The 242,722-nt window shown below is 42.1% G+C and overlaps 4 protein-coding genes, 2 long non-coding RNA genes and 1 pseudogene across 28 annotated transcripts; 1 reads left to right on the forward strand and 6 right to left on the reverse strand.

Annotated features, from left to right (window-relative positions):
* Positions 1–14,432: 14,432 nt before the first annotated feature.
* On the reverse strand, positions 14,433–15,457 carry LOC147354490 (uncharacterized; annotated as a pseudogene).
* Positions 15,458–28,958: 13,501 nt separating this feature from the next.
* Positions 28,959–31,098, reverse strand: LOC147354491 (uncharacterized). Its single transcript, XR_015146458.1, has 2 exons — positions 30,976–31,098; positions 28,959–29,047 (listed from the first exon to the last, which is right to left on the reverse strand). It is a non-coding gene; the product is annotated as an uncharacterized LOC147354491 (long non-coding RNA).
* A 31,869-nt stretch (positions 31,099–62,967) lies between these two features.
* LOC147354492 (zinc finger protein 610-like) lies at positions 62,968–91,270 on the reverse strand. 4 transcript variants are annotated; one of them, XM_086354206.1, is made up of 4 exons: positions 91,116–91,270; positions 77,200–77,270; positions 72,350–72,476; positions 62,968–67,231 (listed from the first exon to the last, which is right to left on the reverse strand). In XM_086354206.1, the coding sequence occupies exons 2-4, from the start codon at positions 77,254–77,256 to the stop codon at positions 65,154–65,156; spliced, it is 2,262 nt and encodes a 753-aa protein (XP_086210332.1). In that variant the 5' UTR covers positions 77,257–77,270; positions 91,116–91,270; the 3' UTR covers positions 62,968–65,153. The 4 variants fall into 4 exon arrangements, with proteins under 4 accessions (XP_086210332.1, XP_086210333.1, XP_086210336.1 ...); XM_086354207.1 differs by having other exon boundaries at positions 91,086–91,247; XM_086354210.1 differs by lacking the exon at positions 62,968–67,231 and adding an exon at positions 71,618–71,884.
* Positions 91,271–105,337: 14,067 nt separating this feature from the next.
* LOC147354493 (zinc finger protein 610-like) lies at positions 105,338–132,379 on the reverse strand. 2 transcript variants are annotated; one of them, XM_086354204.1, is made up of 4 exons: positions 132,192–132,379; positions 120,000–120,070; positions 115,141–115,267; positions 105,338–110,020 (listed from the first exon to the last, which is right to left on the reverse strand). In XM_086354204.1, the coding sequence occupies exons 2-4, from the start codon at positions 120,054–120,056 to the stop codon at positions 107,355–107,357; spliced, it is 2,850 nt and encodes a 949-aa protein (XP_086210330.1). In that variant the 5' UTR covers positions 120,057–120,070; positions 132,192–132,379; the 3' UTR covers positions 105,338–107,354. The 2 variants fall into 2 exon arrangements, with proteins under 2 accessions (XP_086210330.1, XP_086210331.1); XM_086354205.1 differs by lacking the exon at positions 105,338–110,020 and adding an exon at positions 113,229–114,675.
* Positions 132,380–138,054: 5,675 nt separating this feature from the next.
* On the reverse strand, positions 138,055–143,875 carry LOC147354494 (uncharacterized). 2 transcript variants are annotated; one of them, XR_015146459.1, is made up of 3 exons: positions 143,740–143,875; positions 140,203–140,482; positions 138,055–138,373 (listed from the first exon to the last, which is right to left on the reverse strand). It is a non-coding gene; the product is annotated as an uncharacterized LOC147354494 (long non-coding RNA). The 2 variants fall into 2 exon arrangements; XR_015146460.1 differs by lacking the exon at positions 138,055–138,373 and having other exon boundaries at positions 139,839–140,482; positions 143,711–143,840.
* A 1,232-nt stretch (positions 143,876–145,107) lies between these two features.
* Positions 145,108–195,242, reverse strand: LOC147354495 (zinc finger protein 480-like). 3 transcript variants are annotated; one of them, XR_015146461.1, is made up of 6 exons: positions 195,069–195,242; positions 191,660–191,749; positions 187,139–187,288; positions 166,009–166,094; positions 151,056–153,178; positions 145,108–150,035 (listed from the first exon to the last, which is right to left on the reverse strand). XR_015146461.1 is itself a non-coding variant. In XM_086354212.1 (4 exons), exons 2-4 carry the CDS (start codon positions 191,729–191,731, stop codon positions 178,137–178,139), a joined length of 429 nt encoding a protein of 142 aa, XP_086210338.1. In that variant the 5' UTR covers positions 191,732–191,749; positions 195,069–195,242; the 3' UTR covers positions 175,387–178,136. The 3 variants fall into 3 exon arrangements, 2 of the variants coding, with proteins under 2 accessions (XP_086210338.1, XP_086210339.1); XM_086354212.1 differs by lacking the exons at positions 145,108–150,035; positions 151,056–153,178; positions 166,009–166,094 and adding an exon at positions 175,387–178,343; XM_086354213.1 differs by lacking the exons at positions 145,108–150,035; positions 151,056–153,178; positions 166,009–166,094 and adding an exon at positions 182,208–186,172 and having other exon boundaries at positions 187,162–187,288.
* Positions 195,243–202,603: 7,361 nt separating this feature from the next.
* LOC147354496 (zinc finger protein 665-like) lies at positions 202,604–240,275 on the forward strand. Of its 16 annotated transcripts, none has more exons than XR_015146472.1 (7): positions 202,604–202,740; positions 204,770–204,846; positions 207,963–208,089; positions 212,699–212,932; positions 227,660–227,747; positions 231,987–232,113; positions 238,119–240,275. XR_015146472.1 is itself a non-coding variant. In XM_086354287.1 (7 exons), exons 2-6 carry the CDS (start codon positions 204,832–204,834, stop codon positions 235,371–235,373), a joined length of 528 nt encoding a protein of 175 aa, XP_086210413.1. In that variant the 5' UTR covers positions 202,604–202,740; positions 204,770–204,831; the 3' UTR covers positions 235,374–235,399; positions 238,119–240,275. The 16 variants fall into 16 exon arrangements, 14 of the variants coding, with proteins under 14 accessions (XP_086210413.1, XP_086210411.1, XP_086210412.1 ...); XM_086354287.1 differs by lacking the exon at positions 227,660–227,747 and adding an exon at positions 235,349–235,399; XR_015146473.1 differs by lacking the exon at positions 231,987–232,113.
* Positions 240,276–242,722: the final 2,447 nt, after the last annotated feature.

The raw sequence follows: 242,722 nt of genomic DNA on the forward strand, positions 1-242,722 counted from the left end.
AACTTCCTTATCCATACGTCTGCCAATGGATATCTAGGTTGCTTCCATGTCCTAGCTATTGTAAACAGTGCTGCAATGAACACTGGGGTACATGTGTCTATTTCAATTCTGGTTTCCTTGGTATGTATCCCCAGCAGTGGGATTGCTGGGTCATATGGCAGTTCTATCTCTAGTACAGCCACTATGTTCTCCATAGTAGTTTGCATTCCCACCAACAGTGTAAGAGGGTTCCCTTTTCTCTACACCCTCTCCAGCATTTATTGTTTGTAGGCTTTTAAAAAAATAATTAATTTTAATTGGGGGCTAATTACTTTACAATATTGTGGTGGTTTTTGCCATACATTGACATGAATCAGACATGGGTGTATCTGTGTCCCCCATCCCGAGCCACCCTCCCAACTGTTTCTAGACTTTTTGATGGCAGCCATTCTGACCGGCATGAGATAGTACTTCATTGTGGTTTTGATTTGCATTTCTGTGATAATGAGTGATGTTGAGCATCTTTTCATGTGAGCACCTTTTCATCTTATATGTGTTTGTTAGCAATCTGTATGTCTTCCTTGGAGAAATGTCTGTTTAGCTCTTTGGCCCACTTTTTAATTGGGTTGTTTATTTTTCTGGAATTGAGCTGCATGAACTGCTTGTATATTTTGGAGATTAACTGTCAGTTGTTTTGTTTGCTATTATTTTCTCCCATTCTGAAGGCTGCCTTTTCACCTTACTTATAGTTTCCTTTGTTATGCAAAAGCTTTTAAGTTTAATTCGGTCCCATCTGTTTCTGTTTTCATTTCCATTACTCTGCGAGGTGAGTCATAGTGGATCTTGCTGTGATTTAGGTCAAAGAATGTTCTGCCTATGTTTTCCTCTAAGAGTTTTATAGTTTCTGGTCTTACATGTAGCTCTTTAATCCATTTTGAGTTTATTTTTGTCTATGGTTTTAGAAAGTGTTTCATTCTTTTACAGGTGGTTGACCAGTTTTCCCAGCAACACTTGTAAAAGAGATTGTCTTTTTTCCATTGTATATTTTTGCCTCTTTTGTCAAAGATAAGGTGTTCATAGGTGCATGAGTTTATCTCTGGGCTTTCTATATTGTTCCAATGATCTATATTTCTGTCTTTGTGCCAGTACCATGATATCTTGATGACTATAGCTTTGCAGTACAGTCTGAAATCAGGAAGGTTGATCCCTCCAGTTCCATTCTTCTTTCTCAAGATTGCTTTGTCTATTCGAGGTTTTTTGTGTTTCCACACAAATTGTGAAATTATTTGTTCTAGTTCTGTGAAATATACTGTTGGTAGCTTGATCAGGATTGCATTGAATCTATAGATTGCTTTGGGTAGAATACTCATTTTCACTATATTGATTCTTCCACTCCATGAACATTGTATATTGCTCCATCTATTTGTGTCATCTTTCTTTCACTAGTGTTTTATAGTTTTGTATACATAAGTCTTTTTGATTCTTTAGGTGAATTTATTCATAAGTACTTTATTCTTTGCATTGCAGTGGTGAATGGGACTGTTTCCTTAGTTTCTATTTTTTCATTGTTAGTATATAGGAATGCAAGGGATTTCTGAGTATTACTTTTATATCCTGCAACTTTAGTATATTCATTGATTAGCTCTAGTAATTTTCTGGTGGTATCTTTAGGGTTTTCTGTGTAGAGGATCGTGTCATCTGCAAACAGTAAGAATTTTACTTCATTTCCAATAAGGATTCCTTTTATTTCTTTTACTTCTCTGACTGCTGTGGCTAGGACTTCCAAAACTATGTTGAATAGTAGTCGTGAGAGTGGGCAACCTTGTCTTGTTCCTGATTTTAGAGGAAATAGCATGCACAACTTTTGTGTGGTTTCTTTGGAAGACATATATTTTTAAGGCTAATATACACTGAAGTCTTGAGAAAGCCCTTGCCGACACAGTTCCATGACTTCTCTTCAATATGGACTCTTATAGCATAATATTTCAACTCAAGGTGAAATTTTTTCCACTCCAATTGCATCTGTAAAGCATTGCTCTAGTATCGTCCCCAAACTTTGCTGTTTCAGAAAATTCCTTCCTACAAACATATTTGTGCGGCTTGTCTCCAGGATATATATTCCTACATACCAAGAGAGTGACTAGTAATTGTAAAAACTGCCAGACTCATTGAATTTCTAAGTATAAAGTATTTGATGAATCCTGTATTCCAATCCCAAAGAAAAGAAATGCCAAAGAATGCTCAAACTACCGCACAATTGCACTCATCTCACACACTAGCAAAGTAATGCTCAAAATTCTCCAAGCCAGGCTTCAGCAGTACGTGAACCGTGAACTCCCGGATGTACAAGCTGGTTTTAGAAAAGGTAGAGGAACTAGAGATCAAATTGCCAACACCTGCTGGATCATGGAAAAAGCAAGAGAGTTCCATAAAAACATCTATTTCTGCTTTATTGACTATGCCAAAGCCTTTGACTGTGAGGATCACAATAAACTGGAAAATTCTGAAAGAGATGGGAATACCAGACCACCTGACCTGCCTCTTGAGAAACCTATATGCAGGACAGGAAGCCACAGTTAGAACTGGACATGGAACAACAGACTGGTTCCAAATAGGAAAAGGAGTATGTCAAGGCTGTATATTGTCACCCTGCTTATTTAACTTATATTCAGAGTACATCATGAGAAACGCTGGGCTGGAAGAAGCACAAACTGAAGTCAAGATTGCCAGGAGAAATATTAATAACCTCAGATATGCAGGTGATACCACCATTATGGCAGAAGGTGAAGAGGAACTAAAAAGCCTCTTGATGAAAGTGAAAGTGGAGAGTGAAAAAGTTCGCTTAAAGCTCAACGTTCAGAAAACGAAGATCATGGCATCTTGTCCCATCACTTCACGGGAAATAGATGGGGGAACAGTGAAAACAGTGTCAGACTTTATTTTGGGGGGCTCCAAAATCACAGCAGATGGTGATTGCAGCCATGAAATTAAAAGACGCTTACTCCTTGGAAGGAAAGTTCAGACCAACCTAGATAGCATATTCAAAGGCAGAGACATTACTTTACCAACAAAGTTCCATCTAGTCAAGGCTATGGTTTTTCCAGTGGTCATGTATGGATGTGAAAGTTGGACTGTGAAGAAAGCTGAGCGCCAGAGAATTGATGCTTTTGAACTGTGGTGTTGGAGAAGACTCTTAAGAGTCCCTTGGACTGCAAGGAGATCCAACCATTCCATCCTAAAGGAGATAAGTCCTGGGTGTTCTTTGGAAGGACTGATGCTAAAGCTGAAACTCCAGTATTTTGGCCACCTCATGCAAAGAGTTGACTAATTGGAAAAGACTTTGATGCTGGGAGGGATTGGGGGCAGGAGGAGAAGGGGGCGACAGAGGATGAGATGGCTGGATGGCATCAACGACTCGATGGACATGAGTTTGGCTGAACTCCAGGAGTTGGTGATGGACAGGGACTCCTGGCATAGTGCAATTCATGGGGTCGCAAAGAGTCAGACACAACTGAGCAATTGAACTGAACTGAACTGAACTGAGTTTAAGGCAGCACCTAAAAGCCTTGCCACATTACATACATTTGTAAGGATCTCCCTAGTATGGGTCATCTGATGATAGGTGAGATATGAGCCCCGAGTAAAGGTTTTACACACTCATTATCACTTGTATGCTTTTCCTTCAGAATGACTTCCTTCAGTTCAGTCGCTCAGTCGTGTCTGACTCTTTGAGACCCCATGAATTGCAGTACTCCAGGCCTCCCTATCCATCACCATCTCCCGGAGTTCACTCAAATTCACATCCATCGAGTCGGTAGTGCCATCCAGCCATCTCATCCTCTGTCGTCCCCTTTTTCTCCTGCCCCCAATCCCTCCCAGCATCATAGTCTTTTCCAGTGAGTCAACTCTTCGTATGAGATGCCCAAAGTACTGGAGTTTCAGCTTTAGCATCATTCCTACCAAAGAACACCCAGGACAGATCTCCTTTAGAATGGGGTGGTTGGATCTCCTTGCAGTCCAAGGGACTCTCAAGAGTCTTCTCCAACACCACAGTTCAAAAGCATCAATTCTTCAGTGCTCAGCCCTCTTCACAGTCCAACTCTTGCATCCATACATGACCACTGGAAAAACTATAGCCTTGACTAGACGGAACTTTGTTGGCAAAGTAATGTCTCGCTTTTCAATATGCTATCTAGGTTGGTCATAACTTTCCTTCCAAGGAGTAAGCGTCTTTTAATTTCTTGGCTGCAATCACCATCTGCAGTGATTCTGGAGCCCCCAAAAATAAAGTCTGACACTGTTTCCACTGTTTCCCCATCTATTTCCCATGAAGTGATGGGACAAGATGCCATGATTTTCGTTTTCTGAATGTTGAGCTTTAAGCCAACTTTTTCACTCTCCACTTTCACTTTCATCAAGAGGCTTTTTAGTTCCTCTTCACTTTCTGCCATAAGGGTGGTATCATCTGCATATGTGGGAGAAACATTATTGATATTTCTCCCAGCAATCTTGATTCCAGCTTGTGTTTCTTCCAGCCCAGAGTTTCTCATGATGTACTCTGCATATAAGTTAAATAAGCAGGGTGACAATATACAGCCTTGACGTACTCCTTTTCCTATTTGGAAGCAGTCTGTTGTTCCATGTCCAGTTCTAACTGTGGCTTCCTGACCTGCATATAGGTTTCCCAAGAGGCAGGTCAGGTGGTGTGGTATTTTCATCCCTTTGAGAATTTTCCACAGTTTATTGTGATCCTCACAGTCAAAGGCTTTGGCATAGTCATTAAAGCAGAAATAGATGTTTTTCTGGAACTCTCTTGCTTTTTCGATGATCCAGTGGATGTTGGCAATTTGATCTCTGGTTCCTCTGCCTTTTCTAAAACAAGCTTGAACATCTGAAAGTTCATGTATTGCTGAAGCCTGGCTTGGAGAATTTTGAGCATTACTTTACTAGTGTGTGAGATGAGTGCAATTGTGTGGTAGTTTGAGCATTCTTTGGCATTGCCTTTCTTTGGGATTGGAATGAAAACTGAACTTTTCCAGTCCTGTGGCCACTGCTGAGTTTTCCATATTTGCTCGCATATTGAGTGCAGCACTTTCACAGCATCATCTTCCAGGATTTGAAATAGCTCAACTGGAATTCCATCACCTCCACTAGCTTTGTCCATAGTGATGCTTTCTAAGGCCCACTTGACTTCACATTCCAGGATGTCTGGCTCTAGGTGAGTGATCATACCATCGTGATTATCTTGGTCATGAAGATCCTTTTTGTACAGTTCTTCTGTGTATTCTTGCCAACTCTTCTTAATATCTTCTGCTTCTATTAGGTCCATACCATTTCTGTCCTTTATGGAGCCCATCTTTGCATGAAATATTGCCTTGGTATCTCTAATTTTCTTGAAGAGATCTCTAGTCTTTCCCATTCTGTTGTTTCCCTCTATTTCTTTGCATTGGTCGCTAAAGGAGGGTTTCTTATCTCTCCTTGTTATTCTTTGGAACTCTGCATTCAGATGCTTATATCTTTCGTTTTCTCCTTTGCTTTTTGCTTCTCTTCTTTTCACAGCTATTTGTAAGGCCTCCTCAGACAGCCATTTTGCTTTTTTGCATTTCTTTTCTATGGGGATAGTCTTGATCCCTGTCTCCTGTACAATGTCGCGAACCTCCATCCATAGTTCATCAGGCACTCTATCAGATCTAGTCCCTTAAATCTATTTCTCACTTCCACTGTATAATCATAAGGGATTTGATTTAGGTCATACCTGAATGGTCTAGTGGTTTTCCCTACTTTCTTCAATTTGTCTGAATTTGGCAATAAGGAACTCGTGATCTGAGCCACAGTCAGCTCCCAGTCTTGTTTTTGTGGACTGTATAGAGCTTCTGCATCTTTGGATGCAAAGAATATAATCAATCTGATTTCAGTGTTGACCATCTGGTGATGTCCATGTGTAGAGTCTTCTCTTGTGTTGTTGGAAGAGGGTGTTTGTTATGACGAGTGCGTTCTCTTGGCAAAACTCTATTAGCCTGTGTCCTGCTTCATTCCGTATTCCAAGGCCAAATTTGCCTGTTACTCCAGGTGTTTCTTGACTTCCTACGTTTGCATTCCAGTCCCCTATAATGAAAAGGACATCTTTTTTGGGTGTTAGTTCTAAAAGGTCTTGTAGGTCTTCATAGAACTGTTCAACTTCAGCTTCTTCAGCATTACTGGTTGGGGCATAGACTTGGATTACTGTGATATTGAATGGTTTGCCTTGGAAACGAACAGAGATCATTCTGTCGTTTTTGAGATTGCATCCAAGTACTGCATTTTGGACTCTTTTGTTGACCATGATAGCTACTCCATTACTGAATCTTAAATTCAGACTGTTGTCTAAAAGCCTTGACACACTCATTATATCAACATAGCTTCTATGTATTATACTATCAATTTTCTCATGAAGCCTAAATGGAAACACCTGACAAAAACCTCACAGCAATGATTACATTTGTAAGGTCTCTTGCCTATGGATCACCTGATGTCTTTTTAGGCCTGAATGCTGCTGCTACTGCTGCGTCGCTTCAGTCGTGTCCGACTCTGTGCGACCCCATAGACGGCAGCCCACCAGGCTCCCCCGTCCCTGGGATTCTCCAGGCAAGAACACTGGAGTGGGTTGCCATTTCCTTCTCCAATGCATGAAAGTGAAAAGTGAAAGTGAAGTCGTTCAGTCGTATCCGACTCTTAGCGACCCCATGGACTTCAGCCTACCAGGCTCCTCCATCCATGGGATTTTCCAGGCAAGAGTACTGGAGTGGGGTGCCATTGCCTTCTCTGAGGCCTGAATGCTACCTGATGCATTTGCCCCACTCATTACATTTGATTTCTCTGCATTATGAATTCCCTGATGATGTGACTAATGAGACTTGTATTGAAGCACTGGTCACATATATTACATTTACATTCTTTCTGTCATGTACAGGTTACCTTATGGTCCCCTTTAGATCTACTGCACTCTAAATGTATGGCTTCTTTTCAGTATGATTTGTTTTCACGATTTGTAAGGTTTGAATGTCTTCTAAAACACTTGCCACAATCACTACATGGGTAAGATCACAGAATTCATTACATGATGGTTAGTTAGTTCTGAACTCAGAATCCAAAGCTTTGCCATACCCACCGTTATTTGTGCAGTTTTCTTTCACTGATTATCTGCAAAATGATTCCTGTGACTGAAGGCTTTGACATATAAATTACATTTATGTGGTTTTGCCTAATGTGCAATGAAAGCTTTGCCACACTAATTATATTTGTATGATTTCTCTCTAGTATAAGTTCTCTGATGAATTAGAAGGCCAGAAATCTGACTAAAGTCTTTGTCACACATGTTACATTTGTAAGGTTTCTCTCCAGTATTAATTCTCTGATGACTTCCAAGGTTTGCATTTTGAGTAAAGCACCAGCCACAAATATCACATTTATATGGTTTCTCTCCAGTATGAACTCTCTGATGAACTGTGAGGTGTGCATTTTGACTAAAGGCTTTGCCACATACCTCACATTTATATGGTTTCTCTCCAGCATGAATTCCCAGATGAATTCCAAGATGTGCATTTTGAATAAAGCACCAGATACACACATCACATTTATATGGTTTCTCTCCAGTATGAATTCTCCAATGAACCATAAGATAAACCTGTAACAGAAGTCTTTGCCACATAAATTACATTTATATGATTTCTTTTCTGTATGAACTGCTTGATGCTTGGTTAGAGCTGAATGTGCATTGAAATCTTGGTCACACTCATTACACTTGTAAGTTTTCTCTTTAGTATGAATTCTCTGAAGAATTCCAAGGCTCGCGTTTTGAGTAAAGCACTGGCCACAAACATCACGTTTATACGGTTTCACTACAGTATGAATTCTCCGATGAACTAGAAGGCTTGCAGTCTGACTACAGGCCTTGCCACATATATCACATTTATATAGTTTCTCTCCAGTATGAATTCTCTGATGAACTTAAGCTTGGCATTTGGACTAAAGGCCTTGCAACATACATCACATTTATAGGGTTTCTTTCCAGCATGAACTCTCTGATGAATTCCAAGGTGTGAATATTGATTAAAGCATTAAAGATGGAAAGAAAAACACTTCACAAATTCATTTCGCCTCTGCCTCCTTCTGAATACGTAAGGAATAGTACAATATGAAAATATCTATTACTTTTAAAGAGCTACTAAACCAAGACCATAGGGGTAGAAAATAGGAAATTGGATATTGCAAAAGGTTGAAATCAGCTTTATAAATACTTAAGCTCTGGAAAAACTCCTTGTGTATCATGTAGTGGGCAGATCACCTGAAGAAAGGACAAGTTTAAATTCATAATGCCAATCATGAAGCTTTTCATGTCTGAGTCAACAGGGCTTTGACGTCAGTCACGAAAAACGGGCTACCAAGAGGCATAGAGAGAAAATGCAGAGACACACCCCCAGGGCAGATCCCAAACTTCAGAGGCAAGTTATCCTTACCCACAGAGAGCACATTTCTGAGGGTCTCCAACATCACATCCCTGTACAAGGCCCTCTGAACAGGGTTCAGTCATTCCCATTCCTCAGGAGTTAATTTGATGGCCACATCCTTGAAGGTCAACTGTCCCTGAAATGAAAATACATTTCACCAATAGGCCCTGAGCAGAGTTTTTATTTTCACACAAAAGGAGAAGAGGAAAAAGAGGTAAGGATCATTTCAGTAGAAATAATATTCTGATAAATCCATGGAAAGCTATTTGGAGCAAATTCTTGGTCTCTAATTTCCTACATTAAATATGGTTTCCAAAATAAATAATGAATCAAAATTAGTAAAGTTGGGACTTCCCTGGTGGTCCAGTGGTTAAGACCTTGCATTTCCACTATAGGGGTTTTAGGTTCAATTCCTCCTCAGGAACCAATATCCTGCTGCAAGATGCAACTTGCAACCAAGAAGAAAAGGCAAAAAGTATTAGTAAACTTGGTTTCATGGTTTAAATAGACAATGGACAGAACTTTTTAAAATGGAAATAATTTAAAAAAAGAAAGAAAGAAAGAAATTGAAAATGAAGAAAAAAGATGCAACAGACAATGATATGAAACACCATCTAGTCCTGAGATCTCTTTCTGAACTTTCCATTCCATTCCCAAACACTAGGAAATTGAAGGAGGTCCTCATATAGTTTTAAAGATACTATAAAAAGTCAGAACTGATTTCCCATTTGGTTGCTTTTCCAGATTTTTCAGGTACTGGGCATGTTAATAACTGACTTCCAGATACAGTTTCTTTACCCTGGTTGACAGAGTGCAGACAGTGCATCCAGATGGGCCCTCAGCAATCCCTGCTGCCCAACAGCACTGAGACCACAGCTCCAAACCATGCGTGTGAAGTCATGCCTAGGACAGTGCCCAGGGGAGCCTCCTCACAAGGTGCAGGTCACTGGTTCATGGGGAGACGGGATCTAAGAGGAGATGACAAGCGCTAAGAGAAGGTCCCAGGTGAATGTGAATAGAAAGGTGTCAGGTAGGATACTTCAGCGTCAGAATGATTAGTTAGCACAGAGAAGGGCATTTCAATAAGAACAGACTGAGAATAAATTCATAATATGACTTTACCTGAGAAAAACCCATCCCTGACTTTTCTTTCTTCTTCCTCATCTTTTGAGCTTTTCCCTCCGGTATCATGAGTCTTTAGAGATCTGTCATGCTAGTTGAAAAGATGTTGTTTAATGCTTACAACTAACACATTACCTTCCTGTGCCCCAACCACACACTCAGGGAAGACCTCACCATGTGGAACAGACAGTCCTCTACTGCCCACTGTCATAGGAGGGACTCAGGACAGTAAACACCCACACTGATAAAAACGAGTTTTCACATACTTTCTTCAACCATACTTCCCTCCAGATGAGGTCACACACACACAACAGCACTGAGGACCTCAGCTGACCCAGTAGTTCCCTTGAGGTCATAGACCAGGCCATAGTCCATCCTCATGCAGAGTCGAGCACCTCAGCCTTCAGGAGTGAAGGACTCAAAAGTCCTGATGCTCAAGGCTAGATGCACTGGGGCCCCTTTAAAAAAAATCCCTGGTAATCAGCCCCACCCAGACTTTCTGAAGGGAAATCTCTAATCAGGGTACAAAGGTATTTGCAAAATGCCTCACTGCCGTAATTTATAGCCTGGATGAGCACCACTCAAGAAATCAAGCCCTGCATACTCCCCACTTTTCCAGTTTTATTGAGATTGAATTGACTAATGAAAAGGGTATATGTACATATAATATGCACAATGTGATGGTATGACATATGCACACTGTGAAATATTTATCACAATCCAGTCATCAAAATGGGCTTCTGTGGTGGCTAAGTAGCAAACAATTTGCCTGCCAGTGTACCGGGGTCCAGCCCCGGTGGAGTTAGAGGTTTCAAAGGGGAGACAGCTTCAGCGATCAGGATACGATAGAATTAAAGATATACAGTGGTTAAATAAGGATAGTTCAGTGAGGAAATTCAGTGGAGAAAAGAAGCTGAATAACTTGGTTTATGTGAAAAGCTAATAAAATTCCAAAGCAAGGAATTTACTTCACCTACGTAGGCTGCAGGCATCCTCCCATTCTCCCGAAGGAGAGGAAACACTAAGTCCTCCCCGGTCAGATCTTAGAAGCCCAGGCATAGTGAGTAGGCTTGACGAGCCTCCACGCCCCAGATGAAAATTCAGCCAGAAGGTGAGAGAAAGAACGACATGGGGAGACCAAGTTTCTGTGAACAAGGCCTGCACTTTATTTTCCAAAGTAGTTTTTATACCTTAAGTTATGCATAGAGGATAATAGGGGAAGGGGTAGAGTCAGCAGTAAGCCAGGCTTTCTTCCTGCAAGCTTATCATATACAAAAGTTTAGGTGATTTACATCATCTTCTGGCCCAGAGGCCTGTTAACATTTTAAGACCCTTTCTGCAGAAGACTTATTTTTCTCTAAAGGTGATTAGTCAGGCGCCACCCTCCAAAAGCATTAGATAAAGTTGCATTCCTATAGGGCAAAGGTGTGGTGGGCTATGACAAGAAAAAGAATTAACTCAAGGGTCCAAGGTTACAAATATTAAAGCTACTACTTACATTCCTATACACCAATTATATTAATCAATATACTGCCAGGGACACAGTAGGTAAGGGATATGGAAACTTAGCAGCAAACATTGGCCCAACAAGTGAAAAACCTTCACCAATACAGTTTCTAATCAATCTTTTAACTGCTCAAAGGAATCTGTATTTAGACAGTTTAGAACATCTCATGCCTCTTACGGTTGTGAACAAAAACACTCTTGTCACGCCCAGGAACTTTATTAACTGGAGCTATAATTTAACTCTTTTCCAGAGAGAGGTGGTGGGGGACGGCCCCCTGTAAAGTCAGAGGTGTAGGTGAGAGCACAAAGCAGTATAGTAGGCAGACTCTAGTTTTGGGGCTGGATGCTCGAAAATTTCCAGGGGGACACCTGAGGCTCAATTCCGCCTTTGTGTATGCAGAGCCTCCTTCCTCATGACCTTTGCCACAGGCAGAGTTCCTCGCACTGGCTCCCGGCACCAGTGCAGGAGTTTTGGTTCAATCCTCACCTCAAAAAGATCTCCTAGAGAAGGAAATGGCAACCATACTAGTATACTTACCTGGGAAAACCCATGGACAGAGGAGCCTGGCAGGCCACAGTCCACTGGGTTGCCAAAGAGTTGCACACGACTTAGCAACTGAAAACACACATCAACTCCCAATTCCCATGTTTGTGTGTGTGTGTGTGTGTGGTGAGAACGCAAGATTTCCTCTCTTGGCAAATTTCAAGCTGTAGTAACAAAGTAGGATTGCCTATAGTCAGCAAGCTGCACAGAGCTCCCTAGAACATACTCATTTTACGTCTGAAAGTCTCTACCTTTGGACCAATATCTCCCATATATCTTCACCACGTCCCAGTTCCAGATAACCACCATCCTACTGTCTGGTACGACTGTCACTTCCTCTTATTCCACATGTAAGCTAGCACATATGTTTTTCTCTGTCTTAATTCACTTAGAATAGTGTTCACTACATTCATCAAAGTTGTCTTAAGTGACAAAAATCTACATTTTTATGGCTGAATTATATGTCTATATATATATATATATATATATATATATATATATATATGCGTGTGTGTACATAACTTACCTGGAACCTTGGGGTCTTTAATTAATAGAAATAATTAACAGACCAGAGGACAAATTCAGGCAGGGCTTTATTGGGGTTCCTGCCGCAGTAAGAGCAAGAAAAAGTAGGTTTCCCTTGCTGTTTTCCAACAGGTGGGAGTGGGAGGTAGGCCGGTCCCCTAAATGGGGTGGGGTGGTCACATCCCTGCTTTTGCTTCTGGAACCTCAGAAATAGCAGCTGGTCTGTGGCCTTTTAATTTCTTATTGTTCAGAATTGCTCCAACTGCACATGTGGGTGACTACATTTTCTTTGGTCCCTTACAGTGTCTTTGTGTTCTGATGCCCAAGGAGACATTTGTCCAGGAGCAAGCCCTGCAGTAAAGGGCCTCAGGTCCCAGTCTGTCTCATGTGCTGTGTGCTCAGACACTTCAGTCGTGTCCTACTTTTTGTGACACTATGGACCTTAGCCCACCAGGGTCCTCTGTCCATGGGATTCTCCAAGCAAGAATACTGGAATGGATTGGCATGCCCTCCTTCAGGGCATCGTCCCAACCCAGGGATCAAACCTTCATCTCTTATGTCTCCTGTAGGGGCAGGTGGTTCTTTATCAATAGTACTACCTGGGAAGCCTGTCACACACACGTTTTTATAATTGACTTATCTGTCAACAAACATTTAGGTTATTTCTACAAATGATTTTTGTGGATAAAGAAATATTGGTTATACAAATGCAGGTAACTCGTTCAAATCACTGATTTTTCACAGGACATTCTGGTGGTCACAGGAATTCCAGGTTAAGAATCTGCCTTGCAACAAAGAGAATTTGTGTTCAATCCTTCGTAAAAGCAGGGCACACCCCTGCTTTTGCTTCTGGAGCCTCAGAAATAGTATGGGGACTTAAGATCCCCCAGGAGGCGGAGCAACTAAGCCCAGGCACTGCAAAGACAAAGGCTGCATACTCCAGAGCCCCCATGCCATGATTAAACGTCCTGTGTGATGCAATGAAGATCCCATGATCCACAACTAAGACCCACTGCAGTCAAATAAATAAACATTCTTTAAAATATACTGATTCTGCTTCCTTTGGATATATAATCAGAAGTGAGACTGTGAGGTCCTATGCATGTTTTATTTGTAATATTTGAGGAACCTCCATACTGCTTCCCATGTACTATTTACATTCCCACCATCCATTCACAAGAGTTCCTGTTTATTTGTATTGTTCAGGTATGTGGCACATGCACGTGATTTGGAAAGACATGGAGAGAACCCCACTGCACTGGCAGCAAGAAATAGCAGCTGTATCATCTCCAGAATAAGTCTTTGCACTACAGATTGCTATGGAGCTGATGGTCCTCAGAGTCTATGAATAATCCTTCCCTGTGCCTGTGAAGTAAGTCTCTTCAGTCATGTCTGACTGTTTGGGACCCTATGGACTGTAGTCCACCAGACTCCTCTGCCATGGATAGGTTGCCACGCCCTCCTCCCAACTCAGGGATCAAACCCGCGTCTCTTACTCCTGCACCACCAGGAGTAGAAATTCCCTGGTGGTGGTGTGGTAAATAATCTAACTGCCAATGCATAGGACCCGGGTTTGATCCCTGGTCTGAGAGGATACCATGTGCGTTGGAGCAACTAAGTCCATGCAACACAAGTACTGAGCCTGTACTCTAAAGCCTGTGCTCTGCAACAAGAGTAGCTACAGCAGTGAGAAGCCTGAACGCAAGTAACTAGAAAGTCGCTTCTGCTTGCTGCAACTAGAGAAAGCCCACGTACAGCAAAAAATAGGCTCAGCACAGCCCCCAAAACAAAAAGGCATTGAGTCCTCTGGACTGACCAAAAGAAGCATCAAAATGCCAGTCTCCAACCATACCCCAACCAAGTTTATGTGGAGAATTCATAGCCCTACTGCTGCAAAAAGAGAAAGAAGCCAGCATAATGAAGACCTAGCATAGCCAAAAATAAATTTTAAAGATTATTAATGAGAGAAAAAAACTTCTAATGAGAAATGCATTCTTCTTTATAAAAGTTTCTGTTCCATGCTTATGATGACAAAACTTCAAATACTTATATGATAAAAAAAAAAAAAAAAACTTGTTTACATCATAATATATAATACTTAAGCCAATGATCTGCAACGGCAGGGTTAGGCACATAATTTCTCTTCTGTATGAACTGCCTACTGGGCAGTTAATGCTGAATATGCACTAGAAACTCTGACACATTCATTTCACTTGTATGTTTTCTATACAGTATGAATTCTCTGAATTATAAGGCCTGAACACTGACTAAAGGCTTTGTCACACTCACGACATTTGCACTAAAATGTTTCAACTGTCACATTTCTAATGTTTCTCTCTAGTATGAATTCTCCAATGGTTTCTAAGTTCATCATTTCAAGTAAAGCACCGGCCATATACATCATATTTATATGGTTTCTCTCCTGTCTGAACTGCCTGATGATGAGTTATGGATGACTGTGCCTAAATGGTTTGTCACAATTTTTATATTTGTAAAGTTCTCTCCAGTATGAATTCTCTGATGAAGAGCAAGGCTTGACCTTACACTGAAAGCCACATATACCACAATTATATGGTTTCTCTCCAGTATGAACTCTCTGATGAACAGCAAGGTTTCCAGTACAAACAAACGCCTTGCCACATATATCACATTTATATGGTTTCTCTCCAGTATGAATTCTCTGATGAAGTCCAAGTTTTGCAGTCTGATTAAAGGCCTTGCAACATACATGACATTTATATAGTTTCTCTCCAGTATGAATTTTCCGATGAACTGCAAGGCTTGAAGTTTCACTAAAGCCTTTGCCACATACATAACATTTATATGATTTCTCTCCAGTATGAATTCTCCGATGAACTGCAAGGTTTTCAGTTTGACTAAAGGCTCTGCTACATACATCACAGTTATATGGTTTCTCTCCCGTATGGAATCTCCGATGAACTGCAAGCTTTGCAGCTTCATTAAAGCCCTTGCCACATAAATCACATTTATGTTGCTTCTCTCCAGTATGTGCTCTCAAATGAACAGCAAAGTGTGAAGTTACTCTGAAAGTCTTGCCATACAGATCACATTTATATGGTTTCACTCCAGTATAAAGTCTCTGATGAACAGTTAGGTTTCCAGTATGACTAAATGCCTTGTCACATACATTGCATTTGTATGGCTTCTCTCCAGTATGAATTCTCTGATGAAGTGCAAGGCTTGTAGTTCTACTAAAGGCCTTGCCACACATGTCACCTTTATATGGTTTCTCTCCAGTATGAGCTCTCTGAGGAACTGCAAGGTTTAAAGGCATTGCCACATACATCACATTTATATGGCTTCTCTCCAGTATGAATTCTCTGATGAACTGCAAGGCTTGTAGTTCTACTAAAGGCCTTGCCACATACATCACATTTATGTGGTTTCTCTCCAGTATGAACTCTCTGATGAACAGCAAGGCTTGAACTTATACTGAAAGCCTTGCCACATATAGCACAATTATATGGTTTCTCTCCAGTATGAATTCTCTGATGAACTACAAGGCTTGCAGTTTGACTAAAAGCCTTGCCACATACATCACATTTATATGGTTTCTCTCCAGTATGAGCTCTCCGATGAACAGCAAGGTTTCCAGTATGACTGAATGCCTTGCCACACACATCACATTTATAAGGTTTCTCTCCAGTATGAATTCTCTGATGAAGTCCAAGTTTTGCAGTCTGATTGAAGGCCTTGCAACATACATCACATGTATATAGTTTCTCTCCAGCATGAATTTTCCGATGAACTGCAAGGCTTGAAGTTTCACTAAAGCCTTTGCCACATACATCACATTTGTATGGCTTCTCTCCCATATGAGTTTGCTGATGAACTGCAAGCTGTGAGTTTTGAGTAAAGCATAGGCTACATACATCACATTTATATGGTTTCTCTCCAGTATGAACTCTCCAATAAATTACAAATTTTTCAGCTTGATTAAAGGCCTTGCCACATACATCACATTTATATGGTTTCTCTCCAGTATGAATTTTCTCGTGAATTGCAAGGTTTGAAGTTTGAATGAAAGTCTTGCCACATACATCACATTTATATGGTTTCTTTCCAGTATGAAGTCTCTGATGAACTGCATGGCTTGCATTTACACTAAAGGCTTTTCCAGAAACATCACATTTATATGGTTTCACTCCGGTATGAGTTCTCTGATGATTTTCAAGGTGTGTACTTTGTTTAAAGCAGTGACCACACACATCACATTTATATGGTTTCTCTCCAGTGTGAATATAACGATGAACTGCAAGGTTTCCAATTTGAATAAAAGCCTTGTCACATACATCACATTTACATGGTTTCTCTCCAGTATGAATTCTCCAATGAACTGCAAGTTTTGTAGTTTGATTAAAAGCCTTGCCACACATGTCGCATTTATATGGTTTCCCTCCTGTATGGATTCTTTGATGTCCAGTGATTTCTGAGTCCTGAAGAAAGGTTATATCACATTCATTACATTTGTAAGGTCTTTTGTTTTTTGTTTCATGGTCTGGTAACATTTCTCAAGGATGCATAACAGCATTCTCATCTTTATGAGAAAAGCCTTTGCAGACATTACGAGTTCTCTGAGATGGTAAACCTGAGGCGCTGACATCTGTCACAACTTGACTACATTCAAAAATTATCCCTTCAGATTGTACCATCTGCAATTCATCCTGAAAGCTTGATCTGTGCCTTTCAAAAGGTCTATTTCCTGCATCACTTCTACTATGATGATCTCTTCCATCAATGAGGTTTTTGTTATGGGATGTAGAGATTCCTTTGTCATTTCTTTCATCATCTGTCCACATACAGTCAAAGTCATGTATATTTTCCTGGATCTTCCTGAGGCGAAAATCTTTGCTTTCAAGGCTTTCAGCTCTTCCAAACATCATTCTTAAAAAATTTCCCCTTTACTACTGTTTGCTTTTACCTGTAATTTCTTCATCATATGTATATGAGACATATCTACAAGACATAAAGAACCACAGGTATTCTATTAGTTACAATTCATAAATAAATAATTTCCTGTTGAACACATGATATTATACCAAAAGTCATATCCATCCTGAACAGAATTATGAATCTTCACAATGATGACCTTAAAACTATAGAACAATAAATGAATAGAACTCTTTAAAAAAGAGTGAAGTAATTCAAATTAATTTTAGGGTAGTTTAGTTTCAAACACAATCAGAAAACATTCATTTTATGCAAACTCATGTCAGTTGACAAACAAAACATATTTTCCCACCATGACCTCAAAGATCATCCTACTTTGTACTAAACACACTGCTGTCTCATAATTGAGGAGAAACTAATGGTATATTGTACACACTTTATGTATACTTATACATATTTAAATGGTAAAGAACATACAGGACTAGAGAGGTGACTCACTGGTAAACAAGCTGCCTGCCAATGCAAAAGACACGGCATAGTGGGATACAATCCCTGGGTAGGAAAGATCCCCTGGAAGAGGAAATCACAACCCAGTGCACTATTCTTGCCTGAAAAAAAATTCCATGGATAGGAAAGCTTGGTGGCCAACAGTCCATGAGATCACAAAGAGTCAGACAGGACTGAGCAACTGAGCAAACAAGCATCAAAAGGCAATACATTGGAATGGTAAACAATGCAAAAGAAGCATTCTAATGAATAATGTAAAAAATAAATGGCAGTTAGTAACTGTTCAAAAAATACTACATTGAGAAAATAAAGAATTCTGTAAACTATATATATATATATATATATATATATATATTTCCCCCCCCCCCCCCCTCCCTGGACTATATGGCTTATGAGATCTTACTTCCATGACCATGGATTAAATCCAGGCTCACTGCAGTGAAACTACTGAATCCTATCCATTGGACTGTCAGGGAATTCCCTAAAATAATTTAAAAAATAAAAAAAATAAACCGTTTTCCAAATACCTCTTAGAAATCTATCAGTAGATAGACATATAGGCATTTTATGACATTAACAAGTGGTTCATGTCAGTTATAGTGTGTAATACAAAAGACTGTCATTTTTAAAAAACAAAAAGTAAGTGAAACATTCTCTACTTACACAATAATCATTCAATACATCAACTCCCTATCTACACAGTAACCTAAACTCACCCAGTTCACTGGCTCCAAGATACATGTAAAGGAACAAGCTTTGGGGCTTCCCTTGTGGCTCAGAGGTAAAGAATCCACCTACTAGTGCAGGGCACACAGGTTTGATCCCTGATCCAGGAAATTCCCACATGCCTGAGAACAACTAAGCCTGTAGGCCACAAGTGATGATTCTGTGCTCTAGAGCTGGGGAGTCACAACTACGGCACAAACACAGAAGAGACCACGCATTGCAACAAGAGAATCCACTAGAATGAGAAGTCCATGCACTGTAACTAGAGGGTAGCCCTTGCTCACTGCAAGTAGAGAAAAGCCCCTGAAGCAACAAAGTCCTGGTGCAGCCAAAATCAAACAAATTTTAAATAAATTTTTAACGTACTGTTATGCAGATAAAATAATGTGATTGGAAAACTTAGTTAACTAGAGTCAGAGACAACTCTCTTGGGCATGAAATGTAAAATAACAACATACAATATGCAATGTAGACAAAGAGACATGTCACAATAAGCATGACAGGAAGTAAATATATCTTTTAAGCAAAAGTAACCTTTGAGACAAACTCCCTGTAGTCCAGTAGTTAGGACCATGTGCTTCCACTGTAGGGGGCACAGATTCCATCCATGAATGGAGAACTAGGAACCAGACTGCCATTGTCACAGCAAAAAAAGAAAAAGTAACTTCTTATTTTTTCTATAAAACACGCAACAGTCAATGCACCTAACAGCACTAATTACCACAGGAGGGGGACAAGGGGAAGTAAATCCCTTTGAAATACCTCATCACATGCTACCCAAAGTCAAGCAACAAAATTGACAGGAGTCAAATGACAGATTGTTGCAGAACATATAAAGACCTTGCCTTCTGGGACCTCTTTTCTTGGAGTCCACTCTCCATGAAACCTCTCTCTCTTTAAAAAAAAAATCACTTTGTTCATTTAGAAATAGCCATGTGTAAGTCAGAAGTACTTTCCATTTTCCTTAATAAAATGTAATTTTGAGGTAGCAGTTGGAAGGGCTGCAGGTTGGACATCTACAATCAGCTGCCCTCCTCTTTGCGTGCCCTGAGATAAGAGATAGGTCGGCTCCGGTCGAGGAATTTACAGCCAACAAAAACAGGGTAAACAGCCAGTTTGTCTCTTACTTTAAGGGAACAGTCATGGCAAGGACAAAGAAAGGAAAAAACCCTGTCTGATGAAGGAGACAGTACACAAGTGCAGAAAGGCACCTTGGAGTTAAAAGTCAGAGGATCATTCCAGGCCATAATGAGTTTTGCTCCTCTGAGAAGCCTTTACTTCAAGATCCAGGGTGTGCCTGTGTACCCAAAGGGAGGGTCCTGAGACAAATTAACCAGAGGAGACAAAGCAAGGTGATTGACCAATATTTCTCATACCTTTCTTACTAAAAACACACGTCTTACTTTCCTTAAGCAACCATGAGCTGTCTGTTATATTAGCATTTTGTAGACTGGTGAGCATTTTGTAGACTGGTGAAAATGTCTAAGAATAAGACTAGTGATAATGTCTAAGAATATTTGCTTTCCTATAGAGAACGTCTCAGGGTGGCACCAAACGTAGTCATTAATAGTCCAAAATCTCTTTAGTTTCTCTGTAAGAGGAAATGAGTTTTCAGTAATATGTGTTTCAGAATCTTATTTTATTTGGAAATAACCTAGATAGTCAACGAACTTTCATCACTCAGTTTAGCACAACCCTAGAAATTCAGGTTATTCAAATCTGGAGAGACTATTTTAGACAGAGTTTATCTAAAAGCTCCAATTACATTTGCTGTCTTCCCTTAAAAGTTTCTTCACTTGAGTTACTTTAACTGTTGACAACCTTATAAGTAGGTACAATAAATGTATGAGACAATGTTGAAGATTCAAGACATGTCTTAATTAAATTAGCAAAGAAACATTAATACTAGATATTTAATATTGAATATTTTCCAGTTCACATAAACCTGAAATTCATTTAGGTTAATTTCTCTTGTAATTGTTTGATTTGTAAGTGCTTCTTTTTTTTTTTTTTTTTTTTACAAACAATTGAATTAGAGCTTATTTACAAATAAACCTCAGCAATATTATCCAAAAACAAAGACACACATTGAGATAAACATAAATGCAGATCGACAGACATGAGAGCTCTCATACTTTCCTGCCTGAGATTTAAAATGTCTCTTTCACTCTTTTTTTCCCACCCCCTGCCCCGTGGTTTAAAATTCTAATTTGCCCAAGACTGAAATCCCTGGAAAAATGGGTTACATATTTCCAGGACATGGCAAAGGTTGCACACTATGCAGGGTCGCTTCACTCCTGTCCAACCCCCTGCAACCCCATGGACTGTAGCCCACCAGGCTCCTCTGTCCATGATGGTACTCTCCAGGCAAGAATACTGGAGTGGGTTCCATTCACTTCTCAGGGGATCTTCCCTACCCAGGGATCAAATCCACTTCTCCTGTGTCTCCCCCAGGGGCTGGCAGGTTTTTCACCACTAGAGTCATCTGGGAAGCATTGGCAAAGGTTAACTTTAAACTTTTTTTTCGACAGGCCTTTTTAAACAAACTTGCTGTTTTTAATTCCACAGGTAAAAAGAACCGGTTTTGCATTTCCAAAGAAAAAAAAGAATTCATCTTAACCAGTTTTCTCCAGAGTCTAAACAATATCATGGCCATCCTGCATCAAAAAAGTTATCTTTCCTTTCTATAGTCATAGCTTTATGGCTATAATACAGATCGAACAGTGCTCAAATTGACTGTGATAACAGGGACAGAAGGATTGATAAAAATCTTGGAATGTCTCTCCAGGGAGTTGGGGATCTTTCATCAGAAGAATCTAAAGGGGTAAACAAACTTGCTAGTGTGGGGGAACCTGAGCTCCCCCTCCCCGCTCAGAGACTGGGGCAGTTAAAAGGGGACCAGCTGATGGAGAAGGAGACAGAGGGGTTGGGAGGGGTGTAAGGCTACAACAGGACAAAGAATGGAGAGAGAAAGGGCAGTGGGGGACACTATTGGAGCTGTGTGCTGGCTAAAGAGAGTTGACTTAAAAAGTGAAGATTTGATCAGCCAAAATATAATGTGACATTGTAATATGGGTAATCATCCTCACAAATCACGTAATTCTTTTTCCAGTTGTAACTTTTCTTTAGACAGTTTTAAGTTAACTTTATTTACCTCACGGTAAGCTGAGAGGAGGATCCAGGCACCAACTTGGATGGTGTTAAACCTGGGGTTGGTTGGCAAGGGCCCCTGCAAAGGCTGAACGATGTCACGATTTGTCCCCTATCTTATCTATGGTGCTGCAAGCCTGGCATTCACAGGAGACAGTCAGGACATTCAGACTCAGGGCAGTTTCCATGCAGGTTAGAAGCAAGGTCAGAAGAATGCACTGCTTTGTCTTGAAGCCTAAATAAGACTATTTATTTAATTTCCCTAACACCCTGGTGGCTCCCTGGTAAGAATCTGCTTAGTAATATGGGAGACATGGGCTTGATTCTTGTTCTGGGAAGATTTCACATGTCATGGAGACTAAGCTGATGAATCACAGATACTGAGCTTGTATGGTAAAACTATTCAAGCCCTTGTGCCTAGGGCCTGTGCTTCACAACAAAAGAAGCCACCACAATGAGAAACCATGCTCCCTGCAACTACAGAGTAGCCCTCACTCGTCTCAAATAGACAGAAGTCCACATACCAAAAAAGACTCAGTACAAGCCCCCCAAAAAAGACCTTGCTTTCATCTCTGTGGGGGTTACAGCACCACTCGAGGGTACTGTACATTTCACAGGTCAAAGAACAGAGCTGTAAGTTAGGGAGAAGAAAAATCTCCTGTGAGAGTTCACAAACATTAAACATCTGTTTTCTCACAGAACTCTCCCACTTGGAGAGTTTCCCAAACACCATGAATGGTGTGGCTTCTTCTCTGTCCTTGTGACAGCTGACCTGTGATCACACTGTGGATACTTTCCCACTCATCTGGATGTTTGCTATTAGCACCTCATTCTCCACAATCCAGGGGTCTTCTTTCTTGTGCCACAAGAATGGAGGTAATGTTCAGATAAGCAACAGAAATTCCTACTCAGAAGTAATGCCACATACTGTGGCTTCTTCCAGAATCCAACCACTCTCTCTTCTTTTTTTAATAAATATATCTGTTATTTTTAATACATTTGATTTCTTCTGGCTCGGGTGAGTAATCGCTGCTGCTTGGTCTTTTCCCCAAGTTCAGCAAGTAGGGGCTACGCTCCAGTTGCAGTGCTCATCCTCCTCACTTGCTGCGGCTTCTCCTGGGTGCATGGGCTTCAGTACTTGTCCCATGTGGGCTCAGTAGTTGTAGCTTCCAGGCTCTAGAGTGCTGGCTTGTAGTTGAGGCACACAAGCATAGCTGCTCTGTGACATGTGGGATCTTCCCAGACCAAGGATCGAACCCGTGTCTCCTGCATTGGCAGGTGTAGAATGCAGCTCTTTTGTCAGCCAAGGAGTGAGGATATTATAAACCGACAGAAAAATACTTCTCAAATGAATTTACTATCTATCTCCTTCTGAATGCACAGGGAATAGTATAATATACAGTATAATATGCAGCAGGTATCTAGTTCCTATCTAAGAACTACGGAACCAAGAACACAGGGCTAGAAAACAGGCAACTGGATATTTCAAAGTTTGAAATCAGCTTTATAAACACTCGAGCTGTGGAGAAACTCCATGTGTATCACACAGTGGGCAGGTCACCTGAAGGAAAGTCAAGTTTAAACTCCTGATGCCAATCAGGAAGCTTTACATGTGTGAGTCAACAAGGTTTCGAGCTTAGTCAAGAAAAACTGGATCTCAAAAGGTACAGAGGGAACATGCAGAGGTACCCCAGGGAAGATCCCTACTTCAGGGGGAAGTGATCCTCACCCACAGACAGCAGGTTCCTGAGGGTCTCCACCATCGCGTCCTGGTACAAGGTCCTCTGGGCAGGGTTCAGGCATTCCCACTCCTCAGGAGTGAAATCTATGAACATATCCTTGAAGGTCAATTGTGCCTGAAATGAAAACACATTTCACCAACGGGCCCTGAGGAGGATTCTTAGTTTCACACAAAATGAGAAGAGGTAAGAGGGGTAAAGCTCAATTCAGTTGAAGTAATGTTTTGATAGATCCATTAAAAGCTGCTTCAAGCAAACTGTTGGTCTCAACTCTAATTTATAATTTCCCCTTTTTGCTAAGATTATGATATCCTGCATACCTGAATGGTCTAGTGGTTTTCCCTACTTTTATACAGTGGAAGTGAGAAATAGATTTAAGGGACTAGATCTGATACATAGAGTGTCTGATGAACTATGCACAGAGGTTCATGACATTGTACAGGAGACAGGGATCAAGACCATCCCCACGGAAAAGAAATACAAAAAAGCAAAATGGCTGTCTGGGGAGGCCTTACAAATAGCTGTGAAAAGAAGAGAAGTGAAAAGCAAAGGAGAAAAGGAAAGATATAAGTAACTGAATGAAGAGTTCCAAAGAATAGCAAGGAGAGATAAGAAAGCCTTCCTCAGCGATCGATGCAAAGAAATAGAGGAAAACAACAGAATGGGAAAGACTAGAGATCTCTTTAAGAAAATTAGACATACCAAGGGAACATTTCATGCAAAGATGGGCTCCATAAACGACAAAATGGTATGGACCTAACAGAAGCAGGAGATATTAAGAGGAGGTGGCAAGAATACACACAAGAACTGTACAAAAAAGATCTTCAGGACCAACATAATCACCATGGTGTGATCACTCACCTAGAGCCAGACATCTTGGAATGTGAGGTCAAGTGGGCCTTAGAAAGCATCACAACGAACAAAGCTAGTAGAGGCAATGGAATTCCAGTTGAGCTATTTCAAATCCTGAAAGATGATGCTGTGAAAGTGCTGCCAGCAAATTTAGAAATTGCTCAGTTTTGGAAAGTGCTCAGTATGCCAGCATATTTGGAAAACTCAGCAGTGGCCACAGGACTGGAAAAGGTCAGTTTTCATCCCAATCCCAAAGAAAGGCAATGCCAAAGAATGCTCAAACTACCGCACAATTGCACTCATCTCACACGCTAGCAAAGTAATGCTCAAAATTCTCCAAGCCAGGCTTCAGCAATACGTGAACCGTGAACTTCCAGATGTTCAAGCTGGTTTTAGAAGAGGCAGAGGAAGCAGAGATCAAATTGTCAACATCTGCTGGATCATGGAAAACAGAAGAGAGTTCCAAAAAAACATCTACTTCTGCTTTATTGACTATACCAAAGCCTTTGACTCTATGGATGACAATAAACTGTGGAAAATTCTGAAAGAGATGGGAATACCAGACCACCTGACCTGCCTGTTGAGAAACCTGTATGCAGGTCAGGAAGCAACAGTTAGAACTGGACATGGAACAACAGACTGCTTCCAAATAGGAAAAGGAGTACATCAAGGCTGTATATTGTCACTCTACTTATTTAACTTATATGCAGAGTACATCATGAGAAATGCTGGGCTGGAAGAAGCACAAGCTAGAATCAAGATTGCTGGGAGAAATATCAATAACCTCAGATATGCAGATGACACCACCCTTATGGCAGAAGGTGAAGAGGAACTAAAAAGCCTCTTGATGAAAATGAAAGAGGAGAGTGAAAAAGTTGGCCTAAAGCTCAACATTCAGAAAACGAAGATCATGGCATCTGGTCCCATCACTTCATGGGAAATAGATAGGGAAACAGTGGAAACAGTGTTAGAATTTATTTTGGGGGGCTCCAAAATCACTGAAGATGGTGACTGCAGACATGAAATTAAATAGATGCTTACTCCTTGGAAGGAAAGTTCAGACCAACCTAGATAGCATATTCAAAAGCAGAGACATGACTTTGCCAACTAAGGTCCATCTAGTCAAGGCTATGGTTTTGCCAGTGGTCATACATGGATGTGAGAGTTGGACTGTGAAGAAGGCTGAGCGCCGAGGAATTGATGCTTTTGAACTGTGGTGTTGGAGAAGACCCTTTAGAGTCCCTTGGACTGCAAGGAGATCCAACCAGTCCATTCTAAAGGAGATCAGTCCTGGGTGTTCTTTGGAAGGACTGATGCTAAAGCTAAAACTCCAATACTTTGGCCACCTCATGCGAAGAGTTGACTCATTGGAAAAGACTCTGATGCTGGGAGGGATTGGGGGCAGGAGGAGAAGGGGACGACAGAGGATGAGATGGCTGGATGGCATCACTGACTCGATGGATGTGAGTCTGAGGGAACTCCGGGAGTTGGTGATGGACAGGGAGTCCTGGCATGCTGTGATTCATGGGGTTGCAAAGAGTCGGACATGACTGAGCGACTGAACTGAACTGAACTAATATCCTGCAATCAAGATGAATGTGTCATGTATGTGGACAATACATGAAAAATACACAAATTAAAACCAAACTGGGTTGTCCATGCATAAGTGTTACATTCAACACACTGAGTGACATAGTGTCACTATCTAGATGAGTTACAGCAAGACTGGTGTCTTCAGAGATGACAAAGTCCACAATGACTTTAAAAGAACACACATTGTGATGATGACGACATCATCACACTGATGACAGGTGTTTCAGCACGTCCTACACACTAAGCATTACTCTAAAGACTTCACACGGATGAACTTGTCATCAGCATAACAGCACGTTAGAGAAAGATCTGTGTCTACCTTACTGGGGAGAAAACTCTTTCACTCTAAGAAATCACTCAGATCAAATAGTTAAGAAATGAGGCTACAGCACCTGAGCTCAGGTGGTTGGGAGTGACAACTGAACCTAAAGAATCAACTAGTTAACTACCAGAGAAGGAAAGAGCATCCACAGAGAGTTTCCTGAGAATATCTGAAACAAGTTCAAGGAAGTTGAAATACAATAGAACAGCATAAATGGTCATGATACAGGGTCACATCCTCTCCATGACAAGCCACACAATGTCAAACTCCAGGAGATTGTGAAAGACAGGGAAGCCCGGCACGCTGTAGCCCACGACGTTGCAGTGACTAAGCGGCTAAACAACAACACATCATTGATAGGGCATAGACTGGGAATTTGTGGTGCGTGTGTCTGGTTTTTTCCCAGGGAAACAGGGGGCCTAGTGGGGTCTTAAATCGGTGATAATGGGGAAGGGTTGCTCTTGGCAGTAAGCCTTTTCCTGGAAGTCATGTGGGAGAATTCTTTAATCTTTGCTCTTTGCCATAATTACAGGATCTGAAGTAAGCTTCAACTCTGTCATTGTAAGCTATAATACCAAGAAAAGTCAAAGAAGATAAATACACATGTAATAGTTAAAAATGGAACCTTAGGGATATTAACCCAGTAATAATAAAAACAACAAGGCCTGAGAACATTGGTGTATGTACCTTTGAACGTTGGTGAGGGGCCCTGCGTGTTCCTTTGGGCTCTGTTGTGTCTGGTCCTATCACATCTTAGAGACATCAGTACGTGTTGAAAGACATTCCTCTGAATCAGCAAGTCAGAGGTCTGGGTTGAACCAGAACCCAGAAGTTATATTGATGCCAAAATCTTGGCTCTCTGTGCAGAAATGCCAAACTGAAATATTTGAAATACAAACACAGAGACAGAGTTATGGAGGATAAACAGTGGCTTTATATATGTGCGAGGCTAAAAGGGAACACTTTAGGCCCCCTCCCTGGTGAGTAAGGAGATGTTCTATCATCCGCTAGGGATATATGCTGGAGAAGGCAATGGCAACCCACTCCAGTACTCTTGCCTGGAAAATCCCATGGATGGAGGAGCCTGGTATGCTGCAGTCCATGCAGTCGCTAAGAGTTGGCACGACTGAGCAGCTTCAATTTCACTTTTCACTTTTCACTTTCATGCATTGGAGAAGGAAATGGCAACCCACTCCAGTGTTCTTGCCTGGAGAATCCCAGGGATGGGGGAGCCTGGTGGGCTGCCATCTATGGGGTCGCACAGAGTTGGACATGACTGAAGTGACTTAGCAGCAGCAGCAGCAGCAGGGATATATGCTAAGGATCAAGGCCATAACAGTCTTATATTCTTGTTTCCTCTGCAAAGTTCTAAAAGGATGGGGTTGGTGACAAGATTAAGTTGTGTGCAGGGTCTTAGACGGTCTAGTCTCCTAATCAGTGCAGTGGTTGCATGTTCGATTCCTAGGTCGGGAAGATCCCCTGGAGGAAGAAATGGCAACCTATTTTGTCTCCATAGGGTTACAAAAGAGATGGACACAATTGTCCCGTCGTGAGCATCCTTCTTTGATTAGCAACTGTTCTGCCCTTTGGAACTCATACAAGGTTATGGAGGCTGCAGGCCTGTCTTTAAGAAATGGGAACTCAAAAGGCCTCCATGCCTGGGAGCCCCACAGAGCCCTGCTCTGCAGCCTCAATACTAGGAAAAATATTTTCCATTTTGCCATTTCCCTGGTGATCATAGAAAAAAAAAGTCTTTGCACAGCATCCTGGATATTATGTGTATGATTAGACAGTAATGAAATATCATACTGATGTAACTAAATTATCCCCTCATCTCCTCTTTTACCAGCTGTGCTCTGGTGAAGAAATAGCCAGTGAGAATAAGCCTTTCTTCATTGAAAGTGAAAAAGCAGTCAGTTGTTTTCTCTGCTCTGAGAAAAAAGCTGCATGTGAATTGTCCACATTCCACATGCAGACAGAAAACTCAGATGTGGATAGATGTGGTCTTACCTTAAAATGGTTTCGCCCATACACCTGGGGGAAGTCTTCATGGAATTCCAAGAGTAGATGTACTGAGGATTTAGCACATATGAAGTAGTAAACACAAACTGAACGGAATTATCCAAGAAAAATGCAACATTGATGGGAAAACAAAATTAAACACCAAAGTGAATGGGCCTGGAAATTATCATACTGAAAGGGTAACACGCAGGAAGGTCAGGGGTCCCCACATGGAGGATATAAGCTGCAAGTGTCAACGTTTGTCTTTCTGAAGATTTATTTATTCCTCAAATGAATTCTCTCTTCTGTGATCTGTTGTAAGAATTGTCATAAAAGATGGCCAAATAAGGATTCCCTCCAATATGAATTTGGGGGGGGGGTGGAATCTTGAGGAAATATTGTTTTCTTAAACATGTTTCCAAATTCAGTATAGTATACAGTTTCTGACACACATGAATCACTTCATTATGCCCATGGTGTGAGTACTTCATGGAACAGACTACACAATATTCATTACCTGTCCAAATTTGCTGTTCATATATATCCTCTCACGTTCCACAGTTTTGATCTTTGAGTTAAAGCTCCAGTGTGCACATTACTTTCGTGTGGTTTCTCGGAAAGACATATATTCTGAAGTCTACACCCCACTCCAGTACTTTTGCCTGGAAAATCCCATGGATGGAGGAGCCTGGTAGGCTGCAGTCCATGGAGTCGCTAAGAGTCAGACACAACTGAGCAACTTCACTTTCACTTTTCACTTTCCTACATTGCAGAAGGCCATGGCAACCCACTCCAGTGTTCTTGCCTGGAGAATCCCAGGGTCGGGGGAGCCTGGTGGGCTGCCGTCTATGGGGTCGCACAGAGTTGGACACGACTGAAGCAACTTAGCAGCAGCAGCAGTCATTTCTTTCATCATCTGTCCACAGACACTCAAAATCATGCATATTTTCCTGTATCTTTCTGAGGAAAAAATCTTCAATTTCATGGCTTTCAGCTCTTCCAAACACCACTCTTTGAAAAATTTCTTTTTTACCACTGTTTCCTTTTGCCTGTAATTTCTTGATCATACGTATTTGAGACACATCTACAAAATATAAAAACCATATACATTCTATCAATTACAATTCATAAATAAATTGTTTCATGCTGAATACATGGTATTATACCAAAAGGCATATCCATGCTGAACAGAATTATGCATCTTCCCAGTGATGATCTTAAAAATATTTGAAACGCTAAACAAATAGAACTGTTTAAAAATGAAAGAGAAATCACATGTAATCCAAATTAATTTTAGGGTAGCCTAGCTTCAAAGATACAGTCAGAACATATTAATTTTTTCCAAATTCATGTCAGTTCTCAAAGAAAAGGGTATTTTCGCACCATGACTTCTAAACTCATTCTACTTGGTAGTAAACACACTGCTGTCTCATAATTGAGGAGAAAATATAGCATATTGTACACACTTTATGCATACTTATACATAAGTAAATGGTAAAGAACAGACAGGGCTATGTAGGTGTCTTGGTAGTAAAGAATTAGCCTGCCAATGCAGGAGACATAGGATAGGGAGCTTCAATCCCTTGGTGGGGAAGATCTCCTGGAGGAGGAAATGACACCTACTGAACTATTCTTGCCTGAAAAAAATTCCATGGATGAGGAGCTTAGCAAGCTACTGTCCATGAGATAACAAAGAGTCAGACAGGACAATCAACTGAACGAGCATTCATTAACAGGCAATACATTGCAATGGTAAATAATCCAAAAGAAGCACTTTAACGAATAATGGAAAACATAAATAGCAGTTGACAACTGTTCAGGAAATTCCCTAAAATAACGGGGAAAAAAAAAAAAGAAAACTTATCTAAATACTTCTTATAAATCTATCAGTAGATAGACATATAGGCATTTTATGATATTGACAAGTGTTTCATGTCAGTTACATTATGTAATACATAAAGACCATCATCTTTAAATAAAAAATATTAATAAATGAAACACTGTCTACTTAAAGAACAGTCATTCAGTAGAGCAATTCCCTATCTATACAGTAACTTTAACTTATTCAGTTCATTGGTTCTAAAATACATGTCAAGGAACAAGTTTTGGGGCCTCCCTTCTGGCTCAGAGGTAAAGAATCCACCTGGTAATTAACACAGGGCACAAGGGTTCCATCCCTCATCCGGGAAGTTCTCACATACCTTGGAGAAACTAAGCCTGTAGGCCACAACTCCATGTTCCAGAGTTCGGGAGTCACAACTACTGTGCACAGGCATAGAGCCCATACACTGTAACAAGAGAAGGCATTAGAATGAGAAGTCCGTGCACTGCAAGTAGAGAGTAGCCCTTGCTTGCCACAAGTAGCAAAAAGCCCTGGAAGCAACAAAGACCCAGTGCAACCAAAAATAAAAAACATTTTTAAAATGTAATGTATTGGTATGAAGAAAACCAATATTATTTGAAAACTTATTAACCAGAGTCAGAGACAACACTCATAAAAATGAAAAGTAAAATAAAAACATACAAGATGTAAAGTAGACAAAGAGATGTCACAATAAGCAAGACAGGAAGTAAATATATTCTTTAAGCAAAAGTAATCTTTCAGGCAAATTCCCTGGTGGTCCAATCTTTAGGACTACGCACATACCCTGGAAGGGGCACAGATTCCGCCCAGGAATGGGGAACTAACATACAACCTGCCACAAGGCACAACGGAAAAAAAAAAAAAAGCAGTAACTTCTGACCTTTTCTGTAAAACAGGCAACATTCTATGCCACCTAACAGCACTAATTACCTCAATCTCACAAATAAAGGTAGTGGATTCACAGGGTTCCTGTACACAACTCCATGGAACATGAAAGTAAATGAGCAAAAGCAGGACTGACACCGAGACTTACAGATTCAGACATGCTCTGAACCATCAGGGCCCACTTGGGCAGAACAGAGGACAAAAAGTTACAACGAACTCCAGGAGTGTAAAAAGGAAACTTCAGATCAGACACAAGAACTGACCTGTGTAATTGTGTTACTCAGCCATCCCTCTTGGAAATTGTTTCCAAGGCACCAGTAAGATCTCAATTCAGGTCCTGTCTAAGAGAGGACCTCAATCAATATCCACTGTCCTTACAGGTTTCCTGAGTTACAATCACAGAAGATCCAAACCACATTCCTGTTACACACACCCCTGAAGGGTGTGGCAAAAGAAGTAACAATAGGAATAGCTGAGGGTTCTGAACAGGAAGACAGGTTGAAGGCAGCTCTGTGTAGGATCCGAGACACCAAATGCAATCAAAGAGCTGCCAGTCCTCCCCGTCTTCCAATGAGGTCTCCCAAGTGCAGCAAATAGGAAGAGAAGCAGGCTGGGTCCGAAATAATCTCTGGAGGTGTTAGTGCTTAGTTTTACACGGACCAAAAAGCAGGCATTCGATGGAATCCAGCACAGAAGGGGGACAAAGAGGAAATAGATCCCTTTGAAACACCTCATCACATGCTTCCCATAGTCGAGCAACAACATTGACGGAGTTAAATGACAGATTGTTACAGATCATATAAAGACTTTGCCTTTTGGGACCTCTTTTCTTGGAGGTCCACTTTGCATAAAAACTCTCTCTCTTTTTTATTTCTTCCTAATTAAATCATTTTCTTCATGGAGAGACAGCCACCTGTAAGTCAGATGTACTTTCTTTCTCACTAATAAAATGTAATTTTCTGGTAGGAGACTAATGGGCTCCATGTTAAATGTCTTGAATGTTGTCATCTTCCCCTTTGCACTCCTTTGCAACCATGAACTGTCCTTTATACTAGCATTTTGTAGAATGGTGACCATAAATACCAGATAAGAGATAGGTGGGATCCAGTTGAGGAATTTACACCCAACAAAAACACGGTAAATAGACAGTCATTCTCTAATCTCAGGGAATAATTATGGCAAGGACAAAGAAAGGAAAAAACCCTGTTTATTAAGGGAGACACTACACATGCCCAGAAAGGCTGCTTGGAGTCAAAACTCACAGGATAATTCCAGGCCATAATGAGTCTTGCTCCTCCCAGAAGCCTTCACTTTGAGATCCAACTTGGCTAAGGTATGCATGCACACTCCACGGAGGGTCCTGAGACAAATTAACCCGGGAGAATAAACAAGGTGATTGGCCTGAGGGAAGATGAAGACCTGGAAAACTGTCCTTTGTAAAGAATTTACACTTCCCAAAGGCGTCTCTCTCTCTCAGGCTGCCCGTGTGCCTTGCCACATGTACTTTTCCTTTCAATTAACTTTTTCCTTTACTCTTTATCTTCTGCCTCATCATCTGAATTTGTTCTTGACTAGGCAGGTCAGACTAGGGACCTTAGCCCTAAATGTTGGCTCCTGTGGTCCAGGGGTTAGGAGTCTCGATCTGAGAAATTAAGAACTTGCTTCCAGCTTCCGCTCGCTCCCACTCACTGCTATGAGCATCCCAAATCAATTTCATTGCTTATACCTTTTGTTACTAAAAACACGGATCTTACTTTCCTTAAGCAACCATGAACTGTCCTTTATATTAGCATTTTGTAGAATGGTGACCATAAATACCAGTGATAACTTCTAAAAACATTTGCTTTCTTATGGAGAACATCTCAGGGTAGCAACAAACATATTCATTAATAATCCAAAATGTCTTTAGTTTCTCTATGAAATTATCAGTAATCAGTGCCTATGTGTGTGCTAAGTCGCTTCAGGAATGTACGACTTTTTGCAAACCCATGGACTGTAGCCTGCCAGCTCCTCCATCCATGGGATTCTCCAAGCAAGAATACTGAAGTGGGTTGCCATTTTGCGGGGAGCGAGCTCCGCCTCTGGCAAAGGTCATGAGGAAGGAGGCTTGGCATACGCAAAGGCGGGATCAAGCCTCAGGAGTCTCCCTGGAAATTCTCGAGCAATCTACCCCCAAAACCAGAGTCTGCCTACTTTCTGCTTTGTGCTTTCACCTACACCTCTGACTTTACGGGGGGCTGTCCCCCACTACCTCTCTGAAAAAAGAGTTAGCTTATAGCTCCAGTTAATAATTCCTGGGTGTGACAGTGTTTCAACCTACAAACTCCCTTGGAAGTCCTCTAGCCTGCCTGAATAGGTTTTTCCGGCCACATGTGATTGCTCAGAGCCTCCAAACTGTGAGAGGCATGAGATGTTCTAAACTGTCTAAATACAGATTCCTTTGAGCAGTCAAAAGATTGATTAGAAATTGTATTGGTGAAGGGTTTTTCACTTATTGGGCCAATGTTTGCTGCTAAGTCTCCATATCCCTTACCTGCTGTGTCCCTGGCAGTGTATTGATTAATATAATTGGTGTAAATAGTAGCTTTAATGTTTGTAACCTGGGACCCTTGAATTAATTCTTTTTCTTGTTATAGCCCACCACACCTTTGCTCTGTAGGAATGCAACTTTATCTAATGCTTTTTGGAGGCTGGCGCCTGACTTTAGAATAATCACCTTTAGAGAAAAAGGCCTCCGGGCCAGAAGATGATGCAAATCACCTAAACTTTTGCATATGATAAGTTTGCAGGAAGAAAGCCTGGCTTACTGCATGACTCTACCCCTTCCCCCATTATCCTCTATGCATAACTTAAGGTATAAAAACTACTTTGGAAAATAAAGTGTGGGCCTTGTTCACCGAAACTTGGTCTCACCATGTCGTTCTTTCTCTTACCTTCTGGCTGAATTATTCAGCCTCTTTTCTCCACTGAATTTCCTCACTGAGCTATCCTTATTTCAGCCTCTTTTCTCCACTGAATTTCTTCACTGAGCTATCCTCATTCTATTACTCTTTATATCCTTAATTAACGTTTAATTAAGCAGTTGTTTCCTGATCCTCGCCGACGCCATCCCCGCTTCGAATACCCTGGATCAGCCGGGGCTGGTCCCCGGCACCATTTACTTCTCCAGGAGATGTTTCCGACACAGGGATTGAGCTCTCAATTCAATCAATTCAAAAGGTTGAGGCGTCAGGCAAAGTGGGTTATGTATTTCAAGGACTTGGTAAAGGTTGCGTGCTGTGCTAAGCTGCTTCAGTTACGCCCGACTATCTGCAATCCCATGGACTGTATCCTGCCAGGCTCCTCTTTCCATGGGACTCTCCAGGCAAGAACACTCTGATGGGTTGCTATTCCCTCCTCCAGGGGATCTTCCTAACCCAGGGATCAAACCCACCTTTCCCACAGGTGCAGGCAGGTTCTATACAATTAGAGTCATCTAATAGTAGTACAAGCAGAAAATAATACACAAAATACTTTAATGCCAATCTGTATAAAATACCTGTATTTAAAAATAATATGAGGGCATCCCCGGTGGCTCAGCGGTAAATAGTCCACTGACCAGTGTATGAAACACAGGTTGTTGCCTGGTCCAGTTAGATCCCACATGCTGAGGGGCTTTCAGGGACTGTTTGATAGGAGGATTCCTAACTTGGTGTTTCTCACAAGTCCTTTGTTTCTTTTCAAGTGAAGCAGCACACTACTCCCAGGAACTGAAGTCATTGTGTGAGACAAGCTTGAATCTCCTTTAGTAAACATTCTCTTTACTACAAAACTACTTAGTCTTGATCCCCTTTCTTGAGATATGGATTGTCTCCTGACCTTGTGACCATTATTAATCCCATTATTAATTCCCTTGTTAACAGTTGCTGTAGGTTTGGTTTTCTGATCTTTATCACAGTCATAAGAAACTTCTGGTGCTACAGCCTATATATACGCACAGAAAAATCATTAACGCGCCTTTGCTGCATCAGAGGTTAGGGCCCCATGACGTTTTTGTTTCTCTCTCTCTCCCCTGCAAGTTCTCTGGATGTAAAGACCCGTCGAGCTCACTCTCCTGCAGGAGAGTGAGGCGCACTGTGTGAAGGCGCACTGTGCCTTCACCCCTTTGAGAGGGCACCTGGTGCTTTTGTGAGCAACCCAAGACCTGTGTCAAGGACTTTATTGGTTTTCTGCGTAAACCACGGAATATCAGCCTCTTTCTTTCACTTTCTGATCATTGACTCTGGACCACCAGGTTCCGGTCCGTTAAAGGACCCCAAAAAGTGGCACTCAGAACAGGGACACTGGTATACGTGGCATTTCGGACGGAGTGACTCCAGACTCCCATTGAAGTCAGTAAGTACTAAGACACGGGTCAAAAGGCTAGAAATCCCCATCATTTGTCTATTTTACTTCACCATTTGTTTAAAGCTCAGGGACTTTTGGTTTTGTGCCAATGAATAGAGGCTTACTTTCAAACAGTGGTTAAATGTAATCCATGGTTCTCTGATAAAGGCAGTTTTGATTTAGAAATTTGGCACCGGGTCAAAGAAAATGTTGAACGGGCCGCCAAACAGGGAAAAATACTGCAATTGATTTCTGGCCCCTATGGGTTCTCATTGTGGGCTTCCCTTGTGGCTCAGAGGTTAAAGCGTCTGCCTGCAATGCAGGAGACCTAAGTTCGATCCCTGGGTCGGGAAGATCCTCTGGAGAAGGAAATGGCAACCCACTCCAGTATTCTTGCCTGGAGAATCCCATGGACGGAGAAGCCTGGTGGGCTACAGTCCAAGGGGTCGCAAAGAGACACTACTGAGCGACTTCACTTTCACTTTCTACGGGCTCTCATTAAAGTTGTAATTCTGCCATTTCAAGGTAAATTCTAGCCCTCCCAATATTGGACAACAGACAGAACACTTATTGCATGAATATCAAGTAGATAATACAACTTTATAAAAGGACCAATTAGAACAACATAAAATATTTCAAAATTTTCTTACTAACCCTACCCCAGCTACTCCAAATGCTCCTCCTCTGCCAACCGTCGCAACTCCAAAAGTCTCTCCTTTGTCAGATGTTTTTTTGACACCAAAACTGGCAATGCTCTTCTGGACAATAATGATAAGTCCTTGGCACAGAATCATATTTGCAGAAAACCAATACAATGCCCTCCTTTGTTGCATGAAAATTAAACTCATATTTGCACTTACTTGCTCTCCTCCACGAATTAGACTCTGAATTACTGGTTCTGCAATCACAAGTTTCTAACACCAGTGCTTTCTCCATCTTTCCAGTTTTAAGAAATCCTGACACTCAAGGGCACATAATACCTCAATATGACGGTTTTAATCTTTTTCACATGCAACAAATGAAAAAGGCTATAACTATGTATGGCTCACATTTGCCTTTTACTAGAGAGCTTCTAAATATTGTGGCATCTTCTAATGGAAACTTTTTCCCCTATGATTGGCGAACTTTAATAAAAGCTCTCCTTAAACCAGGAGAATATCTTCAATGGACAATGTGGTTTTGTGATATAGTCAGAGATCATGCTAACAAGAATGCTCGAGCTGGCACTCCTGAAAACCAAATTACTTATGAAATGTTAACTGGCTCCAGACAATTTGATACCATAGAAGCTCAAATACAATGCCCTCCTTTATTGCATGAAAATTAAAAACACTGGCCCTTGAAGCTTGGGATTGAATGACTCCTCAAGGAGAGCGTTCGGGTAGTTACACTAAAATATTACAAGGGCCTAATGAAAGTTATGCTGATTTTTTAGCTAGATTAGAAACTGCTATTTCCCATACTGTAATTGAAGAAGAAACCAAAAAACAGCAAGAAAAATTTCTTGCTTATGAGAATGCAAATCAGGAATGTCAAAGAGCTATCACTCCAATTTGTGAGACTGGGGCTATTATTGACTATTTGAAGGCTTGTCGAAATCTAGGATCAGAAACTCAAAAGATGCAAATGCTAGTTGAGACAATGGTTGCTGCCTTTAGAAAGGGAAATGAAGGATGCTTTACATGTGGAGATAAAAACCATTTAAAAAGGGAACTGCCCTAAGAAGGCTAATAAAAAATCTCCAAGAATTTGCCCTCGCTGCCGTAGAGGAATGCACTGGGCCAAAGATTGTAAATCTAAATTTGATATTGATGAAAAATCTATTCCAGGAAACTCCAAACAGGGGACCCCCCCACCCAGGTCCCCTACAACAAAAACCAGAGGCAAATTCTATCTTTTCCCTCAACATCCGGCCGTGCTGCCGTCAATATACCAGCCCTAAATGATTTTTTTCCTTTACCCTCAAGCAGTCCCTTCTAGGGTACCTACCGGACTATTTGGACCCCTGCCCCCACAAACCTTTGGTCTCTTGCTTGGCCAATCTAGTTTGACTTCTAAAGGAATTACTGTTCACCCTGGAGTAATTGATTCAGATTATAAAGGAGAGATTCAAATTATGATGTCATCTCAGATTCTATGGCAATTCAAAAAGGGGGACAAAATTGCTCAATTACTTCTTTTGCCTTACATTTCTATTAACCCCTCTAACAATGTATGGACAAGCAGATTCGGCAGTACAGATCAAAACCAATCCTTACGGACCATTGGTATCTGTATGTGCCCGACCAAATATAAATATCAAATTAATGGTAAAAGATTTTCTGGTCTCCTCGACATTGGATTTGATATTACTATTATTTCCAAACACTTATGGCCCAAATCCTGGCCTATACAAAAGGTCTCTTGCCAAATTGTGGGAATTTCTCAAACTAAAGTACAAGAAGTCTATCAAAGTGTTCAGATATACCCATGTGAGGGACCAGAAGGCCAGCCTGCAACATTAAGAGCTTATATGATAGATGCACCCCTGAATCTAATAGGAAGGGACTTACTTATGCAATGGCAAACTCAGATATACATTCCACATTTTTCCTAAGGGCCACTGCTCATTTAACAAACAAAGCAATTATTAAAATAACTTGGAAGAATGACCAGCCTAGTTGGACAGAGCAATGGCCCCTTACAAAAGAAAAATTACAGGCTGCTAAAGAACTTATAGACACATAATTCGAGTTGAAACATATTGAGGCATCTTGCTCTCCTTGGAACTCTCCTATTTTTGTTATAAAAAAGAAATCTAACAAATGGTGCCTTTTAACAGACCTTAGAAAAGTTAATGCATCTATGAAACCTATGGGTGCATTACAACCAGGAATCCCATCACCTACTACTATTCCTCAAAATTGGCATATTGTTATTATTATTATTATTGATTTACAAATTGCTTTTTAAATATACCTTTACACCCTTTAGACCAAGAGAGATTCACTTTGTCTCTCCCTTTTCCTAATCACATTGGGCCTCATAAAGATTTCAGTAGAGTATGTTACCTCAAGGTATGCTTAGCAGTCCTACTATTTGTCAAAATTTTGTAGTCAAGGCTTTACATCCAATGTGACAGCATTTCTTTCATGCATATATCATGAATATACTGTAACTACAAAAAGGAGAAATGATATTTTTGACACTGAATGGCCATGATATTCTTTAGACTCTAGAGAATACTGATTAAAATAAACTCTTTTGAAATTGCAAAACTGGTTCTTCTAACATATGCAGCTAGGAAAAGGTTAACTTGTTAAAATACTTTTTTGGAGCTCCAGTTCTGCCTGGGAAACAAAAACAGGCCTAAAAAAAACCCTAAACTTAACTCTTATCATGTCCTTGGGATACACAGACCACTCTATCTAGGACTCCAGCCATAAACAAATTGGTGAAATTCAAAAATAATAATAATAGGACACAAAGATATTTTAAATTTCAAGCAGAAAACTATGCCTATCTATCTAAAATTATCTATGTCTCAATATATGTCTTTGTTTTTGGATAATATGAAGTTAATGACCTCTATTTAAATTCAACTTCACGTGAACTGAAAAATATATAATATTAAAAATAATGTTTATTTAAATATAAATAAAATTTAAATATAATTGCTAATCTAATTAAGACACGTCTTAAGTCATCAACATTATATAATACTTTTATTATGCCTAGGTTTAAGGTAAACTAAATTTGTCAGCAAAAACATAACTTTATATGTATATAAACATATATATTTATATAAAAATAAATATTTAATGATATAATATAATATAATAAATATATTCACCAATCTATAAAATGCTAACATACAAGACACTTCATAATTGCTAAAGAAAAATAAAATATATGCTTTTAATAAAAAGATATAAGAAATGGCAAATAAAATGATAAATATAAAAATATAAAAAGGGTTTATGATAAATAAAGAAGAATTTTATGACAAATTGGTATAACTCATTGCCCTGAACTTTCTTCCTCTTCCTTCTTATATGTCTGAATCGATACAAATTCTTCTTTTATAGGGGCCACACCTCTCCGGAATGAAACTACACGAAATGTTATAACCCTTTTAGCTTTTAGCTTACTTTGCAATAACACCTAATTCGATAAAGACAGACAATGGCTCTGCCTATATTTCTAAACAATTCAAACAATTTTTAAATTCATTCTCTATTAAACAGATTACAAACATTCCTTATAATCCACAAACACAAGACATAATTAAACAAACACAGTACACACTAAAACTACAAATAAAAAATTAAATAAGGGGATATACACAGGAACACTTTTATCTTCCTTATCCAGAGCAGATTTTACTAGATTCTAATGCAATATATTCTTTAAGCCTATAACTATTGTTAATATAGCTTTATTTCTGTTTCCAGTTTGTAAGATTCTTAAAACAAAATAACATCAACTTCAATGCCTGTTTCACAATACAAAACAAAAACAAAATAAAAAAGACACCATTTGCGAAATAAGTTATTTGTTCTTAAGAGTATCAAAAATGCAAACTATTCACCTTCTTTTCAGGTCTGTCTTGAAACTACAATCATCTTCCTTAACACACTGAACGGAGAGATTCAACAGCTGCCGGGCTGCGTTTCTTTTCCGGGAAAAGGTCAAGTATTTGGATGTGAGCAAGTTTCATTTATCAAGTTGTTCTGCTTCAGCTTTTCAATAATTTCACTTAGGAAAAAATGTTTGACTGTTTGCTCCTAATCCTTTGCCCCAAATAACACAAGCCACTTAAAACACCGTCAGATCCCATTTCTTTTTATATCAGAAAAAATGTATGTACGGAATGAGGAAGAAATCAACCCATTAATTGAAAACCACAGTCAAATACCAGTCCCCAAACAGATCTCTAGATCATTTTTTTTTAGACTGAAATATTTCCTAGGAATGTTTTCATCATTATCGCTTTCCTTTCTTTCTATAGCTATTGTCAATATAACTTTATTTGTTTTAAATTTTTTAAACTTACCGCAAGGAGATATCTTGACAAGGGCAGAAAAACATTTTGAGGAATTGAAGGACTCTTTTCTTCCTCTGCCCAGTTGGTACCAGGACGAGTTGAATAAACAATGGAAATCTGGGGAATTAATCTTACAGGGAAAGGGGTATGTTTGTATTTCCCCAGATGGATCCAACAAACTCACATGGCTTCCTCTTCGGAAGATCGGACCCAAGGGGTCCCCCAGCCTTTGAGATAGAGACGAACGAACAAAAATGCCAGGAGGAAGAAATTCCAATACGGGCCATGGCGGCTCTAAAGATCTCCAGAAAACACCACCCTCGGTGACATCAACCTTTTTATCTCCCCTCTTGGGGACAAATAAAAACCCTTACTAATAAAGCTGAAAATCTGATTTCTCAACAGAGAATGCCTTGGAGTCCTGAAAACCTTCTTGTTGCTATGCTTGCTCTGCTTGCTTTGCCCTCCCCGGCTCCAGCTGAACCAATTATTCACACTTACTGGGCTTTCATACCCAACCCCCCTTTACTTCAGGTCACAGAATGGACGGAGAGAGGACCAACTGTATTAACCAATGACTCCATACAAATGCCTTCTCGCTGGAGAATTAAAGGGCCCTCATACCCTGAAGAAGAAGGGAAACTAATATCTCTCTAGGTTATGAAGTCCTTCCTTTGTGTATGGGCCCAGCAGAATTATGCATAAACGTTAATCAACAAACTTCGGCTTTTGGACGCTGCTTCGATTATATTTACTGCCCTTTATTTGCCTGTGAACCATGTTTATACTACTGAAACTTTAGGGAAAGAATTAGGGAAAAAAACAAAGAACACTATGCAAAGGGTTAACTAATAACTTAAAATATATTCCTGTTCATTGGGACAAATGTCAGGCCAAATAAGGAAAATTAATATTTGCGGCTAATCATACAATTGATGATTGGGTAGCCTATGGTATGTGGTTATCTAACTGCTCAGATGATAATAACAGCACTGTGTCTGATTATGGTGCTCAAGTAGCCTGGAAGGTTACTAATACTACAATGGAGCATTACCAAAACAGAGGACTTCTTGGATGGCTTGACGGTGGAATGGCCCGCTCTCTTCCTCAAATAGTCCTTGATAAACAGATAGGGCCTGAACAATGCGACATCTAGAAACTTGCTGCAAGCACCAAGGAACTTGGGACTTGGACCAGACATTTCACAGGGACCAGTTGTAGCCATAGCAATTATTTCTTTTGCTATAATCAATCATATTTTCTACAAGCCTGTGTTCCCCTTCCTTTTGTTGTAGCTATAGAAATTACAATTCAATAAGACCTTACATTCTGTAACTTACATAAATTGTAAATTATATACCTGTCCTAACTCCTCTATTTCTAGAGATTCCCTACTTCTTTCTTCATCTCCCTTTCTCTTCCCCTCTGCTCTCGTGCTCTGTTTGTCCTCCTCTCTACCTCTTCCCTGACTCCCATTTGGCCTCTCTCTGCCATCTGTTCCCTGAAAAAGGCTTCTAACCCAACCTCCTTGATGATCCTTAATCTTTATGAATTTCTGCCTTTTTCCTCCATCTCTGCCCTCCCTTTCTCTCAACTCTCTGGCACCCCCAAGTGGCTATGCTTCCTTTCACCTTCCCCGCTTTCTCAGCTCCTCCAGTTACTGGATGTGAGTGAAGTAGCTCAGCCCAGTCTGACTCTTGCGACCCCATGGCTGTAGTCCATGGAATTCTCCAGGTCAGAATACTGGAGTGGGTAGCTGTTCCCTTCTCTAGGGCATCTTCCCAACCCAGGGATCGAACGCAGGTCTCCCGCATTGCCAGCGGATTCTTTACTAGCTGAGCCACGAGGGAAGCCCAACCACTAGGAGTCCCCTTTCTCTCCCAGCAGGATATTGTTCTGGAAGCCAAGGTTCCAACTTTTGTATCCCCTTTGCGGGCTCTCTGTATGAACTGCCTCTCCACTGTCGCCCTCTTTGGGCCCATGATTTACACCTCTCTACTTGAAGGCTATGGTGATGGACAGGGAGGCCTGGCATTCGGCGATTCATGAGGTCGCAGAGTCAGACACGACTGAGCGACTGAACTAAACTGAACTGAACTGAACTGAACTTGAAGGCTATAGAAAGGGTCAGCAGAGGATCAGATGGTTAGATAGCATCCCTGGACTCAATGAACATGAATTTGAGCGAACTCTGTGATGCTTTTGAACTGTGGTGTTGGAAAAGACTCTTGAGAGTCCCTTGGACTGCAAGGAGATCCAACCAGTCCATTCTAAAGGAGATCAGCCTTAGGATTTCTTTGGAAGGAATGATGCTAAAGCTGAAACTCCAGTACTTTGGCCACCTCATGGGAAGTTGACTCATTGGAAAAGACTCTGATGCTGGGAGGAATTGGGGGCAAGAGGAGAAGGGGACGACAGAGGATGAGATGGCTGTATGGCATCACTGACTCGATGGACACGAGTCTGAGTGAACTCCGGGAGTTGGTGATGGACAGGGAAGCCTGGCGTGCTGCGATTCATGGGGTTGCAGAGTTGGACACGACTGAGCGACTGATCTGATCTGATCTGATCTGATCTGAGAGATACAGGGGTCACAAAGACTTGGACTGAACAACACCTTCCTATTTTGCTCACCTTTAACTCTCCGGAGATCCTGCTTTTCTCTAAACTTCTGTCCTTGCCTATCTGCAACCTTCAAAACTTCCTCTCTTTCATGCTGCTCTCTCTTCGCAAGTTCCTCATCAATCCTCTTCATTGTCATCGGTTCTTCCTCAGGCTTTTTTCAGTTTTCTGTGAAATCGATGTCTTTGCCTCTCATGACACCACCACCACCCCCCCCCCCCCCCCACCATTTATGGGAATGGCAGCTGAATAAGAAGCCCTCCTCCTGCAAGGGCCAAATTCCAGCTGGTGGAAATTCGGATGAAAGAACCAGGGGGTCAAGTGGCTGGCCCAGGTCACCCACCCTGACACAGGGTCATTATGAAGACAAGGCCCCAGGAGATATGGGCGCTGGGAGGGAGTGGGTCTCAGGAGCAGGGCGTGCTCCCCAGAAGCCTAGGACTTGGGAGAGGACGTGGCCTCCAGGGGCCGAGACAGAGAGGCTGAGGTCCGCGGAGCGTAAATACCCACCTCATGGAAGAGAATTTTATGCGGTGCAGGAAGTGCAACGGGGACAGTAAATGGTTTTAAAACGGAAGGAGGTGCGAAACGCAGCGTTTCAGAGTTCCAAAAGCAGGAACCGGCTTCAGTTCAGACTTTAAACCAAGAGGTGCCCCTTCGGCGCTCACGGAGACGTCTGAATTTGCTGGGGTTGGTAGGGCGGGCGCGGGGATTTAGAGTCAGTAGAGACCCTCAGACCCGGGGTACTGAGGGAAGCAGAATGAGAGCAGCAAGTGTAACTAAGAAAGAGAGAAACTCACGCCGCGCTGCTGAGACAGCTGCACCGCCAGCTCTCCGCTTCCGGATGTGGGAAGCTGCGCGGGCCAGCAGTGAAACAGCGGGGGCAGCCTGGGGAAGCGGTCTAAACCGAGACAAGCTGTCAGGGTGCGGATCATCGAAGGAAGCCCGGTCTGCCCTGCACCCTGGGAAGGTGAGGCCGGCGGGGCCTCGGGGCGCAGCGGGCGGGGCAGAACAATTCAATAGTGTAATCTCTGAGGAAGGTGACTGCAGGAAATTAAAAGACCTCTGCTTCCTGGAAGGGAAGTTAAAAAGCAAGGCATCACATTAACAAAGGTCTCTATACTAAAAATAATGTAAAAATAATGTAATGTTAGTTGCTCAGTCGTGACCGACTCTTTGCCACCCCATGGAGTCGGACTCCTCTGTCCGCCAGGCTCCTCTGTCCTGGGAATTCTCCAGGCAAGAATACTGGAAGTGAAGTCGCTCAGTTGTGTCGGACACTTTGCGACCCCACGGACTGTAGCCTACCGGGCGCCTCCGTTCATGGGAATTTCCAGGCAAGAATACTGGAGTGGGTTGCCATTTCCTTCTCAAGGGGAACTTCCCGACCCAGGGATCGAACCCAGGTCTCCCACATTGTAGGCAGACGCTTTACCGTCTGAGCCACAAGGGAAGCAAGAATACTGGAGTGGGTGGCTATATCCTTGTCCAGGGGCATCTTCCTCACCACGGATCAAACCATGTCTCCTGCAATGCAGGCACATTCTTTACTATCTGAGCCACCAGGGAAGCCCAGATATAATGTAAGTGCTATGGAAATAGTTGAGATGAGTGGCAAATTCAAGTTGTGTTTTTGGAATATCATGGGATTTTCCCCCCAAATATTTTCTATGCTTCAATTGAATCCATGGATATGCAGATACGAAGGGTCGACTGTATTTTCTTCTCTCCAAATATCAAATTCCTAGCAAATATGTAATACCATATACTAAATTCACGGGTTTTCTGATTTTGCTTTAACCTGTCATGTAACATACTACCATTGAGTCTGGATGTAGCATCTAACCAAAAACAGCTGCATATGATAACCCTCTGTATAAGAGGTGTAAATAGGTAAGGAGACATTTTTGTGGACTATTTTTAAAACATGATAAATGGCATTCTCACATTACTCACGATTTAAATATTATGTATACATTGCAGATCATCTCCATTTCAACAATTATGTAAGGGGAACAGTAGAAAATAAAAATTTTATAATGTTCTTATGCAGTGCTTAAGCAACTGAATGTTTTATCTGAAAAGCCTATGATATAAAAATTAGAATTAAAGTTTTGCTTTTTGAATGCTGGTCCATAAAGAAGGCTGAACATAGAATTCATTCTTTTGGATTGTGGTGCTGGAGCAGATTCTTGTACAGCAAGACGAGTCCTTTAAGGCCATCAACCTGTTGGGGCTACTTTGAGGAGGGCAGGAGGAACTCCATCTTGAGGCCTGTCAGCCATCTTAAGACAGCATGTGAACTGGGCCTCGACTTTGCCCAAGAATGAGGGAACTATTTTTAAAGTAAAACCAGGTCTCCTTGGAGACCTCCCTCCCCACAGATAGCAAAGATTGGAGTTAAGGCCAGGCTGCCCAGGTTAGATTCACAATGAAGATATCCCCCATGAAGTATAATTATTGTTCCCCTTTAACCTTAATTGTTAGCTCTCCCTACACCTACATGTTGTAAAACTAAATCATACACATCAAAAAAATTGTGAACATGTAAACAGTCACTTAGTGTGGGGTATAAAACCGTGTTCTCGAAAATGTCAGGGTCCTCGTTCAGAACCGATTCCCCTTGGACCTGCTGGGGTAATAAACTGTACTCCACTGTCTTTGAGTGTCCTCCGAGGTGTGCTTTGCGACCCTGGATTCTCATTTTTCCCATAATAAATCCTAAAGGAAATCAACCGTGAATATTCACTGGAAGAACTGATGCTGAAGCTCCAATACTTTGGCTACCTGATGTGAAGAGCTGACTCACTGGAAAAGACCCTGATTCTGGGAAAGATGGAAGGCAGGCAGAAAAGAGAATGAGATGGTTGGATGTCATTACGGACTTGATGGACAGGAGTTTTGAGCAAGTTCCGGAGATGGTGAAGGGCAGGGAACCCTGCCTGCTGCAGTCCATAGGGTTGCCAAGAGTCCGACAGGACTGAGAGACTTAACGACAACCCACTCCAGAATTCTTGCCTGGGAAATCCCATGGACACAGGAGCCTGGCGGGCTACAGTCCCTGGGGTTCTCAAAGAGATCTGACTGAGCACTGCGACCATTTTATGTTTCTTTGATTCTAATGCTCATACAAGTAACCAGCATCACTGAAAATAATCTCCTAAAATGAATCAGTTTACTACCATGCTCATATAAATCAAAAAAGCACAGTAATACGCCTAACACTCGAGAAGGCAATGGCACCCCACTACTGTGTTCTTGCCTGGAGAATCCCAGGGACGGGGGAGCCTGGTGGGCTGCCGTCTCTGGGGTCGCAGAGAGTCGGACACGACTGAAGCGACGCAGCAGCAGCAACACTCGAGAAAGAACTTCAGCTCCAGCATCAGTCGCAAAGCTGAAATTCTAAACTACTTTCTGAACACGCGATTTGATACTTATAAAATTATCAAGTGCCATAATTAAAATGACTTTTTCCTTATAAATTACTACATATTTCGTGCACTATACGTGTTACCTCAGGATTTTACATCCAAAGGAAATCAGGCCCTGGGCCTCTTACAGCAACGACTGAATTTATTTGGGCTGGAGGAAGGGGGTCAAGGAATAGCGAGGTGCGAAGTGACAGGAGATCATGGATAGGGAGGAGAGGGGACGCCACAGGCACAGCTTAACCACAAAAACGAATAAACAAAAAAGTACCTCACGTTTCCAATGGTCGGCCGCACCTACCAAGTCTCGACTTCGGGAATTGGCTGTAGAACCGCTTGCGACGAAGCAGACTGGAGACTCCTCAGCCATTGGTATCAGAAGAATGCCACAGCGAGGGGCGGGGCATAATGCACACTCCTGCACCTGGGCAAGTGAGGGGCGCTGGGTAGGACACATGCCTGCGCCTGGGCGTGTGAGGGGCGGAGCCGAGCAGGGCCTACGAGGGCCAAGCGGGCCGATCAGGGACAAAAGGACACCTGCTGTGTTCTTCCTTTTGGTCCCCAGGTATCTTTTCAGGGTTTAGAAGTACATGAGGGTTTTTCCCGTCTTGTGTTGCATCACTGATTGCTCACAACTTGAACAGTTTTGGGCTTCCCTGGTGGCTCAGACGGTAAAGCGTCTGCCCGCAATGCGGGAGACCCGGGTTCGATTCCTGGGTCGGGAAGATCCCCTGGAGAAGGAAATGGCAATCCACTCCAGCACTCTTGCCTGGAAAATCCCATGGACGGAGGAGCCTGATAGGCTACAGTACATGGGGTCGCAAAGTCAGACGCGACTTCACTTTCACTTTAACAGTTTTAAGTAAAAACAAAATTCTGTGGGATAATTGCATTGGAAAGAAAGGTTTCCTCTCAACAGGATTCCTGCTCATGCGGCTGAAGCAGTTCAGTATGGGAACTGAAACCTTGTGTGGTGGCCGGGCTGGGGGGTGGGTAGGGGTGGGTGGGGGTTGATGTGGGGTGGTGGCTGGACCCAGAAATATTCCTGCAATTAGAATTAATTTAAGCAGTTTAAACAAGAACTGGCTTTGTGTAGGGATGACAAGCTGGAATGTGAAACACACAGCTCTTAGTAACAGCTCAAGTAACACCTGTAAGAAGAAAAATATCTTGACATTTCACTTCTTCAAAGATCAAGCTTATTAGTCACTGCAGCAGCCCAACGACAATGCACCCTGAGGTGAATGCAGGCTGCAGCAAAACAGGTACCATTCTGAACTTCCTACATAGTAGCCTTGGGAAATCAGGAACAGCCTCTTGGGCCCATACTCCTCCTTAGGGAGTCCAGGTAAGTTTTGGGGACTCTCTCCTGGTTTTCAGATCTCCCAGTTATAGGGTGATGACCCCAAATTTTATTTGTCAGGGTATTAACAGTTAAAAGACACAGGAGGATCCTGGTTGAAAGATACTGGGATTTGCTCAGTTGAAAGCCACACACTGACACTTCCCTGGAGGTCCAGTGATAAAGAATCCACCTGCCAATGCATGGGACACAGGTTTGACCCCTGGTCTGGGAAGATACCACATACCTTGGAGCAACTAAGCCCGAGCAACACAAGTACTAAGCCTGTACTCTAAAGCTTGTGCTCTGCAACAAGAGTAGCTACAGCAGTGAGAAGCCAGCATAGCAATTAAAGTAGTTCCTGCTTGCTGCAACCAGAGAAAGCCCACGTGCAGCAAAAAAGGCTCAGCACAGTCAAAAGAAAAAAGACATTGAGTGATCTGGACTGACCAAAAAGGAGATTCAGAATGCCAGTCTCCAACCAAACACCAGCCACGTTTATGTATTTTATGTACAGAATTTATAGCCCCTGCTCGCCACAAGGAGAGAAAAGCCAGGAGCACAGTGAAGACCCAGAACAGCCAAAAATAAATTTTAAAGTTATTAAACAAGAAGAAAAAATTTCCTGTAATGAGAACTGCATTCTTCTTTATAGAAACTATTTCTGTTCCATGCTCATGATGACATAGCTTCAAATACTTTTGAGAAAAACTTGTTTACATCATAATATATAATAAATAAGTGAATACTTCATCAGTGTAACAGAATGTCAACAACTACTAGATGATCATTTGACGGTAATCAGGCAGTTTTAATTTTTGTTCTCTCTTTGCTTTGCTGTCTGTTTCCAAAAGCTCTGTCAGATATGGACAACAAAGCAGACTACAACACAACATCTTGAGAAGACATTACAATTTAGTTTCACCAAAATTACCACCAACTTTGCACTATTTATAAATATTTCTATGTGTATTAACTGACTGAACTCAAGTCCTAAAGGAACTTTCTTCATGTTTATAGGGCAACTACTATGTTCCCTGTCATTGTCTTATGTGCATTTTCACATTACAAAAGTCTCAAAATAACCCACCAACTTATGTATTTGTTAGTGTAAGGCAGAGGAGAAATGTAAATTAAACTTTAAATCTCGGTCACAACATGTGGACAGAGAAAATAATGCTAAGGAAAAACTTGAAAAAACAAAAGAAATAGGGTAGCATGATTTGAGAGAATCGCATTGAAACATATATATTACCATATGTAAAATAGATAGCCAATGGGAGTATGATATATGACTGGTCATTCAGGGCCACTGCTCTGTGACAAATTGCAGGGATAGGGTGGGGAAGGAAGGCGGGGACACAGGAATGCCTATGGCCGATGGGAAAAACCATCACAGTATTAAAAAAAAAAAAAAAAAACTCAAGAAAAAGGAAATTCTACTACAGCTGACAATGAACTATGGAGCACATTTATTAATTCTATAATGTTACATCAACATTTTAATATGCTTTGGAAAACTAGACTTCTATTTAGTATTTATTAATATTAAATATTTCTAAACATTACTGTTCATTCAGTTCAGTTCAGTTTAGTCGCTCAGTCGTGTCCGACTCTTTGCGACCCCATGAATCGCAGCACGCCAGGCCTCCCTGTCCATCACCAACTCCCGGAGTTCACTCAGACTCACGTCCATCAAGTCAGTGATGCCATTCAGCCATCTCATCCTCTGTCATTAGGCTAGTGTAACAATGTCTTAGGCAATAGATAGTAAATAGCAATTTTTCTGTTTAGTAAAACAGATAAATAGGAATTTACTACCATCTTCAACAACCATATAGAATAATGGAACATATCTGTACAGCAGGAAAAGGAATGAAACAAATTCATAGCATGAGTAAACATTCAGTGTTTTGTTAAACAGTCTCACTGTGGTTTCTCCGATGTTTGACTACTGATACCTTTAGACTTTAAAACCAACCGCTTCCTATGCTGCCTATCTGGGCAGGATGAGAAATTCCCATCAGGTTGGAAGTCTATAGTGCCCCAACTAGAAAGCTTCACCAGTTAACAAACATTCTCATATCATCTGTCCCAGTATCCAAACCAAACTTTGGGTTTGCTTCCATCTTGTGCTTTCAGTGACTTCAAAGTAACAAGAACAAAAAAGTTGGGATTGAATCTATGAAATTTCTAGTTTATCAAACAAACAAAAAAATGCCACCATGTAATGTGCATTCTCAATGATTTCTGGACTTCCCTGGTGACTCAGGGATAAGGAATCGGCCTGCCAATGCAGGAGACGAGGGGGTCAATGCCTGGTCCAGGAAATTCCCACATGCTGTGGAGCCACTAAGCCCCTGAGCCACAACTGTTCAGCCAATAATAAATAAATAATCAAAAATAAATTGTTTCAGAATTCTCCAAGGTCAAAAAGAGATACCACCTTTAACCTTAGTTCTGAAGTTTATTTCCTAATAGTTTACATGTTTATTTTCCTATTTTCACTTCATATAAATCAGGCCCATACTAATGGTTTTATTTGGGAACAAAAGAGGACATTGGGAAATATCAGGAACATCCATAAACAGGGGAGTAGGTTTTAGGGGGTCAGAGTCTATAAAAGCTCCACTATGGACAGAGTATGGAAAGAATAACTCAAGTGCAAATTATTAGTATATAATCCCCAAATTAACTACTCTTTGATTTCACCATGCAAAGAAACTCTAATAGATTTTTTCAACCTTGAGAGCCTTTGGGGCATTACTAGGTTCTGTTATGAAGAACTGAAAAGGGATAAAACTGTGCTGTTTGAAGAAAAATGACTGTTGTGAATAAAGAAATATTGGTTACACGAATGCAGGTAATTCCTTCAAAATACTGATTTTTCACCGGACATTCCTGGTGGTCACAGGAATTCCAGGTTAAGGACCTGCCTTGCAACAAAGGGGACTCAATCCTTGTTCAATCCTTGGTTGGCGATATAAGATCCCACATGCAGCAGAGCAACTATGTCGGGAGCCACATTACGCATTACTGACAAATTGGAGGCACCGCCCCAACCACTCTCCTCATTCTGCAGGCACGGACGGGGATGAAGGTGTTAGGCCTTGTGATTCTGACTTGTTCTTTCCTTTCTTCAGTTGAGTTGACTGTAAAGAATGTTAAGGTGCTTATTGTGCTTGAGAGAAACATGAGAAAGCACAAAGCCTTCTACAGTTGTGCACAGAAAATAATCGATAAAATAACCACTGACATTTGTTCAAGGATCTTTACAAAGAATGTCTCAGCATGAGCACAGAGGCCGCAGCTTGAGGCCATGGGAAGGATTATTATCTAAGACCTGTTTCTGAGGGGAATGTTAATGGCAAAAGAAGTTTGCTGAGTTTCAGTTCAGTCGCTCAGTCGTGTCCGACTTTTTGCGACCCCATGAATCGCAGTATGCCAGGTCTCCCTAGCCATCACCAACTCCCAGAGTTCACTCAGACTCATGTCCATCAACTCAGTGATGCCATTCAGCCATCTCATCCACTGTTGTCCACTTCTTCTCCTGCCCCCAATCCCTCCCAGCATCATAGTCTTTTCCAATGAGTCAGCTCTTCGCATGAGGTGCCCGAAGTACTGGAGTTTCAGCTTTAGCATCATTCCGTCCAAAGAAAACCCAAGGCTGATCTCCTTCAGAATAGACTGGTTAGATCTCCTTGCAGTCCAAGGGACTCTCAAGACTCTTTTCCAACACCACAGTTCAAAAGCATCAATTCTTCGGTGCTCAGCCTTCTTCGAAGTCCAACTCTCACATCCATACATGACCACTGGAAAAACCATAGCCTTGACTAGACGGACCTTTACCAGCAAAGTAATGTCTCTGCTTTTCAATATGCTATATAGGTTGGTCATAACTTTTCTTTCAAGGAGTAAGCATCTTAATTTCATGGCTGCAGTCACCATCTGTATGATTTTGGAGCCCAAAAAAATAAAGTGTGACACTGTTTACACTGTTTCCCCATCTATTTCCCATGAAGTGATGGGACCAGATGCCATGATCTTTGTTTTCTGAATGTTGAGCTTTAAGCCAACTTTTTCCCTCTCCATTTTCACCTTAATCAAGAGGCTTTTTAGTTCCTCTTCACTTTCTGCCATAAGGGTGGTATCATCAGCATATCTGAGGTTATTGATATTTCTCTTGACAATCTTGATTCCAGCTTGTGTTTCTTCCAGTCTACCATTTCTCATGATGTACTCTGCATATAAGTTAAATAAGCAGGGTGACAATATACAGCCTTGATGTACTCCTTTTCCTATTTGGAACCAGTTTGTTGTTCCATGTCCAGTTCTAACTGTTGCTTACTGACCTGCATACAGATTTCTCAAGAGGCAGATCAGGTGGTCTGGTATTCCCATCTCTTTCAGAATTTTCCAGTTTATTGTGATCACACAGTGAAGGCCATTGGCATAGTCAATAAAGCAGAAATACATGTATTTCTGGAACTCTCTTGCTTTTTCCATGATCCAGCAGATGTTGGCGAATTGGTCTCTGGTTCCTCTGCCTTTTCTAAAACAAGCTTGAACATCTGGAAGTTCACGGTTCACCTATTGCTGAAGCCTGGCTTGGAGAATTTTGAGCATTACTTTACTAAAGTGTGAGATGAGTGCAATTGTGCGGTAGTTTGAGCATTCTTTGGCATTGCCTTTCTTTGGGATCGGAATGAAAACTGACCTTTTCCAGTCCTGTGGCCACTGCTGAGTTTTCCAAATTTGCTGGCATATTGAGGGCAGCACTTTCACAGCATCATCTTTCAGGATTTGAAAGAGCTCAACTGGAATTCCATCACCTCCACTAGCTTTGTTCATAGTGATGCTTTCTAAGGCCCACTTGACTTCACATTCCAGGATGTGATCGGTGATCACACCATCGTGATTATCTGGTCATGAAGATCTTTTTTGTACAGTTCTTCTGTATATTCTTGCCACCTCTTCTTAGCATCTCCTGCTTCTGTTAGGTCCATACCATTTCTGTCCTTTATGGAGCCCATCTTTGCATGAAATGTTCCCTTGGTATCTCTAATTTTCTTGAAGAGGTCTCTAGTCTTTGCCATTCTGTTGTTTTCCTCTATTTCTTTGCATTGATCGCTGAGGGAGGGTTTCTTATCTCTTCTTGCTATCTTTGGAACGCTGCATTCAGATGCTTATATGTTTCCTTTTCTCCTTTGCTTTTCACTTCTCTTCTTTTCAGAGCTATTGATAAGGCCTCCCCAGATAGCCATTTTGCTTTTTTGCATTTCTTTTCCATGGGGATGTTCTTGATTCCTGTCTCTTGTGCAACGTCATGAACCTCAGTCCATAGTTCATCAGGCACTCTATCTATCAGATCTAGGCCCTTAAATCTACTTCCACTGTATAATCATAAGGGATTTGATTTATGTCATACCTGAATGGTCTAGTGGTTTTCTCTACTTTCTTCAATTTCAGTCTGAATTTGGCAATAAGGAGTTCATGATCTGAGCCACAGTCAGCTCCTGGTCTTGTTTTTGTTGACTGTATAGAGTTTCTCCATCTTTGGCTGCAAAGAATATAATAAATCTGATTTCGGTGTGGACCAACTGGTGATGTCCATGTGTAGTCTTCTCTTGTGTTGTTGGAAGAGGGTGTTTGCTATGACCAGTGCATTTTCTTGGCAAAACTCTATTAGTCTTCGCCCTGCCTCATTCCGTATTCCAAGGCAAAATTTGCCTGTTGCTGAGTTTAGGGTTTTGGATTAAGAATAGCTACAAGAAAGGAAATGGCAGAAGGAAATGGCAACCCACTCCCGTGTTCTTGCCTGGAGAATCCAAGGGACAGGGGAGCCTGGTGGGCTGCCATCTCAGGGGTCCCACAGAGTGGGACACGACTGAAGCCACTTAGCAGCAGTAGCAGCAGCAAGAATAGCTAGAAGCCTTTTTAGGAGATAATGATCTTAAGATGCTAGGGGCAAACAGGATTTAGAAAGATAAGAAATAAACTGAGGAATGTACCATGAGTTACAATGTAATCACAAATTAAGTACAGTAAATCTGGGTGGGGGAAAATAAAAACCGCTGACCTAATGCTTTTGTCAAAGTATAAAAGAGAACCTGAAGCTTGAAATGAACATGTAGTCCCGTACTATGAGTCAGAGACTACATCGTCGTCTGCCGATGTGAGTGAAGAATGAGTGAGTGAAGTCACTCAGTTGTGTCCGACTCTTTGCAACACCATGGGCCGTAGCCTACAAGGCTCCTCTGTCCATGAAATTTTCCAGGCAAGAGTACTGGAGTGGGTTGCCATTTCCTTCTCTAGGGGATCTTTCTGACCCAGGGATCAAACCGGGGTCTCCCGCATTGAGGCTGACACTTTACCGTCTGAGCCACTATGAGTCAGAGGCTACATCATTGTCCGCTGGATGTAGTCCCTTACTATGAGTCAGAGGCTACGTCATCATCGTCCATCCCTTCAGGTTGAATCCCTGGCTGCTGGAGCTGGACTCCGGCAAACTAAGCCCAGGTACCGCAAACACAGGGCCGACATACTCCAGAGCCCCCCTGCCATGATGAAAGGTCCTGCGTGATGCAAAAAAGATCTCGTGATCCACAACTAAGGCCCATTGGAGTCAAATAAATACAGAATTTTAAAAATATACTGATTCTGCTTCCTTTGGGTATATAATCAGAAGTGAGACTCCGAGATCCTATGCATGTTTTCTTTTTAATATTTGAGGAACCTCCGTACTGTTTTCCATCACTCGCACCACCTGGGGAGCCCGATCCTTCCTTACATCCTGAGATTTTATGACCCCTCCCTAACGAAATCCCTCTGCCTCAAATTTTAGCACCATATTCCTTCTAGGTTGAAAGAGCCTTATGAAATTTCATCTGGTTCAACACACAATCCACACATTCAGTAATAATCCATCCATCGTGCTATGCAATCCCCAGAAAGATTCCAAGGTTTAACAACTCATGCGTTTATGATGCAATAATACACATGAAGGCGCCTAAGCAGCAACCCAGATTCAAGACAGCTTCTTATCAGTCAGAGTGACCTCACCCAGCGAAAAACTGTCATCTCCGAACTTTAATAATAAAAAGAAGATGTGTATATTGATGCACATGCACCAGTGAGACTTCAGCATCTTCCAAAGATACACCCCAAGGTCTTTTTTCCCTTCCAAATCCATTGGAAACCTTCTTCGTTACAACTCAAAATAACAGAGAATACTAAAAATAACCAACAATATCATCTCTGGGATTTTACCAACAGTTATTTTACAGGTTGCATAGTGATTCCTGCTCTTCCAAAAGACATCACAAAATACACTCCATGGAGTCGATGCTGTGGGGAACCTTCTGGATCCCACTGCCAGGACCAATGCACCCATCCCTCCCTGTGGGCTCAGCTCAGGCCTTGATTCTAACACACTGCACGGTAACAGTCCTCTTCCCAATTCCACTTCCTTCCTTCCTCCACAGGTGTAATCATCATTTTCCCAATCAACCAATGCACACAAGCCTCAGTCACAGCATCTGTGTCCCAGGGAAACTGAGCTAAGACACTATGGTATGCCCACCCTTCCAGGCAACCCACAATTAGCCATGAGCCCACATCCAGGTCCTCCAGTCAAAACTGAGACCACCCTTGTCAACAGTTCCACACAACGTGATCCCACAACTGTTGCAGAGAAGAGCCAATTCTGATTCCAAGTTGGAATGGTTTCTTTGCCTTGCTTCTCACTGCTGTGGTTATTGTAATCATCCATAATGGCTGGCCTCAGAGGACCCTACCTCTTGGCCTGTTAAACTAAAGGGCCTTTATTGAGCTCACAGGGAGATACTCTGACCTCCCAACCTGTGAATGGTGGCAGGAAAGAAGACATGAACACAGAAGGCTGGCTGTCTCTGAGATGTACTGCAAGACTGATGGCCCTTTTTACCTTACTTCCTCACTGCCTCTCCCACTCGCTTCTCCCTTCTGACTTTATTTCCTCACTGCTTCTTTCTCTAGTTTCAGAAAAGAATCTGGCATCCAGACACCAACAAGATGGCTATTTTCAGATATTAGTTAGCCATTTTTTTGGTCGGCTGGTTTTCAAAATGAAGTCCCATTGTTTGCCTCAAGAAATCATCTCCCCAAGGCACTGGCCTCTCTCGCAAGCTCTCAAGCGAGCTTGAACTGGGTCACACCACTGTGCTTGCAACACAAACATACACCATTCATAGGGCTCATCCAGAGGCCGAAACTTGCCTCCTCTCACAACTCTCCTAGACCCCCAAAGCTTTCTCTCCACTTTCCCACGTTTTCACCACTTTTCTGTGCTCTGTTGAGCAACAGGGCTAAACAGCAGAGACCACTGGGCCTGGGCAACACACAGAAAACACACAAGCCGCAAATGCAAGGGCACTGGGCACTCAGTATGGAGACCAAGAAACTGGCCCTCTTGGGAAAACATGCCAGGAACTGGGATATCACGAAGTTTTAAAGGTGTTTGAGATTTGGCTCGACTGAGCTCAGTGAAGAAGTCACAGAAAAAGGCCCCAATCTCACTGCCGCCTGTTGTACCTGACTGACCTAATTGGAAGATACCCCAGCTCTTTAAGGAAGCGGGGCCTCCTTCATAGCCCCTTAGATGCCAAAGCTTCTGGCAACTCTAACCACAGTAAAATCAGTATCCCCCACTCTGAGTAGATAAACTGCTGAAAGCAATGTGTTTCCCCACTACAGCCCTCATTATGAAGTCTCCCATTAACAGGATTACCAATCCTCACAGGCTTCAATTCTTAAGATCTTATTATCCAATCAGCCCACATGTTGCACACCAAGACCAGAGCCTCTGTCTCTACACCCACACAGCTGTGTACAGCACTCGTGTCACTGGCTTCACAATTCTAGGACAATCTCCCTTCTCCGATTAATTTTAATTAATGAAGACAACCCACTCCTACTCAACTCTATCAAAGGTCTGTTAGCTAGAAGCATTTTGAACCAATTTTTTATCTCTGACAATATTACACCAACAACATTGCCACAAATAAACAGGCCTCGTTACTTCAAGCAAACTGTTCCTTTTCCACCTGCCCCACATAATCATCTTAGGTTTAGTGTAGCACTGACAATCAACCTTAATGCACAAATCTAAAACTATCCCTCAACTGTCTTCAGATTCTCCGATCTCTTAAGATATTTCCCCACTATTATACACCACTTTCCATTGCACTTGTCAGCAATCCATAATTCAGCATTATCCACACTGGGTCTCATGGACTGGAAAAATACCAACCAACGTTCACTTTTAAAATTCAAATAAAACACTAGTATCAGACCAAAGAGGCTTCCCAGGTGGCTCAGTGGTAAAGAATCCTCCTGCCAATGAAGGAGATGCAAGAGATGGGGGTTTTATCCCTGAGTCAGAAGATCCACAGGATTAGGAAATGGCAGCCCACTCCAGTATTCTTGCCTGGGAAATCCCATGGACACAGCAGCCTGGAAGGCTACACTCCATGGGGTCTCAGAGTTGGAAATGTCTGAGCATAGAGACCATTTTATATTTTTCTTTGATTCTAGAGCTCATATCAGTAACCAGCATCACTGAAAATTATCTCCTAAAATGAACAGTCTCTCGTCAATTTATTACCCTGGTCATATAAACCAAAAAAGGACAGTAATACGCCTCCCTAACACTCGAGAAAGAACTCCAGCTCCACCACCAGTTGCAAAGATGAAATTCTAAGCTAGTTTCTGAACAAGTGTTTTGGTATATTTACAAAACTCTAAGTGCCATGTCTCAATTATAATAACTTCCCCCCTATAAATTACTATATATTTCGTGCACGATAGATGTTACCTCAGGATTTTACACTGAAAGGAAATTAGACCACGGGCCTCTCAAAGTAACAACTGAATTTACTTGGTGAGGAAAGGCTGGGGGATTAGGAAGGTCCAAAGTGACCGGAGACCACAGATACGGAATAGAGGGGACCCTACGCACAGAGCTTAACAAGACTAAAAAGCAAAAAGCAGTACCTCACTATTCCCGGGGCAACCGCACCTACCAAGACTCGGCTTCAGGAATTGCTCTAAACTCACGTCCTTCGAGTAGACACACCAGCGACTCCCAAGCCCTAGGTTCCAGCGGAAAGGGAGAATGAAGGGTGGAGCCTAGGACACACGCCTGCGTCTGGACGTGTGAGGGGCAGGGCCTGGTGAGCCCTGCCGAGCGTACACCTACCTGCTTGTTCCTCCGTTTGGTTCCAGAGGTATCTTGTCAGGGTTAAGTAGTACTTGAGGATCTCTCACGTCTTGTGTTGCACTACTGATTGCTCATTAGTCTAAGTAAGTACAACACTTTTAATAAAACCTTAAAATTCTGTGGGATAATCACAATAGAAGGAAGGGTTTTGGCATAACATTTGGAGTCCTGCATGTCCAACGACAGAGGTTGACATGGTTGGATGGCATCACCGACACAATAAGCTTGAGTAAACTCTGGGAGTTGGTGATGGACAGGGAGGCCTGGTGTGCTGCAGTCCATGGGATCACAAAGAGTCGGACACAAGTGAGCGACTGAACCAGACTGTACATGGAGTCGTGCTGATGAGGCTGAAGCGATTCAGAGGTCTGGGAACTGTAACCTGGTTTGGTGGCCAGGTTGGGGTTGGGTGGGGCTTGATGTGGGATCCTCGTGGGTGGAGCTGGATGTAGGGTGCTAGCTGAACTCAGCAATATTCCTACAATTAAAATTTAAGCAGTTTAAGTAAGCAAGAACTGGCTTTGTGTACGGATTATGATCAAGAAAAGAGTCCGAAATGCAGTACTTGGATGCAATCTCAAAAACGACGGAATGATCTCTGTTTCCAAGGCAAACCACTCAACATGACATTCAGTTCAGTTCAGTCGCTCAGTTGTGGCCGACTCTTTGCGACCCCATGAATCCCAGCATGCCAGGCCTCCCTGTCCATCACCAACTCCCGGAGTTCATTCAGACTTATGTCCATAGAGTCAGTGATGCCATCCAGCCATCTCATCCTCTGTCGTCCCCTTCTCCTCCTGCCCCCAATCCCTCCCAGCATCAGAGTCTTTGCCAATGAGTCAACTCTTCGCATGAGGAGGCCAAAGTACTGGAGTTTCAGCTTAAGCATCATTCCTTCCAAAGAAACCCCAGGGCTGATCTCCTTCAGAAGGGACTGGTTGGATCTCCTTGCAGTCCAAGGGACTCTCAAGAGTCTTCTCCAACACCACAGTTCAAAAGCATCAATTCCTCAGCAGTCAGCTTGCTTCACAGTCCAACTCTCACATCCATACATGACCACTGGAAAAACCATAGCCTTGACTAGACGGACTTTTACCAGCAAAGTAATGTCTCTGCTTTTCAATATGCTATATAGGTTGGTCATAACTTTTCTTCCAAGGAGTAAGCCTCTTTTAATTTCATGGCTGCAGTCACCATCTGCACGATTTTGGAGCCCAAAAAAATAAAGTGTGACACTGTATCCACGGTTTCCCCATCTATTTCCCATGAAGTGATGGGACCAGATGCCATGATCTTTGTTTTCTGAATGTTGAGCTTTAAGCCAACTTTTTCCCTCTCCATTTTCACCTTAATCAAGAGGCTTTTTAGTTCCTCTTCACTTTCTGCCATAAGGGTGGTGTCATCTGCATATCTGAGATTATTGATATTTCTCCTGCCAATCTTGATTCCAGCTTGTGCTTTTTCCAGCCCAGGGTTTCTCATGATGTACTCTCCATATAAGTTAAATAAGCAGGGTGACAATATACAGCCTTGATGTACTCCTTTTCCTATTTGGAACCAGTTTGTTGTTCCATGTCCAGTTCTAACTGTTGCTTACTGACCTGCATACAGGTTTTTCAAGAGGCAGGTCAGGTGGTCTGGTATTCCCATCTCTTTGAGAATTTTCCAAAGTTTATTGTGATCCACAGAGTCAAAGGCTTTGGCATAGTCAATAAAGCAGAAATAGATGTTTTTCTGGAACTCTCTTGCTTTTTCGATGATCCAGAGGATATTGGCAATTTGATCTCTGGTTCCTCTGCCTTTTCTAAAACCAGCTTGATCATCTGGAAGTTCACAGTTCGCGTATTGCTGAAGCCTGGCTTGGAGACTTTTGAGCATATGACAGTAATCCAAGCCTATGCCCCAACCAGTAATGCTGAAGAGGCTGAACGGTTTTATGAAGACCTACAAGACCTTTTAGAACTAACACCCCAAAAAGATGTCCTTTTCATTATAGGGGACTGGAATGAAAAAGTAGGAAGTCAAGAAAAATCTGGGATAATAGGCAAATTTGGTCTTGGGAGACGAAATGAAGCAGGGAAAAGGCTAATATGGTTTTGCCAAGAGAATGCACTGGTCATAGCAAACACCGTCTTCCAACAACACAAGAGAAGTCTATACACATAGACATCACAAGATGGTCAACACCAAAATCAGATTGATTATATCCTGTGCAGCCAAAGATGGGGAAGCTCTACGCAGTCAGCAAAAACAAGACCAGGAACTGACTGTGGCTTAGATCATGAACTCCTTATTGCCAAATTCAGACTGAAACTGAAGAAAGTAGGGAAAACCACTAGACCATTCAGGTATGACCTAAATCAAATCCCTTATGATTATACCATGAAAATGAGAATTAGATTCAAGGTACTAGATATGATAGATAGAGTGCCTGATGAACTATGGACGGAGGTTTGCAACACTGTACAGGAGACAGGGATTAAGACCATCCCCATGGAAAAGAAATGCAAAAAAGCAAAATGCTGTCTGGGAGGACTTACAAATAGCTGTGAAAAGAAGAGAAGCAAAAAGCAAAGGAGAAAAGGAAAGATATAAGTATCTGAATGCAGAGTTCCAAAGAATAGCAAGGAGAGATAAGAAAGCCTTCCTCAGCGATTAATGCAAACAAATAGAGGAAAACAACAGAATGGGAAAGACTAGAGATCTCTTCAAAAAAATTAGATACCAAGGGAACATTTCATGCAAAGATGGGCTCCATAAAGGACAGAAATGGTATGAACCTAACAGAAGCAGAAGATATTAAGAAGAGATGGCAAGAATACACACAAGAACTGTACAAAAAAAAGATCTTCACGACCAACATAATCACTATGGTGTGATCACTCACCTAGAGCCAGACATCCTGAAACATGAAGTTAAGGGGCCTTAGAAAGCATCACTACGAACAAAGCTAGTGGAGGTGATGGAATTCCAGTTGAGCTATTTCAAATCCTGAAAGATGATGCTGTGAAAGTGCTGCACTCAATATGTCAGCATATTTGGAAAACTTAGCAGTGGCCTCAGGACTGGAAAAGGTCAGTTTTCATTCCAATCCCAAAAAAAGGCAATGCCAAAAAATGCTCAAACTACTGCACAATTGCACTCATCTCACATGCTAGTAAAGTCATGCTCAAAATTCTCCAAGCCAGGCTTCAGCATATGTGAACTTCCAGATGTTCAAGCTGGTTTTAGAAAGGCAGAGGAACCAGAGATCAAATTGCCAACATCCGCTGGATCATTGAAAAAGCAAGAGAGTTCCAGAAAAACATCTATTTCTGCTTTATTGACTATGCCAAAGCCTTTGACTGTGTGGATCACAACAAACTGTGGAAAATTCTGAAAGAGACGGGAATACCAGACCACCTGACCTGCCTCTTGAGAAACCTGTATGCAGGTCAGGAAGCAAGTTAGAACTGGCCATGGAACAGACTATTTCCAAATAGGAAAAGGAGTATGCCAAGGCTGTATATTCTCATCCTGCTTATTTAACTTATATGCAGAGTACATTATGAGAAACCCTGGGCTGGAAGAAGCACAAGCTGGAATTAAGATTGTTAGGAGAAATATCAATAACCTCAGATATGCAGATGACACCACCCTTATGGCAGAAAGTGAAGAGGAACTAAAAAGCCTCTTAATGAAACTGAAAGAGGAGAGTGGGAAAAGTTGGCTTAAAGCCCAACATTCAGAAAATGAAGATCATGGCATCCGGTCCCATCGCTTCATGGCAAAGAGATGTGGAAACAGTGGAAACAGTGGCTGACTTTACCTTTCTGGTCTCCAAAATCACTGCAGATGGTAACTGCAGCCATGAAATTAACAGATGCTTACTCCTTGGAGGGAAAGTTATGACCGACCTAGGTAGCGTATTCAAAAGCTGAGACATTACTTCGGCAACAAAGGTCCGTCTACTCAAGGCTATGGTTTTTCCACTGGTCACGTATGGGTGTGAGAGTTGGACTGTGAAGAAAGCTAAGCACTTAAGAACTGATGCTTTTGAAATGTGGTGTTGGAGAAGACTCTTGAGAATCCCTTGGACTGCAAGGAGATCCAACCAGTCCATTCTGAAGGGGATCAGCCCTGGGATTTCTTTGGAAGGAACGATGCTGAAGCTGAAACTCCAGTACTTTGGCCACCTCATGCCAAGAGGTGACTTATTGGAAAAAACCCTGATGCTGGGAGAGATTGGGGGCAGGAGGAGAAGGGGACGACAGAGGATGAGATGGATGGATGGCATCACCGAGTCGAAGCACATGAGTTTGAGTGAACTCCGGGAGTTGGTGATGGACAGAGAGGCATGCCGTGCTGCAATTCATGGGCTCGCAAGGAGGCTGACATGAATGAGCGACAGAACTAATTGAACTGACAAGCTAGAATGTGAAACACACAACTCTTAGAAAGGGCTACTTCATACTAACACTTCCAAGGAGAAAAATGTCTTGACATTCCACTTCTTCAAGGATCAAACTTATTAGTCACTGCAGTGGCCCAGCAAAAGTGCACCCTGAGGGAATGCAGGATAGAGAAAAGCAGGCACCATACTATGCTTTGGACATTCTGGCCTTGGTATTTCAGGACGGGTCTTTTGGGTACACCCACCTCTTCAGCAAGTCTAGAGAAGTTTGCGGGAGTTTCTCCTGGTTTCAGATCTCCCAGTTATTGGTTGATGACCCCAATTTTGTTTGCAGTGTATTAACATACATAGTGCACAGTTAAAAGATAATGAATAGAACTTTACTGGTGGTCTAGTGGTAAATAATCTACCTGCCAATGCATAGGACCCAGGTTTGATCCCTGGTCTGAGAGGATACCACATGCCTCGGAGCAACTAAGCCCGTGCAACACAAGTACTGAGCCTGTGCTCTAAAGCCTGTGTTCTGCAACAACAGTAACCCCAGTAATGAGAAGCCTGTATACAAGTAACTGGAAAGTCACTTCTGCTTGCTGCAACTAGAGAAATCCCACGTACAGTTAAAAAAAAAAAAAAAAAAAGGTTTAGTACAGCCAAAAAGACATTGAGTCCTCTAGACTGACCAAAAGAAGCATCAAAATGCCAGTCTCCAACCATACCCCAGCCAAGTTTACGTGGAGAATTCATAGCCTGATTGCTGTAAAAAGAGAAAGAAGTCAGCAAAATGAAGACTTAGCATAGCCAAAAATAAATTTTAAAGATTATTAAAGAGAGAAAAAAACGTTTAATGAGAAATGCATACTTCTTTATAAAACTTTCTGTTCCATGCTTATGATGACAAAGCTTCAAATACTTATATGAGAAAAAGTTGTTTACATCATAATATTTAATACTTAAGCGAATACTTTAATGTAATGGAATGTCAGATTACTATATGATCACTTGACGGTAATTAGGCAATTTACTTCTTGTTGAAAAATTGTAATATATTTTCTCTCATTTCTTTGTTGTCTGTTTCTGAAAGATCTGTCAGTTCTGGACAACAAAGCACATTGTAAAATATAAAGTCTTAAGAAGACACTAGAATTTTTTTCACCAAAATTATCAACTTGGCACTATCTGTAAATGTTTCTATGTGTATTATCTGACTGAACTCAAGTCCTAAAGTAACTGTCTTTCTTTACATTTATAGGGCACCCACTATGTTCCCTGTCATCGTCTACATGCATTTTAATGTTACAAAAGTTTCAAAATAACCCATTGACTTATGTATTTGTTAGTGTAAAGCAGGAAAGAAATGTAAACTGAACATTAAAACTGGGTCATAACATGTGGATAGAAAAAGCAACACTAAGGAAAACCTATTGAAAAAAAAAAAAGAAATAGGATGGCAGGGTTTAAGAGATTAGCACTGAAACATGTATATTACCATATGTAAAAGAGCCAGTGGGAGTGTGATGTACGAGCAAGTGCTCTCGGACAATCTGGAGGGATACAGTGGGGAGAGAGGTGGGTTCAGGCGGGAGGGCACATATGTACGCCTACGGCCTATTCATGTTCATATATAGCAAAAACCATCACACTATTGTAAAAAAAGAAAAAATAATTAACGGATGGTGAGTTAGGCTGAACAGATAATCAAAGCTTTCCCACACCTAACACATTTGTGTAGTTTTCCTACAGTTTGAATTTTCTGAGGGTCAGAAAGTTGATATATTTTCTTGTATTGTCTACATGTGTAAGTTTTCACTGCAGAATGGATTCTCAGATGATCTGCAATGTCATTTCTTATCACTGAACGGTTTGCCACATAAATAACATTTACATGGTTTCTCTTATGTATGAACTGCCTAATGGGCAGTTAATGCTGAACATGCACTAGAAACTCTGACACATTCATTTCACTTGTATGTTTTCAATACACTATGAATTCTCTGATGAATTATAAGGCCTAGACACTTGACTAAAGGCTCTGTCACACTCACGACATTTGCACTAATATGTTTCGCACAACTGTCACATTTCTAATGTTTCTCTCTAGCATGAATTCTCCGATGGTTTCTAAGTTCGTCATTTCAAGTAAAGCACCAGCCATATACATCATATTTATATGGTTTCTCCTGTCTGAACTGCCTGATGATGAGTTATGGTTGACTGTGCCTAAATGGTTTCTCAAAATTTTTATATTTGTAAGGTTCTCTCCAGTATGAATTCTCTGATGAACTGCAAGGTTTGCATTCACACTGAAAGCCCTACTACATATACCTCATTTATATGGTTTCTCTCCAGTATGAACACTCTGATGAACAGCAAGGCTTGAACTTACAGTGAAAGCCTTGGCACATATACCATAATTACATGGTTACTCTCCAGTATGAAGTCTCCGATGAACAGCAAGGTTTCCAGTACGACTAAATGCTTTGCCACACACATCACATTTGTATGGTTTCTCTCCAGTATGAACTCTCCGATGAACAGCAAGGTTTCCAGTATGACTAAACGCCTTGCCACACACATCACATTTATATGGTTTGTCTCCAGTATGAACACTCCGATGAACACCAAGGTTTGAACTTACTCTGAAACCTTTGCCACAGATATCACATTTATATGGTTTCTCTCCAGTATGAAGTCTCCGATGAACAGTAAGGTTTGCAGTATGACTAAATGCCTTGTCACATACATTGCATTTGTATGGCTTCTCTCCAGTATGAATTCTCTGATGAAGTTCAAGTCTTGTAGTGTGACTAAAGGCCTTGCCACATACATCACATTTCTATGGTTTCTCTCCAGTATGAATTCGCTGATGAACTGCAAGGCCTGCAGCTTGACTAAAGGTCTTGCCACACATATCACATTTATATGGTTTCTCACCAGTATCAACTGTCTGATGAACAGCAAGGCTTGAACTTACAGTGAAAGCCTTGGCACATATACCATAATTACATGGTTACTCTCCAGTATGAAGTCTCCGATGAACAGCAAGGTTTCCAGTACGACTAAATGCTTTGCCACACAAATCACATTTGTATGGTTTCTCTCCAGTATGAAGTCTCCGATGAACAGCAAGGTTTCCATTACGACTAAATGCTTTGCCACACACATCACATTTGTATGGTTTCTCTCCAGTATGAACTCTCCGATGAACAGCAAGGTTTCCAGTATGACTAAACGCCTTGCCACACACATCACATTTATATGGTTTCTCTCCAGTATGAACACTCCGATGAACACCAAGGTTTGAACTTACTCTGAAACCTTTGCCACAGATATCACATTTATATGGTTTCTCTCCAGTATGAAGTCTCCGATGAACAGTAAGGTTTGCAGTATGACTAAATGCCTTGTCACATACATTGCATTTGTATGGCTTCTCTCCAGTATGAATTCTCTGATGAAGTTCAAGTCTTGTAGTGTGATTAAAGGCCCTGCCACATACATCACATTTATATGGTTTCTCTCCAGTATGAATTCTCTGATGAACTGCAAGGCCTGTAGCTTGACTAAAAGCCTTGCCACACACATCACATTTATACGGTTTCTCTCCAGTATGAACTCTCTGATGAACAGCAAGATTTGAGCTTACTCTGAAAGCCTTGCCACATATATCACATTTATATGGTTTCTCGCCAGTATGAACTCTCCGATGAACAGCAAGGTTTCCAGTACGACTAAATGTCTTGCCACACACGTCACATTTATAAGATTTCTCTCCAGTATGAATTTTCTGATGAAGTCCAAGTTTTGCAGTCTGATTAAACGCCTTGCCACATACATCACATTTATACGGTTTCTCTCCAGTATGAACTCTCTGATGAACAGCAAGGCTTGAACTTACACTGAAACCCTTGCCACATATATCACATTTATATGGTTTCTCTCCAGTATGAAGTCTCCGATGAACAGTAAGGTTTGAAGTATCACTAAATGCCTTGTCACATACATTGCATTTGTATGGCTTCTCTCCAGTATGAATTCTCTGATGAACTGCCAGGTTTGCAGTTTGACTAAAGGCCTTGCCACATACATCACATTTATATGGTTTCTCTCCAGTATGAATTCTCTGATGAAGTCTAAGTTTCGCAGTCTGATTAAAGGCCTTGCCACATACATCACATTTATATGGTTTCTCTCCAGTATGGAGTCTCCGATGAACAGTAAGGTTTGCACTATGACTAAACGCCTTGCCACATACATTGCATTTGTATGGCTTCTCTCCAGTATGAATTCTCTGATGAACTGCCAGGTTTGCAGTTTGACTAAAGGCCTTGCCACATACATCACATTTATATGGTTTCTCTCTCATATGGTATCTCCAATGAATTAAAAATTTTGCAGCTTGCTTAAAGACCTTGCCACACACATCACATTTATGTGGTTTCTCTCCAGTATGAATTCTCCAATGAATCGCAAGTTTTCTAGTTTGATTAAAAGCCTTGCCACACACGTCACATTTGTATGGTTTTCCTCCTGTATGGATTCTTTGATGTCTAGTGAGTTCTGAGTCCTGAAGAAAGGTTATGTCACACTCATTACATTTGTATGGTCTTTTATTTTGTGTTTCATGGTCTGGTAACAGTTCTGAAGGATGCATAACAGCATTCTCATCTTTATGAGAAAAGCCTTCGCAGACATTAAGAGTTCTCTGAGATGATAAACCTGAGGCACTGACGTCTGTCACAACTTGACTACGTTCAAAAATTATCCCTTCAGATTGCATCATCTGCGATTCATCCTGAAAGCTTGATCCGTGCCTTTCAAAAGTTCCATTTTCTGCATCACTTCTACTATGATGATCTCTTCCATCAGTGAGGTTTTTGTTATGGGATGTAGACAATCCTTTGTCATTTCTTTCATCATCTGTCCGCAGACAGTCAAAGTCATCTATATTTTCCTGCATCTTCCTGAGGTGAAAATCTTTGCTTTCAAGGCTTTCAGCTCTTTCAAACATCACTCTTTGAAAAATTTCCCCTTTACCACTGTCTGCTTTTGCCTGTAATTTCTTGATCATATCTATCTGAGACATATCTACAAGACATAAAGAACCACAGGTATTCTATTAGTTACAATTCATAAATAAATTATTTGTCAAACACATGACTTTCATACCAAAAGCCATATTCATCCTAACAGAATTATGAATCTCCGCAAAGATGATCTCAAAACTATAGAAAACTAAAGGAATAGAATTCTTTAAAAAAGAATGATCATATGTAATTCAAATTAATTTTAGGGTAGTGTAGTTTCAAACACAATCAGAAAACATTCATTTATGCAAACTCATGTCAGTTCTCAAAGAAAACACATTGTCCCATCATGACCTCAAAACTCATCCTACTTTGTACTAAACACACTGCTGTCTCATAATTGAGGAGAAACTAATGGTATATTGTACACATTTTATGCATATTTATACATATTTAAATGGTAAAGAACATACAGGACTAGAGAGGTGACTCACTGGTAAACAAGCTGCCTGCCAATGCAGAAGACACGGCACAGGGGGATACAATGCCTGGGTTGGAAAGATCCCCTGGAGCAGGAAATCCCAACCGAGTGCACTATTCTTGCCTTAAAAAAATTCCATGGATAGGAAAGCTTGGTGGCCAACAGTCCATGAGATCACAAAGAGTCAGACAGGACTGAGCAACTGAGCAAACAAGCATCAAAAGGCAATACATTGGAATGGTAAACAATGCAAAAGAAGCATTCTAATGAATAATGTAAAAAATAAATGGCAGTTAGTAACTGTTCAAAAAATACTACATTGAGAAAATAAAGAATTCTGTAAACTATATATATATATATATATATTTTTTTTTTTTTTTTCTTTTGCTGGACCATGTGGCTTCTGAGAACTTGGTTCCCTGACCATGGATTAAATCCAGGCTAGCTGCAGTGAAACTACTGAATTCTATCCACTGGACTGTCAGGGAATTCCCTAAAATAATTTAAAAAATAAAAAAATAAACACTTTTCCAAATACCTCTTAGAAATCTATCAGTAGATAGACATATAGGCATTTTATGACATTAACAAGTGGTTCATGTCAGTTATATTGTAAGTGAAAAATTCTCTACTTACACAGTAATCATTCAATACATCAACTCCCTATCTACACAGTAATCTAAACTCACCCAGTTCATTGGCTCCAAGATATATGTAAAGGAACAAGCTTTGGGGCTTCCCTTGTGGCTCAGAGGTAAAGTATCCACCTGGTAGTGCAGGGCACACAGTTTTGATCCCTGATCTGGGAAATTCCCACATGCCTGAGAACAACTAAGCCTGTAGGGCACACATGATGATTCTGTGCTCTAGAGCTGGGGAGTCACAACTACTGAGCAAACACACAGACACCACGCATTGCAACAAGAGAATCCACTAGAATGACAAGTTCACGCACCGTAAATACACGGTAGCCCTTGCTCACTGCAAGTCGAGAAAATCCCCTGAAGCAACAAAGACCTGAAGCAACAAAGCCAAAAATAAATAAATTTTATTTTATTTATTTATTTTTTAGTGCCACCTAACAGCACTAATTGGAGAAGGCGATGGCACCCCACTCCAGTGCTCTTGCCTGGAAAATCCCATGGACAGAGGAGCCCGGTAGGCTGCAGTCCATGAGGTCACTCAGAGTCGGACAGGACTGAGCGACTTCACTTTCACTTTTCACCTTCATGCATTGGAGAAGGAAATGGCAACCCACGCCAGTATTCTTGCCTGGAGAATCCCAGGGACAGGGGAGCCTGGTGGGCTGCCGTCTATGGGGTCACACAGAGTCGGACACGACTGAAGTGACTTAGCAGCAGCAGCAGGAGTTCAGGTTATTCACATCTGGAGAGACTATTTTAGACAGACATTTCCAAAGTATAAGCATTCTTAATAGAGTTTATTTAAAAGCTCCAATTGCATTTGCATTCTTTCCTTAAAACTTTCTTCACCTGAGTTACTCTAACTGTTGACAAACTTGCTTAACATTAAACCTAGGTACAACAAAAGTATTAGACAATGTTGAAGACTCAAGACATGTCTTAATTAGATTAGCAAACAAACATTAATACTAGATATTTAATATTGAATATTTCCCAATTCACGTGAACCTGAAATTCATTTAGGTTAATTTCTCTTGTAATTGTTTGGTTTGAAAGTGCTTTTTTTTTTTTTTTTACAAACAATTGAATTAGAGCTCATTTACAAATTAACCTCAGCAATATTATCCAAAAACAAAGACACACACTGAGACAAACAGAAATGCAGATTGACAGACATGAGAGCTCTCATACTTTCCTGCTTGAGATTTAAAATCTCTTTCCCCTTTTCTTCGCACCCCCCTGCGCCATGGTTTAAAATTCTAATTTGCCCAAGACTGAAATCTCTGGAAAAATGGGTTACGTATTTCAAGGACATGGCAAAGGTGGCACGCTATGCAAGTTCGCTTCAGTCCTGTCCAATCCCCTGCAACCCCGTGGATTCTAGCCCACCAGGCTCCTCTGTCCATGATGGGACTCTCCAGGCAAGAATACTGGAGTGGGTTGCCATTCACTCTTCAGGGGATCTTCCCTACCCAGGGATCAAATCCACGTCTCCTGTGTCTCTCCCAGGGACTGGGAGGTTCTTTATCACTAGAGTAATCTGGGAAGCCCTGGCAAAGGTTAACCTTAAGCCTGTTTTTAGCACGCCTTTTTAACAAGCTTGCTATTTTTAATTCCACATGTAAAAAGAACCAGTTTTGCACTTTCAAAGGAAAAAAAAATTCATCTTAACCAGTTTTCTCCAGAGTCTAAACAACATCATGGCCATCCTATATCAAACAAGTTATCCTTCCTTTCTATAGTCACAGCTTTATGGTACAACACAGACTGAACAGTGCTCAAATTGACTGTGATAACAGGGACAGAAGGACTCATAAAAATCTTGGAATGTCTCTCCAGGGAGATGGGGGTCTTTGATCAGAAGAATCTAAAGGGGTTAACAAACTTGCTAGGGTGGGGGAACCTGGGCTCCCGCTCCCCCCTCAGAGACAGGGGCAGTTAGAAGGGGACCAGCTGATGGAGAGGGAGACAGAGGGGTTGGGAGGGGTGTAAGGCCAGAACAGGACAAAGAATGGGGAGGAAAAGGGCAGTATGGGGATACAATTGGAGCTGTGGGCTGGCTAAAGAGAGTCGACTTGAAAAATGAACATTTGATCAACCAAAATATAATGTGACATTGTAATATGGATAATCATCCTCACAAATCGCATACTTCTGTTTGCAGTTTTAAGTTACCTTTATTTACCTCACGGTAGGCAGAGAGAATTGGAGAAGGCAATGGCAACCCACTCCAATGTTCTTGGCTGGAGAATCCCAGGGACGGGGGAGCCTGGTGGGCTGCCGTCTATGGCTTTGCACAGAGTCGGATACGACTGAAGCGACTTAGCAGCAGCAGGCAGAGAGAAGGATCCAACTTGAATGGTGCTAAGCCTGGGCCTTGGATGGTGCTAAGCCTGGGCCTTGGTTGGCAAGGGCCCCTGCAAAGGCTGAACAATCTCAAGATTTGTCCTCTATCTTACCTATGGTGCTGCAAGACTTGCACTCACAGGAGACAGTCAGGACATTCACACTCAGGGCAGTTTCCATGCAGGCTAGAAGCAAGGTAAGAGGAATGCACTGCTTTGTCTTGAAGCCTAAACAAAACTATTTATTTAATTTCCCTAACATCCTGGTGGCTCCATGGTAAGAATCTGCTCAGTAATGCAGGAGACATGGGTTTGATTCTTATTCTGGGAAGATCTCACATGTCACGAGGACTAAGTTGATGAGCCACAGATACTGAGCTTGTGTGGTAAAACTACTCAAGCCTGTGTGCCTAGGGCCTGTGCTTCACAACAAAAGAAGCCACTACAATGAGTAACTGTGCTTCCCACTCTAGAGAATAGCCCTCTCTCGTCTCAAATAGACAAAAGAGCACAGAGCAAAAAAGACCCAGTACAGGCCAAAAAAAAAAATATCTTGCCTTCATGTCTGTGGGTGCTACAGCACAACTGGAGGGTGCTGTACATTTCACATATCAAAGAACAGAGCCATAAGTTAGGGAGAAGAAAAATATCCTGTGAGAGTTCACCAACATTAAACATCTGTTTTCTCACAGAACTCTCCCACTTGGAGAGTTTCCAAAACACCATGAACGGTGTGGCTTCCTCTCTGTCCTTGTGACAGTTGACCTGTGATCTCACTCATCTTGATTTTTGCTATTAGCACTTCATTCTCCACAATCCAGGGGTCTTCTTCCTTGTGCCACAAGAATGGAGATAATGTTCAGATCAGAAACAGAACTTCCTACTTGGAAGTAATGCCATATACTGTGGCTTCTTCCAGAATCCAACCTTTTTTTTTTTTTTTTAAATGTATCTGTTATTTTTAATACATCGGTGTATTCATTTCTTTTGGCAGGGGTGAGTGATCGCTGCTGCTTGGTCTTTTCCCCAAGTTCAGCAAGTAGGGGCTGCACTCCAGTTGCAGTGCTCGTGCTACTCACTTACTGTGGCTTCTCCTGGGTGCATGGGCTTCAGGAGTTGTCCCATGTGGGCTCAGTAGTTGCAGCTTCCAGGCTCTAGAGTGCTGGCTCGTAGTTGAGGCACAGAGGCGTAGCTGCTCTGTGACATGTGGGATCTTCCCAGACCAAGGATCGAACCCGTGTCTCCTGCATAGGCAGGTGTAGAATGCAGTTCTTTTGTCAGCCAAGGAGTGAGGATATTATAAACCGACAGAAAAATACTTCTCAAATGAATTTACTATCTGTCTCCTTCTGAATGCACAGGGAATAGTATAATATACAGTACAACATGCAGCAGGTATCTAGTTCCTATCTAAGAACTACTGAACCAAGAACACAGGGCTAGAAAACAGGCAACTGGATATTTCAAAGTTTGAAATCAGCTTTATAAACACTCAAGCTGTGGAGAAACTCCTTGTGCATCACACAGTGGGCAGGTTACCTGAAGGAAAGACAAGTTTAAACTCCTGATGCCAATCAGGAAGCTTTACACGTGTGAGTCAACAAGGTTTTGAGCTTAGTCAAGAAAAATGGGAGATCTCAAAAGGTAAAGAGGGAACATGCAGAGGTACCCCAGGGCAGATCCCCACTTCAGAGGGAAGTGATCCTCACCCACAGACAGCAGGTTCCCGAGGGTCTCCACCATCACGTCCTTGTACAAGGTCCTCTGGGCAGGGTCCAGGCATTCCCACTCCTCGGGAGTGAAATCTATGAACACATCCTTGAAGGTCAACTGTGCCTGAAATGAAAACACATTTCACCAATGGGCCCTGAGGAAGATTCTTAGTTTCACACAAAATGAGAAGAGGTGAGAGGGGTAACGCTCAATTCAGATGAAGTAATACTCTGATAGATACTTTAAAAGCTGCTTGAAGCAAACTGTTGGTCTGCAATCGAATTTATAATTTCCTCTTTTTCCTAAGATTATGATATCCTGCAATCAACAGGAATTTGTCATGTATGTGGACAATACATGAAAAATACAGAAATTAAAACCAAGACTGGGTTGTCTATGCAGAAGTGTTAACATTCAACACAGAGTGGCATTCACGATCTAGATGAGTTACAGCAAGACTGGTGTCTTCAGAGATGACAAAGTCCACTGTGACTTTATTTATTTTTTAATTAATTAATTAAGTTTACTTTAGCTTCCCTGGTGGATCAGATGGTAAAGCATCTGTCTGCAATGCAGGAGACCCGGCTTTGATCCCTGGGTTGGGAAAGTCCGCTGGAGAAGGAAATTGCAGCCCGCTCCAGTATTCTTGCCTGGAAAATCCCATGGTCGGCGGAGCCTGCTAGGCTACCATCCCTGGGGTCACAAAAAGTCGGACATGACTGAGTGGCATTCACTATCTAGATGAGTTACAGCAAGACTGTTGTCTTTAGAGATGACAAAGTCCACAGTGACTTTATTTATTTTTTAATTAATTAATTTTACAATATTGTATTGGTTTTGCCATACATTGACTTGAATCCGGCATGAGCATATATGTGTTCCCCATCCTGAACCCCCCTCCCACCTCCCTCCCCATCCCATCCCTCTGAGTCATCCCAGTGCACCACCCTTAAGCACCCTGTATCATGCATCAAACCTGGACTAGTGATCTGTCTCACATATGATATTTTATGTTTCAGTGCCATTCTCCAATATCATCCTGCCCTCGCCTTCTCGCATAGAGTCCAGAAGACTGTTCAATACATCTGTGTCTCTTTTGCTGTCTCACATACAGGGTTAGCGTTACCTTCTTTCTAAATTCCATATATATATGTTAGTATGCTGTTTTGGTGTTTTTCTTTCTGGCTTACTTCACTCTGTATAATAGGCTCCAGTTTCATCCACCTCATTAGAACTGATTCAAATTGATTTGAATTGAATTTGAATTGAATCAAACTGATTCAAATGTATTCTTTTTAATGGATGAGTAATAATCCATTGTGTAAATGTACCACAGCTTTCTCATCCATTCATCTGCTGACGGACATCTAGGTTGCTTCCATGTCCTGGCTATTATAAATAGTGCTGCGATGAACATGAAAACACACTGACTTTTAAAGAACACACATTGTGATGATGATGACATCATCACACTGACAACAGATGTTTCAGCAATTCCTACAAACTAAGCATTATCCTAAAGACTTTACACGGATGAACTTGTCATCAACATAACAGCATGTTAGAGAAAGATCTGTGTCCACCTTCAGTTCAGTCGCTCAGTTGTGTCCTACACTGCGACATCATGAATTGCAGCACGCCAGGCCTTCCTATCCATCACCAACCCCCGGAGTTCACTCAGACTCACATCCATTGAGTCAGTGATGCCATCCAGCCATCTCACCCTCTGTCGTCCCCTTCTCCTCCTGCCCCCAATCCCTCCCAGCATCAGAGTCTTTGCCAATGAGTCAACTCTTCGCATGAGGTGGCCAAAGTACTGGAGTTTCAACTTTAGCATCATTCCTTCAAAAGAAATCCCAGGGCTGATCTCCTTCAGAATGGACTGGTTGGATCTCCTTGCAGTCCAAGGGACTCTCAAGAGTCTTCTCCAACACCACAGTTCAAAAGCATCAATTCTTCGGTACTCAGCTTTCTTCACAGTTCAACTCTCACATCCATACATGACCATTGGAAAAACCATAGCCTTGACTAGATGGACCTTTGTTGGCAAAGTAATGTCTCTGCTTTTCAATATGCTATCTAGGTTGGTCATAACTTTCCTTCCAAGGAATAAGAGTCTTTTAATCTCATGGCTGCAGTCACCCTGGGGAGTAAATTCTGTCACTCTAACTAATCGCTCAGATCAAACTGTTAAGAAATAAGCCAACAGTACCTGAGCTCAGGTGGTTGGGAGTGACAACTGAACCTAAAGAATCAACCAGTTAACTACCAGAGAAGGAAAGAGCATCCACAGAGAGTTTCCTGAAAATACCTGAAACAAGTTCAAGGAAGCTGAAATACAATAGAAGAGCATAAATGGTCACGATACAGGGTCACACCCTCTCCCATCGCGACCCACACAATGTCAGTAATCTTACTACAATTTACATCATTCATGTGATGATGCAGAAAAAACTTAACACCATGAAATACACTTAAGATAGAACTGAAACTGCTACAAAGAATACACCATTATTTATGAGAGGATGTTTTTGTAATAAAACCACGGAGTTATATATCCATGCATTCATGCATGCATGTGTAAACACACAATTGATTTAAACAAAAAGAGTTGTCTTTATTTTTTTTCTTTCATTCTATCAAAATTCATTCAGCGTCAGCTTTGTGCGTCAAACTTGAAATACAGCAGTGAACATGATGGAGCTTACAGTCTAGCAGCCAGCCAGCCAATTTCATCATCTAGCAGCCAGCCAGCCGATTTCATCCACAATTTTAACGTTACTACTGAAATAAGTGCTCTGACACAGGCCTGGTGCTAAGACAAGATTAAACAGAAAGTCTAAGCTACACTGAGAAATCAGACAAGGTCTCTGTGAGGAAGAAACACTTAGGATTGGCAAGGTGGGAAACAGAAGAGTGTTGCAAGCAGAGAGAACAGCCTGAGTGCCGGCTCTGAGGCAGGAAGATATTCACTGAACAGCAAGTCAGCCAGTATGACTGGCACACAGGGAATGTACATGGGGTGATGCCAGGCAGAGGCTAATTTATGCAAGATCTATGGATTTGGGACTTTATTCCAAAAGCTACTGAGAGTCACTGAAGAATCTGCAGGAGGAAAGCTAGACACTTAGATTTGTTTTTCAGAGCTCAATCTACTGTGTGTGGAAGTTGTTCTTTACCTGTTTATTCATGCCAGACTCTTTGCAACCCCGCTGACGGCAGCCCTCCAGCTCCTCTATCCATGGAATTCTCCAGGCAAGAATACTGGAGTGGGTTCCCATTCTCTTCTTTCATTTTACTTCTTCATTCAGTAACTGTCAACATTCTATTTCTTTTTCAAAGCTTATTTATTTTGCTTATGTTGGGTGTTCATTGCTGTGAGTGGGCTTTCTCTAGTTGCAGCTGCAGTGCCCGGGCTTCTCCTTGCAGTGGCTTCTCTTGTTTTGGACCACAGGCTCTAGACAGTGCAGGCATCCATAGTTTTGGCTCCCGGGCTCTAGGGCACAGGCTCAGTCGTTGTGGCCCATGGGCTTAGCTGCTCTGAGGCATCTTCCCGGATGTGGGATGGAACCCACGCACCCTACGTTGGCAGGCATATTCTTAGCCACTGTACCACCAGGAATTCGTCAACATTATCTTATTCTAGTTCAAAAAAAATTAAAAGTAATACAAGCAGAAAATAACACACAGAAGATTTCTTCCAATCTTTATAAAATACCTGTATTTAAAAATATGTGGCCCTCCCTACGGTGTATGGTAAAGAATCCACTGGGCAATGCAAGAGATGTGGGTTTTTGCCTGGTCTGAGATCCCACATGCTGAGAGGCAACTAAGACGATGAGTCTCAGTTCCTGAGACAGAGCTGTAGAGCCCAGGAGGTGAAACTAATGAAGCCGGCGCGCTCTAGAGCCTGGGCTGCAACACAAGAGAAGCGACTGCAATGAGAAGCGTGTGCACTGCAACCAGAGAGTGGCCACCACTCGCCAGAACTAGGGAAAAGACACTGAAGCAATGAAGATACAGTACAGGAAATAAATATATTTTTAAAATAATAATGTGATTTTTATCATTAATTTTAGGTATGTACTTATTAATAAACTCCACAATTTATTATTTTATTCCATTAAGAAAATACTGAATCAAGACTAGTAAAGTTGGAGAATTCCCTCATGGTCCAGTGGTTAAGATCCCTCACTTCCACTGCACGGTTTCAGGTTCAATCCCTACTCAGCGAACTAAGACCTTGGAAGCTGCATCATGTGGTCAAAAAAGAAAGAAAAAAAAATTAGTAAGCCTGATTTCACAGTTTAAATTAGACGGTGTAATGAAACACTCCCTAGCCCTGACATCTCTTTCTGAACGTTCCATTCCATTCCCAAAAACTTAAGTTTTCAAGGAGGTGCTCATTTAGTTTTAAATGTACTATAAAAAGTCAGAACTGATTTCCCCTCATTGGCCTCTTTGGCAGATTTTACCGATACTATACATGTTAATACCTGAGGTCCATATACAGCTTCTTTACCCTGGTTAAAAGAGAGCAGACAGCGCATCCAGATGGGCCCTAAGCAACCCCTGCTGCCCAACAGCACCGAGACCCTGTCTCCAACCCATGGGTGAGAAGCCCTGCCCAGGATGGTGCTCACGGGAGCCTCCTCACAAGGTCCACGTCACCAGGTCATGGGGAGACGGGATCTAAGTGGAGATGACAGGCCCTAAGGGAAGGCCCCAGGTGAGTGCGTGTGTACTGGAGTCAGACAGGATACTTCAGAGTCAGACACGATTAGCGAGTCCAGAGAAGGGCATTTCAGGAAGGCAGTGTGAGAATCCACTGAGAATATGACCCTACCTGAGAAAGAGCCATGCCTGACTCCTGTTCTTTCCTCTTCTGGGCTCCTTCGTCCATGAGTCTTCACAGTTCTATCATGAAAGTTGAAAACATGCTGTTTAATGCATATGGTCAACACACCCCCTTCCTGAGCCCCAACTATTCACATAGGGAAGCCCTCATCGTGTGGAACAGACAGTGCTTTGTGGCCACTGTCTCAGGAGGGACTCAGGACGGTCAACTCCCACAGAGAGACCAACACAGGACTTTCCCACACTTTCCCTCGGATCACACTCCCCTCCTGGTGAGGCTTCATGTCCACAGCAGCAGGGGGACCTCCGCTGACCCCATGATCCCCTTCAGGTCACACAGTAGGCCCTGGTCCAGCCCCACTCAGAGCAGAGTGCCCTCCCCTCCCCCAGGGCCCGATCTCAGTCTCAGAAGTGAAGGCCAAGAGCCCTGGTGCTCAATGCAGGATCCAGATGGGAATCATCTGTGGCCTGTGCACATTCCTGGGGCGAGGCCCCACATGAGAACCTGAGGAGCATGTCTGTTGGGGGAGGGGTACAAAACATGCCTGGGCAAAATGCCTCATGCTCTCATGTGATGCCTGTGTTGAGCACTAGTGAAGGATTAAGTCCAGGCCACCTCCCACTTTCTTCTTTTCCAGCTTTACTGAGACTAAGGAGAAGGGTTCTGTGTACATATATCATACACCATGTGATCATGTGACACGTGTACACTGTGAAATATTTATCACAATCCACGAACCAACACATCCATCATCTCCAAATTCCCATGTTCTGTGTATGGTGAAAACACTGACAACGTACTCTCCTGACAAATTCCCAGCAGGCAGTAACAGAATAGGATAACAACGGTAAGCGTGCTGCACACACATCCCCAGGACCCACTCATTTTACAACTCAAAGTCTGTACCTTTCGACCAACATCTCCCCAGCCTCCCCACCTCCCAGCCCCAGATTACCACCATCCCACTGTCTGGTACTAGTGAGTTTCACATTTTTACATTCTACAGATAAGCGAGCACATAGAATATCAGTCTTACCCTGTCTGTCCTAATTCAGTTAGCATAATATTCCCTACATTCACCCCAGCTGTTCCAAGTGACAGAAATCTCCATCTACATGGGAATGGATAAGAAACCCTTCCTCAGAGATCAATGCAAAGAAATAGAGGAAAACAATAGAATGGCAAAGCTAGATCCCTCTTCAAGAAAATTAGAGATACCAAGGGAATATTTTATGCAAAGATGGGCACAATAAAGGACGGAAACGGTATGGACCTAACAGAAGCAGAAGATATTAAGAAGACGTGGCAAGAATACACAGAAGAACTGTACAAAAAAGATCTTCATGACCCAGATAACCACGATGGTGTTATCACTTACCCAGAGCGAGACATCCTGGAATGCAACGTCAAGTCAGGCTAAGGAGCATCACTATGAACAAAGCTAGTAGAGGTGATGGAATTCCAGTTGAGCTATTTCAAATCCTAAAAGATGATGCTGTGGAAGTGCTGCATTCAATACGACAGCAAATCTGCAAAACTTAGCAGTGGCCACAGGACCGGAAAAGGTCAGTTTTCATTCCAATCTCAAAGAAAGGCAATGGCAAAGAATGTTCAAACTACCGCACAATTGCACTCATCTCACATGCTAGCAAAGTAATGCTAAAAGTTCTCCAAGCCAAGCTTCAACAGTATGTGAACTGTGAACTTCCAGACGTTCAAGTTGGATTTAGCAAAGGCAGAGGAACCAGAGATCAAATTGCCAACATCCACTGCATCATCAAAAAAGCAAGAGAGTTCCACAAAAACATCTACTTCTGCTTTATTCAAAGCCTTTGACCGTGTGGATCACAACAAACTGTGGAAAAATCTTAAAGAGATGGGAACACTGGACCACCTGAGCTGCCTCCAGAGAAATCTGTATGCAGGTCAAGAGGCTACAGTTAGAACTGGACATGGAATAACAGACTGGTTCCAAATTGGGAAAGGAGTTAATCAAGGCTCTATACTATTACCCTGCTTACTTAACGTACATGCAGAGCCCATCATGCGAAATGCTGGGATGGATGAAGCACAAGCTGTAATCAAGATTGCCAGGAGAAATATCAATAACCTAAGGTATGCAGATGAAACCACCGTTATGGCAGAAAGTGAAGAAGAACTAAAGAGCATCTTGATGAAAGTGAGAGAGTGACAAAGTTGGCTTAAAACTCAACATTCAGAAAACTAATATCATGGCATCCGGTCCCATCACTTCATGGCAAATAGCTGGGGAAACGGTGGAAACAGTGTTAGACTTTATTTTGGGGGGCTCCAAGATCACTGCTAGAGAAGGCAATGGCACCCCACTCCAGTACTCTTGCCTGGAAAATCCCATGGATGGAGGAGCCTGGAAGGCTGCAGTCGATGAGGTCGCTGAGGGTCGGACACGACTGAGAGACTTCACTTTCACTTTTCACTTTCATGCACTGGAGGAGGAAATGGCAGCCCACTCCAGTGTTCTTATCTGGAGAATCCCAAGGACGGGGGAGCCTGGTGGGCTGGAGTCTATGGGGTTGCTCAGAGTCGGACACGACTGAAGTGACTGAGCAGCCAGATCACTGCATATGATGACTGCACCAATGAAATTAAAAGACGCTTGCTCCTTGGAAGAAAAGCTATGTGTATGACCAACCTAGACAGCATATTAAAAACTAGAGACATTACTTTACTAACCAGGTCCATCTACTCAAAGCTATGGTTTTTCTAGTACTCATCTATGGATGTGAGAGTTGAGTATAAAGAAAGCTGAGTGCCAAAGAATTGATGGTTTTGCACCCTGGTGTTGGAGAAGACTCTTGACAGTCCCTTGGACAGCAAGGAAATCCAACCAGTCAATCCTAAAGGAAATCATTCCTGACTATTCATTGGAATTATTGATACCGAAGCTGAAACTCTGATACTTTGGCCACCTGATGCAAAGAACCAAGTCAATGGCAAAAACCCTGATGCTGGGAAAGACTGAAGGTGGGAGAGGGGGATGACAGAGGGTGAGATGGTTGGATGGCATCACTGATGCGATGGACATGAATTTGAGTAAGTTCTGGGAGTTGGTTATGGATAGGGAAGCCTGGCATGCTGCAGTCCATGAGCTGGCAAAGAGGCAGACATGGCTGAGCAACTGAACTGAACTGAATATGTCATTACAAATATGTGTGTATATTTGCCTGGGTTACCCATGAGGACTTCCCTGGGAGCTCAGAAGGTAAAGAATCTGCCAGCAATGCAGAAGAGACAGATTTGATCCCTTGGTTGGAAGGATCCCCTGGAGAAGGGAATGGCAACCCACTCCAGTATTCTTGCCTAGAGAATTCCATGGACAGAGGAGCCTGGCAGGGTACAGTCCCTGGGGTCGCAAAGAGTCTGAATGACTGAGTGACTAACACTTACATGTTTTCAACCTGGATCCTGGGGCTCTTTAATCAATAGAAATAGTTATGAGACCAGAGGGGAATTTCAAGAAAGGCTTTATTGGGACCCTTGCTGCAGTAAGGAGAGACAGAAAAAGAAGTGTGTGCCCCTGGTCCTCCCAAAAAGGGGGGTGAGCTGATCCCTTTGCTTATGGCTGGAAGGAAGCTGAGGTGATCTGCTCTGCCTCAGGCCCCCCGGAGGTGCTGTGAGCCGGGATCACGGGAAGTGACCTGCTTTTGCTTCTGGAGCCTCAGAAATCAAGCTTGGTTTGTGGTCTTTTTACTCATTGTTCAGAATTGCTGTCCGCTCATGAATGTGGTTATACTTCTTTTGTTCAATTACACTTTCTTTGAGGTCTGTTGCCCGAGAAGACGTTCATCCAGGTGCAAGAACTGCAGTAAAAGGTCCCAGGACCCAGCCTGTCTCATACACACATCACGGTTTCATCATCCACTCGGCGGAAAACAGACATTCAGGTTGTTTCTACAACATATGGCTGTTGTGAATCATATAGTATGGGTTATGGGAGTGCATGTTACTCCTTCAAAATACTGATTTTTGCACAGGACTTCCCTGGTGGCCCAGTGGTTAAGAATCTGCCTAGCTCTGTGGGGGATGCGGGTTCAATTGCTGGTGGGGGAACTAAGATCCCACAGGCAGCGGAGCGACTAAGCCCGAGCACCACACTAGAATTTCGGTGCACTGAAACCAAAGATCCTGCAGGACGCAGGCAAAGCCAAATACATAAACAGTTTTAAAAATTTTGCTTTTCTCAGCTATATAATTAGAAGTGAGATTGCGCGATCCTATGCATGTTCTATTTTTAATCTTTGGGTAACTCCATACTGTTTTCCATGTACCATTTACTTGCCTTCAACCGTTTACAACCATTAACTGTACTGTGCATGTACATGGCAGACGCCCGAGACCTGTAAAGACGATGAGAGAACAGTAGAGGAATCCACTGCGCTGGCAGCAACAAGTAGCAGCTGCGTCATCTCCAGAATAAGCCTCTGTACTACAGGTTACTGTGGAGCTGATAACCCTCGGAATCTAAGAACAAGCCTTCACTGCATCATGGAAAAGTCTTCTGCCATCAAAGCTGAGGCCCAACCATTGTGCTTTGAGGCTGAAAGAAACTTCCAAACCTGCATCTGGGCCAACACACTCCCCAGAGACCTAGTAATAATCCACCCATGCTGCTAGGCAATCCCCAGAAGGTTCCAAGCCTTAACAACTCCTTTGTTAATGATGGAATAATACACACGAAGACGCCCAAACACCAACCAGACTCAAGACATCTTATCAGTCACAGTGACCCCAGCAGCCCCAAACTGTCATCACCAAAATCTAATAACACAAGACAGATGTGTAGGCTGATGCACACGCCCCAGTGCAACTTCAACATCTTCCAAGGAACACGCCAACTTCTCCTTTTTTTACCTTCCATTTGAAATCTTCTTCATTAGTAACTTAAACTAACAGAAAAACTACAGGTAATCCACAAAGTGATCTCCTGAATTTTAATGACAGTTATTCTACGGGTCTGATTCTTGCCCTCCGTAAAGACACCAGAAAATCCACTGTGTGGAGGGGGTGCTGTGGGGCACCTCCTGGATCCCCTCCCCCTTCTCTGGGACCACTATGCCCATCCTCCTGCACCCAGACCTCTCTGTGGACTCAGCTCAGGCCTTGATTCTAACACGTGGCAGAGTAACAGGCCTCTTCCCAATTCCACTTCCTTCCTTCCTTCCTTCCTTCCTTCCTTCAGAGGTGTGATCATTTGTTTCCCAACGAAACCCAGTCATGCAAACCTCAGTCACAGCATCTGTGTCCCAGGGAAACTGAGCTAAGACACTATGGCACACCCACCATTCCACGCAGCCCACAATCGGCCATGAGCCCACATTCAGGTCCTCCAGGTAGAACTGAGACCACCTTTGTCAACAGTTCCACACACCCTGTAATCCCACAAGTATGAATGTCTCTCTCTCTCACACACACACATATACATACCACACCCCCAATTCACTGGGTTCATCCAGAGGCCTACTCTTGCTCCCACAAGCCTCCTGGAGACTCTGACAAACTCCCCTTCACTTTCCCCCATTTTTATACCTCTTCATGCATGGTTGAACAAGAGGGATAAACAGCAGAGACCAAGGGCATGAGCATCGCAACAGAGTTGCGCACAAGCTACAAATCCAAGGACACTCGGCACTCAGTACAGAGACCAAGGAACTGGCCTTCCTGGGAAAACTTGACTTGGGATATCAGATATCGCAACTTGGGATATCAGAAAGTTTAACAGGCCCTTGAGATTTGGTTGGATTGAGCTCAGTAAAGAATTAACAAAGATAGAGAGACCCCAGTCTCACTGACCCCTGTTCTCCCGAGTGGGAGCTAACTGGAACATATCCCAGGTCTTTAAGGAAGGGGGGGGGGGACTCCTTCATATCCCCTTGGATTCCAAACCTTCTGGCCACTCTAACCACAGTAAACTCAGCATCCCCTGCTCTGAGCAGATGAACTGGCCTCTGTCCAAGATGTTCCCTGGGTGGTCAGAGCTTAGAAAACCTGGGGGCTGCAGTGACCTGTGACACAGTGGACTAAAACATGGGGACATCTCAAGACACTACATCTATCGGGTTCATTAGGATGCCCCACATCTTTTTCATTTTCAGTGATTAAGTGTCCACATGGGGTAAGGATCAATTAGAGTTGAAATGTCCAGAAGAGGTACAGGAACCATCATCACCTACCCTGTCCCCTCTGTCTCCGCTGAGAATTCTTCAGCCCAGCCCATGTTCCTAGTCCTCACCTCCAGAACGAGATGCTGTGAGCATCGAGGGAGGAAGAGGAACACGGTGCATCCTTCAATGAAGGGAAAAGAGGAAAGACTCCAACAGTCAAAGGACAAGGGCATTTCTGATGAAGGTGATTAATATAGGGGCAGCAAACCTGGTTAATATGGGAAGGAGATGGGGAGACCTCGCTGGCCTAGACCTGAAAGAACAGAAAGAGCAAGGGCCACGGTGATTTAATGACCAAAAAAGCAGGCGTAGAAACTAAGATTTGAGACAGAGAAGGTTTTGGTGTCTATGAACAAGGATTAAGTGAATGTGACCAGGACAGACTGACCATGAGAACGGGGTCAGCTCCCAGGATGAGGCTGGAGACACTGGCAGTGACCTGAGGGTGACAAAGGGCTGTGGAGCCACCTGAGGAGTCAGGATGCTGCCCTGAGGACACGGGGAAGCCAGTGGAGGTGGGCTGAGGACACGGGGAAGCCAGTGGAGGTGGGAGGCCTCCCTGCAGATTAACCCTTATTCACAGAAGACATCTGCTGATAATCTAACTCTAAGCATATGTTCCTGCCTCCATCCGACTGTTGTCCTTTTTCATTTTGCAAAACTGGGACCCATTTCAAATTCTAATAACACCTGGGCTCTCCCTCCAAGAAGAACTGCCACACACAGTCACACACCCAATTTGGCCAATCATTTCAGAAGTCACTGTTGCTCAGATTCCAGACCTGAGGCAAACATCATCAGATCACCTCATTGCTCACTAGTTACCAGATCACATAAAAGAGAGGAAAATGGAATATAGACTAACTGCTTAAATTAGGTCATCACTCTTAATATAAAAGATCACTGGCATTCTTCCTAAGTACTCATCAAAACAGTCTACATCTATTTACTAGTTACCAAAAAATGCTTTGAAAATATAACATCAAGAAGAAACAGCAAATGGGCCTCAAATAAACATGAAACAAACCTAAAGTGAATCCGCTTGTTAAAAATTTTTCCACTGAAGAATTATGGTGTCAAGTGAAAAAAAAACATTTGAGAATATAGCATACCTAGAAAACAATGACACAAATTAATTACAGGAGGGCAACAAATTTTATTTCAGAAGCGAATAATTCTTTACAAGAAAGTCGGTATTTAACAAGTGGTGCTGGGAAAACTGGTCAACCACTTGTAAAAGAATGAAACTAGAACACTTTCTAACACCTTACACAAAAATAAACTCAAAATGGATTAAAGATCTAAACGTAAGACCAGAAACTATAAAACTCCTAGAGGAAAATATAGGCAAAACACTCTCTGACATACATCACAACAGGATCCTCTATGACCCATCTCCCAGAATATTGGAAATAAAAGCAAAAATAAACAAATGGGACCTAATTAAACTTAAAAGCTTCTGCACAACAAAGTAAACTATTAGCAAGGTGAAAAGGCAGCCTTCAGAATGGGAGAAAATAATAGCAAATGAAGCAACAGACAAACAACTAATCTCAAAAATATACAAGCAATTCCTACAGCTCAACTCCAGAAAAATAAATGACCCAATCAAAAAATGGGCCAAAGAACTAATTAGACATTTCTCCAAAGGAGACACACAGATGGCTAACAAACATATGAAAAGATGCTCAAGATCACTCATTATCAGAGAAATGCAAATCAAAACCACTATGAGGTACCATTTCACGCCAGTCAGAATGGCTGGGATCGAAAAGTCTACAAGCAATAAATGCTGGAGAGGGTGTGGAGAAAAGGGAACTCTCTTACACTGTTGGTGGGAATGCAAACTAGTACAGCCACTATGGAGAACAGTGTGGAGATTCCTTAAAAAACTGGAAATAGAAATGCCTTATGATCCAGCAATCCCACTGCTGGGCATACACACTGAGGAAACCAGAAGGGAAAGAGACACGTGTACCCCAATGTTCATCGCAGCACTGTTTATAATAGCCAGGACATGGAAGCAACCTAGATGCCCATCAGCAGATGAATGGATAAGAAAGCTGTGGTACATATACACAATGGAGTATTACTCAGCCATTAAAAAGAATACATTTGAATCAGTTCTAATGAGATGGATGAAACTGGAGCCTATTATACAGAGTGAAGTAAGCCAGAAGGAAAAACACCAATACAGTATACTAATGCATATATATGGAATTTAGAAAGATGGTAACAATAACCCTGTGTACGTGACAGCAAAAGAGACACCGATGTACAGATCAGTCTTATGGACTCTGTGGGAGAGAGAGAGGGTGGGGAGATTTGGGAGAATAGCATTGAAACATGTATAATATCATGTATGAAACGAGTCGCCAGTTCAGGTTCGATGCACGGTACTGGATGCTTGGGGCTGTTGCACTGGGACGACCCAGAGGGAGGGTAGGGGAGGGAGGAGGGAGGAGGGTTCAGGATGGGGAACGCAGGTATACCTGTGGCGGATTCATTTCGATATTTGGAAAAACTAATACAATATTGTAAAGTTTAAAAATAAAATAAAATTAAAAAAAAAAAAGAAAAGAAAGTCGGTATTGAATGATCTAGGTATTGAATGATCTAATCTATCCCAAGCTACAAAAAGAATTAACTGGAAAGAAAGGAGAAAGCAAAAAGGAAAACGATCACAAAGAATATGTTTAATGTTCCTGGAAAAGGCACCATGTAGTAAGAGAGTCGGTTCTGCACATGTATCTTTTAATACAAATAATTAGAAAATGCACAAGCCTTACAGACAGAAGTTTTGCAGTTCTCATCTGTATAATGTAAAGAAGCAAGTTTTAAATTTATTAGACCCTAAAGCGCAAAATCAATGTGGTCGTTTTGTCACTATGTCGTGTCAGACTCTTGCGATCCCATGGGCTGTAGCCCGCCAGACTCTTCTGTCCATGGGATTCTCCAGGCAAGAATACTGGAGTGGGTTGCCATTTCCTTCTGCAGAGGATCTTCCCCACTCAGAAATTAACTCGGGTCACCTGCATTGCAGGCAGATTCTTTACTGACTGAGCTATGAGGTAAGTCAAAAATCAATGTATCACGACTTCATAATCCTTATCCAACCAATTCAACACTCTCCTGGATCTAGTCCTCTCCCTCACCTGCACACTACTTGTTTCCACTTCATTTAGTTGATCTGTTTCCCTAATTCTTTCTCCATCTGTCTCCCTTTCTCTTCTCCTCTGCTCTCCAGCTGTGCCTGTCCTACTCTTTACTTCTTCCCTGACTCCCATCCGGCCTCTCTCTGCCATCTGTTCCCTGCAAAATGCTTCTAACCCAACCTCCTTGATGATCCTCAATCTCCAAGAATTTCTGCCTTTCTTCCTCCATCTCTGCCCTCCCTTCCTCCCAACTCTCTGGCACCCCCAAGTGGCTACGCTTCCTTTCACCTTGCTTGCTTTCTCAGTTCCTCCAATTACTGGATGTGAGTGAAAGTCCCTCAGTCCTGTCTGACTCTTTGCGACCCCATGGCTGTAGTCCATGGAATTCTCCAGGTCAGAATACTGGAGTGGGTAGCTGTTCCCTTCTCCAGGGGATCTTCCCAACCCAGGGATCGAGTGCAGGTCTCCCGCATTGCCAGCGGAGCCCCCTTCATCTCCCACCAGGATACTGTTCTGTAAGCCAAGGTTCCAACTTTTGTATCCCCTTTGCGGGCTCTCTGTGTGAACTGCCTCTCCACTGTCGCCCTCTTATTCAAGAAGTCCTCCTCCTGCAAGGGCCAAATTCCACCTGGTGGAATTTGGGATGGAAGAACCACGGGGGTCAAGTGGTTGGCCCAGGTCACCCACCCCGACACAGGATCAGGGGAAAGGTCATTATGAAACAAGGCCGAGGAGATATGGGCGCTGAGAGGGAGTGGGTCTCAAAAGCGGGGCGCGCTCCCCAGAATCCCAGGACCTGGGAGAGGACGTGGCTTCCAGGGACCGAGAAGGCGAGGCTGAGGACCGCGGAGCGTAAATGCCCACCTCGTGGAAGAGAATTTTATGCGGTGCAGGAAGTGCAGAGGGGACAGTAAATGGTTTTAAGACGGAAGGAGGTGCGAAACGCAGCGTTTCAGAGTTCCAAAAGCAGGAACCGGCTGCAGTGCAGACTTTAAACCAAAAGGGAGGCGCCCCTTCGCCGCTCACAGAGACGTCTGAATTTGCTGGGGTTGGTAGGGCGGGCGCGGGGATTTAGAGTCAGCAGAGACCCTCAGCTCCGGGTACCGAAGGAAGCCGAGTGAGAGCGGCACGTGTGACTAAGAAAGAGAGAAACTCACGCCGCGCTAAGACAGCTGCACCGCCGGCTCTCCGCTTCCGGATGTGGGAAGCTGCGCGGGCCAGCAGTGAAACGGCGGGGGCGGCCTGGGGAAGCGGAGACAAGCTGTCAGGGTGCGGGTCATGGAGGGAAGCCGGGTCTGCCTTGCACCTTGGGAAAGTGAGACTGGCGGGGCCTCGGGGCGCGGCGGGCGGGGCGGAACAATTCAATAGTGTAATCTCTGAGGAAGGTGACTGCAGGAAATTAAAAGACCTCTGCTTCCTGGAAGGGAAGTTAAAAAGCAAAAGCATCACATTGACAACAAAGGTCCCTATATTCAAAATAATGTAATGTTAGTTGCTCATCGTGACCGACTCTTTGCGACCCCATGGAGTCGGACTCCTCTGTCCGCCAGGCTCCTCTGTCCCGGGAGTTCTCCAGGCAAGAATACTGGAAGTGAAGTCGCTCAGTCATGTCCGACTCTTTGCGACCCCACCGACTGTAGCCTACCGGGCTCCTCCGTCCATGGAAATTCCAGGCAAGAATACTGCAGTGGGTTGCCATTTCCTTCTCCAGGGGAATTTCCCGACCCAGGGATCGATCCCGGGTCTCCTGCATTGTAAGCAGATGCTTTACCGTCTGAGCCACAGGGGAAGCAAGAATACTGGAGTGGGTGGCTATTTCCTTCTCCAGGGGATCTTCCTCACCACGGATCAAACCATGTCTCCTGCAATGCAGGCACATTCTTTACTATCTGAGCCACCAGGGAAGCCCAGATATAACGTTAAGTGCTATGGAAATAGTTGAGATGAGTGGCAAATTCAAGTTGTGTTTTTTGGAATATCATGGATTTTCTTCCCCAAATATTTTCCATGCTTCGATTGAATCCATGGATATGCAGATACAAAGGGTCGACTGTATTTTCTTCTCTCCAAATATCAAGTTCCTAGCAGTGGCAACCCACTCCAGTGTTCTTGCCTGGAGAATCCCAGGGATGGGGGAGCCTGGTGGGCTGCCGTCTATGGGGTCGCACAGAGTAGGACACGACTGAAGCGACTTAGCAGCAGCAGCAGCAAATATTTAATATCATATACAGTTTCAAATTAAATTCACGGGTTTTTTGTTTGATTTTGCTTTAACCTGTCACCTAAAGTGAAAGTGAAGTCGCTCAGTCCTGTCTGACTCTTTGCGACCCCATGGACTCTAGCCTATCAGGCTCCTCCATCCATGGGATTTTCCAGGCAAGAGTGCTGGAGTGGATTGCCATTTCCTTCTCCAGGGGATCTTCCCGACCCAGGAATCGAACCCGGGTCTCCCGCATTGCGGGCAGACGCTTTACCGTCTGAGCCACCAGGGAAGCCCCTAACATATTGCCATTGAGTCTTTGGATGTGATATCTAACCAAAAACAGCTGCATATGGTAACCCTCTGTATGAAAGGTGTAATAGGTAAGGAGACATTTTTGTAGACTATTTTAAAAACATGATAAATGCCATTATCAACATTATTCACGATTTAAATATTATATATACATTGCAGATCATCTCCATTTCAACAATTATGTAAGGGGAACAGTAGAAAATAAAAATTTCATAATGTTCTTATGCAGTGCTTAAGCAACTGAATGTTTTATCTGAAGAGCCTATGATATAAAAATTAGAATCAAAGTTTTGCTTTTTGAATGCTGGTCCATAAAGAAGGCTGAACATAGAAGAATTCATGTTTTTGGATTGCGGTGCTGGAGCAGACTCTTGTACAGCAAGAGGAGTCCCTGAAGACCATCAGTCTGTTGGGGCTGCTTTGAGGAGGGCAGGAGGAACTCCATCTTGAGGCCTGTCAGCCATCTTAAGACAGCATGTGAACTGGGCCCCGACTTTGCCCAAGAATGAGGAAACTATTTTTAAAGTAAAACCAGGTCTCCTTGGAGACCTCCCTCCCCATAGATAGCAAAGATTGGAGTTAAGGTCAGGCTGCCCAGGTTAGATTCACAATGAAGATATCCCCCATGAAGTATAATTATTGTTCCCCTTTAACCTTAATTGTTAGTTCTCCCTACACCTCCATGTTGTAAAACGAAATCATATACATCAAAAAAAGTTGCGAACATGTAAACAGTCACTTGCTGCTGCTGCTGAGTCACTTCAGTCGTGTTCGACTCTGTGTGACCCCATAGACGGCAGCCCACCAGGCTCCCCCGTCCCTGGGATTCTCCAGTCAAGAACACTGGAGTGGGTTGCCATTTCCTTCTGCAATGCATGAAAGCGAAAAGTGAAAGTTAAGTCGCTCAGTCGTGTCCGACCCTCAGCGACCTCATGCACTGCAGCCTTCCAGGCTCCTCAATCCATGGGGTTTTCCAGGCAAGAGTACGAGGGGTATAAAACCGAGTCTCTCGAAAATGTCAGGGTCCTTGTTCAGAACCGATTCCCCTTGGACCTGCTGGGGTAATAAACTGTACTCCGCTGTCTTTGAGTGTCCTCCGAGGTGTGCTTTGCGACACTGGATTCTCATTTTTCCATAACAAATCCTAAAGGAAATCAACCCTGAATATTCACTGGAAGGACTGATGCTGAAGCTCCAATACTTTGGCTACCTGATGTGAACAGCCAACTCACTGGAAAAGACCCTGATTCTGGGAAAGATGGAAGGCAGGCAGAAAAGTGGATGAGATGGTTGGATGTCATCACCGACTCGATGGACAGGAGTTTGAGCAAGTTCCGGAGATGGTGAAGGGCAGGAAACCCTGCCTACTGGCACAGGGTTGCCAAGAGTCCGATAGGACTGAGCGAGGTAACAAAGACCCACTCCAGTATTCTTGCTTGGGAAATCCCATAGACACAGGAGCCTGGCAGGCTACAGTCCCGGGGGATCTGACTGAGCACTGCGACCATTTTATATTTCTCTTTGATTCTAATGCTCATACAAGTAACCAGCATCACTGAAAATAATCTCCTAAAATGAAGAGTCTTTGTAATCAAGTCTTTACAAATGAAGAGTCTTTTTAGTCATCAGAAAAGGACAGTAATACTCTTCCCTACCACTCGAGAAAGAACTTCAGCTCCAGCACCAGTCCCAAAGCTGAAATTCTAAACTACTTCCTGAACACGCGATTTGATACTTATAAAATTATCAAGTGCCACGTCATAATTAAAATGACTTTTTCCTTATAAAATACTACGTATTTCGTGCACTGTATGTGTTACCTCAGGATTTTACATCCAAAGGAAACTAGACCCTGGGCCTCTCACAACGACTGAATTTATTTGGGCTGGAGGAAGGGGTCGGGGAATAGCGAGGTGCGAAGTGACTGGAGACCACGGATAGGAAGGAGAGGGGACCCCACAGGCGCAGCTTAACAACAACAACAAAAACAAACAAAAAAAGTACCGCACGTTTCCAATGGTCCGCCGCACCTACCAAGTCTCGGCTTCGGGAATTGGCTGTAGAATCGCTTGCGTCGAAGGGGAGACTCGAGACTCCTCAACCACTGGTATCGGAAGAACGCCACAGGGAGGGGCGGGGCGTAGGGCACCCTCCGGCGCCTGGGCGCGTGAGCGGCGGAGCCGAAAGAGGCCGAGAGGGGCCGAAGGGGGCCGAGCGGGGCCGAGCGGGGTCGAGCGGAGTCGAGAGGGGCCGAGCGAGACCGAGAGTGGCCGAGCGGTGCCGAGCGGGGCCGAGCGGGGCCGAGGGGGGCCGAGCGGGGCCGAGAGGACACCTGCTGTGTTCTGCCTTTTGGTTCCCGGGTATCTTCTCAGGGTTTAGAAGTATATGAGAGTCTTTCCCGTCGTGTGTTGCATCATTGATTCCTCATAACTGTAACAGTTTTAAGGTAAAAACTTAAAATCCTGTGGGATAATTGCGTTAGAAAGGTTTCCCCTTAACAGGATTCCTGCTGATGAGGGTGAAGTAGTTCAGTATGGGAACTGAAACCTGGTGTGGTGGCTGGGCTGGGGATCGTTAGGGGTGGGTAGGGTTTGATGTGGAGTGGTGGCTGGACCCAGAAATATTCCTGCAATTAAATTAATTTAAGCAGTTTAACGGAGAAGGCGATGGCACCCCACTTCAGCATTCTCGCCTGGAAAATCCCATGGATGGAGGAGCCTGGTGGGCTACAGTCCATGGGGTCGCGAAGAGTCGGACACGGCTGAGCAACTTCACTTTCACATTTCACTTTCATGCATTGGAGAAGGAAATGGCACCCCACTCCAGTGTTCTTGCCTGGAGAATCCCAGGGATGGCGGAGCCTGGTGGGCTGCCGTCTATGGGGTCGCGCAGAGTCGGACACGACTGAAGCGACTTAGCAGCAGTAGCAGCAGCAAGCAGTTTAAGTAAACAAGAACTAGCTTTGTGTAGGGATGACAAGCTGGAATGTGAAACACACAGCTCTTAGTACACCTCATAGTAACACCTGTAAGGAGAAAAATATCTTGACATTTCACTTCTTCAAAGATCAAGCTTATTAGTCACTGCAGCAGCCCAACGACAATGCACCCTGAGGTGAATGCAGGCTGCAGCAAAACAGGTACCATTCTGAACTTCCTACATAGTAGCCTTGGGAAATCAGGAACAGCCTCTTGGGCCCATACTCCTCCTTAGGGAGTCCAGGTAAGTTTTGGGGACTCTCTCCTGGTTTTCAGATCTCCCAGTTATAGGGTGATGACCCCAAATTTTATTTGTCAGGGTATGAACAGTTAAAAGACACCGGAGGATCCTGGTTGAAAGTTACTGGGATTTGCTCGGTTGAAAGCCACTCACTGCCACTTCCCTGGTGGTCCTGTGATAAAGAATCCACCTGCCAATGCATGGGACACAGGTTTGACCCCTGGTCTGGGAGGATACCACGTACCTTGGAGCAACTAAGCCCGAGCAACACAAGTACTGAGCCTGTGCTCTAAAGCTTGTGCTCTGCAACAAGAGTAGCTACAGCAGTGAGAAGCCAGCATAGCAATTAAAGTAGTTCCTGCTTGCTGCAACCAGAGAAAGCCCACGTGCAGCAAAAAAGGCTCAGCACAGCCAAAAGAAAAAAGACATTGAGTGATCTGGACTGACCAAAAAGGAGATTCAGAATGCCAGTCTCCAACCAAACACCAGCCACGTTTATGTATTTTATGTACAGAATTTATAGCCCCTGCTCACCGCAAGGAGAGAAAAGCCAGGAGTACAGTGAAGACCCAGAACAGCCAAAAACAAATTTTAAGGTTATTAAACAAGAGAGAAAAAATTTCCTGTAATGAGAACTGCATTCTTCCTTATAGAAACTGTTCCATGCTTATAATGACATAGCTTCAAATACTTTTGAGAAAAACTTGTTTACATCATAATATATAATAAATAAGTGAATACTTCATCAGTGTAACAGAATGTCAACAATTACTAGATGATCATTTGACAGTAATCAGGCAGTTTTAATTTTTGTTCTCTCTTTGCTTTGCTGTCTGTTTCCAAAAGCTCTGTCAGATATGGACAACAAAGCAGACTACAACAGAACATCTTGAGAAGATATTACAATTTAGTTTCACCAAAATTATCACCAACTTTGCACTATTTATAAATATTTCTATGTGTATTAACTGACTGAACTCAAGTCCTAAAGGAACTTTCTTCATGTTTATAGGGCAGCTACTATGTTCCCTGTCATTGTCTTATGTGCATTTTCACATTACAAAAGTCTCAAAATAACCCACCGACATATGTATTTGTTAGTGTAAGGCAGAGGAGAAATGTAAATTAAACTTTAAATCTCGGTCACAACATGTGGACAGAGAAAATAATGCTAAGGAAAAACTTGAAAAAACAAAAGAAATAGGGTAGCATGATTTGAGAGAATCGCATTGAAACATATATATTACCATATGTAAAATAGATAGCCAGTGGGAGTTTGATATATGACTGGGCATCCAGGGCCACTGCTCTGTGACAACTTGCAGGGATAGGGTGGGGAAGGAAGGCGGGGACACAGGAATGCCTATGGCCGATGGGAAAAACCATCACAGTATTAAAAAAAAAAAAACAACTCAAGAAAAAGGAAATTCTACTACAGCTGACAATGAACTATGGAGCATATTTATTAATTCTATAATGTTACATCAACATTTTAATATGTTTTGGAAAACTAAACTTCTATTTAGTATTTATTAATATTAAATATTTCTAAACATTACTGTTCATTCAGTTCAGTTCAGTTTAGTCGCTCAGTCGTGTCCGACTCTTTGCGACCCCATGAATCGCAGCACGCCAGGTCTCCCTGTCCATCACCAACTCCCGGAGTTCACTCAGACTCACGTCCATCAAGTCAGTGATGCCATTCAGCCATCTCATCCTCTGTCATTAGGCTAGTGTAACAATGTCTTAGGCAATAGATAGTAAATAGCAATTTTTCTGTTTAGTAAAACAGATAAATAGGAATTTACTACCATCTTCAACAACCATATAGAATAATGGAACATATCTGTACAGCAGGAAAAGGAATGAAACAAATTCATAGCATGAGTAAACATTCAGTGTTTTGTTAAACAGTCTCACTGTGGTTTCTCCGATGTTTGACTACTGATACCTTTAGACTTTAAAACCAACCGCTTCCTATGCTGCCTATCTGGGCAGGATGAGAAATTCCCATCAGGTTGGAAGTCTATAGTGCCCCAACTAGAAAGCTTCACCAGTTAACAAACATTCTCATATCATCTGTCCCAGTATCCAAACCAAACTTTGGGTTTGCTTCCATCTTGTGCTTTCAGTGACTTCAAAGTAACAAGAACAAAAAAGTTGGGATTGAATCTATGAAATTTCTAGTTTATCAAACAAACAAAAAAATGCCACCATGTAATGTGCATTCTCAATGATTTCTGGACTTCCCTGGTGACTCAGGGATAAGGAATCGGCCTGCCAATGCAGGAGACGAGGGGGTCAATGCCTGGTCCAGGAAATTCCCACATGCTGTGGAGCCACTAAGCCCCTGAGCCACAACTGTTCAGCCAATAATAAATAAATAATCAAAAATAAATTGTTTCAGAATTCTCCAAGGTCAAAAAGAGATACCACCTTTAACCTTAGTTCTGAAGTTTATTTCCTAATAGTTTACATGTTTATTTTCCTATTTTCACTTCATATAAATCAGGCCCATACTAATGGTTTTATTTGGGAACAAAAGAGGACATTGGGAAATATCAGGAACATCCATAAACAGGGGAGTAGGTTTTAGGGGGTCAGAGTCTATAAAAGCTCCACTATGGACAGAGTATGGAAAGAATAACTCAAGTGCAAATTATTAGTATATAATCCCCAAATTAACTATTCTTTGATTTCACCATGCACAGAAACTCTAATAGATTCTTTCAACCTTGAGAGCCTTTGGGGCATTACTAGGTTCTGTTATGAAGAACTGAAAAGGGATAAAACTGTGCTGTTTGAAGAAAAATGACTGTTGTGAATAAAGAAATATTGGTTATACGAATGCAGGTAATTCCTTCAAAATACTGATTTTTCACAGGACATTCCTGGTGGTCACAGGAATTCCAGGTTAAGGACCTGCCTTGCAACAAAGGGGACTCAATCCTTGTTCAATCCTTGGTTGGCGATATAAGATCCCACATGCAGCAGAGCAACTATGTCGGGAGCCACATTACGCATTACTGACAAATTGGAGGCACCGCCCCAACCCCTCTCCTCATTCTGCAGGCATGACCGGGATGAAGGTGTTAGGCCTTGTGATTCTGACTTGTTCTTTCCTTTCTTCAGTTGAGTTGACTGTAAAGAATGTTAAGGTGCTTATTGTGCTTGAGAGAAACATGAGAAAGCACAAAGCCTTCTACAGTTGTGCACAGAAAATAATCGATAAAATAACCACTGACATTTGTTCAAGGATCTTTACAAAGAATGTCTCAGAATGAGCACAGAGGCCGCAGCTTGAGGCCATGGGAAGGATTATTATCTGAGACCTGTTTCTGAGGGGAATGTTTATGGCAAAAGAAGTTTGCTGAGTTTCAGTTCAGTCACTCAGTCGTGTCCGACATTTTGCGACCCCATGAATCGCAGAACGCCAGGTCTCCCTATCCATCATCAACTCCCAGAGTTCACTCAGACTCATGTCCATCAAGTCAGTGATGCTACTCAGCTATCTCATCCACTGTTGTCCCCTTCTTCTCCTGCCCCCAATCCCTCCCAGCATCAGAGTCTTTTCCAATGAGTCAACCCATCACATGAGGTGGCCAAAGTACTGGAGTTTCAGCTTTAGCATCATTCCTTCCAAAGAATTCCCAGGGCTGATCTCCTTCAAAATGGACTGGTTGGATCTCCTCGCAGTCCAAGGGACTCTCAAGAGCCTTCTCCAACACCACAATTTAAAAGCATCAATTCTTCGGAACTCAGCCTTCTTCACAGTCCAACTCTCACATCCATACATGACCACAGGAAAAACCATAGCCTTGACTAGACGGACCTTTGTTGGCAAAGTAATGTCTCTGCTTTTCAATATGCTATCTAGCTTGGTCATAACTTTTCTTCCAAGGAGTAATTTTAATTTCATGGCTGCAGTCACCATCAGCAGTGATTTTGGAGCCCAGAAAAATAAACTCTGACACTGTTTCCACGGTTTCCCATTCTATTTCCCATGAAGTGATGGGACCAGATGCCATGATCTTTGTTTTCTGAATGTTGAGCTTTAAGCCAACTTTTTCACTTTCCACTTTCACCTTATTCAAGAGGCTTTTTAGTTCCTCTTCACTTTCTGCCATAAGGGTGGTGTCATCTGCATACCTGAGGTTATTGATATTTCTCCTGGCAATCTTGATTCCAGCTTGTGTTTCCTCCAGCCCAGCGTTTCTCATGATGTACTCTGCATATAAGTTAAATAAGCAGGGTGACAATATACAGCCTTGATGTACCCCTTTTCCTATTTGGAACCAGTCTGTTGTTCCATGTCCAGTTCTAACTGTTGCTTACTGACCTGCATACAGATTTCTCAAGAGGCAGGTCAGGTGGTCTGGTATTCCCATCTCTTTCAGAATTTTCCAGAGTTTATTGTGATCCACACAGTGAAGGCCTTTGGCATAGTAAATAAAGCAGAAATAGATGGGTTTTTGGAACTCTCTTGCTTTTTCCATGTTCCAGCAGATGTTGGCGAATTGGTCTCTGGTTCCTCTGCCTTTTCTAAAACAAGCTTGAACATCTGGAAGTTCATGGTTCACCTATTGCTGAAGCCTGGCTTGGAGAATTTTGAGCATTACTTTACTAAAGTGTGAGATGCATGCAATTGTGCGGTAGTTCGAGCATTCTTTGGCATTGCCTTTCTTTGGGATCGGAATGAAAACTGACCTTTTCCAGTCCTGTGGCCACTGCTGAGTTTTCCAAATTTGCTGGCATATTGAGGGCAGCACTTTCACAGCATCATCTTTCAGGATTTGAAAGAGCTCAAATGGAATTCCATCACCTCCACTAGCTTTGTTCATAGTGATGCTTTCTAAGGCCCACTTGACTTCACATTCCAGGATGTCTGGCTCTAGGTCAGTGATCACACCATCGTGATTATCTGGTCATGAAGATCTTTTTTGTACAGTTCTTCTGTGTATTCTTGCCACCTCTTCTTAGCATCTCCTGCTTCTGTTCGGTCCATACCATTTCTGTCCTTTATGGAGCCCATCTTTGCATGAAATGTTCCCTTGGTATCTCTAATTTTTATGGAAGAGATCTCTAGTCTTTCCCATTCTATTGTTTTCCTCTATTAGCATTGATCGCTGAGGTAGGGTTTCTTGTCTCTTCTTGGTATCTTTGGAACGCTGCATTCAGATGCTTATATGTTTCCTTTTATCCTTTGCTTTTCATTTCTCTTCTTTTCACAGCAATTGATACGGCCTCCCCAGACAGCCATTTTGCTTTTTTGCATTTCTTTTCCATGGGGATGGTCTTGATCCGTGTCTCCTGTACAATGTCACGAACCTCATTCCATAGTCATCAGGCACTCTATATATCAGATCTAGTCCCTTAAATGTATTTCTCACTTCCACTGTATAATCATAAGGGATTTGATTTAGGTCATACCTGAATGGTCTAGTGGTTTTCCCTACTTTCTTCAATTTCAGTCTGAATTTGGCAATAAGGAGTTCATGATCTGAGCCACAGTCAGCTCCTGGTCTTGTTTTTGTTGATTGTATAGAGTTTCTCCATCTTTGGCTGCAAAGAATATAATCAATCTGATTTCGGTGTTGACCAACTGGTGGTGTCCATGTGTAGTCTTCTCTTGTGTTGTTGGAAGAGGGTGTTTGCATTTTATTGGCAAAACTCTATTAGTCTTGGCCCTGCTTCATTCCGTATTCCAAGGCAAAATTTGCTTGTTGCTGAGTTTAGGGTTTAGGATTAAGAATAGCTAGAAGAAAGGAAATGGCAGAGGGAAATGGCAACCCACTCCCGTGTTCTTGCCTGGAGAATCCCAGGGATGGGGTAACCTGGTGGGCTGCCATCTCTGGGGTCGCACAGAGTGGGACACAACTGAAGCCACTTAGCAGCAGTAGCAGCAGCAAGAATAGCTAGAAGCCTTTTTAGGAGATAATGATCTTAAGATGCTAGGGGCAAACAGGATTTAGAAAGATAAGAAATAAACTGAGGAATGTACCATGAGTTACAATGTAATCACAAATTAAGTACAGTAAATCTGGGTGGGAGAAACTAAAAACCGCTGACCTAATGCTTTTGTCAAAGTATAAAAGAGAACCTGAAGCTTGAAATGAACATGTAGTCCCGTACTATGAGTCAGTGAGTGAAGAGTGAGTGAGTGAAGTCGCTCAGTCGTGTCCGACTCTTTGCAACCCCATGGGCCGTAGCCTACAAGGCTCCTCTGTCCATGAAATTTTCCAGGCAAGAGTACTGGAGTGGGTTGCCATTTCCTTCTCCAGGGGATCTTTCTGACCCAGGGATCGAACCGGGGTCTCCCGCATTGAGGCTGACACTTTACTGTCTGAGCCACTATGAGTCAGAGGCTACATCATTGTCCGCTGGATGTAGTCCCTTACTATGAGTCAGAGGCTACGTCATCATCGCCCATCCCTTCAGGTTGAATCCCTGGCTGCTGGAGCTGGACTCCAGCAAACAAGCCCAGGTACCGCAAACACAGGGCCGACATACTCCAGAGCCCCCCTGCCATGATGAAAGGTCCTGCGTGATGCAAAAAAGATCTCGTGATCCACAACTAAGGCCCATTCGAGTCAAATAAATACATAATTTAAAAAATATACTGATTCTGCTTCCTTTGGGTATATAATCAGAAGTGAGACTCCGAGATCCTATGCATGTTTTCTTTTTAATATTTGAGGAACCTCCGTACTGTTTTCCATCACTCGCACCACCTGGGGAGCCCGATCCTTCCTTATATCCTGAGATTTTATGACCCCTCCCTAACGAAATCCCTCTGCCTCAAATTTTAGCACCATTTTCCTTCTAGGTTGAAAGAGCCTTATGAAATTTCATCTGGTTCAACACACAATCCACACATTCAGTAATAATCCATCCATCGTGCTATGCAATCCCCAGAAAGATTCCAAGGTTTAACAACTCATGCGTTTATGATGCAATAATACACAAAAAGGTGCCTAAGCAGCAAACCAGATTCAGGATAGCTTCTTATCAGTCAGAGTGACCTCACCCAGCGAAAAACTGTCATCTCCGAACTCTAATAATAAAAAGAAGATGTGTATATTGATGCACATGCACCAGTGAGACTTCAGCATCTTCCAAAGATACATTCCAAGGTCTTTTTACCTTCCAAATCCATTGGAAACCTTCTTCGTTACAACTCAAAATAACAGAGAATACTAAAAATAACCAACAATATCATCTCTGGGATTTTACCAACAGTTATTTTACAGGTTGCATAGTGATTCCTGCTCTTCCAAAAGACATCACAAAATCCACTCCATGGATTCGATGCTGTGGGGAACCTTCTGGATCCCACCACCAAGACCAATGCACCCATCCCTCCCTGTGGGCTCAGCTCAGGCCTTGATTCTAACACAATGCAGGGTAACAGTTCTCTTCCGAATTCCACTTCCTTTCTTCCGCCACAGGTGTAATCATCATTTTCCCAATCAACCAATGCACACAAGCCTCAGTCACAGCATCTGTGTCCCAGGGAAACTGAGCTAAGACACTATGGTATGCCCACCCTTCCAGGCAACCCACAATTAGCCATGAGCCCACATCCAGGTCCTCCAGTCAAAACTGAGACCACCCTTGTCAACAATTCCACACAACGTGATCCCACAACTGTTGCAGGGAAGAGCCAATTCTGATTCCAAGTTGGAATGGTTTCTTTGCCTTGCTTGTCACTGCTGTGGTTATTGTAATCATCCATAATCACTGGCCTCAGAGGACCCTACCTCTTGGCCTGACTGTTAAACTAAAGGGCCTTTATTGAGCTCACAGGGAGATACACTGACCTCCCAACCTGTGAATGGCGGCAGGAAAGAAGAGATGAACACAGAAGGCTGGCTGTCCCTGAGATGTACTGCAAGACTGATGGCCCTTTGTTGATGGCCCTTTTTACCTTACTTCCTCACTGCCTCTCCCTCTCGCTCGTCCCTTCTGACTTTATTTCCTCACTGCTTCTTTCTCTAGTTTCACAAAAGAATCTGGCATCCAGACACCAACAAGATGGCTATTTTGAGATATTAGTTAGCCATTTTTTTGGTCGGCTGGTTTTCAAAATGAAGTCCCATTGTTTACCTCAAGAAATCATCTCCCCAAGGCACTGGCCTGTCTCGCAGGCAGCACAGCTAGCTTGAACTGGGTCACACCACTGTGCTTGCAACACACACATACACCATTCATAGGGCTCATCCAGAGGCCGAAACTTGCCTCCTCTCACAATTCTCCTAGACCCCCAATAGCTTCCTCTCCACTTTCCCACATGTTTTCACCACTTTTCTGTGCTCTGTTGAGCAACAGGGCTAAACAGCAGAGACCACTGGGCCTGGGCAACACACAGAAAACACACAAGCCGCAAATGCAAGGGCACTGGGCATTCAGTATGGAGACCAAGAAACTGGCCCTCTTGGGAAAACATGCCAGGAACTGGGATATCACGAAGTTTTAAAGGTGTTTGAGATTTGGCTCGAGTGAGCTCAGTGAAGAAGTCACAGAAAAGGGCCCCAATCTCACTGCCGCCTGTTGTACCTGACTGACCTAATTGGAAGATACCCCAGCTCTTTAACGAAGCGGGGCCTCCTTCATAGCCCCTTAGATGCCAAAGCTTCTGGCAACTCTAACCACAGTAAAATCAGTATCCCCCACTCTGAGTAGATAAACTGCTGAAAGCAATGTGTTTCCCCACTACAGCCCTCATTATGAAGTCTCCCATTAACAGGATTACCAATCCTCACAGGCTTCAATTCTTAAGATCTTATTATCCAATCAGCCCACATGTTGCACACCAAGACCAGAGCCTCTGTCTCTACACCCACACAGCTGTGTACAGCACTCGTGTCACTGGCTTCACAATTCTAGGACAACCTCCCTTCTCCGATTAATTTTAATTAATGAAGACAACCCACTCCTACTCAACTCTATCAAAGGTCTGTTAGCTAGAAGCATTTTGAACCAATTTTTTATCTCTGACAATATTACACCAACAACATTGCCACAAATAAACAGGCCTCGTTACTTCAAGCAAACTGTTCCTTTTCCACCTGCCCCACATAATCATCTTAGGTTTAGTGTAGCACTGACAATCAACCTTAATGCACAAATCTAAAACTATCCCTCAACTGTCTTCAGATTCTCCGATCTCTTAAGATATTTCCCCACTATTATACACCACTTTCCATTGCACTTGTCAGCAATCCATAATTCAGCATTATCCACACTGGGTCTCACTGACTGGAAAACTACCAACCAACATTCACTTTTAAAATTCAAATAAAACACTAGTATCAGACCAAAGAGGTTTCCCAGGTGGCTCAGTGGTAATGAATCCTCCTTCCAATGAAGGAGATGCAAGAGATGGGGGTTTTATCCCTGAGTCAGAAGATCCACAGGATTAGGAACTGGCAGCCCACTCCAGTATTCTTGCCTGGGAATTCCCATGGACACAGCAGCCTGGAAGGCTACACTCCATGGGGTCTCAAAGAGTCGGAAATGTCTGAGCATAGAGACCATTTTATATTTTTCTTTGATTCTAGAGCTCATATCAGTAACCAGCATCACTGAAAATTATCTCCTAAAATGAACAGTCTCTCGTCAATTTATTACCCTGGTCATATAAACCAGAAAAGGACAGTAATACGCCTCCCTAACACTCGAGAAAGAACTGCGGCTCCACCACCAGTTGCAAAGATGAAATTCTAAGCTAACTTCTGAACAAGTGTTTTGGTATATTTACAAATTCTAAGTGCCATGTCTCAATTATAATAACTTCCCCCCTATAAATTACTATATATTTCGTGCACGATATATGTTACCTCAGGATTTTACACTGAAAGGAAATTAGACCACAGGCCTCTCAAAGTAACAACTGAATTTACTTGGTGAGGAAAGGCTGGGGGATTAGGAAGGTCCAAAGTGACCGGAGACCACAGATATGGAGTAGGGGGAACCTATGCGCCGAGCTTAACAAGACTAAAAAGCAAAAAGCAGTACCTCACTATTCCTGGGGCAACCGCACCTACCAAGACTCGGCTTCAGGAATTGCTCTAAACTCAAGTTCTTTGAGTAGAGACACCAGCGACTCCCAAGCCCTAGGTTCCAGCGGAAAGGGACAATGAGGGGTGGAGCCTAGGACACACGCCTGCGTCTGGACGTGTGAGGGGCGGGGCCCAGCGAGCCCTGCCAAGCATACACCTTCCTGCTTGTTCCTCCGTTTGGTTCCAGAGGTATCTTGTCAGGGTTAAGTAGTACTTGAGGATCTCTCACGTCTTGTGTTGCACCACTGATTGCTCATTAGTCTAAGTAAGTACAACACTTTTAATAAAACCTTAAAATTCTGTGGGATAATCACAATAGAAGGAAGGGTTTTGGCATAACATTTGGAGTCCTGCATGTCCGACGACAGAGGTTGACATGGTTGGATGGCATCACCGACACAATGAGTTTGAGTAAACTCTGGAGTTGGTGATGGACAGGGAGGCCTGGTGTGCTGCAGTCCATGGGATCACAAAGAGTCGGACACAAGTGAGCGACTGAACCAAACTGTACGTGGAGTCGTGCTGATGAGGCTGAAGCGATTCAGAGGTCTGGGAACTGTAACCTGGTCTGGTGGCCAGGCTGGGGTTGGGTGGGGCTTGATGTGGGATCCTGGTGGGTGGAGCTGGATATAGGGTGCTAGCTGAACCCAGCAATATTCCTACAATTAGAATTTAAGCAGTTTAAGTAAGCAAGAACTGGCTTTGTGTACGGATCATGATCAAGAAAAGAGTCCGAAATGCAGTACGTGGATGCAGTCTCAAAAACTACAGAATGATCTCTGTTTCCAAGGCAAACCACTCAACATGACAGTCAGTTCAGTTCAGTCGCTCAGTCGTGGCCAACTCTTTGCGACCCCATGAATCCCAGCATGCCAGGCCTCCCTGTCCATCACCAACTCCCAGAGTTCACTCAGACTTATCTCCATAGAGTCAGTGATGCCATCCAGCCATCTCATCCTCTGTCGTCCCCTTCTCCTCCTGCCCCCAATTCCTCCCAGCATCAGAGTCTTTGCCAATGAGTCAACTCTTCGCATGAGGTGGCCAAAGTACTGGAGTTTCAGCTTAAGCATCATTCCTTCCAAAGAAATCCCAGGGCTGATCTCCTTCAGAAGAGACTGGTTGGATCTCCTTGCAGTCCAAGGGACTCTAAAGAGTCTTCTCCAACACCACAGTTCAAAAGCATCAATTCCTCGGCGCTCAGCTTTCTTCACAGTCCAGCTCTCACATCCATACATGACCACTGGAAAAACCATAGCCTTGACTAGACGGGCCTTTACCGGCAAAGTAATGTCTCTGCTTTTCAATATGCTATCTAGCTTGGTTTAATTTTTCTTCCAAGGAGTAAGCCTCTTTTAATTTCATGGCTGCAGTCACCATCAGCAGTGATTTTGGAGACCAGAAAAATAAAGTGTGACACTGTTTCCACGGTTTCCCCATCTATTTCCCATGAAGTGATGGGACCAGATGCCATGATCTTTGTTTTCTGAATGTTGAGCTTTAAGCCAACTTTTTCCCTCTCCATTTTCACCTTAATCAAGAGGCTTTTTAGTTCCTCTTCACTTTCTGCCATAACGGTGGTGTCATCTGCATATCTGAGGTTATTGATATTTCTCCTGCCAATCTTGATTCCAGCTTGTGCTTCCTCCAGCCTAGGGTTTCTCATGATGTACTCTGCACATAAGTTAAAAAAGCAGGGTGACAATATAAAGCCTTAATATACTCCTTTTCCTATTTGGAACCAGTCTGTTGTTCCATGTCTAGTTCTAACTGTTGCTTCCTGACCTGCATATAGGTTTCTCAAGAGGCAGGTCAGGTGGTCTGGTATTCCCATCTCTTTCAGAATTTTCCAGTTTATTGTGTTCCACACAGTCAAAGGCTTTGGCATAGTCAATAAAGCAGAAATAGATGTTTTTCTGGAACTCTCTTGCTTTTTCGATGATCCAGCGGATATTGGCAATTTGATCTCTGGTTCCTCTGCCTTTTCTAAAACCAGCTTGAACATCTGGAAGTTCACAGTTCACGTATTGCTGAAGCCTGGCTTGGAGAAGCCAGGATCTCCTTGCAAGGAGATCCAACCAGTCCATTCTGAAGGAGATCAGCCCTGGGATTTCTTTGGAAGGAATGATGCTGAAGCTGAAACTCCAGTACTTTGGCCACCTCATGCCAAGAGGTGACTTATTGGAAAAAACCCTGATGCTGGGAGAGATTGGGGGCAGGAGGAGAAGGGGACGACAGAGGATGAGATGGATGGATGGCATCACCGAGTCGATGCACATGAGTTTGAGTGAACTCCGGGAGTTGGTGATGGACAGGGAGGCATGCCGTGCTGCAATTCATGGGGTCGCAAGGAGGCTGACACGAATGAGCGACAGAACTAATTGAACTGACAAGCTAGAACGTGAAACACACAACTCTTAGAAAGGGCTACTTCATACTAACATTTCCAAGGAGAAAAATGTCTTTGTATTAACATACATAGTGCACAGTTAAAAGATAATGAGTAGAACTTTACTGGTGGTCTAGTGGTAAATAATCTACCTGCCAATGCATAGGACCCAGGTTTGATCCCTGGTCTGAGAGGATACCACATGCCTCGGAGCAATTAAGCCCGTGCAACACAAGTACTGAGCCTGTGCTCCAAAGCCTGTGTTCTGCAACAACAGTAACCCCAGTACTGTTGTACACCAGTAACCCCAGCCTGTACACAAGTAACTGGAAAGTCACTTCTGCTTGCTGCAACTAGAGAAATCCCACGTACAGTTAAAAAAAAAAAAAAAAAAAAAGGCTTAGTATAGCCAAAAAAACACAAAAAGACATTGAGTCCTCTGGACTGACCAAAAGAAGCATCAAAATGCCAGTCTCCAACCATACCCCAGCCAAGTTTACGTGGAGAATTCATAGCCTGATTGCTGTAAAAAGAGAAAGAAGTCAGCAAAATGAAGACTTAGCATAGCCAAAAATAAATTTTAAAGATTATTAAAGAGAGAAAAAAACGTTTAATGAGAAATGCATACTTCTTTATAAAACTTTCTGTTCCATGCTTATGATGACAAAGCTTCAAATACTTATATGAGAAAAAGTTGTTTACATCATAATATTTAATACTTAAGCGAATACTTTAATGTAATGGAATGTCAGATTACTATATGATCACTTGACGGTAATTAGGCAATTTACTTCTTGTTGAAAAATTGTAATATATTTTCTCTCATTTCTTTGTTGTCTGTTTCTGAAAGATCTGTCAGTTCTGGACAACAAAGCACATTATAAAATATAAAGTCTTAAGAAGACACTAGAATTTTTTTCACCAAAATTATCAACTTGGCACTATCTGTAAATGTTTCTATGTGTATTATCTGACTGAACTCAAGTCCTAAAGTAACTGTCTTTCTTTACATTTACAGGGCACCCACTATGTTCCCTGTCATCGCCTACATGCATTTTAATGTTACAAAAGTTTCAAAATAACCCATTGACTTATGTATTTGTTAGTGTAAAGCAGGAAAGAAATGTAAACTGAACATTAAAACTGGGTCATAACATGTGGATAGAAAAAGCAACACTAAGGAAAACCTATTGAAAAAAAAAAAGAAATAGGATGGCAGGGTTTAAGAGATTAGCACTGAAACATGTATATTACCATATGTAAAAGAGCCAGTGGGAGTGTGATGTAAGAGCAAGTGCTCTCGGACAATCTGGAGGGATACAGTGGGGAGAGAGGTGGGTTCAGGCGGGAGGGCACATATGTACGCCTACGGCCTATTCATGTTCATATATAGCAAAAACCATCACACTATTGTAAAAAAAGAAAAAATAATTAACGGATGGTGAGTTAGGCTGAACAGATAATCAAAGCTTTCCCACACCTAACACATTTGTGTAGTTTTCCTACAGTTTGAATTTTCTGAGGGTCAGAAAGTTGATATATTTTCTTGTATTGTCTACATGTGTAAGTTTTCACTGCAGAATGGATTCTCAGATGATCTGCAATGTCATTTCTTATCACTGAACGGTTTGCCACATAAATAACATTTACATGGTTTCTCTTATGTATGAACTGCCTAATGGGCAGTTAATGCTGAACATGCACTAGAAACTCTGACACGTTCATTTCACTTGTATGTTTTCAATACACTATGAATTCTCTGATGAATTATAAGGCCTAGACACTTGACTAAAGGCTTTGTCACACTCACGACATTTGCACTAATATGTTTCTCACAACTGTCACATTTCTAATGTTTCTCTCTAGTATGAATTCTTTGATGGTTACTAAGTTCGTCATTTCAAGTAAAGCACCAGCCATATACATCATATTTATATGGTTTCTCCTGTCTGAACTGCCTGATGATGAGTTATGGTTGACTGTGCCTAAATGGTTTGTCAAAATTTTTATATTTGCAAGGTTCTCTCCAGTATGAATTCTCTGATGAACTGCAAGGTTTGCATTCACACTGAAAGCCCTGCCACATACACCTCATTTATATGGTTTCTCTCGAGTATGAACTCTCTGATGAACAGTAAGGTTTCCAGTATAACTGAACTCCTTGCCACACACATCACATTTATATGGTTTCTCTCCAGTATGAACACTCCGATGAACAGCAAGGTTTGAACTTACACTGAAACCCTTGCCACATATATCACATTTATATGCTTTCTCTCCAGTATGAAGTCTCTGATGAACAGTAAGGTTTGCAGTATGACTAAATGCCTTGTCATATACATGGCATTCGCATGGCTTCTCTCCAGTATGAATTCTCTGATGAAGTTCAAGTCTTGTAGTGTGATTAAAGGCCTTGCCACATATATCACATTTATATGGTTTCTCTCCAGTATGAATTCTCTGATGAAGTTCAAGTCTTGTAGTGTGATTAAAGGCCTTGCCACACATATCACATTTATATGGTTTCTCTCCAGTATCAACTGTCTGATGAACAGCAAGGCTTGAACTTACAGTGAAAGCCTTGGCACATATACCATAATTACATGGTTACTCTCCAGTATGAAGTCTCCGATGAACAGCAAGGTTTCCAGTACGACTAAACGCTTTGCCACACACATCACATTTGTATGGTTTCTCTCCAGTATGAAGTCTCCGATGAACAGCAAGGTTTCCAGTACAACTAAATGCTTTGCCACACACATCACATTTGTATGGTTTCTCTCCAGTATGAACTCTCCGATGAACAGCAAGGTTTCCAGTATGACTAAATGCCTTGTCACACACATCACATTTATATGGTTTCTCTCCAGTATGAACACTCCGGTGAATACCAAGGTTTGAACTTACTCTGAAACCTTTGCCACAGATGTCACATTTATATGGTTTCTCTCCAGTATGAAGTTTCCGATGAACAGTAAGGTTTGCAGCACTAATAAATGCCTTGTCACATACATTGCATTTGTATGGTTTCTCTCCAGTATGAATTCTCTGATGAAGTTGAAGTCTTGTAGTGTGATTAAAGGCCTTGCCACATATATCACATTTATATGGTTTCTCTCCAGTATGAATTCTCTGATGAACTGCAAGGCCTGTAGCTTGACTAAAAGCCTTGCCACACACATCACATTTATACGGTTTCTCTCCAGTATGAACTCTCTGATGAACAGCAAGGTTTGAGCTTACTCTGAAAGCCTTGCCACACATATCACATTTATATGGTTTCTCGCCAGTATGAACTCTCCGATGAACAGTAAGGTTTCCAGTACGACTAAATGCCTTGCCACACACATCACATTTATAAGATTTCTCTCCAGTATGAATTTTCTGATGAAGTCCAAGTTTTGCAGTCTGATTAAAAGCCTTGCCACATGTATCACATTTATACGGTTTCTCTCCAGTATGAACTCTCTGATGAACAGCAAGGCTTGAACTTACACTGAAACCCTTGCCACATATATCACATTTATATGCTTTCTCTCCAGCATGAAGTCTCCGATGAACAGTAAGGTTTGAACTATGACTAAATGCCTTGTCACATACATTGCATTTGTATGGCTTCTCTCCAGTATGAATTCTCTGATGAAGTTCAAGTCCTGTAGTGTGACTAAAGGCCTTGCCACATACACAACATTTATATGGTTTCTCTCCAGTATGAATTCTCTGATGAAGTCTAAGTTTTGCAGTCTGATTAAAGGCCTTGCCACATACATCACATTTATATGGTTTCTCTCCAGTATGAATACTCCGATGAAGAGCAAGGCTTGCAGTTTGACTAAAGGCTCTGCCACATATATCACATTTATATGGTTTCACTCCAGTATGAAGTCTTCGATGAACACTGAGGCTTGAAGTGTGACTAAACGCCCTCTCACATACATTGCATTTGTATGGTTTCTCTCCAGTATGAATTCTCTGATGAAGTTGAAGTCTTGTAGTGTGATTAAAGGCCTTGTCACATACATCACATTTATATGGCTTCTCTCCAGTATGAATTCTCCAATGAACAGTAAGGTTTGCAGCACGACTAAATGCCTTGTCACATACATTGCATTTATACGGTTTCTCTCCAGTATGAACTCTCCGATGATCAGCAAGGTGTGAGGTTACTCTGAAAGCCTTGCCACATATATCACATTTATATGGTTTCTCTCCAGTATGAACTCTCCGATGAACAGCAAGGTTTCCAGTACGACTGAATGCCTTGCCACACACATCACATTTATAAGATTTCTCTCCAGTATGAATTTTCTGATGAAGTCCAAGTTTTGCAGTCTGATTAAACGCCTTGCCACATACATCACATTTATATGGTTTCTCTCCAGTATGAACTCTCTGATGAACAGCAAGGTTTGCACTATGACTAAAGGCCTTGCCACATACATTGCATTTGTATGGCTTCTCTCCAGTATGAATTCTTTGATGAACTGCCAGGTTTGCAGTTTGACTAAAGGCCTTGCCACATACATCACATTTATATGGTTTCTCTCTCATATGATATCTCCAATGAATTAAAAATTTTGCAGCTTGCTTAAAGACCTTGCCACACACATCACATTTATGTGGTTTCTCTCCAGTATGAATTCTCCAATGAATCGCAAGTTTTCTAGTTTGATTAAAAGCCTTGCCACACACATCACATTTGTATGGTTTTCCTCCTGTATGGATTCTTTGATGTCTAGTGAGTTCTGAGTCCTGAAGAAAGGTTATGTCACACTCATTACATTTGTATGGTCTTTTATTTTGTGTTTCATGGTCTGGTAACAGTTCTGAAGGATGCATAACAGCATTCTCATCTTTATGAGAAAAGCCTTCGCAGACATTAAGAGTTCTCTGAGATGATAAACCTGAGGCACTGACGTCTGTCACAACTTGACTACATTCAAAAATTATCCCTTCAGATTGCATCATCTGCAATTCATCCTGAAAGCTTGATCCGTGCCTTTCAAAAGTTCCATTTTCTGCATCACTTCTACTATGATGATCTCTTCCATCAGTGAGGTTTTTGTTATGGGATGTAGACAATCCTTTGTCATTTCTTTCATCATCTGTCCGCAGACAGTCAAAGTCATCTATATTTTCCTGCATCTTCCTGAGGTGAAAATCTTTGCTTTCAAGGCTTTCAGCTCTTTCAAACATCACTCTTTGAAAAATTTCCCCTTTACCACTGTCTGCTTTTGCCTGTAATTTCTTGATCATATCTATCTGAGACATATCTACAAGACATAAAGAACCACAGGTATTCTATTAGTTACAATTCATAAATAAATTATTTGTCAAACACATGACTTTCATACCAAAAGCCATATTCATCCTAACAGAATTATGAATCTCCGCAAAGATGATCTCAAAACTATAGAAAACTAAAGGAATAGAATTCTTTAAAAAAGAATGATCATATGTAATTCAAATTAATTTTAGGGTAGTGTAGTTTCAAACACAATCAGAAAACATTCATTTATGCAAACTCATGTCAGTTCTCAAAGAAAACACATTGTCCCATCATGACCTCAAAACTCATCCTACTTTGTACTAAACACACTGCTGTCTCATAATTGAGGAGAAACTAATGGTATATTGTACACATTTTATGCATATTTATACATATTTAAATGGTAAAGAACATACAGGACTAGAGAGGTGACTCACTGGTAAACAAGCTGCCTGCCAATGCAGAAGACACGGCACAGGGGGATACAATGCCTGGGTTGGAAAGATCCCCTGGAGCAGGAAATCCCAACCGAGTGCACTATTCTTGCCTTAAAAAAATTCCATGGATAGGAAAGCTTGGTGGCCAACAGTCCATGAGATCACAAAGAGTCAGACAGGACTGAGCAACTGAGCAAACAAGCATCAATCAGGCAACACATTGGAATGGTAAACAATGCAAAAGAAGCATTCTAATGAATAATGTAAAAAATAAATGGCAGTTAGTAACTGTTCAAAAAATACTGCATTGAGAAAATAAAGAATTCTGTAAACTATACATATATTTTTTTTGCTTTTTTTTTTTTTTTTGTGGACCATGTGGCTTCTGAGAACTTGGTTCCCTGACCATGGATTAAATCCAGGCTAGCTGCAGTGAAACTACTGAATTCTATCCACTGGACTGTCAGGGAATTCCCTAAAATAATTTTAAAAATAAAAAAATAAACACTTTTCCAAATACCTCTTAGAAATCTATCAGTAGATAGACATATAGGCATTTTATGACATTAACAAGTGGTTCATGTCAGTTATATTGTAAGTGAAAAATTCTCTACTTACACAATAATCATTCAATACATCAACTCCCTATCTACACAGTAATCTAAACTCACCCAGTTCATTGGCTCCAAGATATATGTAAAGGAACAAGCTTTGGGGCTTCCCTTGTGGCTCAGAGGTAAAGTATCTGCCTGGTAGTGCAGGGAACACAGGTTTGATCCCTGATCTGGGAAATTCCCACATGCCTGAACAGCTAAGCCTGTAGGGCACACATGATGATTCTGTGCTCTAGAGCTGGGGAGTCACAACTACTGAGCAAACACACAGACACCACGCATTGCAACAAGAGAATCCACTAGAATGACAAGTTCACGCACCGTAAATACACGGTAGCCCTTGCTCACTGCAAGTCGAGAAAATCCCCTGAAGCAACAAAGACCTGAAGCAACAAAGCCAAAAACAAATAAATTTTATTTATTTATTTTTTAGTGCCACCTAACAGCACTAATTGGAGAAGGCGATGGCACCCCACTCCAGTTCTCTTGCCTGGAAAATCCCATGGATGGAGGAGCCCGGTAGGCTGCAGTCCATGAGGTCACTCAGAGTCGGACAGGACTGAGCGACTTCACTTTCACTTTTCACCTTCATGCATTGGAGAAGGAAATGGCAACCCACGCCAGTATTCTTGCCTGGAGAATCCCAGGGACAGGGGAGCCTGGTGGGCTGCCGTCTATGAGGTCACACAGAGTCGGACACGACTGAAGTGACTTAGCAGCAGCAGCAGGAGTTCAGGTTATTCACATCTGGAGAGACTATTTTAGACAGACATTTCCAAAGTATAATCATTCTTAATAGAGCTTATTTAAAAGCTTCAATTGCATTCACATTCTTTCCTTAAAACTCTTCACCTGAGTTACTTTAACTATTGACAAACTTGCTTAACATTAAAGCTAGGTACAACAAAAGTATTAGACAATGTTGAAGACTCAAGACCTGTCTTAATTAGATTAGCAAACAAACATTAATACTAGATATTTAATATTGAATATTTCCCAATTCATGTGAACCTGAAATTCATTTAGGTTAATTTCTCTTGTAGTTGTTTGGTTTGAAAGTGCTTACTTTTTTTTTTTACAAACAATTGAATTAGAGCTCGTTTACAAATTAACCTCAGCAATATTATCCAAAAACAAAGACACACACTGAGACAAACAGAAATGCAGATCGACAGACTTGAGAGCTCTCATACTTTCCTGCTTGAGATTTAAAATCTCTTTCCCCTTTTCTTCCCACCCCCCTGCGCCATGGTTTAAAATTCTAATTTGCCCAAGACTGAAATCTCTGGAAAAATGGGTTACGTATTTCAAGGACATGGCAAAGGTGGCACGCTATGCAGGGTCGCTTCAGTCCTATCCAACCCCCTGCAACCCCGTGGACTCTAGCCCACCAGGCTCCTCTGTCCATGATGGGACTCTCCAGGCAAGAATACTGGAGTGGGTTGCCATTCACTCTTCAGGGGATCTTCCCTACCCAGGGATCAAATCCACGTCTCCTGTGTCTCTCCCAGGGGCTGGCAGGTTCTTTACCACTAGAGTAATCTGGGAAGCCCTGGCAAAGGTTAACCTTAAGCTTTGTTTTTGGCACGCCTTTTTAACAAGCTTGCTATTTTTAATTCCACATGTAAAAAGAACCAGTTTTGCACTTTCAAAGGAAAAAAAAATTCATCTTAACCAGTTTTCTCCAGAGTCTAAACAACATCATGGCCATCCTGTATCAAACAAGTTATCCTTCCTTTCTATAGTCACAGCTTTATGGCTACAACACAGATTGAACAGTGCTCAAACTGACTGTGATAACAGGGACAGAAGGACTCATAAAAATCTTGGAATGTCTCTCCAGGGAGATGGGGGTCTTTGATCAGAAGAATCTAAAGGGGTTAACAAACTTGCTAGGGTGGGGGAACCTGGGCTCCCGCTCCCCCCTCAGAGACAGGGGCAGTTAAAAGGGGACCAGCTGATGGAGAGGGAGACAGAGGGGTTGGGAGGGGTGTAAGGCCACAACAGGACAAAGAATGGAGAGAAAAAGGGCAGTATGGGGACACAATTGGAGCTGTGGGCTGGCTAAAGAGAGTCGACTTAAAAAGTGAATATTTGATCAACCAAAATATAATGTGACATTGTAATATGGATAATCATCCTCACAAATCACATACTTCTGTTTGCAGTTTTAAGTTACTTTTATTTACCTCACGGTAGGCAGAGAGAATTGGAGAAGGCAATGGCAACCCACTCCAATGTTCTTGGCTGGAGAATCCCAGGGACGGGGGAGCCTGGTGGGCTGCCATCTATGGCTTTGCACAGAGTTGGATACGACTGAAGCGACTTAGCAGCAGGCAGAGAGAAGGATCCAACTTGGATGGTGCTAAGCCTGGGCCTTGGATGGTGCTAAGCCTGGGCCTTGGTTGGCAAGGGCCCCTGCAAAGGCTGAACAATCTCAAGATTTGTCCTCTATCTTACCTATGGTGCTGCAAGACTTGCACTCACAGGAGACAGTCAGGACATTCACATTCAGGGCAGTTTCCATGCAGGCTAGAAGCAAGGTAAGAGGAATGCACTGCTTTGTCTTGAAGCCTAAACAAAACTATTTATTTAATTTCCCTAACATCCTGGTGGCTCCATGGTAAGAATCTGCTTAGTAATGCAGGAGACATGGGTTTGATTCTTGTTCTAGGAAGATCTCACATGTCACGGAGACTAAGTTGATGAGCCACAGATACTGAGCTTGTGTGGTAAAACTACTCAAGCCCGTGTGCCTAGGGCCTGTGCTTCACAACAAAAGAAGCCACTACAATGAGTAACTGTGCTTCCCACTCTAGAGAATAGCCCTCTCTCGTCTCAAATAGACAAAAGACCACATAGCAAAAAAGACCCAGTACAGGCCAAAAAAAAAAATATCTTGCCTTCATGTCTGTGGGTGCTACAGCACCACTGGAGGGTGCTGTACATTTCACATGTCAAAGAACAGAGCTGTAAGTTAGGGAGAAGAAAAATATCCTGTGAGAGTTCACAAACATTAAACATCTGTATTCTCACAGAACTCTCCCACTTGGAGAGTTTCCCAAACACCATGAACGGCGTGGCTTCCTCTCTGTCCTTGTGACAGTTGACCTGTGATCACACTGTGGATGCTTTCCCACTCGTCTGGATTTTTGCTATTAGCACTTCATTCTCCACAATCCAGGGGTCTTCTTCCTTGTGCCACAAGAATGGAGATAATGTTCAGATCAGAAACAGAACTTCCTACTTGGAAGTAATGCCATATACTGTGGCTTCTTCCAGAATCCAACCTCTTTTTTTTTTTTTTAAAATGCATCTGTTATTTTTAATACATCGGTGTATTCATTTCCTTTGGCAGGGGTGAGTGATTGCTGCTGCTTTGTGTTTTCCCCAAGTTGAGCAAGTAGGGGCTACACTCCAGATGCAGTGCTCGTGCTCCTCACTTGCTGCGGCTTCTCCTGGGTGCATGGGCTTCAGGAGTTGTCCCATGTGGGCTCAGTAGTTGCAGCTTCCAGGCTCTAGAGTGCTGGCTCGTAGTTGAGGCACAGAGGCGTAGCTGCTCTGTGACATGTGGGATCTTCCCAGACCAAGGATCGAACCCGTGTCTCCTGCATAGGCAGGTGTAGAATGCAGTTCTTTTGTCAGCCAAGGAGTGAGGATATTATAAACCGACAGAAAAATACTTCTCAAATGAATTTACTATCTGTCTCCTTCTGAATGCACAGGGAATAGTATAATATACAGTACAACATGCAGCAGGTATCTAGTTCCTATCTAAGAACTACTGAACCAAGAACACAGGGCTAGAAAACAGGCAACTGGATATTTCAAAGTTTGAAATCAGCTTTATAAACACTCAAGCTGTGGAGAAACTCCTTGTGCATCACACAGTGGGCAGGTCACCTGAAGGAAGGACAAGTTTAAACTCCTGATGCCAATCAGGAAGCTTTACACGTGTGAGTCAACAAGGTTTTGAGCTTAGTCAAGAAAAATGGGAGATCTCAAAAGGTAAAGAGGGAACATGCAGAGGTACCCCAGGGCAGATCCCCACTTCAGAGGGAAGTGATCCTCACCCACAGACAGCAGGTTCCCGAGGGTCTCCACCATCACGTCCTTGTACAAGGTCCTCTGGGCAGGGTCCAGGCATTCCCACTCCTCGGGAGTGAAATCTATGAACACATCCTTGAAGGTCAACTGTGCCTGAAATGAAAACACATTTCACCAATGGGCCCTGAGGAAGATTCTTAGTTTCACACAAAATGAGAAGAGGTGAGAGGGGTAACGCTCAATTCAGATGAAATAATACTCTGACAGATACTTTAAAAGCTGCTTGAAGCAAACTGTTGGTCTGCAATCGAATTTATAATTTCCTCTTTTTCCTAAGATTATGATATCCTGCAATCAACAGGAATTTGTCATGTATGTGGACAATACATGAAAAATACAGAAATTAAAACCAAGACTGGGTTGTCTATGCAGAAGTGTTAACATTCAACACAGAGTGGCATTCACGATCTAGATGAGTTACAGCAAGACTGGTGTCTTCAGAGATGACAAAGTCCACTGTGACTTTATTTATTTTTTAATTAATTAATTAAGTTTACTTTAGCTTCCCTGGTGGATCAGATGGTAAAGCATCTGTCTGCAATGCAGGAGACCCAGCTTTGACCCCTGGGTTGGGAAAGTCCACTGGAGAAGGAAATTGCAGCCCACTCCAGTATTCTTGCCTGGAAAATCCCATGGTCGGCAGAGCCTGCTAGGCACCATCCCTGGGGTCACAAAAAGTCGGACATGACTGAGTGGCATTCACTATCTAGATGAGTTACAGCAAGACTGTTGTCTTTAGAGATGACAAAGTCCACAGTGACTTTATTTATTTTTTAATTAATTAATTTTACAATATTGTATTGGTTTTGCCATACATTGACTTGAATCCGGCATGAGCGTATATGTGTTCCCCATCCTGAACCCCCCTCCCACCTCCCGCCCCATCCCATCCCTCTGAGTCATCCCAGTGCACCACCCCCAAGCACCCTGTATCATGCATCAAACCTGGACTACTGATCTGTCTCACATATGATATTTTACGTTTCAGTGCCATTCTCCAATATCATCCTGCCCTCGCCTTCTCGCATAGAGTCCAGAAGACTGTTCAATACATCTGTGTCTCTTTTGCTGTCTCACATACAGGGTTAGCGTTATCTTCTTTCTAAATTCCATATATATATGTTAGTATGCTGTTTTGGTGTTTTTCTTTCTGGCTTACTTCACTCTGTATAATAGGCTCCAGTTTCATCCACCTCATTAGAACTGATTCAAATTGATTTGAATTGAATTTGAATTGAATCAAACTGATTCAAATGTATTCTTTTTAATGGATGAGTAATAATCCATTGTGTAAATCTACCACAGCTTTCTCATCCATTCATCTGCTGATGGACATCTAGGTTGCTTCCATGTCCTGGCTATTATAAATAGTGCTGCGATGAACATGAAAACACACTGACTTTTAAAGAACACACATTGTGATGATGATGACATCATCACACTGACAACAGATGTTTCAGCAATTCCTACAAACTAAGCATTATCCTAAAGACTTTACACGGATGAACTTGTCATCAACATAACAGCATGTTAGAGAAAGATCTGTGTCCACCTTCAGTTCAGTTCAGTTCAGTCACTCAGTTGTGTCCTACACTGCGACATCATGAATTGCAGCACGCCAGGCCTCCCTATCCATCACCAACCCCCGGAGTTCACTCAGACTCACATCCATTGAGTCAGTGATGCCATCCAGCCATCTCATCCTCTGTTATCCCCTTCTCCTCCTGCCCCCAATCCCTCCCAGCATCAGAGTCTTTGCCAATGAGTCAACTCTTCGCATGAGGTGGCCAAAGTACTGGAGTTTCAACTTTAGCATCATTCCTTCAAAAGAAATCCCAGGGCTGATCTCCTTCAGAATGGACTGGTTGGATCTCCTTGCAGTCCAAGGGACTCTCAAGAGTCTTCTCCAACACCACAGTTCAAAAGCATCAATTCTTCGGTACTCAGCTTTCTTCACAGTTCAACTCTCACATCCATATATGACCACTGGAAAAACCATAGCCTTGACTAGATGGACCTTTGTTGGCAAAGTAATGTCTCTGCTTTTCAATATGCTATCTAGGTTGGCCATAACTTTCCTTCCAAGGAGTAAGCGTCTTTTAATTTCATGGCTGCAGTCACCCTGAGGAGTAAATTCTGTCACTCTAACTAATTGCTCAGATCAAACTGTTAAGAAATAAGCCAACAGTACCTGAGCTCAGGTGGTTGGGAGTGACAACTGAACCTAAAGAATCAACCAGTTAACTACCAGAGAAGGAAAGAGCATCCACAGAGAGTTTCCTGAAAATACCTGAAACAAGTTCAAGGAAGCTGAAATACAATAGAAGAGCATAAATGGTCACGATACAGGGTCACACCCTCTCCCATCGCGACCCACACAATGTCAGTAATCTTACTACAATTTACATCATTCATGTGATGATGCAGAAAAAACTTAACACCATGAAATACACTTAAGATAGAACTGAAACTGCTACAAAGAATACACCATTATTTATGAGAGGATGTTTTTGTAATAAAACCACGGAGTTATATATCCATGCATTCATGCATGCATGTGTAAACACACAATTGATTTAAACAAAAAGAGTTGTCTTTATTTTTTTTCTTTCATTCTATCAAAATTCATTCAGCGTCAGCTTTGTGCGTCAAACTTGAAATACAGCAGTGAACATGATGGAGCTTACAGTCTAGCAGCCAGCCAGCCAATTTCATCATCTAGCAGCCAGCCAGCCGATTTCATCCACAATTTTAACGTTACTACTGAAATAAGTGCTCTGACACAGGCCTGGTGCTAAGACAAGATTAAACAGAAAGTCTAAGCTACACTGAGAAATCAGACAAGGTCTCTGTGAGGAAGAAACACTTAGGATTGGCAAGGTGGGAAACAGAAGAGTGTTGCAAGCAGAGAGAACAGCCTGAGTGCCGGCTCTGAGGCAGGAAGATATTCACTGAACAGCAAGTCAGCCAGTATGACTGGCACACAGGGAATGTACATGGGGTGATGCCAGGCAGAGGCTAATTTATGCAAGATCTATGGATTTGGGACTTTATTCCAAAAGCTACTGAGAGTCACTGAAGAATCTGCAGGAGGAAAGCTAGACACTTAGATTTGTTTTTCAGAGCTCAATCTACTGTGTGTGGAAGTTGTTCTTTACCTGTTTATTCATGCCAGACTCTTTGCAACCCCGCTGACGGCAGCCCTCCAGCTCCTCTATCCATGGAATTCTCCAGGCAAGAATACTGGAGTGGGTTCCCATTCTCTTCTTTCATTTTACTTCTTCATTCAGTAACTGTCAACATTCTATTTCTTTTTCAAAGCTTATTTATTTTGCTTATGTTGGGTGTTCATTGCTGTGAGTGGGCTTTCTCTAGTTGCAGCTGCAGTGCCCGGGCTTCTCCTTGTAGTGGCTTCTCTTGTTTTGGACCACAGGCTCTAGACAGTGCAGGCATCCATAGTTTTGGCTCCCGGGCTCTAGGGCACAGGCTCAGTCGTTGTGGCCAATGGGCTTAGCTGCTCTGAGGCATCTTCCCGGACGTGGGATGGAACCCACGCACCCTACGTTGGCAGGCATATTCTTAGCCACTGTACCACCAGGAATTCGTCAACATTATCTTATTCTAGTTCAAAAAAAATTAAAAGTAATACAAGCAGAAAATAACACACAGAAGATTTCTTCCAATCTTTATAAAATACCTGTATTTAAAAATATGTGGCCCTCCCTACGGTGTATGGTAAAGAATCCACTGGGCAATGCAAGAGATGTGGGTTTTTGCCTGGTCTGAGATCCCACATGCTGAGAGGCAACTAAGACGATGAGTCTCAGTTCCTGAGACAGAGCTGTAGAGCCCAGGAGGTGAAACTAATGAAGCCGGCGCGCTCTAGAGCCTGGGCTGCAACACAAGAGAAGCGACTGCAATGAGAAGCGTGTGCACTGCAACCAGAGAGTGGCCACCACTCGCCAGAACTAGGGAAAAGACACTGAAGCAATGAAGATACAGTACAGGAAATAAATATATTTTTAAAATAATAATGTGATTTTTATCATTAATTTTAGGTATGTACTTATTAATAAACTCCACAATTTATTATTTTATTCCATTAAGAAAATACTGAATCAAGACTAGTAAAGTTGGAGAATTCCCTCATGGTCCAGTGGTTAAGATCCCTCACTTCCACTGCACGGTTTCAGGTTCAATCCCTACTCAGCGAACTAAGACCTTGGAAGCTGCATCATGTGGTCAAAAAAGAAAGAAAAAAAAATTAGTAAGCCTGATTTCACAGTTTAAATTAGATGGTGTAACGAAACACTCCCTAGCCCTGACATCTCTTTCTGAACGTTCCATTCCATTCCCAAAAACTTAAGTTTTCAAGGAGGTGCTCATTTAGTTTTAAATGTACTATAAAAAGTCAGAACTGATTTCCCCTCATTGGCCTCTTTGGCAGATTTTACCGATACTGTACATGTTAATACCTGAGGTCCATATACAGCTTCTTTACCCTGGTTAAAAGAGAGCAGACAGCGCATCCAGATGGGCCCTAAGCAACCCCTGCTGCCCAACAGCACCGAGACCCTGTCTCCAGCCCATGGGTGAGAAGCCCTGCCCAGGATGGTGCTCACGGGAGCCTCCTCACAAGGTCCACGTCACCGGGTCATGGGGAGACGGGATCTAAGTGGAGATGACAGGCCCTGAGGGAAGGCCCCAGGTGAGTGCGTGTGTACTGGCGTCAGACAGGATACTTCAGAGTCAGACACGATTAGCGAGTCCAGAGAAGGGCATTTCAGGAAGGCAGTGTGAGAATCCACTGAGAATATGACCCTACCTGAGAAAGAGCCATGCCTGACTCCTGTTCTTTCCTCTTCTGGGCTCCTTCGTCCATGAGTCTTCACAGTTCTATCATGAAAGTTGAAAACATGCTGTTTAATGCATATGGTCAACACACCCCCTTCCTGAGCCCCAACTATTCACATAGGGAAGCCCTCATCGTGTGGAACAGACAGTGCTTTGTGGCCACTGTCTCAGGAGGGACTCAGGACGGTCAACTCCCACAGAGAGACCAACACAGGACTTTCCCACACTTTCTCTCGGATCACACTCCCCGCCTGGTGAGGCTTCATGTCCACAGCAGCAGGGGGACCTCCGCTGACCCCATGATCCCCTTCAGGTCACACAGTAGGCCCTGGTCCAGCCCCACTCAGAGCAGAGTGCCCTCCCCTCCCCCAGGGCCCGATCTCAGTCTCAGAAGTGAAGGCCAAGAGCCCTGGTGCTCAATGCAGGATCCAGATGGGAATCATCTGTGGCCTGTGCACATTCCTGGGGCGAGGCCCCACATGAGAACCTGAGGAGCATGTCTGTTGGGGGAGGGGTACAAAACATGCCTGGGCAAAATGCCTCATGCTCTCATGTGATGCCTGTGTTGAGCACTAGTGAAGGATTAAGGCCAGGCCACCTCCCACTTTCTTCTTTTCCAGCTTTACTGAGACTAAGGAGAAGGGTTCTGTGTACATATATCATACACCATGTGATCATGTGACACGTGTACACTGTGAAATATTTATCACAATCCACGAACCAACACATCCATCATCTCCAAATTCCCATGTTCTGTGTGTGGTGAAAACACTGACAACATACTCTCCTGACAAATTCCCAGCAGGCAGTAACAGAATAGGATAACAACGGTAAGCGTGCTGCACACACATCCCCAGGACCCACTCATTTTACAACTCAAAGTCTGTACCTTTCGACCAACATCTCCCCAGCCTCCCCACCTCCCAGCCCCAGATTACCACCATCCCACTGTCTGGTACTAGTGAGTTTCACATTTTTACATTCCACAGATAAGCGAGCACATAGAATATCAGTCTTACCCTGTCTGTCCTAATTCAGTTAGCATAATATTCTCTACATTCACCCCAGCTGTTCCAAGTGACAGAAATCTCCATCTACATGGGAATGGATAAGAAACCCTTCCTCAGAGATCAATGCAAAGAAATAGAGGAAAACAATAGAATGGCAAAGCTAGATTCCTCTTCAAGAAAATTAGAGATACCAAGGGAACATTTTATGCAAAGATGGGCACAATAAAGGACGGAAACGGTATGGACCTAACAGAAGCAGAAGATATTAAGAAGACGTGGCAAGAATACACAGAATTACTGTACAAAAAAGATCTTCATGACCCAGATAACCACGAAGGTGTTATCACTTACCCAGAGCGAGACATCCTGGAATGCAACGTCAAGTCAGGCTAAGGTGCATCACTATGAACAAAGCTAGTAGAGGTGATGGAATTCCAGTTGAGCTATTTGAAATCCTAAAAGATGATGCTGTGCAAGGGCTGCACTCAATACGACAGCAAATCTGCAAAACTTAGCAGTGGCCACAGGACTGGAAAAGGTCAGTTTTCATTCCAATCTCAAAGAAAGGCAATGGCAAAGAATGTTCAAACTACCGCACAATTGCACTCATCTCACATGCTAGCAAAGTAATGCTAAAAGTTCTCCAAGCCAAGCTTCAACAGTATGTGAACTGTGAACTTCCAGACGTTCAAGTTGGATTTAGCAAAGGCAGAGGAACCAGAGATCAAATTGCCAACATCCACTGCATCATCAAAAAAGCAAGAGAGTTCCACAAAAACATCTACTTCTGCTTTATTCAAAGCCTTTGACTGTGCGGATCACAACAAACTGTGGAAAAATCTTAAAGAGATGGGAACACTGGACCACCTGAGCTGCCTCCAGAGAAATCTGTATGCAGGTCAAGAGGCTACAGTTAGAACTGGACATGGAATAACAGACTGGTTCCAAATTGGGAAAGGAGTTAGTCAAGACTCTATACTATTACCCTGCTTACTTAACGTACATGCAGAGCCCATCATGCGAAATGCTGGGTTGAATGAAGCACAAGCTGGAATCAAGATTGCCGGGAGAAATATCAATAACCTAAGGTATGCAGATGACACCACCCTTATGGCAGAAAGTGAAGAAGAACTAAAGAGCATCTTGATGAAAGTGAGGGAATGACAAAGTTGGCTTAAAAGTCAACATTCAGAAAACTAAGATCATGGCATCAGGTCCCATCACTTCATGGCAAACAGCAGGGGAAACAGTGGAAACAGTGTTAGACTTTATTTTGGGGGGCTCCAAAATCACTGCATATGATGAGTGCACCAATTAAATTAAAAAACGCTTGCTCCTTGGAAGAAAGCTATGTGTATGACCAACCTAGACAGCATATTAAAAACCAGAGACATTACTTTACTAACAAAGGTCCATCTACTCAAAGCTATGGTTTTTCTAGTACTCATCTATGGATGTGAGAGTTGAGTATAAAGAAAGCTGAGTGCCGAAGAATTGATGGTTTTGCACTCTGCTGTTGGAGAAGACTCTTGACAGTCCCTTGGACAGCAAGGAAATCCAACCAGTGAATCCTAAAGGAAATCATTCCTGACTATTCCTTGGAATCATTGATACTGAAGCTGAAACTCCGATATTTTGGCCACCTGATGCAAAGAACCAAGTCAATGGTAAAAACCCTGATGCTGGGAAAGACTGAAGGTGGGAGAAGGTGATGACAGAGGGTAAGATGGTTGGATGGCATCACCGATGCGATGGACATGAATTTGAGTAAGTTCTGGGAGTTGGTGATGGACAGGAAAGCCTGGCATGCTGCAGTCCGTGAGCTGGCAAAGAGGCAGACATGGCTGAGCAACTGAACTGAACTGAACTGAATATGCCATTACAAATATGTGTGTATATTTGCCTGGGTTACCCATGAGGACTTCCCTGGGAGCTCAGCAGGTAAAGAATCTGCCAGCAATGCAGAAGAGACAGATTTGATCCCTTGGTTGGAAGGATCCCCTGGAGAAGGGAATGGCAACCCACTCCAGTATTCTTGCCTAGAGAATTCCATGGACAGAGGAGCCTGGCAGGGTACAGTCCCTGGGGTCGCAAAGAGTCTGAATGACTGAGTGACTAACACTTACACTTACATGTTTTCAACCTGGATCCTGGGGCTCTTTAATCAATAGAAATAGTTATGAGACCAGAGGGGAATTTCAAGAAAGGCTTTATTGGGACTCTTGTTGCAGTAAGGAGAGACAGAAAAAGAAGTGTGTGCCCCTGGTCCTCCCAAAAAGGGGGGTGAGCTGATCCCTTTGCTTATGGCTGGAAGGAAGCTGAGGTGATCTGCTCTGCCTCAGGCCCCCCGGAGGTGCTGTGAGCCGGGATCACGGGAAGTGACCTGCTTTTGCTTCTGGAGCCTCAGAAATCAAGCTTGGTTTGTGGTCTTTTTACTCATTGTTCAGAATTGCTGTCCGCTCATGAATGTGGTTATACTTCTTTTGTTCAATTACACTTTCTTTGAGGTCTGTTGCCCGAGAAGACGTTCATCCAGGTGCAAGAACTGCAGTAAAAGGTCCCAGGACCCAGCCTGTCTCATACACACATCACGGTTTCATCATCCACTCGGCGGAAAACAGACATTCAGGTTGTTTCTACAACATATGGCTGTTGTGAATCATATAGTATGGGTTATGGGAGTGCATGTTACTCCTTCAAAATACTGATTTTTGCACAGGACTTCCCTGGTGGCCCAGTGGTTAAGAATCTGCCTAGCTCTGTGGGGGATGCGGGTTCAATTGCTGGTGGGGGAACTAAGATCCCACAGGCAGCGGAGCGACTAAGCCCGAGCACCACACTAGAATTTCGGTGCACTGAAACCAAAGATCCTGCAGGACGCAGGCAAAGCCAAATACATAAACAGTTTTAAAAATTTTGCTTTTCTCAGCTATATAATTAGAAGTGAGATTGCGCGATCCTATGCATGTTCTATTTTTAATCTTTGGGTAACTCCATACTGTTTTCCATGTACCATTTACTTGCCTTCAACCGTTTACAACCATTAACTGTACTGTGCATGTACATGGCAGACGCCCGAGACCTGTAAAGACGATGAGAGAACAGTAGAGGAATCCACTGCGCTGGCAGCAACAAGTAGCAGCTGCGTCATCTCCAGAATAAGCCTCTGTACTACAGGTTACTGTGGAGCTGATAACCCTCGGAATCTAAGAACAAGCCTTCACTGCATCATGGAAAAGTCTTCTGCCATCAAAGCTGAGGCCCAACCATTGTGCTTTGAGGCTGAAAGAAACTTCCAAACCTGCATCTGGGCCAACACACTCCCCAGAGACCTAGTAATAATCCACCCATGCTGCTAGGCAATCCCCAGAAGGTTCCAAGCCTTAACAACTCCTTTGTTAATGATGGAATAATACACACGAAGACGCCCAAACACCAACCAGACTCAAGACATCTTATCAGTCACAGTGACCCCAGCAGCCCCAAACTGTCATCACCAAAATCTAATAACACAAGACAGATGTGTAGGCTGATGCACACGCCCCAGTGCAACTTCAACATCTTCCAAGGAACACGCCAACTTCTCCTTTTTTTACCTTCCATTTGAAATCTTCTTCATTAGTAACTTAAACTAACAGAAAAACTACAGGTAATCCACAAAGTGATCTCCTGAATTTTAATGACAGTTATTCTACGGGTCTGATTCTTGCCCTCCGTAAAGACACCAGAAAATCCACTGTGTGGAGGGGGTGCTGTGGGGCACCTCCTGGATCCCCTCCCCCTTCTCTGGGACCACTATGCCCATCCTCCTGCACCCAGACCTCTCTGTGGACTCAGCTCAGGCCTTGATTCTAACACGTGGCAGAGTAACAGGCCTCTTCCCAATTCCACTTCCTTCCTTCCTTCCTTCCTTCCTTCCTTCCTTCAGAGGTGTGATCATTTGTTTCCCAACGAAACCCAGTCATGCAAACCTCAGTCACAGCATCTGTGTCCCAGGGAAACTGAGCTAAGACACTATGGCACACCCACCATTCCACGCAGCCCACAATCGGCCATGAGCCCACATTCAGGTTCTCCAGGTAGAACTGAGACCACCTTTGTCAACAGTTCCACACACCCTGTAATCCCACAAGTATGAATGTCTCTCTCTCTCACACACACACATATACATACCACACCCCCAATTCACTGGGTTCATCCAGAGGCCTACTCTTGCTCCCACAAGCCTCCTGGAGACTCTGACAAACTCCCCTTCACTTTCCCCCATTTTTATACCTCTTCATGCATGGTTGAACAAGAGGGATAAACAGCAGAGACCAAGGGCATGAGCATCGCAACAGAGTTGCGCACAAGCTACAAATCCAAGGACACTCGGCACTCAGTACAGAGACCAAGGAACTGGCCTTCCTGGGAAAACTTGACTTGGGATATCAGATATCGCAACTTGGGATATCAGAAAGTTTAACAGGCCCTTGAGATTTGGTTGGATTGAGCTCAGTAAAGAATTAACAAAGATAGAGAGACCCCAGTCTCACTGACCCCTGTTCTCCCAAGTGGGAGCTAACTGGAACATATCCCAGGTCTTTAAGGAAGGGGGGGGGGGGACTCCTTCATATCCCCTTGGATTCCAAACCTTCTGGCCACTCTAACCACAGTAAACTCAGCATCCCCTGCTCTGAGCAGATGAACTGGCCTCTGTCCAAGATGTTCCCTGGGTGGTCAGAGCTTAGAAAACCTGGGGGCTGCAGTGACCTGTGACACAGTGGACTAAAACATGGGGACATCTCAAGACACTACATCTATCGGGTTCATTAGGATGCCCCACATCTTTTTCATTTTCAGTGATTAAGTGTCCACATGGGGTAAGGATCAATTAGAGTTGAAATGTCCAGAAGAGGTACAGGAACCATCATCACCTATCCTGTCCCCTCTGTCTCCCCTGAGAATTCTTCAGCCCAGCCCATGTTCCTAGTCCTCACCTCCAGAACGAGATGCTGTGAGCATTGAGGGAGGAAGAGGTGCATCCTTCAATGAAGGGAAAAGAGGAAAGACTCCAACAGTCAAAGGACAAGGGCATTTCTGATGAAGGTGATTAATATAGGGGCAGCAAACCTGGTTAATATGGGAAGGAGATGGGGAGACCTCGCTGGCCTAGACCTGAAAGAACAGAAAGAGCAAGGGCCACGGTGATTTAATGACCAAAAAAGCAGGCGTAGAAACTAAGATTTGAGACAGAGAAGGTTTTGGTGTCTATGAACAAGGACTAAGTGAATGTGACCAGGACAGACTGACCATGAGAACGGGGTCAGCTCCCAGGATGAGGCTGGAGACACTGGCAGTGACCTGAGGGTGACAAAGGGCTGTGGAGCCACCTGAGGAGTCAGGATGCTGCCCTGAGGACACGGGGAAGCCAGTGGAGGTGGGAGGCCTCCCTGCAGATTGACCCTTATTCACAGAAGACATCTGCTGATAATCTAACTCTAAGCATATGTTCCTGCCTCCATCCGACTGTTGTCCTTTTTCATTTTGCAAAACTGGGACCCATTTCAAATTCTAATAACACCTGGGCTCTCCCTCCAAGAAGAACTGCCACACACAGTCACACACCCAATTTGGCCAATCATTTCAGAGGTCACTGTTGCTCAGATTCTAGACCTGAGGCAAACATCATCAGATCACCTCATTGCTCACTAGTTACCAGATCACATAAAAGAGAGGAAAATGGAATATAGACTAACTGCTCAAATTAGGTCATCACTCTTAATATAAAAGATCACTGGCATTCTTCCTAAGTACTCATCAAAACAGTCTACATCTATTTACTAGTTACCAAAAAAATGCTTTGAAAATATAACATCAAGAAGAAACAGCAAATGGGCCTCAAATAAACATGAAACAAACCTAAAGTGAATCCGCTTGTTAAAAATTTTTCCACTGAAGAATTATGGTGTCAAGTGAAAAAAAAACATTTGAGAACATAGCATACCTAGAAAACAATGACACGAATTAATTACAGGAGGGCAACAAATTTTATTTCAGAAGCGAATAATTCTTTACAAGAAAGTCGGTATTGAATGATCTAGGTATTGAATGATCTAATCTATCCCAAGCTACAAAAAGAATTAACTGGAAAGAAAGGAGAAAGCAAAAAGGAAAACGATCACAAAGAATATGTTTAATGTTCCTGGAAAAGGCACCATGTAGTAAGAGAGTCAGTTCTGCACATGTATCTTTTAATACAAATAATTAGAAAATGCACAAGCCTTACAGACAGAAGTTTTGCAGTTCTCATCTGTATAATGTAAAGAAGCAAGTTTTAAATTTATTAGACCCTAAAGCGCAAAATCAATGTGGTCGTTTTGTCACTATGTCGTGTCAGACTCTTGCGATCCCATGGGCTGTAGCCCGCCAGACTCTTCTGTCCATGGGATTCTCCAGGCAAGAATACTGGAGTGGGTTGCCATTTCCTTCTGCAGAGGATCTTCCCCACTCAGAAATTAACTCAGGTCTCCTGCATTGCAGGCAGATTCTTTACTGACTGAGCTATGAGGTAAGTCAAAAATCAATGTATCACGACTTCATAATCCTTATCCAACCAATTCAACACTCTCCTGGATCTAGTCCTCTCCCCCACCTGCACACTACTTGTTTCCACTTCATTTAGTTGATCTGTTTCCCTACTTCTTTCTCCATCTCTCTCCCTTTCTCTTCTCCTCTGCTCTCCAGCTGTGCCTGTCCTACTCTTTACTTCTTCCCTGACTCCCATCCGGCCTCTCTCTGCCATCTGTTCCCTGCAAAATGCTTCTAACCCAACCTCCTTGATGATCCTCAATCTCCAAGAATTTCTGCCTTTCTTCCTCCATCTCTGCCCTCCCTTCCTCCCAACTCTCTGGCACCCCCAAGTGGCTACGCTTCCTTTCACCTTGCTTGCTTTCTCAGCTCCTCCAATTACTGGATGTGAGTGAAAGTCCCTCAGTCCTGTCTGACTCTTTGCGACCCCATGGCTGTAGTCCATGGAATTCTCCAGGTCAGAATACTGGAGTGGGTAGCTGTTCCCTTCTCCAGGGGATCTTCCCAACCCAGGGATCGAGCGCAGGTCTCCCGCATTGCCAGCGGAGCCCACTTCATCTCCCACCAGGATACTGTTCTGTAAGCCAAGGTTCCAACTTTTGTATCCCCTTTGCGGGCTCTCTGTGTGAACTGCCTCTCCACTGTCGCCCTCTTATTCAAGAAGTCCTCCTCCTCCAAAGGCCAAATTCCACCTGGTGGAATTTGGGATGGAAGAACCACGGGGGTCAAGTGGTTGGCCCAGGTCACCCACCCCGACACAGGATCAGGGGAAAGGTCATTATGAAACAAGGCCGAGGAGATATGGGCGCTGAGAGGGAGTGGGTCTCAAAAGCGGGGCGCGCTCCCCAGAATCCCAGGACCTGGGAGAGGACGTGGCTTCCAGGGACCGAGAAGGCGAGGCTGAGGACCGCGGAGCGTAAATGCCCACCTCGTGGAAGAGAATTTTATGCGGTGCAGGAAGTGCAGAGGGGACAGTAAATGGTTTTAAGACGGAAGGAGGTGCGAAACGCAGCGTTTCAGAATTCCAAAAGCAGGAACCGGCTGCAGTGCAGACTTTAAACCAAAAGGGAGGCGCCCCTTCGCCGCTCACAGAGACGTCTGAATTTGCTGGGGTTGGTAGGGCGGGCGCGGGGATTTAGAGTCAGCAGAGACCCTCAGCTCCGGGTACCGAAGGAAGCCGAGTGAGAGCGGCACGTGTGACTAAGAAAGAGAGAAACTCACGCCGCGCTAAGACAGCTGCACCGCCGGCTCTCCGCTTCCGGATGTGGGAAGCTGCGCGGGCCAGCAGTGAAACGGCGGGGGCGGCCTGGGGAAGCGGAGACAAGCTGTCAGGGTGCGGGTCATGGAGGGAAGCCGGGTCTGCCTTGCACCTTGGGAAAGTGAGACTGGCGGGGCCTCGGGGCGCGGCGGGCGGGGCGGAACAATTCAATAGTGTAATCTCTGAGGAAGGTGACTGCAGGAAATTAAAAGACCTCTGCTTCCTGGAAGGGAAGTTAAAAAGCAAAAGCATCACATTGACAACAAAGGTCCCTATATTCAAAATAATGTAATGTTAGTTGCTCATCGTGACCGACTCTTTGCGACCCCATGGAGTCGGACTCCTCTGTCCGCCAGGCTCCTCTGTCCCGGGAGTTCTCCAGGCAAGAATACTGGAAGTGAAGTCGCTCAGTCATGTCCGACTCTTTGCGACCCCACCGACTGTAGCCTACCGGGCTCCTCCGTCCATGGAAATTCCAGGCAAGAATACTGCAGTGGGTTGCCATTTCCTTCTCCAGGGGAATTTCCCGACCCAGGGATCGATCCCGGGTCTCCTGCATTGTAAGCAGATGCTTTACCGTCTGAGCCACAGGGGAAGCAAGAATACTGGAGTGGGTGGCTATTTCCTTCTCCAGGGGATCTTCCTCACCACGGATCAAACCATGTCTCCTGCAATGCAGGCACATTCTTTACTATCTGAGCCACCAGGGAAGCCCAGATATAACGTTAAGTGCTATGGAAATAGTTGAGATGAGTGGCAAATTCAAGTTGTGTTTTTTGGAATATCATGGATTTTCTTCCCCAAATATTTTCCATGCTTCGATTGAATCCATGGATATGCAGATACAAAGGGTCGACTGTATTTTCTTCTCTCCAAATATCAAGTTCCTAGCAGTGGCAACCCACTCCAGTGTTCTTGCCTGGAGAATCCCAGGGATGGGGGAGCCTGGTGGGCTGCCGTCTATGGGGTCGCACAGAGTAGGACACGACTGAAGCGACTTAGCAGCAGCAGCAGCAAATATTTAATATCATATACAGTTTCAAATTAAATTCACGGGTTTTTTGTTTGATTTTGCTTTAACCTGTCACCTAAAGTGAAAGTGAAGTCGCTCAGTCCTGTCTGACTCTTTGCGACCCCATGGACTCTAGCCTATCAGGCTCCTCCATCCATGGGATTTTCCAGGCAAGAGTGCTGGAGTGGATTGCCATTTCCTTCTCCAGGGGATCTTCCCGACCCAGGAATCGAACCCGGGTCTCCCGCATTGCGGGCAGACGCTTTACCGTCTGAGCCACCAGGGAAGCCCCTAACATATTGCCATTGAGTCTTTGGATGTGATATCTAACCAAAAACAGCTGCATATGGTAACCCTCTGTATGAAAGGTGTAATAGGTAAGGAGACATTTTTGTGGACTATTTTAAAAACATGATAAATGCCATTATCAACATTATTCACGATTTAAATATTATATATACATTGCAGATCATCTCCATTTCAACAATTATGTAAGGGGAACAGTAGAAAATAAAAATTTCATAATGTTCTTATGCAGTGCTTAAGCAACTGAATGTTTTATCTGAAGAGCCTATGATATAAAAATTAGAATCAAAGTTTTGCTTTTTGAATGCTGGTCCATAAAGAAGGCTGAACATAGAAGAATTCATGTTTTTGGATTGCGGTGCTGGAGCAGACTCTTGTACAGCAAGAGGAGTCCCTGAAGACCATCAGTCTGTTGGGGCTGCTTTGAGGAGGGCAGGAGGAACTCCATCTTGAGGCCTGTCAGCCATCTTAAGACAGCATGTGAACTGGGCCCCGACTTTGCCCAAGAATGAGGAAACTATTTTTAAAGTAAAACCAGGTCTCCTTGGAGACCTCCCTCCCCATAGATAGCAAAGATTGGAGTTAAGGTCAGGCTGCCCAGGTTAGATTCACAATGAAGATATCCCCCATGAAGTATAATTATTGTTCCCCTTTAACCTTAATTGTTAGTTCTCCCTACACCTCCATGTTGTAAAACGAAATCATATACATCAAAAAAAGTTGCGAACATGTAAACAGTCACTTGCTGCTGCTGCTGAGTCACTTCAGTCGTGTTCGACTCTGTGTGACCCCATAGACGGCAGCCCACCAGGCTCCCCCGTCCCTGGGATTCTCCAGTCAAGAACACTGGAGTGGGTTGCCATTTCCTTCTGCAATGCATGAAAGCGAAAAGTGAAAGTTAAGTCGCTCAGTCGTGTCCGACCCTCAGCGACCTCATGCACTGCAGCCTTCCAGGCTCCTCAATCCATGGGGTTTTCCAGGCAAGAGTACGAGGGGTATAAAACCGAGTCTCTCGAAAATGTCAGGGTCCTTGTTCAGAACCGATTCCCCTTGGACCTGCTGGGGTAATAAACTGTACTCCGCTGTCTTTGAGTGTCCTCCGAGGTGTGCTTTGCGACACTGGATTCTCATTTTTCCATAACAAATCCTAAAGGAAATCAACCCTGAATATTCACTGGAAGGACTGATGCTGAAGCTCCAATACTTTGGCTACCTGATGTGAACAGCCAACTCACTGGAAAAGACCCTGATTCTGGGAAAGATGGAAGGCAGGCAGAAAAGTGGATGAGATGGTTGGATGTCATCACCGACTCGATGGACAGGAGTTTGAGCAAGTTCCGGAGATGGTGAAGGGCAGGAAACCCTGCCTACTGGCACAGGGTTGCCAAGAGTCCGATAGGACTGAGCGAGGTAACAAAGACCCACTCCAGTATTCTTGCTTGGGAAATCCCATAGACACAGGAGCCTGGCAGGCTACAGTCCCGGGGGATCTGACTGAGCACTGCGACCATTTTATATTTCTCTTTGATTCTAATGCTCATACAAGTAACCAGCATCACTGAAAATAATCTCCTAAAATGAAGAGTCTTTGTAATCAAGTCTTTACAAATGAAGAGTCTTTTTAGTCATCAGAAAAGGACAGTAATACTCTTCCCTACCACTCGAGAAAGAACTTCAGCTCCAGCACCAGTCCCAAAGCTGAAATTCTAAACTACTTCCTGAACACGCGATTTGATACTTATAAAATTATCAAGTGCCACGTCATAATTAAAATGACTTTTTCCTTATAAAATACTACGTATTTCGTGCACTGTATGTGTTACCTCAGGATTTTACATCCAAAGGAAACTAGACCCTGGGCCTCTCACAACGACTGAATTTATTTGGGCTGGAGGAAGGGGTCGGGGAATAGCGAGGTGCGAAGTGACTGGAGACCACGGATAGGAAGGAGAGGGGACCCCACAGGCGCAGCTTAACAACAACAACAAAAACAAACAAAAAAAGTACCTCACGTTTCCAATGGTCGGCCGCATCTACCAAGTCTCGGCTTCGGGAATTGGCTGTAGAATTGCTTGCGTCGAAGGGAAGACTCGAGACTCCTCAACCACTGGTATCGGAAGAACGCCACAGGGAGGGGCGGGGCGTAGGGCACCCTCCGGCGCCTGGGCGTGTGAGGGGCGGAGCCGAAAGAGGCCGAGGGGGACCGAAGGGGGCCGAGCGGGGCCGAGCGGGGTCGAGCGAGACCGAGAGTGGCCGAGCGGTGCCGAGCGGGGCCAAGCGGGGCCGAGGGGGGCCGAGCGGGGCCGAGAGGACACCTGCTGTGTTCTTCCTTTTGGTTCCCAGGTATCTTGTCAGGGTTTAGAAGTATATGAGGGTCTTTCCCGTCTTGTGTTGCATCATTGATTCCTCATAACTGTAACAGTTTTAAAGTAAAAACTTAAAATCCTGTGGGATAATTGCGTTGGAAAGAAAGGTTTCCCCTTAACAGGATTCCTGCTGATAAGGCTGAAGCAGTTCAGTATGGGAACTGAAACCTGGTGTGGTGGCTGGGCTGGGGATCGTTAGGGGCGGGTGCGGGTTGATGTGGAGTGGTGGCTGGACCCAGAATTATTCCTGCAATTAGAATTAACTTAAGCAATTTAACGGAGAAGGCGATGGCACCCCACTTCAGCATTCTCGCCTGGAAAATCCCATGGATGGAGGAGCCTGGTGGGCTACAGTCCATGGGGTCGCGAAGAGTCGGACACGGCTGAGCAACTTCACTTTCACATTTCACTTTCATGCATTGGAGAAGGAAATGGCACCCCACTCCAGTGTTCTTGCCTGGAGAATCCCAGGGATGGCGGAGCCTTGTGGGCTGCCGTCTATGGGGTCGCGCAGAGTCGGACACGACTGAAGCGACTTAGCAGCAGTAGCAGCAGCAAGCAGTTTAAGTAAACAAGAACTAGCTTTGTGTAGGGATGACAAGCTGGAACGTGAAACACACAGCTCTTAGTACACCTCATAGTAACACCTGTAAGGAGAAAAATATCTTGACATTTCACTTCTTCAAAGATCAAGCTTATTAGTCACTGCAGCAGCCCAACGACAATGCACCCTGAGGTGAATGCAGGCTGCAGCAAAACAGGTACCATTCTGAGCTTCCAACATAGTAGCCTTGGGAAATCAGGAACAGCCTCTTGGGCCCATACTCCTCCTTAGGGAGTCCAGGTAAGTTTTGGGGACTCTCTCCTGGTTTTCAGATCTCCCAGTTATAGGGTGATGACCCCAAATTTTATTTGTCAGGGTATGAACAGTTAAAAGACACAGGAGGATCCTGGTTGAAAGATACTGGGATTTGCTCAGTTGAAAGCCACTCACTGCCACTTCCCTGGTGGTCCTGTGATAAAGAATCCACCTGCCAATGCATGGGACACAGGTTTGACCCCTGGTCTGGGAGGATACCACGTACCTTGGAGCAACTAAGCCCGAGCAACACAAGTACTGAGCCTGTGCTCTAAAGCTTGTGCTCTGCAACAAGAGTAGCTACAGCAGTGAGAAGCCAGCATAGCAATTAAAGTAGTTCCTGCTTGCTGCAACCAGAGAAAGCCCACGTGCAGCAAAAAAGGCTCAGCACAGCCAAAAGAAAAAAGACATTGAGTGATCTGGACTGACCAAAAAGGAGATTCAGAATGCCAGTCTCCAACCCAACACCAGCCACGTTTATGTATTTTATGTACAGAATTTATAGCCCCTGCTCACCGCAAGGAGAGAAAAGCCAGGAGTACAGTGAAGACCCAGAACAGCCAAAAATAAATTTTAAGGTTATTAAACAAGAGAGAAAAAATTTTCTGTAATGAGAACTGCATTCTTCCTTATAGAAACTATTTCTGTTCCATGCTTATGATGACATAGCTTCAAATACTTTTGAGAAAAACTTGTTTACATCATAATATATAATAATAAGTGAATACTTCATCAGTGTAACAGAATGTCAACAATTACTAGATGATCATTTGACGGTAATCAGGCAGTTTTAATTTTTGTTCTCTCTTTGCTTTGCTGTTTCCAAAAGCTCTGGCAGATATGGACAACAAAGCAGACTACAACACAACATGTTGAGAAGACATTACAATTTAGTTTCACCAAAATCATCACCAACTTTGCACTATTTATAAATATTTCTATGTGTATTAACTGACTGAACTCAAGTCCTAAAGGAACTTTCTTCATGTTTATAGGGCAGCTACTATGTTCCCTGTCATTGTCTTACGTGCATTTTCACATTACAAAAGTCTCAAAATAACCCACCAACTTATGTATTTGTTAGTGTAAGGCAGAGAAGAAATGTAAATTAAACTTTAAATCTCAGTCACAACATGTGGACAGAGAAAGTAATGCTAAGGAAAAACTTGAAAAAACAAAAGAAATAGGGTAGCATGATTTGAGAGAATCACATTGAAACGTATATATTACCATATATAAAATAGATAGCCAGTGGGAGTTTGATATATGACTGGGCATCCAGGGCCACTGCTCTGTGATAACTTGCAGGGATAGGGTGGGAAGGAGGGAGGCGACACAGGAATGCCTATGGCCGATTCATGTTGAGGAATGGGAAAAACCATCACAGTATTAAAAAAAAAAACAAAAAAAACTCAAGAAAAAGGAAATTCTACTACAGCTGACAATGAACTATGGAGCATATTTATTAATTCTATAATGTTACATCAACATTTTAATATGTTTTGGAAAACTAGACTTCTATTTAGTATTTGTTAATATTAAATATTTCTAAACATTACTGTTCATTCAGTTCAGTTTAGTCGCTCAGTCGTGTCCGACTCTTTGCGACCCCATGAATCACAGCACGCCAGGCCTCCCTGTCCATCACCAACTCCCGGAGTTCACTCAGACTCACGTCCATCAAGTCAGTGATGCCATTCAGCCATCTCATCCTCTGTCATTAGGCTAGTGTAACAATGTCTTAGGCAATAGATAGTAAATAGCAATTTTTCTGTTTAGTAAAACAGATAAATAGGAATTTACTACCATCTTCAACAACCATATAGAATAATGGAACATATCTGTACAGCAGGAAAAGGAATGAAACAAATTCATAGCATGAGTAAACATTCAGTGTTTTGTTAAACAGTCTCACTGTGGTTTCTCCGATGTTTGACTACTGATACCTTTAGACTTTAAAACCAACCGCTTCCTATGCTGCCTATCTGGGCAGGATGAGAAATTCCCATCAGGTTGGAAGTCTATAGTGCCCCAACTAGAAAGCTTCACCAGTTAACAAACATTCTCATATCATCTGTCCCAGTATCCAAACCAAACTTTGGGTTTGCTTCCATCTTGTGCTTTCAGTGACTTCAAAGTAACAAGAACAAAAAAGTTGGGATTAAATCTATGAAATTTCTAGTTTATCAAACAAACAAAAAAATGCCACCATGTAATGTGCATTCTCAATGATTTCTGGACTTCCCTGGTGACTCAGGGATAAGGAATCGGCCTGCCAATGCAGGAGACGAGGGGGTCAATGCCTGGTCCAGGAAATTCCCACATGCTGTGGAGCCACTAAGCCCCTGAGCCACAACTGTTCAGCCAATAATAAATAAATAATCAAAAATAAATTGTTTCAGAATTCTCCAAGGTCAAAAAGAGATACCACTTTTAACCTTAGTTCTGAAGTTTATTTCCTAATAGTTTACATGTTTATTTTCCTATTTTCACTTCATGTAAATCAGGTGCATACTAATGGTTTTATTTGGGAATAAAAGAGGACATTGGGAAATATCATACAGGAACATCCATAAACATGGGAGTAGGTTTTAGAGGGCCAGAGTCTATAAAAGCTCCACTATGGACAGAGTGTGGAAAGAATAACTCAAGTGCAAATTATTAGTATATAATCCCCAAATTGCCTATTCTTTGGTTTCACCATGCAAAGAAACTCTAATAGATTCTTTCAACCTTGAGAGCCTTTGGGGCATTACTAGGTTCTGTTATGAAGAACTGAAAAGGGATAAAACTGTGCTGTTTGAAGAAAAATGACTTGTGAATAAAGAAATATTGGTTATACGAATGCAGGTAACTCCTTCAAAATACAGATTTTTCACAGGACATTCCTGGTGGTCACAGGAATTCCAGGTTAAGAACCTGCCTTGCAACAAAGGGGACTCAATCCTTGTTCAATCCTTGGTTGGGGATGTAAGATCCCACATGCAGCAGAGCAACTAAGCTCAGGTACCGCAAAGACAGAGCTGGCATACTCCAGAGCCCCCTGCCAGGATGAAAGGTCCTGCGTGATGCAAAAAAGATTTTGTGATCCACAACTAAGGCCCACTGGAGTCAGATAAATAAATATTTTTAAAAATATACTGATTCTGCTTCCTTTGGGTATATAATCAGAAGTGAGACTCTGAGATCCTATGCATGTTCTCTTTTTAATATTTGAGGAACCTCCGTACTGTTTTCCATGTAGTATTTACATTCCCACCAACCACTCACAAGAGTTCCTGTTTATCTGTATTGTGTAGGTATGTGGCACATGCACGTGGTTTGGAAAGACATGGAGAGAACCCCACTGCACTGGCAGCAAGAAATAGCAGCTACATCATCTGCAGAATAAGCCTTTGTACTATAGGTTGCTATGGAGCTGATGGTCCTTGAAGTCTACGAATAATCCTTTCTTGTGCCTGTGAGCTAAGTGACTTCAGTCATGTCCAACTTTTTGTGATCCTATAGACTGTAGTCCATCAGGCTCCTCTTCCCATGGAGTAGGCTGCCACGCCCCCCTCCCGACTCAGGGATTGAACCCGTGTCTCTTATGTCTCTGGCATTGGCGGGTGATTCTTTATCATTCGCACCACCTGGGGAGCCTGATCCTTCCTTATATCCTGAGAATTTATGGCCCCTCACTAAGGAAATCCCTCTGCCATCCAAGTTTAGCACTACCCATTTCCCTTCTAGGCTGAAAGACCCTTATGAAATTTCATCTGGTTCAACACACTCTCCATACATCCAATAATAATCCACCCATGGTGCTTTGCAACCCCCAGAAAGATTCCAAGGTTTAACAACTCATGCATTTATGATGGAATAATACATGAATATGCCCAAGCACCATCCAGACTCGACATCTATTTTCAGTCACAGTGACCCCAGCCAGTGTAAAAACTGTTATCTCCAAAGTCTAATAATAATAGACAGATGCTTATGCTGGTGTACATCCCCCAGTGAGACTTCAACATCTTCCAAAGATACACTCCAGGGTCTTTTTTTTTCCTTTCAAATGCATTGGAAACCTTCTTCATTAGCAACTCAAAATAACAGAAAATACTAAAGGTAACTGACAAAATCATCTCTGGGATTTTACCAAGTTATTTTACAGGTTGTATAATGATTCTTGTCCTTCCAAAAGAACCCACAGAATCTACTCCATGGAGTTGATGCTGTGGGGAACCTTCTGGATCCCACCGCCAGGACCAATGCACCCATCTTCCTGCACCCAGACCTCCCTGTGGGCTCAGCTCAGGCCTTGATTTTAACACACTGAAGGGTAACAGTCCTCTTCCCAATTCCACTTCCTTACTTCCTCCACAAGTGTGATCATGACTTACAAAATCAGTCCAGGCAGGCAAACCTCGGTCACAACATCTGTGTCCCAGGGAAACTGAACTAAGACACTACGACACGCCCACCCTTCCAGGCACCCACAATCAGCCATGAGCCCACATCCAGGTCCTCCAATCTGAACGTGTTGGGACCAGCCTAATAACAAACCAACCGGAGTGAGTGGGGCCACAGAAGAATAAAGAAAAATAAGACTCAGAAATAAGGTGGGGATCAGGGGGCTGATGCCATTTGCAGGGAAAAGCCAAGATCCTGATCCTTGCATGCTTTTTATTGCTAACATCTACTTCCTTGTACATACTCTAAAGACATCTGTTTTTTACAATCTCAGATCAGGGACAACTATATACAATGAACAGTCCTCAATGTTCTGGTTAATGTTCAAACGTTCAGGTCTTTCATGATTGTGTTTAGCCCTTCAGCTAGTGACCGCCTTCCTCAGCAACTCCCTCAAGGCTCTGGTCTGAGAACAGTCACTAATGGTTTTCCATCAGTCACATCAGTACTTCAACATCTTGTTTTTAAGATGTTTGTCCACGATGTACTTTTTACTGCTCCCAGCCCTTTGCCTGGGGGTGATAAGAAAGTCATTTTTATTTTCAAAGAAGCCCTTTTAATTATAGTACAGGCCTGTGCATAGCATATTCTCTACATATCCCCCTTTTTTATTTTTAGAGGCTTATTTTTTATGATTATTGTTGACCACAGAAGCCAAAGCAATAGTTGCTAATTGCTGTTGTTGTCCATTGACTTTCTTGGTGATTTGCTGTCAGACTATGTAGAAACAGAAAAAATTAACATAAAACCAGCCATTGATCCTCCAATAGTTTTCAAGTGAGGAATGGGATTTAATTGAGAAATTCCATCTGCTGCTACTTCCAGCAGATTGCTGCTGCTGCTAAGTCACTTCAGTCGTGTCCGACTCTGCGTGATCCCACAGACGGCAGCCACCAGGCTCCCCCGTCAAAAGGTGTAGTTTCTGTGAGAAAGTTTCCATAATCTCTTGTTGTCAGTTATTAATATCCAGAGATAGATTACCTTAAGAGGTGTTGTTTAACTTTGTCCCAATGAAACGATGATTCATTATATTTATGAGGAGTGATACAAAAAGAAGTAATATTCCAATCACACTTAAGACAAATCTGTTTTTGAAGAGTATTCACTTGATCACCTAGTTGTATACAACCTGTTGTAAATCAGCCATTTGTGCAGCTAATTTTCCATCTATTTGTCTTTGGGTGGAACAAAGAACATCAGAGTCTTTATGCCATTCTTGCACAAAGTGCACAGTCTGTACATTCTGATGTAATGCTGCTCCTGTAGTAGCTATAGCAATAATTCCTAAAATGGCAGCAATTAACAATCCAATAAGCCGTTTAGTGCATTTTAATACTTTCTTAAGGATCTGTTCTACAATATAGACTGTGGGGCTATCCTGCTATGGTCTATTCATTTTTACAGGAAGCCTCCAGATCTGGTTTTTAGAATATATAGAGAATAGTCATTCTGAAACTGGAGGGAAGAATTGATACAAGTGTAAAAAACAATTTTGATAGGTAAGTAACCCAGAAGAGGCATTATAAAAAGTAGGTCCTATCAAAAATATGAAAGGTAAATGAACACGTGCTTTAATCCAATGGGTTGAATTTTTATAAAAATGTAAGGAATGACCTGATACTGTCAAATTAAATTGCCTCTTCCATGCTGTTATTGGTTGGAAGGCAGCTGATATTTTCCACAGTTGTGAATGTAAAGGCATGTAAGGTAATTGATTAAGGTAAGGAAGGAGAGAAACTCCCTCCATGCCAATATGCAGAGCTATTAACAATGTTATTCATGGAGTCTAAAGTATTATTTAACAATATAGGCAAATCCAAATTATTATTTTTATCCAAAGGATATCCTCTGGGACTCCAATCAATAATTTCTCCATCAGAAGTATTGGCCATAATATGTCCAGTTTTAGCTTTATATAATTTCCATTGTACCCAATGTTCTATTCCAGATTTTATAGAAGTAATACAGTTAGGTATATGGGGTGGATAATAGTATTTTATCCTGTGATATTAAATGAAAATGCTTCTAATAAGAAAAAATGAGTTTTGTTCCCTTGAGGTTCTTTAACTATAGATAGCCAACTTTGTAATCCTCTTTTAAGACAAAGAGTTTCCACTCCCATACATATAGGTGTAAGATCTGTTCCCACAGTATAATTAACACTAACATTTGAAAGTTGTGGGCCCTCTTCTGCCGGTTATAAAGGAAAGCTTGGGTCAAAAGGTTCTGGTAACCAAGAAGAGTCATTTATGAAAATTGGAACAGAAGAATCTTCCCACGTAATTGGTCTTAATAGGGGAGGATTGGGCACATATGCCCAATAAGTATGATTGGCACCTACCGTGGTAGTTACCACAGGCAACATAGCCAAAAACAAGGTAGCCGAGGTCAAAGGCTGTCCCTGCTCTTTGACCAATTTTTCCCCTTCAATGGTCAGTTTCTTCAACTGATCCCAAGTGGGCGGTTTGGTTTTGTTTGTCCTTGGAGCTGGTTCGGGGCAGTTGCTGATCATCAGTCTTGTTAGCCACATCACTGGCGGCTCTCCGGGAAGATCAATGTCGAGCCTTGTCCTCTTCTTTTTTTGACATGCCTTCCTGGTATCCAACAGTGTTGTCCATCATCTGAAATGACAAAAGCATAACCTTGTCCTTTCTGAAGCCCCGTTAATTATAGTACAAGCCTGTGCATAGCATATTTCCTACAATAACTGAGACCGCCCTTGTCAACAGTTTCACACAACTCATGATCCCACAACTGCTGCAGGGAAGAGCCAATTCTGATTCCAAGTTGGAACTGTTTCTTTGCCTTGCTTTTCACTGCTTCTGTTATTATACTAATCCATAATGGCTGGTCTCAGAGGAGGCCTTTGTTGAGCTCACAGGAAGATAATCAGGCCTGCCCACTTGTGAATGGCTGAAGGGATGAAGAGATGAACACTGAAGGCTGGCTGTCCCTGAGAAGTATTGCAAGACAGATGGCCCTTTACTGATGGCCCTTTTAACTTTACTTCCTCATTGCTACTCCCTTGCATTCTCCGTTGGACTCCTTCCTCATTGCTACTTTCTCTCCTTTTATAAAGGAACCTGGTTACTTTGAGAAATTAGTCAGCCATCTTCTTGGTTAGTTGACTTTCAAAATAAAGTTGGATTGTTTTCCTCAGCAAGTCCTCTCTCTGAAGCACTGGCCTGTCTTGCAGACAAGCAGAGTGACCTTGAGCTCAATCACACCACTATACTTGGAACACATGTATACACCATTAAACTTGCTCTCTCCCACAAGTCTCCTGCAGACCCCAACAGGTTCGGCTTTACTTTTCCCCATTTTTTTTTTTTTTTTTTTTTTTTACCACTTTTCTATGCACGACTAAGTAACAGTGCTAAAACAGCTAAGACCACTGGGCATGGGCATCGCAACAGAAAACACACAAGCTGCAAATGCAAGGGCACTGGGCACTCAGTATGGAGACCAAGAAGCTGGCCCTCCAAGGAAAACCTGCTAGGAACTGGGAACACCACAAAGTATTAAAGTCCCCAGAGATTTGATTGAATTGAGCTCAGTGAAGAAGTCACAGAGAGAGGCCCAGTGTCACTGCCCAGTGTCCTTCCCCACTCAGAGCTAACTAGAAGATACCCCGGCTCTTTAAGACATGTTGCACATCAAGACCTGAGCCTATTAATAAGCCTGTCTCTACATCCCACACAGCTGTGTACAGCACTCATTATTGTCTTCCCAATTCCAGGACAACCTCCTTTCTCTGATTAATCAATGAAGACAACCCACTCCTACTCAACTCTATCAATGGTCTACTAGCTGAAAGCATTTTCAGCTGATATCTTATCTCTGACCATATTCCACCTACAACAGTCCCACAAATAACTGGGCCTCATTAGTTGAAGCTAACTGCTCCTCACCCCCTCTTCCATGCCATATGTAATCATCTCAGGCTTGAGTCTAGCACAGGCAGTCAACCTCAATGCACAAAATCTAAAATTAGCCCTCAAATATCTTCAAATTCTCCAGTCTCTTAGGATATTTTCCCACTACTATACATCACTCTCCACTGCAACTTCAGCAGTCCAAAAGTCAGCATTATCCCCATTGGGTTTCATTGGCTGGAAAGCATCCAACCAAAACCCACTTTTTAAATTCAAATAAAATTTTATACACTACTATCAGACCAAAGGGGCTTCCCAAGTGACTCAGTGGTAAAGAATCCGCCTGCCAATGAAGGAAATGCAAGAGATGGGTATTTGATCCCTGAGTCAGAAGATCCCTAGGATTAGGAAATGACAACCCACTCCAGTATTCTTGCCTGGGAAATGCCATGGACACAGCAGCCTGGAAGGCTACACTCCATGGGGTCTCAGAGTCGGAAATGTCTAAGCATAGAGACCATTTTATATTTTTCTTTGATTCTAGAGCTCATATCAGTAACCAGCATCACTGAAAATTATCTCCTAAAATGAACAGTCTCTCGTCAATTTATTACCCTGGTCATATAAACCAGAAAAGGACAGTAATACGCCTCCCTAACACTCGAGAAAGAACTCCAGCTCACTCCATGGGTCTCAAAGAGTCCGACACGACTGAGCACAGTGACCATTTTATAGTTCTCTTTGATTCTAGTGCTCATACCAGTAACTAGCTGTAAGGCAAGTGCAGAGAAAAAGAGAGCGAGCCAGGCAGTCAGGCAAGAAAAGGAAATTTATTAGAGGGAAAACAGGGTGACTGGCCCTTAAGGAGAACCAGTTTTCTCCCTTTCTGACAGACTCCTTCTTATACCCCACCAATGAAAAATTCTCTGAAGGGATGGTCATGTAGCCGGAGGTCTGGAATCTGGTTGTCTTGCAGCTTTGAGAAGACAGGCACCAGTGAGATAACAGGATGCCATTTGGGCAATTTGATCAGTCTCACAGATCACTGCACTGTGATTTTATTCTTCATTTGCAAGGTCAACATAACGAGCCATCTTATCAAGGAGAACCCATGTGGGCCCTATCACTAGCATCACTGAAAATAATCTCCTAAAATGAAGACTCTTTGTAGTCAATTTACTAGCCTGTTCATGTAAACCAGAAAAGGAAAGTAATACACCTCCATCACACTGGGGAAAAAACTGCAGCTATACCAGCAGTCCCAAAGCTGATATTCTAAACTAGTTCCTGAACACCTGTTTTGGGATATTTATAAGTTGAGTGCCATGTCTTAATTAAAATGACTTTTCCCCTATAAATTACTATGCATTTCGTGCACTATATGGGTTACTGTTACCAAGACCAAGCTCGCTCTGCTTGACAAAGGATAGGCCCATAAATCCGAGTGAAAATGTGTTGAGGCAAGGAAGGTACTTTAATGGGGGAGCCAGCAGATGGAGAAGAGGGCAGGCTAGCGCCTCAAAATAAGCATCTTATTGGGATCTGGATCCAGGTTCTTTGATAGATCAGAGAGAAACAAGCAATGAGGAACTAAAGTCAAAAGGCACAAGAGAGAGGGAAATGAAGTGGGGAAGTAAAGGGAAAAGGTCTTCAGTCTTGTAAAACATCTCCAAGGGAATGTCCAGCCTTCAGTAGGGGTGTGTTAATCTGTTCTGTTCACAGATGGGCAGAGACAAACGATGTCTCCTAGAGTTGAACAAAGGCCCTTTAGTTTACAGTGAAGCAGAGGGGCAGGATTCTCCAGGCAAGCCATTGAGTATGATTATAATAATAAAAGCAAGTCAAAGAAAACAGTTCCCAACATGGTACCGGTGGGGGAACAGGAAGGTTCTAAATGATCCGAGACCACAGAGAGGGAGGAGAGGGGAGCCCCCCCAGGCGCAGCTTCAAGGAAAAAAGAACCCAAAACACTACCTCACGTTTCCCAAGTCGACCGCACCTACCAAGTCTCGGCTTCGGAATTTGCTGTAAACTCGCTTACGTAGTAGGGCGACGGAAGACCCCTCCGCCGTAGGTGTCCGAGGAATAACACAGCGAGGGGCGGGGCGTGTGACGAGCCTGCGTCCGGGCGTGTGAGGGCCGGGGTCGAGCCAGGCTCAGAGGAGCCCTGCACGTGGCTCCGTTTGGTTCCCGAGGTATCTCAAAAGTACTTGAGGGTCTTTCACGGCTTGTGTTGCACCACTGATTCCTCATTAAAGTAACTGTCATTAAAGTAACAGTTTTAAAGTAAAAGCGTAAAATTCTGTGGGAATAATTACGTTGGAAATAAGGTTTCCTCTTAACAGGATTCCTGCTGATGAGGCGGAAGCGGTTCAGCCTTGTGGAACAGAAACCTTGTGTGGCAGAGGGGCTGGAGGTTGGTAGGGGTGGGTGGGGGTTGATGTGGCCTGGTGGCTGGACCCAGAAATATTACTGCAGTTAGAATTAACTTAAGCAGTTTAAGTAAACAAGAACTGGCTTTGTGTAGGGATGACAAGCTAGATGTGAAACGCACAACTCTTAGAACAGGCTACCTCACAGTAACACCTGTCAGAAGAAAAATGTCTTGACATTCCACTTCTTCAAGCATCAAGCTTATTAGTCACTGCAGTGGCCCAGCGACTGTGCACCCTGAGGGGAATGCAGGACGGAGAAAAGCAGGCACCGTTCTTGTGCTTTGGACATTCTGGCCTTGGTATTTCAGGAAGGGCCGCTTGGGCCCATCCTCCTCCTCAGCAAGTCCAGGTAAGTTTTGGGGAGCCTCCCCTGGTTTTCAGATCTCCCAGTTATAGGGTGATGACCCCACATTTTATTTGTCAGGGTATGAACAGTTAAAAGACACAGGAGGATCCTGGTTGAAAGATACTGGGATTTGCTCGGTTGAAAGCCACTCACTGCCACTTCCCTGGGGGTCCAGTGATAAAGAATCCACCTGCCAATGCATGGGACACAGGTTTGACCCCTGGTCTGGGAGGATACCACGTGCCTTGGAGCAACTAAGCCCGTGCAACACAAGTACTGAGCCTGTGCTCTGCAACAAGAGTAGCTACAGCAGTGAGAAGCCTGCACATAGCAACTAGAGAGTAGCTCCTGCTTGCTGCAACTAGAGAAAGTCCACGTGCAGCAAAAAAGGCTCAGCACAGTGGGGAACAAAAAGACTTTGAGTGCTCTGGACTGACCAAAACAAGGGGATGCAGAACTCCGGTCTCCAAGAAAACCCCAGCCAGGTTTATGTTATGTGTACAGAATTCATACCCCTGCTTGCCGCAAGGAGAGAAAAGCCAGCGCAACAATGAAGACCCAGCACAGCCAAAAATAAATGTAAAAAATCGTTAACAGAGAAAAAAATGTCCTTTAATGAAAACTGCAGTCTTCTTTATAAAAGTGTTTCTGTTCCACGCTTGTGATGACGTAGCTTCAAATACTTTAGAGAAAAACTTGTTTACATCATAATATATGATACTTAAATCAATACTTCAATTTAACGGATGTCAAATTATGACCATTTGATGGCAATTAGACCGTATACTTTTTGTTTAGCAATGGTGATATATTTTCTCTCATTTCTTTGTTTCTGAAAGCTGTCAGTTGTGGAAAACAAAGCAGACTAAAATATGACATCTTGAGAAGACATTAGTATTTACTTTCACCAAAATTATCACTTTTACACTATTTATAAATATTTCTTTGTGTGTGTGTGTGTAATAAAGTTTTATTAAAGTATAAAGGAGATAGAGAAAGCTTCTGACAAAGGCACCAGAAGGCGGCAGAAGGAGTACCCGCTTGCTAGTGTTAACAATGAGGTTATATAATCTAAAGAATGTCTGGAGGTTGTAAAGACCTCATCAGACCTACTCCCATAATTTACATTTTAAGATAACACTGTCCTCAGGCAAGATACATCCTTGTAAAGACCAGGTCTACTCCCATAATTAACATTCTAAGATAACAGAAGGTTGAATCCAAAGACTGTCCTTAGGCAGGATACATTATTGTTATATAATCCTAAGGAATGTGGAGAAAGAAAAAGTTTGTCCTTTCTTCCTCTTTGAGAATTTCAGACCCCTCTCTCCTTGGGGACCCCTAGACTCCCTATCAACCTGCCTAGGAAATGACTCTCTCATTCCCCCCTTTTCTTTTAGGAGAATTATGTTGCCTAGGGAAAAGGGGCGTCGTTCTCGTTCCATAGCTGCTTCCGAGCTGACAAGGGGTGTTGTCCCTAAATTGGTGAGGCAACATATTCTCCTAATCCTCATATCTTATCCAGGGGCCCCAAATAGTAGCTGGAGGAAGCTACAGCAGTAGCAGGAGTTTGAGCAACCATTTGTAACTTAAAAGCTTTCATGCGGCTAGAAACAAATCCAGTTATACAATTACAGATGCAGGGAGCAAACAGCAAGAACAAAACAACCAGAATCAAAATTAAAAGTCACATTATGTCCATAGTTAAAGTGCAAAGTGTTGCACCAGTCCATTTTAAGGTTGGTAAATGTCATCAGATGAAGAAGAGGCATCGCATGCGATTGTTGTCGAAGGTATTCACAGACTTGGAGAAAGTCTTTTCCTTGAAATGGGGATGTCCACCACGGGAAGCCTTCCACTGACGAAGAGGGGAGTGCTCCACAGACCCAGCAGTGAGACCCATTGTGGAATGCAGCATAGAAGTGAGCCCAGGACAGGCAGACATTGTCTTGAGGATCCAACGGCAGACTCAGGATTTTGGGAGTCAGCAGAAGCAGACTCACATAGATTATCAGGCCCATCCGCTGCCCTTTGTTTAACTCTAGAGCTGGGTCAGAGCCACAAGCTCCGCTAACTGAGCACTGGTTGCCTGGGGGAGAGATTTTGCTTCCAAAACCTGTTCAGCAGTCACCACGGCATAACCTGCTTTACGCTTTCCATCCTGAACAAAAGAACTGCCATCTGTAAATATTTCCATATCAGGATTGTCTAATGGGGTATCCTTTAGATCCTCCCGAGCTGCATAGTTTAAAACTAGGAATTGAGAACAATCGTGATCAGGTGTTTCATTTTCCTTCTCAGGAAGGAAAGTGGCAGGATTTAAATTTCCACAAACTTAAGCTTAGTTACTGGTCCTTCTAACAACAATGACTGATACTTAAGAAGCCTACTGTCTGTCATCCAAATATTAACCTTAAAATTTAAGATTCCACTCACATCATGAGAAGTCAGTACAGTAAGGTTTCATCCATTAATTATTTTTAAAGCTTCAGGTGCTAATAAAACCGCTGCCCCAATTACTCTTAGGCAGTGGGGCCACCCACGTGAAACTACATCTAATTCTCTGCTTAGATAAGCAATAGGTTGCTGGTGAGGCCCTCAGGGTTGTGTCAAAACTCCCAATGCCACACCTTTTCTTTCAGTGACAAACAAATTAAATTCTGACCCTGTGGGCAAGCTCAGAGCTGGAGCTTGCAGGAGAGCAGTCTGAAGAACCTTAAAAGCCTTTTGAGTTTCTGGAGACCAAACCAGTTTGTGGGTTTGGGCCTGCTGAGTTTCAGCTATAAGTTTATATAAAGGCCGGGCAAGTTCCCCGTAACCGGAATCCAAATGTGACAGTAACCTGTGATTCCCAAAAATCCTCTCAATTGTCTTAAAGTCATAGGTAGGGGATGATTTAGTATAGGTTTAATTCTCTCAAGGCCTATGGCCCTAGTCCCTTCTGATATGATTAGGCCCAGATATCTATTGTTGACAAAGCTGAGCCTTTTCTCTTGATGCCTTGTAACCACAGCCTGCCAGAAAGTTTAAGAAATCTTCTGAGGCTCGCGAACAAGCTTCCTCTGTTTCAGCACAGAGCAAAATATCATCTACATATTGTAACACCACTGCTTCAGAGCTATTAAAGTTTTATAGATCCCGTGACAAACTTTGTCCGAATAAGTGAGGACTGTCACGAAATCCCTGGGGCAAAACTGTCCAGGTTAACAGAGAAGCTGGCTGTCTTCAAAGGCAAATAGAAATTGACTTTCTTCCGCCAAAGGCACTGAATAGAAGGCATCCTTTAAATCAATTACTGAGAAATATTTGGCCCGTTCAGGAATTTCAGGCAATAGAGTATAAGGATTAGGCACCACGGGATGTAAAGGAACTACAGCCTCATTTATTATTCGTAAATCTTGAACTTGTCTCCATTTACCATTCGATTTCTTTATAGCCAAAATAGGAGTGTTGCAAGGACTGTTACAGGGAATTAATAGTCCCTGCTCATTTAAATTTTCGATGATGGGTTTTAACCCTTCCTTAACTTCAGGTTTCAGTGGATAGTGCTTCTTATGTGGAAATACGTGCGGGTCTTTGAGCTTAACAACTACAGGAATAGCATTTTGTGCTCGACCCACAGATTTTCCATCAGCCCATACTCTAGGATTTACATTTTGTTCAACTAAAGGGAGAGAAAGGGAGGGCTCCATATTCATGAAAACAGAGGCATGGACCTTGCTTAGTATATCCCTTCCCAAAAGGGGTGAGGGAGATTCTGGCACGATCAGAAACTCGTGTGAAAACAGCACAGGATCCCAGTTGCAAGATAAAGAATAACTGAAATAATACCTTTTGGCTCGTCCAGACAGTCCCATTACGGAAGCGGATCGGGAAGAAAGTGGGCCAGGGGCTTCAGTAAGCACAGAATAAGTTGCCCCGGTATCTAAAAGGAAATCGACGGATTGGCCCCCCACAATTATTAATACCCAGGGTTCCTCAGGTGTTATTAAGACGGGAGCTTGTGTGGGGACCCCCGGGCACCTTCAGTCCTGATTGTCTTGAGAGTCCGACCCCGGAGACCTACGCCTCTGGGGGCAGTCTCTCTTCCAGTGTGGTCCTTTGCAGACCGGACATGGAGCCGGGGGCGGCTTAGATGCCTGAGGGCAATCCCGCTTGAGGTGCCCCTCCTTTCCACAGTAATAGCAAGCCCATCCCTTTTCACCTGGGCCCCTCTGGGCATTTTTCTCAGGCTGTTTAAGAACGTTTTTCATAGCCAGGGCGAAGGCTTCCGCCTTTTCCTTTGTCTTTTTTTGCCTCTCTTTTCCTCATATTCCCTACCATAATAGACTGTCTGAGCCAGCTGTAACGGAGTATCTAGACTAATTTGGTCCATACGCCTGTTTTAATAGCTTACTGCGGACATCTGGAGCCGACTGAGTTAGAAATCTATCCTTTAAGATCACTTTTCCCTCTTCACTTTCGGGATCAATCTCAGTGAATCTGCAAAGGCCTTCTCTCAGTCTATCTAGGAATTTACCAGGAGCTTCTTTCTCCTCCTGTTCTATGTCTGCCAATTTGTCATAGTTTAAAGGTTCAGAACACGCCTGCCTAAGTCCTTCAAGAATACATCTAACAAAATGACTCTGATCCCATCTTCTTTTAGCTGTGTTGTAGTCCCAGTCTGGTTCTATAGTTGGGACCACCTGATTCCCAGTGGGGAGGGCCGCTGTCTCATTCTCCCTCTTCCCTACTGATTCATTACCAAGCCATTCATCTCCATAAGCAATCGCTTTTCCCAAAACGCGAGTCTTTGACTCGGGAGTCACCGTTTGTCCCAAGATATACATCACATCCTTCCAAGTGAGGTCATAAAGCAGAGTAACACCTTTAAAAGCTCTAATATATTTTTCTGGGTCCTCTAAATAGTCTCCCAGATTCTCCTTGATTCTTTGTATTTCTTGATAAGAGAAAGGCTTATTAACTCTCACAGACTGATTATTTCTCCCGGTGGGTGTTTCATAAAGAGGCAACAGCTTGTGTGGCTGTTCCTCAGTCTCTCTGGCTGCTCTGTGCATATGATCCCAGGGATAGATTGGAGAAACCTGTTTTTCCTCTTCTCTTTGTCTCCTGTCCTCCATCTCATCTCTTACTTTGATGGTCTGAGTTTCTCTGAAACCAGAGTAGTCTGAGGTCATACTGAGACAGGAGATGTAAAGGAGGGAGCTGAAGGTTTCACGCCCAAATCTATACCCTTAGGACATAAGTCTGGCATATTTCGCAGAGAGAAAAAGGGCAACACATATGCTACTTCTACCCATTTCCCTTGTTCCTTACAGAACCGGTCTAATTGTAGAACAGTATTATACTTAAGAGACCCTCCAACTGGCCACCGTTCGCCGTCCTCCAATGGATACCGTGGCCATGCAGTATCACATAGGAAGACCAAGTGTGTCTTCTTTAAGCCCTGGGGATCAAATCTATCCCAGTTTTTCAGGATACAGTTCAAAGGAGTGAGGCTGGAATTGTTAGCTCCCATCTGTAAGAGAGAAAAAAAAGCGACCAGCGCCATTTTTTCTACCGGAGGCGTCCCTCCCTGCTCTAGATGGGGGTGTAGACAGACGTTACACCAAAAGCTTTTTCTTTCTGGTCGGACTTAGTCTGTCCCTTACCGATGCAGGCGCCGTACTCGTCCCTCCCGGTTCTACCACCGAGATGGGGTGGGGATGTACCAGGGGTAGACTTGATAGCATCCCTACTTGACGTCCAGCTCTTCACCCTTAACCTTGCTTGCCTCTGATGTCACCCGGGGTGAATCAGAGTAACCTTCCGGAATGCCTCCCAAGCTAAGACCGCTGTGGGAAAACATTTGTCACCTGAGTGCCTGTGCACGACCCTGAGTATTTCCTGACCACAATAAGACTGACGCGAACATAAAACTGAGATGTTCTTTCCAAGCATCACCACACCAGTATAACAGCCTCCTCTGATCTACTAAGAGCTGGCATTATCAAAGAAAAAAACCCATTGCAGTCCCAATTTGAGTAACCTTTAACCTCAGAGATGTTTTGGGAGCTAGAGCTCCATCTAGCTTCCGAACTTTCGATTCCTAGCGAGGCTAGGCACTTTCTTGACTACCAATTCAAGTTTGGGACCTAAGCCACAGTACACAATAACAGTATAGATCAAAAGTCCCTTGAAAGTCTATGATCCGATAGATTAGGTTAGTACTTCTAATTCCCAAGGAGTTATGAAATGGTCAAAGAGACCGAAAAGTTTGACCAAGAAAGGAGAGTTCGGTCCACACGCTTTGCCCATTTCTGTTCGGTTCCCGAAGGAGACATTGGGTGCCTCTTGGCATTGGCAGGTCGGTATAATGCCCCGACAGGTTTCTGCCATAAGCCGTTTGAGATCACCGTGGAACCACAGAGCAGGGCTCCTTACTTGCTTCACGCAGGGCATGCCATTCATTCACACAAGCACACCGTAGAGTTAGTAAAGCACAGCAGAAAACACATTCGCTAAGAGAACAAAGAACTAAAGCTCCAAGCATCCTTACCTTGTCCTGAAGGATCCCGGATGAGCCCCCAAGATGAAAGGTTGTCATTGAATCACGCGAAGACACCGGGATTCTTGGCCCCCAGAGGAGAAGAATTCAATCTGGGGCCAGAGACAAGGCTTGATCGCTCAGAGCTTTTGTGTAATAAAGTTTTATTAAAGTATAAAAGAGATAGAGAAAGCTTCTGACATAGGCATCAGAAGGGGACAGAAAGAGTACCCCTATTTATAAATATTTCTATGTGTATAAACTGAGTGAACTCAAGTCCTACTAAAGGAGCTGTCTTTCTTCATATTTATAGGGCACCTACTATGTCCCTTGTGTTAGGGTCCACAAGGGACTCAGAGCGTATTGTTGAAAAATTGCCCATTGTGGTGACCTGACAAACAACGGATGAAGCCCAGTGACCACTTTGCCCTGGTGGGATCCTGTTTTGCTCTGCTGGGCCAGTTTCTCAAGACTACGTGACCACCTGACTGTGAGACTCCTCAGACTATGTGATCACAAGACCCCAGCTGCGGGCTAAAGATAAAACTAATGCCCTCTCCCTGCAGGGCACAGCTTCCCATCAATAGGGTATAAGAAGGGTTGGCTGTAAAGGGAGAACACTGGCTTCTCTCTAAAGCCAGACACTTTTTCTTCCTATAACAAATCTTTCTCTGCCTGGCTCACTTTTTCTCCAATCTTGCCTTACACCTTGTCATTGTCTTATGTGCATTTTCGTGTTACAAAAGTCTCAAAATAACCCATAACTATATATTTGTTAGTGTTAAGGCATGGAAGAAATGTAAATTAAACATTAAATCTGCATCACATGTGTATAGAAAAAGTAACACAAAGCAAAAACTGGGCTTCCCTGATAGCTCAGTTGGTAAAGAATCCACCAGGAATGCAGGAGACCCTGGTTCGATTCCAGAATCAGGAAGGTCTGCAGGGGGAGGGATAGGCTACCGATTCCAGTACTCTTGGGCTTCCCTGGTGGCTCAGCTGGTCAAGAATCTGCCTGCAAATGCAGGAGACCTGGGTTTGATCCCTGCGTTGGGAAGATCCCCTTGAGAAAGGAAAGGCTACCCATTCCAGTATTGTGGCCTGGAGAATTTCTTGGACTGTATAGTCCATGGGGTTGCAAAGAGTCTGATGCAACTTTCACTTTCAAGGAAAAACTATTAAAAAAAAAAAAACAAAAGAAATACGATGGAATGATTGGCAAGAATAGCATTGAAACATATATTACCCTATGTAACATAGATAGCCAGTGGGAGTTTGATGAATGACATCAGTGGCATCCAGAGCCACTGCTCTGTAAAGACCTGGAGGGATGGGGTGGGGAGGGAGGTGGGTTCAGGAGGGAGGGGACACATGTATGCCTATGGCCGATTCATGCTGATGTACGGTAAAAAAAAAAAAAAAAAAAAAATCACAATATTGTAAACAAAAAAAACTAAAGAAATTCCACTAGATCTGACAATGAACCATGGAGCCATATTACTTAATTCTATAATGTGACATCAACACTTTAATATCCTCTGGAAAATGAACTTCTTCTATTTATTACCTAATAAATAAGTCTAAATATTAATGTTTATTAGGCTAGTGTAAAAATGTCTTAGGCAATAGATCATAATTAGTAATTTGTTTAGTAAAATAGATAAATAGTAAGCTACTACCGTCTTCAAAAACCATATGAACAATGGAACATATGTGTACCATAAAGGAATGTTATAAATTCATGGCATGTGTAAACATTCAGTGTTTAAGAATATAAAGTCTCACTGTGGTTTTTTGATGTTTGACTACTGATTCCTTTAGACTTTAAAAACAACCGCTTCCTGTGCTGCCTCTCCGGGCAGGCTGAGAAAAAAAGACTAAGGCCCCTTTCCTTTGATAGCAACTAGTAGTTCACCAAAGCAGGAACCCTCCCCTCCTTGCCATCCAGTAATCATCTTAACACTCCAAGAGTCACCATTCCATGTTCGTCAAGCTTTTCTTTCCAACAGCATGCAAGTCTACCCTGCTCCGACTAGAAAGCTTCAGCAGTTAACCTTCTCAAAGCACTTTAGCACATGGCTTCATCTGTCTCAACATCCAAACCAAACTTGGTTCCGTCTTCTTCCAGTGGGTGACTGCAAAGTAACAAGAACAAAAAAGTTGGGGACTGAGTATGTGAAATTTCTAGTTTATCAAGCAAAAAAATTGCACTCATATAATGCGCATTCTAAATTATTCCTGTGGCTTCCCTTGTGGTTGACTGGTAGGGAATCTGCCTCCCAATGCAGAACAACAGAGACTGATCCCTGGTCTGGGATATTCCCACATGCTGTGGAGCTACTAAACCCAAGAGCCACAACTATTCAGCCAATAATAAAAAAATAATAATTTCAGGATGCTCCAAGCTCAAAAAGAGGTATCACTTTTAACCTTATTTCTGAAGTTTTATTTCCTAATTATCATATGTTTATTATTCCTATCTTCACTTCATGTAAATCAGGCACATACTATTAGTTTTATCTGGGCACAAAAGAAAACATTAGGAAATATCATATGGTGCACCTATAATATGTTACACATCCATAAACAGGGGGAAGGTTTTAGGGGGCCAGAGGCTATAACTGCCCTGCTATGATGCCAAAGAAAGTTCAAACTACCATACAACTGCACTCATCACACAGGCTAGCAAAGTAATGCTCAAAATTCTCCAAGCTAAGCTTCAACAGTACGTGAGCCAAGAACTTCCAGATGTTCAAGCTGGTTTTAAAAAAGGCAGAGGAGCCAGAGATCAAACTGCCAACATCCCTTGGATCATAGAAAAAGCAAGATAATTCCAGAAAAATATCTACTGCTTCATTGACTAAAGTCTTTGCTGTGTGGATCACAACAGATTATGGAAAATTCTTAGAGATGGGAATACCAGATCGCCGTACCTGCCTCCTGAAAAACCTGTATATGCGTCAAGAAGCAACACTTAGAACCAGACATGGAACCACGGACTGGTTCAAAAGTGGCAAAGGAGTCCATCAAGGCTGTATATTGTCACTCTGCTTGTTTAACGTATACACAGAGTACATCACACAAAATGCTGGACTGAATGAAGCACAAGCTGGAATCAAGATTGCTGGAAGAAATATCAATAACCTCAGATACACAGATGACACCACCCTTATGGCAGAAAGTGAAGAACTAAGCAGTCTTTTGATGAAGGTGAAAAAGGAGAGTGGAAAAGCTGACTTAAAACTCAACCTTCAAAAAACAAATATCATGGCATCTGGTCTCATTACCTCATGGCAGATAGATGAGGAAACAATGGAAACAGTGAGAGACTTCATTTTCTTGGGCTCCAGAATGACTGCAGATGGTGACTGCAACCATGAAACTAAGACGCTAGCTCCTTGGAAAAGCTAAGACCAACCTAGACAGCATATTAAAAAGCAGACATTACTTTTTCAACAAAGGCCCATCTAGTCAAAGCTATGGTTTTTCCAGTAGTCATGTATGGATTTGAGAGTTCGACCATGAAGAAAGCTGAGCACTGAAGAAATGATACTTTGAACTGTGGTGTTGGAGAAGACTCTTGAGAGTCCCTTGGACTGCAAGGAGATCAAACCAGTCCATCCTAAAGGAAGTCAGTCCTGAATATTCACTGGAAAGACTGATGCTGAAGCTGAAACTCCAATACTTTGGCCACCTGATACAAAGAACTGACTCACTGGAAAAGACCTTGATGCAGGGAAAGACTGAAGGCAGGAGAATGGGACAACAGATGATGAGATACGTGGTTGGATGCCATCACTGACTAGATGAATATGAGTTTGAGCAAGCTCCAGGAGTCAGTGATGGACAGGGAAACCTGGTGTGCTGCAGTCCATGGGGTTGCAAAGGGTGGGACACAACTGAGTGACTGAAATGAACTAATGGACAGAGTTGGAGAGGATAACTGAAGATATTGGTATATAATCCCAAAATTGTCTATTTCTTGATTTCATCATGTAAAATTCTCACAGATTCTTTCAAACTTGAGAGGTTTTGGTGCATTGCTAGTTTCTGTTATGAAGTACTGGGGAAGCATACAACTATTGGAAGAAACATGATCCATTCAGAGTTACAGAAAAATGATAACAATTTTATTAGACCATAGGACTTATGATACATTCTGAATAAAACATTAGCAGACTGTAAACAGCAGCAATTAATTCTGAAGCAGAAATGTGCACATACTTTTCTGGTTCTTTTGATTAAATTTTCTTCAAGAAAAATGCTCTCTTCCATTTTGAAGAATAAGTTTCCATTAATCATTTATATGAACAGCAATTACCAGTTAAGGGAGAAAATGACCAGCATTTCCCTGATACTACTACTGCTGCTGCTGCTGCTAAGTCGCTTCAGTCGTGTCCGACTCTGTGCGACCCCATAGATGGCAGCCCACTCGGCTCCTCTGTCCCTGGGATTCGCCAGGCAAGAATACTGAGTGGGTTGCCATTTCCTTCTCCAATTCATGAAAGTGAAAAGTGAAAGTGAAGTCGCTCAGTCATGCCCAACTCTTAGCAACCCCATGGACTGCAGCCTACCAGGCTCCTCCGTCCATGGGATTTTCCAGGCAAGAGCACTGGAGTGGGTTGCCATTGCCTTCTCCAGTAACCTGTTAACTCTGTGAATATTTCATGAAAAAAATAATACAGTATTCATTACCTGTGCTAGCTTGCTTTACATATAAATCCTCTCATGTTTCAGTTTTGATCTTTGGGTTAAAGCTTTAGCATACACATTACTTTTGTGTGGTTTCTCTGAAAGAGATATATTTTAAAGTCTAGTGTACTCTGAAGCCTGCAGAAAGCCCTTGCGCATTCATTTCTAAGACTCCTCTTCATTATGGACTCTTGTTGTCTAATACTTAAATTCAAGCTGAAACTTTCCCACTCCCATTGCATTTGTAAAGCATTGCTCAGAATGTTCCCCAACTTGATGTTTCGTGAAAATCCTCCCGACAAAAACTGCCTTGTGTGGTTTAACTCCAGGATATATATTCTTACATACCTAGAGTGTGGGCAGTAATTGTGAAAACTGCCATAATCATTGCATTTCTAAATGTAAAGTATTTGGTGAACCCTAAGTTTAAGGCAGTACCTAAAAGCCTTGACACATTACATACACTTGTAAGGTTCTCTTTAGGATGGATCATCTGATGGTTGGTGAGATGTGAGCCCCGAGTTAAGGTTTTACACAACCATGTCACTTGTAAGCTTTCTCTCCAGAATGACTTCTTTACTGAATCATGACTTCAGATTGTTATTCAAAAACCTTGACATGCTCATTACTATGATACAGGTTCTATCTAGTGTGAATATTCTCAAGAAGCCTAACATGTATACACCTGACAAAAGCCTAGCCACACTGATTACATTTGGAAGGTCTCTCGAATATGGATCACCTGATGCCTTTTTAGGTCTGAATGCCACCTGAAGGATTTGCCACACTTAAGATTTGTAAGGTGTTTCTGCATTATGAATTCTCTGATGATGGGAATGATGAGACCTGTTATTGAAGCCAGGTCCATACATGTTACAGTTATATGTTTCCCTCCAATCTTAAGACAGGAGGGATTTACCATGCTCTAAATGTATGGCTTCTCATCAGTATGAATTTTCTCATGTTTTGTAAAAACCGAACCACTTCCATGGCACTTGGTACCACATGCACTACATGGGTAAGATTTCAATTCAAAATGAATTACCTGATGGTTAGTGAGGTCTGAGCACAGAATCAAGCTTTGCCACACCTACCACATGTGTGTGGTTTCCCACCAGTTTGACTTTTCTGAAGGTCAAAAAGTTTATACACTTTACTGCATTCACTGTATTTGTAAGTTTTCACTACAGTATGGATTCTCAGATGATCTGCAATGTCATTCCTTTGACTGAAGGCTTTGCCACATGGTTTCTCTCCTGTTTGAACTGCCTAATGGTTAAGGCTGAACATGCACTAGAAGCATTTCCACATTCACTTCTTTCGTTTTTATACAGTGTGAATTCTCTGAAAAATGATAAGGCCTGAACTTGGACTAAAGGCTTTGCCACACTCATTATATTTGCACTATAATGTACTCACAACTGTTCCATTTCTAATGTTTCTCTCTAGTATGAATTATCCAATGGTTTCTAAGATGGTCATTTCAAGTAAAGCACTGGTCATATACATCATATTTATATGGTTTCTCTCTGTATGAACTGCCTGATGATGAGTTAAGGTTGATGGTGCCTAAACATTTATAACAATTTTTACATTTTTAAGGTTTCCAGTATGAATTCGCCAATGAACTGCAAGGTTTATAGTTTGACTAAAACCTTGCCACATACATCATATTTGTATGGCTTTTCTCCAGTATGAATTCTCCAATAAATTCTAAGTTGTATGTTTAGAGTAAGGCTTTGGCCACATACATCACATTTGCATGGTTTCTCTCCAACATGAGTACTCCAACGAACTGCAAAATAAAACCTGGGACAGAACACTTTGCACATAAGTTACATTTCTATGCTTTCTCTCCTATATGAACTGCCTGATGTCTAGTTACAGAGAAGGCACTGGCACCCCACTCCAGTACTCTTGCCTGGAAAATCCCATGGACGGAGGAGCCTGGTAGGCTGCAGTCCATGAGGTCGCTAGGAGTCGGACATGACTGAGCAACTTCACTTTGACTTTTCACTTTCATGCATTGGAGAAGGAAATGGCAACCCACTCCAGTATTCTTGCCTGGCGAATCCCAGGGACAGAGGAGCCTAGTGGGCTGCCATCTATGGGGTCGCAGAGAGTCGGACATGACTGAAGCAATGACTGTGCACTAAAATGTTTGTCACAATTGTTACATTTGTAAGGTTTCTCTCCAGTATGAATTCTCTGACGAACTGAATAGTTTGTAATTTGATTAAAGGCCTTCCCACATACATCACATTCATATGGTTTCTCTCCAGTATGAATTCTCCGATGAACAGCAAGGTATGTATTTACAGTAAAGGCCTTGCCACATACATCACATATATATGGTTTCTCTTTAGTATGAATTCTCTGATGAAGTGCAAGTTTACTAATGGCCTTGCCACATAAATCACACTTACATGGTTTCTCTCCAGTATGAACTCTCCAATGATTTCTAAGCTGTGTGTTTCAAATATAGCCATGGCCACACACACCATATTTATATGGCTTCTCTCCAGTATGAATTCTCTGATGAACTGCAAGGTGTGTAGTTTGACTAAAGGCTTTGCCACATACATCATTTATATTGCTTCTTTCCAATATGAATTCTCTGATGAATTGCAAGTTTTGCAGTTTGACTAAAGGGCTTGCCACATACATCACATTTATATGGATTCTCTCTAGTATGAATTCTCCGATGAACTGCAAGGTATGCAGTTTGACTAAAGGCTTTGCCACATACATCACATTTATATGGTTTCTCTCCAGTGTGAATTCTCTGATGAATTGCAAGTTTTGCACTTTGACTAAAGGCCTTGCCACATACATCATATTTATGTATTTTCTCTCCAATATGAGCTCACCAATGAACTGCAAAGACCTGGAACTGAAGACTTTGCCACATAAATTTATATGCTTTCTCTCTTGTACGAACTGCCTGATGGCTTGCAGTTCGACTAAAGGCCTTGCCACATACATCACATTTACAGGGTTTCTCTCTAGTATGAATTCTCTGATGATATGCAAGTTATTCAGTTTGATTAAAGGCCTTGCCACACACATTGCATTTATACGGTTTTCCTCCTGTATGGACTCCTTGATGTCTAGTGAGTTACGAGTCCTGAAGAAAGGTTATGTCACACTCATTATATTTGTAAAGTTTTTTCTTGTGTGCTTCATGGTCTGCTGCCAGTTCTGAAGAATATGTAACAACACTCTCATGTTTATCAGAAATGCCTCTACAGACACTATGAGTTCTCTGAGGCGGTAAACCTGAGTCGCTGCTTTTGATATTTGTCATAACTTGACTACATTCAAAAATTGTCCCTTCAGATTGAACTATCTGTAATTCATCCTGAAAGCTTGATCCATGCCTATCAACAGGCGTATTTCCTGCATCACTTCTACTATGACGATCTCTTTCATCAGTCAGGTTTTTCTTATGGGTTATAGACATTCCTTTGTCATTTCTTTCATCATCTGTCCACAGACACTAAAAATTATACAGAGTTCCCTGGATCTTCCTGAGGAAAAAATCTCTGATTTCATGACTTTTGGCTCTTCCAAAGATCACTCTGAAAAATTTCTCGTTTACCACTGAATTCTTCTGCCTATAATTTCTTGATCATATGTATATGAGACATATCTACAAGATATAAAGAAGCATAGGCATTGTATTAATTCTAATTTATAAATACACTGTTTCTTGTCAAACACATGGTATGATACCAAAAGTCATACCCATCCTGAAAGGAATTATGAATCTTCACAATGATGACCTTAAAACTATAGAACACTAAAGGAATAGAATTCTTTAAAACAGGAAGAGTGGTCACATGTAATTCAAATTAATTTCAGGGTAGTGTAGTTTCAAAGACACAATCAGTGAACATTCATTTTATGCAAACTCATGTCAGTTCTCAAGAAAAAGTGTATTTCCCCACCATGACCTCAAAGTTCATTTTACCTGGTATTAAACACACTGCTGTCTCATAATCGAGGACAAAAAAAACCATATTGTACACACTTTATACATACTCATATATATTTAAATGGTAAAGAACATACAGGGCTATGTAGGTGACTCAGTGATAAAAAAAACTACATGTCAATGCAGACGACACCGGACAGGGGGGTTCAATCCCTGGGTCGGGAAGATCCCCTGAAGCAGGATATCGCAACCCACTGCACTATTCTTACCTGAAAAAAACTTCATGGACAGGGGAACCTGGAAGGCTACAGTCCACCAGATCACAAACAGGACTGAGTAATTGAGCAAGCACTGGAGGCAATACACTGGAATGGTAAATAATGCAAAAGAAGCATTCTAATGAATAATGTAAAAAGTAAGTGTTAGTTGACAACTGTTCAACAAATACTTCATTCCTTAAAAAAACACACACACACACAAACATACACACAGCCCTACACATACGTATACACGTACATACATAATACATATTTTTCCTAGACCATGGTGCTTAGGAAATCTTATTTCCCTGACCATGCATTAAACCCAGGCTCGCTGCAGTGAAACTACTGAATTCTGTCCACTGGACTGTCAGGGAATTGCCTAATTAAAAAAAAAAAAAGCAAAAAACAAAACACTTTTCTAAATACGTCTTAGAAATCTATCACTAGATAGACATATAGGCATTTTATGACATTAACAAGTAGTTCATGTCAGCTATATTGTGCAATACAAAAAGACAGTCATCAAAATAACAAAAAGTTATTAAGCGAAACATTCTCTACTTACACAGTTCAGTTCAGTTCAGTCACTCAGTCCTGTCTGACCAATGCACCCATCTAATAATAGCTCCAATTTAAAAGTTTTGGTTATTATGAATGAGCCTGGAGATTATCATACTAGGTGAATAAGAAAAATCTTCTATTGCACATTTTGTACAAGATGTTTATACGGATAAATGTTTTCAAATCTCTTGGGTATACCGGTAAAAGCAACATTGCTGGGTGTGATATTGTCATTTATAAGAAACAGGGATGTGGTCATTCAAATGAGAAATTCATTAATTCCACTCACACCTTCTTTGGCTAAACTCATCTTCATTAAGGCCTTGCCTTGATGGGAGGAGACTGAGAAATTAGGGGAACCCATGGCTATGGGTGCATAAAGAATTCTAGAACCACAAAGGCAAAAAAAAAAAAAAAAGAATTAGCAAATGGGCAAAATGAGAAAGACTTTTCACTAAAGCTGGAATATAGAGTAAAAGTAGGAAAAAGAAAATATTTTCAACATCACTAACCAGCAAGTGTGGGACCTTCACATTTTCTGTTTCCTCCATGTACACCCCCTACTACCTTCAGAGTTCATAGAAAACTAAGAGTCTCTACTATCCACTGGAGATGATCATTATGAACTCGTAACTGTGGAAAGTGGCAACTGGGAACAAAGTTTTTCAAAACCATTCTCAGCGCACCAAGTGTGCACTGTCACTGCACTAGAGTTGAACTGATATTACATTTTCAGGAGATGGTATATCAGAATCACAAAACGTATCTCAGAGACAGGCTATCTCCCTCCCAGCCAACAGTTCCAGTAGCAAGAAGGCATCAGATAAGTACTTTGCTGAAGCAAGAGAGTCTATAAGGGGAAAAATGAGTAAATGCTCACATCTCAAACATGCATGTCTCCTGGATCAAGACCAACCCACCGGCAAAGACAAGGAGGAATGATTCTGAAAACTGGACAGAGACTGTGCAAGGAAGCTACATGTCCTGAACACCACCATAACCCCTGACAACCACTACTATAATTTCATGTATGCTCACTGATGGTGGTTGTGGATTTATCTATATAGCATTTAATCTGATGGTAAATTTATCTATGATTTCATGTCAGTCCCCACAGCCCCGTGCTCTGCCTCTTGCTACAATATGATTTCTACAGAAATCTACACATTTCTACAGAAATTTCTACACATAAGAAGAAAGAAATGTGATTTGCTGTGGCTTTTCCAGAATCATCATTCTTTATCTTGCTAAGGACTGAGGACACAACGGAGGGGTCAAGGAAAACATTTCAGAAACTTACCTTCTGCTGGCCTCCTTCAGAATACACAGGGAACAGTATACAATGCAGAAACGTAGCTTACTTTCTAGAATGGCTAACTCAAAACGCACATGAGTAGAAAACATGACACTGGGACTGTTAAAGTTTGTCACTGAGCTCTAAATAGAGTGAGTTCTGAAATAACTGTATCACGAAGTGCGTAGATTTTTTGAGGAAGTTAGGTTGAAGTTCCTGATGCCACATCCTGAAGCTTTTCATGTCTGAGCCAACAGGGCTTTGAGTCAGTCAAGCAAGGCAGGGGTTCCCAGGAGGCAAAGAGGGGAAAGGCAGAGATACCCTAGAGCAGTTCCCCACTTCAAAGGGAAGTGATCCTCACTCACAGAGAGCAGGTTCCTATAGGTCTCCAACATCACATCCCTGTACAAAGTCCTCTGAGCAGGGTCCAGGCATTCCCACTCCTCCTGAGAGAACTCTATGTACACATCAGCGAATGTCAACGATCCCTGAAATGAAAATATATTTCACCAAAGGGCTCTGAGGAGAGTTCTTATTCTCATGGAAAATGAGAAGAGGAGAGAGGGATAAGGAATCAATTCAGTTGCAGTATGTATTCTGACAGATCTATGCGAAGGGATTTGGAGCAAATTGTGTGTCTCTAATTTTAATTCCTCATACTTTTTCACTTAATTATAATGTCCTCCAATCAATGTGGATTTTTCATACTTGTAGACAATACATGAAATACACACAAATAAAAGCCAGCCATGGGTGGTCTAGACTGAAGTGTTGTATAGCATCTGAATGAAAATAAAAACACAACATACCAAAATTTATGATATGCACTCAGAGCTGTACTAAAGGGGAAGTCCACATTGCTAAAAGCTTACAAGTAGTAGAAAGAGGCAGCTTGACACTACTGTTCAAGACACTAATGAACATCTCCGCCAGAGACATTAGACAAGAAAAAATTCAGTTATCCCTGTACAAAGTCAAGAGTAAAATTACCTGTTTTTGTAGGTGACAAGGGTTTACATGTAGAAACCAAAAAGATTCCAAGATAAAACTACTACCTTAAAACAACTTTAGAAAAGTTGCAGCCAAAAAAAAAAAAAGCACACAAAAATCAATTGTGTTTCTATACACAATGAACAATGCCAACAGAAAATTAGAGAACAATCCTATTTACTATGGGCTTCCCTGATAGCTCAGTTGGTAAAGAATCTGCCTGCAATGCAGAAGACCCCGGTTTGATTCCTGGGTCCAGAAGATCTGCTGGAGAAGGGACAGGCTACCCACTCCAGTGTTCTTGGGCTTCCCTTGTGGCTCAGCTGGTAAAGAATCTGCCTGCAATGAGGGAGACCTGGATTCGATCCCTGGGTTGGGAAGATCTCCTGGAGAAGGGAAAGGCTACCCACTCCAGTATTCTGGCCTGGAGAATTCCATGGACTGTATAGTCCATGGGGTCGCAAAGAGTCAGACACAACTAAGCAACTTTCACTTCACTTTAACTTCCTATTTACTATAGCATCAAAAGGAGTAGAATACTTTGGAACAAATGAATCAAGAAGGTGAAAGACTTGTACATTGAAAACTAGTAAACATTCTGAAAGAAGTCCATGGAAATAGAAATAAATAAAAAGACAGCCATACTCATGGATTCGAAGATGTAATATTCTTAAAATGATCACATTACCAAAGTGTTCTAGAGATTCAGTGGAATCTATATCAAAATTTCAATGGCAATTTTTGCAGTAATAGAAAACAAAAATCATGCTAAAGTTCATAGGGAATCTCAAGTGAAGTGAAGTGAAGTCGTTCAGTCATGTCCAACTCTTTGCGACCCCATGGACTGTAGCCTCCTACGCTCCTTTGTCCATGGGATTTTCCAGGCATGAGTACTGGAGTGGGTTGCCATTTCCTTCTCCAGAGGATCTTCCTGACCCAGGGATCAAACCCAGGTCTCCCGCACTGTAGGCAGACGCTTTACCATCTGAGCCACCAGGGAATCTCAAGGGACCCCAAAAGGCCAAAATACTCTTGAAAAAGAAGATGGAGGCCATCGTTGTGAGATTTCAAGACATATTACAAAGTAATCAAGATGATGTGGTATTGGCATAATCAAAGATACATCAGCCAATGAAGCAGATTAGAGTACCAGAAATAGGAAATATTATGGCGGCCCAGTGGTTAGAACTCCCCGTTCTCGGTGTTGAGGGCCTGGATTCAGTCCCTGGTCAAGGAACAAAGATCTTGCAAGCTAAGAGGTGCAGCAGAAAAAAGGAAAAAAAAAAGAATACCAGAAATAATTCTTGATAAATATGAAAAACGTATTGACATTGATGCCAAGACTACACAAAGAAGGAAGGTCTGTCTCAATAATGAATGGTGCTGACGGCATAGGAAACAATAAACAAAACAAAAAGACAACCCACAGATTGGGAGAAAATATTTGCAAATGATGTGACTGATAAGGAATTAGTCTCCAAAATTTACAACAGCTTATGACACTTAATAGCATCAAAACAAGTAACCCACTCAAAAAATGGGTGGCAGAAGACCTGAATAGATATTTTTTCTCTAAAGAGCACAGATAGATGGCCAATAGGCATATGAAAAGATGTTCAAAATCGCTAGGTACAAGAGAAATGCAAATCAAAACTACAATGAGATATCACCTCACACTGGTCAAAAAAATCGACAAACAACAAATCCTGGAGAGGGTGTGGAGAAAAGGGAACCCTCCTGCACTGTGGGTGGGAATTTAAAATTGCTTCAGTATGGAGTTCTTAAAAAACTAAAAACAGAGCTACCATATGACCCTGCAATCCCACTCCTGGGCATATATCCAGAGAAAAACATGACCTGAAAACATACATGCACCGCAATGTTCATTACAGCACTATTTACGATGGCCAAGATGTGGAAACAACCTAAATATGCATCGACAGAGGAACAGATAAAGATGTGGTACAAATACACAATGGAATATTACTCAGCCATTAAAAAGAATGAAACAAGGCCATTTGCAGCAACATGGACAGACCCAGAGAGTGTCATACTGACTGAAAGAGTCAGAGGGAGAAGGAGAAATATCATATGACATCCTTTATATGTGGAATCTAAAAAGAAATGATACAAATGAACATACTTGCAAAACAGAAAGAGACTCACAGACTTAGAAAATGAACTCATGATTGCCAAGGGGAAGGGATGGTTGGGGACCTTAGGAAGGTCATGTACACACTGCTATGTTTAGAGTGGATAACCAATGGGAACCTATTGTATAGCACATGAAACTCTGCTCAATGTTATGTGCCAGCCTGGATGGGAGTGGGGTTTGGAGGGGGAATGGATAAATGAACATTTATGGCTGAGTCCCTTCACTGTTTACCTGAAACTATCACAACACTGTTAGTCGGCTATACCCCCAATACAAAATGTTTTTGTTGTTAAAAGAAAATTTAAAAAAAATAATAATGAATGGTGCTGAGAATGTAGGTACCTTCTAGCAAAAGAATGAAGCTGAAACCTTACCTGCTTTTATCAAAGATAAAACCTATTTTTATCAAAGATAAAAACTTCAGTGTGTCACCCAATACAACTCACGGAATAGAAACACAACTTCTGAGTGATGGAGGTGATAAAAATGATTTAAAGAATTTCCAACTATTTAAGTTGTTTTCATAGAGTAAATTCAATAATGCAATAAAGCACCCACTATCACTGAAGTCTGTTTCTGAATTGTCATTCCACTCTCAATCATTAAGATTTTGAAGAAAGTGACTCATTCATTTACATTCAGTGGCATTAGAAAAAAATCAGAACAAATCTCCCCTTATTGAACTGAATTCCAGATTTTACCAGATGTTCTGCATATAATACCTGACTTCCACATGCAGCTTCTTTACCCTGGTTGACAGAGAGCAGACAGCACATCCAGATGGGCCCTAAGCAATCCCTGCTGCCCAACAGCACCAAGACCCCGTCTCCAACCCATGCATGTGAAACCCTACCCAGGATGGTGCCCAGGGGAGCCTCCTCACAAGGGCCAGGTTACCGGGTCATGGGGAGATGGGATCTAAGTGGAGACGACAGGCCCTGAGGGAAGGCCCCAGGTGAGTGTGTGTGTATGTACAGGAGTCAGAATACTCCAGAGTCAGAGAAGATTAGCGAGTCCAGAGAAGGGCATTTCAGGAAGGACAGACTGAGAATCAACTGAGAATATGACTTTACCTGAGCAAGAGCCATTCCTGACTCCTTTTCCTTCCCCTTCTTCAACTTCAAGGCTTCTTCCTCAGGCAACACAAGTCTTCAGAGGCCTATCATGAAAGATAAAAACATGCTGTTTAATGCTTAAAGTCAACACACCCCTTTCCTGTGCCACAACCCCACACAAGCCCTCACCATGGGGAACAGACAGTTCTCTATGGCCACTGTCTCAGGAGGGGTTCAGGACAGTCAACTCCCACACAGAGTCCAATATAGGCACTTTCTCACACTTTCCCTCGGATCACACTCCCCTCCTGGTTGAGGCCTCATGTACACAGCAGCAGGGGGCACCTCAGCTGACCCCACGATCCCCTTCAGGTCACACTCCAGGCCCTGGTCCATCCCCACTCAGGGCAGAGCACCTGCCTCCTCAACCCAGATCTCAGCCCATCTCAGCCCTCAGGAAAGGGAGGACTCAAGAGTCCTGATGCTCAGCGAGGGATCCAGACTGCAATCACCTAGGGCACCTTAAACACTATCAAGCTGTGGACCAACACAAACTACCTGAAGGGGAATCTCTGGTCAGAGGGTACAAAACATGGGTATGCAAAATGCCTAATCAATGAAACCTGAAGCTTGGACTGAGCACCACTCAGAGGAGACAAGAGTCCTGATGCTCAGTGAGGGATACAGATTGAAATCACCTGGCGCACCTAAAATACACAAACATTCACAAAATGTGTACAGGCGTTATAGATGGGTTTTGCACTTCTCATCTGTATGATTTGAGCAACTTTTGAATTTACTACATTCTAAAGCCACAAAAGCTACATCTGAAACTAATCAGCCACATCCAAAGCCCTCAGCACTCAACTGGATCCAGTTCCCACCCCTACCTACACATCTAGGTGTTTCCACTTCATTCTCTTTATCTGTTTTCCTATTTTCCCTCTACTTCGGGGTCTCCTCTTTCCCCTGCTCCTGCCTTCCTCTCTATTTCTTCCTTCACACCTCTCCTGCCCTTGGCTGCAAACTGCAACCTGTTCCCTCTCTTGAGGCTCTCCCCCCAGCCTTCTCGATTGCCCTACATCTCTAAGTATTTCTGCCTCTTTCGTCCCCCACCTCTGCTCCCTCCCTGCCCTCCCTCTTCCTCGGCTCTCCTTGTCACCCTTTGTACTGTTCCTCTCCCAGGACCACGATGCTCTGAAGGCCACTGTCCCACCTTTCACTCTATTGCAGACTCTTTGTGTGAAGGGCCTCACCACTGTTACCTGTCCCCTACTGATTGATGATCCAGGGCCCCCCTCCCTCTGGTGCTCTCCAACCCCTGGAGATCCAGGATTTTATTTATTTCTCTATTTGATTCACCTGCTCCTTTCAAGGCGTAATCGCTTTCCTTTTACTGTCACTTTCCTTTTATTTCACTTTCACTTTTCACTTTCATGCATTGGAGAAGGAAATGGCAACCCACTCCAGTGTTCTTGCCCGGAGAATCCCAAGGACAGGGGAGCCTGGTGGGCTGCTGTCCATGGAGTCGCACAGTGTCGGACACGACTGAAGCGACTTAGCAGCAGCAGCAGCAGCAGCCATCTTCTATGTTCCGATCTCCTTCATTCTGTTGCCGTTAAGTTTTCCTATTTCTCTGTCCGGCTCTCTGACTCTGCTTCGCCTGATCGCCTGGCCCACGAATTTACAAGGATGGCGAGCGAGTAAGATGCCCGCCTACAGCAAGAGACCATTTGCCATAGGGTAAAATTTGGCACCGAAGAACATTGGGTGTTACAGGGCTGGCCGAGGTCACCTCCCTCTACGCGGGGTGAGAGGAAGGGCTGACGGGAAGGTTGGTCTGCAGGGCAGAAGGACCGGTCGGAGGAGACACGAGGACACAGGGGCTAGGAGGGAGGGGGTCTCAGGAGCGGGGCGGACTCTCCTGAATTCCAGGACCGGGAAGAGGGCGCGGCCTCTCTGGGAGCCAGGCGGCCGGCGCGGCCTCCAGGGTGCCGAGAGGGCGAGGGCGAAGCTAGGGGGCGGCGGGAATCCATTTCGCGCCAGAAGACTTTACTTGAGAGACGGGGAAAGAGGCACTAAACAGTCTTAGGCGGGAAAAGAAGAGAAAGGCGGTGTCTACCTGGACTGATGTCAAGGGAACGGACCAGCCTCAGAGCGAATTCAAACACAATGGAAAACATACCCTACAAGTATTGGCGCCGTCTGACTCTGCTTGAGGGGGAGGGCTGGATGCTAGGATTTTAGGCCCTTAGTAGCTCCGAGACCCTGACAGTGGAACAAGGGAGACCGCCTACCACAGAGTTACCCTAGAAATCAGAAGTTTACGCTCTGCAGTGCGACCGTCCCTCGGAGAACGTTTCCGGGTTAGAAACTGCTCACTCACGATGTTAGAGGCGGAACTTCCGGTTGCAGCGCATGGGCGGAGCGCTACCGGGAGGGGCGGGGCGCTACCGGGAGGGGCGGGGCACGATGAACCCTGATCCATTCAGCAGCGCCTGGAGGCGGGGCAGGGGACCTTCTAGTACCGTGAAAACGCTCACTTTAAGGTCCTGTGTGAAACAGGTTTAACACCTCGTATTAGTGTCTGAAAGTAGGAGGTTTCCTCCTGACAAGTTTAAAACGGCGTTAATAAAAAGCTGTATTTGCCAGCAGGTTTCTCCCAGGTCCCTCTCTTGAGACTCAGGCGCTGTATTCAATGGTTGGGAACAGTGGTCTCCAAGTGGTTGCTGTGGGATGCTAGCTGGCTCGTGGAACTTTCCTGCAAGTAGAATCAACTTAGGCAGTTCAAGGAATGAAAAACTGGATTTGCCTCGATAATAAAAACTAGAATGAGAAATACAAATTGCTCCCTGGGTAGAATTCTACCCTACAGAACAGTTTTTCCTTTCTATTCCTCATTCAGTCAGGATGAATGAGGCTGAATGACAACAAACACACTGTCAGTTCCAGGCACTCAGGAACTAATCCTGGAGTCTGAGTGAAGGACTAAGCCGTGTGATAATTTCCGACACTAACCATTGCTTTAAAGAGAGTAAGACACAATAAAAAAAAAAAACTGCTCTAAATTGCACTGTTCATTCTTTTTTCTCCAAAGTGTTTTGCTTTTGAAAACGTTTCCTCCCAGTGTTATTGAGATGAATTTGACATACATCACTGTATGAGATTTAGGTGTACAGCATAATGTTCTTTCATATATTGAAATAGTTACTGAGTTAGTAAGCATCCATCATCCCATATAGATTCAATTAAAAAAAAAGAAAAAACATTTTTCTGTTTATGATACTGTCGACTTAAAAAAAACACACAAACCAAGAGTCTTGAGTTGTTCCATTTCGGGCAGACTGAGGACTATAGCCAAGGGAACAAGGTCTGAGAGACAGCTTCCAGGAACTGTTCTGAAGAGGTACAGGCAGAAAGTCTGTACAACCGTTTTTTTGGTGAAGCGGGATGCAGCTCCTTAGAGAATCTCTTAATTTACTATAAGGGATGCTGCCAAACTGATAAATCATTCAATAAAATCAATTTTTTAAATTTACTGTTAAATTTTTGTACATTAATAGAAGTCAGAGTCTGAAATATACAGTTATGATGTTTTCATTATGCCCATGTGAATAGTCTGGAACAGAGAGTGGAAAGAATAATCAAGTACAAATTGAGTATTTAATCCTCAAATGGTATCCTGTTTGATTCCATATTTGAAAGAAATTATTACAGATTCTTTCAATCCTGAGAATCTAATGGCACATTGCTAGCTTCTCTACTTGTAAAGTTAGAGACAGGAAAAAAAAAGTGTTGGTGGAAGGAACAAGATTCATCTAGGGTTGACAAAATAACTAAATTAATTACAATAGGAGATGTATGAAACACTTCAAATAAAATAGCAGCAAATGTAACTGCAGCAGTTAAATGTGAATCATACTCATATATGCAATATTCTAATGCATATGAATATATTTTCCTCTGAAGATAACTGCTCTGTTCAATTTCCAAAAATAACACATTAAACATACATATATACAACAGTTATAACCATCCAATGGAAAAAGTGACGAAGTTTTCCTCTGCATCATTTCTACCAGATAATCATTCCCTAGTGACAGGGACTTTCCCTCATGAAGAGCCCAGTCCCTTAATGTCCTGCGTGCTCTGTTCAAGGCCAGTAGGTGGAGGATTCTATCCCATAACCCACTGTGAACTATCTACAGAAAGGCACCCTGAACGCAATGAGCATGATGAGTAATCATGCCCTAGTCTTACATTATTATCTGCTGCTAAGCATAATTCACACACTATTGTATAATTCAGGGTCCTCATTTTTCCAGGTAACATGAAGCTGAAGGAACCACACCTAATGGAGTCTGCCCCTTCATCTTACTGACTCCTCTCCAGGGACCATCTTCAAAGGTCTATATTGAAGGTGTAAGATCAACAGACTTCAAACTTCATGTTGAATGGCATACACTGTGAAGTAGCCTTTTCAAGAAAACTCAAAACAAATGAATATGTATACACTGAAGATAGGGCCTCCCTTGTAGCTCAGTCGGTAAAGAATCTGCCTGCAATGCAGGAAACCTGGGTTCGATTCCTGAGTCAGAAAGATCCCATGGAGAAGGAAATGGCTACCCACTCCAGTATTCTTGCCTGGAGAATTCCATGGACAGAGGAGTCCAGCAGGCTATAGTCCATGGAGTTGCAAGAGTCAAACACAACTTAAACCACCATCACACTGAAGATAATGGGCCATTTCCACATAGGTCCTTACTCTCATGTATACATTATGTCATTAAATTTTAAGATGCTGTGACTTGTAATAATTCTGTAGTATGTAATATCTCAGATTAATATGGACTATAGTTGTCCTTATTTATTAGGGTTATTTATTCCTAGTATGTATTATTTGATGTGTGGTCTATTGTAAGAAGTGCTCAAAAAGTTCCCCAAATTTATCGCATATTTCCCAAATATGAATCTTAAGATGTTCGCTGAGAATGCACTGTTTCTTAAAAGCAGTTCCATGTTCAGAATGTCTGTATACTTTGACTTATATGAATTATCTCATTACACCAAAGGCGAGGGCACTTGATGAAAATCTGTACAGATTCACAACACTGGAAAGAGTCTTCTCCAGCATAATACCTCTATGTTCCACAGTTGGGATCTTCAATTATAAGAATTAGTACACACATTATTTGGTATAGTTTCTCCCAGAAACATGTATTCTGAAGCTTAGTGCACTGTGAGGCCTGGATAAAGCTCCTCGTCTACATTTACGTGTCTTCTCTTCATGACAGAATCTCTGCTATTGCCTAATATTTGAACTAAAGGTAAAGGTTTTGCCAGACCCACAGAATTTGGGAGCAAACACTTCAGCATGTCCCCTTATTTGTGATCTTTGGGTAAAACCTCTGCCACATACATTTGTATTGTTTTTCTCCAGGATAAAGATTCTGATATCTAGTGACAAAGGAACAATAATTTGAAACTTTGCCATATTCACTGCAATTTTATTTTTGGAATTTTTAAAAATTAAATTTAAAAAATTTCTTTCTTGGCTGCACCCTGAGGCATGTGGGATCTGAGTTCCCCAACAAGGGATCAAACTCATGCTCTACCTCCCACTTCCTCACAATGGAACCATGGAGTCTTAACCACTGTACTGTCAGGTTAAGTCTCCCCACTGAATTTTTAAGCTTGAGGTATTTGGTGACCCTGAGTTCAGGGTACAACCTAAAAGATTTGCAAAATTTATTCCTTTCTTTCATGTTCTGTCCACTGATTATTACCTAAATTCTGGTGAGATATGAGCCCTGAGTATACATTTCTCACATTCACGATACTTGTGAGGATTCTTTCCAGAACAAATTTATTTTCTAAAGGCCTGACTACACTAAGTACATCTACCTGGTTTCTATCCAGTATGAATTTTCTCATGAACTTTAAGATGTGAACACACGCTAAATGCACTGCCACATCACTGTATTCTCAAGGTATCTCATCAGTATGGACCATCTCATGAGTTAGGCTTGAAAGCACACTGAAAAACTTGCCACACTGAAAACCTTTCATTACATTTATAAAGTTTCTCTTCAGTATGAGTAATTGGGTGGGTCATGAGGTATAAACTTTGACTAAACACACTGAGACGGTCATAACATTTGTAAGGTTTCCTTCCATTATGACATTTGTAAGGTTTCTTTCCATTCCTTCCTTATATGATGGTCAGACTGAATGCACAAAAGCTTTGCCAGACTTAAAGATACTTATATGGTTTCTCTCCAGTATCAATTCTCCAAAGAACTGTAAGGTGTAAATTTTTAATTCTGAAGACTTTCCAACATATATGATATTTATATGGTTTCTCTCATGTCTGGATTTTCTTATGCGCACTAAGCGCGGGTGGCTACGACCGGCGCACTAAGCACGGCCGAGAGGAGCTACCCCACATCCGAGGTCAGGGGCAGAAGCCGGGAGGACCCCATGCCCGAAGGGCGGCGGCCAAGAGGAGTTACCCCACGTCCGAGGTCAGGGGCAATGGCTGAGAGTGCCAGGCTGCGATGGCGCAGGAACAGCCGAGACGAGCTACCCAAGTCCGAGGTCAGGGACGGCAGCCGGGAGGAACTATCCCACGTCCAAGGACAGGGGCGGCGGCTGAGAGGAGCTACCCCACGTCCGAGGTCAGGGGCAGCGGCCGAGAGGAGCTACCCCACGTCCGAGGTCAACGGCAGCAGCCGGGAGGAGCTACCCCACGTCCGAGGTCAGGGGCAGCAGCCAAGAGGAGCTACTCCACACCCGAGGCCAGGGGTAGCGGCTGTGTGGACCAACCCCACATCCAAGGAGCGGTGGCTGCGTGGGCACAGGAGGGCCTAGAGGAGCTATTCCACCTTGAAGGTCAGGAAGTGCGGCAATGAGGAGATACCCCTCGTCCAAGGTAAGGAGCAATGGCTGCGCTTTGCTGGAGCAGCCATGGAGAGATACCCCACACCCAAGGTAAGAGAAACCCAAGTAAGAAGGTAGGTGTTGCAAGAGGGCATCAGAGGGCAGACACACTGAAACCATACTCACAGGAAACTAGTCAATCTAATCACACTAGGACCACAGCCTTGTCTGACTCAATGAAACTAAGCCATGCCCGTGGGGCAACCCAAGATGGGCCGGTCATGGTGGAGAGATCTGACAGAATGTGGTCCACTGGAGAAGGGAATGGCAAATCACTTCAGTATTCTTGAGAACCCCATGAACAGTATGAAAAGGCAAAATGATAAGATACTAAAAGAGGAACTCCCCAGATCAGTAAGTGCCCAATATGCTACTGGAGATCAGTGGAGAAATAACTCCAGAAAGAATGAAGGGATGGAGCCAAAGCAAAAAGAACACCCAGCTGTGGATGTGACTGGTGATAGAAGCAAGGTCCGATGCTGTAAAGAGCAATATTGCATAGGAACCTGGAATGTCAGGTCCATGAATCAAGGCAAATTGGAAGTGGTCAAACAAGAGATGGCAAGAGTGAATGTCGACATTCTAGGAATCAGCGAACTAAAATGGACTGGAATGGGTGAATTTAACTCAGATGACCATTATATCTACTACTGCACGCAGGAATCCCTCAGAAGAAATGGAGTAGCCATCATGGTCAACAAAAGAGTCCGAAATGCAGTACTTGGATGCAATCTCAAAAACGACAGAATGATCTCTGTTCGTTTCCAAGGCAAAACATTCAATATCACGGTAATCCAAGTCTATGTCCCAACCAGTAACGCTGAAGAAGCTGAAGTTGAATGGTTCTATAAAGACCTACAAGACCTTTTAGAACTAACACCCAAAAAAGATGTCCTTTTCATTATAGGGGACTGGAATGCAAAAGTAGGAAGTCAAGAAACACCTGGAGTAACAGGCAAATTTGGCCTTGGAATACGGAATGAAGCAGGGCCAAGACTAATAGAGTTTTGCCAAGAAAATGCACTGGTCATAACAAATACCCTCTTCCAACAACACGAGAGAAGACTCTATACATGGACATCACCAGATGGTCAACACCGAAATCAGATTGATTATATTCTTTGCAGCCAAAGATGGAGAAGCTCTATACAGTCAACAAAAACAAGACGAGGAGCTGACTGTGGCTCAGACCATGAACTCCTTATTGCCAAATTCAGACTGAAACTGAAGAAAGTAGGGAAAACCACTAGACCATTCAGGTATGACCTAAATCAAATCCCTTATGATTATACAGTGGAAGTGAGAAATAGATTTAAGGTCCTAGATCTGATAGATAGAGTGCCTGATGAACTATGGAATGAGGTTCGAGACATTGTACAGGAGACAGGGATCAAGACCATCCCCATGGAAAAGAAATGCAAAAATGCAAAATGGCTGTCTGGGGAGGCCTTATCAATAGCTGTGAAAAGAAGGGAAGCAAAAAGCAAAGCAGAAAAGGAAACATATAAGCATCTGAATGCAGAGTTCAAAAGAATAGCAAGGAGAAATAAGAAAGCCTTCTTCAGCGATCAATGCAAAGAAATAGAGGAAAACAACAGAATGGGAAAGACTAGAGATTTCTTCTAGAAAATTAGAGATACCAAGGGAACATTTCATGCAAAGATGGGCTCCATAAAGGACAGAAATGGTATGGACCTAACAGAAGCAGAAGATATAAAGAAGAGGTGGCAAGAATACACAGAAGAAATGTACAAAAAAGATCTTCATGACCCAGATAATCACAATGGTGTGATCACTGACCTAGAGCCAGACATCCTGGAATGTGAAGTTAAGTGGGCCTTAGAAAGCATCACTATGAACAAAGCTAGTGGAGGTGATGGAATTCCAGTTGAGCTCTTTCAAATCCTGAAAGATGATGCTTTCAGGAAAGTGCTGCACTCAATATGCCAGCACATTTGGAAAACTCAGCAGTGGCCACAGGACTGGAAAAGGTCAGTTTGCATTCCAATCCCAAAGAAAGGCAATGCCAAAGAATGCTCAAACTACCACACAATTGCACTCATCTCACATGCTAGTAAAGTAATGCTCAAAATTCTCCAAGCCAGGCTTCAGCAATACATGAACTTCCAGATGTTCAAGCTGGTTTTAGAAAAGGCAGGGGAATCAGAAATCAAATCGCCAACATCTGCTGGATCATGGAAAAAGCAAGCGAGTTCCAGAAAAACATCTATTTCTGCTTTATTGACTATGCCAAAGCCTTTGACTGTGTGGATCACTATAAACTGTGGAAAATTCTGAAAGAGATGGGAATACCAGACCACCTGACCTGCCTCTTGAGAAATCTGTATGCAGGTCAGGAAGCAACAGTTAGAACTTGCTGGAGTCCAGCTCCAGCAGCCAGGGATTCAACCTGAAGGGGTGAGTGGTGTTGGCGAGAGAAACTGAGGCACCCTCTCATTTTACTTGGACTGGCTGTTTATTTCAAGCTTATGATTCTCTTTTATACTTTTACAAAAGCATTAGGTCAGAGGTTTAATATTTTTAGTTCCCATGGACCCAGATTTATTTTTCTCCAAAAATCATTGTTGCCCCTCAAAAAGAGCTCCTTCCTCAGCAATTCTCTTATCTACTTTTTCTCATGTGTCCTTGTGAATACACTGTGACTCATGCTAATGTCTGGGCTGCAAACCACATTCCTCAGTTTAATTCTTATCTTTCTAAATCCTGTTTGCTCCTAGTATCCTAAGCTCACTATTTCTTAGAAAGGGCTTCTACCTAATATCTCTAAAGTCCCTAATTTCTATAAGCTATAGTAGACTATGCTAACATTACAGCAATCCTTAAATCTTTAGCTTCTATTTTAATTATTCATAAGCCCTAAATTCAGCAAACTCCTTTGCCATAAACTTTTCTCACAAATGGGCTTCAGATAGCAATCCCTCCCATGGCCTCAAGCTGTGGCCTGTGTGCTCACTCTGGAACACTTTTTTGTAAAAGTACTTGAACAAATGTCAGTGATTAATTTTATGAATTATTCTTTGAGCACAGCTGCAGAAGGCTTTATGCCTTCTCATGCTCCTCTCAAAAACAACAAGCACCTTAATATTCTCTTCAGTCAACTCAGCCGAGGAAAGGGAAAAACAAGTCAGAATCACAAAGCTTAACTCCTTCATTCTGGGTCCGTGCCTACAGAACAAAGGGAGGGGGTTTAAGGCTGTGCCTCTATTTTGTCAGTAATGCCTAACGCGACTCCCAACATCTCCCCCTTTTTTATTTTTTAGAGCATAGGTATGAAACTCAGTAGATAGAGCAGAAATATTTCGGCTGAGTATTCTGAAAAGGCACGGGGCTATTACACAAATCAGAACTAGCAGGCATAAGCACATGGCCACATTAATCATTGTAGAAAAGGATACATGGGAAAGATTCCCCTCCAGATTTTTAAAGAGGGAATTAGAAAGCCATTGAGAGGAAAAGTCAGACTCCACCTGCTTCATATCCTGAATATCCTGATGTAATTTAGAGATATCAATACTAAAATCTGAGTGATTCCAGATGCCTAAAATATGATTTTTAATGCATTCCCAAGAACGCATAGACTTATTCACTTGTAGAGGGGTAATGCACATCCATTTAAATTCAGCATGGCACCTTAAAGATAATTTAATTTTTAAGTTTGTAATTTCTTGCCCCATAAACAGAACTGCTTCTTCTTAAGCATTGACCCTATTTTCTATTTTCTTATCTATAATTTCCTGCATAGTAAGAGCTATGGAGACATTTTTGGACAGCTGATTGACAAACAAGGCCGTATGTACTTCTTTTGACAGGGCAACAGCAGAAACCGTGACTGATGCACTATGGCAATCAAGGCAGTTATTCCCACAACCCGAGCTGCAATGAATCTCTTAGGTCGAGAAATTAAGCCATTAAATTCATATAAAACTTTCAATGCATAATCATCAAACCATTGTCCCTCTAATTTTACAGGAACCATCAAATATAGTGGTTGCTTTACGATCATCACAGCCTTATAATTATTATAATCATTTCCATCAACACAATTTGATATAAAACAATTCACACATATAACATTGTAAACAGTTTTCCCTTTAGAAACTTCCAAATCACTCTGATTTCTGGCCAACAAAAAGGCATAGGGAGAATGTACGCAGGCTCATAAAATGCATCTTTGTTCTTTTAAAGATCTATGTAAATTCACAGGTGTGATAGCAGCCAATGCTTTCCATAAGTCAGGCTGCATGGGACCCGTTCCATCGAAGCTCACTAAAGGAAGAACCCATCCATCAGCATGCCACCTAGTAATTACTAAAGGCATAGGGAGAAATGAATTATTCCATGTGGACCTATAAGGTTCTACATAAATCAAGCCCCATCGTTGATTTGAAAGATAGGGGCACCCCCATTTGATCAGAAAATGTCTGGTGGTAGCAATGGGAATAGTAACTTTATGCCGTACATGCATTCTTTCCAACAAGGAAAGCCAGAAATTCTGCTTATGCTTTCCTAGGCCTGCAGTCCTTGTTCATCAGAGTCCAGAATGGGGAGTGCACAGCTCAGATAGTCCTTTAAATGAGGGGCTGCCTTTTTTAGGGCATCAAATAGTCTTTCTTGTGTCCTCGGCATCAGCAGCTGTAAAGACCAAAAGTCTCTCTTGCCGTCTCTTCTCGAAGAATCAAGAAAGTGATTCCTGCCTTTCAAGGAAGTGCTGATGAATCCATTCAAAACCAGAGCTCATCCTTGTCAAGAGGAAGGTATGGCAAAGCAAATAAGTGGATAAACGGACACGCCTGAAAAACTGAAGGAAGTGCTGACCACTGATTTAACATTAGGATAGATGGAAGCCCCGCCCAAAAGAAGAGTATCATTAACAAAAACACAAATTGTGTTTTAATCCACCTTCTCTTCAGCCTGTTGATTGGCTCATTCATCCAATCACAGCAAGCATCCAACACAGCAAGCATAGCCGCAAACATTACTATAAGCGCAGCCTCATATCTCCCCTTTCTATTAATTCTTCAGCCCGCTGAGCGAGATGTTTTAGCTGTCCCCAAGTTGGTACCGTGTTGGAGGTAGTTGTTTGAGTATGATGACGGTGACGAGGTGGAGCAGAATACGGTTGAAGTCGATCAGCATGTCTCTCTTGAAGCGTTAGGTGCGGGAAGCGATGTACTAGCAGTGAAGCCTCAGATGAAGAGTCGCTCGCCCTTTGGCTTTTCCCTGGCTCCTTCAGGCCTGGACTCAACGAGCTTTTGGTCTCCCCATCTTTTTTCGGTCCCAGACTCCAGGGCCCCAGCGATCTCAGTGACCTCGGGGGTCTTTGTGATCCTGGAGGTCTCATGGGGCTGGACATGTCCAATCAGTCTGTCAGGAATCCAGACAGAAGTGGAATCCTGTAGAAACACACAAGCATACCCTCTCGCACAAGTTAGCGATACATCTGGCCCTTTTCACTCTCTGGTAAGGAGGTCTTTTCACTTGACCAGGGGCCGAGTTGTAGCCCATTTAGGAATCTAGTGTCTCATCATTGTAGTCTGCCCCTGTGTGTCTACATTTAAATGATTAATTACAAACAAAGCATGGTGTAAAACATGATGTGGAGAGGAATACTTAAATTCTTCCTGCTTTAATTTAGCTATTTGATTTTTTAAAGTTTGGTGTGCCCTTTCCACTATGGCTTGACTTTCGGGATAAGGTATTCCTGTTGAATGTACTATGGAAAATTGTTGACAAAATTTCTTAAAAGCAACAGAAGTATAAGCCGGGGCGTTATCTGTTTTTATTTGTTCGGGGAGTCCTATTTGGGAAAAACATTGAAACAAGTGCTGAATTACATCTCTTGCTGTTTCACCTGATCTAGCAGAGCCTGTAATAACATGAGAAAAGGTATCCACGGTAACATGTACAAAGGACAGTTTTTCCAAAGGCCGGGATATGAATTACGTCCATTTGCCAGAGAGCATTAGGCCTAAGGCCTCGGGGATTAACTCCTAATGGTGGAGATGGATTAAATATTGGGCAATTTGGACATAAGTATTTGTCTAGCTGCTTCCCTAGGGATATGAAATTCATACCTTAAACCAGCTGCATTTTGATGGTGAATTTTGTGAGAATTTTTGGCCTTGTCAATTTTTTCATGTAAGTTTAAAGCAATTACTTTAGTTAATGTATCCGCCAAAGCATTTCCTTCATGTAAAAAAGGGCTGGGCAAGCCGGAATGGGCTCTAATATGTCTGACAAAATATTTCTTATCTCTGTGTTTAATCTCTTTCTGTATATCAGATAACAAGGAGAAGATTGTAGTTTTATTTTCCAGGAATATTAGCAGTCTCTATATGAGGAAACAACCCTACAATATATCAGGAGTCAGTCAAAAGATTGAAGGTGTGGTCTCTTAAATGTTGAAAAGCCCAAATAACTGCTCGTAACTCAGCCCTTTGGGCAGATGTCTCTTAAGGTACCTGAACATGGGATATTTTATCAATAATTGTGACTGCTTTACCATTAGAGGAATCATCTGTGAAAACTAAAATTGCCCCTTCCAAAGGTTGAATAGAAAATTTCTTTGGAAAAATCACTGGATGTGTTTTCAAAAAAAAAGCAAAAGGGGGCTTGAGGGCAAATGAAACAAAATTTGACCCTGGAAATCTATCAGGGCAACTTGCCAATCATCACTATTTTGTAAAAGAAATTGCAATTGATCTTTATTGAATGGAATCACTATATTTGTTACTTCTTTTCCAAAAAGTTCCACATTTTTTTTTCTACCTTTTATAATTAATTGTGTCACCAAGCTGAAATAAGATAAAACTATTTTTCTTGGGGTCACTGGTAGATGGAGCCATTCCAATGGGCCTTTTTGCCACAAGTATCCTGTGGTGTATGTTCTATGGCGAGAATAATTAAATCCCATCCTCTGGTAATATTAATCCTAATTAACTAATCATTTAAAGCCTCATCTATTTTAACAAGAGCCGACTCTGCCTCAGTAGTCAACTTTTTTTTAGAACTGGGATTAGGATTGCTTTTTTAAGCAATCAAAGGCTTCAAATCTGCAGTAGTCAGTTTTAAATGTGGGCGTACCTCATGTGAAGAGTTGACTCATTGGAAAAGACTCTGATGCTGGGAGGGATTGGGGGCAGGAGGAGAAGGGGACGACAGAGGATGAGATGGCTGGATGGCATCACTGACTTGATGGACGTGAGTCTGAGTGAACTCCAGAAGTTGGTGATGGACAGGGAGGCCTGGTGTGCTGCGATTCATGGGGTCGCAAAGAGTCGGACACGACTGAGTGACTGAACTGAACTGAACTGAGTAAGGGCTGAGACCTGAGTAAAGGATTTTGCACACTCAATGTAGTTGAAAGGTTTCTTTACAAAATATACTCTCCAGTGACCTGTAAGGTGTGAATTTTGACGGAAGGCTTTGCCACAATCACTACATTTGAAAGGTTTCATTCCAGAATGAATTTGCTGATGACGTGTAAGGCTTGATTTCTGAGTAAAGACCTGGCCACATTCATTATATTTGTTAGGTTTCTTTGCAGTATGAACTCTCTGATGCCTTCCAAGAGTTGCACGTATAGTGAAAACTTTGCCACGCTCATTACATTTGTAAGGTTTCTCTCCAATATGAGTTCTCTGATGACTTGCAAGATGTGAATTTTTACCAAACCTCCTGTCACACTCATTATATTTATAGGGTTCCTCTCCAGTATGAACCTTCCGATAAATCGCAAGGTTTTTATTTCGACTGAAGACCTTGCTACACATATCACATTCATATAACTTCTTTCCGGTATGAATTTTCTGATGTCTGATGAGGTTAGTGGTGACTAAAGGTTTTTCCACACTCATTACACTGGTTTCTCTCCAGTATGAACTCTATGATGCAATGCAAGGGTTGCATATAGACTAAAAGCTTTGCCACACTCACTACATCTATAAGGTTTCTCCCCAGTATGAACCCTCTGATGAGTTGCAAGGCTTGAATTATTTTTTTTTTTCAAGGCTTGAATTATTACTGAAGACTTTGTTGCAGAAATCACATACACAGAACTTCTTTCCTGTATGAATTTTCTGATGTCTAGTGAGGTTTGAGTAGTGATTAAAGGTTTTTCCACATTCATTCCATTTGTAAGGTTTCTCTCCACTGTGAATTCTCCAATGATTTACAAGTCTTGAATTTCAACTAAAGACTTTGTCATATAAATCACATTTAAATATTTTCTCTCCTGTGTGGACTGTCTGATGTCTGACAAGGTTTGAGCTATGGAGAAAGGTTTTGTTACACTTGCTACATTTGTAAGGTCTTTTGCTGTGTGCTTTCTGGTCCTGTGTCAGGACTGAGGAATGCGTAAAGTCATTTTCGTGAGTGTTAGAAATACTGGTTTGAACTTTAGGAGAAATTATATGAAGTGATGAAAATGGGACACTACTGTTGATTTTCTTGTCAGGGTCATCAAATCCATACATTTCCCCTTCACTTCTTATTATGTGGAGTTCATCCTGAAAGTTTAAACCAAGCCGATTTTCAACAGGCTTGATTCTGACATCCCTTTGACAACAGCAATGTCTTCCATCAGTGAGATTTTGTTATTGGTCACAAGCATTCCTTTATCATATCTTTCATTACATCTCTGCTGAGACTCAAAGTCATATTTGAGTCTCATATTTGAGTTCATATTTTCCTGCATTTCCCTGAGGTAAAAATGTTTGATTTCAAGACTTTTGGGTCTTCTCAACATCATTGTTTGAAGTACTTTTCTTGTGTCACTGTTCGATTTTAGCTGTAATTGCTTAATCACACGTATGGGAGAGATATCTACAATATATAAAGAACCACAGTATCCTATTCATTAGAATCCATAAATAAATCTTTCATGTTGAGTATGTGTTATACCAAAAGTAATACTGATATCCAACAGAGTTATGAAAGTTCCTAACAATGATCTTAAAACTTTTAGAAACACCAAAGGAATAGAATTCTTTACTAAATAACATATAATTCAAGTTAATCTTAAGGTAGCCTTACTTTACAAACCCCATGTCAGAAACACTCACATTGGAAATCAGCTATCAAAGAAAGGGTATTTTTTCACCATGACCCCAAAGTACATACCAATTAACATTAAACATACTGCTGTTCCATAACTGAGGAGAAAAAAAAATTATATTACAGATATACTCTGCATACTTACTATAGAAAAATGCTAAAAAATGGATAATACACTGTAATGTTAAATAGTCCAAACAAGGTGATCTAATAAATAATTTAATGGGCTGTTTAGAATTGAAAAATGAATACATGATAGAGAAAATAAAGAGTATAACAAAACTATTTTTAAGAAAAAATATTTTTCTAAAAATTTACTATAAAGCTATGTACCCATAAATAAAAGGCATTTTACAACATGAACAAATAATGCATGTCAGTCGTATTGCTTTATACATGCAAAAAGACCATTGTCTGGATATCACAACTAAGAATTAATATAAAAAATATTGTCCAGATATCAAACAACCAATAAATAGAGGATGTCCTACTTAGGCAGTATCCTTCAAATTATTTGTTATTCACTCCAAATGTACATAATAAGGACTGAGCATTTTGTAAATTTTTAAACCAGGTTCAGACAAAATGCTGAGAAAAATTGCAAAAGAAAAGCACACAAAATATAATAAAGACAAAGGGATATCAACAACCTGCAACAGGGGCTTCCCTGGTGATGCAGTGGATAAGAATATGGCTGCCAATGCAGGGGACACGAGTTCGATCCCTGGTTTGGGAAGAATCTACATGCCACGGACCAACTAAGTTCCTGCGCTACAATTACTGGGCTCACGTACCACAATTACTGAAGCCAAGCACGTAGGGCCCATGCTTCCCGGTAAGAGAAGCCATGGCAATGAGAAGACCGTGCACCGCAACAAAGAGAAGCCCCTTCTCTGCCACCAACTAACAAATAATTAGTTGGATCCAGGGCAACCAATATTTAAGTTTTTAAAAAAGGAGATGGATGCATTTCTTCTGTACACAGATATGCAGTTACAAAGAAATCACATCAACAGTAGAGTAGGAAAAAGATTGTCATTTTGAAACTAAGTCCCCCTATATTTGAGTTCTCTTGTTGAGTTTGACTAACCTGTTTATAGAATATGTTATTCTCTTTCTTTTTCACACCAGTTCCCCTTAAGATTGAGGAGAATCAAAAAAGGGAGGGGACTGAAACTGAGCAAGGCCCTGGGGGGCCCAACCAGGTACACAGTTTCTGGTTCATAGAAAAAGGCTTAGTCACCTAGACTTTACCTGAGATCCAAAGAGGAGATTCAAGCAGTAACTATTAGGGAAGTGAGGGAGGGCAGAGACAAAGGAAAATCAAGTCCAGCATAATCTTTTCCACAATGGATAGCTAAAACTGATACCTTGATTTACAACCCCTAGCTGTGGCTTCAAACAGCTGGATCCAAAATGACTTAAAAACTGATGACACCCATAAGGTCAACTGAGAACTGAAATTCTTTTTTTTTAATGATTATTTTCATATTTATTTTTGGTTTTATCGGATCTTAGTTTGCGGTGTGTAGGCTCTCAATTTCTGGCTCCCTAGTTGCGGAGTGTGGCTTTGTTGCCTCAAGGCATGTGGGATCTTGGTGCTCCAACCAGGGATCGAACCCAAGTCTCCTGCATTGGAAGGCAGATTCCCAAACACTGAACCACCAGGGAAGTCCCAGGAACTGAATTTTTTAACCACTGACTCTAAGCAAATAATGGTATATCTCAGCTAATGCCTTTGCTCCCTCTTAGAAGGAATCACAAGACCGAGATTTAGGAACTTTTCTTACAGGCACACATAGAATAATCCTAAAGAAACTCACAACATGCTGCCGGAGTCGGCAGCTGAGATCTTATGGGGAAGCTGGGATCACAGACACTCCACTTCCCTCTCTCTTTTAAAAATCTTACATCCTGGCCAGCCAGCAAGGTGGGTTTAAGAGAGGCCTGGGTCTCCTATTTTCCTGCTTGGTCCTACATCAACTAATAAACTTTTCTCTGCTCCAGACTCCAAGGTTTCAGTTTGTTTGGTCTCACCAAGTGACCAGCACATGTACTTGGGTTCAGCCTCATTAGGTCTGATGTATGTTCTTTGTTAGGAGAAGGTACAAGATGGTGCTGAAAGCCAGGCTTCTACAGAGCATTTCCTCAGATGGCTCATCAGACTCAATGGAAAAGACTGAAAGGTTTTCTGCTAAGATAAGGAACAAGGACACAGTCTCTCAATATTTATAAAAACATATACCTGAAAGTTCTGGCAAGAATACATAGGCATGAAAAGAGATAATAGGTCTCCTAAGAGCAAAAGGAAGCGAAATTATCTGTTGACAACTGACATAATCTAATTATGTGTGTATGAGCCTGCCTGCTAAGTCACTTCAGTCGTGTCCAAGTCTGTGTGACCCTATGGACTATAGCCTGCCAGGCTCCTCTGTCCATGGGATTCTCCAGGCAAGAATACTGGAGTGGATTGCCATGCCCTCCTCCAGGGGATCTTCCCCTAGTGTCTCTTACGTCTCCTGCATTGGCAGGCTGATTCTTTACCACTAAGCCCAATCTGATTGTGTAGAAAATGCCAAAAAAAAAAAAAGATACAATAAATGCAAAGATATCCTAAGCCCATGGATTGGAGATCAACATTGTCAAGATGCCAATACTAGCCAAAGAGATCAACAGATTCAAAATAATCCCTAGTGAAATCCCAATGGCATTCATTTCTTAAAGAAATAGATGGATTTGTCCATGCTACTATTCTCAGCAAACAACAGCAAAAACAAGCTTGAAAAGAACAAAGTCAGCAGTTTGACACTTCAAGACTTACTCCAGTTTCCAGAGACCACTGACACACGATAGAGCCAACAGGAAAAAAAAACCCCGAAAAACTCTTGTGTAAAGAATCCGCCGGCAATGTGGGAAACCTGGGTTCGATTCCTGGGTTGGGAAGATCCCCTGGAGGAGGGCATAGCAACCCACTCCAGTATTCTTGCCTGTAGAATCCCCGTGGACAGAAGAGCCTGGCGGGCTACAATCCATGAGGTCACGAAGAGTCGGACAGGACTGAGGACTGAGCACAGCGCATACAGCCTACTGAAGTTCCACAATGGTCTCAGGATCACTGTACAAGGCAAGGGCAGCAAATTGTGTTACCCAGTAAACCCAGTCCACAGAGAGTCTACCAAACGTTGTCTGTAAACTACAGGAGGATTATCACAGCAAAGAAACTGGAAAAACCTTTAGTCTTTGGGTCTACATAATTCAAAAGCACATTTAAGAAGCAAAATCGTACAAACTTATGAAAATAAAAAATCAGGAAGAGTACACATTCCCAGACTAGGCAATGCAGTACAAGAGCCAAAAATTTACAAGATATGGTAGTCAGATACCCTACGACATTGAGATGGAACCATCTGCTTGACCCACAGATGCTAAGAGCCAGAAAGATTCATACATGTTCCCCATGCAGAACTGGGGATCAAAAAGAGGATCTCTCTGTCCATTACCTTAGTTTTCTTAAGAAACAATAGAGAAGACCCAATCCATCTCCCTGGTACACACAACCCTGAAGGGCATGGCAGAAGCAGAGCACAAGAAATGGCTGAGGGATCTAAATAAGCAGACAGGGATGGGGACAGCTCCATAGAGGCTCTGAGGTACCAGAGGAGTCAAATGACAGCCAATGTTTTCCCATTTTTTTTTTAATCACAAATAATGCTTTTAATTAGCTAGCTTCTTACAGTACTCACATAACAGAGACTGACAAATCCATGTTACTGTTGTTTAGTTGCTCAGTTGTATTCAACTCTTTTGCGACCCCATGGACTATAGCCTGGTAAGCTCCGCTGTCCATGGGATTTCCCAGGCAAGAATACTGGAGTGGGTTGCCACCTCCTTCCGCATCCCATGTTTTGATTACATCTTCCAAGAACAGCAACTCTGATCAAACTCAGAAGCTCAGTGGAGGGATCAGCTCTGATCCATATGGACTAAGAACTGGGCATCCAGGGGGATTAAGACCAGAAGAACAGATGAAGGGGCAAGAGACCCTTGATAACACAACCCACATTATGCTCCTCAAACTCAAGCAAAGACCAGTTCACAGGAGCCAGATGGTGACTGTTGTGGATCTTGACAAAGACCTTGCTCTCTCTCTGTAGGAACTGTGGCACCACTGGAGGGTGAAAGAATACATTTTACATGATGAATGACATCAAGTGATAAGTAGGGAAGAAGAAAAGTTTCCTCTGAGAGTTTTCAATAAACACACTTTGGTTTTCCCAAAGAACTCTCTACTCTGACAAGAGGTTCCCAGACTCTATAAAGGCTGTGGCTTCCTCTCAGCCCTGAGAACATGTCTCTAATTTGTACTTTTGATACATTCCACCCACTTGGTTTTTTGCTATTTTCACACCAGTTATCACAGTCCTGGGCTCTTTCTCTAGCTCTAACATGGAGATAATGTTCAGATCAGAAATAGAAATTACTGCTTTATCAAAAACAAAGAAACATAAAGTGCTGTGTTTGTTCTTTGTTCAGCTGAGTAATGAGGGCATGACAGCTGGGTCTGGAAAAATATTTCACAAATTCCCTGGTGGCTAAGTGGTAAAGAATCCACCTGCTAATGCAGGAGACGTGGGTAGGATTCCTGGTCTGGAATGATGCCATAGGCTGAGCAGCAGCTAAGCCTGAATGCCACAACTACTGAGCCTGTGCTCTAGAGCCTGGCAATGGCAACTACTGAAGCCCATGCACTAGAGCCTGAGCTCAGCAACAAAAGAAGCCACCACGATGAGAGGCCTGTGCCCGTCCACTAGAGAAAAGCTGGGCAGCAACAAAGACCCAGCATCGCCAAAATTATAAATGCATAGGGAACAGTGTACTATACATATCTAACACTCTTCCAATAAATATTGAATTAGAAGCAAAGGGTAGGAAGCAGGATATCAGATATTTTTTTAAAATCTGCCATTGGGCTTTATACATAATTAAGCTCTGGAACAACCTCAACCTCTGATGTAACATGAAACGGATATCATCATCTGAAAAAAGGGTCAGTTTAAACTCGTGATGCTCCATCATGTCTGAGTCCAAGAGGTCCACAGGGGAAAACACACAACACAAAAGGGCAGATACCAACTTCTACACAGAATTCATCCTCACCCAGGGAGAACAGGTTCCTATAGGTCTCCACCATCACATCCCTGTACAAGGCCCTCTGAGCAGGGTCCAGGCATTCCCACTCTTCCAGAGAGAAGTCAATGGCCACATCCTCGAAAGTCAATTGTTCCTGAAACAAAAAATTTTAGGGGATCACGGTGGTTGGGGAGGAAGCGCAGATAAATTAGGAGTTTGGGATTAACATACACATGCTACTATTAATATATATAAAACAGATAAACAGGGCCTACTGAATTGCACAAGGAACTATACTCAATATCTTGAAATAACCTGTAATGGAAAAGAATCTAAAAAAGAATATATATACAACTGAGTCATCTTGCTGTACACTTGAAATATACATATAGTTGAATCACATTGCTGTACACTTGAAACTAATACAACATTGTCAATTAACTACACCTCAATAACAACAAAAAAAATATTTACCCAAGTGGCCATGAGGATATTTCTCATCTTTTAAAAAATGAAAAGAAGAGGTAAGTGTAAGGACTGATTCTATTGAAGTAAATATAAGATCCATGTTAAGGAGCAAATTATATGTCTCTAATTATAATTTCTTATGCTTGTTCTAACAGATTATGATATCCTCCAATTAATACAGATTTTTCATCTTTGTGGAAAATTAGAAAACACACAGAAATAAAATTCAAGAATAGGTAGTCTATGGAGAAGCATTAGATATTACATTCTAAACACTGAGTTGAGGACTTCCCTGGTGGTCCAGTGGCTAAGAATCTACCTGCCAATGCAGGGGACATGGAGTCAATCCCTGGTCCAGGAAGATCCCACATGTCAAGGAGCAACGAAGCCCATTGAGCCTGTGCTCTAAAGCCCGTGCTCTGCAACAAGAGAAGCCACCATGATGAGAAGCTCAAGCACTGTAATTAGAGACCAGCCCCCATTCACCGCAACTAGAGAAAAGCACATGCACAGCAATGAAGACCCAGTGCAGCCAAAAATAAACAAACACTGAGTGCTACTCAGTATCTAGATGAGCTCCTGTATGAAGGCTGTCTTTAGACATGGTGAAGTCCACTGTAGTATTAGAGAAAAGTCAAAACCTTCAATTATGATAATAGTAAGAATAGCAATGACTAAAAGTATTTGAACACTTCCAGGATTTGAACATAACTAAATAAGTACTTTACAAGCATGAACTTGTTATCAACATATTAGGTCATTAGGGAAAGACCTGTTCCCATTTTACAGAGGAGAATTCTGTGTTAGAGACACTCTGAGGCTCCAAGTCAAGAAGTTAAGAAATAACACAACAAGCACCTGAACCTTTGAGGGTTGGGCTCTCAAACTGAAGCTAAAAAACCGAATAGCTTAGTTAAAGAGAATTAAAAGTACATTGATAGGGACTTCCCTGGTGGTCCAGTGGCTAAGACTCTACTCTCCCAATGCAGGGGGCCTGGGTTCCATACCTGCTAGAGGACCTAGCACACACATGCTGCAACTAACACCCAGTGCAGCCAAATAAATCAATAAATATTTTTACAATTACACTGACAGAGGGCTCACTGAGAAAACTTGAAAGAAGTTAAAAAAGAGTGGCATGAAAGGTCATTATATATGTGGACCCACACAAACACACACATACACATTAGTAATCTTCCCATTACTGAAACCATTAACATGATAGTGTAGGAAAAACTCAAGGACAGGAAATACACTGAAGATATAATTTCAACTGTGAAAGATATATACTCTTGAAATCATGAGGAAGTGATTGCAACTGGCCTCAAAAAACATTTTTTAAAGGATTAAAAGGGAGTCCTATGAACAAAAAACCCCACAAATTACATAATCTATAAGATATGAGTAATTTTGTAGAAACTTAAACCTAAGTTGGAAATATTAAGAAATAAAAAATTTGAACAGAATTATAACTAGAGATTCAAGTTGTAATCAAAAATCTCAAAAACTCAGGAAAAGGTATCTATACTGCATAATTCTACCAAACATTTACAAAAAAGATTACCACTACTCCTGCTAATTGGACAGCATCACTGACTCGATGGACATGAGTTTGAGTAAGCTCCAGGAGTTGGCGATGGACAGGGAAGCCTGGTGTGCTGCAGTCCATGGGGTCACAAAGAGTCAGACAAGACTGAACAACTGAACTAAACTGAATCCTGCTAAATATCTTGCACAGAGTTAGGAGAAAACACTGCCAAACTCAATCAATGTGGCCAGCATGATTTTGATACCCAACCCAGAGAATATCTGACATCATGACCAACTGGATTTTATTCCTATAAGGCAAGGATGACTCAAGGTACAAAAATCAATTAATATGATACACCAACTTAACAGAATAAAGCGAAAAAAAGCACACCATCATCTCAGCTGATGCAAAAAATTCCTGTGGCAAAATTCAACAATTTCCCCATATATAACACGTAAGAAAACAAAAACAGTAAACTACCTCAACATAATAAACCCTATACATGAAAGGAATACCCCTAACATCATACTCAAAGGTGAAAGAATGAAAGCTTTTATTCTCAAATCAAGAGGACAAAGATGTACACACTCCACACGACTGTTCAACAAACTACTGAATCTCCTAGCCAGAGCAATTAGACAAGAAAAAGAAATAAAAATTATCCAAAACTGAAAAATGATTAAAATTATCTTTTTTCCTAGAAAACAAGGTTTTAACTGTACAAACCATAAATGCTGGTGTTGTTTACTCAGTCATGTCTGACTTTTTCTGACCCCATGGACTGTAGCCTGCCAGGATCCTCTGTCCAGGGATTTCCCAGGCAAGAACACTGCAGTGTGTTGCCACATTCTTCTCTAAGGGATCTGCCTGACCCAGAGATCGAACCTGTGTCTCCTGCATTGGCAAGTGGATTCCTGACCACTGACCACAAGGGAAGCCCACAAACGTAAGTAGTCCACTTACGGAAAACAGAATCTAGGATTCCACTCTAGGATTCAGTGGAATCCCTATCAAAGTTCTCATGGCAATTTTGGCAGAAATAGAAAAATGCTAAAATACATAGAGAATCTCAAGCAAACTGTCAAAAGACTCTTGAAAAAGAAGAAAGATGGAGGTATTCCTTTTCTATATTTCAAAACATAATATGAAGTAATCTAGGGGACTTCCCTGGCAATCCAGTGGTTAGGACTTTGCCTTCCAATGTAGGGGGTGCAGGTTCGATCCCTGGCCAAGGTGTTAAGATCCCATATGCCTCGAAGCCAAAAAACCAAAACATAAAACAGAAGCAATATTGTAACAAATTCAATAAAGACTTTAAAAACTGTCCACATCAAAAAATGAAAATAAAAAACAAACCAACAAAAAACCCACTAAGTAGTCCAGATGGTAGGGTACTTGCTGCTGCTGCTGCTGCTAAGTCGCTTTAGTCGTGTCCGACTCTGTGCGACCCCAGAGACGGCAGCCCACCAGGCTCCCCCGTCCCTGGGATTCTCTAGGCAAGAACATTGAAATGGGTTGCCATTTCCTTCTCCAGTGCATGAAAGTGAAAAGTGAAAGTGAAGTCGCTCAGTCGAGTCTGACTCTTGGCGACGCCATGGACTGCAGCCTATCAGGCTCCTCCATCCATGGGATTTTCCAGGCAAGAGTACTGGAGTGGGGTGCCATTGCCTTCTCCAAGGGTACTTATATAAACATAAATATATAAACCAATGGAGCAAAAGTGAGTACTCAGAAATAATCCTTTGCATGTATGTAAAATGTACTGATGAGGGTACTGAGACTACACAATGGAAAAAGGACAGTCCTAATAACAAATGGTGCTAAAAACTGAGTACCGACAACACAATAAAGCTGGAACTTAACCTGCATCAATCAGAGAAATTGTGATGTCAAAGGACACAATCAACAGAAAACCTCTAAGGACACATCATATAAAGTGATACAAAGAATTTCCAACTCTCATGGATTTAGATTGATTTCATACTTTAAAATCAACGATGGAATAAAACAACCTCTATCACTCATGTCTGCTTCTCAAGTAATCATTCCATTCCCAATCATTAAGATTTTGAAGCCAGTGGCCCACTCATTTACCTACAAATATATTATAAAAATTAGAAAAAATTTCTCACTTGTCTCTTTCAGAATTCAGCAGGCATTTGTGCGTATTAATACTCAACCTCTGTGTGTAACTTCTTTCATCCTGGTTGACAGAGGGCAGACAGGGCATCCACATGGGCCCTAAGCAATCCCTGCCACCCAACAGCACTGAGACCCTGTCTCCAACCCGTGGGTGAGAAACCCTGCCCAGGATGGCACCCAGGGGAGCCTCCTCACAAGGGCCAGGTCACCGGGTCATGGGGAGACGGGATCCAAGTGGAGACGACAGACCCTGAGGGAAAGCCCTGGGTAAGTGTGCATGTACAGGAGTCAGACAGGATAGTCCAGAGTCAGACACGATTAGCGAGCCCAGAGAAGGGCATTTGAGAAAGGACAGACTAAGAATCACTGAGAATATGACCTTACCTGAGAAAGAGCCATGCCTGACTCCTTTTCTTTCCTCTTCCTCATCTTCTGTGTGTCTTCCTCAGGCAACATGAGACTTTAGAGGTCAATCTTAAAAGTTACAAACATGCTGTTTAAGGCTTAGAATGAACATTCCCCCCTCTCTGTGTCACAACCACAGAGGAGAAAGCTTACCATGTGGAACAGAGTCCTCGGCTGCCCACTGTGACAGGAGGGACTCACGACAGTCAACTCCCACACACAGTCCAACACAGTGTTTTTCCCCACACTTTCCGTAAGATCTCGCTCCCCTCCTGGTGAGGCCTCATGCATACAGCAGCAGTGGGCACCTCCGCTGACCCCAAAATCCCCTTCAGATCACACACCAGGCCTTGGTCCATCCCTATGCAGAGCAGAACTCCCTCAGCTTCAGTCCACAGACCCATATGTAACAGGACATATCCCCTACTGAAAACATTCTAAAATCTTGAATGTGGTTTTTTAGATGCCAGAAGGATAGAAGTTTACTTTCATATTTTCCTGTAAGTAAGAGGGCTTATTTATTTTGAATAAAGAGTGATTATTTAATTTCAAAAAAAAAAAAAAAAAAAAGCCTGTAATCTTAATCTTAGCATTCATAAATTTCCTTCTGGTGCAAACAAACTTACAAGCAATACAATAACAGAAAACATTCCAAGCCCTAATAACTGATGCCTGAGAGAAAAATACATGAAAAGACACCCAAGGGCCCACTAGATTCCAAGTCACACTACTTTCACATCCAGTGACCCAAAACAAACACTGTCATCTCCAAAAATGACTACTGAAAGCGAGATGTCTCCAACAATGTACATGTCCCAGTGGGACATTTACTTATTTATTTAAAAAAAAAGAAAAAAGAATCAAGGACTTCCCGGGTGGTCCACTGGTTAAGAATCCACTTCCAATGCAGAGGACAGGGGTCTGATCCCTAGTCTAGGAGGACTCCACATCCCAAGGGGCAACTAAGCCCGTGCACCACAACTACGGAGTCCACACGCCTAGAACCTGTGCTGGGCAACAAGAGAAACCTCTACAATCAGAAGCCCAGGCGCTGCACCTAGAGAGTAGCACCCTCACCACAACTAGAGAATGCCTGTGCACAGCAAGGAAAAAATAAATAAATTTTAAATAAATAAAGTTCAGCAAGCCAAAAATAAATTTGAAAAAAATTTTAATAGTCAAAAAAGAAAAAGTAACTCCATTATAAAAAAAAGAATACTTTAAATAAATGTTCCACTAAAAAGGCACTATGTAGTGAAATCAGTCATTTCTTACCCCAGTGTCCTCTCCCCAGTCCCCTACCCCAGGGGTGACCCACAATTAAGTGAATCAAGACCCTCGCTGAATAAGGACTGCAAATGGAAGTCATCTTCTCATATAAATAAGTACAAAATTGCACAAACTTTATAGACAGGAGTTTTGCAATTCTCATCCTCATTTGTATAATTTAAACAAATTTTAAATTTACTAAATTCTAAAGTCACATCAAGGTCTTGGCCATGATGCTGTGAAAGATTGAAGGTAGGAGGAGAAGGGGACGACAGAGGATGAAAGGGTTGGATGGCATCGCTGACTCAACGGACATGAGTTTGAGCAAGCTCCAGGAGATGGCAAAGGACGGGGCAGCCTGGTGTGCTGCAGTCCATGGGGTCGCAAAGAGTCAGACAAGACTGAGCAACTGAACAACAACAAAAGTCACACATCAATATATCCTAACTTAATCATCCATATCCAAACAGTTTACCATCTATTTGGATCCAGTTTCCCCCTCTACCTGCACTATCATGTGTTACCATTTCATTCCCTTTATCTGCTGCTGCTGCTAAGTCACTTCAGTTGTGTCCGACTCTGTGTGACCCCACAGACAGCAGCCCACCAGGCTTCCCCGTCCCTGAGATTCTTCTTTCTCCATCCACCTCATTTTGCTTCACTCGGCTCTCCTGCTATTTCTCCCCTCTTCTCTACTTCCCTTACACCTGTCCTGCTCCACTTTGCAACTTGCTTCCCTTCTTGACCCTCCTTCTTCCCCCACCTCTGCTCCCCCTCTACCCTCTGGGTTACACCTCATCTATTGCAGTTAAATTTCCTTCCTCTTCACTCCCTGGCACCTTAGCTGGCGATGCTTCTTTCCTGCTCTCTCTCTACGTCTGCTCTTCTTGTCACCCTCTGTCCTCATTCCCTCCCAGCAGTAAGTTGCTCTGAAGGCCAAGTTTCCACCTTTTCTAACCACTTTGGGACTCTGTGCAAAGGGCAGCACCACTCATGCCCCCTGTCCTATGGCTGATCCGGCAGCCTCTCCCCACGTTTCCCATCTGGAGAGCGGCTTGTTAACTTCTCTTATTTTATTCACCTGCTACTTTCAAGGCTAAATCTATTTCATTTTTTAAAAATCCCTTTGCATGTCCCTCAGCCATCCTCTATGTTCCATCTGGTGTTCCTCATTCTTTTCTCCAGCTCAGTTTTTCTATTCCTTTCTCAGTCCCTCTGTCTCTGCTTCTCCTGATCCTCCCTTCATCCCTATATTTAGAAATACGGCAACTAATAAGAGGGGCTGAGAGGGCAAGGCTGGGCGAGGGGCAGGAACCCACCCCTGCAGACAAGTACTTTACAAGGGAGGTGGGAAACAGTAGAAGGTTTTAAGCAGGAAAATGTTGGGTAGGCAAAAAAGCCAAGGGCAGCTGACAGGGACAGAGTAAAGGTACAAAGTAGATGATTAAACAGTTAATCCCACTAGAGGACTGTCAATAGAAGAAATATGGGAGGCTCCTATAAGTTAATGATTACACAAGAAAGCAGGTTCGCTTAACCACAAAACCAACCAGGCTTGCTTAGCAATGAAATCATGCAATAGAAGCACAACACATGCCAACAAACAGTAAAACAATGGTGGCACGAAACTCACATCCTGCCCAGTGAGCTCAGTAAGTTAGGACATGCTCTGTGCACACATAAAAAGCAGTAATTTGTGGATCTGGCTTTACCTTGTAGGAACAAGAAAACTCCCATGCTCAACCCGGAAGAGGAGCTGATGATGGAAGCATGATGTCTATTCAGAAAAGACAAGGAAGGTCTTCTCCCCCTCATCTTTCGATTATAAAACTGTAGCGCAGTAAATTCTCAGGGGGGCATCCCCTCTCCCGCGCCCTTGTAAGCCTCACAAGCATCCTGGTCTAATAAATCACTTCTTCCTATCTCTTTGTGTCTAGCTAATTTTTTTTTTTTTCTGCGCTGAGACATAAAAGAATGTGATACCGGAGCTCTTTGGAGCCCAGAAATGGGACCGAACAGTGTCACAGCGACTGGCTTCAGAGAAATTCACAAACCGAAAGAGAAATGATCAAGAGAGAGAGAAAGAATCCGCGACCAGTCCCGCTAGGTCTGAACTTACCCGGGTTGGGACGGCAGTGGGGAGTTTAGATCCGCACTCACAAGACCCTAAGGAGGAAGTAAGACAGGCCTCGCAGAGCGGTTCACTAGAAAGGAGACATTCACCCTTCCTTGTACAACCTTCACTCCTCGCCCTCCACTTCCAGGTCCTTTCAAAAAACGCCGGCGCGGGGTCAGAAGCAGGACTTCCGGGGTCGGCGGCTGGGCGGAGCGCTTCCGGCGAGGGGCGGGGCGAGGAGAGCGCTCGGGTCTGCGTTCGCAGGAAAGAGGGCGGGGCAGGGGGCGGTCCGGAATGTGCTTTTCAGTAAGCTGACAGAGCTTAGTAGAAGTTACTGCCTGTAGCAGTTTTAAGGTACAACAGCTTACAGCTCTTTGGGCCAGAAATAAAGTGCACAATAAATGTAACGTGCTTGAGGCATCCCCAAACCATACCGCCATCACCACCACTTTCCTCATCCCCGCCACCATGGAAAAATTGTCTTCCAAGAAACAGGTCCCTGGTGCCAAAAAGGTTGCTCTGTGCAACTGAATGAATCCATAGTGCTGTCACTTATGTGAGGGACTTACAGGTTACACTTCCATGTGTGTAAGTTTTGGAAATGACTTCTATGCCTGGACAATTCATTGACTCGATGTGTGTGTGTGTCACTCACTGGGTCTTGTCGGACTCCGCGACCCCATGAACTATAATTCACAAGGCTCCTCTGTCCGTGGGATACTCCAGGCAAGAATACTGGAGAGGCTGGCCATTCCCTTCTTGAGGGGATCTCCTCCACCCAGGGATCTAACCCTGGTCTCCTGAATTACAGGCAGATTCTTTACCATCTGAGCTACGAGGAAAGCTTCATTGCCTTGACAGCTGGAGAATATGTAGACAAGAGTGCTACTGCTGTATTCACTATCCTATTTGCTTTAAGTAATCCAAAAGAACTGTCATCAGTCTGTTTCACTGAAGTGTTGCCTTACAAGAATTCAGAGGAGACATACATCATTCTGATTTTGCCTTTGTAAGGACACTTTTATGCCCATGGATTGGAGGCAGAGCTAGGAAACAAGTAATTAGGAATCTTTCCTCGTTTCAGAGAAATTTCAGCTTCACAATGATCATTTAACTCATTGGCCAAAGAACTTTTAGTGTCATCACACGGCCCTTTCCAGCTTAGCAAGGAGGTATCCGGTGCAATAGCAAACAACTCTTGTGGCATATGGATAAATGCCTCTGTGGAAGTAGGGATCTCATTTCAAGAAAAGTAAAGAGCATGCATATTGATTACAGCACATTTTGTCTGACAACTCATGTCAGGCAACTCATGTCAGTGAGCTGGTGTGACATCGCGAGCCCAGTGGCCTGTGTACCACAGTGTGGGCGGAGTCTGCGACCAGGGGCTACCCTGGCACTCCTGGGTGTGTGATTGGGGAAGTAGGTGTGGGACACGACTGCACCATTTTCTGTGTGCAGAAAAGGCTGTGTCCTGACAACGCACTCTTTGGAGCTGTTGGAGCTGAGAATAAACACACTAAACTGCCTTTGCCTGGGGAAAGGTGAGGGGAGATTATGGAGATATCAGCTGAGACTTTTTACTTGCATAATTTGCATACAATAAAATGCACTTTTATGAAGAGTACCATACAGTAGGATTTAGTATGTTTCCAATATTGTCCAACCACAATAAAGTCATCATACATCAGTTCAGTTCAGTTGCTCAGTCATGTCAGACTCTTTGAGAACCCATGAACCACAGCTTGCCAGGCCTCCCCTTAAAAACAAAAACAAAACCCCTTTGTCTGTCAGCAGTTATTCTGCATTCTATCTGTAGCTACAAGCAAACATTACTTTCTGTCTCTATAGATATGGCTATTCTGGACATTTCATATAAATTAAGTCATATAATATGTGGCCTTGGACTTCCCTGGCTGTCTAGTAGTAAAGATTCTTGCTTCCACTGATAGGGAATGGGTTCCACCCTCAGTCTGGGAACTAAGATCCCAAAATGCTGCACTGTGTGGCCAAAAAAAAAAAAAGTCTTATTTCTCCCTTCTTTTGCTTACCATAATGTTTTCATAGTGCCATCCATGTTGGAATTTTTATCAGTGCCTCATACGTTTCTATTGAGAAGTAACAACATTCCACAGTTTTGTTTACCTTGTCATCATTTGATGGAGTTTTGGGTTCTTTCCACATTTTGGCTATCATAAAAAATACTTCTATCAAAAATTTCTTACAAGATGTTTATGTGGGTAAATTGCTTCAAATGTCTTCGGGGTATTTGTAAAAGTGGAAATGCTGGGTGTGACACAGTGATGGGTAAGAATTGTGGATTTTGCTATTCAGATAAGCAATGAACTACTTCCATGCAAAGATATTTAGCAAAATTGGTCTCATGGTCTAGCCTTGATGCAGAAACTGAGAAATTAGGGGAGGACATACAGGTGCATTGGAGAAGGCAATGGCACCCCGCTCCAGTACTCTTGCCTGGAAAATCCCATGGACGGGAGGAGCCTAGTAGGCTGCAGTCCATGGGGTCAGTCGGACACGACTGAGCGACTTCACTTTCACTTTTCACTTTCATGCATTGGAGAAGGAAATGGCAGCCCATTTCAGTGTTCTTGCCTGGAGAATCCCAGGGACGGGGGAGCTTGGTGGGCTGCTGTCTATGGGGTTGCACAGAGTTGGACACGACTGAAGTGACTTAGCAGCAGTAGCAGTATACAGGTGCATGTTCAGTTCAGTTAAGTCACTCAGTTGTTTCCGACTCTTTGCGACTCCATGGACTGCAGGATGCCAGGCCCACCACCAACGCCCGGAGTTTACTCAAACTCACGTCCAGTGAGTTGGTGATGCCATCCAACCATCTCATCCTCTGTCGTCCCCTTCTCCTCCCGCCTTCAATCTTTCCCTGCATCAGGGTCTTTTCAAATGAGTCAGTTCTTCTCAACAGGTGGCCAAAAGTACTGGAGTTTCAGCTTCAGCATCAGACCTTTCAATGAATATTCAGGACTGATTTCCTTTAGGATGAACTGCCTGGATCTCCTTGCAGTCCAAGGGACTCTCAAGAGTCTTCTCCAACACCACAGCTCAAAAGCATCAGTTCTTCAGCATTCAGCTTTCTTTATAGTCCAACTCTCACATCCATATATGACCACTGGAAAAACCATAGCTTTGACTAGATGGACTTTTGTTGGCAAAGTCATGTCTATGCTTTTTAATATGCTGTCTAGGTTGGTCATAACTTTTTTCCAAGGAGCAAGCGTCTTAATTTCATGACAGCAGTCACCATCTGCAGTGATTTTGGAGCCCTCCAAAATAAAGTCTGTCACTGTTTCCACTGTTTCCCCATCTATTTGCCATGAAGTGATGGGACCAGATGCCATGATCTTAGTTTTCTGAATGTTGAGTTTTAAGCCAAATTTTTCACTCTCCTCTTTCATCAAGAGGCTCTTTAGTTCTTCACTTTCTGCCATAAGGGTGGTGTCATCTGCATATCTGAGATTATTTATATTTCTCCCGCCAATCTTGATTCCAGCTTGTGCTTCATCCAGTCCAGCATTTCTCATGATGTACTCTGCATATAAGTTAAGTAAGCAGGGTGACAATATACAGGCTTGATGTACTCCTTTCCCGATATGGAACCAGTCTGTTGTTCCACATCCAGTTCTAACTGTTGCTCTTGACCTGCATACAGGTGTCTCAGGAGGCAGGTCAGGTGGTGTGGTATTCCCATCTATTGAAGAATTTTCTACAGTTTGTTGTGATCCACACAGACAAAGGCTTTGGCATAGTCAATAAAGCAGAAGTAGATGTTTTTCTGGAACTCTTTAGCTTTTTCAGTGATCCAACGGATGTTGGCAATTTGATCTCTGGTTCCTCTTTTTCTAAATCCAGCCTGAACATCTGGAAGTTCATGGTTCACATCCTGTTGAAGCCTGGCTTGGAGAATTTTGAGCATTACTTTGCTAGCGTGTGAGAGGAGTGGAATTCCACTCCAGTATTCTGGCCTGGAGAATTTCATGGACTTCTTATCAAAGACAGAGCAGAAAGGAAACAAATCTATAAGTTGAAAAGCCCTGAGGTACTAATTTTAGCTTCTCATTTGCATCATTGGGCAAAGTGGCCATGTGGCACATGGAATATCATACTTTCAAGATAAACATCAGAGAAAGTTGACAAATCTGTTCCTAACATCTTTTCCCATGACCTTTCTCTGTTCTTGAGGTAGAAATATGAAATTCAGAAATTCTCATTTCTTATTAAAATTATGGTGATCGTTTAAGACAACTAGCTTATATTTGGAAAAAACGTGAGATTTTCGTTTCCATAAAAATTAGACAAAATCTGAAAATTAAAAGGGTTTTGCCTCTTAGCATTCACCCTTCTTAGTCATAGAAAAGTCATGTTGCTGCAAGAAATGTGAAGACTAAGTGCTCACACTCACAGAGGTAGAAAGAACAGAGGATCCATCCTCCCACCACCCAGCACATTCTGGACTTCTTTTTAAGTGAGAATGATAAACCTACTTCATTTACTGAAGTCACTCAGTGTGTCCGGCTCTTTGTGACCCCATGGACTATAGCCTGCCAGGCTCCTCCATCCATGGGATTTTCCAGGCAAGAATACTGGAGTGGGTTGCCATTTCCTTCTCCAGGGGATCTTCCTGACCCAGGGATCAAACCCAAGCCTCCCGCACTGCAGGCAGACTCTTTACTGTCTGAGTCACCAGGGAAGTCCCTAAAAAATTAATACTGGAGTGGGTAGCCTTTCCCTTCTCCAGGGGACCTTCCCAACCCAGGCCTCCTGCATTGCAGGCGGATTCTTCACCAGCTAAGCCACCCGGGAAGCCCTGGTTTTATTTTTTGATAGGAGTATAATGGAGAAATGGAGCCTTTCAGAACCAGAACTTAAAAATTTGTGGCCTGTGAAAGCTTCATGAAAACATATCTTTGTTGATGAGTTAGATGTCGACCACACGTTGCCTAAAAATCACAATGTGTGAACAAAGTAAAGCAGGAGAATGTATGACAAATGTTCAGAAAAATGGTTGAAATGTTACCCGAGTAAAGAATCAGCTGCCACAAATATTACATGTTTCGGATTTTGTTGTTGTTGTTGTTTTCATTTGGTCATGCCCGAAGGTATCTTACTTCCCTGACCAGGATCTGACCATCCAACCTACACCCTCTGCATTGTAAGTGTGGATTCTTATCTACTGGACTGCCTCAGAAGTCCCAGATATTATAGGTTTACTTGAGAATTTGATATCCTGATTTATGAGAACCGTCTTTGCACTGATAGAGTGCACTCATTTATTGTCACTCTAGAATGATTTCAACCATGGACGATCTATCAAGAAGCAAAATCAATGCACTGCCTTTATGTAGCTCATATTTTATATTGGTAGGTCGCAATAATTAAATGCGATAAGATGGTGGGACTTCCCTGTGGTGGTCCAGTGGTTAAGACTCTGCACTTCCAATGCAGGGGACATAGCTTCCATTCTTTGTTGGGGAACTAAGATTGCCACATGCCTCAGAGGGGTCAAAAATAAACATTAAAAATTGTCTTAGAAAAAATTAACTGAAAGAGTCATGAGCCAAAGGATGGCATGGCCTCTGAAACCCACGAAAGTAAACAAAACAAAACAAAACAATTCTTACCTGGATAGTGCTTTAAGTCGTTTTATAATTCTGGACTCCAGAATTCAAAAGAATAAATCCGTTTTGTTTTCAAGCAGTCAGTTTGTGGTAATTTGTTACAACACCAATAGGAAATTTAATGAAATGGTGTATGTAGAAAATCAAAAGGATTTTGATACAAAATATTCAAGGGAAGGTATGATTTTCAAGATGTCAGAACACAAAAACAATATACAAAATGCATTGAAATTTTGTTGTTTAGTTGCTAATTTGTGTCCAGCTCTTTGCAACCCCATGGACTGTAGCCCCCCAGGCTCCTCCGTCCATGGGAGTGCTGAGGCAAGAATACTGGATTGGGTTGTAATTTCTTTTTCCAGGGGATTTTTCCCACCCAGGTATCAAACCCAAGTCTCTTCCACCCACTGCATTATTAGGCATATTTTTTACCACTAGTGCCACCTGGGAAGCCCCCAAATGCTAATATCTCTATGTAAACATCATGTCAATTGATTGCCATTTTTTCTATGGATGAAACCTTCCACCTGTAGGGATGTGGGAAAATCAACTTTGTAAGTAGATGTTTAATGACATGTTGCCATCAAAATATTGAGGGTAGATATGAAGTTATCAGATGGTTGATAATCTAGTTTTGCTTTCTTTAGGGTTTATATTAAACAGAATATACTTCCCAAATAAATGCCCTCAGAAATACAGCAAAGTTAATATTCTTTAGATGAAAATAAATCCCAATGTTTTCTGAATACTGTATATTTTACAGGCTCTGTTAACCAGATTTGATAGAACTCTCAGCAATAGAACACCAAGATATAAAATACATTACGGCTTAAGAAGAAAAGGTAAATATTAATTACTCTCAGAGTGAACATATAATGAACTTGATATTGCATTATATTTACTTATGATTGGCTTAATTATATTATGATGTAAACAAGCTTTTCTCAAAAGCATTTGAGTGTGGAACACAATAACTATTTTACCAAATAAAGCAGTTCTCATCAGAAGAAAAAAAATTTCCCTTATTTCCATTTCTCTGTTTATCTTATCTATCTTAAATGATGGATGCTAGTTAAACATATTGTGGTAATCATTTCACAATATAGGGAAATCAGACTATTTTGCTGTATACCTTAAACTTATACAATCATGTATGTGATTGCATGAAGAGCTGTTTATATAGCTCTTATATGTCACTGTAGAGTTGGTTTTAAAGAGGGAAATAATTAAAACACATTAGCAAAAAGAGAAGCAATAAAATTTAAAACAATTTAAAAAGAATATTGCTCTTTTTAAAGCCATGGTTAATAGTCTAAATTATCACTTCCCTTAGTACTCCAGTATCAGATCCCAGATCTTCTCCTTGTCTCTGGAACTAAACAGTGTTTAGTTTGGCCTCTGCAGTGAGAGATAGGAGTACAGAAGCTGTTCTGCATTATGAAATAGACCATACAATGTAGGGAAAGTTTTGTATTTCTCATTCTAGTGTGTAATAGAGAGACAAGTTCAGTTCTTGTTTCCTTAAACTGCTTAAATTAATTCTAACTGCACAAAATGCTCCCGCATCCAGCTACTGTCCTATGTCAACTACTCTGGGAGACCCACATTTCCAGAACCCTTAATTGTCTTTAAGGCCTCACTGGCAGGGCAGGAGAGCAGCTTGCTTGCAAAAACAATACCTTTTATTTAAACCGTTTTCAACTTGTTCAGAGGGAACAAGTTGAAAGTTATGTTACCTTTGGACATAACTGGCCCATAGAAATGCGAACTTTACCTTAAAATTGTTACTCTCTGAAACTTCAAATAAGCCGGTCAAGGAAGGGACCTTGAGACCCACCCTCTTTTCCACCACCCCTTTTTCCGCCCTCGGGTGGTCCAGGCTCAGACCTGGACTCCCCGCCCACCGCCCCGTCGCTAGCGCTCCGCCCAGGCCCCGCCCAGGAAGCACCGCCTCTTCGCCTCGCGCACGCGCAGTTCTCTGCAGACCCGGAAACGGAATGCTTGGGACGAAGGTCACTCTGCAGAGCGTAAGTTTCTCTTTTCTAGCTTATATCTGTGCTTTGCGGTTCTTTGACTCCATCTTCAGGGTTTTGGAGTCACTGCGGTCTTTAAATTCCCTCTCACGCCCCCACTTGCCATGTAAACCGAGACGTGTGTTAAGAGTTCGCAGGCCGTTTCCCTTTGGGTTTTCAATTTCTCTGGGGCCAGTACCGAAGCCCTTGGCTTTTCTGCTTTCGGTCCACGTAAACACTGCCTTTCGCCACATTTTCCTGCTTAAAACCCTTTACTATCTCTGCCTTCCGCCTCATGTAAAGTAAAGTCTTCGTCCTTGAGGTGGACTCGCGCCCCCCACCCCCCCCACGCCCCCCAGCCTCGCCCTCTCGGCCCCTGGAGGCCGCGCCGGCCGCCCCGCTCCCGGAGAGGCCGCGTCCTTTCCCGATGCCGGGATTCTGGAGAGTCAGCCCCGTTCCTAAGACCCCCTCGCTCGCAGCCCCTCAGTCCTCGCGTCTCCTCAGACCCGTCCTTCTGCTCGTCAAGGCCCCTCTCCTGGTCCGCCCTAACCCAGGGTAGACGTGGTGACGTGGGCCATCCCTGTGACGCCCAGTGTTCTTCGGTCCAGAGTTCCAAACGGTCTTTTTCAGTCCGCGGGCGTCTTATTCAGTCGCCATCCTCGTAAATGCAGGGGCGAGGAGGATCAGGAGAAGCAGACCGAGAGAGCGACTGAGACAGAAAAATTGAGAAGGATAAAGATTGAGGGAGAACCAGTGGGAACAGACCGGGACTTGTAAATAGTAAAGTGAAAGTGATTACGCCTTGAAAGCAGAAAGTGAATAAAATCGAAAATTAAGTTAAAAATGCCAGATCTCCAGGAATTGGATAGTGACATAGGGAGAGGGGCTCTAGATCTACTGGTAGGAGGGTGGCAGCAATGATGAGGCCCTTCACACAGTTTGGGAGAGGATAAAAGGTGGAACCATAGCCTTCAGAGCATCATGGTGATTGGGAGAGGAGAGGAAAATTATTGACTGCAAGAGCGAAGGGAGAGAGAGCAGGAAGGAAGCATCACCACCTGGGGTGCCCGAGAGTGGGGAGGAAAGGAGTGTAACAGAGAAGGGGTGTAACTGAAGGGCACAGAGGAAGCAGAGAAGGGGGAAGAAAGAGGCAGAAATATATAGAGATGTAGGGCAGTCAGAAAGGTTAGAGAGAAGGAGCATCAAGAGAGGGAATGATTTGCAGAGTGGAGTGAGACAGGTGTGAGAAAATAGGGGGCCAGGAACAGCAGAAAAGTAGAGGGGAACAAAAAGACAAAGATACAGAAATAGGGAGACAGGAGAATAATATGTGGAAACACATGGTGTAGGTAGACACAATTGTCACACTAAGTGAAGTAAATCAGACAGACACACATGATATCACTTTATCAGTTCAGTTGCTCAGTTGTGTCTGACTCTTTGCGACCCCATGAATCACAGCACGCCAGGCCTCCCTAACCATCACCAACTCCCGGAGTTCATTCATATGTGGAATCTAAAAAAAATGGTACAAATGAACTTATTTACAAAGCAGAACTAGATTCGCAGACCCTGAAAACAAACTTGTGGTTCCCAAACATGGAAGGAGGAGGAGGGATAAATTAGAAGTTGGGAAGAACATACACACTACTATATATAGAATAATTAAACAAGACCTGCTGTATAGTGCAGGGAACTATATTCAATATCTTATAATAACCTCTGGTGGAAAATAATCTGAAAAAATATATATTTGGTGAAAAAAAGGATACCCTACACTATTTGATCTTCAAAGATCTATCAAGCACTGAAAAAAAATGTAGGAACTGACTTGTTGATCTCTCTGTAGGAGTTGACTGTTCTGAGTCCCTCCTGAGACAGTGTGCAGCAGAAGACTGTCTGTTCCACATGGCGGGGTCTTCCGTGTGTGTGTGTGTGTGTGTGTTTGTGTGTGTGTGTGTGTGTGTGTGTATGTATGTGTTTGGGGCATAGGAAGGGGGTGTGTTGATTTTAAGCATTTAACTGACTATTTTCACCTTTCAAGATTGACTTCCAAAGACTCAGACTGAGGAAGAAGCCTGGAAGAGCAAAGAAAAGGAGTCAGGAATGGCTATTTCTCAGGTAAGGTCATATTCTCAATTGATTCTCAGTCTGTCCTTCCTGAAATGCCCTTCTCTGGATTCGCTAATCGTGTCCGACTCTGAAGTGTCCTGTCTGACTCCTATACATGCACACTCACCCGGGGCCTTCCCTCAGGGCCTGTCCTCTCCACTTAGATCCCGTCTCCCCATGACCCAGTGACCCGGCCCTTGTGAGGAGGCTCCCCTGGGCACTCTCCAGGGCAGGGCTTCTCACCCACGGGTTGGAGACAGGGTCTCAGTGCTGTTGGGCAGCAGGGATTGCTTAGGGCCCATCTGGATGCCCTGTCTGCTCTCCATCAACTAGGGTAAAGAAGCTGCACATGGAAGTCAGGTGTTAATATGCATTTTCACCTGGTGCATTTTTTAAAACAGACTAATTATGGCAAATATGTTCTGGCTTTTTATACTGTATTAGAAGCTAATGCAAGTGGCTCAGTGGGTAAAGAATCTGCCTGCAATGCAGGAGATGCAGGCAGACGCAAGTTTAATCCCTGGGTAAGGAAGATCCCCTGGAGAAGGAAATGGCAACCCACTCCAGTATTCTTGGCTGGAGAATCCCATGGACAGAGGAGCCTGGCAGGCTACAGTCCATAGGGTTGCAAAGAGTCAGACACAACTGAAGTGACTGGGCAGAAGCTAAATGGGTATATTGATGATTTAAAAATCATGATGATTGGGAATGGAATGAAAAGTTCAGAGATATCAGTGATACAGAGTGTTTCATTCCTTTGATTTTAAACTATGAAATCAATCTCTGAAACATGGAGATTCTTAATCCATTTTCATCATCTCCATTCCTTGGAGGTTAGCTTTTCACTGTGTTGATTGCCTCCTTTGACACATAGAAGTTTCTCATTTTGATACAGGTGAGGTTCCAGCTTTATACTTTTATTGGTAGATACCCAGTTTCCCAGCACCATTTATTACTGAGACTGTCTTCCTTCTATTCTATGGTCCTGGCACCACTGAAAATGCATTTTGCGTATATGCAAAATCAATTCTGAGCATTCTGTTCTCTTGCACTGCTTTATATATCTGTGTTTATGCCAGTACCACACCATCTTGATTACTTTGTAATATGTTTTGAAATCTATAAGGGTTCCTTCCTTTCTTCTTTGGCAATTTGGGATTCTTGGAGATTCCTTATGAATTTTAGTGTAATAACTTACATTTTCTACCAAAATTGCCATTTGACTTTTGATAGGGATTAGATTGAATCTATAAAACACTTTGGGTAATTTCATTTTAAGAATATTTAATCTTTCAATCCAAGAATATAGGATGTCAGTTTATTTGTATCTCCTTGTATAACTTTTAGCAATGTTTAATAGTTTTCAGTATACAAGTTTTTCACGTCTTTGTTGGATTTCTTATTAAGTGTTGTATCCTTATGGTGCTTTAGAAATAGGATTCTTTTTAAATTTTCTTTTGACATTGTTCACTGTGTATATGCTTCCCTGGTACCGTCGTCGGTAAAGAATCTTCCTGCAATGCGGGAGACCTGGATTTTATCCCTGGTTTGGAAAGATCCTCTGGAGAAGGAAATGGCAACCCACTCCAGTATTCTTGCCTGGGAAATCTCATGGACAGAGGAACCTGGTGGGCTATATAGTTCATGGGGTCACAAGACTCAGACATAACTGAGGGACTGAACACACAGACATCTAAACCACCACTACCATTATGTATAGAAATTTACCTGATTTTTGCACATGGACTTTTGTATCCTTCAACTTTTCTAGAGTTATTTTTTGATGTAACAATTTCCTTGTGAAATCTTTATTATTTTTACACATGAAAGTTGTCATCTACACAAAAAGAGATAATTTTACTTTTGCAGTTTGGATAAGTTTGATTTCTTTTTCTTGTCTAATTTCTCTGATAAGGGCTTTCTGTACTTTGGTGGATAGTAGTTCAGAAGTGTGTATCCTTGCCTTCTTTCTGATCTGAAAAGAAAAGCCTTCCAGTGGAATGTTTAAATCTTTTTTTTTTTTTTTTAAATTTTGACCAAGCCAAGCCACTTGTATGATTTTAGTTTCCCAACGAGAGATTGAATCCAGGGCCACAGCAGTGAAATCACTGAATCCTAACCGCTGGACCATCAGGGAACTCCTGTCTTTTCAAGTAATTGTGTGTTTACGTGTGTGTGTGAGTACATGGAAGTACAAGTCCATGGTTTTGATAAAAACATCATATTTCAAACCTATCTTTACACTTGAAATTATATCTTAAATATAATCCTTGACCTCAAAAATTTTTTTTGGAGTATCATGTTAATGGTTTAAATAGCAATAAGATTATTAACATCTTATGTGTCTCTGTGTGAGCCCACGTATATGATGATCTTTTATGCTCTTCCATGTTGTTCACCATGAACTTCTTTCAGATTTTCTCAATGAACCCTCTGTCAGTGTGCCTTTAATACTGTTTTTTCTCTTATTCAACTGTTTGATTCTTTAGCTTCAATTCCAGAGGCTAACCCTCTGAGTTCTGATATTGCTGTTTAGTTTCATGACCTGAGTCGTGTCTCCAAGTGTGTCTGGCACAGTATTCTCCTCTGTAAGATGGGAAGAGATCATCTCTAATGAGCTGTTATGTTTATAGCAGTTTCATACATGTAAAAAATTTATTAAGAATGAAATTTGGCATATAGGAAGTGTTCCAACACTTCGAGTCATTGCTCTTGTAATTGTCATAATTGCAGATTTTGACCTTTCTGTAAAGCCATTGTGGACTTTGTCATCTCTGAAGATCCCACTGGTGCTGTAGCTCATCTAGATATTGAATATCACATAGTATGTAAAACATAATAGGTAACATTTCTACATAGACCACCTGCTATTGAATTTTATTTCTAGGTTGTTTGTGTGTTGTCCAGAAAAAGTGAAAAACCTACATTGTATGGAGGATATCATAATCTCTATGAGAAGGGATAAGAAATTAAAATTACGGATGCATAATTTGCTCCAGATACCTTTACCTGGATCTGTCAGAATACATACTTCAATTAAACGGATCCTTACTCCTCTCTCCTCTTCTCATTTTGTGCAAAAATAACTCTCTTCATGGCCCTTTGATGAGATATTTTTGTTTCAGGAACAGTTGACCTTCAAGGATGTTGCTGTAGAATTCTCTCAGGAGGAGTGGGAATGCCTGGACCCTGCTCAGAGGGCCTTTTACATGGATGTGATGGTGGAGACCCTCAGGAACCTGATCTCTGTGGGTGAGGATCACTTCGCTTCAGAAATTGGAATCTGTCCTTGGGTATCATTGCATTTCCCTTCTGTGCCCCTTGGGAGCCCCTGTTTTGCTTGATTGATCTGAAATCCCTGTTGATTCAGACATGAAAAATTTCATGATGTGGTATCATGAGTTTAAGCTTAGCTTTTCTGCAAATGTTTAATCCATTTCATGATACATCAGGCATTGTTCCAGAGCTTAAGTATTTATAAGGCTGAGGGCAAACTTTTAAAATATCTGATTCTCTTTTTTTTCTGCCCCTGTGCTTTTGCTCCACTACTTCTTGGAAGAGAGCTCATTATCTGATTATTACACTGTTTCCTCTGCATTTAGTAGGAGGCAAGTGGTAGACCAACCTGTGATAGAGGTTTTCAGACCCGTGTTCAATGTCCTCACTCCTCACCTGAACAAAGAGCTAGAAAAGCCCCAGCTCTTCACATTTTATTCTTTTGAGAAGCAGAAATTTCTATTTCTGATCAGAATATTATTTCCATCTTGAAACAAGAAGAACAGCTCTAGCCTGTGAAGAGTGACATGAAAAGAGCAAACCACCAAGAGGATAGAAATGTATCAAAAGTCTGAGCACAGGTTAGATCTCAGAAGGGCAGAGAGGAAGTGGCAGTTTTACTGGTCTTTGGGTAACTCCACCCACGTGGGAGATTTCTTTTCAGAAAACAGGAGTTTATTTATTGAGAATGCTGAGAGCACATTTTTCTTACTCCTGGGTTATCATTCTGTTCTTCAACATGTAGAATGTATTCTTTCACCCTCTGGTGCAGCCCCACCAGAAACAAAAGCAAAGTCTTCATCATGATCTACACCCTGCCATCTGGTCCCTGTGAACTCGTTGTTGGTTGACTTTGAGCACCGTGAAGAGGGTTGCTTTAAAAGGGTCTTTTACCCCCTTTCACTTCTCTCTCTGGACTCCATTTCATTGGATGCTCAGTTTTCAGTCTATACAAATAAGAGTTGATGCTTCCAGACTCACTCCCTGGGCTTTTCTCTCTTTCATCCCCATTTGTGTTCTTAGAAGATCTAATCAGAAGATGGGAAGGCATTGACCAAAATCAAAAGCACATGCTTTTTGATTCCATGTGGCACCTTCAGGGAGCTGTTGTCTCAAGCCCTCTCCCCTTGTTTAGATTTCGCAGCCATTTCTTCTCTTCTGATTTTTGCCACACACTTCGGGGATGTGTGAAACAGGGAGGTAGATTGGGTCTCGCTTAATTTTACATGGCAAAACTACAAAGACAGTGGACAAAGAGATCCTCTTTTTTTGTTTCCTAGTTCCTCACCGGGGAAATATGTGTATCTTTCAAGCTATTGGTTTGGCATCTTGGGTTGAGTGCATGGTTTCATCTCTTCACCAAATTTTGTATTTTTTCCACTCTCTTATGGCTCTTCTATGTCTGTACCTAATCAGTATACTCTCCTGATTCCATATTCTTCTACCTTTGCATGATTTTACCTTTTGAAACTTGAGGGATTTTGTGTGTATGTGTGATTAAATAATAAATAGATTAATTATTGTATTGGCTTTCATTAGGCTCTGGGAGACATATAAAAATAACTAGCACATTTTTGCCTTCAAGTAGAAAAGTTTATAATCTTGAATGTGAAACTTGCTTTTGAAATAGATATTCCTAGAGTCTATAATTTTATCCAGTTTCATTACTATGATAATCCACTTGTAGTAGACAGCTCAGGATGGACTCTCTGTGGGGTGAATTTACTAAGAGAAAGTTTTTGATGGACAGTGCTTTTCCTTAAGTGTTTTAATATTTTCCTGCTATGTACTAAGTCACCACTTGAAGCTACTTAGTAGATTGGTCAGCATGTTGTAAGATATGAGATAGAAAGTATCATGAGAGCCTCACTGATGAGTCTTTCCCTGCTGTTTTTTTTCTTTTCTTGGCTTTGAGGACTGTCATGAAAGCCCATCTCAAGGACATGGTGTCAATCTTGTTTCCAGATACTAATGACCATCCTCTATGAGCCAGAGGAAATGATGTAGGAGTTTATTCCAGGAAAACTATATTCACATTCTCCTTTTCCTGATATTGGACCCCTGGTTTGGAGGGTCTGATGTGGGGCTTCTGTGGGAGAAACTGCGTTATGTAATTATTCTCCAGTTTGTCTGTCACCCACACAAAGTATGAGATTTGATTGTATCATGGGTCCCCCCCATCCCTCCTGTATTGTTGGGGTTCTTTCTTTATGGCTTTAGTTGCAGCAGATATTTTCTGGTAGATTTTAGTCTTTGTCAGTGATGGTCATAATGCAGATTATTGTGATTTTGGGGCTTGGGAAAGAAAGTGAGATGATTGTGCTCATGAGAGGAAGTGAGCATAGGATACGTCTGCTCCGCCATCTTGGCTGCTCTCTGGTACAGTTATATTCACCTCGATATACAATCACCAGCTGTGCTCCCACATATGCATATACCTTGTGCTCCACTCATGCTGTTTCTCATTCTGGACCTTTCTTCACATGGTACTTTTATGTGGGAAGACTTTCATTTGCTCGCTTATTTAAATCATTATTTTCATCCCAGTTTCCCCAGCACTCCTTCACTCATCGCTCCACCTTCCACATCACTCAGTATAAAAATGGTCCCTCTTTTAATGTTGTACGACTTTCTCATGACATGACCAAAATCACTATGTGCAGCTGTGAAGACTTAGAAAAACCATTTTCAGGAAGGGTGGCTAAATAACATTATTAGTTACATGGCTGACTTCTTTTGTGTCTCCCTTGGAATACTCTTTTTAAACTCCTGGTATTTGTTTTAATATTTTGTAATCTGTACTGCTGGGGTGAGCAGTCATCCTTTAGATTTAGTTCCGGTTCAAATCCTGTGTCTCTCAGTACTTTCTGTATCAATTGTGGTCATGCATAGAAATTTGTGAGTCAAACCTGTGATTTGAAAACTTGTGTTGATTTACCTCATGCCTTTTAAACCTTTAAAAACAAGCCTTTTGAAACAAATTAGTGTTCTTTGATGGCTTAGACTCTTGCATGTTTTATAATCATGATTGAAAAGTTGCTTTTAAAAACAATTATGTATTTACTTTTGGCTGTGCTGACTGTTCATTGCTTCCTGTGCTTTTCTCTAGTTGTGGAGGGCAGGGGCCACTCTAGCTGCTGTGTGCGGCCTCCTCATGTTGCGGCTTCTCTTGATGTGGAGCAGGGCTCTAAGGTGTGCAAGCTTTGGTAGTTGCAGCTTCCAGGCTCTAGAGCACAGATTCAATAGTTGTGGCACACGGACTAGTTGCTCTGAGGAATGTGGAATCTTCCTGGATCAGGGGTGAAACCCACATCTCCTGCATTGGCAGGCGGATTGTTCACCACTGAGCCACCACGGAAGCCTGAAAAGTTACTTTTTATAAATAGTTATATTAATATTCTGTCATGTTTATTATAATACTGTTTTGCATCACATCTTGTATGCTTTTCATCTCCAGTTTGTGCTAATCAACATTGTGTCTGACCCTAGTTGATAAATTTACAAATTGCTGTTTATTACATATCTTTTTAGAGCCAATGAACTGGAGAATTTTAAGTGTTCAGTGAAGGCTGGGAATGACTTTATTTATTTGCTGTTAGCTTACATAACTCTAGAATATTTTATTGGTTAACTCTTAATTGTAATTAATATATGATGGTTTTTCAGCTCTTATTATAGAGTACAACTGACATGTACCATTTGTTAATGTTGTAAAATGCATATTCTTTATGGGTACATAGCTCTATAGCAGATATTCAGAAAAATTTTTTGTGCAAAATTGTGTTAACAGATTCTTCCATTTTTGTATGCTGTGTTTTGTAATTCCATACTACCAGTTAGTTATTCATTAGATGAGTTTGTTTTGGATTATGTACATTACAGTGGATTGTGTGGTCTTTAGCATTTATTTGTATGATGTAGAATACAGAATATATGTACAGTATAATATCTTTTGTCTTCTTAATAGCGAGACCACAGTATATGTATTGTTAATTGGTATATGCTTTGGTGTCATAGTGACAAAATATTCTTTCTTTGAGAGTTAACCTACATTTGTCTAGTGTGAATGTTTTTGTCACAGGGTGTTAGAACTCAGCTGTCATTATTGTTATTGTTCTCTCTCTAAGTTGTGCTCTGACTCTTTGCAACCCTATGGACTGCAGCATGCCAGGCCTTCCTGTCCCTCAGTATCTCTTGGAGTTTGCCCAAGTTCATGTCCATTGAATCGGTGATGGTATCCAACCATGTCATACTCTCACCTTACATATAATCACTTTCTTTAGTAAAGAGTCCTATTCCTTTAGTGTTCCTAAAATTTTTAAGGTCATGATTCGGAAGTTTCATAACCTTATTGGGCATAAGTAGTAGTTTTGGTTTGTTTTATTTTATTTTGACCATGCTGTGCAACATCTTAGTTCCCTGACTAGGGATCGAACCCATCACCCTTGCAGTGGGAGCACAGAACCCTAACCACTGGATTGCCAGGCAGTTCCCTACCTTTGGTTTAATGTCATATATTCAACATTACACTTTTATTCATGAGTTGTACTGAGTAAAACACCTTATGGTTCTTTGTATCTTATAGATATCTCTCATATACATGTGGTCAAGAAATTACAACCAATAGCAAGTAGTGATAGAGGAGATGCATTCCAAACAGTGACATTGGAAAGACAAGAAAGCCCTGAAATGAAATATTTTTGCTTCACGGAAATCCAGGAAGATGACTTTGGGTGTCAGTGGAAGAATGATGAAAGAAATTACAAAGGAATGCCTGTAATATATAAGGAAAATGTAACTCACAGAAGAGATAGACAAGGTAGGTGGAATGCAGGAAAGAAGCCAATTAAAAATAGACTTGTGTTAAGCTTTCAGGATGAACTGCATATATTTAAAAAAAATATTTACAAATGTCACGAGTGTGGTAAATTCTTTAATTATGGCTCCTCCCTCAGTAGACACCTTCTAATCCATACAGGAGAGAAATTATATAAGTGTGGTGTATGTGGCAATGTTTTTCGTCTAAAGTCACACCTTGTAAGTCATTGGACAACTCACACTCGTGTGAAAACTTACAAATGTGATGAGTGTGGTAAAACCTTTAATCACGGCTCATCCCTCCGTAGACATCAGATAAGGCATACAGGAGAGAAAGTGTATAAATGTGATGTATGTAGCAAAGTCTGTAGTCAGAATTCCTCCCTTAAACGTCATCAAAGAATTCATACCGGAGAGAGACCTTACCGATGCAATGAGTGTGGCAAAACCTTTAATCGTGGCTCTCACCTCTCCACACATGAGGTGATCCATACAGGCATGAAATTATGTAAGTGTGATGTATGTGGCAAAGTCTTTAGTCAAAATTCATGCCTTAGAATTCATCGGAGAATTCACAACGGAGAGAAACCTTACAAATGTAATGAGTGTGGTAAGGTCTTCCGTCAAAATTCACATCTTGGAAGACATCAGAGAATTCATACTGGGGAGAAACCTTACAAATGTGATGATTGTGGCAAGGTCTTTAATCAGTATTCAAATCTCGCAAGTCATCAAAGAATTCATACTGGAGAGAAACCTTATAACTGTAATGTGTGTGGCAAGGTCTTCAGTCAAAATTCAAATCTTGTGAGTCATCAGAGAATTCATACTGGTGAAAAACCTTACAAATGTAATGAGTGTGGCAAATTTTTTAATCAAAGAGCATACCTTACAAAGCATCAGAGAGTTCATATTGAAGAAAAGTCTTACAAATGTAATGAGTGTGGGAAGGTCTTCAGTCGAAATTCAAATCTTGAAAGTCATCAAAGAATTCATACTGGAGAGAAACCTTTCAAATGTAATGAGTGTGGCAGGTTGTTTTCTCAAAAACCAAACCTTGGAAAGCATCAGAGAATTCACATGGGAGAGAAACCTTACAAATGTCATGAGTGTGGGGAGGTCTTCAGTCGAAATTCACTTTTTGCAGTTCATCAGAGAATACATAACGTAGAGAAGGCTTTCAGCTGTAATGAACTTGAAATGCCTTTACTGAGTTCTCAACCCTCACTAAGTATCAGATAATTTATACATGAAAGAAACTATGTAAGTGTGACATATGTGGGAAGTCTTCATTCAAAATTTACAGCGTACAATTCACTGGAGATTTCAGAGTAGGGAGAAACTAAGCAAATGCCATGAATATACCAAAGATTTTGTGCCTGCAAGCCTCATTTTCTATCACATAATCTATAGTGGAGAGAAACCTTATAAATGTACTAAGTATCTCAAAGTCTTCAGCCCAAGTTCATACCTTGAGATCTGCCAGATAATTTATACTGGAGAGAAACCTTTCAAATATAATGAGTGTGGCAAATCCTTCAGTGTCAAGCCCGAGTTACCATCAGGTGACCCATCCTGGCGAGAGACTTTAATAATACAGTGATACAACAAGGCTTTTAGCAGGTATCTACATCTTAGGCTTCATTGGAAAATTCATTCTGGATAGAAACCAGATAAATGTATTTTATTGTGGTCAGGCCTTAAGAGGAGGAATTTATTCATTCATTCATTCTCAAGATTATCTCACAAATGCCATGGATGTGAAATAGTAATCTTATTGCTCAGGTAGGACAGTTTTTATTTGTGAGTGACAGACCGCCTGGAGAACAGGGACTGAAAGTAGTAAGAGGTTTATCATTCTCATCTAACAGGAAGTCCAGAGGCTGCCATGTGGGGTGTGATGGGGTCCTCTGCCTCTGCAACCTCCATGAGTACTTAATCTTCACCTTATAGTAACATGACTGCTCTATGACTGAGAAGGCTGAAGGTTGAAGGCAAAAACCCTTTTCACTCTAAGGTTTTTGTATATTCTCCCTGGCTCACGCTCTTGTGACATGTCTAAGGACTCTGCATCAAGTTCCAGATTCTGAAGTTTTTGTTCTATAGCATTTTTCCTAAATCTCTTATAGTGTAAAGTTCCATAATTTGTTTTAGACCATTGATTAACTTTTTGCTGATGTATGACAGATGTAAAGTTTAAATGGAGAAATTTTCTTTTGTACTATGAATATTTCATTGACGAGCACATGTATGGGACCAGCCTTCCTTCATTGAGTTGCCTGGGTACCTTTGTCAAAAAGTAGTGGGAAGTACACTTGACCCTTGAACAAGGCAGGGAGTTAGGGTTTAGTCTCCTGAGCAGTTCTAAATCCATGTATAATTTAATGCTATCCTGCTATATCCATGGTTCTGCATCCTCAGATTCAACTGACCTCAGATCCTACACTGTAGTAGTGTTTATTAGGAAACAATGCCCATATAATTGAATCCACACAGCTGAAACCTGTGATGTTCAAGGGTTAATGTCCTGTGCACTGTGCTCAGTCGAGTCTAACTCTTTGTGACCCCATGGACTGTAGCCCACCAGGCTCCTCTGTCCATGGGGTTTCCCAGGCAAGAATACTGGAGTGGGTTGCCATTTCCTCCTCCAGGGCTTCTTCCCCACCCAGGGATTGAAACTGCGTCTCTTGCATCTCCTACATTGGGGGATGGATTCTTTACCCCTGTGCCATCTGGGAAAAACTGTAGTGATGGAGGGCTATTTCTTGTCTCCTCATTCTGCTCCATTGGTCTTTGCGTCTGTTATTCCACAAATCCCACACAGTATTGATTCCTGTCACTGTATTAAAAATCTTGAGATCATGTGGGGCGATTCCAACCACTGCAATATTTTTCAGGTATTTTAGCTCTTCTAGTTCTTTCGCCTCTCTCTGTTATTTTTAGAATAATCTTGTTTGAATCTACAAAAATCTTGACGGAAAATGCATTAAACTTGTATGTCACTTGGGATATTTTAATATCACTTCTTATGTTGTATCTTCCAGTCAATTAATCTGGTATGTTTTATTAACAGTTCAGTGAATATCCTATGTTTCTCTCAGGTGACCTAAATAGAAGATCGTCTTTGATTTCATTCCTTCCCATTGTAGGTTTTAAGCATAAAAGTCTTTATCTTGTTAGATTTACACATTTTTCTTCTTTTTGAGCAAACATCGTATTCTATATTTAATTTCAGTTTCCATTTGTAAATTGCATGCATATAAAATTACAATAGATTTTTGCACGTTATGTCCTGACACCTTGCAAATTATACTTTTTTCTAGAAATTTGTATAGATTCTTTTGATTCTGTACGTGCATTATTTCCTTAAATTTCCTGTTTCTACTTTTAACAAGTTATCACAAACTGAGAGACTTGAAGGAACACAAGTTTATTCTCTTATGGTTCTGGAGGTCAGAAATGGAAAATGAGCCAAAGTCCTATGTTCCAGGATGCCAGAAGCCACTTAGATCCTTTGTTTCATGGGTCCCCATTTGTATCTGGATGGCACACACTTTGAAATAATGATTTTATTCAGATGTCTTCTTGTTACATGAGCATTTTCTGAACACATTGTTTAATTTAGGGCACCCTGTCACTCCATCTTTGTACATGTACACCTTAATAGTACTTAACAGTATCATATATGATTTAATTATTGGTGACTTTCCCCTATAGAATATGCTCCTTGAAGGCAGGGTATTGATTTTATTTCCTGCTTGATATCCAGTGATTGAAACCATTTTCAACTGGCAGGTGTGTGAATGCACTTTATCAGTGCAAAGGGTTCTGTAATAGGTAGGCTCATAGAGCAGTAAGTCAAATAGTCTAATAAACATGTAATCATATTGTATTTGTGGCACCAAATTCCTTACTCTGTTACATTACACCCAAGCATTTTGAATGTTTGTCATAAATTCTCACAGTGTGATTTATTCACACATTGTGAATTTTCTCCAACATGTGCTAAACAGATCTAATTCATCAGTGAAGAAATGTCTTCATGAAGTTTTTTTACTCCACAACATTTTCTTTTTTTTTTAATTTATTTTTATTTGGAGGATAATTGCTTTACAGTGGTGTGTTGGTTTCTCCCATACAACAGCATGAATCGGCCATAAGTTTACACGTGCCCCCTCCTTCTTGAACCTCCCTCCTACCCCGTACCCCATCCCACCCCTCTAGGTTGTCACAGAGCACTGGGTTTGAGCTCCCTGTGTTATACAGCAACTTCCCATTAACTGTCTGTTTTACACATGTTAATGTATATGTTTCAGTGCTACTCTCTCAATTCATTCCATTCTCTCCTTCCCCTGCTATAATACACAATTTCAATTTAGGATTCTTTGAGTAATGCTCCATTCTACACCCATGACAAAGCAGTAATTTTTTTCTCGGGTAGGATAGTTTTTATTCGTGGGTGAGAGGCCACTTGGCAAATAGTAACTGAAACAATTAGGTTTATCATTCTCACCAAACAGGAAGCTCCAGAAGATGCCATGTGGGATGTGATGAGTGCTCTGCCCCTTCAGCCTCCATAAGCACTTAGTCTTCAGTGTCCTCACAGCAATATGGCTGCTGAAAGACCAAGAAGAGTGAAGGTTGAGAGGCAAAACACTTTTTGATTATAGATTTGGTCTCATTTTCATGAAACAATAATCCTAGTCATTATTTTCTGATATTATTGGCCATTTGCATTAAATGGGTACCATGATTTTAATAATAGATGTGAAATTTCTAATTTAATATTTCTCTCTTGAACAAAGAAAAACAAAGGGGGAAAAAGTGTTAGGGAGAGAATATATCAAAAGACTTTGTTCTTTATCCCGAGAGTACAATATTCCACATAACATATGGTGACTTTGCCTCATGTTTGAAATGCCAAGCAAAACTTTTTAGAGCCCTTATGTTTTATGAGTCAAAGATTTATTTCCTTTCTGCTCTATCTGATTCTAAATACACTTAAATAATTCACCATATTTGGGGGAGGGAGGGCGGTGCTATTCTATGTGGCTTGCAGGATCCTAGTTCCCTGACCTGGGATTGAACCTGCACTCTCAGCAGTTAAAGTGCCAATTCCTAACCACTGGACTGCCAATTTTGATATAGTTATTCTGATTCCAGTATCAGGGCAAGGAATCAAAGAACCCATTTTGAAATGCTTTTTAACCGTACCTGAATGTGAGAAATATACAGGAGGCTTGTAATTGGGAAATATTCTAACATCACTTCCAAATATATTTTAAGATTAGACTCGTATTAATTATATAGTAATGTAACTGCTATGGAGCTTCCCAGGTGTCTCAGTGGCAAAGGATTTGCCTGCCAATGCAGGAAACACAGGAGAACTGGGTCTAATGCATTGCAGGCAGGTATTAATTATTTTAATATTTATTTTTATTTATTCATTTGGCTCTGGTGGGTCTTAGTTGTGGCTTGTGGGGCCTAGTTCCCTGACCAGGGATTGAATCTGGGCCAGCTGCATTGAGAACGTAGTGTCTTAGCCACTGGACCACCAGGGAAGATTCATTCATTCCTTAATTGAGATATGGAAAGTGATACATTCAAAACAAAATAGTATCAAAATGTAAAAACAGTGTGCATATTTAAATCCCTGTCAAGCACTCTCTACTCCTGTTCTTTTCATTGAATTAACTTCAGTAATACTCTGTCTGCAGTGTTCTGAAATAAAACGAATTTTCCATAATCTATGGTAGACAACAAAGGGCTTCCTTGGTGGCTCACTGGTGAAGAATCCACCTGCCAGTGCAGGAGATGCGAGTTCAATCCCTGGGTCAGAAAGATTCCCTGGAGAAGGAAATGGCAACTTACTCTAGTTCTTGCCTGAGAAATCCCAAGGACAAAGGAGCCTGGTGGGCCTCAGTCCATGGAATCACAGGAGTAGGACATGACTTAATGACTAAACCACCATCACCACCACCATGGTAGATAACAGCTATTCCCTTTTAAAAGGGAGAGGGGATCTTCTCCTGTGGTCCAGTGGTTCAGACTTTGCCTTCGAATGCCAGTGGTACAGGCTCAATTCCTGGTCAGGGAATTAAGATCCCACATGCCATGATGTGTGGCTAAAAACCAAACAACAAAAAAAAACCCATTGTTCCCCTGCTTTTTTTTTTCTTCCACATGTAGCCCATCATGAAACACATATGAAAACCTCACTTTCACAGTGTCAAGTTCTACTCTACTTCTTGACCATCTGCTAGAATAATCTTTCATATAATCATCAATGATGGCCCTCATTTGTAACAACATATCTAGAGAAGGTGTCATGGCCACCAAAAACATGACATTTTATTTTTAAATTAATTTGTCCACATCGGGTCTTAGTTGCAGCACATGGGATCTTTTAGTTTTGGCATTTAGGATCTAGTGCCCTGACCAGGGATCGAACTCTGGCCTTCTGCACTAAGGGTTGAGTCTTAGCCACTGTACCACCAGGTGTGTGTGTTGTGTGTTAGTCGTTTAGTCATATCCAAATCTTTCCAACCCCATGGATTGCAGCCCACCAGGCTTCTCTGTCCATGGGATTCTCCAGACAAGAATACTGGAGTAGGTTGCCATTCCCTTCTCCAGGGGATCTTCCCAACCCAGGGATCAAACCCAGGTCTCCCACATTACAGGCAGATTCTTTACCATTTGAGCCAGGGAAGCACATCAGGGAGGTCCCCAAAGCATATTTTAGGTATTTTTACATATGTACTCTGGCTGTCCCCATGCTTTCAAATTTATACCATCTTCTTAAAATCAGTGTCCTAGTTTTTCCTGGTCTCATAGATATGAATAAACCCCACCTAATGAAATAGGTGGGGTTTAATCTTACCCGTCTTTTCCTGAGACTATCATGGTGACAAATGAAAGGCAGATAATGGAACAATAACATCAACAGATTTCAAACTTCAGGTTGTAGGTCATTAACAATGGACCCTTTTCACGAGACCTCAGATAATTGAGTAAACAATGTACCATCTGCAGATAATTAGATCTTTCCACAGATGTCTGATCCTTTGACAGGTATCAACTCATGGATTTTAAAAAATTTTAACTTTTAATTCTCTGTAGAATTTAACATCTGAGATTGGTTATTTCAAACCTAATAGACTGAGTTTCCTCCCACTGTAAGTTTTCTTATATGTAAGTTCATTGAGAGGATTGTGTGAAGATTTATCTCCCCATTACATTTGTCATGTTTCTGTCTAGTGTGAATTCCTTGTGAAGTATCCTGAGTAATTGCTGTAAAGTCTTAACATTCTTGTATGGTTTCTATATTATATTAACTCTTTCAAGACCACAAAGGCATATATATTTTTATAAAGTTGATCACATTCAGTACATTTGTCAAGTTTCTCCCTAGAAAGAATTGTGTTATTTTCTACCAGGCTTAAAATTTGGATCAGCTTTGTCATGCATTTGTGTGGTTTTCCTCAAAAGTCTTTATTCTGATATCAAGTGAGGTGACTGCCCTGGTTATGGGCCTTGCCACCTATATTAATTAGTTTAGTATGGTGTCTCTCCACAATGGAACATCTTTTTAATTTTAGTTGAAACATATTGCTGTACAATTTTTGTTTCAGGTATAATGTTTAATGTTTAATTTTTGCATACATTATGAAATGACCACCACAGTAAGTCTAGTAGCCATCTGTGCCCAAACAAAATTCTCACCATATTATTGACCCTATTATTTATGCTGTATATTATACATGCTCCTGACTTACTTATTGTGTAATTGTCAATGTGCCCATTTTAAACTCCTTCACATAATTCACTCCTCTACCCCATTCTGTAAATCACGTATTTTTTCTGTGTCTGTTTTCACTGTATTTTGCAATTTTTTCTCTTTTAGATTCTATAGATAAGTAAAACCATGTGGTATTTGTCTTTGACTTTTTTTTCACTTAGCTTAGTACCTTCCATGTTGTTGCAAATGGAAATATTTCTTTATTTTAGGGAATTCCCTGGCAGTCCAATGGCTGATACTCAGTGCTTGCATTGCCAGGGCCTGGGTTCAATCCCTGGTCAAGGAACTAAGATGCCCCAGGCTGCACAGTCCAGCCAAAAAAAAGAAAGATTTTATGCCTGAGTGATAGTCCATTCTATATATATACACACACACCACATTTTCACTATCCGTTCATTCATTCTTGATGCTCAACCCAGTCTTCACATTAGATCAAAGAAGCACTTTGTAAATACATGTTTGTGCCCTGACCAGAGTCCCTTTCAAATAAATGGGGTGAGAACCAACGTTAATTATATTTAAGGTTCCCCAGGTGATTCCAATCTGAATCCTTCATTGAGCTTCAGGACTCTGAGTCCTCCTATTCCTGAGGGCTGAGATCTGGGCTGAGCAGGGGTGTTCTACTCTGGGTAGGGATGGACCAGGGCCTGGTCTGTGACCTGAAGGGGACTGTCGTCTCTTCTGAGGTGCCCACTGCTGCTGTGTATGTGAGGGCCTCACCAGGAAGGGAGTAAGATCTGATGGAAAGTGTGGGAAAATGCTGTGTTGTTCTCTGTGTAGTTTACTGTCCCGAGTCCCAAAGATTTCAAAGACAAAAACAAATGGTTATAGAGTTGTAAGGCAAAATACTATTTTTAGTAGTATTTTACTCGTTTATCTTATTTGGGAATGATCTAGATATTTATAAACTACATATAATTTATCAAACATGTAAAGTTTCCTGTTGTCAACGAGTTGGGGAAAGATATTTAAAAAGTTTACCTGGAACCTTTTATCTCATATACATTCAGTTAATTGGACATGTAAGCAAACTGCTGGAAAAAACAACTTTTTACTGTAACCGTTTTCAACTTGTTAGGATACTGTATCACTCTAACTGGCCCAGCTTTCACCTTGAAACTGTAAAGAATCCGCCGCCCACTGCGGGAGACGTGGGTTCATCCCTGGTCGGGAAGATCCCACGTGCCTTGGGACAACGAAGTCCGTGAGCCACAACTACTGCCCGTGCTCTGGAGCCAGGGAGCTTCAAATACTGAAGCCTGTGTGCCCCAGAGCCTGTGCTCTTGGCAAGAGACGCCACCGAAATGAGAAGCCCACACACTAGAGTAGTCCTCTGCTCACTGCAGTTAGAGAAGCGCCCAGGCAGCAAGGAGGACCCAGCATCGGCCCCCCCCCCCCCACCCCCACCCCCCAAAGTGGGACAATACATTTAAAAAAAGCAATTTCAAATTAATAGGATCAGCCTCCCACTCCCCGCCCCCTGCTCTGCGCCTGCCCTGCCTCCCAGCACTCCCGGCGGGCTCCGGGGTCTCTCCAGGCACCTAGCGCTCCGCCAAGGCCCCGCCCCCGGAAACCCCTCTCTGGCCCCTCTGGCGCCGTCCTTTACGAAACCGGAAGCGGACTCCGAGGAGAGATGGTCATCCCGCTGAGAGTAAGTTGCTCGTGGGTAGAGTAACTGTGCGGCGGTGGCGGCGGGGGTCCTCCTTCCAACTCCATCCTCACGACGTGGGGGTTGGCACGGGCCTAAAATCTCAGCACCCGCCTCTCCGCCCCCAGTCAATCCAGACGTAGCTGTTACGGACTGGGTGTATTTTCCTCTGGGTTGGAATCTCAGAGGCCGGTGCCTGCCTTTGGCTTTTCCGCCTTTGGTCTCAGTAGACACCGCCTTTCGCACATTTTCCTGCTTAAAACCCTTTCCTACCTCTGCCCCTCGCCTCATGTAAAGCCCGCGTTCGCGAGGTGGATTCGCGCCCCTCAGCCTCGCCTTCTCGGCCCCTGGAGGCCGCGTCCTCTCCCCGGTCCCGGGATTCGGGAGAGCCCGCCCCGCTCCTGAGACCCCGGCCCCCTTGGCCTCGCGTCTCCTCAGGCCGCTCCTTCCGCCCCGCGGGCCTTCCCTCCCTGTCAGCCAGTCCCCTCACCCCGCCTAGGGACAGATGATCCCGGCCAACGTTCTTCAGTCCCCAATTCTTCCCTCGGTTGGAAAACGGTCTCTTCCCGTAGGCGGCCCTCCTACTGGCGTCTTCTTTGGCATAAATAAGTGGGCAATGGGATCGGCAGCCTCAGAGAAAAGAAACCTGAGAGAGAGGAAAACTGATGAGGTGGAAAGAATAAGGGAAAACGGATGGAGACAGGATGGCTGAGGGGCTTGTAAAGAGACCATAAGATGAAATAGATTTAGCCTTGAAAATGGCAGGTGAATAAAATTGAGAAATTTTAAAAGCCGGATCTCCAGGGATTGGGCAGCAACATGGGGAGGGGGGCGGGTCTCGATCACGGATAGTAAGGGGAGCAGCAGCGGTAAGGCACTTCACAGAGATTCTGCGAGAGGATAAAAGGTGGAGCCGTGGACTTCAGAACATCGTGGTCCTGGGAGAGGAACAGATGACAGCATGTGACTAGCAGAGCAGAAAGGAAGCCTAGCCACATGGGGTGCCTGAGAGTAGGGAGGAAGGGGACTGTAAGAGGCAGAGAAGGTTTGTAACCAGACGGCAGAGGGAGTTGAGCTGGGGGAAGAAAGAGGCAGAAATGTAAGGATACGGAGGGGAAAGGGCAACAAGAGAAGAAACAAGTTGCAAAATGTGGCAGGAGAGCAGAGAGAAATAGACCGGCAGGGGCGCTAGCAGAATAGAAAAGATTAAAAAGGAGATATAAACGGGGTGGGGGCGGGGAGGAAATGGAGATAGACAATTAAATGGAAACGCATAATAGTGCAGGTAAAAAAAAAAAAATATATATATATATAGTGCAGGTAGAGGGGAAACTGGGTCCAGGTGGGAGAGGTGAGTGAACTGAATTTGGACAAAGTTATGATGCACTGTTTTCTGGCTTTAGAATCTAATAAATTTAAATTTTGTTTGCTTAAATTATACAGATGAAGATTGATATTGCAAAGCTGGAAAGTTTGTACATTTTGTATGACAAGATAACGTCCCTTTGCAGTCCCTAATGAGCCAAGGAGCAGTGACTTGACTCTAGACAGGTGTGGGTCACCCCCTTCCATTTCCTGGCATGGGATGGAGGGGCACTAGTGGGACAAGAAAGGACTGGTTCTGTCACCACATAGTACCTCTTTAAAGAAACATTGAAAGTGCTGTTTTTCTATAATGGATTTACTTTCCTCTGTTTCCTTTACATTTCTTTGGTTGTTAACTTTACATATATACTACTGCATTAAATGTCTAATGCCCTGCAAATAACTGTTAACTTGTGAAATAAGTTGGGGGTATTATGTGTTCTACTCATGTGGTTCTTTTCTAAATATGATACGTCCTCAATTTTTTAAAAGCATTGACAGCAAGATTATTTCCTTTTATTGATTCATATATTCTTGACACCAAAGTGCTTTCCCTGCTTTATCTTAATATATTGGCAAAGTTCTTTCATAACTAGTAAATATGTTTAGATTCTTTTGATGAGTACTTGGTAGAAATGTCTTTTATATTAATGATCAAAACCTGGTTTAACAAGTTAGTGTAATTTTTTTTTTCCATAGCATTCACATTTTATTTGGTATTATAAGTAACCTCGACATTATTTACAGCATATAGGAAGGTGTGTGTAGGTTATATGCAAATACTATGCTACGATTCATGGGGTCGCAAAGAGTCGGATACGACTGAGCGACTGATCTGATCTGATCTGATGCCAGTTTATATAAGGGATTTGAATCCCTTATATTTTTTTTGCCTCTTGTATTCCTCTGTTCATGATGAAGTTTGCTCAGAGCTTATTTCTAAGTTAAACCCTTACAATGTTTTCTGCACCAGCAGCTGTGCTTCTGCGACTGTTTAAATTATTTTACTTTGATTTTTCTGGAAAAGAAGAATTACCTGTTTGGTGTCTGTGTGATCAGATCTTGAAAGAGAAGTTTCCTTTGATCAGGTACCTGATAGATGGTGTTTTAAATGGAACAGGTGATAAGGACAAACTCTGCCCACTGACCTTGCGGGATCTCATTTGGGAAACACCGCTATTCTATTCACTCCACTAAGACTTTTTCAAAAAATGTCTCCCTTCTGGGCCTCAGGGAGCCCACTTATAACATGCAGATGAGAGACTAGACCAGAAACTCAGTCAGAGCAACGCTGACCCTGAAGTGATTGGCCAAACTGGGTATGTCTCTGCATGGCAGTTCTTTTTGGAGAGAGTATCTACTTTTTGTAGAATTGTATATGGGTCCCTGTCTTCCCAGAATGAACAACAAAAATGCTGGCTTAGAGACAGGAACACAGACTCTGAGTAGAAGTGACCATAGTAGAAATATTTCTCAGCATTAAATGTAAATTTGTGGATTTCTTTTTTTAACTTTTAGTTTTGTATAGGGGTATAGCTGATTGACAATGCTGTGATAGTTTCAGGTGACCTGTGAGGGGACTCAGGCATACATATTCATGTACCCATTCTCTCCCAAACTCCCCTCCCATCCAGGCTACCACATAACATTGAGTTCCAGGTGCTATACAGTAGGTCCTTGTTGGTTATCCATTTAAATATAGCACTGTGTACATGTCCGTCCCAAACTCCCTATTTATCCCTTCCCTCCCACCCCCTGCCACAGTCGTTCTCTAAGTCTGTGAGTCTCTGTTTTGTAAGTTCATTTGTATAATTTCTTTTTAGATTCCACATCTAAGGGATGTCATAAGATATTTCTCCTTCTCTTAACTTCACTTCGTATGGCGATTTCTGGATCCATCCGTGTTGCTGCAAATGGCATTTTTTTTTCATTCTGTTTAATGGCTGAGTAGTATTTCATTATATATAAGTACTACATTTTCTTTATCCATTCCTCTGTTAATGGAGATTTGGGTTGCTTCCATGTTTTGGCTTCCATGAAGGCAGTGATTTCAGGCACAGAAAATTACTTTCCTCCAATGTTAGAAGTACAGCCTGAGCTGAGCACACAGGGATCCTTGGGTGCAGGAGGATGGGTACCTTGTGCTCAGGAGATGGAGCTGAAGGGTGCCCTTCAGCATCCACTCTACAGGTGACTTGTGTTGGATCTTTGGGGAGGTGTCAAGAATCATTGTGTAGGGACACTGCTCTCCATTACTTCTTGCAAGTAGTAAATCCTTCCTGCTCCAGGGGAAAAGAGAGAGAGAGAAAGGAATCTTTCTACAGTTTTTAGAGTAATATAAGAAAAGTTTCAGAGGTCATTTTGTTGTTTACCTTTAGTACTCTTCAGTATTTTGTGTCACAAATAAATTTTCAGTTGCACTGTGAAAGCTACAACAGGGGGATTTGGGGTGTTTCTTTGGGATGTTTGGGTCTCGCTAGGGCTTGTGCATTGCTGAAAACATCTTTTATATGTAGTTTTCAAAGATGACAATCTTTGGGCTGAGGTTACAGTGAATGAAAACATGGTGTTTTGCATCCAGTATATCTTTGGATGTCTTCATATGTACTTTTCTCTCTGGCATGATTTATTAGAGTTTGGGATTTTGTGTGTGTGTGTGTGGTTTTTTATAGCAGGATGAGTGGATCATTATGGGTTTTATAAAGACTCTGATGGACCCCATGAGAGTTTGTAAGTTCATCTGAGTCGAAAAGGGAAGGAAATGATGAGTACTAAGTTTCAAATGGCAGAAAGTTTTCATTAGAGAGGTTTTGCTAGGTATGCTTCTGTGGACCAAACTTGAGAGCGGCCATTAAGTTCTTCAGTGTAGGGAGAGATTGTTCCAGGAATCAAGAGGACTGGCAACACCAAGTGAACGGTAGTACAGGAGGACATCCTTGGGAAGGTGTAGCTGCTACTTTCTTGCTGCCAAGCCAGTGCTAGTTTCTCTCCTGTCCTCTCCCACCCTGTCCCAAAACATGTGTGTGCACACACATACACACGCACACACACAGAATAGGGAACTCTTGTGTACTCTTAGTGGAAATGTAAATGGTATGGCTATTACAGAAAATGACTTAGAGATTCACCTGTCTAGCTATCCAGAGGAAATTAAATCTCTAGGTCAATATTTGCAGTAATGCATCTAATGTTGACTATGGTTAATCATACTGTGTTTCTATATACTTGGTATTTGCTGAGAGAGTAACACTTCAATATTCTTGCCACACAGAAGGAAAATGCTAGTTGTAAGTTGACAGAAGTGTAAATTACTTCATCAAATAGTCACACTGGATGCCTTATATGTACATACTTGTTCTTCATCTGTTAGCCTCAGTCACGCTGGAAAATAGAATGTTAGGGGTGGGCTGGACTTGCCTCCTCTGGGTGCTGGTCAACTCAGGCATGCCTTAGATCGATGAAAACTTCAGGGTATGCATGTTTTTTTACCCCCTGACCAGATATTCCTTTTTATATTGTCAGTGTGGGGTCCAACCTCAATAGTGTTTAAGGGGCCCCAGTACATCTAGCATTGAGCATCAGTACTCTGGATCCTCCCAGTCTTAAGGGCTGAGATCTAGGCTCAGGGGAGGGGCTCTGCTCTGAATGGGGCTGGACCAGGGCCTGCTGTGTGACCTGAAGGGGATCGTGGGGTCAGTGGAGGTGCCCCCTGCTGCTGTGTACATGAGCCCTCACCAGGAGGGGAGTGTGGTCCGAGGGCAAGTGTGGGAAAGTCCCTTGTTGGTCTCTGGTCTCTCTTGTGACAATGGGCAGCCAAAGACACTTTTCCACCTGATGAGATCTTCTTTGTGTATGTGTATGGTTGGGGCACAGAGAGAGAAGATATGGATTCTAACAGCAGTTTTGCAACTTTCAAGGTTGACTTCAAAAACTTACTTTGCCCAAGGAAGAGCATAGAAGAGGAGGAAGAGGAAAGAACTGGAGTCAGGCATGGCTCTTTCTCAGGTAAAGTCATATCCTCAGTGGATTCTCAGTCTGTTCTTCTGAATTGCCCTTCTCTGGACTCACTAATCGTGTCAGAGTCTGGAGTATCCTGTCTGACTCCTATACACGCACACTCACCCGGGGCCTTCCCTCAGGGCCTGTCATCTCCACTTAGATGCCGTCTCCCCATGACCCGGTGACCTGGTCCTTGTGAGGAAGCTCCCCTGGGCATCATCCTGGGCAGGACTTCTCACCCATGGGTTGGAGACGGGGTCTCAGTGCTCTTGGGCAGCAGGGATTGCTTAGGGCCCATCTGGATGTGCTATCTGTTCTCTGTCAACCAGGATAAAGAAATTGAACATTAATATACATAGTATCTGATAAAATCTGGAAAACTGACCAATGAGGGGGTAATCTTTTTCTAAGGCATTTGAAGCTAAATGAATGAGTCATTGACTTCAAGTCTTTTTTTTTTTTTTTTTAGCTATTTTATATTGGAGTAGAGCTGATTGACAGAGTTGTGATAGTTTTAGGTGGAAGGAAAAGGGACTCAACCATACATACACATGTATCCATTCTCCCCCAAACTCCCCTCCCATTCAGACTCTCATATAATATTGGGCAGAGTTCCATGTGCTATACGAGGACCTTGTTATTTATTTTAAATATAGCAGTGTGTGCATGTCCATCCCAAACTCCCTGACTATCCCTTCCCCATTCTTCTCCCTTGGGAACCATACGTTGTTCTCTATTGACTTCAAATCTTAGTAGTTGCAAATGGAAGGGAAAGTTCAGGAACAGACATCAGTGATATAAGGAGATTGATTCCTTTTTTTTTTGTTTTTTTGACTGTGCCGCATGTTGGCTTGTACTATCTTAGTTCCCCAACCAGGGTTTGAACCTAAATCCATGACAGTGAAAGCACAAGTCCTAACCACTGGATGCCAGGGAATGCTTTATTCCATTTTTGAATTTGACCTATGAAATCAATCAAAATCTCTGACAACTGGACATGCTTTCAATCACTTTTGTCACCTCCATTCCTCAGAGGTTGTCTCTGCACTTGGTGGATTATATCCTGTGATATAGAAGATTTTACCTTTGTTACAAGTAAGGTTCCATCTTCATTCTTTTGCTGGATTGCATATAGTTGCTCTGTATCATTTATTATCAAGACTGTCCTTTGCCCTTTGTGCAGTCTTTGCACCCTTGTCTGTACATTTTATATCATATTCACTGAATTATTTCTGATACTCTAATCTGTTCCACTGGACATGGAACAACAGACTGGTTCCAAATAGAAAAAGGAGTACGTCAAGGCTGTATACTGTCACCCTGCTTATTTAACTTGTATGCAGAGTACATCATGAGAAACACTGGGTTGGAAGAAGCACAAGCTGGAATCAAGATTGGCAGGAGAAATATCAATAACCTCAGATATGCAGATGACACCACCGTTATGACAGAAAGTGAAGAGGAACTAAAAAGCCTCTTGATGAAAATGAAAGTGGAGAGGGAAAAAGTTGGCTTAAAGCTCAACATTCAGAAAACTAAGATCATGGCATCCGGTCCCATCACTTCATGGGAAATAGATGGGGGAACAGTGGAAACAGTGTCAGACTTTATTTTTTGGGGGCTCCAGAATCACTGCAGATGGTGATTGCAGCCATGAAATTAAAAGACGCTTGTTCCTTGGAAGGAAAGTTATGACTAACCTAGACAGCATATTAAAAAGCAGAGACATTACTTGGCCAACAAAGGTCCGTCTAGTCAAGGCTATGGTTTTTCCAGTGGTCGTGTATGGATGTGAGTTGGACTGTGAAGAAAGCTGAGTGCCGAAGAATTGATGCTTTTGAACTGTGGTGTTGGAGAAAACTCTTGAGAGTCCCTTGGACTGCAAGGAAATCCAACCGGTCCATCCTAAAGGAGATCAGTCCTGGGTGTTCATTGGAAGGACTGATGCTAAAGCTGAAACTCCAGTACTTTGGTCACCTCATGCGAAGAGTTGACTCATTGGAAAAGACCATGATGCTGGGAGGGATTGGGGGCAGGAGGAGATGGGGACGACAGAGGATGAGATGGCTGGATGGCATCACCGACTCGATGGACATGAGTTTGGGTGGCTCTGGGAGTTGGTAATGGACAGGGAGGCCTGACGTGCTATGATTCATGGGGTCACAAAGAGTGGACACTACTGAGTGACTGAACTGAACTGAACTGAATCTGTTCCAGTGGGTTATGTATCTGGGCTTATACCATTACAACATCATCTTAATTACTTTGTAATATGTTTTAAATTTTGAAAATGACAGCCTCCATCTTCTGTTTCAAGAATATTTTGGCTGTTTGGGGGTCCCTTGAGGTTCCCTTTGAATTGTAATTTTTTTTTTTAATGGCAAAAATTGCCTTTGAAATTTTGACAGGGATTCCATTAGAATCTAACACTTTCAGTAATAAAGTCATTTTAAGAATATTAAATCTTCCAATTCATGAGTACAGAGTGTCTTTTTATTTACTTATGTCCTCAGATTTCTCTTAGTAAAGTTTAGTAATTTTCAGTGAGCAAATCTTTTACTTCCTTAGGCAGTTTTTTCCTCTTCTGTCTCTCATGCTTTCAGTTCAGTTCAGTTCTGTAGCTCAGTCATGTCGGACTCTTTTTGACCCCCGTGGACTGCAGCACGCCAGGCTTCCCTGTCCATCATCAACTCCCAGAGCTTGCTCAAACTCATGTCCATCCAGTTGGTGATACCATCCAACCATCTCATCCTCTGTCATCCCCTGCACAGTCCACTGTAACTTCAGAGGGAATGCATTCAGAGTTTCCCTTTGATCATGAGATTTGGTGAAATAGTCTTTCTTAATTACAATGTATTTTTTTCCATTTTCTTTATAGTTGTGATATTTAATTCTTTAAGTAGTTTTTAACTTTGCTTTGTGATCATTTTTTCTTCATCTCTTAATGTATAATAGTAACAGCTTTTCTAATTTGACTCAGTGTTTTTTATGAGTGGAATACAGAAATAAACTCTGCTTTGCATTTGTTAATACCTATCTTTGTCAATGTTACGGTTTTCATTGTCTTTATATATAGATATTTCATAGAGATCGCAGTCAAGAGATCCTATTTTTTTTTCATGTTACTACTATTTGGTACAATTGATGCTATTTCATTCTTCCAAAAATGCTGAAATTTAAATGAATGAAAACAATGGTGAAAAAAATCATGCACAAATATGTCCAGAGACACCTTCTCTCATTTCAGTTATTTCTACATTTACATGTGTGTCCATGAGTTCATGAATCTAGAAGTCCACGGTTTTCATAAAAAAATCATGATTTTATAACTGTGTACTGTATTATAGTTAAAAGTATAAATATATTCCATGACCTTGCATTTTTTCTACACTCTCTTGTTCATGGTTCAAATAGTAGTAAGATTACTAACATGTTATGTGTATGTGTTTGTGTGCCCATATCTGTAATGATCGTTTATTGCCTTCTGTGTTGTTCACTTTGAACTTATTTCAAGTAGTCTCAGGGAATCCTCTGTCAGTGTGCTTCTAATGCTATTCTTTTTTTTTTAGCCTTAATGCTCTTCTGTTACTTCAGTTTTTGCTTCTTTATCTTCAGTTTAAGACTGCATTCTCTTTAATTGAGGTTCTTGCTGTATCATTTCTTAGCTTTTTAAACTAAGTTAAGTTTCTCCAAATGTCTCTGATACTTGTCTCTGTAGAACAGCATGTGTCTTTCTGTACTGAGCTATGATGTTGATTAAAAAATTCCATAGCCGTAAAGCATTTAGAATATTGCATAGCATCTTTAAAGGATTTGAACACTTTTAGTCATTGCTGTTGTTCTTATGATAATAATTTAAGATTTTGACCTTTTTTTATGGCACTGTTGACTTTGTCATTTCTGATGCCACCACTCATAGTGTAGCTCATCTAGATATTGAATAGCAGTCAGTGTGTAAAACATAGTCTAACACTTCTGGAGGAACAACACATTGTTGAATCTTACTTACATGTATTTCATGTATTGTCCACAAAAATGAAAAATCCATGTTGATTACAGGTTATCATAATCTTTGTATAAAAGCAAAAGAAATTAAAATTAAGAGACCCATAATTTCCTCCAAATAGCTTTACTTGGATCTGTCGGAAAACATACTTCAACTTGATCCTTTCCCTTCTCTTCTCCTTTTGTGTGAAAATAAGAGCTCTCCTCATGGCCCCTTGGTGAAATGTGTTTTCATTTCAGGCACAGTTGACCTTCAAGGATGTGGCCATAGAGTTCACTCAGGAGGAGTGGGAATGCCTGGACCCTGCTCAGAGGGCCTTGTACAGGGACGTGATGGTGGAGACCCTCAGGAACCTAGTCTCCTTGGGTGAGGATCACTTCCCTTTGAAGTTGGGATCTGCCCTGGGGTATCTCTGCATTTCCCACTGCGTGCCTCTTGGGAGCCCCGGTTTTACTTGACTGATCTGAAATCCCTGTTGATTCAGACATGAAGAGCTTTAGGACCCAGCCTCAGGAGTTTAAATCTACCTTTTCCTCTGACGATCTGCCCACTTCATGATACATTAGGAGTTGTTCCAGAGTTTTTGTAGTTGTAAAGCTCAGTGGAAAACTTTTAACATACTCATTTTCCTGTTTCCTACCCATGTGCTTTTGATTCAGGAGTTTTAGGAAAAGAGCTATGTTTCTTCACATTATACTATTACCTCTATATTCAGAAGGAGGTAAACAGCAGGTGAATTTTGAAAATATTTTTCTATTCCTCTCTGTTTTCCCATCAATCCTCAGTTGAACAAGGGACTAGGATTCTGGCAAAGCCACAGCAAATCATGTCTCTTTCCTCTTATGTGGAGGTATTTATATTTCTTACCTGAATATTTTACCCACTTTGTAACAAGACAAAGAGCCCTGGTCAATGGAGAGTGAGGTGAATGCCTTTGGCAGTGTATCAAAGGGTGAACACAATTCAGATCTCAGAAGGGTCCAGGGGAGCCTCACTATTAGTAGTGTTTACAGACTTTCCCCTTGTCAGAGAATTCTATAGGAAGTACAAACATTTACTTACTATGTGAGCTCTCAGAGGAAATTTTTCTTCTCTGTAACCTATCCCTCTTTGTCTTTCCACATGTAAAATGTATTCTTTCACCTCTAGTGGTGCCACATTCCTGCCAGGGACAAAGACAGAGCTTCTATCATGATCTGCAGCGCTCTGCCATCTGACTCCTGTGAACTCCTGTTGCTTGCCTTAGAGGAGCATGAGGTGGACTTTTAAAGGGACGTCTTAGTCCCTCATCTCTTCTTCTCAACTTCACTCCATTGGCAGTCCAGTTCCCAGTCCATAGAGATAAGAGCCAATACCTGCAGACAACAGTCCCTGAACCCTTGCTCATTCCATCTCCATTTGATGTTTTTAGAACACTTCATCAGAAGGGGGAAAGCACTGGCTGCTCTCTGATTGCATTTGGCGCCCCAGAATCTGCATGCAGCTGTCTCTGGTCCTGTCTGCTTGTTTGGATCCCTCTTCTATTCCTTCTCTTCTGCCTTGGCCACACTCTTCAGGCTTGTGTGTAACAGGGTGATGCATTCTGTTTCCTGTAATTATTTTGCAGGGAAACTAAAGACAGTAGACACAGTCATGCTCTCTTTGATCCCCAGTCCTAATGAGGAGCGTTTGTGTGTCTTTCCGGCTCTTAGTTTGGTGTCGGTGGCAGGAGCACATTGTTCCGTCTGAAGATCCTGTGATGTATGACATACATGTCTCATGTATTTTTCACTCCTGTAGTGTTCTATCTAGTCTGGGACTGTATTCTCTTCCTCATATCATACTCTTGTAACTTTGTGTGTGATTTTGCTTCTAAAATTTGTTTGTGAAATACATAGTCCTATGCTTTGAAATTATATCCAGATTCTGCTGTGATAATTCACCCTCAGTTAATCAATACTTTCTGGTGGACTCTTTGTTACTGGGTAACAGATAAATTTGATGGAGAATACTATCCTTCATGCATTGTAATATTTTCCTGCTATATAGAAATTTACCACCCTGTAGTAAAGTGGTCTGCATATTCTATGATACAAAATAGGAAATATCACCAGAACCTGACTGATAAATCTTTCTGGGTGTTTTTCTGGTTTTGAGCAATGTCACAAAAGCCTGTCTCAGTAGCATTGTGACAGTGATGTTCGCATGTGCTGTGATCATCCCCTTTCATTCTCAGTAAATGGTATAGGAATTTTTTCTCAAGATAACATTGTCCAAGTTCACTTCCTTATATTTTGAGGCTATTGTGTAAACTGTTGTTAATGCCGTCTTTTGTTCACCTGCGTGCCATTGTTCTTTGTATATCAACAGCTGATTTTGAAACATCTAAATCAGAACTTATAAAGTAGAGTGATACTTTGAATCTGAACTGTAATTTGTTTTTTGTTTAATAGACTGTCTGGTCCCCATTGAGTGGTCCTCACCCCCTGTGGAACGTCACTGGACCACATACACTAGAGTTTATTTCTCATGTCTCTGTGTTATATACTACTGGTCTCTCTCTCTTTATGCTCATACCACACTGCTTGGATTAGTTTAGGTTTCTAAGAATTTTGAAATAATTGTGAAACTTCCAACTTTCTTCTTTTCAATCTTGGTTTTGCTATTGAGTGTCTTTTGAGATTGCATTTGACTCTTAGGATATATCTTTTTCTTTAAGACACACTGTTGGGATTTTATTGGGGATTGGGTTGACTCTGTTGATCACTTAAGGGTAGTATTTACACCCTGATCATATTTACTTCTAATCCATTGAACTTGGGATATCTGTATTAATTTGACTTTTCAGATATTTTTCAGCTGTGTTTTCAGTTCATAGTGCATATATCTTTCCCTTCTTCTGTATGGTTTTGCTGAACACTTTATTTTTTTGATGGTATCGTAAATATAATTTTCTGAATTTAATTCTTGATTTTTTTATTGTTAATGTAGGAAAATAGTATTGATTTTTGTATATTGTCATTTTTCTGAGTTCATTATTTTTATCAGTTTTTTTTTTTTTTCCAGAATCTTCAGAGCTAAAATTTTTATTTTATTTTTGCCACAACACGCACCATGTGGGATTCTAGATTCCCCACCAGGGATCGATCCTGGCAGTGGTAGCCTGGAGTCCTAACCATATCTGGACCACCAGGGAATTCTCCAGGGTTTCTTATATTTCATTTGTCAACAGAGATGTTTTGCTTCTTTTTTCTATTGGGATTGTTTAATGTGTTTTTGCTACATTTGTGTTCTTGCTAGAAATTCTAGTAATTTCTTTTTTTAGAGATAGTGCAAGTATCCTTGTCTAGTTCCTGATGTTAGGGGAAAAGTTTTAAGTCATTACACATTGAGTATGATGTTAGCTATGGGCTCTTAATACATGTCCTTTATTGTGTTGAGGTCATTTTTTTTCTGTTTTTGGTTTACTGAATGTTTCTGTCATATTTTTAGCATTTTTACCTGAGGGAACCTCTGGGAATGGGGAGGCTTGTGCCAGTTCGTTCTCAACGTAGTATAAGGAGGAGGAGGGGAGTCAAGGGCCAGGAAATTGTCATGAACTTTCCTACATTTTTCGGTTTAGTGTTTTCTGGACAGGCATCTGTTAGAGTGCTGCTGCTTCTTTACCGGTTGGGTGAGTTTTGCCAAATTGTTTTCTGCTTTTTTTTCCCTGCTTTGTTTTAACTTGGTTCCTCATGGGTAATGAGTGCCTGTGGTTTACTGGCCTGCTGACATAACTCCTCATGTTTTTAATTTGAGAGTTTGTGTTAAGAATTTAATATGATTTCCAGTTTTTAGAGGGGCCAGCTAAAAAAACACTGTTATGTTTAATAATAAGGAGAGCTAGCATAAAAATTTTGTATGCAAAAGGATATTACGTAATTAATATTTTAGTTACTTTTTTCATTTTTAACTTACTTACCTGTTTTGATTATATCCTGGAATATATTATATCCTGATTATATCTTCAGGCTTTGTCAAGCACTTTCAGTTTGTTTCCTCATATAAACTCTGCTTACCCAACTAGGAGACATTCATTCTGAAATCATGATCTCCCTCCTTTACAATACTGTTGATCCTATTACTTTGCTCTGCATTTGTGTATACAGATTAGACTCCTTGTAATGGTCTTCTCCTGGTTTTTTCTTCTGCTTTTTGCTGAGTACATTATTGCACAGTCTCCTGGAATACTGTGTATGTTTATATTGAGCATATATGTGGAAATACAGTCACTAAAATACTCAGTTGGATACATTGCATAGCAAATAGTGTAATAGATTGAGAGTTAATTTCTTTATACAGTGTCTAAATCTCATTTGGTTTTTTCCCATACTCATAGTATAATTCCCCTAGTTAAAAATGGTACCAAAAAAAAAAAAAATGGTACAGAACTATTCTATTGCTAAACCAATTCTTCTTTTGTCTTAAGGTCAGTATTTTAGTTGCCCTTGTACAGTGGAATTCACAGTCAAAAGCTTTGTAGATATAGGTACTCTATGCTCCACCCAAGCCGTTTCTCAGTTCTGATCTTTCTTTACATGAAACCATGATATGGATGAAAGATTCTTATTTTCTAGTATATTTAAGTTATTATCCTAAACTTATTAATTTCCACAGCACTCTTTCACCATCCCTCCACCTTCCACTTTACTTACACTGTAAAAATAACACCTCTGTGTATTGAACAGCTTTCTCCTGACACAACCTAAATCACTGTGTGCAGCTGTGATAACTCAGAAACCAGTTTCAAAAGGGGTGGCTGAATCCCCTTAGTAGTTACACAGCTCACTTCTTGTGTTTTCCTTGACGTTTTCTTTCTTAACTCCTGATATTTGTCGTCGTATTTTGTAATCTAGACTGCTTGGGTGGGCAGTCATGTTTAAGTATATGTTGTCTCAGACTGTAGATCAAAATTCATACTGTGGTTCTTACTTTATGTTCTGTGTCAATTGGGGTCATGTACATAAATCTGTGATTCCACTTTCCTTACTTGAAAAATTGTGATTATTTTCCTCAAGACTTTCAAAAGAAATTGGTAATGTTAGATGACATGAAATGTCCTTTTTTTTTGTTGGCACACCATGCTGCCTGTGGGATCTTAGTTTCCCAACCAGGAATGGAACCTGGACCCAGGGCAGTGAAAGTGCTGAGTTTTAACCACTGAACTGCCAGGGAATTCTCAGAAAGAGTGCTTTTTTTTTCTTTTGAGAAAGATCTTTATTTGCTTTAAAATTTTTACAGCAGTAAATTTTTACAACAGTAAAAATTATATATTATACATTGTGTGTGTGCAGGCTCAGTCATTAAGTCATGTCCAACTCTTTTGTGACCCCTTGGACTGTAGCCCACCAGTCTCCTCTGCTCATGAAATTTTCCAGGCAAGAGTACTGGAGTGGGTTGCGGTTTCCTACTCCAGAAATAGTGCATTTTTATACTAACAAATCAAAAGTGGCTTTTGTATAAAAAGATAATATTCAGATATGTTTATTATATCCATTTTGTTTATTATATATTGTATTCCTTTTTCTTGCAATTTGTTCTCAACCATATTATCTATGACCATAGTTAAATAAATAAATTTGCAATATGTATTTTGGAGGCAATGACCTGGATATTTTAGGGCACTGCACAAGTAGGGAGTTGCTTTGTGTAATAGCTGTTAATGTAAATGGAGAATATTTCATTTATTAATATTTAAATTTTATTTATAGACGGTGGTCTTTTAGAATTTTTATGCTGCTTCATGGGTACATAGTTTTACAGGAGATATTTCAAAGAACATTTTGTTTTTTAAAAAACTTTTATCACATTTGCTATTTTTTCTCTGTTATATTTGTTTCCGAATTTGAAACTGCCACTCATTGCGATTACTCATTAAATAAGTTCATTTTGGATTATTTATTGTTGTAATATATTTTGTCAGATTTTTTAGCATTCATTTATATTTAACAAGTATGTATAATATATGTATAGTATAATAATATTCTTTTCTCCTCAGTTATGAGGCACCAGTAAGTATGTTTACTGCTAACTGGTATGTGCTTTGGTGTCATGGTTGAAATATACACTTTTGATAGTCAACAGAAGTTTTTACAATGAGTGTTTTTACGTAGGTTGTTGGGTGCCCTAAAATTAAGTGGAATTACCTCAGATCACTTTACTAAAGAATCATTCATTTTGTGTTTGCAAAGGTTTTAATATCATGACTGGGAATTTTCATAACTCCTTTTTATGTCAGTACTAGTTTGGTGTAATATCATGTATTTAACATGAAATATTTACTTATGAATTATAATGAATAGGATTACTTATGGAAAAAAAAAGGATTACTTATGGTTCTTTATATCTTGTAGATATCTCTCATATGCATGTGATCAAGAAGTTACAACTAAATGCAAACATTTATGGAGGAGAAGGATTCCAAATAGTTATACTGGGAAGACACAAAAGGAATAAAATTGAAGATTTTTACCTCAGGAAAATCCAGGAAAATATATGTGACTTTGAGTTTAAGCCAAGAGATGAGGAAAGAAATTACAAAGGAAAGCCTATATCCCATGGCAAAAATCTCCCCTGTAAGAAACAGCGATGTGGTAGAAGCATTACAGGAATTCAGCCTATTGAAAACAGACTTCAATTAAGCTTTGGGAATGAACTACAGCTTTATAAAAGTGAAGAGAAAATTGATGAATTTAATGAAGCTCACAGGAGTATCAATATTAATGCCTCATTTTTACCACTTCAAGGAATTTCTTCTATCCAGTCCAACCTTGGTAATCCATGTGTGAATGATTTTATGCATCCTTCAGTACTGACACAAGACCAGAGGGCACACAAGGACAGCCCTTACAATTGTAATCAGAGTGGTCAAACCTTTCATCAGCACTTAAACCTCACTCAACATCAGTTGATCCATACAGAAGAGAAAATATTTAATTGTGATGTATGTCACAAAGTCTTTAGTCAACATTCAGACCTTGCTATTCATAGAACAATTCATACTTCAGAGAAATCTTACAAATATAATGAGTGTGGCAAAACCCCTAACTATGGATTGCACCTCACTGGACATCAGATAATCCATACAAAAGAGAACTTATATAAATGTGATATATGTGAAAAAGTGTTTACTCAAAGTTCATACCTTACAGTTCATCAGAGAATACATACTGGAGAGAAACCATACAAATGTAATGAATGTGGCAAGGTGTTTAGTCAGAATTCATACCTTGCAAAACATCGCAGAATTCATACTGGAGAGAAACCTTACAAATGTAATGAATGTGGCAAAGCTTTCAGTCAAAAAGGAAACCTTGCAAGTCATCAGAGAATTCATACTGGAGAGAAACCTTATAAATGTAACGAGTGTGGTAAGATGTTCAGTATTAGATCAACCCTCGTCAGTCATCAGATCATTCATACTGGAGAGAAACATTACAAATGTAATGAGTGTGGCAAAACTTTTTATTTTGGCTCACACCTTATACAACATCAAATCATCCATTCAGGAGATAAACCATATAAATGTGATGTCTGTGGGAAAGTTTTTGGTCAAAATTCATACCTTGCAGTTCATCGGAGAATTCATACTGGGGAAAAACCTTACGAATGTAAAGACTGTGGCAAAATCTTTAATCACAGCTCAAATCTCAAGAGACATCAGATAATCCATACAGGACAGAAATTATGTAAATGTGATATATGTGGTAGAGTCTTCAGTTATAATTCATACCTTGAAATTCACCGGAGAACTCATACTGGAGAGAAACCTTACAAATGTATCGAGTGTGGCAAGGTCTTCAATCGGAATTCAAATCTTGCAATTCATCAGAGAATTCATACAGGAGAGAAACCTTACAAATGTAATGAATGTGGCAGCTGCTTTAGTCGGAAGGCGTACCTGGCAAAGCATCAAAGTGTTCATACGAAAGGGAAACCTTACAAAAGTAAAGACTGTTGAAAAGCCTTTACTTAAATCTCAGCTGTCACTACATTTGTTGTGGTTCAGTTGCTAAGTCATGTCTGACTCCTTGCAAATCCATGGGCTGCAGCACACCAGGCTTCCCTGTCCTTCACTGTCTTCTGGGGTTTGTGCAAACTCATGTCCATTGAGTCAGGGATGCTGTGTAACTATCTCATCCTCTGTTTCCCTCTTCTGCTTTTGCCTTCAGTCTTTCCCAGCATCACGGGCTTTTCTCATCAGTCAACTTTTCGCATCAGGTTGCCAGGGTACTGGAGCTTCAGCTTCAACATCAGTCCTTCCAATGAATATTCAGGGGTGATTTCACCTACTCGAACCAAATGTAACAAGTGCGGCAAAATCTTTACCTTGAGTTCAAGTATGAGGCAACGGGAGAGTCCATTTAAGAGAAACCCTACCGAGTTACGAGCGGAGGTTTTATCCAGGCTGCACAATTCACCAGACTTCTCAGTACCTACCTTTGAAAGAAACCACACAAACTAGTATGTGTGCTAAGGCTTGTACCTGAGAATAAAATCACTGAAATAGATTTAATCTGGAGAACAGTGTTTCAAATATAATGTTATAAAAGTTTTCATCAGGTATCTCCAACTTCGGTGTAATGGTTCAATTCGTACAGGTCAGAAACTAAAGAGATTTACTAAATGTGGAAAGAATTTGATGAAACAATGCTTCCTGAGGTTTCATCACAAAATGCTTCATATTGGGGATGATCCTTACAAATGTAACGAAGTAGGTAAAGTTTTTGCACAATTCTTAAATTAGCCTGTGTGTCAGCCAATCCATAAAAGGAATAAGTCTGCAGTTCTCTTAAGATTAATGGGAGATCATTATGTTCTTCAGAATCATTACAAGTCACAATAAGTTAAAACTTACGGAATGATTTGTATATGACATGAAAACATGTGTAAGTTGGCAATTGTCTTCACTCTGTAAATATTCTATTAATTGTGTTTTCTTGAAGAGGCCACATTACAATTTATGCCATTCAACCTGAAGTTTGAAGTCTGTTGACTTTAATCTTCATTACAGGTCTTTGATGATGGTCTCTGGGAAGGAGTCAGTAATGAGTCAATGAAGGAGCTGACTTCATTAGATTTGGTTGATTCACATCCATGTTCCCTGGTAAAACAAGGACCCCGAATTAACCAAATTTAGTAGTGTATTAATTAGCATCAGGGAGGGGCAGAGAATAGTGTAAAATTGCTGTTGCCCATCGTGCTTGTTATGTTTAGAATCCATGGATAGATCACAGTGAGTTACAGAACATAATCCTCTGCTAGGTGACCATGAGCGGAGCAGTAAGGACATTAAGGGATTGGACTATTCATGAGAGGAGAGGGACCAGTTACTAGGGACGGATTATGTGGTAGGAACAGTGCCCAGAAAACGTTGGTTACTTTCTCCATTGCATGGGAATAGGTGTTGTTTACATCTGTGTGTTGTTTTTATTATTTTTTTTTGCTGTACCATGTGGCATATGTGATCTTAGTTAACCAGGGATCAAACCTGTGCCCACTACAGTGGAAGCACAGAGTTAACCTCTGGACTGCCAGGGAAGTCCCTGCCTCTGTGTTCAGTGAGACATGAGTCTTAATCTTGGGAATTGTAGGGAGAGCAGTTAAGATGAGAGGAAAATTTAATTACTGTGATGAACCTTCATGGAGGGCAAGCTTACAGTTTGAACTTCTAGTTTGTCTCAAAGGAGCACTCAGGCTTTTTTTTTCCTTTAATTAGTTTGTTCCGATAGGCTGAAAAAGTTCTTCCTGAACATTAAAAAGTATCAATAGTCAAACATCAAAAATGAAATTAGGGGAAATTCCCGGGCAGTCCAGTGGTTGGGACTCAGTACTCGCACTGCCAAGCTGACAGGTTCAATCCATGGTTAAGAAACTAAGAGCCCATAAGCCAAAAAAAAATTTTTTTAATGGGATTAGACTTCATAAAACTTCACTGAAGCAGACCCCTCTCACCTGCCAACTAGTGTGCCTCACAAGTATCCTATATTAGTAAGTCTATTCCTTCCTTGCCTGTCTGTCACTTTGCTGAATTCCTTTTGCGCTGAGACACAAAGAACCTGAGCCTCAGTAAGTCCAGGCTCCGGGTACTGAAACCCCCACCAGGTGGGAGACACTAAGCCTGCTGCCCAACCAGCATGTAGAACCCAGAGCAGTTGGAGCCAGAAGGTTAATAATGCTGACTTCCGTTTACCTCAGCACCAGCCAATCAAAGAAGTGTCCACGAGCTGACCACACCCACTTTGAGCCATTATTATAAAACTCCTCCCTACCCCTTCTTGTTTGAAAGACACAGTATTGAAGGCATTAGCCCACTGTGGCCGCTTTGCTTGGCAAAGCAATAAAGCTAAACTTCTCTACTTTGGGGGAAAAAAAAAAGCAAAACATCGATTTGCTTACTCCTGAACCTCCTGACTTAATTGGCTTGGAAAATCACACTTTTTGTCTTGCTAATAATTTATTACGTTTGTTTTCCACAGCACACGTTCAATATGGTTCTGGAAAATACTTGTAAGATAATATTTAAATAAACTTCTGGGGATATTTTTACTCTAGTTTTAATTAATTTTTGGAAATGTTGACTAGATAATATAATGAAACAATTTACTCGATTTTCCAAATGCTGTTAAATTTCAGTTTCAAATTAGGCTATTACCTAATATGTTTTGTTGATTGCTTTTATGCTGTAATAATACTTTCAATCATTTCTTTAGCAGAATTTTTTTTTTCCTGACAGATGTGTGTGTTCTGTTTTATAGCAGGGGGTTACTGGGTTGTTTTGGGACTCTTAGGATGCAATGATGCTCAAAAGGCAATGACGGGTACAAAGTAGATGCAGTATAAACATAAAAACAATTAGTTTGGGGGTTTAATTCAGTGAAAGAACTGAGATGGCAAAAGGGTGACAGGAAGTCTTTTTTGTGGGACACCGAATATCCTCCACATAGAATTTGTTCAC

This window comes from Bos grunniens, chromosome 18, assembly GCF_055505025.1.
Source record: "Bos grunniens cultivar Pamir isolate PY7600 chromosome 18, Bosgru_T2T1.0, whole genome shotgun sequence".
NCBI classification, from domain to species: Eukaryota; Metazoa; Chordata; class Mammalia; order Artiodactyla; family Bovidae; genus Bos; species Bos grunniens.

Excerpts from the sequence above, each read along its gene's own strand:
- LOC147354492 (XM_086354206.1), bottom strand. The coding sequence starts at position 77,256 with ATGGACGAAGGAGCCCAGAAGAGGAAAGAACAGGAGTCAGGCATGGCT. Across the intron at positions 72,477-77,199 it reads CAGGCATGGCTCTTTCTCAG|GCACAGTTGACCTTCAAGGA; the intron begins GTAGGGTCATAT and ends TTTTCATTTCAG. Across the intron at positions 67,232-72,349 it reads CGGGAACCTGCTGTCTGTGG|ATATGTCTCAGATAGATATG; the intron begins GTGAGGATCACT and ends TATGTCTTGTAG.
- LOC147354493 (XM_086354204.1), bottom strand. The coding sequence starts at position 120,056 with ATGGACGAAGGAGCCCAGAAGAGGAAAGAACAGGAGTCAGGCATGGCT. Across the intron at positions 115,268-119,999 it reads CAGGCATGGCTCTTTCTCAG|GCACAGTTGACCTTCAAGGA; the intron begins GTAGGGTCATAT and ends TTTTCATTTCAG. Across the intron at positions 110,021-115,140 it reads CGGGAACCTGCTGTCTGTGG|ATATGTCTCAGATAGATATG; the intron begins GTGAGGATCACT and ends TATGTCTTGTAG.
- LOC147354495 (XM_086354212.1), bottom strand. The coding sequence starts at position 191,731 with ATGTTGCCTGAGGAAGACACACAGAAGATGAGGAAGAGGAAAGAAAAG. Across the intron at positions 187,289-191,659 it reads CAGGCATGGCTCTTTCTCAG|GAACAATTGACTTTCGAGGA; the intron begins GTAAGGTCATAT and ends TTTTTGTTTCAG. Across the intron at positions 178,344-187,138 it reads AGGATGAATTCTGTGTAGAA|GATTCCACTTCTGTCTGGAT; the intron begins GTTGGTATCTGC and ends GTGTTTCTACAG.
- LOC147354496 (XM_086354277.1), top strand. Across the intron at positions 208,090-212,698 it reads CAGGAACCTGATCTCTGTGG|ATATCTCTCATATACATGTG; the intron begins GTGAGGATCACT and ends TGTATCTTATAG. Across the intron at positions 212,933-238,118 it reads TCACAGAAGAGATAGACAAG|ATATCTCTCATATGCATGTG; the intron begins GTAGGTGGAATG and ends TATATCTTGTAG.